Genomic DNA, 268918 nt, shown 5'->3' with positions numbered 1-268918 from the left:
GCTGAGGGAACTGGGGGGGTTTAGTCTGGAGAAGAGGAGGCTGAGGGGAGACCTCATTGCCCTCTACAACTCCCTGAAAGGAGGGTGCAGAGAGGGGGGATGAGTCTCTTGAGCTAAGTAATAAGTGATTGGACAAGAGGGAATGGCCCCAAGCTGCGCCAGGGCAGGGTCAGACTGGCTCTTAGGAAGGATTTCTTTGCAGAAGGGGTTGTTGGGCGTTGGAATGGGCTGCCCAGGGCAGGGGGGGAGTCCCCATCCCTGGAGGGGTTGAAGAGTCGGGTTGACCCAGCGCTGAGGGATCTGGTGGAGTTGAGAACTGTCAATGTTACGCTAATGGTTGGACTGGATGATCTTCCAGGTCTTTTCCAACCTAGATGATTCTGACTCCCTGGTTCCCATCCATAAGCTGGATCGGTAACTGGAGAGTCGAGTGATCAGCAAGACACTCACCCTTTAATTTAAGTCCCATAGCAAAAATCTAACAGAGAGCGGAGGCTAACATTGGACTATCATGGCCTGAATGAAGCCACACCAGACATGTTAGAACTCCAGTATGAACTGGAGGCAAGGGCAGCCAAGAGGTATGCAACAACTGGTATTGCTAAGACATTTTTCTTTGGCAGCAGAGCTCAGGCCACAGTTTGCTTTCACATGGAGGGGCATCCTGTACACCTCAAACTGGCTGCCCCAGGGGTGGAAACACAGCCCTATTTGTCATGGACTGGGACAGACTGCACTGCAACTCCTGACCACCTGCAGTGCACTGATGACATCACTGTGTGGGGCAAGCTGCCCCCAGGGAGTTCCCACTGTATGTGCTGACACAGGCTCAATTAACCCTTTGGTCCTGGGTGCCAGGACTGCTGCAACACTGAAAGTAACTTTACTCATGTTTGTTTTGAGCAGTGCCTCACCTGGATGTGGTTCTAGGACTCAGGGCCTGACTTGACTCTGCCAGGTTGTGGTGCCTCCGTGAAGGCCAGGACAGGGCTTTCCAAAAAACCCTGTTTGCCCCTGACCCGTTGCCTTCTGCCCGGCAGCACACTGGGGTGCTGATGAGGACTGTGGCTGGAATAGACTGTGTGCTCCTGCCAAAAACTTGATGCCACCTCCCCACCTGCTTGTTCTTTAGAAGAATGGTTTGTTCTATTTGAGTCTTGCTGGTCCTTTCAATTCCTTTGGATTGAAATAATTTATTTGAAATTCTTTTAGAAAACTTACTGCAGTATTGCTCTCCTCAAGCCACTTCCACCTGTAAAAACCTTCTGCAGCCTCTTGCATTCAGGTTTTGGTGGTGGCTGAAGAATATTGGGGTTTTAAGTCAAGCCTCTTCCTCAGGGATGTAAATGAAACAGGTGTGGTTTTTTACATTAGAGCTTTCTACTGAGCTTTTGAACAATTTCTGTTTGGCCAAGCTCTGGGAAGAGGATTTTGCCACTTTTTCTTCCTGTGAAGGAAAGCTCTGCTCCCATCTGGGTTTCCTGATGGGATGTGGCTCCTTCTGCTTTGTTTTTTCAGGGTGTCACGCTGTGGCTCATCCTGTTCTGGTGAACAGGGACCTGCCTGATGACCACTGAAGGGAGAGAGAGGAGATTGGCCACCAGAGCACAGGTAAACTCTCCAGTCAGGGCACATTTACTGAGTGGGGTACAGGTGGTGGGGGGGTAGGGTGCCCTGTGAGGCCGGAGGCCATGGACTGCCCCGCACTGGTCAGTCAGCTCAGCACAGAGAGGCCAGAGGCACAAGAAGCTCTGTCTGCTGAAGAGCTGGGGGGCACTCACCCATTCCAATGCACACACAGGCTGCAGCCACCTGATGAAGTCCCAGAACCCTGGTACCAGCCCAGCTCTGATGGCTGGGGAGCCAGGCTGTGGATCAGCACAGAGTAATTAATAACTCGTTCTTCTGTCATTGGGATTACAACCCAAACGCCACCATTCTAGCCGTGCTTTGACGCTGCTCCAAGCAGAGCTCAGCCCTTCTTGCAGGCTGCATCCAGGGGCAAACAGCATTTCAGCTTCGCCCTGGAGCTCAGACCACGTATGGCAGCACAGGGATGGAAGCCCATCAAATATTGGGGGGCTGAAAGGATGAAACTTGTTGCTTTGGGATTGGATAGGGGGTGGTTGTGCTCACAACCAAACCTTTCTGCTGTGGGCTGTAGAAGCCTGTGGGCTTGTAACATCAAGCAGGAATGGCCCCTAGCCTCCCTAGGGGTGGCAATCCAGAGATCCTGCGTGAGATCTTGAGAGAAGCAAAACAAAACAAGTAACAGAGTCGCAGGCCTGGACTGCAGGAGAGCTCACTTTGGCTTTATCTGGGATGTGCCTGGCAGGATGCCGTGGGAGACTGCACCAAGGCCAGTGCTGCTGGGTGATCTCCAAGGAGCTCTCATCAGGCCTGGGGACAGTGAGGCACCACCCCCAGCAGAGATCAACGTAAGGAACACTTGAACTAGAAAATAATAACAGAACAAAGACGTCGACTGTTCAAAAACTAATTCAAGAAAAATACTATTCACAGCACTTTTAAGGGGAAAAAAAGAAGTAGTGAGTGTTTTACTTCAGAGTTCTACTGTTTGGGGTTTTGCTATTATCAATGCAGAAAGATCAAAAAAGTGGCTGGCTAAGGGGCTTCTGGGTCTGACAGCTACTCACAGCTGTTAATCAATATTGGCTACTCACAGGAAAGGGAGGATCTCTTTCTCAGCTGTGTTACTTTCATTCTCCCAAAGCAACATGAGTTGTCAGGAATGTCCCAACCTCTACTGCTGTAATGCAGGCAGCTCATTTTCATCTACTTGAGCATGTAAGGATTTAGCTTAGAACCAAGGAGCTGAAACAGAAGTTTTATCTGTGCTGCTGGTTCCTTTGCTCACATGAGACAGGCTTCACACAACAGAATGCAGATGACGAAGTACATGATGGGGGATACTCTGAAATGCAACAGCAAGAACATTTAAAGGATTAGTTCAACAACAGGTATTTGTTCCACTTCAACCTAATGAAATTTCTGCAGTTAAGTTCAGCATGTAAGAATGACAGGCTGGCACGTCTATCACTTCTCAGCATCTTAACCTTTTACCTCTGGGAAGGAACCAAACTCCTCCCCAGCAGAAACAGTCCATTTTGTAGAGAACCTCAGTGCTGGGCATGCAACAGCATTACATGAAGTAAGAGAATACAGACTGTGTCCAAAAAAATACAGGCACCGGCACTTTGTAGCATTCATTTCATTTCTACTCCAAACAACTCTGGCTTTGGAATTCTTTATTTGGTTTGAAATATGCTGAACACAGATCCTATGTCAAAGTTCTTCCAGGTCTCTTCACAAGCTTCCCTCCCACCTCTTACCTGCCTGGGTGGATACCAGTAATCCAGAACATTACTAGAGATAAGATCACGGTCAACTGAAGCTACTAAAAGAAGGCAGAAGTTGGCAGCATCGGGTATGACTGCAGGGACACACTCTTCCCCTCTAACCCTCCTGTTCTAGGCTCCTGGAACACATGTAAAGCAGTAAGACTTCTGACAAAATATAGGGGAGGGAGAACAACATGTTCCCTAGGTGTGTGCCCTCCAGAACTGAAGTCTCTTCAGGTGCTGCCCAACCCCACCACTGAGCTAGAGCTGCACTGCATCGTGCAGTGCCTGGAGAGGTACCGCCACGTCCCATCCGGCGGGGGCAGACAAAGCCCTTACCCTGCAGAAGGGCTCTTTGCTGCATGGGGCAAGAGAAGAGGCACAGCTCGTATCTTCACTGTAAGGCAATGGAGGGCCACCCTTCAGCCACGAGTAGGTCTTGAGGTTTTTTTCCATGTCTCTTTTCTGAAGGGTCTGCATTTCCTCCTTCACTCTAAAGCAGCTAGTTCCTCCAGGAGCTGCTCTTTCTCATGCTGCAGCTCCTGCACCCGCTGTTTGTTCTGCTCTAGTCTGTCCTCCAGCCACTGAAGGAGTGGCCCACTGATGGCAGACATCTGGCTGCAGAGGTTCTTTGTGAACACTGGAAAGAGCAAGAATATATTGTGCCAGTGCAAACACACAAAAGACTCAGTGTGCTAAACAACCCCAAAGGCAAAAGCATTAGAGACAGCCAAGGAAACCCTCCAACATCCTGGCCAAGGCAACCAGACATCCCCACAGGAACGTCAGAATCAGCCACTTGCTAAACACAGAAACAAGGTATTTCAGTCTGACATTTAGACACCCAGGGGAGGTTTGACAGACCTACAAAAGAAATCTGGAAATCTGCATATAAGTCATCATTGATGCTAATGAATTTCTAAATTCAGAAGCCAAGTCTGCCTCATTTATTGAGCAGGTGAGAATGGGCAATGGGGTATTTATCCTGGAACAGAAGCAGGATTAGGATTCACCCTATCTCGCTGGCAAAAGCACAGATGTCACATGGATGTAACGTACAGGAAGTGCCAGGAGATGCAAGCACGTGTATAGATCAGCCAGACACCACTTTAAGCCTCACCAAATCCAAAATTCCCTTGCCATTCTAACAGAAAAAAAACCCAAACAAACCCAAAGTCTATTGTAATTTTAAACAATTGTACAAAGGCCAAAGGATATAACAGCATTCATAAACCCCAGGATTAAGTTATTTTACAGCCCTTGATGTTTTCCTTTAAAGTGTTTAGTTACAATTCTGTCCCTCCACTAGACTTTATGTAACAAGATAACAGTCTCAGGGAATCCTCCAGTAACATTACAGTGTTTGTGACTGGAAACTAACTGTACGGCACAGAAAAAGACAGAAATTTGTGCTTTTATAGTTATTTACAAGTGCCTTTTATGGCAAAGGGAAGACTGTTACACAGCTGTGGTCTACTGTCCCCTGAAGTTAGAGCCAAACTAACCCCTGCTCAAGACTCTACTGTTTTGACTCTGGGAGCAGCATCCTGGATTCTCACATGCAGAAAAGGAATCCTTACCTGAGCCATTATGAATCTTGGTTACGGAGTCTAGGTGGGTGAGGCTAAGAGAACGAACAGAATGCAGGTTAGTGACAAGATAGCAGGGAATTCCAAATTAGGCAAACCCAGGCTATAGAACAAGCTACCTACAAGTCACCGATGCTACAGGTACATCTAAAGTTCTTCACTTGTTGAAGCCCTGTACATTCCTAAGGATAACAAGAGCTTACAGCATAAACATCAGTGTTGAGCACCAGAGGCAGAAAAAAAAAGCAGCTGATACTTAATCTAATTTTTCAGACTTTTCAGCACTCTTACCCTTGTTAAACACTAATTCCTGTCACACACAGACACATGGCTGAAGTGACACCATTAGTTCACACATGCTCTAGTTCTTTTTTTGTTGCAGCAGAGGAGCAGTTACACTTAGCCCTTGTGCACAGAGCTGAGAACTTGAATTCCTTAATGTGAAGGTATTCAGTCAGTTCTCCTACAGAGGCATGTGAGCTGCTAATGCTTATTTTCTATATCCCTGCTAAAGTTATGGTACTTTAAGTCCAGCAACAGTAGAACATGTTAGCAAAGACAGTCTTGGAGAGGGGTACAGCCCCAGCATTACCTGTGAATTCTCCTGTAGGCATCTTGCTCTTCTTGGCAAAGGATCTTGGGCAGCTCTACAGCTGATTCCAGACACACTTTCCCAATGGTTTCATGGGGGACAACATGAATAGGAATTTCAATCCTTTCGTATCTAAAAGGGTATCAGATAAAATTAACTTCAAAGCAGCGAAGAAAAAAAAAAATACTTCTACAAACCTGCAACAATCTGTCCAATGTGTGGCACTGATGCAGGTTTACTTTTGGGAACACATGTCTGAGTTGATAGGCAGATGGAAGCCTTTTATAGCCACACACTTGTCTTAAATATTAATGATAAAATGCTCAAGCAACTAGATGACCAGTACTGACAATATGATGCACAGCATGTGTGCGATTGGCAGGAACTCTACACCACGCAAGCTTGAAGCCTCAACCTCTACAGCTGAAAGCAAAAGGGTGGGCCTTCTACACAACAGATTACAGCACAAATTCATACCCAGACTACACTGTCCTACACCAAACCTTAAGGTACTAAATTATCTAGGCTAAATTAATCAGTCCTAATCTTTAGATTCAATTCAAGCAGCCTGTTTTAGCAGGAGGAGACCCCACTCAGGCATCTCTATACAGTATTTGACCCTCATGATGAGCCTAGAAGCCACTTATCTGAGACAATCCAGAAAGAAGAGACAAGATGAAATATAACCTGATGCTGGGCATAATATTCTTCTGCTGTACTCACTCTGAGCTCTTCTGGGCCTGAATGGACTGGAAACAGGTGTACAGAATCCTGCCTGTCTAAGAGAGACAGCAGAAAATCAGATTCCAAGAGGAAAAAATAATCTAAAACCACACATTCCTTTAGGAAGCAGAATACACTTTCAAATAGCGTTTTAACAGGTTGTAAAGGTACATGTTTTTCACTTTGATTGGTATGCTAGAACAAGCAGATATCGACAGACCTATTAACTATTAAAAAAAATCTTAAACAATAGCTACCCGGAAAAACTAGACAGGACACACCACTGGCAGCTTGTCTCACACTATAGCAGCATCTCCTGAAGAGGCCAGAGGTGCAGAGGTGCAAGAATCTCTGTCTGCTGAAGAGCTGGGGGGCACTCACCCATTCCAATGCACACACAGGCTGCAGCCACCTGATGAAGTCCCAGAACCCTGGTACCAGCCCAGCTCTGATGGCTGGGGAGCCAGGCTGTGGATCAGCACAGAGTAATTAATAACTCGTTCTTCTGTCATTGGGATTACAACCCAAACGCCACCATTCTAGCCGTGCTTTGACGCTGCTCCAAGCAGAGCTCAGCCCTTCTTGCAGGCTGCATCCAAGGATTTCAGCTTTGCCCTGGGCTAACGTTTCTCATGAGTACTTGGAGGGTTTATTGCCATTTTTAAGTTGCCTACCTTCGTGTTTTTGTCCTCAATGAAGCAGGAAAAGATAAGCCCTACAAAACCTTGGTCCATCATCTGATACATAGCTTGTGTGCGGACATCTGTAGACAAATAAGAGCATGAGACCTGTACTGCCACCTTTTGAAGGGTGACTTAGCATTTGTTAACAAACATCACAAGTTTTATTTTGAAGTCATTACTCTAGGTGTCTAAGTTAAAAAAATAAAAATTGATCCAATTTAAAATGTATTTAAATAGCAAACGTTAAAAATGCAAGATGAGTTAACAAAACAAGAAATGATCTTAGCATCACCCTGGTGCCACAGATCACTATATAACCATAATCTCCAACACGTGTAAGATACTCATACACTTCCTTCAAAAAAGTTTTCGTTTTTGCATTAACACTCACAGATGTCAAAAATCATCACAGCAGGCCTATGATTGCCACAGCTCTTTTTGTTATTCCCCAGACCCTAGGTCTAGTTTTCCTGTCTGGAACAGCAGTAGTACCAGCTGATCTGTGAGTACTGAGTCACGTGCAGTTTGAGCCCCTGGAGCGTACAGACAGGACTGGGGCTGTACTGGAAGAGGTTCCTGAAGCCCACCCAGACCATCTTGTTCTACCAGAGGACATTTGAGAAACCAAACTTTGATAGTTGGAATGTGCAGCTCTGAAAATCCAGTAAAGTGAGTTCTCCTACAGAACCTAGACCAAATCTGCTCTTACCAACATGCGATGGCCAGACAGTAATATGAGGATGAGAGTGATACCAGCCCACAACTCTCATGGGACGTCCCGTAATTTCAGCCAACCTGTGTGTGAGTCAAGGTGCTTTTGAAACCAATAGAGCAAATGGAAAGTTTTTTTACAAGGAAAACCAGCAGAGTTTTAAAAGAGTTTCTCATCAGTCAACAGATTTCTAGATCTCTTTAGAGGGGTGACAAGACACACAGTAGAAAGCTGATGGAAACCTCTTCCCCAGCATCAGCAGGATGCCACTGCTGCAGAAGCAAACTGGATTTTGTTCGCACGTGGCAGTAAGCAACATGGCAGCAAGCTGTCCAAAACAGCATCCTTGAGTGTATGTGGTGAAAGGGCTCTCCAGGGCACCATGCTTGGGAGCACAGACTTGTCAACCTTTCATCTTCTACTAAGTCTCCCTGCTGAGCTACTACCCTCCCACAAAAACATACTTACTTATGACCAAATACAAAGAAAGTATAAAAAACGGTTATAACACAATTCCACTGCAAACACTGGAACCAACAAAGACTTCAGACAATGGCAGCTGCCAGCCCAGCCCTCCAAACTGAACGGTTGTTGGAGGGAAGCAGCTGACAACTTCAAGCCAACTAGAACAAGTCTAAAACCCAGCACATAAAAAGAGGTCTGAAGTGAAAGTTTGCTACTGTATCTACTAAAGGATATCTCTGCTTCAGTAGAAGCAGCTGAAAGCTGCTCTGGCGAAATTTCCACACGGTCTTTTCTCTTATCAGAGCGGCGCAGGATGATCACAGAATGGATATGAACAATTCGGCTGGTGTCAACCTAATGACATGGAGAGAAAAATCGATCATTTGTGTACTAAAGAAATAACCACCCTCAAGGAAAATGCCGGCTCCCGTACCTTCAGCAGGGAAAACGCACACAAAGCGTACGGTCAGGCGTGCGGAGGGGAAGCTTTCCTGACCAAGCTTTGACTTTCACAGAAGCTGAACTACGAGTCGGCACTAGCCAGGAGTAGAGGGGAGGCCTGAGGCCGAGCGACACGGCTCTGCCGGGGAACCGCCCCACCAAAGCCGCGGTGACCGAGCCCCACTCGGAAGGTGGGAGCTCGCAGGCCGCTCTCCCGCGGCCCACCCCGGCGCAGGCCGTAAGCCCCAGCCGGGCAGCGCCTCCTCCCGCTGTGCCCACCGCGCACCGCCCGGCCCCGGTACCTCGCCGATGCAGAGCCCCATGACCTCCTCCTTCTCGGTACTCAGCGCGTGGTTGAGGCACACCAAGAAGGCATCCGCCTCCAAGTGCACCGCCTGCACCGCCATCTTGCGGCCACCCACCCGTCTGCCCCCGCCGCCCCGGAAGCAGGCGGGTACCAGCCCCGCTTACCCCGCCCCGCTCGGCAGCAGGTCCAATCGTAGCGGCGCTGACTGGCCCCGCCAGCCAATCGGCGCGCCCGAGGCGCAGCCCGGCTTCCGGGGGGGCGAGCGGTGCCGCGCGGCGGAAGCGCCGTGTCGCCCACGCGAGCGGCAGCCCCGGGGTTCCGCGCTGCAGCCGCTGCCCGCGGCGAGGAGGGACGGGACGGGGCGGTGCGGGCGGCGGCGCGCAGGGGGCCGGGACGGCGCGGCTCGGGGCGGCGCGGCGCGGCCTGGCTCGGCTCGGGGCGGGGCTCCGCTGCGCGCCGGCCATTGGGGCCTGCGAGCAGCCGGGGGGAGCCTGCGGGGTCAGAGGGGAGGGCGGGGGAAGGCTTTGCTCGGTGCACACGGCGCTGGCTGTCACCTGCGCGGGGCTGCAGGTAGGTCACGGGCGGGCGGCCGGAGGGGCCCGGCCCGGCGCCTCCCGCGCCGCTCGGTGCCGTCCTATGCCGAGGCGCGGCCGCTGAGCCCCGCGGGCCCGGCCCGGGTGGGAGGCGGTTGCTATGGAGATGTGCTGCGCCCTCTCCCCGCCGCGGCGGCTGGGCCTCCCTGGCCCTTCCCGCCTCCTCCCCGCCACGGCCGGCCCACCGTCCGCACCGCTCCCCCCCCTCCCCATCCTGCCTTCCCCGCTCCCCTTGGCCGCACACCCCCACACCCCCCTCGGCCGGCCCTTCACCAGGCCTGGCTCCCGCACCCCTTTCCTCTTCCTCTCCCGGGCTCCCCCCCCCCCCCCCCTCCCGCCACTGTGTCCATCTCTTTTTGTTTTCCTGTTTCTTTAGATCCTACCAAAGCTAGACCTTCCCTCCCCAAACTGCTGGACAGCCCTGGCTGGTCGGTGAGCATCTGCTACCCCTCAGTAGGTCGGGCAGAGCGGAGAGTGGAGTCATGGAGGTGCTTGCTCGGGGCGAGTGCTCCAGGCAGAGTAGAGTCCAAACCCCCAAGAAGAACCTTTAGAGTGAGTCAACATGCTCTTACATCAGCAGACAGCTCATCTGATCCCTGGCTTGTTGCAAGACGCAGGCTGGGTTTTTCAGGAAAGCTCAGCTCCCTTTTAGCTCGCTGAAGGCTGCGTGCACAGAGGGCTGCAGGCAGAAGGCCAGACTGGGCAGCCTTGGTCCAGAAGCTGGGCAGCCGTGTTAGCACAACACTGTGCCCAATTCACTGAGCCTCAGCATTGCTTTTTTTTCTTGGTGCCTAAACGGCAGCTGAACTCTTCTAACAATCTGACCCAGTCCCCTTTTAAAATAGAATGTAATAAAGGGTGGAGTTTGTTCAGCATGCTGAGCTCCAGCTCTGGGGATGGTCCAAGCGGCAGCTGGAGCAATTTCTGTCACTCTTTTCGTAAAATATTTTAATGTACCCAATTTAAAAGCAAATAAATTGTCTTCACCACAAGATGCAATCCTCCTCCTGGCCATTTTCACATTTATTCATATATTGTGTGGCTCAGAAATCCACCCAGGTCCCAGAACAGCATTAAACTCCTAAGGCCTGATGCTGAGATGGACAGAATACCTGCGAGTCTCGTTCCTGTCCCTGGCGATTGGGCTTTGAATCTCTCCAAATCAATACCTTAAACAGTGCAGACTTCTGCAATTATGTTGATGGGAACATTAAAATCTGTGTCAAAGGATGATGCTGCAATCCTGTAAATTTAAGCTGATTAGTTTTTTTGTTGGATGTGGTGGGTTTTTTAGTAGATTATGAAGCAAGCAATGTAAGAAACAGGTTTTACAACTTGTTTTAAATGTAAGTAAGCTTACTTCTCCTTTCACCCATGTCTTTCTTCAGGCTTTTTTATTGCTTTCTGATAAAATCTGCAAAAATAGGAATTGTATATGTTTTTCCTTTCTTAAAGTTTCAGGTGCAAATGTCTAAGCGCATGCTTTTTCAAATCTCCTGTTTTGTATGTTTGAGTACTAAAGACAGACTTGTCTTACTTCAAACCCAATTGACGGTTTTGCCTGACCTCAAGATTTTATTTGTGGCACTAACTGGGCACCTTTGTAACAGTCTTTAAGACTGTTGAAAAGAGAGGCCAGACTGGGCCTTTGAACTTTGACAACTAAACTCAGAGCTATGGAGTTTGGAGGGAGTTTGGGACAAATTAGTGGAGCAGAGGGTGAAAACACGTGTTAACTGCTGCCCATTCTGCACAGTGTCCTCTGCATGAGACCTTGTTCTGTCGGTCCTGTACCCATCATTACTACCATGTTCATACACAATAAACACAAACGTACATGTTGTGCTTTAGTCCTCCTACCTTTAGTTCAGCAAGACTGAACCAGGTTAGTATTTGGATAGGAGACCTTGCAGGAGAGTTTACTTGCTGTAGGAAGTAGTGTTCACTTACTGAGGAATATTTTTTCCAATACTGAAGTCAGTCTTGAATCTTCTGGTTCTGGGGACGATGAACTGTAGAAATTCCAGCTTTGAATGGAATAAAAGCAAGTTCTTGAGCATTTTTGGTCATGATGGAGCTTTTGGCAGTTTACTGCAGAGTAGGAGAGTATCCTGGCCGAATTCCAACCTGGGTGATTACATTCAGCTGACTGAAAATGAGCAGTGGCTATTGCTGCGTTTCACTGTTGAGCAAAGTGATTTCCACACGTGAGCTTAAATTTGTAAAGTGACTTAGGGTAAAGCAGAATGAAAAGGACTTACAGAAATGTCCCTTTAACCTTCATAGTTTATTCTCGAAGGCCCCGTGAGGCTTGTCAGTCTGCTGTCACATTCCTCTAAATGCCAGTGATCCAGCTGCTGGGGCATTGCTTGTAGTGGCTGTACCACGTTACAGGATGGTCTTCAGAACAGTGGGGCTTTTTATAACGCACATACACGTTCCCACACATCAAGCAAGGAAACAAACAGAATGGGAGAAAAAGAAATAATAAAAGAACTTTTGAAGTTTTCTGTGTTAGAAATTAAAATACTGTGACAGTGCTGTTCAGGCTGATCCGTGGTTGGTGTTTTGCTTTCAAAAAGGCTAAGTGATCCTTTGATTCAGAAGGGTAGAGAAACACTGATGTAAGATATAGAAGGCAACATGGAAGTGTATTTCCTGTTATATATGTACCCCAATGTATAACAATTTTTTTCTCTCCCTGACTTTCCCTACTTTATTTTGTACCCAGATTTTCTTGCTCCTGTCTGAAATATGCCTTATAACTTCACAAGTTTTCAGAAGACCACTGTGTTTCACTGGGATAGGAATATTGCATCTGCTTCATAGCAGGAGGATGTTGTGTGTATTACAGCTTAATTCTGTTCTACTTTAAACCTAGATAAAGAATGAAGACTGTCTGTACAATTTTGATTACCTCTTCTAGGGTTCAAAGAGAGAATCATTTCCCCTGACCTTCATTTGCTAATGGCTCAGCTTGATCTAACTGGTATACAGATAAACTTGCTGTTAAACAAAAATTCCTGTAGGAAGAATCACCTCAATGTCCAAAATTCCTTTGCCCCTGCTGGTATCAGTGGCTCTCTGTAACCATCTAAAAGCCGAACTACGCAAAGTCGCGAGAGCTGTTTACGAGAAGCTTGTATGTGACTGGACAATGCTGCTATCCTCTTGAGAGATGAGACGAAGGACCCTTCACAATGACAGCTCTGCAAGTTCCAAATATGAGAGTCGTGCTTACGGAGTTTCATGCATTGTCTCCAGAGTGATCTTCGTTCTTGTTAAGCTAATTTCACCTCTTGTCACAAGTTTTGCTTTTGGGATTTAGACCATCATTAGCCACGGAACTCCTGTGTAAATCACTTTTTTGTTTTTTCTTTTTTTTTCCCTATTTTACACAAAGACTGCTAATAGGACTGTTAGCGGAATAAGTAAAGCCAATATTCACAGGGTTTAACTTTGTACCAATAGCACCTTTTGCCCCAGAATGCCTTACAAACGCCATACAGCACGCACGTCCCAGTGTACAACTTGTCATGAAATTTCTGTTCACTTAGGCACCACCTTAGCTTCCCAAGCTGACTTTTAGGGACACTGCAGCACATAGCATCTCATACAATAAGTCAGACGCCAGAGGTGCCTTTCAGGTCCGAGAGCTTTCTCCGTGAATGTATTCAGAGCTAAAGAGACCATGCGTGCATCCTGCGGGTTGATGCTGTCCACCTAACGGGAGCATCGTGGAGTGACTGAGGGAATGGCAGAAGGAGGGCACGCTGGCGCTCCTCCTGTCCGGCTGTGGGTGCGACGCGTAGGTGTTTACTGCGATGAGCACCGCAAAACGTGGCTTGTGGCTGCGGAAGAGGCAAGTGTCCTTTGAGCTTCCCAGTGATTGTAGCTTTGCTATTGCAGGTGCCTCTACTGCATTGCCAGTAACTGCCTGCTCTTTTTGTTACTTTCCCCCAGGAGGAAGGTATGCTGAGGGCTCGGATCCAAAGAGTTCAGGTTCCCCTGGGTGAGGCGCTGCGACCCAGCCAGCTCCCCCCATCCCGGCTGCCTCATATGTGGCAGCTGTCCCAGGGTGAGCAGTACAGGGATAGTAACTCTCGCGTTTGGGAGATAGAGCACCATCTCATGGTAAGGATGGTGGCAACAATAGACCATAGTCATGCCTGTTTGTGAAGTCATTTGAGATCCTTGACGGACGGCAAAGGGCTGTTATTTTGTTGAAGTCCATTAGCTCAGCCACAGTAACTGTAGACGTATTGAACTTTTCCTTGTCGCTTACAGCTTGGTGGTGTTGAAGAACTGCTGCTTAAACTCGTGCCTGGTGATTAATCTGGTATGTGTAGACATTACCCCTGCTTTGTACTGTGCTCTGTTTATTCCCAGTCATTCTTTAATATGAATTTTTGTCTTTCAGGAGCAGTGGCTCTAGGAAGATGTCATTGTATATTTTGTACAATAAATGATTCTCTCTCCACTGAAATGCAGCCACCTCTGAGGTGGAAGCAGTTAAACAACACACTGCAACATCACACAAGAGTTTAGGACAGGCAGTGAAGAGGAGTATTGTGTCCAAGTGAAACATCAGGGGGAGTTCTAGGTAGGCAGACTGTAATTGCCCCAAGTGGAGTTTGGCCAGGATGCTGGAAATAATGCCCTAGTGATATTGAAAAGTACTGTGGGCTGATGAATTATCAGAAATTTGAAAGGCAGCACCTCCCTAGCTCTGGGCAGGGGAGGAGCTGAACTGTGGCTCAGAGGGAGCTGAAATCCCACCACTGCTTTTGGTAACAGCAGTGCTTTCCTGTAGAGGTCTCCCATCCAACTACTAGTACCACCAGTTTTTGCTTGTCTTTTGATCTCTCATGGAAGATCACGGTTACAGGTGTCACAGTTACAGAAAGTCAAATTGAGCGTCTGAAATACCGCTTTCTAGGGATTTGAACAAGATGGAGCTGTCCTCCAGTCTGGTTTGGGGGCAGGGGGGGGGGAATTTCCAAGAGACTTTCTCCTGGAACACACAAAAAAAAAGAAAGGCCTCCTTGTTGTCTTTATGGGACGTACACAACTAAGTTGTTTTGTTTGGTTGGTTTTTTAAATGCCTCCTCCAGCTGCAGTTATATGACTGACACCAAATCCTTGGTTGTGTAGAGCTCACAGAGAGGGATTTTACACAAATACATGTTTTAGTATAAGGTCTAGAGGCACAGAACTGTTAAAAATTAGTCAGCCATGTTAATTTGAATCTTTGCTGGAAAATTTGTGCATCCAAGTAGAAAAAGACACATTTTGACCAGAGAACAGAAAAAGGCCTTTCAAGCCCAGCAACATAAACCTTCCGGTATTCATTGTCCACATTATCATCTTTTAGCCAGACACAGAGAATTCTTGTGTATGTTGGCAGGCATCTGCAACCAGCAGTAGATGTTTTCTGAACGGTCCATGACAGAGAGGGAAACTGGGAGCTCTTTAAAGCCTTGGCTTTAAGACAGTGCCTTGCCCCTCCCTGCCCCCTGAAAAGCACATTGTTTCTACAGTAACATTTTCCTATCATTTTAGTTCTCTGAACATGTCCCAGAAGGATCCCTGCCAGAAACAAGCCTGTGAAATACAGAAATGCTTGCAAGGTACCAGGTGTCATTTTGTCTTTTTGGTGTCTTGATTTTTGGTGGAACTTAATTCTTTTAACTTAACCCTCTTCTCCTTCTCCTTGAGAAGAAAGCAAGCAAGCACATTAGCATCACCTGGTTGCAAAGCAAACAAAATTATCATGTCTGGTTTCAACAGAATTCCCTTGTGTTTGATTGTAAATAATGAGACACCATTAGTACAAAACAGATCGTTTGTAACAGTAATGTTGTGCTTATTTTAGTGTTCTCCATGCTGATAGTGAGATCCCATGTGTAGTCTTGGGACTGAGCTGTAGGCGGGGAGAGCTAGACATTATAACAAGCTCTCTTCTAGAGTGGGTAGTGAGGTAGTGGGTGGATTGTATGAGAAGACTGCAGAGCTTCTAGCTCCAGGAGTATTTTGAGAGCAGGTCAGACAGATGTCTGTCAGGAACAGGTTAGGTATATGTGATCTGACTTCAGGGTATGAGGTGGTCTCCCTCTGGAGACCATTCACAGCTGTTTCATTTTAGCTTAATTAAATATTTCAGGGGCGAGGTAGATGATGTGATATGTTTTGGGAGCATGAGTTGGGGAGAGCAGGCTTGTTACTTGCAGAGGACAATATTTTTAAAAAATTCTGATTGTTTCTTGGAAAAGGATTTGCCTTATGGAATGAATAAGACATTCCTCTGTGCCACGGCAGCTCAGCCATATGGAAACGAGTTCTTCCTACCTCACCTGGTGGAGCCTTTAGCCAGCATGCTCTGAGCTTCACCTGAGAATAACTCATGGTGTTAGCCCAGGGAGCTGGTGTTAGCCCAGGGAGCTAGTGTTAGCAGGGAGTTAGCAGGAGGCTAGCGACACCACAGCTAAAATTAGCCAGGCCAGTTCCACAGCAACTCGTTTCCACCTTTAATTTCTTTGCAGGCTACACGCAAGTTAGCTAAAATATAGCAGGGAGGGAGGAGGGGGTCCTTCCAGGGAAGCAGAGGGATGGCTTTGCAAGCTGCAGCAAACAGTGACTGCAATCTGTGCAGGTAACAACCCCAGTGACTGGGGAGGAGCATGGGAGGAAAAGCATCTGGGGAAAAAGTAGGGAAAAGCAGAAATCTGTTACTGGTAGATGTCTGTCTTTCCCAAGATTGTTTTTTGGAAGCTGTGTTCAGCTCAAAGCAGTGGCTCAAGCAACCCCCTCTACACATCCCCAGTATTTGTCTATACATGGCCTTTTACTGTCTTCATGGTTTGGAGCACTCTCCCATGAAGGGCTGCCTTCTCTCCCCATAGTAGCTGCACTTAAAAGCTAATGTTTGACCCTGTTTTGGTCCCATCTGTGACAATGTTCTTTTTATAATATTCATGGAAGTGTCTCCAAGAGTTTTACCTGTGTAGGTTTGTGTACAGATGCGATCTGAGTGGTTAAGTGTTAGCAAAGCAGCTCTTGGACTGCTACATGCACTGTCTGCTGCTTCTCTAGCTATCATTTTGGAGTGGTGGTGTTCACGTACTGTCGTGCTGTGGAGTTGTCTGAGTTGCACAGATGAAGCAGCTGAGCTGACAGACAGTAAAGCAATTTTTTCTGTGTAAGAATTAATGCGATAGAGGGTGTATACAGAGCCTTAACTGACAAATATGCAGAGCCAGCGTACGCAGTGCGGAGGATGGAGGGTGGAAGCAGGACCTCTGGGAGACGCTGGCTTTTCAAAGGCTGGTTTTGGAGTGGATCATTGTTCCAAAAGATCTCGCCTGCTTCCTCTGTGAGACTGAATTCCCACTGTAAATCTCTTGTGTTTTGCTATCCATTGTCTAACTAACCTGTTGTGCTTTTCAGGAATGCGTCCCTGACAGATAGCAGGGTGTGCCTGTATGTAGGCATAGACCTAGAAACAAACCTGCACAGGCAGAGGAACAGTTAGGTGAGCCTTGGAGCACTCATCTGCAGAGAGACATTACCTGTCCTCTCCAAGGGCCTGCCACGCCTCCTAGGCCGCCAGCGTGCACAAAGCAGTGACATCACTATAACCTTTTTCTCAGGGTGATCTCTGCTTGTGTTACAGGTCTCTGACCCACCCAGTTAGGGAATCGATAGCCCCACGATCAGAGCAGGCTGACTTGCTTGTTAACCAGAAGACATTCGCTGCTGCTTGCTGGGCTGCCCAGTGGGTGCTGTGTTCGTCTCACATCGGGTTGCTGTTGCTTCTTTTAGTCTTTTAAAAATCAGCAGCAGGTGCGGGGGGGGTGAGTGCAGCTGTGTAGTGTTTGCGTAGCTCATCCAAGGCAGAGCGAGTAGCTCTGCACGCCCTGTGCTTCTACGCAGACACACAGGTAGTTTATTCATTCAAGCCACAGACTCAGTCTGCTCACAGACCTGCAGGGCTCCTCTCTGAGAGCCAGGTGAGCAGCCCTGCAAAGCACCGTGGACTTTGCCACCTCAGCCAACAGCGGCAGCCAACAAAGCGCTAGGGCAGAAAGGATGCTGGACAAATCACCTGCGTCCTGCGATGCCTGAACCTGCCCGTGCAGTGAAATCTCTCCAGGCCTGAAACGAAGGCAATGTGGAGAGAGAGTACAGAGGCACAAAGGCGTGAGCCCACTCATCCCAGCTCAGACTAGGAGCTCGTTTAGCCCCGTGTCCCAGTTCCAACAGTGTCCCAAGAGGGGAAGCCCAGGAAGGAAAGTGAGCAGAGGTCAAAGTAACAGTTGTGTGGTTACGGGACCTCCTGAGCTAGAGCTGGGACCTTTGTGTGGAAGGTGGTCATGTCACTGGCTCTGTGCAGCTGGCTAAACGTTCCTTTCGGTATGCTGCCTGCTTTGGTCACGCTGCAAAGCTCCAGCCTGCCACAACAGGCCATCAGCAGGAGGCTGGCAGTCATGCTCCTTGCCCCTTCTTTTTACAAACGCTGCAGTGCTGCAGGGTGCACATGTCCCTGTTTATACCAAGTCCTCTTTGGATGCTCTTATATTTACATTCAGCTGTAAACCTTACAGTGACAGGGCTGGGTTGAAGACCGTGGATGACAAGATCCAGCTTAAAAGCACAGAGGCTAAAGAAAGGAAGGATTGAAGGGCAGCAATAAAGGAAACCTCATTCTTACTGTAGTGAGATGTGATAGCTATCAACTGAGGGACTGGGGGACTGAAGATGCTCCCATCCACAACAGCAAGGCTGCCTTTGCATGGCTTTAGATAGCTGAAACTCATGAGAGATTTTTGTAGAGCAGAAAAAGTGATGAAAAGGTTGTAAGCAGGTCTTGATTTTCAGAGAAACAGGCTGTCCAGCAGCTGAAGGGTTGGGCTAGATGTGTCCCCTTTGGGGACAAAACCTGTTCCCCTCTGCAGACAGTGTCTCCTTCTTATTTTCCAGTGAACAACTACATGGAGTCTAAATGTGAAACTGTGCTTCAGGAGATGCGGAAGTGCTGTGCCCGGTACCCCAAGGGCCGATCCATCTGTTGTTCAGGGTTTGAGAAAGAAGAAAGGGAGAGAGAAAAGTTTAAGGCGCCTTCAGAAGGAATTCTCCCACCACCTCAGTAACACAGCGCAGCTCCAGCAGGTGCCGGAGCACGGACTGACCTGCGGAGCTTGTGTGTGTTTTTTCAAGCCTTCTTTAGACTTTCAGAAAAGCCAGATCGCTCCTAGAACACACCGTCCGGCACACCAAAAAGTATAATGCAGTACCAATAGATGGCCTGGTTAACAGACTTTATTTTCTGTACCAAAACATCATCTACATTGTCTTTGCATTGCAACCTGTGTCTGTGAAAAGTCAACTTGATGTTTTTAGAATGCTTACCTTACTCTAATCCCTCCTTGCTCTCAAAGTGGAGAACTGGAACCAAGTTATTCTGGCTTCTGGAGCGAGAGGTACAGGAAATGAGCTCAGAAGAGTGAGTGAGTTTAAGCGTGACACATGAAACAAGCCCATCTTGACACAGCAAAGGTCATCATGTTCCAGACATTTGCCTGTCCAGTGGTTCAAGCTCAAGAATGGGAATCAGGTCTGGGGATTGTTCCTAGGTCTTGCATAGATCACGAGTGACTACAAGTCACTTTGCCTAAGTGCCTCACTTTCCCACTGGACAGACTTTTGGTTACTTTCTATTTGAATTGCCTACACGCTGCTATTTGCATGACAAAGATGTTACAGGAACATTATTTCAGGGATTGCTACAGGAATAGGGGTTTTTTTTAAAAAGCAATATTCATTTGAAAGATCTGACTGTTGATATAAAATTTATAAATTTATGTACAATTGAACACCTTTAAGCAATATGTTATGAACCCAGCGTAGTTCAACCTGCTGGTACCCAGAGGCCTGTCACAAAGCCCTGGGCTAGATCCAAGAACTGATTTAGGTGCCGCTCACTGAACAAGCAGTTGTAGGCACTTGCTTTCAACACAGCATTCCAGACTCCCTCACAAGCCGGCTGTGTCTGGACCCCAGAGAGAGATGGCTTTTCAGATGCTCTCACCCATGCAGCAGAATTTCCTGTGACCTGTAGGAAGAGCTGAGCAGACAGGTTCCTGCATCACCCTTCAGAGCTGCCTACGTCTCTCTGTCCCCTGTAGCAGCAGTCCAGGCACCTCAGCGGGTGCCGAGTCCATCGCAGGGCCTAGGCACCTAAATACCAGAGTATGAACCCACTAGGCCCCTAACTCTGTCGTTAGATCTAGCCGTAAAGGACTTTTGTGCTGTGATCAAGTACAACCTACTTATGAAATACAGCTTCTATAAACAGACCACTGTAGCCTAGGCACAATAGTTGAGTGTATTGAAGCCTAGAAGAGCAAACCATCTGTATTCACTGCTCTGAAATACCATGACACAAAATAAACGACTGGAACAAATTGCAGTCTCAGTTTGGTTGTTTATTGAGAACACAACATCACTGCAAGGCGGGCAGCTTGGCTGCCATTCACCGTCCAGAGCTACATGTGATAGCATGTTTAAATAGAAGCTGCTTGGTATTTTTACAACCAAGGTCAGAATTATTCAGGGCTGGCCTTCCCTTCCCACCCCCCTTCCCCCACTCCACAGAAAACCCTTAAGATAAAATAGGGGGTTTAGAATTCTTGACAAGTAGGGGGAAGTGAAGCTTTTTTACTTGAAGACAAGTAGGGGAAGTGAAGCAGCTCAAACACTTGACAAGTAGCTCATTTTTCCCTTTTTTCCTATGAGAGCCAGAGCAGTGGAAAATCACAGGTGATTAAAAAAAATATTTAGGCTTCTGTTGTGCCTATTAAAACAAAAAGCCTCATCTCCACACATTTCTACTTGTGTGGAGCCAACTTGCTCAGCAGGGAGGCTCTGAAGCCAGGCTGGCAGCAGCATCACCTCCTGCCCCAGAAGCACCCCACCCATTTGGAACACAGGTGATGGGTGCCAGGGTCATCACAGAGAGGGATTTGTTAGGGCAGCCCACGGTTACTGCAGAGAAGGGGGAAGGCTGGCGGCCTCGCACTACCAGCCTGGCGGTGACTGCTCCCCTGGGTCAACTGCAACAGGCAGGGCAAGACAAAACCATGCTGGTTCCCAAAAAGTCAACAGATCTCACACACAGAAGCTATTAGAGCAAAACTGTTTAATAAAATATCACTTCAACAAGCATTTACATACAATATATAAAAACAGTTTAAAAGCCTAGTGTGTTTTAAACCTTCTCATACTGGAACAGATGCTGGAAGTTGTTGAAACAAAACCAAAAAGGAGCAGGGGTGGGGAGGGGGGGGAACACCTCGTCTTGGCACCTGCAAAAATGAAAATGCATCCCCACAGAGGTTGATTCAGCATCAAAGCTTCCAGTATGGGCCCACAGCACCGAACAATGCCAGCCGTGAGCCTGACACTGGGCACAGCAAGAAGATTTGCCAGATCCTGATGTCCTTGTCCTGCCTGCATTCACATCAAACTCAACATGAATTTGTCACCTGTTTCCCCTTCCAGCAGCAATTGAGGCGTTTTAGCTCCCTCTCTGGGCCATTTCTCTCCATAGCAGCAAGTCAGGTCCCTGTGGAGCAGAGCCCAGTACACCCTTCTTCCCTGGGGCTGGGAAGAAACAGTGGCTTGTTTGAGCCTGAAAAACATGCCTACGGTCTGTTAATGATTTACTTTGAGCTGTATCGATGGAGAAAGCCTTGTGGAGATTAGTGAATCTCGGAAGTTGTGCTGTACAGCTCACCAAGCAGAGGGGCAGCAGCACTATTTTCCTACAGAAACGAGATACCCTGTAGCACAAACGTATGAATTCATGCAGGTTCAGCCCTGCAGGGTTCCTGGAAAAAAAAAAAAAAAAAAACCTAAACCAAAAAAACCCCACCACCATCATGTCACTCAAACACCGGTTTACTGAATTATATACTGATTTGCTGCATCACATCACTGCTGCAGTCCTGGATGACTTTTAGGATGACCAACATCAAAAGGATGGGAGCCCAGCTGCTCCTTCACTCCTTGGCAGGGCAGGAACAAAGACACCAACTTCTGTTTCTTGATTACCTGCAGCCTCTTTTCAGATGCTGAAGGTGAGAAAACGTCACCTAAATCAATGTTGCTACACTGACACTTCCATCAACAGAGCTGAAACAAAATGAACAACTGCAAGTGCTCATCCCAAAACCTCTGGTGGAAGAACACAGGGTTCCAGTTCTTCCAGCAGCTCTCGGGGGAAGATCCCTATTTCCAGCCATTCTGAGAGCAGCAGCGGGTGATCAGAAAGGTGTTACATGGCTCTGGAGACAGGGTGCAGCTGCTGAGGCGGGTGCTGCATCCCCATTACCCACACACGTCCCCATTCCCTAGCATGTTTCCCATTGAAGGACGGGCTTTCACATAAAAAACCCACCATTCTTGGCAAGAACTCCTACATGTACCTGCTGGAGGACATCAGCACACTGTCATGCAAGCCCCCGCACTCCGGAAGGCAGTAATGCCACCCAGGACAGCCAATGCAGAACACCTCTAAGGGACTTTTTATTTATTTATTTATTTTTCTTTTGTAGGTTAGAGTTCTGCTCTGCACACAGCTGCACTGGGACAGACTGTCCAAAACCAGCTGAGCTCTGCACCTGGGCTGCCTCATCACCGGCAGAAGGGCTGCAGCTGGTGGAATTAAGCAAGCAGCTTTTTTTGTGGAAATGGTGAATGCAAAGAAGGAAGGAACATAATCAAGGCAGAAAGTATGGAAATGAGCCATTCCCACTCCCACCTGTTTTTCCCAACAGTTTTGTCATTTCAGTTGCTTGCAGAGACCAGGGAGATGGAATTTGTGCTCTGCAGAGGCAGGTAAAGGACTGCGCTCCAGGTTTCACATCCTCCCCTGCCACCATTCCAGTAGAGCTTGTAACAGTACAATGTACCCCAAACAGGAGTGCATTCCCTGTCTACAATCCTGTCCCACATGGTTACAGCTCTAAGAGCATCACCAGCACCAAAGTGGCCAGAGAAGGTCACTGTAGACCTGGAAACACCAGTCTGAGGCCCAAGGTGACTTGGAGTAAGTGGCACAGCTGAAAGCAGAGGGGCTGCAGCAGGCAGCCTGGCAGAGGCAGGCCCAGCAGGCTGGAAGCCCACACACCACAGGAGAGCGCCTCAGCACAGGACAAAGGCCCAGCAGTCAGCCCACGGGGCAGAAAGGCCTCTACAGCACAGGAAGCTCGGTGACTCACACACATGATGAGGAAAAGGCCTGGAGAGTCACCCACAGTGCTCAGCTTCCATCGGCAGTGCCAGTGCTGCAATTCCAGTAAGGGGTATAAATAACAGCAGGGGAGAAGCCAAACGCTCATCTACGTGCAGTGCAATGGCAGGGGGAGGGCAGGAGAACCCCCAGCACCACATAGAGTGTGAACATACTCCTTTATCCACCTGTCCTGGACACAGCCCAGGCTGTCCCCTGACACGTCTGCATCCACCCCAGGACAGCCAAGCACATTTTGGATTGCACACACCATCTCTGTGCAGAGGGAAGCACAGGCTTTCCAGGTACCAGGTCAGAAAGTGCAAGCTAAACAGCAGTGAACAGCCGACGGCTGTTGTATGCATATACTGGCAGACAAATGTACACGTAACAGCCCTGAGCACCTGCGAAGAAGTGCATTTAAGACATTTCTCTGCCACTACGTGTTTATGAGGCTGCAACTCATCAAAAAATTTGGGACTGGGCATATTTGGTGGGGAAAGGAATCACAATGATACACTGGGAGTCATAAGCTTTCAGACCGATCCCAGCACCCTATCAAGCCCAGACAGAGGAAAAAGTTGGAAATCAGAAGCAGCACTGTAAGAAATAAGGGCTGAAACCTGTGAGCAGAAGGGACTGAGACTGTCAGCAACATCCTTTGACTTCTAAGCGAGAGAGAACAGCAGTAGAGGAGGGCAGGGGAGGCTGGGCATGAAGGGAGACTTGAGCGCAGTTTCTAGGACGCCATTCCAAGCAGGAATCCTCCAGCAAACCCTCCAGTCAGGATAACATTCTTCTTCAGAAATATGATCACCTAAGCAGGGGAGAGAAGAGCCAACAGTGTTCAACAACAGCAGGTCACCCACCCACCCTCCCCATATGAAGACATCCCTCAGGCTGCTCTCTGAGGTGAGTGATGCTCAGGAAGAGGCCACTGCTCAGGTCTGCAAAAGTATCTTACCTAACGCCCTCCCCTCCCTAATCTCCCCGCTGCGTGTACAGCTCCTGAACTGACCCGGTCCCAGTGCCGACGGGATCCTCTGAGAGCTGCAGTCTGAGCCTACACGCTCCAGGGCTCTCTCACAACCTGCACAGTCAGGCTGACAGAAGGAACTGCTGACTGGACGTGCCAGAGTAGGGTACAGCAGAGTCCAGGGTAACCAGGTCACTCTGCTGCCACATCTACTTAGCTTTTCTTGTCAGACTAGAGAGACACTTCTCCCCACAACCCCAGCATGTTTTCTCCTAACCCCAAGGAATTTGCAGCAACACATGGTGAGCTGGTGTCATGCCTAAAAGCCACCCTGGCTGTCTCAAACATGCACAGATAGAATCATAGAATCATTTAGGTTGGAAAAGATCTTTAAGATCATCATTAACCCAATATTGCCACATCTACACATCTTTTAAATACCTCCAGGGATGGTGACTCAACCACTTCCCTGGGCAGCCTGTTCCAACGCTTGACAACCCTTTCAGTGAAGAAATTTTTCCCAATATCCAATCTAAACCTCCCCTGGTGCAACTTGAGGCCATTTGCTCTCATCCTATCACTTGTTACTTGGGAGAAGAGACCGACCCCCACCTTGCTACAACCTCCTCTCAGGTAGTTGTAGAGAGCAACAAGGTCTCCCCTGGGCCTCCTTTTCTCCAGGCTAAACACCCCCAGTTCCCTCAGCTGCCTCTCATAAGACTTGTGCTCCAGACCCTGCACCAGCTCCGCTGCTCTTCTTTGGACACGCTCGAGTAATTCAATGTCCTTCTTGTAGTGAGGGGCCCAAAACTGAACACAGTAATCGAGGTGTGGCCTCACCAGTGCCAAGTACAGGGGTAAGATCCCTTCCCTGTCCCTGCTGGCCACACTATTGCTGATACAAGCCAGGATGCTGTTGGCCTTCTTGGCCACCTGGGCACACTGCTGGCTCACATTCAGCCGGCTGCCGACCAGCACCCGCAGGTCCTTTCCCACCAGGCAGCTTTCCAGCCACTCTTCCCCAAGCCTGTGGTGTTGCAGGGGGTTGTTGTGCCCCAAGTGCAGGACCCAGCACTGAGCCTTGTTGAGCCTCATACAGCTGGCCTCGGCCCATGGATCCAGCCTGTCCAGGTCTCTCTGCAGAGCCTTCCTACCCTCTAGCAGATCAACACTCCCACCCAACTTGGTGTCACCTGTAAACTTACTGAAGGTGCACTTGATCCCCTCATCCAGATCACTGAGAGATACTGAACAGAACTGGCCCCAGTACTGAGCCCTGGGGAACACCACTTGTGACCAGCTGCCAACTGGATTTAACTCCATTCACCACAACTCTTTGGGCCTGGCCATCAGCCAGTTTTTTACCCAGTGAAGAGTACGCTCGTCCAAGCCAGGAGCAGTTTCTCTGGGAGAATGCTGTGGGAAACGGTGTCAAAAGTTTACTAAAGTCTAGGCAGACAACATCCACAGCCTTTGACATCTCTCCAGTTTTGCTGTCATGCAAGTATTCCCTCCCTGTATTTTCACAATGAAAGATCTATAAGAGCACAGGAGTCAATCCCATTCTCTGCTGTCCCTCCAGCTAAGCACCTGGACACACCCTGGGAAAGTTCTCACCTCATCCACTCTGCTTTTCACTTCTGGAGACATTTTATTACCACTGCTATGAAATTTCAGCTGCTGCTTGGCTTTGTTCACGTCCCGTTCTACTAGCTTCCAGTCCACTTTGATGTATCCCGTGTGGTTTGCAATCTAGAGTTTTGAGGGGTGGAAAGAAAGTTCCTGGAGTAAGGTCCTGTATGACCATGGCTAAACAGACCCTCTTGCCCACCCCCCTTCCCTGACCACAGTCACCTCCCACACACTGGTCCAGCGGCCTGAGAGGATGAGCACACTAGCTTAAAAATTGGACAAAGGACCACCCCTGCAGCTGTATTCACTGTCCTGCAACATCTGTCTCCTACAGTAATCCCATAACAGCAGGGCACACATCACAGCTTAGCCTATTTCAGCCTCTATTCTCTAATGTAGCTGGCATCACCGCCCTCTCACAACTGCCACATATATCGTTGGGACTCGCTGCAGCTCTCCTGGACACAGCTAATAATAGCCTGCTCCTCTCTAAATATTTTATCTGGTCAGGATGATTCAGCAGTGAAACTCTCGCTGGCTTTCAGCAGAAAAAGCAGAGCCAGAAGAGTGGGGAGAATGAGTCACACATGAGACCATGACTGAGAAGGAAACAAATAAGACTGCTGAGCACGGCCGGAGAGCTGCTCTGCCTCCTGCAGGATGTACGAGCTAGACACCCACATCTGAGCAGCTTCCCTCAGTGCCAGAGTTCTTGGAAACCAGGAGACATGGTTGAGGACAGAGAGAGATCTCTGTTTCTCTATGCTTCCCCAATGCTTTACAGAGCGCCCTATCTGTGCTGGCCTGGCTCCTCAAGTAGCCAGGCTGACAGGAAGCACAGCACAGGCATGGACAAATCCCTCTCAACATCCCGGGCTGTTCCTGCAGGGACACCATCTCCACAGGCAGGTCCTGCAGCAGCAGCGTGATCTGCTGCAGCTGAAGGCTGCCTCCTGCTTCACGCGGGTGCCCCTGCACTAACAGCCCCCATGTGCCTTTGGCCTGGCTTTTGTTAGCACACCCTAAGCAGACAGCACCTTTTGGCAAGCCTTAAGTTTACACACACTGATCCTGCTCTGCTGCTGCATCTATGTACCCCAGGGAACATGGCCTTGACATCACGGCCACACTGAGCTCCTGGCACAGGAGGGAACTGGCCTCACACTTCCCAGTGACCACCAGCCAGCCCTTCATCCCCACCAGCACAGTTCTTGGAAAGCCTGGCCCACTGTTCATACACACCTGGAGTAGGAAAAAACCACCTCCCACCGCTGTTGCTGCCAGCTTTCCAACTTTCTGGAAGATGAATCCAGTACACCTATAAATCAACCAGGATTCAGTCAGGAGAATGAGCTATCAAACACACACACGCTTCCACAGGCAAGGCTGCCTTTGGCAGTAATTACCCAAGACTGGGAGACAGCCTGATGAACAGCAAAAGAAACCCACGTGCAGCCAAGAGAGAAAAGAGATTTGAGCCCAGCCAAAAGTGATGCTTTATAGCTTTTTCCTTCTCACTATCACATTTCAGACTTTTGCAGTTTTGATTCTTATCTCTTCAACATTAACCTTCTCCCAAAGGAGTATTTGGAAACACATGATTTCACCAAAATCAACAAGTGATTTTAGCCTTTTTTTTTTTTTTTTTAAACTGATATCATCTCTGAAAGGAAACCAGGCAGCACATTTGCTGCTGCTCGATGACAGAGCAGGGGCAGCAGATCACAAGGCAAGCTTCTTTGTTGCCCAAACAACTGCTTACTTTTCATTACTCAGAAGAGAAAAATGCTGAAACAAGCAGACAGCAGTGGTCTAAAGCTATACTGGTCTCCAAACTGGGTTACACGTTCTCAACATGAAAGACATCACTGCAGCCACCAGAACTCAAGCAAGTGCCACCCCGTTACTCAGTCATTCAGCAAAGGCTAGGGTATTGTATCACCCAAAACAGACTTTACTTTGACCACGGTTTCCTTATCAACACTGCAAAACAACACAGCAACCTGCTCTTAACCATTTCTGAATACATACACTTAGTGAAGATATGAGAGAGGTGGCAAGCTCGTATTTTTATCAGAAAATGAAGATCTGTCATACACTTTGAAATGATTACCCCTGTGCCAGATGAAGACAGGCAGGGCAAGAACCAAAGCAATATGATTACACCAAATTTTCAACCCAAACAATGCTGCTGCAAGAATGAAGTTGCAAACAGAGCCACAAGCCACCAGCCCCAGCACTTGCTACGAGGAACTTGAAACCCCAGGAACCATGCCCACAGGTGCGATAAGCCACCTCGACAGGAGGATTCTGTGCAGATGCCTGAAGTACATCCACCTCCAGGGAAGAAGGTATCCTTGTTCCAAGAGGCTCATATGTGTCTGTCCTAAATTCAACACCACCACTTTATGTCAGAAGTTAGAGAATTATCTCACCTCAAAAATAAAAGCCTGATGCCATTTTCTTCCCCGGAAGATAGCCTCAGGTCTTTAGCTCCACATTAGAGACAGCTTTTAAGACCTCCCACAGTTCAGCAGACCATGCCAGGGCACAGTGGGCTGAGCAAGCTGGACATCTGCCTTCTCTGAAAGGCTGCCAGATGACCACCTGCACCCATCAGCATGTTCCCAAAAGCCTGGCTAGTGCCTGCAGGCATCCTGCCTGCCACGAGCAGCAGTGGCAACCCCAGCACATCTTACCATCCCGTGACCCCTCCGATCACCAGCTGCGTGGCCACATTATACTTCTCAGCACTCGACCCTGAGCTGGGGGCGAAGACCTTGCGCCACCAGGGCCGGTTCTTGGTGTACTCCGCCAGGTCCAGCACGTTGAACGAGTCCTCCTTCACACCTGCAGGCACCTGGAGAGGCTTAGTGCCGGGACTGCTGTCCCACAGCCCCCTGCCAGCTGCCCGGGGCCTCCCCGGGGACACAGGACCCCTGTCCAGTCACACGGCCCACGGGGCCTGGCACTCCCCCGGGCCTTGGGGAACCCTCAGACCCCCTCGGACCTCGTCCCCGGCACCCCTCACCCCCCTCGGTGCTGCCGCAGGTCACGCCACTGAGGAAGGGGCGCGGGCTGAGGAGCCCTGTCCCAGGAGCCGCTCCCAGAGCGTCCCGCGGCGGTTCGGGCCCTCAGGCAGTGCCAGGCCCCGGTACCGGCCGCCGCCTGTTGCCAACGGAGACAGCGCTGCGCAGGGCACGGGCCCCGCTCTCCGCCGGGCGGGGGGGGCGAGCTGGGGGAGCCGGGAACCCGGCCACCAGGGAGAGAGAGGGGGGAAGACACCCCACCGCGCCCCGCCCGGCCCGGCCCACCTCCGCTCGGCACCGCCATGGCCCCGCTGAGCTCCGCTCGCCGCCGCCACAGGGCCCCGCGCCCACGTGACCAGCTGCGTAGCGCGCGGCCCCGCCCCGGCGCGGCGCTGAGGGGAGGGAGGCGGGGGGGGGGCGCGGGGCCTCTGCTGCCGACATGGCGCCGCCCGCTCGGGGGCGGCTCCGCGGCTCCCCTCAGCCCCGGTATCGCCGGTCCGTGCGTGGTTCTGCCGCGGGGTGTCCCGGGCGGACCGGCTCCCATACAGCGGATCAGCGCAACACGAGGGGGTCTGTGGCATCCAGGGGAGGGTCGAAGGGGGCTCCTTGCTTTGTCCTCTACAACTCCCTGAGAGGAGGGTGCAGAGAGGGGGGATGAGTCTCTTGAGCCAAGGAACCAGCGCCAGGACAAGAGGGAATGGCCTCAAGCTGCGCCAGGGCAGGGTCAGACTGGCTCTTAGGAAGGATTTCTTTGCAGAAGGGGTTGTTGGGCGTTGGAATGGGCTGCCCAGGGCAGGGGGGGAGTCCCCATCCCTGGAGGGGTTGAAGAGTCGGGTTGAGCCAGCGCTGAGGGATCTGGTGGAGTTGGGAACAGTCAGTGTGAGGTTCATGGTTGGACTGGAGGAGCTTCAAGGGCTTTTCCAACCGAGATGATTATGTGGGACTCCCAAGAGTATCTTGAAGGCTTCCTAAAGCCCGTGGCAGTTCGCTCCCTCTGACACGGGAGGCTCTCGCTCGGCTGCCAGCCGTCACTCTGCAGAAACAGCACCTTTTGCCGTCTGCTTAAAACAAACGCTGCCATCCTGGGCAGCTCGGCACCCTGGCACACGGGCCAGGACTCCTCTCCCCGTGTTGGGTCCCACCGAGGAGTGGGGCAGGCGTGCGGTGGAGCTGGGACTGGGGTGTGCTGAAAGCGGTGTGGAGGGCCTGCACTGCACCCAGCCCTGCCCCGGTGCGCCCCGGCCTGCCCCTGAGGCGGTTTGGGCAGCCCAGGCATGCTGCCTGGCAGGAACACATTTTATTATCTCCCCTGAAACAATGTTCCCTCCTATTTCTGAGCCATAACTCACTTGAACTTCTGCAGAATAAAAGCCACCTACTTCCCACCTGAGGACACAGTTGCCCAGGGAGAAGCAAAGCTGGAAAACCTGAGACACAGCATTAAAAAAAAAAAAAATATCTCCTGTAAGTGGAGGAGGAGCAGGCTTGACCCTCCTGTGGGGTTAACAGAAACCAGTGTAGGAGCACAGGCGGCATGGGCCGGGTAGGGGAGCAGGCAGTGTTCTGGGAACCAACAGCAGCACTCTGCCACAGTGGCCCGGACACCCCGCCTGCAAACAGCCCAGCACCTCCTCCCTCCTCGCAGGCAGGTGGGGACGTGTTGGGAGCCACAGCAGCATCGCACGTGTTTCCTGCACTGCCCTGATTAGGGGGAACCAGCCAGAGCAGCGTCCGTGCACACAAATCAAAGTGGCGGGACAGTGTTTCCCTGCAGACCGAGACGTGATGCCTTGCACACTGTCGTCCCGCGGGGGCTGGTGGCTGCGGCCCCCAGCAGGTCTGGGCCTTGGGACTCAGCCATCTGAGGTGCTGAGGGCCAGGCAAGGGATGGCTGGAGGGATAGGCACCATGGGGGAGCAGGAGGAGAGAATCTGGGTGTCCAGCCCAGTGCCCAGCCCTTGAGCCCCAGAGACCCTGTAGACAGGATGCTCCAAAGGGCTTTTGCTCTTGTAACCACCCAGAGGAGGAGAGTGCGCTCCACAAGGGTTTACTTACTCTGGCAACTGGAAAGCTCCTGCATTTGCTCTCCTGGGCAGCCGAAGCCCCATGAGATTGCTCAGGATCAGGGCTTCCCTCTGCCCCCACCACGCTCCCAGAGAGCCCTGGTCTTCCTGTCTCCAGCAGATCAGAAGGCAACTCCTGCGGGTGCAGCGTGGTCACCCTTTGGTGACCCAGTAATCAGATGTAGCTGTTAGACTGTCGGACAGATCCTACACCGACTACTGAGCAGCCAAGAGCACCATGTCTCTGAAGGGTCTCCTCAGCTCTAGGCAGGGCTGGCAGTGAGCAGAGCAGCTTCCCCTGGGAAAAGAAGATGTGGTGGTAGGGGAAGGGATGGCCAGTGGGAAGGGACGGCTGGGTGCAAACAGGCGCCTGGGGGGAGTGTTTCATCTTGGCAATCCCATCCAAACACCAGTGTCAGGTGGCACTGGGGTCTCCTGCATGTCTGGTACGTGGTGGGCTCCCATCCCTGTGCAGCACATGTCCCTGGTTTAGTCTCCCTGCCCTGGCCAAAGGGCTGCCCCCGTGCCCTGGGGCCATGCCGGGTTCCTCTTGTGCCTCCTCCCCAGTGCCAGCTGGGGGGTCCCCCGCACATGGTCCCAGGGGCACCCACTGCCTTGGGCATCTGCAGCATGGCCCCATCTTTCCCCAGCACCAGTGCACCGTCGCCCAGGGCAGGCGCTCGGCTTCCTCCTGCAGTGGGGAAGGAGCTGGGCTGACAGGGGGACTGGAGGGGCCGCAGGGCTGGGGGGTCCTGTGCATCGGGGTCAGACCCAGCTTGGCACGGAGGGTGGCACAGGGGCCAGCAGGCGCAGCGGCAGAGCCCAGCACTAGCACCTCAGCACCCTGCAGCCATTGGGGCTCCTTGCCAGGTGCCTTCCTGGCGAGCAGCCCTGTTCAGCTCAGGAGACACAGGCACGAAAAGCTGTTCCCCATCTGAAAGGCTTCCCCTCCCTCCTGGCACCACCACCACCTCCCAGCCTGCACGGCCAGGCTGAGCCACAGCTCGCCAGCCCACACAGGCTTCCAGCAGCCATGCACGGTCCAGGTGAGCAGTACCGGGTAATAACATGGTCAGCAAAACCATGTCCCCCCAGCGAGTCCCCACTTGCAGAGCCCCCAAAAATGCTCTGTAAATGGATCCACGATACCCCTCCGGGCACCTCAGCAAGGCATCATACCTGGCCATCTCCACCAGGTGCCAGTGTCCCCCGTCGATAGGAAACATGTCCCTGGTGCATGGGAACCTGGAGGGCTGCAGTGTCCTGGGGCTCCCAAGCTGCTACTCCAGTGGCTCAGCATGATGTGGCCCTAACACTGCTGGCCTCATGGCCCCTGCCACATGGCACTCTGCCGAGGCTGTCACTGTGTCGCTGCTTTTAGTACAGCAAGAAGCAACGGCTGAATTCCCCTTCCCCTGGCTGGGATATCCACGCTGGTGTCACACAGCCACGCAGGGACAGCCCCGGCTCAGCGGCTGGCTGGGGGCACGCTGCAGCTTGCAGAAAGGAAATTTGCAGCTCAGCCCTGTCAAAGCAAGAGCGCGGGGATTTTCAGCGGGGTTTCTCTCTCTGCTGCCGTCTCTCTTTTCTCATTTTCTGGAAATGAAACAAACTTGGGCTCCAGCCCTTCATGCCACTCAGTGTCTATGAGTCGGGGTGACAGCCCTTCTCCTTCACCCCCCCCCAGCAGCCAAGGGGACTTTTCAGTGCAGGCCAGCTCTCCCCCAGCTTCCCCCACTTCCACGCCACAAAGGAAAGGTCTTTCTGCTCCCTCCTGCCAGCAGCTGGCATTTCTGCCAGCCGGGTTTAGGGAACAGGAGAGCAGCCTGGCACCAGGCACAGCACTGTGCTGAGAACAGCAGGGAGCCCCCAGCCCCACCTGGAGCCATCCCTCCTGCCAGGAAGCACGGATTTTGGGCACTGAATGGATGCAGCCGGCCTGGAGCATGGCAAATGGTACTGAGTGGCTGCTCAGGTGATACAGGTGCTCTCTTTCGGACTTGCTGCTGCCTTGCAGGTGACAGTGGGCAAGTCCTGCTGCTCCCTGCAGCCGTATCCCCAGCTGTAAAAGATGAATAACAATTCCTGGATGTGCCATAATCTCCTCATTCAACTTCTGACTGTTTTCTGCCCCTTTGGCCAGGATTCTGGTCCATCTTCCCTGACAATCCCTCCATCTCACGAGTCTGCACCCTCTCCTGTCACTGCCTGGCGAGCAGGCATCCCTGCCAGCCCTGAGGCTTGGGCTGGGCATGTGGGTGTGAGCCGAGCACGGTGCAGGGACACCCATGGGCACTAGCTGTGGCGGCATCCTCAGGCTCAGGGCTCTGCCCCAGTGACAGGCACAGCCCGAGGCTGGGGGCAGGTGGGTGGAGAGCTTCGGGCTGTGCAGGAGCATGCTACAGCTCCCTGCATCCAGTTCTCCTTTCTTCTTGGCAACAATTGAGAGGAGTCTTCTGGGACAGTGCCTCCCTTAAACAGCCATTCTCATGGAGCACCGTTAAATTCCTGTTGTTAAATTTAGCCCCTTTTCTGGCTCACCAGGAGCTCTGTCAGTGCAAGGATGCCAGGGTCAAGCAGCTCTGAGCACTGGGGGATGGGTAAGGCAGGGTACCACCATGCCCCTTCCCTGTGGCTCCAAGCACAGTGTGGAACAGAGTCACTTCTTGGAGGGTGCAGGGGCAGCTTTGCTGAATATGAGCAGCCCTGGGGACTTGGGGCTTATTCCAGGTTTTGCAGCAGCCAGGGTGTCTGAGGAGATGAGCTAAGCACAGTGCATGACAAACACCGTAAACCAGACACCCCTTGGGAACGTGACCCCATCTCCAGGCTAACCCAGCAGCAGCAACCCTCAAAGCAAGCCCAGAGTAGAGGAATTGCTCTGATCTTCATTTAATCAGCCAGGGTAATTAGGTGACTTATGAAGGATGTGTGTGCCTAGAGGCTGCTCTGATTTTCCCCGGGGCTGACACTTGAGGAGCAAAGATCCTTTAGCAATAGCTGTGTGAAGCCAGTAGCCAGAGGGAGCATCCTCTGAATGCTGAAAACTCCGAATGGGAGTTTTTTCCCCCAAGGACAGGTGTGGGCTTTGCTCCTGCTGTGATTTATCTGCACTAAGAACAGGGTTTGTCTCTCCATCTGGGCTGGTTTTGCAGCAGCGTGGATGGAGACAAAAGCACCAGGAGATGCCTTTTTTGGCTGGTCAGTTAGTGGTTTGTTTTAATACTTTTTCGTCCTAACTGGGACAGTGGGTTCTGAAAAAAGCAGCTCCCCTAAAGCACCCCTGCCCTTGGAGATGGGATAAACACATCCCCTGTGACTAAACCCCAGCACTGGCTCCAGAGAGGAGGCTGGAAACTCCCACAGCATCCTTCACTCCAGCTGTGCAGGGAGGCACTGGAAAGGCAACAGGGATTTCCTGCGGTGTTTGGTGAAATGAGTCAGCGTGGCATGCATCCGGGTGGGCATGGCCAGTGGGTTGGGCAGGAGCCAGCCAGCAGCGTGTGCCCAGCAGCTCGGGGAGGAAGTATGGCAAGCCCATGTGGCAGGGACTTACCCAGGGCACATCTATAGAAGAGCAGGGATGTGTCCTGCCAACCCTCAGGCTGCCGTTCCTCTTTCTGGAATGGCCATACACCAAAACCGAGCCCTCCTTAGGGCAGGCAGGGTCCTGGTGGGATGAGGGCAGCAGCAGGAGATGCTTCAGCTCAGTAGCACTGCTACAAAGGGCCATGCCTGGTCCTTCCACTGGATTGCCAGTGCCACACAGCACAGCCAGTGTATCAGTGTCCTCTGCCCGTGTGAGTGCTGGGAAGGGCGAGTGCCCCGTGGGTGGCTGCTGCTTTTGAGATACTCTGAGTTCCTGAGAAGCTGCCATGAGTCACTCGTTCTCTCACATACACACACACACACACACACACGCCAAAAAAAAAGTCCCAGGAGAGATTAGACATGCCTCACTTTGTTCTGAGTCATTTTTATCTGCCCTAGCCCCATATTCAGCTGAGAACTGCACAGTTTGGGGAAACAAGCAGTGCTTTCTGCATGCACACGGGTCCTTGGCTCTGGCCAAACAGGCTTCTCCAGGACTCAGTGGCAGGACCCTGTCCTGGCTTCATTTGCACGGGAACACAGTTCCCTGGCGCTGTCTCATGGGGAGGTTTGGCGATGGGCAGATGTGCTCATGCTGTGCATCACTCCAGGCAGGACTGGAATGCCAACGCCTCTCCGCAGCTCTCTCAAAGGCGCAGCCGTCTACTACTGCCCGGCTCAGCCCAGCCCAGTCACGCATGGGTGATGCTGACACTTTGAAGCGGCACCCACACAGGTTTGTAGAGCTGTCGGAAGCGCCAGGGCTGTTAATGCCACCCCATTTGCTGGGGCCACGCGTGCCCTTGCCGAGGCATGTGGCCTCTGGCTCAGCAGGCTGTGCGGGGGGAAGCCAGGCTCCCTGTGGGTGCCCAGCTGGCCTCAGTACACTTCGCTCTGCGCTGACTCTCACGTGCCTGCACAAAGCTACCCGCTGCGTGCAGCGAGTGCCAGGATCTGGGCCCTCTCCACAACTTATTTCCAAGCGTTCTCCAGTTTCACAACTGGATTCCCCTTCCTACAGCTTGAGTATCTTGATACTATAATTTTCTTTCTGCTCCCTCGAGTTAGACCCTATCTCTCCAGTTTACTCTTATGTCTCTGGGTCAGGAACCCAGAGCTGCATCACGGTAGCTGAAAATGGTTAAACCCAGCAGTTTCACAGCCATTACTGCTGACTTGGTTCCAGGCACCTGCGACTGCAGCCCGCAAGGGTAGCTTTGCTTGTCTCCCCTCCCTGATCCCTGGATATTGTCATCCCACAGTGCCCAGAGCATCCCTGCCAGGGTTAGAGGCAAGAATCCCCCATGCCACACTGTGCAGATCCCCAGCACCCAGAGCTGGAACACCCCTTCTGACAGCCAACCCCAACCCTCCCACATGCCCATCCCGCGCTGCCACCCTCCAACTGCCCTCTCCATGGTCATGTTTTCTGCTTGGTGATATTTTCCCTATCTGCTTGCTTCTGGAAGAAGCTTGTCTGGGTGAGCACAGTCTCACAGCACCAGGAGATTCCCAGACAGGATGACTGGCATAAAGTCACATCCATACTGCAGGGGACACCAGTGCCAGAAGCACAGCCCGGATAGCCCATGTCTTTCCCGGACCTCTGGACAGCCCTTTCCCCTCCAGCACTGAACAACATCCTATTTCACCACACTGGGACAGGTGGTGCAAAGCATCCGGGGCATCCCTGAATGTGACACACTGCTTGTTTTGCCCCAAAATACTTGCTGGAAAATGTGGGGTGGGTTGTTGCTCATTTTCCTTGCAAAAGAAAAGGAGCCCCAGGCCAGGCACAGAGCCAGCAGCCAGTGCACAAGCTGGAGGAAATGTGTTTCTTGCTGGCTTTTTGCCTCTCCGGGAGCAGGCTGGGTGGTGCAAGGGGAGCGCTTTCTGCCCCCACTCCTGATGCGTCAGCCAGCCCATGGGCGAGTGCAGGAAGGAGTGGGTAGCCCCTTGGTGCGTTGGGGTTTTACACAGGCTGAGGGGGAGTCCCCCCGGACGCTCCTTGTTGCTGTTGTGGGAGCCCTGGCCAGAAACAGCTGCCTGGGATGGTTTTCCCCTCAAACTCAAGGCTGCTGTAAGGAGAGGGGTGGGAAGAGAGGGGGTGTCCCCAGTGAGGTGGCAAGAACTGGCCCTTCTCTGAGGGAGGGGGACAGCCATCACCAACCCCATGGGCATGGGGTGCTCCTGCACAGTGAGCCCGTGGGGATGCTCAAGGTGGCTCCCAGGCTATGCTGGGCTACATGGGGCAGTGGGACATCAGGGAATGTGTTCCTGCATCCACTGGCATTGCCCCTCCCTGGGGGCTCAGCTCCTATCTCCCGTCCCATCCCCTACCAGTCTCACCTGCCCTGCACTAAGGATTCATGTCTAGGACCCCAAAACACCCATCCCTCCACAATCCCCACCGCCTCCCTCTGTTGCCCAGGCACCAAGACCTGTCACATGGATGTTTCTGCACACACTGGGACTGTCACCAAAGGGGTCACCGCCCCTGTTGCACTCCTGCTGCCCTGCAGTGTAATTTATGGGACATTTCCCCACCTCGCTCGCCCAGTGGATGCCAGGACCATGCAGGGTGTTCCTCCTTATCTTCCTGCCTTCAGGAGCTGAGGGACAACCACGCGCTGGCATGTGTGTGTGAGCACATGTGTGTGCATTTGTGGGGTGGGAGGTGGGATTTCCTGGGCTTTTAAAAGAATATATCGAAAATTAGTGAATTTAAAGTGGAAGAAATTTACAAAAACGTTTCAGTGCATCTTCTCTGAGCTGTTCTGCCTGGGAGAAGAGGAGAAGGGTGAGGAGCAGCTGGCAGGAGGGGGACTTCCAAGGATCACCCCAACCCTCTCCCTCCCATGTGGCTTGAAGTAAGATTTTGTGTCTAAGTCATCACTGCTTGGGGTGCAGGCACTGGAGGGACAGGGATACACCCCACATATGTACATGGCTATTTCCTCACCTCCAGCCCTGCACCTACAGATGCAAAGTGCTCTGCAAGCTCCTAGTTCTAGGGGCATGGGGCAGCCTCTCTTGCTTCGTAGCAGTAAGTCACCTACTTCCTGAAGGCAAATTTTCCCCTAAATTGCCATTTCATCAAGCTATGTGGGCTAGCAGGTACAGAAGGCAGCTGCCAGATCCCTGAAGGGCTCCAGCCCTAGATACAAGCCCAGACTGACCTGTGGGGGAAATGCAGGTTCCTGTAGCCTGGGCAGCAGCAGGGCACTGGCCTGCAACCAGCTCTTCTCCTTCCCCTCTACAGTGAAAGGGAAAGTGGGACCAGGCAGAGACCGCACCTAAATTCCCCTTCCTCTGCAACCCTCCCTTTCCTCACCTCGCTCCCGGACACAGGCCAGGACACCGAGCCAGCTGGGTCCTGCAGCAGAGCTTATTGCTGCGCTTGCCCTCCCTTTCCTTTTGTTTTTTCCTCTCCTTTCTGTCACTGCCACCCCAGAGGAAGGAGCTCTCACGCTCCTCTTTGACTAACCCACTCGAGCAATTCCTCTCCTGATGTCTTTGAGAAACTTTTCAGTGCTCTGACTGAGCCTGTGGGTGCTGGCTTCAAATAATCCTCTCGTGTAGATTACAACAGCTGGATGAGAAGATAAAGGCTTTTCTCTCCTCTTTCCTCTCTTGTTCCGTCCTTTTCACTTTTCCTCCTGAAGCCAGAGTGATTCCCAGCGGTTAGGCACAATGCTGGTGGGAGCCCTGCGCAGTCTTCTGCTCCTCTGCCTGGTTGAGGAGGGCATCAGCAAAGTCAGAAGATACTACATCGGTGCAGTGGAAACTGGCTGGGACTACCTGCACAGCGACCTGCTCTCCGTGCTGCAAGCACCTCCAGGGTAAAGCTCTTCCTATTGTAGTTCAGGTAGCCTGCTATGGGCGCTCTCCCACCCCCTGCACTGTGAGCTTGGGTCCGGGCAGGCAGGTGCCTGGGGGCAACCAGGCAGAGTGGGTGCTCTGAGCTGCTGGTACTGCTGCGAACGGGTGTTTCTGTGCAATGGGGAGTCACTAAGTGCAACCCCTGATAATGCACTGGTGGAATAAATCTGCAGCGAGAGATGCAGACCTGCTCTGCACTACTGCTCTGCGCTGCTTTATCTTAATGCAGTTTGCCTGTGACCCTTTAAAGCCTGCGCCTGGAGCCAAGAGCTGGTTCTCCAGCCTGTGCTTTCTCTTCTGCTCTGCATCCCGGGAGCTTCGGGGAGATGCAATGGGAGATGGGGTCCTCTGCCGCCCTGCCTGGGGGCTGCAGACGGAGGTTACATGTGCCCCCCAACATAGAGCAGCAAAGGCTCTCCGCTGTGTCTGCATCTGGTAAAACCCAGCTTTAGTTATTTATATCTTTGTGTACCTTACATTTCTGGGGCTGAAATTTTTCCTTTAGGGAATGAAAATTATTTTTAGTGTTTGGGCAAAGAATGGTGTTTGCACACAGTGACAAGAGGGAGGAAGGCACGGTGGTTTTGCCCACATACTTTAGAGTAGGAAGGAAAAATGGCAGTTGCATTGCTCCGGCATCAGGATGCTGTTGTCTGATGCCACAGCTGTCTTGGACACGTGTGGCTGTGAATGGACTGTTCTGCGCTCAGCGTGGGGAGCAGAGCTGGGCGGCTACAGCCCCTGTGGATCAAACCATACTGCTTCCCTCTGCCCCACTGCCACATCCCCTTCCCAGGCTCTGTGCTGGGGCGACGTCAGCCCACGGCCCCATCTCAGACCCACGCTGGGTTGAGCAGCAGGGAGCTGTGGTCAGGCACTGGAAACCAGGCTCTGGTGATGAGCCAGGTCAGCCTGACTAGCTGCTGTAGTCACCGTATTAATCAGTTACGTTGTTTTATCCCCCCTTTGGTTACTTCAGTAGGAAATTCACATCCAGCACCCCCTGTTTCATTAATGCCTCCCCTGCCCTGCTTTTACTAACGTTGCACTCAGATCCGTTGGGCTACAGTGGAGGTGAGGCCACTCACGCTGTTAATTCAACCTTGTGGCTTTCCATTTCAGTACTGGCTTTAATGACGGGCTTGCGCACCATTTCTGACCCCAGGGTGACTCAGGGACCTGGCTCTGCCCTGGGGATGAGCTGGGGGGGCATCAGCAAGCAGCCTGAGGTCACTTGTCCTTCTCTAAAACGGGGAAAGATAATTTTGGCTTTCTCATAGGTGGTGTGCTCCACCTCAGGGAGGCAGGTCACGCCTGGGCAGCGCGGTTCCCAGGGGAGCCATGGTGGGAACCAGGGCTTGCTCAGAGTGGCTGTTCCCAGCTGGATGACAGTGCCTTTTCCCTGGCCCTGCAGCTTTAGCCTGGTTCCCCCCACACGGGGACAGCACAGGAAAACAACCAGACTGGGGAGAATGCAAGAGTGAGTCAGGAAAGCGTGGCAGGAGCAGACCCGATGCTGGAGCTGGGGTGCCTGTGCATGGGGTGTCTTCTGCTCCACCTGTTCTCCCTCGTGGTACCAGCATCTCATGGCAGCCCCCAGGGGTACCCCCCCAGTCAGGGTCTCCAAAACCCCTTGATGTATTCAGTGGTTTCTCTGGCACATTTGTGGAAAGCTCTGCCAAACAAATGGCCTACAGAACAGCAGGCCAGAGCTGCTTACGCCTTCCCCATGTTTCTCTTCCTCCCAAACACAACGCTACCAGCAGGGTTCGAGCTGGGACCAGCACATCCTGCGACATTCCCAGGGATCTCATCTCCTGCTCGGAGCTGGGGGCCACGTAGCAGCAGCCTGTGTTTGAGTGCTTCGGCAGCGCAGGGTGTTTCCCTTGGCTGTCTCCCGACTCTGAGAGATGAACAGATAGTGCAGCTAACAATGCTGATTGAAGGCGCCAGGAACTTATCTCTTTGCCTTGGCTTCAGCTGCCCTTGGTGTAGGAAGCCCACAGGGACCCCAAGTGCAGAGGACAAGCCAGAAGCACTTGGATCAGATGTCCCTTTGCCAAACTCTGCCTCTTCATCCCCTGCAAAGGCTGCCAGGCTCTGCTGTGCCAGCTGGGTCCCAGTGCTGAGCCCTGGTGTCACCAAGTCTCCTTCCAGCCATGTCCATGCATGCCAGCAAACTCCCCCTGACTCCAGAGGATTTCTGTCTGGTTTAGCACAAAATTAGCAGGACCAGAGGCTCATATCTCAGGGATCTGTTTTGGAAGCTGGTCTTTCTGCGAGTTAGAGATTAAGGCACAGCTTCCTGACTGTGGACAGCGCAGTGCCAGTGATCCCACAGTACTGCCACCTCCCAGCACGGGGTCACCCTGCAGAGCAAAGCTTGGTCCAGACCCTACTGCCATCAAGCCAGGAGCGATAACAGCTCATGGGCAAAGTCAGCTGAATGCAGTGGCCCTTCTCACTGGGGCCACGTCCTGCTGTGGACCTCCTGCCAGCCCGAACGTGGGGTTATAGCTGTGGTGGGAAAGGCAGGATCTGGACACATGTGTGGTTTTCATGGGCGCCTGTCCTGCCCTGGTCCCAAGAGGGTGAACCCCACTCTCCCCACAGCATCCTCCAGCTGCAGGTGGCTTCCAGTTGGTAGCGTGGGGGCAAGTGTGCATCACCATTTCCTAAATTTAAGTCACTCTGTCTCCTTCCTCTTCCTCTTGAGAAAGAGTCACAAAGGGAACCACTGCTTGAATAAAGGCTTAGTCAGAGCAGAGCAATCTTCCCTGCTTCTTCAGAGGGAAGAAAATACCACCTGGGTTTTGCTCCAAACAAAACAAGGCTGGAAGCACTCTGTCTAGTTACTGGAAATGGTCTCAGTCCTGGGGCTGATAAGCCAGTCTCTAAAATCCCTGGAGAAATTCATGGCTTTGTTATCCTGATAAATATGCTAGATTCCTTCTGGAAAATTAATTTGTTAAGCCACTTACAGATAAAAAGTGGCCAGCAGAATAAGTGGGGTGTGAAATGCATTCAAGGCTCCTTTATGCTTCTGCTGCAAGGAGTAATTTTTTAGGGGCTGGCTGTAAATCCCAGTTTGGTCAGAAAAGAAACGAATGTGGGGACATTGCTTGCTGCCACGACAGTCTCTTTCCTGGGGGGAGCTGGGGAGGATGTTCGAGGTTATACATGATGTGATGTGTCTGCCACACCTGAAGGTGCTGGGGATGGGGTGGGGGGTGACTGCAGGGCAGAGGCCACTGTGACACTGTTATCACAGTGTTCTGAGTGCCCCAGGTCTCTGCTGGCAGAACAAAGCCATGCAAGGCACGAAGCAGGAGGCTGGCAGCAATGCCTGCTGCTGTGCCTGCTCCTGGCTGCAGCTGAGTATGGCGCTATGCCTCCTGCCCTTGTGTCTTCTTCCATCGTGACTAACGCTGTGATATTAATCACTGCCACATTGTCATCTGTGAGCTGAGTAAAACACACCTGGGGGTTGTCAAGAAACCCAAAGGACACAACAGGGTAAGTGATCTCTGGGACCGGCACAGCACAGAAAAGCTGGCAGGGAGGGGAGGAAGAGGATGGCTGCTGCCCATCTGTGGACGGGGCTGCACCATCAACCTTGGATTTTCCTTCCTCCTGCAGCGTGTCAGGGCACATGGGCCCAGGGCCGCCCATGCCTGGTGTCCCTCCCCGGTACAGGAAGGCTGTGTTTGTGGAATACCGTGACGCCTCGTTCACGCAGCCCAAGCCCAAGCCAGCGTGGATGGGTAAGAAGCCCCCAGAGCAGGGTGAGCCCTCGCTCTCCTTGACAGCGGCCAAACTCATCCTGGGTTGGATGCTGGCAGCTCCTTGGCCAGGAATGGGAAAGCACCTGGGTAGACTCCCAGTACGGCAGAGCTGCTGGGGATGGAGGGGAGCCTTGCTGGTGCCAGAGCAGTTGATACTGCCATGCTACACGAGGGACAACTGCTAATTGTGCAGGTGGAAAGCCCAGACCCTTTGGGGCCATGGCTGGGTGGCAGCTGCCTGACCCTGTTTTTTCCTGTCTTCAGGTCTCCTGGGCCCCACCATCCGAGCAGAAGTCTATGACACAGTGGTCATCATGTTTAAGAACCTGGCCTCCCGCCCATACAACCTCCATGCTGTCGGGGTGTCCTACTGGAAGGCGTCGGAGGGTGAGTTGGGCAATAGCCAGCTGCTGCAAGCCCTTGTGTAGTAATTCCCACTCTGCTGCCTGCCTGCCAGAAGGGAGCACGTCCCTCCCTGACCCTGCTATTCACGTCCCCCTGCGAGGACAGACAGTCACAGAGATGGCTTAGCCTGGGAGAACAACAAGACCATGCCCAGCCCAGAAATGAGCTGAGATAAACAAACAGCCCAGAGCAAACCTGCGTCAGTTATAGAGGTAATACACAGGTTAAACCTTAGGTTGGATGCTTAGGGCCAGGAAGACTGTGCCCTCCAGCGTCAGGGCAGGTGGTGGGTGCACAGCCCAACAAGTGAGTCTTTGGCACCGCTCTGCTCACTGCCCTGAGACCAGCCATCGCCAGTGGGAGTCAGGCTGGCCCTGGAGTCTGGGGTGGAGAAAGGCTGTATTCTGGGTTGGGGGAAGAGGCATTTCTGCAGCCATGGTGTGTTGGCGATGAACCTTCAGTGACATCTGGGTGTTTCTTTGGCTTTAGGTGCAGGGTATGAGGATGAGACCAGCCAGCCAGAAAAGGAGGGTGACAGGGTGGATCCAGGGAAGACACACACGTACATCTGGAAAATCCAGCAAAACCAGGGCCCAACAGATGGTGACTCACCATGCCTGACCCACTCCTACTCCTCCAACACCGACAGCGTGAAGGACATCAACTCTGGTTTGATCGGAGCCCTGCTCGTGTGCCGACCTGGTAAGGACAGCACAGGATGGGGACAGGTCACATACAATCAGGAACTGAAAAGCAGGGAAATCAAAGATGCCTTCCAGAGGTTGAACGTGGCAGTGGAGTCAGTAAGCTGCGGTCAACAACAGCACTTTTGGGGTTTGGCCTTTTCCTCACCGAGTCCCCAGTGCAGGAGCCAAACACACTTTGGATTTCCTTGCTGGAGAGGAATCAGTTGCTTTGTTCCTTTGCAAGATTTCAGACCACAGATGAAATTTTCTACCTTGTATCTGAACCTTATCTATCCATAAGGTGAACTGCCATGGAGGCATAGATGTTTGTCTTTCCTTCAGAACTTCACCAAGCTGTGATTGTTCGGTGTCAGCCAGGGTGCTTTGTCAAACAGGGTTTTGTTGGAAGAACTAGAGGGAAGTTTGTGTCAGCAAGGGTTAAGGATCAGGCAGGAGAGAAGCAGGACACCTGGGGCACTGCCTGGTCCACAGTACCTGTGCCTGCTCTCCTTTCTTCAGTAAACATGGAGGTGATGAAAACTGTTAATATTTGTGGGTGCAAGGCACCAAGAAGTGTACCTGGTTGAGCCATCTCCTGGCGGTAGCTGTCCAGACCCTTCTGTTGTCACTGGAGAGGAATGGGCAGGAGCCACCTCCTTCCAGGGCACTGTCTGCAGGCTCCAGTGACTCACCAGGAGCAGTTTCTCCACTGAGTGAAGTCTAGACAACAACCACAGGCGATGGTCCTGATGAGGGGGATAGATAAAATGAGCTCTTCCAGGTGACTAGGTGGATCCTGAGAGGGGAAGGCAGCAGAAACTGACCTCCCAAGCTGGGGGAAGCTGCCTCTCGACCAGGGGCTTTTGGGGACTGCAAGGTTGGAAACAGGTCGTGAGATGTGACAAAAGCAATCCACAGCCTGGCCTTGGAGGGCACAAAGGGAATTCCCTGCGGGTGCAGGCATGGTGCTTGCTGACCTTTGAAGAGATCCATCCTGTGGCATTTTGCAGGGACTCTGGCAAGCGATGGGAACAATGACGCGCAGCAAGAGTTTGTGATGCTCTTCGCAGTGTTTGATGAAGGTAATAATTACCCTGTTGACTAGTGTCAGCCCCTGAATTCAGCCTGGACTGGGGTGCATGCTTTGGCCATGGTGTGAGTCCAGCTCTCCCATGCCATGCCCTGGCCTTGTTCCCATCACACAGGCTAAAGCTGCGGGGGAGTAATGCCCTGTCACCTGAAATGGTCAGCACCACGTTCATGCAGAGCTGTGGCCAGGTCTGTTGTAGATTTCCAACAGGCACCACACATCTGACCTCCCTGGATTTTGGCTTTCATACTGTTTCCCCCCAGTGGGAAGGTTTCCTTTTTCTTTGAAACGCTGTCAAGTGAAAGCTGACTGCATCCTCCTCTCTCCACAGGGAAAAGCTGGTACTCTGAGCCCAGCTCCCCGGCAGTTCCTCAGCCCCTGCCTCACAACAGGACAGAGCTGCACACCATCAATGGCTACATCAATGGCTCCCTGCCTGGTGAGTCCTAGTGTGCTGGGGATGGAGGTCATGGGAGGTTCTTCCTAGAGGTGTAGCCAGGTCTGTAAACTCAAGGTGTCTTGTGAAAGGGTGTGAAAAGAGGCATCAAGAGGAGTTTCCAGGTGATGGATCTGTTAGGCTGTATTCATCCCAGAGGGACCATCACATCTCAACTCTTTGATCTGCCTTGCCCATTTACAGTGGGACAGGACTTGTTTCCAGCTGTATGTGTTGCCAAGGGCAGCTGACCTTCTCGGATATCTCCAGGAATAGTGCTGGTAGCAAAGAGTTTCATCTCTTGTAGCCCTGTGAATGAGGCTGGAGGTAGCATTGAAGGGAAAATTCAGCTGTCACAAGCCTGGGTCTGACAACACACCTCTGCAGGATTTGAGGAATAGAATCATTTAGGTTGGAAAAGACCCTTAAGACCATCAAGTCCAGCCATAAACCTAACACTGCCAAGTCCATCACTGAACTATGTCACTAAGTGCCACATCTACACATCTTTTAAATATCTCCAGGGATGGTAACTCAACCAATTCCCTGGGCAGCCTGTTCCAGAGTTTGATAACTCTTGCAGTGAAGACATTTTTCCTAATATCCAACCTAAACTTCTCCTGGCACAACTTGAGGCCGTTTCCTCTTGTCCTATCACTTGCTACTTAGGAGAAGAGACCAACACCCACCTCAATACAATCTCCTTTCAGGTAGTTGTAGAGAGCAACAAGGTCTCCCCCGAGCTTCCTTTTCTCCAGAAAAGCAAAAGAAAATGTCATTTGTGGTCTCAGTGAAAAAAAAAAGTTGACATTTTCTGATCTTCTTCTGGGAAAAGGTCCAGAGATGCCTGAGAGTGAAGAATCTCCAAGGCAAACTGGGAAACACTGTCAGGAGAGTCACTACCATCAGCAACCTTGGTGACCCACACCCTGAAACCTCCCACTTGGGTCTGGTTTTTCTCCAATAAATGGCAAAAGCAGAACTCCCCTGAATTCCCCATCCTGGTGGATCCATGGAGCTTAAGAGCTGAGTAGACCTCATGGTCAGCTGCTGTGCCTGCACAGTGGGTTTCCCCTTGAGAAGGTACCCACCTCTGCCCAACAAACCCCTGTCTGGCTGCAGGACCTGGCCTGAGAGGTGTCTGATGAAGAGGTGGCAATGGAGAGCTGAGGGCCTCAGGACGGAGCCTCCATCCTGTCTCCTCCTGGGCCCTTGGGATCCATTCCAGTCACCTATTGCATGCAGTGCCAAAAAGAAGTGCTTGACTCCGTATCTGACTTTGTTTGGCTTCAGCTTCCAGGAACTTGTTCTTGTTATTCACTTCCCTGCTAGATTACAAAGCCCTTCAGCACACACTAATTTCTCCCCGGGAAAATATTTTTACAATGCAATCAAGTCCTCTCCCATTTCCTAAGCACACAAAGCTCTTTGAGTGTCTCCGAGGAAGGAATTTTCTCCAGCCTTCAAATAATCCTGGTGACCTCTCTCTGCCCTTCTTTGGGTATTTTAACTACTGCTGAGTATGTGCTGGAGCCCTGCCTCAGAGGCAATGTTTTAGTATCATCAGGCTTGCCAGTGTTGTGATCACACAAATGATTCTCCCTTCCAGTTCCCAGTTCCCCTATTTTTAGAGTCGAGGAACACATCTACCTCTTTTGCCACTGCATCCCGCTGTGAGCTCCCATCAGCAACCTCCCAAAGCCCTTGCCATAGTCCCCCACTCTGTAAATCTAGTCATATCTCAGGGGGATGTTGTGGCCTGCACCTCTGTTTTACTCAGACGGTCCACGTTCACATGTGACTTCTCCAGCTTGAAGCCACCAACTTGTGGGGCAGGGGACCCTACTCAGCACATGTCATTCTCTGAGTCTATAACACCAAGAGCTGGGACGAGGGATGGACACAGTGCTGACGCCTCAGTGCTTTCCCTCTCTCCTGGCAGGACTCACACTGTGCCTCAAGAAGCAGGTCCACTGGCACGTGATTGGGTTGGGCACTGGGCCAGAAGTTCACTCCATCTTCTTCGAAGGCCACACATTCCTGGTGAGAAGCCACCGTGTCAGCAGCCTAGAAATCTCCCCTGCCACGTATCTCACAGCCCAGACCATGCCAGGAACACCTGGCTGGTTTCGGATGTTCTGCCAGATACTGTCCCATCAGCAAGGTAACATTATTCTGCAAGAGCTCAGGGGAAAAGTTCAGGGGATGGCCTGGTCTCAGGTTTCTATGCAGTGCTGCAGCTCCAAGGCCCCTCCTGCTCCATAGTCTTATACCCATGTGCAGCATACCCCAGGATGGCATAGGTTGACCCATGCAATGGCCCGTTTGATGGGGACAGTAGTGGAGAGGACATCTCCCAGGAAGAGCCTGGGGGAGCACAAGCCTGTGCTGTCATGTCAGTGTGACCCTTTCTGTTTGGCTTGGCCGAACCCAGCTGGCATGGAGGCCGTTGTGAAGGTGGAGGAGTGTCTGGAGGAGCGCCTGGTGAAGATGGGGAAGCCGTCAGATGAGCCAGAGGACATGGATTACCCTGAAGAAGATGAGGAAACTTATCATGTGATCCAAGTGCGCTCTTTTGCCAAAGAGAGTCCTGTGACCTGGACTTACTACATTGCGGCTGAGGAAATGGACTGGGACTATGCCCCCATGAAGCCAGTGTCTCTGGACAGGTGAGAGCGAGCATGTGTGCCCATGAGGCTCCTCCTCAAGGCAGCCCTGCCAGATCTTCCCCAGAAATTTATTTTCCTTCTGCCCAACCTGGACAGTTTTGTTCTTCCTTATTAATGCTAAGAGGATGGATGCAGGATAAGGATGGTCTTGGGAAAGTCATGGGAAGGCAGGGCCTGGCTTTGCTCTATTTTACCAAATGCACCACAGAGGCATTTGTCTCCAGGGCATTTGTCTCTCTGTTGCCCAGGTCTCTGGGGTCAGCCTCTTCTAAGCAGACAGCAACACCTGGTGACCCTTCTCACCCTCCAGCCAGGAGGGCCTGCATAGCAAGGACATGTGCCCACTGCTCCAGAGTGTGGGTCTCCTTGCCCTGTCTGGAAGGACCTGCTCTAGATGGTAGAGACAATTAGCCCCTGCTGCTGCCCCACTTCTTGGAGGGAGAGGTGACGCAAGTGTGATACGTCAGCAGAAGTACCTTAGTCAGCACTGCATGGCGATGACACTTGTCACCAGTCCTGACGTCACTCTGCTGACACAGGCTGTGTGAGCTGGGGCTGGCTTGGTAGTGGGGTCACCGGGTTCTGCCCTAGATGAGGATCCTAGGCAGCAGCCACCGGAGCAAGGCATGCAGAGCAGAAATCCCTACCTGCAGCCCCTTGCAGGGTAAGCCAGAGGAGGTGTCCTCTCCAGCTTGGGGCTGGCCTTGCTCCTGGGAAGGAGCTGTGATGATCAAGAAAAGGGAGCTGCTCTCTTGCCTTATGCCCATATACAGGAGATGTTCCCAGACACAGGAAAACCTGCCATGCTCTCAGCTCTCAGTCACTCCAAGAAAAGGCAGTGTCAGGCAAGGCTGCTACTGTGCAACCTAGTTGAAGCTTTCTCCATTAAAGAAGCACTGAATCACTTGAAACATTGTTCCCTGGGATGCATATTGTGATTGCAGGGATGGGTGTCCCCACTGTGCACTGGTAGTCCCCAGACAGCTGTGTGGGTCCTTGGATGATGGAAGGTCTTGCTCTGGTTCTGACAGCATCCCACATGTGGCCGTTTGCTCTTTCTCTGCCTTGCCTGCAGAAACATCTCGAGCCTGTTTCTGGAGGCTGGCCCTCAGCGGATTGGTTCAAAGTATAAGAAAGTGCTGTTTGTGGAGTATGAGGATGCAACCTTCAAGAAGCGCAAGGTGTCAGACCAACTGGACAAGGGAATTCTAGGGCCTGTCATTAAGGGGGAGGTCGGAGATGAGTTTAAGGTAAGAGAGAAATGGCTTTCCACAAAGAGGGACTGGAAAGGGAGACTTCAAAGCTTGATGCTGCTCCTCCTAATAGCTCTTGGTTTGTGGCTAAGGTCTGACATAAGTCCTTGAGGTACTCTATCATGTTCGGTAATGTCCAGGGTTCACCAGAAAGGCAAATGTTACTGAAAGCCAAAGCTAAATACTCTCGGTGAGATCAGCAGAGATGCACAGGATAAGGCCCAGTGCCCTTGATTTGACTTCACTGCAGGCATTTTAGGAATTGTGTGAATTAATCCATGACACATGTCATCCAGCACCTTCCTGTGAGGCAGGAGTGTCCTCTCATCCTCTGCTCTTCTCCATCTGTGTGCTCTTGCCATACGTGTTGGGGACTGTCGCTTGTGTCTCCCCACGTGCCTCTGCTGACCACTTGACTTGTTTGCTGCTAGGAGGAATGGGATGGTTTCCAGGAACTTCACATTTCTGGTCCCTGCCTGAGCTTCCCTATGCAGCTGTGGGCATGGAGCTGAAGGCAATGTCTGTGGCAAAGCCCTGACACAGCTATTTAGAGAAATAAATGAAAGGCTTCATGCGGTGAAGTGGGGAGCACTTTGAAACTGTTGACTGCTGTGCATACTTAGTGTCTTGGTCCTCTGAGGCCTCCTGGATCGACAGACCTCTTCTGTCTCATATGCAAAGTGAGACTAAAGACAGTAACTTTCCCTTTAATGGATCTGATATTTTCATGCCCTTCCTAAAATGGGGACCTACCAGAAAGATGGACAGTGTAGACTGGTAGAGAAACAAACAGTTGTTTCTTCTATTCTTACTCCTACTTTGTGGTCCCAGACATGTCCAGGTTCCTCCTCACTGGACACTGGCAGGTAGCTGATCCCAAAGTGCCGATGCCCAGCGTTTCCCTCACTGCAAGGACACTGAGGGCAGCCTTGAGACCTCAAAACATCCAGAAAACTTTAAACGTTCCTGTTGGTTGTCCTTATTTCAGATCGTGTTCAGGAACCTGGCAAGCCGACCATACAATATCTACCCTCACGGCCTCACCAGCATAAGGCCATACCACACCATGAAGGCTTCTCAAGGTAAGGCAGGCCATGAGAATCTGGGACATCACTTGGCCACTGACATTCTTCTGGGCCAGGAGAACTTCCTGCAGCCCATGGTAAGACTGGTTGTCCAACCCATCCATCCAAGTGCCTGAGCTCTGCAATCCCAGAGATGATGATGATTCTTGGTTCATGTCCCCCTTGGTGCCATGTGACCCTGTCTTTAAGAAAGGCTTGGATGATGACTAGAAGAAGGGGCATTGTAAACCAGGGAGCTGGAACCATGTTGTTTGGTCCATCCTGAAGGCCTCCACTTTCTGATGAGGCAGGAACCACCTTGGTGATCCTGCCTGTGTTTGCCAGTTTCCTTACTGTCCTCATTCCCTGGGCTCCCCCCTGCCCTGCTTTAATGTGGGGGGTTCACTATGACTCAGACTCTCCCTCTCACAGCTTCATGGTTTTTGCTCTGGGGTTGTTGAGTTACCAGGTCCCTTTCCCAGAACTGTTTTCATACCCTGCCAGCATGCTCCCAGGATCACAACTTGTGCAAGGCTATCCCACATCCCACCAGGGCAAAATCGTGCCCCATCCCTCTTCTCTCTGCCCTTTTGGCTGCATCACAATGATGGGAGCAGTTGTGGAGGCTGGAGAAAAGCTCCTCTGCTGCAGCAGAGGTGGCAGAACCAAGACAGCAGCTGCTAAGGGGTTCAAAGAACTAGGTCAGCCTTGTGACCTGTTACTACCTAAATCAAGGTTCTCCTTCAGGAGAGTCAAAAGGGTAAAGTGGCCCATCAGTGGCAGGACTAAAGGAGCCAAGCCACACAGGGGAGCTGGGTGTCCTGTTCCTGCCCCCCTGCCAACAGCCCCCAGCCAGGCATCACCAGCTTTGTCAGTGATTCAAATCTGTGAAAGCAGGCGAGTCGTGGACCTGGAGTCACAGGGATAATGCTCTTCAGGGGTGTATAAATAAAAAGAGCTATTCTACCCTGATTGACACATGAGCTTTGCAAACCATGCTCTGACAGTGGCTCAGCTGGGCACCTGGAGCAGAAAAAGGTCTTTTCCTACGGCTACATCAGTGCAAGATCCTGCTGAATGTTTTCCTTCCATTTGTTTTTTTCTGTTCCTTCCAGATCTCCTCCTTGCTTTTCTCATGGTCTAGCCATATTTACTTAAAAATCTATCTTTTCTTGCTTTGTTTTTCACCCATTTCAGCCCTGCCCAGCTCTGTACCTTCATCTGCAAACCCCTCTGGGCAGGCCAGAGCCCAGACACAGCTGAGACTGGGCAAATTTTCCAGTTTGCAGGAGTTTCAAGGGCTTTCAAAATTAGGCATATGCCTCTCCCCGCTAACCTGATCCCAGGGGCTCCTTTTGTCCAGATCTTTTCATGCAAGCACATGCCAGCAGCCAGTGTGCCATCCCAGGGTACCTGTGGGGTTGTGTAGTTTTCTATGCAACTTGTGCGGTCAGGAAACCTCCTTTCTGAGCTCTCTTAAAAAGCAGGATCACCCCTTGCAGTGTCAGCCCAGACATAACTGATCTGTCCTTGGGCTGTGTGTTGCCAGAAAAGGACCTGAAGGACATTCCTATCCCCCCTGGCCAGTCATTCACCTACAGCTGGAGGGTCACCACTGAGGATGGGCCAACAAAGGCAGATCCTCGCTGCCTCACCCGTTTCTACTACAGCTCCATCGACCCCGTCAGAGACACAGCCTCAGGCCTGATTGGGCCCCTCCTGATCTGCTTTAAGAAGTCCATGGATCAGAGGGGAAATCAGGTGGGTCTTTCCTCCTTTGTCACCTCGACTGCCAGGCTGAAAGGCTGGAGTAACTGTGGTGGGTGAAATATTTGGGTAAAACCAAATTTGTCTGTCCTGTTCTCTTCAACCCTACCATCAGTCCCAATGTCCCTGCCTTCCCCATCCTCCCCTGTATGCTCCCTTCTCTCCAAACCTGGACCTTAACTCCTGTGAAATAGCAGTAAACTGTTCCCCATGCACCCAGGCTAAGACCTGGAGCGACACTGGGCCCCAGGGGCACTCTGATCAGACCAAGAATAACCACTTCCCTCTCTGCCTTCCAGATAATGTCAGACAAGACAAGGTTGGTGCTGTTTTCGGTCTTTGATGAGAACCGCAGCTGGTACCTGGAAGAGAACATCAGGCGGTTCTGCACTGATGCAGCCCATGTGGATACCCAGGACCCCCAGTTTTATGCCTCCAACATGATGCACAGTGAGTGCTTGGCCAGGGCCTCCCTGCAAAGCCCCGTCAGACACAGGCTCACCCCTGCCCCAGGGAACAAGCAGGGAACATGCAGCAGCTCATCAGCCATGGCAGAATCAGGTCCTGATTAAATGTTTCACTCCCTGCTCTGTTCCAGCTATTAACGGCTTTGTGTTTGACAACCTCCAACCAAAACTCTGCCTGCATGAAGTTGTGTACTGGTATGTCCTGAGTGTTGGGGCCCAAACTGATTTCCTCTCCATCTTCTTCTCTGGAAACACATTCAAGCGCAACATGGTGTTTGAGGATGTGCTTACTCTTTTCCCTTTTTCTGGAGAAACAGTCTTCATGAGTTTGGAAAAGACAGGTTAGTAACATGGGGTAGTCTATAAACCATGAGCTCGGCATCACAGCAGAGATAAGTGAGCACCTCCAGCCGCGCCTCTGGTACCCAATTGCGTTTTGGCAGCCCTGAGAGCAAAGGGACGCACAACCTGCTGGAACAGCAAAGTAATAGGCAATGATTAAATCTTTCCAAAGCTTAAATCAAAGAAATTAAGTTACTGTATTTTACTTCATTAATAGAGTGCATTAAGGTCACACATGTTGTCAAGCCAGTAAACTGGTTGCAGTAACATGAGTCCCATGGACCTTGCATCTGCACCCTTGGGTCCAAGCTCAGAGGTCAAGGAGAGCGGCAATGCTGACTCTGCTGTGGGTTCAGCCACTGGTCATGGCATCCTATTTATCTCCACACCTTTGCAAGGACATAAATCGCAGCCATGGAGAAGTCCTAGGAAGGATTTGCTTCAGAGTTCAGTTTTATTTCCCCCCACTCAGCATTTTTTCCTTGGCATTTGCAAAAGCAGTACCATTAACCATTTCCTCACTCACAGAGGAAACACAGAACTTACCATGTGATTGCAACACTCACAGAGGAAACACAGAACTTGCCATGTGGTTGCAAACACTGATATGGTGGTGACGAGCGCTGCACCCTGAGCCAAGCTGACAGGGTTTCTACATACCCCAGGAAGCTTTCTAAAACCCAGCCAAACGTTGCATCCGTTTAAGCTCTGATTTTTGCCTGCTGATCTAAAACAGGCAAGCAGCTCCGCCAGCAGCAGATGACAGCTCTCTCCAGCGTCAGAGCCTGGTTATTACACACTTTCTCACCCACTTCTGGCGCCTGGAGAAGAGGCACTCGCTGTGGGGAGCAAATGCGTTGGCTGGGGATGTGAGCAAGAGGCAGCCTTTTCATTTCCTTCTCCTTGAGTGGGAGAGACGTGATGACTGTGTCTGGGAGAGAGGTGTATTTGACAGCACCAGCATGTCTTTGGGGGTGGACTGTGGTGATTATTCTGCTGCTGGCAATAATTCTGGAGGCTCTGTGGGTTCTCATGCATTAACTGTTCTCACTAAGCTATTGTTGTGGCCTTGCGGGTGTATGTAGCTCGCTAAGCTCTGACAGGCTCTGCTGATGGTGCTTGTCAGGACTGGCTCTGATGTTGGCAGCAACCCTGATGTCTTGTGAGTCCAGCTGTAAGATAGTCTAGGGATTATGAAACATGAAATCACTACCATGAACCAGAGCCTGCCTGGAAATATAGGTTGCACTAGCAAGGAAGTGGCACGGGCATGGCAGCTCTTCTGAATTCCCACTGTGGTGGGCTGATGGTGTCCTCTTGTCCTCTCTTGAGACAGGTGTCTGGATGCTGGGTTGCCTGAATCCTGATTTCAGGGACCGAGGGATGCGTGCCAAGTTCACAGTCTTGCAGTGCCAGAATGAGGAATACCCTGATGGGGAAGATTATGTGGATTTCGAGGAAGAGGAGGGTGCCTTTGAATTTCAACCTAGGGGCTTCTCTAAAAGAAAGAGATGGCGTAGGCCATGTGTGAATGAGCAACTGAACAATGTCACATCTTCCAGAAATAAGACAGAGAAGCCAAGATTGTGCTTGACAGAACCCAGCCATGGGGCCCTCCTGAACAATGGCAGGATTTCTGATCCCCCTTCCAATGACACATCAACACTTTTAGGAACAATCCCACATCCACATGATATTTCCATGTCTTCTCTGCCAGAGATAAACTATGAGCCAGTGTCCTATGAATCTTTCCTGGAAGATGAAGAAGAATTGTCAAATATCATCAGTCAGGGTGAAGGGTTTGGAACCCTCCCACCTGGAGAACACTTGGCGAGTGTCAGTGGAAGGGTCCATGGTACTGTGAGCTCAGAAGAAGGTCAGCAAGGGCTGCACCAAGCTACGCCAGCTCCGGAAGATGCTCTGGCAGGAAAGAAGGTGACAAAAATCTCAGAAGTGCAGGACCCAGTAAAAAGGACAGTGATCCAGTCTGGTGGTACATTAGAGATCCTGAAAGCAGAGCCTCAAAAGACAACTACTCATGCAACAAGCCTGTGGGACTCGATGGCTTATGCTGCTAGCAGAGCTGCTCTTCAAGAGAATGGGGGCTCATTTCACCAGAATGACCTGGAGCACAATCTGGGACTTCAAGACATGACTTCACAGGGTGCTGAGGACAAGTTGCTAAGAGGGGCTGATAAAATATCCTTAAATCTATACAAGTCAAAGGAGACAATCAATACAGAACCAGCTTTAAGTACTGATCATAACTCTTCCTCCACACTGGACAATCCTGCATCTTCAGATGAGACAGAAGACAACAGGACTTCTCATGCCGTGGTTCAGAGTCACACCAGAGAAAGCAATTATTTGTCAAATGAGCTAGATGCTAGGCTGGAAAGAAGACCTCACAAAGTGGTTTCACAAGGCTTTTATGAATCTTTTGAAGGAAAAAATGTTTCTTTCTCAGACCTGGGACCCAGCAAAACTGTACAAGAACAAATTCTCACAGATGAGAGTAACTCTTTGCCTGCAAAAAGTGGCATGGAACAAGAAGCCAGTGAACTTACCAAAGGCACAAGCCTTCTAGAAACCACTTTTGCACACACCAATGACCTTGAGCCTTCCAGCTATATAATGACAGAAGAGAGGGATGAATTAATTTTGGAGGCAGTGTTTCAGAATGTTACAGCCACTAAGGAATTGGCAGAGGTGGACAGTCTTGCCTTTCCTGAATCGAACATCATGGCCAATGACACGAGACAGTCCCCAAATGCTTCCTTAAACAGCCCTGAGCAGTTTCTGAGACACAGAGCTCCAGCCCCAAGCATGAGTAGCCCCAGATGGAGGCCCCGACAAGCCAGGTCACTGGAGAGCAGAGGCTTGATGCATGGTCTGGGTCTTCCCAACACCAGCTGGCCTGGCAGCAGGGTTCCCGCCTCTGAGGGTAACAGAGCAGAGCAGGATCTGGCCAGCCAGACCCCTGAGACAGCAACAAACACGAAAACCCCAAAGGCGTGTGGACCTCATTCACTTTTTTGCAGCTCTCGCTCCAAAAAGAGGTCCCTGGTATCAAGCAACACTTTGCCTGAGGTGATGGTGGCCCAGCAAAGCCTGGAAGAAAAATCAAACGTGGTTGAGGGCAGACTACACTCAGGCAGGGATGTTCCACAGGCTCTGCTTGGACATAGTGCTGACGAGACACATCCTGAGAGGAAGCCAAGCACAGATGGGGGTGTACAGAGCAGCAGTGAGGGTGCCCAGCACAGCAGACGCTCCTTCCCCACGCAGGGAGCACTGGGGAGTGAGGTGGCGGTGGCAGCAAGCAGCTCAGAAATGCAGGCTGCTGCTGCGGCTGCAGACCTGTCCTCAAACTGGGACCCAGTCTCCCTGGGGACAGTGGAACACCCCAGGGGCTTGCAAAGCCCCGTTTTGGCCAAGCTGCAGCTGGGCAGAGGCAGTGCCTGGGGGGCTCCTGGGCGTGAGCAAGCTCAAGGGAGAAGCCAGATGGAGGAGGAGACAAACTCTGTGGAGCAGCTGAGTCAGTTCAGTCCTCAGCCTCAGCAGCTCAAGGCCAATAACACAGAGGACTACATGCCTGAGAACATGTCTGGGCAAAATCCAGAAGAAATCCCTATGAAACCAGCCTCCAAAGAGAACTATTCCCTGTCTCCAAGCAGCCCTGCTCACAAACACAGCACTCCCAAAAAAACAGCTAAATATGAGCAAGCCAGTCCGGATGGATGGCAGGTGCTCAGGGGGGAAGACGTCCTTGGAGAAAATGGGCAGAGAGAGCACCAGGGCCTAGGAGAGCCCAAGGAGGATGGGGAAGGCAACAGCACAGCTTGGAAGAGGAACCATGCCCCAGGACATAGGGAGAGACTGGCTCTGAACAACAGGACCCGTTCCAGCCCCATGAGGCCAAAGGCTGACAAGCTGGACTACGATGAGTACGGCGACACAGAGCAGACCATGGAGGATTTTGACATCTATGGGGAAGAGAATCATGATCCACGCTCCTTCCAGGGGGAGATACGGCAATACTTCATTGCAGCGGTGGAAGTGATGTGGGAATATGAGAACCAGAGACCCCAGCACTTCATAAAAGCCACGTAAGTGTGACTCCCTCATGTGTTCCTCCTGCACTGCGTGACATGGCTTGATGCGTGTGTTGGCATGTCCTGGCAGTCAGGGTCACAGGTCTATGACTGTATGACCCATCCAAGCCAATGCCTCCCCTTCGCCTGAGGAGTTCCGTAACTCCAGCTTCTTTGCAAGTGGGTCAGGGATGCTCTAGGCTCTGCATCACTCCTGCCCTGCAGCAGCCCTGCCATGGCTGCCCTCCCTGTGGGACAGTATGACCTGACTTGCTTAACTGCCCTCACCCCAGCAGGGACCCCCGGAGCAGCAGGAGGAAGCCTTTCCAGCAGTACCGCAAGGTGGTTTTCCGAGAGTACATGGATGATTCCTTCACGCAGCCACTGATGCGGGGAGAGCTGGACGAACACTTGGGCATCCTCGGGCCATACATCAGGGCAGAAGTTGAAGATGTCATCATGGTGAATTGAAAGTTCCCATTTCCTATAAAACCTGAAATCCCCCCGTTGCTGGATATGCTCAGCCAGAGGGAGTGCTAAGATGGGCCTGCAGGCTCTGCAATGCCCATGGGTTCACCTTCAGGGCTCCGGGGAAGGAGCTGCGCCGTTGGCAACCTGAGTGGCACATGGGTGGAACCAAGTTGGGAGGCAGAGCCACCGTCCAGAGGGACCTCAGTGACTGGAGGAATGGGCCATCAGGAACCTCAGTGTTCAGAGGCAAAGCCTGAGACAGATCCAACCCTATAACAGCACAGCCTCAGCAGCTCCTGGGCTCCATGGGGAGCCTTTTGGGTGAAGGGATTGTAAAAAGGATAATGAGCCAAGCAGGGTTCAGTACAGCTTCTTTGGGTGCTCTATGTGAGGGCAGTCTCAGGCATCCCTCACCACCTTCAGCACCCACCTAAGGAAGAGATGAAAGGCTCTTCACCAGGCTCAGGACTAGTATGCCTGGAGAAGTTGCCTGGTTTTCACTGAAACCCTCACCAGGATGGATTCAGCACCTTTGGGCTCCAGAGACAGTAGTGTAGCTGACTTTGCTTACCGTTGAGCAGGGAGAGGGCCTCATCCTGCTGACACAACCAGGATGCGCTTTCCACTGGGGACCTCACTGCCCAGCCACAGCTTGTGGTTCAGCAGGGGTTGGTCACTGCATGGGGCTCTAGCTGGAGGGCTGTGCACCAGGGACATGGCTGCCTCCTTCCCACCAGCTGGCTGGATCTAACCCCAGGGTCCAGGCCACTCTCAGTGCTTCACCTACCCCCTCCCCTCTACTCCCTTTGCTTTGCCTTCCCTCTGGTGCAGGTTACGTTCAAGAACCTGGCCTCGCGGCCCTTCTCCTTCCACTCCACGCTGCAAAGCTACAAGGAGACGCAGGGTGCAACACAGGGTGGAGAGGTGGTGCAGCCCGGCGAGCTCTGGAAGTACACCTGGGAAGTCCTGCCCCAGGTGGCACCCACCACACAGGAGTTCGACTGCAAGGCCTGGGCTTACTTCTCCAGTGTGGACCTGGTAGGTGGGAGCTTGCTCCATGGGGCATCCCAGGAAGGAGAGATGGGTGGCATGCCTGGGTCCTGGCTGTGAGGTCAAGGCTTTTCCTATGGTGCTGTGCTGAGAGCAGCCTGTGGCTGTGGAGATTCTCAGGTGTCTAATACAGTGATGAATACACACTGGTGCTTTCTCTTCCCTTCTCTTAATTGGGGTTTTCCCCCTTTCCCCAGTTGTACCAGCTTATGAGACTTGTAGGGAACTAGAGTTCTGCAGTCCCCTACCCCTCTGCCAAATCTGATTGAATCTGGCCCCTGGGTTCCAATGTTAGTGGGATAGGGACTGTTGGACAGTTGGACAGACAGACACCGCTTCTCTAGAAAGCATGTGCAAACACTTGCTGCACAGCCTTTCTTAGCTAGGGGCAGAGTGGGGATCCCCCAGTGAACCCAGCATGTCCTTCCCACCCTACACACACCACGCCCTGTGCACGAGTGGGAGCCAGGCCAGGGATGCAGGCAGGGCCACCGCTTTCCTCGCTGCTGTGCCGCTTGTGAGCACCCACGCTGCCTCCCCCTCCAAGGCAAACCCTTCTTTCCCGGCTCCTTGTCAGGAGAAGGACCTGCACTCGGGCCTCATTGGACCACTGATCATTTGCCACCATGGGGTGCTGAGCTCCGTTTTCAGGCGGCAGCTGTCTGTGCAGGAGTTCGCCCTGCTCTTCACCATCTTTGACGAGACCAAAAGCTGGTACTTCCAGGAAAACATGGACAGGAACTGCCGCTCTCCCTGCCGCATCCAGCAGGACAATCCTGACTTTAAGAGAAACCATTCCTTCCATGGTGAGGACCCTTGCCCTTGCCCTTTCCATCCCCCAGGCTATATTGGGATGGAAAAACCCTGAAGCCTTGAGCCACTTCTGACCTCTGCCTTTCCCAGCCATCAACGGCTACGTGAGTGACACACTGCCCGGGCTGGTGATGGCTCAGCAGCAACGAGTCCGATGGCACCTCCTGAACATGGGCAGCACTGAGGATATTCACTCTGTCCACTTTCACGGGCAGCTGTTCAGTGTCAGGACTAGCCAGGAGTATCGCATGGGAGTCTACAACCTTTATCCCGGTGAGATGCAGCACGGGCGCTGGGCATACCCCAGCTGCCGGGGCTTCGTGTCCATGCCCATTAGGAAGTGCCAAGCCTGGGGGGGGATAGCAAGGAGGGGGGGTGGATCTCGAAGAGTGGCTCCGTGTTTGCACAGCGCTTGGCACTGTGGCATCCCATTACAGCCAGTAACTCCCCTCTGCTCTGCTCTCCATTCCTGGCCAGGTGTCTTCGGGACAGTGGAGATGTGGCCCTCCCATGCCGGGATCTGGCGGGTAGAGTGCAAAGTGGGGGAGCACCAGCAAGCCGGGATGAGTGCTCTCTTCCTCGTGTACAACCTGAGTGAGTGATCCTCTTTGCGTCCCGGCCTGCTTGCTGCCATGGCCATGGCCAGCGTGTTTTTGAGCTCACTCCTCCAGTTCTCTCAACATTTCCCTTGGGGAGACCCAAGTGGGGTCTTCTGGGTTTTCACTCTGAAAGAAAGTCATGAATTCAGCCTTTGCCACCCTACGCAGCCCAGCAGAGAGCACAGAGTCAGGGACACGGTTGGGGCAAAGGCTGGGAGACCAGCTTTATTTGCCTGCAAATATTTGCTCCCAGAGCTCTTGTTTTCCGAAACTGAGGGTCCCCGGGCTTCCTGTAAAATGCACTTAGCACATGCTGGTGCCTGCCTGTGCTGTCGGGAAGGTACAGTGCCCAGGTGCCTAAGCACATGTCAGGAGGTAAACTGAGGCATGGAGTGATGGCAGGAGGCAGCGAGCAACACTGCCTGACCACAGGTTGCTCTGACAAAAACAGCCACAGGAAAACTGACTCCATTCACCTCAGAACAACACATTTGTATGGGAGGAAGTGGTTTGTGAGAGTCGTATTTTATCACACAGTGACAGTCTCTCTCCTCTTCCTAAAGGAGTATTAAATGTCAGCCAGAAAATGTTTCCATAAGTTAAAAATCTGCTAAAGATTTCAAATTTGCATTTTCCCCAGAAGCATTTGCCATGCAGCAGAGACGCCAAAATGTGACAAGTCACTAATAATAATGGTTATTATGAGAGATAAACAGCCCTGTGCTCAGCAGACCAGAAGAGAGACACAGAGAGACAGGGATGTCAGGCAGAGTTTCCTTTAGCGACGTGGTATTTGTTTTTAAAAGATGCTGCCTAGCAACAAAAATGCCCAGGAGCAAGATATGGGTATAAGGAAGAGACACTTGTCAGCATTGCTGGGAGATCAGGACATGGGAATGAGAGGTCAGGGACTCAGGGACAGCAGTTTGGCAAGAGGCTGCTGTGGCTGATGCTGGGAACTCTCTGCTGCTGACATCAGGGTCAGGAGCAAGAACTTCCAGCACCCCTAAAATTCAGGGATGGATGTGGAAGCATCTGAAAGCCACTACTTGGTATGAGACAGACAAGACTGGGGGCTCCTGGAGGCTTGAGACAACCTCCATAAGCCTGGAGGCTACTACCCAACCTAGCCTTTTCCTCCAAAAGCCTTGTTATCTAATCAGCTCTCCCTGATTTTCACCCTTCTTCTCCCTGTTTGGCTGCAGACTGCCGAAACGCCCTTGGCCTGGCCTCAGGCCACATTGCAGACTCTCAGATCACAGCATCGGGGCAGTACGGTGAGTAGGAGCTGTCACTGCAATGAAGGCAGGTGAGGTTGGGGCAGCTCCAGCCAACACAACCACGTGTTTGCTTGCCCGAGGCTCTGCTACACCTGGCAGAGTCCTTCCTCCATCCACGTCCGTGTCAGCATCCCACCAGAGACCTGGAGGTGCCTCCCACATGTCTGGCCCATTGTGTCATGCTCTGCCACCCTGTGCATAGCTACTAAACCTTAGGGTGACCCTCAGGCCCCACCCTTCGGATGGACTTCTCATCACCTTGGGCTGGGCAGCGCCAGGGGCCAGCAGCACCCTCATATCTACGCACTCTCCCTGCAGGGCAGTGGGCTTCTTACCTGGCCAGGCTGGGTAACACCGGCTCCATCAACGCCTGGAGCACTGACCGCAGCAACGCCTGGATCCAGGTGAGAGGGGCCCTGTGGCCGGTGGCACCGCTGGGGGCATTGCAAGGGCACGCTCATGGCTGATGCACTGTGCAGAAGGACCCGCACGGATGGCCAGTGTCTCCCCAGCTGCAGCCTGCTCGCTCCCCTGCTTCCCCTCCGGGTGGGGAGCTCTCAGACAGTCTGGCCTGACCCCCAGAGCCATCCGCAGTGCAGCAGAGGAATCACCCGGTGGTGCAGCTGCAGCGCTGGATTGGGCAAAAATCCCCCCAAAGACCAAGTGAGAACAGCTCACCTCTCCAAACAGCTCTCCCCTGCCTCCTCCCAGCTGTTGGCTGACTTGTGCCCTTATGAACAACTATTTTAACTAGTTTCATCACCTGTACTCAGTTACACCATGAGGAAGCGAGTTCCACGGGTTTACAGTGCATGGCCTGAACACGGCTTGGGTTTTCCGCCAGAAATGAATCCTGGACTTTTGTTCTCAGGTGGACCTTTTGCATCCCATGATTATTCACGGCATAAAAACCCAAGGGGCCCGACAGAAGTTCTCTAGCCTTTACATCTCCCAGTTTGTTGTCTTCTACAGCCTTGATGGGCAAAGATGGAGGAAGTACAAGGGGAATGCCACCAGCACCCAGATGGTAAGGCAAATGGGTCTTGAGGAGAGTGTCTTCCCAGAATGGGGTCCCTTGGGGTGAGGAGGGCTAGGGAGCTCTGTACACAAAACAGAGATCTCCTGAGCCCCTGAGATATTTGATGAGGGCAGGAACGGCGAGCGTTCACTGCCAGGATGACTGAACCACAGATCTGCAAGGAACTTGCTGTCTGTGTCCATCTGTCTCATTTTAAATTGACTGAGCTAATTCTTTCCACAATCCCCGTGGCTGTGAGATCCACTGCTTAATGTTATGTTGTGTGTTACATAGAGCTGGGCATAAGATTTTGCCTGAATATCTTTTTTGACCCCAAAGGCAAATTTGGCTTTCTAAAAGCATTGTGCAGATGCAGATGACGTGGGGGATCTCTACTCATTAGAAAAGAAACACAACCTAAATATGCATAAGCTGATCATTGCAGTGGGAGAAAAGTATCCAGAACAGGCTCCATCATGTACATCAGCTGTGGCCAAAACTTTCCCCAGCTTCAGAAGTCCCGGACTGACTTTTTTTCCCTTCTTTTTCACCCCCGTTTGGTGAAAAACATAAAAACATGTTAATTTGCATGGACCCTAAGTTTCTCCTCCTCCTGTTTCTCAGTGGTTCACCCTGATTTGGCCCATTCACACTTCTTTGGTCTGAATCACATCTCTAATCATTTCCCTGAGCTGCTGTTCTCTTGTAAGGATGGTGAAAAGATACAGAAGTGTCAGAAATGTTCTCCCCACTAATCCTTGTCCTGTCTAGTTCTTTTTCCACTGGCACAACAATCCTTTTTCTCCCTTTCCCCACAGCTGTTCTTTGCAAATGTGGATGCAACTGGAGTGAAAGAAAATCGCTTTAACCCTCCAATCATAGCCCGGTACATCCGCATTAACCCCACTCACTACAGCATCCGGACCACGCTGCGCATGGAGCTCATCGGCTGCGACCTGAACAGTACGTCCCACCTCTGGGTACCCAGCACCAAAGCTGGGGCCTGATCCATGGAGTGCTGAGTGCCACCCCACATGTTTCAGGACTCCCCTGGCAGTTGTGGAGGGGGAAGGAGGTGACTGGAGATGCCATTGGGATGTTGGGGGAACAAAGCTGGACAATCTCATTGTGATCTTAGAGATAGCAATACCAGAGGGAGAGCATGGGACTAGCTCTCACCAGGCTTTTTCCTGAACCACCAGACACCTCCAGCAGCAGCTGAGCTGATAGCTGGGGAGCTGCTGCCTCAGTCTGGGGGAATAGGGAACAAGCAGAGACAGGTGCTTTTCCTCTGGTTTTGCCACTCCAAGGCAAGCCTGCTCTGGCCCATAGTGCGACCCGGGGTGGTGGTGCTCTGGAATCCCCTCTTTAGCTGCACACCCCAGCAGGACGGACTCCCCGGCAGCTACAAGCAGCAGTGGCTGTGCGGTCGCTCCATGCCACCAGCCTGCCAGCCGGCTTGGAGGCAGCTGTGCACATGCACACCTGATCACACCCTGTGCAGGCTGTCTCCCTGCCAGGTATTCTTGTCCTTCCCCTGGAGACAGGTTCTACTTGTGTCCTGTCAGATGCACTAATTCTTCACATTCTGCCTAGATAAAATCTCCAGAGAGAAAAAAAGGTGGGACTAGTGGCAGGTATAGTTTGGTACTCCCCAGCCACAGCCGTGCTGCACCCAGGGGCCCTGCAGGGACCAGGACACTGCAGCAGAGGCACAGGAGAACCTGTCGTCAGGGAAAGTGCATGGAAGGCATCTGGAGCAAGGAGCAGCCTGAAGGCATCTCCACGATGGGTCTGCTCCCCACTCTGACAAGCATCACTGCTCTCTTCCAGGCTGCTCCATGCCCCTGGGAATGGAGAACAGAGAGATCCCTAACCAGCGCATCTCCGCGTCCTCCTACAGCACCAGTGTCTTCTCCAGCTGGTCACCCTCCCAGGCCCGCCTGAACCTGCAGGGGAGGACAAACGCATGGAGGCCAAAGGTAGCCCATGCAAGGAGCTCCCCAGGCAGGAAGCTGGGGCATGGGCAGGCAGGTGGGATCCCAGCAGGCAGGCTGGGTGCTTGCAACCTCTCCTAGCCAGGCTGCGTGGGAAGCGTGAACGGCCACACGCCCCGTGCAAGCTGCCTGCACCGGCAGGAGAGTTGCTGCACTGATTTAGCACCCAGCAGCTCCAGCCAGATGCCTGGTGGGGCAGGTGAAGGCCAGGACTATGTGCAGGGCCAGCTTGGCTTCAGTTGCAACAAATGTGTGTTTCTGCTTGCTGCTGAAGGGTTGAAGGCAGTCTGTCCTTCCCCAGAGCAACAGCCCCAGCGAGTGGTTGCAGGTGGACTTTGAAGTAACCAAGAAGGTGACTGCAATCATTACCCAAGGTGCCAAAGCTGTCTTCACCCACATGTTTGTGAAGGAGTTTGCTGTCTCCAGCAGCCAGAACGGTGTGCACTGGAGCCCGGTCCTGCAGGACGGCAAGGAGAAGGTAGGCAGAGCTGTGTCACAGCCAGAGGCAGCCCACGGCCACCCCTGGGCCAACAAGCACAGCCCTTGGCACCAAACATGCTCATAGGATTTTTCGCAAGAGCAGTGAGCTGGGCTGTGCTTTTTCCTTCCTAAAGTGCTCCCAAGTGGTGCTTGTCTGGGTTGTCCTCAAGTCACGGGCTCACTATACCAGCAGGGGAGAGTGCACCCCCGATTTCTCTTTCCTCTCCAGATTTTCAAGGCAAACCAAGACGACACCAGCACAGCGATGAATACCCTGGAGCCCCCACTCTTTGCCCGCTATGTGAGGATACACCCCCGCCAGTGGCACAACCACATTGCCCTGCGGATAGAGTTCCTCGGCTGCGACACTCAGCAGGAGTACTGACGGCTGCAGGGCCTCTTGCTGTCCCTCATCTACCAGATGCCATATAGTCAGATGTAATGCTGAAGAATTAAACTAATTTTCCAGTATCTCTCTGCATTGTCCTCTGCTCCAGCCTTGGAGTCCCTGGGGCCTCAGTCAGCATTACCAGCCACTAGTAATTAATTAGCTCCAGAGCTTCTCAGCTTCATTTTGCACAAGCTCCCACTGCCCTGGGCACAGTCCTGGGGGAGGAGTTCCTGCTGCAGGCCCCAGTGTCCATTTCACAATCCGTGGGGATCAGTGGCTCAGGGAGGCAGCGCTTGCTCAACCTGACTCAGCACTGGGTTTTGACCCTCCACTTCCCTTCATCTCCTTCCCATAACGCTCCTGCTGCCGTGGCTGGCTGCCATCAACCCTCTTTCTGTGGCTGCCTCGCTCACTGGAGGAGTTCTGTAGGTGCCTGTGGCTCCCAGGGGCTCTGGTGGGACATGGACCACTGGATGAGCTGCCGCCTTGCCATGCTCCCCAGCAAGGTGTCACGGGCCAAAGCCATCTTCCTGCCACCCGTGGCTCTCCCCCTCCCTGTGTGGCACCCACCCCACACAGTGGCAAATGTTTCCCCTCCCAGGGACGGTGATGAGCAGGGTGACACTGGCTCCTGTCTCATGCTTCTCATGGGGTGGGGACCTTCCAGAACAATGACAAAAGGCGCAGAGCACCCAGCAGGCTGTGGGGCAGGCGCAGGGCCATGCTTGCTGAGCAGCACGCTTCTCCACGGCAGTGACAGCGTTGTTATCACTGCTGGCTCATCAGAGTCTGCGCCATCCCATCCCCAGCGCTGCGAGTCCTCCCTCTGTGGCGGGGGAACCGGGTGGCCCCACAAACACCTCTGGCTGCTGGCGTGGGAAGCAGGGTTAGGAGGGGGCTTTGGAGAATGGCAGGGCCAGGCGCTGGCTGCCATTGCAGTGGGGGGGGCTTGTGAATTCCCATGGTGCCCCGTCAGCCACATATTCTGTGCTCACACACACACATAAGAATCACAGAATCATTCAGGTTGGAAAAGACCCTCGGGATCATCGAGCCCAACCATCAGCCCTACTCTACAAAGTTCTCCCCTACCCCACATCCCCCAACAGCTCATCCAAACGACCCTTAAACACACCCAGGGATGGGGACTCCACCCCCTCCCTGGGCAGCCTATTCCACTCTCTGACCACTCTTTCTGTGACACGGCCTGAGGCAGCTCTGAGGAGAGCTCTGCCCACAGCACCAGGGGAGGGTGGTGGTGGGGACCCCAGGTGTGTGCTCTGAGCACCCACCTCCTGCCTGCCCTCGGGTGCACCGGGCTGGATGCTGTGCACGCAGATGCTCCCGTCCACTGCCTGTGTCCGGAGGAAGCAGGGACATGCACTGCAGATCAGCCCCGTGACATAACCTGGCCGGGAACCCAGTGAAGATCAGAAGCTGATGTCTCAAATCAAGCAGGACTGAAAAAACCTCATGCAAGTGCTGGGCTCCACATTGCTGTACAAGGAGCCTTTGCTGCGGCCCTGGCAGTGATTACATTACAGCCCCAAGCAGGAGATGCAATCACCCTTTGGCTTAATTGCCTTCTGACAATAACCAGGCACAGATGTGAGGAGAGGCTGCCTGGGAAGTGCTGGCCTGAAGAGAGGAATTGCAGCCATAAGCCTCTCACAGGGGAACACCCCTGCCTGAGGCAGGGTAGCTTTCAGCCTGGGAGGACAAAACCTGCCACTTTGGGCTCTTCTCAAGACAACATTCCTCAGCTCCAAGGCAATTGCACCTCTCCTGTGCAGTGCTAGATGTGCACAAGGACAGCTGGCGGCAGTCTCTGGACCACCAGTGCAGAGGGGCATCCTGGGCACAGTGGAGGGCCTGGTGGCAGAGAGAACAGAGCAGGGACACCAGCTGGGCTGTAAACAGAGACCCGCACACACTCACTGAGGAACTGGCCCAGTCCCCCATGTTGATGGCCTTGGACAAGTGCAGACATCTGCAGCCTCTGCCCAGGGCTACCACTGCCCGCCAGGCTGAGCCTGACCAGCTGAAGCTTAACTACCCATCAGGGCCTATACCGGTGGGTGCTCAGGCTCACCTGCCTCCAGAAACAGGCTGCCATGTGGTGGCACATTTGTCGGGTGACACAGGGTTAGACCAGAGAAAAAGCTGTGTGCACCAGAGCCCCCTCTGCATCATTCTCAAAGAGGAAACAGGGCTGAAGTCTCTGCAGGCGACCGAGCAGCCTTCAGCAACCAGCCCCGAGCAGCTCCAGGATGTTCTCCAGCAATCCAGGAAGCAGTGAAGGGGCTGTGCTGAGTGAGAGCACTGACTGCGGACAGGCGGGCAGATGTGTCAGAGCCTGCCAAGCTCTGGCATCCGTTACTGGAAGCGTCTCTTGACATTTATCTTGTGGGGAGACCAGACGCTGTTTCCTCCCAGTGCGAGGCAGATCTGAGATGCATCACAGCCTCCCCCAAGCCACAGACATTTCTGTGCAGGGGAAGGGCTGGAGCAGCACAAAGCCCTCTGCCTCTCAGCACAGGATGCTCTGTCAGGTCACCACCCCGCAAAGAGCCCTGCTGCAGTGGGGGCTGCCTGGCCAAATCCTTCTGGACACCAGAAATATTTGCTTTCATGGCTCAGCCGCTAGGATTGCTCAGGCTGGGTGATCTGGTGACCATGCAGCTATCTGGTGTCTCCAGGAAGGCAAAACACATCCCTGCCATGTCCTTCTAGTATAGCCCAAGCAGAGATCATTTTGCAGTCCAAAGTGCACGAGGTTCTGCAATGCCAGCTAAGCCATGGGCCAGGACTACTCCTGAATCCAGCTTCTCCTATGCTGGATGGAGAGCCCGTGGTCCGCAGCCCCCAGCTGGGCCAGATGTGAGGGATGTAGGCAGGTATTGCAGCTGGGCACCATTCTCAGAAAAAGTTGCCAGCACATAACAGAAACAGGCAGCAGCATGCTGAAGAGAGCACCTGAGCAGGGACCGTGGCCAACAGTGAGTGAAGCAAACTCAGGAAAGCACAGCTTAATTCCCAGCTCAGCCATGGAGCTGGGGCCAAGCTGCTCACCGCCTCCCGTGCCTCAGTTTCCCCGTATGTAACCAGGAGAGAAGGAACAGACTTAGACTTCCCTTTGCCATCTGTCAGGTGTCTCTTGTCACATTTCTCTCTCCTACTCCATATTACAGGATTAATTGCAGGGCTCTTTGTACCTCTTCCCTCCTACCCCACATTGTTACCAGCCTGTTTCTAGCCCGAGTGCAAGAGCAGCCGGAGCCAAGGCGTCCTGCCCCCAGGATGTGTTCAGGGCAGCACGTTTCAAAGCCATGCCCCACGATCCCACTGTACGCCCATATTCCCCTCCCAACCCACTCTCTCCAGGAGAGGTGAGGCTTGCTCTCCACGAGTACTCCTCCTCCTGGGCCACCTCAGCCACTGGGTAAGGATGTTCCGAAGTGCTCTGCAGATCCCTCTTGGCCAGCAGGGCAGGGCGAGGGGAGATGATGGTCCAAGCAGCACCCTCCAGCCTAGCGGGCACGTCTGTAGGTGCTGAACGCAGTCAGGCACCTCGAGAATTTACTAGGCCCCCAACCTGGCCCATTATTTTCTCATCCTAATCTGATTTTACAGGCTTTCCAGGGAACCCTGCAGATGAAGTCTGGGCCACAGGTCCCACCATGCCCAGCTGCAAAACATGGCCCTCATAGCTGTCTTTTGTCTGCTGCTGGTGCTGGCTGCCCTGATCTTCTACCATCACTGCGAGCCTGTTGTGTGATTTGGTAGACTGCTTATACAGAACTTGCTTAGCATTAGTAGCTACACTTGCTGAAGCCTTAGGCCTCAAGTTGTGAACTTTCACCCAGATACACTGAACTTTTTCCTAGTTAAGTAAAAGAAGGCCCCAGAGCTGGTCTGAGCTGGACGATAAGGAAGCAAGGAAGGTCGCTACCATCACCCGCTGACGCAACAGCCTTAGAGATAAGAAAAGAAACAGCCTGCCTAGAGACAACAAAGGGACCCAATGAAGAACAGGAAGACCCCAGACCCTAACATTACTGCTGGTCAGACCTGCCACGTGCGGGCTGGGAAACATAAATTGTGAGAGTATGATTGCCCAGGGGTTTCTTTGTTCAGGGTCCCTCTTTGGAGGCACCCAGCTTGAGCTGCTCTGCATGTCGGATAAATAAACCACTTACTTACTCAGCAGATTGTTGACTTGTCTTCTTCAAGCAGGAACCTTCGAACAGAGCAAAGCCCTGTTGATGGTCGCATAATTTCTGGTAGGTGGCATAATTCCCTCAACAAGCCCAAGGCCACCTCCCAGCTGGGCAGTGTGAGGGCACGAAGTGGATCTGGAGCTACATGGAGATGACGGGGAAGACTCCAGCCGAGTGATCCCACGTGTGCAACAGCTGCCACGGAAGAGGGACTGATGGGAAGAGCCTGCCCCGAGCAGCACTGACTGCCCACTCCAGCCACTTCTGGGTGGCAGATCTATGGGTTTCTACCTCTTAATCCCCATCCACTTGACATACCTGCTGTGGAGGAGAAAGAGGTGGGCAGCTAGCCCTACAGCGAAGTCCTGGGCTGGAGACCACTGCAGGAACTTCAGCCCAGGGGGCTGGAGTTTTCCAGGAAGTTTCTTGGGAAGGATGAAGTTTTTCAATGCTGGAGGGGTGGGCACACTTCCCCTTGTGATGTGGGGGCTCCCTGTCCACCCTGTTGGCCTCAGCCTGGAGCAGACAAGGCACCCAGCAGCCCCGATGGGGGAATGCTCTTTGTGCTGCCCCAAACGACCCTCTCATCCTCTGTGTACATGGGTGCACAACCAGGTTTACTCCTCCACTTGCTGCACACACAAGTAAAACCAGTTTGCACAGAGGGCACTGACTTTGTCCTGCGGCTGAAGTTCCTTACGGTGGCCCCAGAGTGAGGAAAGTGGCATGTGTGTCTGTGTGTGGAGTGAGAGGGGCTGGGTCCTGCACATCAGCACACAGAAAAAGGCCTGACCCTGCCTCAAAATACACTCAGATCCAAGAAAAGGGAAGGTTTCTAGTGTATCTCTGCTCTCCCCATTTAAGAGTTTTGCTGTAAGACTCAAACAGCTTCTGGGATCAGAGGGATTCATTTCGGCAGCGTCAGGCGTGTGAAATCTGAGTCAGGGTTGAATATCCCCAGGTCTGCCACCAGCAACCCCCCTGCCCCGAGACGAGCAGCCCTAGCCACTGCCTGTCCCACAAAGACCTCCTGGGAGCATGGGCCCTGCCTCACACCCCTCTCCCATCACTTCCTCACCGTCACTGAGGCATGTCTCTTCCGCAAGCGTCCCCTGGTCCTGGCTGGCAGACGGAGTGACCTGTGGCCTCACCTCTATGAGAACTTCCCACAGGCACTCCTGTACATCCTCCCTGTCACCCTGCTGATGCTGCTGCTCCCCTGTTGCCTCATGCACATGTGTGTTTCGCCCACCATCTGGTAGTCCCTTTCTCTGGGGCACGTTTGCTCCTCTGGGTCATAGCTCCCAAATCCCTGCTGTCATGAGCAAGACGTGGCAGCAAGGAGGTACACCCCTGGTCACCTGCGTAAGATGCAGCAGGAAAAGATTTACAGGGGAGGATGCTGACCGAAAGCTAGTCCCTAGTCTTTTAACTTAAGGCCATAGTTAAAAGTAAGTTTAAAAAAAGCAGACAGGGCCCCAGAGCACAAAGGTTATATCAGGACTTTCTCCAGGCTTCCAGATCACAGTGTCTGCTCAAGAAGTAAGCTTTCTGGCTCTGTTTGCACACAAAGGTGATGCCATGGTCTGAATTCCCCCGTGGGATGTGTTGGGGGCAGCTCTCTCCTTGCTCCCTGCCCAGGCTGTGCTGCTGGGGCTCTTGCCCCCTGGCAGTTAGAGCAGGTGCTGGAGCCGGTCACGCCAGCGCCTGCAGCTCCCACACCGCTCCCCCGTGTCTCGCAGCATCTGGGCCTTCTGATAGCCCCGTCTGGGGCAGTCTTATTCCCCACAAGGCAGAGGAAACTTGCTGATGGAACAAGATGGATTTTCTTTCTTTTCTTTTTCTCTTCCTCTTACTCCCCTGGTTTCCTGTTTCCTTTCTCTAAAGATTTACACCCTTCTTGTCCTTGTATTTCTTAGGGTAACTTTAGACTGGGGCAACCCAGGGAACTCATCTAGCAGCAGTGTGGGAGTCTGGTGCAGGGCAACCTCAGACCCTCCAGGATCCCAGGAGCGGCGTGAAAAACCGTTTCAGTGATTATCTTAAAGAACATTCCACCTGAACTCATTTCCCATCACCAAATAAAGCTCAGACTGCACCCGGGCTCTGGCATCAGTGAGACTGTGCTCAGCACCAGCCCAGAAAGTTTGACGAGAGCCCTTCCCACCGCACGGCTCAGGGGTGCGGGGCTCTGCCGTCCCACCCGTGGCCCTGGAGCGCACGGGGAGGGGGGAGACCCAGACGAGCACAGGGAAAACGGGGCCATCCCCGCCGCAGCACAGGGACATCCCCGGGTGTCCTCACCCTTGGGGGAAGCACCCTGGGGAGCAGCGCCCCCCATCCTGCCCCGCGGCGTGGGCTTGGGAGAGGCGGGTGCGGAGCAGCGCTGCGTTGGCGAGGTGCTGGCCCCGTCCCTGCGGGGGCACAGAGCCCCCCTCGGAGCCGGCCTCCTGCCCGGGCCTTGGCGGCCATGCGGGCTGGCGGGAGGGGGTGCAGCCAGCCCCCCCGCGGGGGTCAGCACCCCCCTGCGCCGGGCCGGCCGGGGGTGGCGGGGCCAGGGCCCGTTCCCGGCAGAGAGCCCGCGGGGGCAGTTTCACGGGGGAGGCGGGGCTCTGCGGGGCGGCCGGCGGTGCCGATGTGCCGCCTCTGCGGGGACGTGGCGCCCCCTCCCCTCCCCTCCCTTTCTGGGGCCGCCCCCCTTCCCCTTCCCGGCACCGCCGGCCGCTCCGCACCGACCCGGAGCCGGCGGGGGGGGAAGCGCAGCGAGGCCACAGCACCGGCGCGGCGGCCCCGGCCCTCCCCCGCCCGCCCGGGCCCGGCCCTCCCCCTCCCCGCCTGGCTCCGCCCGGCGCCGCCGGCCCGCAGGGTCCCCCCGCTGCCACAGGGCGGGCGGCGCGCCGGGCGCTGCGGGAGCCGGGGCCGAGCGGCGGGGCCGGGCCGCTCTGCGGGAGCCGGCGGCACCGGCGGCCCGATGACCCTCAAGTCGGGGCGCAGCGGCGGCAGCATGCGGACGGCGCTCTCCGACCTCTACCTGGAGCACCTCCTGCAGAACCGGGCCAAGCCCGAGGTGAGCGGCGGGGGGGGGGGGGGCAGCGCCGCCCCCAGCCCCGGCCCGCCCCCCCGCGGCGGCACCGGCAGCCCCCGGAGAGCGCGCGTGCCCCCCACCGTTCCGCGTCCCCCGCCCCCCCCCCCCGCGGGCCCGCAGCGCCCCCCCCCCGGGGGTCCCCCGCCATCCCGCACCCACGCGGGCGGCAGCAGGGCCCCTCGGGCAGAGCCCCCCCGGCGGGCAGGCGGTGAGCATCGCGGTGCGTGACCCGTGGGTGCGGTCCCGCGGGTCCCCCGCACCCCGGAGCGGGGCTGGGGGCGGCGGGGGAGCGCTCAGGCAGCGCGGCCGGGCAGGGAGGAGGAGGTGGGCGCAGGGGAGGAAGGCTGCAGCATCCTGCCACGGAGGAGCTTGGGCTTGTTTTGCTGCAAAGTTGTAGCTGGTCTGAACTGGAACTGCCTGTCACATGAGCTGATTCAGCTGCGAGCAGCCTCCCGCGGGAGCTGGAGGGGTGGCGGTGGGGCTTGGCCCCAGGGAGGGAGGATGCAACCAGCCCCTCTGACACCTACCCCGGGGCAGGGGGGGGGGCGAGGGGCGAGCACACCCGAGGAGATTAGGCTGCACCAGCCATCCCGGGTCTGCTGGGAGGCCTCTGTCCCCAGCCAGTGTCACTTGGGGTAGCCTGGGTGCCACCGGGAGAAGGTCAGCAGTGCCCAGTGCTGAGCAGCTGGTGCTTTTCTCCCAGCAGAGATTTGCAACTTTGAGCAGAGCCGTGGCGTAACGAGCCTGGGCTGAGGTTTCCTTGTGGCTGTGGGGAGCCTTTGAGAGCAGGAGGGAAATTTTCCTGAAGTGCTGCTTATCCCGTTGGTCGCTACAGCATCCAAAAGAGGCTTCTCAGATCTGTCCCCTACCAGTGGTTCATGAGCTTTTTTTGGCTCAACCCTGGCAGAGTGCTTTAAAAAAAAAAAAAAAAAAGCTTTTAAAGCCAAGTGCCTGGATCAGGCAGCTGCTGAGGGGAGCTCTCCCATCCCTCTGCCTGCAGGATCCAAGCAGAGGACTTGCCTGGCTTCAGGGATAAATTGCCAATGGCAGCAGGGCATGGAAAAAGCAGGAGCTGGCCTGCAGCTCCCTGGTGTTACGGAGTGTTTATCCCAGTGGGGATAAAGCGAGATGGTGAACTGGGATCTGCCTGGGGCCGTTTAGGAGAAGCTCTGCAGGGCTGGCACTCAACTGGGGTTACGTGTCCTGAGCTTGCCGGGCAATCGTGCTCATCCCCATGGCACGTGCATGCAGAGACGGTGCTGGCCACGGTGGCTGTGGCCCCTCTGTGGGACAGCAGGGACATTGTCCGGCAGCAGCTCCCGGGAGGGGTGCTGGGCCCGGCTGGGCCCTGGCTGGAATCAAACAGGGTGGCTGGGAGGTTTCTCTTCCCCATTTCCTCTGATGGAGCCACACGCTGGGAACCGCCATCCCATGTTCCTCCCATGGTGGCAGGGCCTGCACACCCTCCTCGAGTGGAAGCCGTGTCGTTGCTAGAAAACTAGCCAAAGTGGAGGAAACCGCTTGCCCTCTTCCCTTGAGCCTCACCACATGCCTCCATATCTTTTTCTTATCTCCCAACTGGCAAATACTGATTTACTAAAGAGGTGTGGGCTTTGTTCCCAGCTGTGCACCTGGTTGGCAGAGTGACCTTGGGCATGTCCCTTTATTGGCCGTGACTCAGTTCCCCAGCTGTGAAATGGGCAGCAAATGTGACCTTTGTGAGTCCAGTGGAGAAAAGGAGGGTGCTTCTGGAGAGAGCTGAGCCTGGGGGTGCGGAGGGGACGCTGCTTCCCAGCGGTTCCCAGCACCCAGCCAGCACCAGCTCCGGAGCAGACTGAGGCCACAGTCCCCAGGGACCAAGTCTTGAAATGTCTGAGGGCAAAACTGGTGGTTGAAAGCTGAGCAAAACTTCTGGACTTGACCAAAATGAAGGGGGCGGGGTGGGCTGTTTCCAACTTTTTCCTCTCAAATGCATTTTGCCATGTTCCAGGCTGTAACGGCTGCAGGGGAAGAGCCATTTCGCAGGGCTTGTTCTGAAAGGTTTCTTCTGTCAGTGTTGTGGTGTTACTGACTCTCCTCGGGAGGTGACCGGTTTCACAAACACATCTGGAAGGCTGCATCAGCCTTTCCTGATGGCAAGATGGTGCCTCAGCAAAACTGACTGTGCTCCCTTGAAAATCTGGCCCTTTTTCATCGCAGCACTCCGTGATCTGGAGTCAGTGTGAGGGCACGCAGCGCCACTGGCATCTTCTGGCCTCCACGACCACTCGTTTCCCTCCTATTTCTCTGTTCCCCTTCCCACTGCGACCTGTTGGTGTTGCTGGGCCTTTTCCCAGTGTCAGCAATGTAATCCAGTTTGGTGTAATTACATTTGTTATTTTTATTTTTTTAAATCGGGATCATATAGCTGGAAGGGGTCTTGGGTGAGGTTGCTCCTGCGTTGTGCTGGCAGGCCTGAGAAGGCAGTAACCCCTAGGGATGAATTACTTCTAAATGTCCACGTGGCTCTTGCTCCCCAGACTGCTGGAGCAGCCCAAAAGCAACTCCCAAGCTCAGGGGGGTTTTTTGGCAGTTTGCTCTTTTTACACATCGCTGTGTTTTTTAAGCTGTACTGAGCCCACGATGCACACGTCTGCTGGATGGTGGGGTGGCCAGGCTGGAGCACTGTAAGGTGGGAGGAGAGGTTGCTGGGCCAGGACATCTCTGCACCATGCAGTGCCCCGGGCTCCTTGCGCACACCTACGGTGATTATAACGTGAGGGGTGATGATTCCTCGAGGGAGCTGGGATTTTGTGGCTCACTGTGGGCAGTGGAGCGTGTTCTGGGCAATCCCTGCTCCAGGGTTCCCTCCTACCGCTGAGCTGCTGTATTCTGGGGGCCCACTTGGCAAAGCCAGCAGCATCTGGTCTTTTTTTGCGCGCTTGCCGGGCAGCCCTGTGCTTCCAAGGGCACCTGATTCTGAAGTCTCTTGGTTAGAGCAGCAAGGAGAGCCCAGGAACCAAACCACCAAACTTGCCCCTTGCACTACGGTGCTGCTTTCCTCAAGTGCTGCTTCAGCCTCCTGCAAACAAGCTACCCAGTTAGTGTTTGATTTGCCCGGTGGCATGCAGTCTGCCTGAGGCAGTGCCACACAGGAGCAGCCCTGGCAGACAGTGCTGACCCTGCGGGGGACAGGATGCTCGGCCCTCGCTGACCATAGCTCCGCACTCACCAAAGTCCTGTTGGAAATGCTGCTTGGGGAGCCGGTGCCCTTCCCTCCGCCCTGGGATATGGGGAGAAATCAGGGGTCTTGAGGAAGACACGGGCAGGGAGCTGAGGTGCACCTCTTTGACCCGTGGAGCCGGTGGCTCCTCTGTGCATGGCCACCTGGAGCAGGATTTCTGTGCGAGGGTTTGTCCCCTCGCCAGCAAGGCACCCATAGGGCTGCTGGGTGCTGGGCAGGGCCGAACAGCCCCGTTGGGGCCCTGCTCAGCACCCAGCAGCTCTATTGCACAGCTCAGCCCCCCAGCCTCCTCACCCCATGTCTGCTCAAGGCTGGCCCTAGCGCAGGGTTGTGCAGAGCCGGCCGCGGCTGGTGGCCACGGCGCTGGCTCTCAGCAGCACTCGCAGACGTTTCCTGCAAAGCAGTGCGTAAGTAGCAGGGCCTGGCCTGCTGCCAGCATGACTTGAAAGGCTCTTGAGGTCACAGGCTATGCCGGGCCAAGCTGGCCGAGAGCGTGGTGGCTGCCAGGAGAGTGCAGGGTAGGCGATCCAGCCAGCCGGCTCGTGTGCATGGAGCGTGAGAGCCACACACGTCTCCTGTCTCCGGCTTCTGGATGCCCAACACTGGGGCTGGAATCTGCCACCCCCTGGGTCCTGGTCCTCCTCGTGAGCCAGGCATTTTCCTGTCCCCATCCACCGGCTGCCCAGTGTGGTCAGCAAAAGCCGACGCCATCCCAGCGTGGCTCTGTTTGGGGCAGGGGGAGTTGCCAGAGGGCCCTGCTGGGCTCAGGGCTGCCATCAGGTGACTGGTGGCTGTCCCCAGGCACAGCAGCGAGACTCTGGGAGTCACCGAGGTGACACTGCTGCTGCATCAGCATCAAGGGCTGGGTGTTTTCTCCAGCTCTCAGCAAAAAGCAAAGGTCAGGGCCGGGAGGCTCAGCTGGCAGGGATGGTGGGGACAGCGGGGACAGGAACTCCCAGCCTCTGGAGCAGATTGTGCTGTGTCCTGGGTCATCGGGCTCTGCTGAGCCTAGAGGTTTGAAGCCAGGGATTGCACAGTGTAACGCTTTCCCAAGGCATGACCAAGATAAGTGTGATCTGTGCTGACTCAAACCACCTCACGGGCACTTTGGCCTTGGGCAGGGCTGGAGAAGTTCCTCATCCTCTTCCTGCTCCCACCCACTGGCTCAGCAGAGCTGGAAGAGCTGGCAGAGAGCTGAGGGCTGGCTCTAGGCACCCACACTGCTGGATTTGTCCCTCTGCCCTGCGAATGGCACGGGAGCAGCGTGCCCTGCTCTGGGGCTGGCAAGCCAGGCTGGGGGCTGCGAGTCACTTTTCCTGCCACCCCACGAGTCCTTGACCCAGGTGTTGCTCTGGGCTGGGATTCAGCCTCCTCCTTTAAGCTGTTGATGGCTGCAGCCCACACAGTCCCCTTTTTCCTCTGAGGGGGAGGTTGGTTGGCTCTTTTAGAAACAGTTGGCTTAAAAATAAATCTTGAATCTTCCCTGTCACTGCAGCGTGGGCACATGGCTCCCTGCACCCTTCCTGCCCTGGCCCAGCCCTGCCAGCGCCCTCTCATCGAAGCTGCGATAGCGCTGGGGGCTCGATGCTGGTCTGTTCCTCTCTGCCAGCCTTTCTCGTGCTGACCCAGCTAGTCCTGGCTCTGCTGCCCCTGCCTTTGGCTCCCTCCCTGCTTTTGGACATTGCACAGGGCTGGGCCACTGTCTCAGCCTGGCAGCACTCCAGCACATCCCTACCAAAGCTCAGTTTGTTGTGGTTTAGTGCCATGGCTGCACCCCACTGGGAAATGCTCTTCACCGCAGTTGCACCCACATGAACCTTCCCCGTAGCCTGGCCAGGTCTCGCCCCTTGGCAGTGTGGGGCTGCAGCCCCTTCTCTGCTCCGGGCCGGTGCCTGTGGTGCGCGAGAGCGAGCCAGGGTGCTGGGCTCAGGCTGGTAGCACAGAGCCCGGGGGCCCAGCGCTCGGTCAGGGGTTGGCAAGCGGGTGTGCAGAGGGGAGAGCTGTTGGCTCTGCCTGGCTGGGCATGGCGTGCAGCGTCGCTGATGCGGGACTAAAGCCGGCGAGGACCTGGCTGGGCGTCCCTGCGGGTTTGCTGGCTGTGGCTCCCAACCCGGGCGCTGCTGGGAAGGCGGGTACAAGCTGGGCAGCAAAGCTGGTAGCCCGGTGTGGAGTGGGCAGCCAGGAGGGTTTGCTTTGCCTTGTGGTCTGGCGTGGGGATTTGAGTGTGCCACATGGTGGGCAGGGGCTGCAGATCAAAGCTGGCCTGGGTTTTGCTGGGCCAGCAACAATTTGGGAGAGGCTCGAAGGAAGTCTGCTGCACTGGGGGCCAAACCAGCACGTCTGCGAGCTGTGCGGAGAGGTTGCCCAGCATGCCCGAGGGCTCTGACAGGACTGCCTCCGGCTTTCTCAGACTGGGAGGTGGCAGATCAGTTTGCAGTGGCCCTGCCGCATGGCAGGGCGGGTTTGGAGGTCTCTGCCTGGGACCCCACGAACCCTCCACCTGCCCCGATGCCAGAGCCTGCTGGAGACAAACAGAGGTTTCCCCATGGCTGAAAGTCCCTGCTTGGCTTCCCAGTGCCAGCCAGCATGAACTGGCCTGTAGCTGGGAGCTGGGGAGGTGAATGGGGAGTTTCTGGCTGGCTTGGGAGCATGTTGCCTTCAGTGCCTGGATGTGGATGTGGCTCTGCACCGTGTTGGTTGCCCACTGACATAGATGAGAAAAGGTTGAACTTGCAAACTGAGCCAGGGCAGAGCCTGGCCCCAGTTCTCAGGGGTGAGTCTTAAACTGCGCCGTTCGCTCAGTGAAGCTGTTCTGGGCTTTATGCTCTGCAACAAGCCTGCTGTGGGCCAAATGCTGCTGCGACACACAAGTAGTGTTTGGGACTCGTTGCTGCAGAAGATGATCAGCTGTGGACACTTTTGGCTTCTGCTACTTGCAGCTTTTCCGAAGTTTTCTTACCTCCTGCATTTCCCAGGCTGGAAAACTGCAGATCAAGCCCGCATCCACACCTTCAAGGGTGAAGGTCTTTTGCTCTTACCTTTTCTTGCTCCTACTGTCCTCTCCTCCAGGCCCTGGGTCTCTCCTCTCCCCGTGCCCCACCTGCTCCCCAGGCACCCTAACATGGTGGAGTAGCTCAGCCCCACAGTGGGGAGACAGCACTCCCAGGCCCTGTTCAGATGGAGCCCCTAAATCCCAGTCTTTGTTTTGCCCTGACAGGCCATCACTCAGTCCCCAAATGCCATGACTGAGGACATTTATACCAACGGCTCAGCGACTCTGGGCAGCCCCTCCCACACCAACAGCCGCGAGGTGCGGAAGATACGTCTCATCCAGTTCGAGAAGGTCACAGAGGAGCCCATGGTGAGAGCTGGCAAGATCCCAAAGCCTGGTGGCACCCGGGGGGGCGGAGGGGCAGGTAGAGCTGTGCCAACGGGCTGGCCTCGGGGGAAGCAGGAGATCGATCGCTGGAGGTGTTGGCCACGGGAAGAAGGTGCTGGATCGTGCCTCCTGCCTGGGAACCCGGAGCGAGCCCCATCAAAGGGTGGTGATACTTGTGCCAGGAGGAGCTGCAGCAGGCAGGGCTGGCCAAGCCAGGGGCTTCCCCCCAGCCACTGTGCAGCCCACTGTGGACATGGGCCTGGAGAGGACTTTGCTGGGAACACGGAAGCCCTCCCCTCCAGTGAGCAGTCATGGATTTTCCTGTCTTCCAGGGAATCACGCTGAAGCTCAATGACAAGCAGAGCTGCATGGTGGCCAGGATCTTCCACGGGGGGATGATTCACAGACAAGGTAACGAGGCCCTTGTAGAGGCAGTGTGTGGCAGCCCCCCAGCACTGCTGGGTTTCCCCTGTGACGTGGACATCTGTGTCTGATCCTCCACTAGGAATGTGTCAGGAGCTCAGGACTTGCTGGTCTCTCTGCATGGTCATTGTGTTAATACACTGGAGGCTTTAGGGAGAAAGAAAGGGCTGGGGGAAGGGCTCTCTCAAAATGAAACCAGAGACAGTCTGTCTCTGTCTTGTGATGCGGTCACTGTAACGAGAGATGGATCATACCCCAGAGACTACAGGAGAAGCTCTTCCCATTCCTAAAGTGCGCAGGTGGGACAGGCTTGCTGTAGATTGGCTCTGCAGACCAAAGGAAGATGCCAAAAGAAATAAATAGGTGCTGTTTTCTGGTTTTGGGTCTTGCCAAGGGGGCATGGAAATGAGATGTTCTGTGCTTAGAAGAAGAGGCCCCTTTTCCAGCCTTAGAGCCAAGTGGGAAGTCTGAGCTTACCCCTGCCAAAATAACACAGGAGCCATTCCAATAACACTACTGGAGCCTGATTTATAGCAGTATATCCGAGGCTGTAATCTGCCTGGGCTTATAAACTGAAAACACACAAAGTCAAGAATGCTTGTGTCAAGGGCCCTGTAAGGGGGCTGTCACTTGGCTTCAGGTGAGGTACTTGGGGTTGGGTTTGAATAACTCTGAAACAGGTGCTTTGACCAGTCTAAAGCACTAAAGGACACACAGTGGAAGGCGTCCTGATGACCTTCAGACTGGATGAAGTGTGTGTATTGGGTGGAGGGGGAAGAAATCGATCTCCTTGTGCTTTATTCCCATGTGCTTTGGTGACACGTGTGGCTCCACAAGCATTGCCCAGGCAAACGCCAGTGTCCTGGCCACAGCTTGCCCAGGGGGTCAGGAGGCTGGTGGAGCTGTGTAGTTTGGGTTTGGTGAGTGGCTCTTGTCCAGTCCTGCATTTTCATGTTTCTCCCATTGCTGGCAGGCTCCCTTCACGTGGGTGATGAAATCATAGAAATCAATGGGCAGAGTGTGAGCAACCACTCGGTTGACCAGCTGCAGAAGATGCTGGTAGGTATTTGTGTTTGGCAGGGCTGTTCCCCAGGAAGGACCCCTTTGGCCTGCAGATCTGCATGCTGGCTGAGCATTCGCCCCCTCCTAGATGCCAGTGCCAACACAGAGCTCTGTGCAGCGGTGTGATGTGGCAGGAGCTGGGGCCGCTGCGTCGGGGGGCTGTAACACGGCCAAGCACCAGGTCTCTCTATGCAGCCTCGGTGCTCTGTGCTTGCAGCTTGTTTCAGGCCTCACGAGAGCAGCAGCGAAGGCTGTTGGCTGGGTCCCTGACATGTACTGATGTGTGTGGGGCTTGGAAGCCACCTCTGCTTGCCAAGACTGGTATGCAACTCCAGCCCAGGAGCTGGCTGCTCTTGCAGACCGGAGCCGCTCCCGCAGGTCACCTTGGTGCCATTTTGTTGCTGCTGATGTCATGATGATCCTGCCAGGCCCTTGCTAGACAGCTTTGGACAGGGTCTCAGACCTGCCTCGGGTTCACACGCTGAGGCCATCCTGATCTCTGCCCAGCATGTGGGACTGTCCGGAGGGAGGTGGTGGTGGTGCTGAGGACACCCACCAGGAGCCCGAGCAGGAGGCCTGGCCCTGCCGCAGTGCCACAGTCCTCTCCTGGCTGGTGGTGGGACATCCCTTCTCCAGACAGCAGGACCAAGGAGGAGCTTGTCTTTGCCTCTCAAGAGGCACAGTTGGCCCAGGAGGTCCATCCAAGCCTCCAGATGTGGTTGTCCCCACAGGACAATGTAGGTCTTGTGAAGCATGTGGGGCAACAGTGCATCTGGCCAGTGGCAGGCAAGGGGGTGCCGTGCCTCTCATGTCACCAGGAGGGCAGGAGTGAGAGGCCAGCTGATGGAGGGGACCTGGCAGAACCAGCCCCTCCTCCCAGGCTCCTCACTGGGGCAGCCAGGCCAGAGATGATACACATCTCCATGTTTGCTCTGTGTGCCCACAGCCAGCCCCTTATGGGGGTGTTGGTGTCCCCCCACGGGGATGGGAAGCGTGGCAAAAGTATGCTGCCATGGCTCTTCGCCCAGCCGTGGCAGAGCTGTCTCTGGCCAGGCTGTGGTGTCCCCCAGGCACTCGGCAGTTCCCTGCACGGGTTGCTGCTGTTGGGCTGCCTCCAGGCACCACCTCCTCCAACTCTTCTTTCTCCCCTTCCTTTGTTCACTAGAAAGAAACCAAGGGGATGGTCTCAATAAAAGTCATTCCCAACCAACAAAGCCGCCTCCCTGCTCTCCAGGTAAGTGCAGCTTCCAGACCCACGGGCTGTGCCGGGACACGGCTGCGGGGCCGTGTGGGGCCAGAGTGAACCGCAGGGGACCAGCACTGGGGAGAGAACTGTGCTGAGCCAGGGAAGGACAAGGGGATGGCTGCCTGGTCACCTTGCCTGAGCTGCTGGAGGATGAAGGGACCTGTCTTGTGCTTACATTGCTGCAAACAAGCAGATTTTGGCCCTGTGTGGATGTATTTAGTCAATGTGTGTGTAGGAACGTGGGCCTGGGGTGCCTGAGCCACAGTGGTACATGTGCGCAGTGTCTGGGGATGGGAAAGCAGCGGCGTGTGCACACCAGGAAGTCCAGGAGAGCTTCCTGCCACCTTCAGAGCCGTTAGAGCCACATCCCCACCGCGGGGCCACAGCAGCACCTCCAGGTGCAGCACCGGGCTGTCACTGATGTGTGGTGCCTCAGCCACGAGGAGGGTGACGTAGGGCTGGATGTCACCAGCACGCTTGTGAGCAGCGCGTGGGAGGAAGGAAGTGGTGGGAGAGAGGAAGGCAGCTCCGTGTGCCTGCTGCCACTGCCAGGGTGACGTGCTGTGCCAGGGGGCGACACCTGCCTGGCTTTGCCTTTGAAGTCCTGCTGTAGCCGAAATGCCCAGGGAGCAGGGAGGGCTGGCTCTTCTGCCAAGCCTCCAGTGTGTAGTGGCTGGGATGCTGTCCTGTCTCTGGGTGCAGGAGCCAACCCCAGCACAGCCCCCCTGTCAGGGACAGGCAGGAGTGAGAGAGGAGCTCAGAGGCAGAGGGTGGGGGATGGGATGGGATGGGATGGGATGGGATGGGATGGGATGGGATGGGATGGGATGGGATGGGATAACCCCTGTCACCCTGCTTCCTTACCCAGAGAAGCTGAAGTCTGTCAGCATGATGGCAAGTGAAAACTGTCTCCATTTCTTGCTCAGCCCATGCTGTCCCCATTCCAGCTCAACCAGCCTTGCACGTGTTTGTTTCTGAAACACTGGCCCATGTCTGCCCTTCCCTGCTGCCCATCTGCCCTCCCTGGCCTGACCCAGCCAGCTCCAGTCGGCCAGGCCAGCTCAGTGCCAGGGCAAAAGTTACCTCTGAGAGAAAGAACACAGTTGCTGGCTCGCCTGAGACTGGCCGTGGGCTCAGGGAGGGACATGGGGACAAACTCCCTCCCTGTCCCCCCTGTTGCTGTGTCCAGGGCTGTGGTGCTGTCTGCTCCCCAGCTCACAGGCTGCTCACGTCTCTGCTTGTTGCAGTCCACCGCCGAGAGTGGACTTTTGATTTTGTTTCAGCTCCCTGGATCCCCATGATCACCTTCATTCCAGGTCCTGGCAGGCAGGACAGTGCACATCCTGGCATCGTGATGCCCCCCTGCCCTGGCTTGCCCCGCAGCCTGGCAGCCAGACACTTTGAGGCCAGCTGAGTGCTTGGGGCAGGTCTGCTTGGGAGGATTCTAATGAGAAGCACTGAGCACTCGGGGCTCCTGAGGTCACTGCCAAGCTGTTCCCAGGCGTAAACCGCAGCCTTTTGACTTTAAAAACCAGGGCTTCTCATGCTGGAGCCTGCTCAGTACCCGGAGGTGGGGCTGGCAGCAGGCAGGCAAATAGCTTGCATTTGGAGCTGGCCCTTTGCAGTCCATGGGTGATGGCTGGAGCTCTCTGATGCTAACTCCTAATTGGTGTAAGGGAGGGTCTTTCCAAAAGTGGCCTGGTTATGTCTGGTTTGGGGTACCAGGGCTGCAGGAGCAGAGGGCTCCAGGCAGATGCTTGGGCAGTGCTTGCTGTGTGTCCCTTGTGTGGTTGTGTTGATGACCAGCTTCCTGGTGCCAGAGAGTGCTTTCAAAACAAGCGTTAGTCCTCATGCTGAAAGGAGATTCCACTCTTGTCTTCCATTGTGAGAGGTCTCATGTCACAGCTTGATCCATATGCTTGCTTTTCTGGCAGTGAAAGGGAACCGCGTCCATGTCCTGCTGGCCCTGTGCCTCCAGCAGCACTGCTGGAGGACGTACTGCAGGAAATTGTTTTAATGTGGAGCAAGGACAGCATGGTCTACCCTACCCAGGGAGGAGGACTTCCTAAGCCCTGCCTATCACATCTGAGGACAGGACATAGGCATCACCCCACGGGAATCCCTTTGCCCACTTGCCACATGCTGCATTTCTGGGATAAATATCAGGGTTGTGCTCAGGGGAAGCCTGCATTAGCACAAGCGTGAAGCTGGGCCTGATACTGCTGCTTCCCCTGTGGAAGGTTCTGCCTGTAGCATGACTGCTGGGCAGCCTCAGGCACGCCGCTGGCTCAGGGCCCAGCACCCTCCTGAGTGCTCACACAAGTCTCAAACAACGGGGAGCACCCATGACTTGTGGGACACCCTGCAGGACTTCGCACCATGACTGGGAGCTCCCAGCAGCCTCAGGCCCACAGGACAAAAAACCCCGGGAGGGGAACAAGGGCATTGTGAGCGCTGTGCTTAGCCACAGCCTTACTTTGTTCCTTCAACCCAGCCTTTCACTCCCCATCCTCCATACCCTGCCTTGGCTTTGCCCCCACCCTAGTCCTGAGCTGGTCCTGATCTTGCCAGGTACACTGGCCAGAGACAGATTGCAGCTGCAGCAGCGTTTCAGACAAGGACCTGTGCATCCAGGCACTGAGAGCAAGTGGCAGTACAGAAAATGCTGGGTGCAGATGCATGGTCTGCCATCCTCCTGGTGATAGGGGACTCTCATCCATCCTTTTGCTCTCTGACAGTCTGTTCTTCCTGAACAGCATTCCTGGAAAACAAGATCCGAGTGCGAAAGCCACATGCCATTTCTCTCCTGCCCTTGCAAAGATGCTCAGAGGCAGCGAGAGCCCAGGGGCGCCCGGCTGCCCGTCTAGCTTCAGGAGGGCTTGAGGCCGTGGGGGGGGGCAGCAGGGTGGGCTGCTCCAATGGGAGCAGGCGCTGTAGACTCCCTCCCAAAGATCTGAGTGAGCAGAAGGGACAGGGAAAGGCCACTTTCTCATGTTTTCCTGGTCCCCAGGGCTTCCCCAGCCCCAGGAGGGTGGCACAGTGCCCTGGGAAGCAGCAGCAGCTCACTTCCAGTTGCAGCTGTGATGAATATAACATTGCAAGAGTAGCTGATGCTGAAGAGGCCAGGACAGACCCAGGCAGGGATCAACATGGGGATTGAGATGTGGCCTTCCCTGAGGTCCCCAGGACATGGGACTGCAGGGTGCACCGCTGCGATGGCTCCTCTGGCTGGCTGAGCCCAGCAGCACTGCGCAGCGCCTGGGGACAGCAGGAGGGCTGCGTGTCAGGGCTGGAGCACCCGCTGCGGGGCATGCAGACCTGCCTAGAGGCAGCAGCTGTTTCACTGCCTCCCAGTAAAGCAAAGATGTTGTCCTCCCTCCCTCCCTCCCACTGGTCTCACTGTAGCTCCATGCCCAAGAGCTCCCTCCAAGGCTTTGTGCATCTCCCTTTCTCCCCCGCTTCCCAGCCTTGGAGGGGCCTGGAAAGCAGCAGGGACTGTGATCCCTCCTGGAGCAGGGACCTTGTGCGGGCCCCTCACTCCAAAAAGGCCATTGAATGACTCGAGCGTGTCCAGAGAAGGGCAATGGAGCTGGTGCAGGGTCTGGAGCACAGGTCTGATGGGGAGCGGCTGAGGGAACTGGGGGGGTTTAGTCTGGTGAAGAGGAGGCTGAGGGGAGACCTCATGGCCCTCTACAACTCCCTGAAAGGAGGGTGCAGAGAGGGGGATGAGTCTCTTGAGCCAAGGAACAAGCGCCAGGACAAGAGGGAATGGCCCCAAGCTGCGCCAGGGCAGGGTCAGACTGGCTCTTAGGAAGGATTTCTTTGCAGAAGGGGTTGTTGGGCGTTGGAATGGGCTGCCCAGGGCAGGGGGGGAGTCCCCATCCCTGGAGGGGTTGAAGAGTCGGGTTGACCCAGCGCTGAGGGATCTGGTGGAGTTGGGAACTGTCAGTGTGAAGTTAATGGTTGGACTGGAGGATCTTCAAGGTGTTTCCCAACCTAGACGATTCTGTGATTCTGTGAAGCCGGCTCTGCAGTCACTTCCTGGGGATGTGGTGTGGGGCCAGGAGCTGGACACAACCAAGATCTGCCACCCTGCGTGGCCATGCCAACTCTGGCCTGCTCTCTCTTTTGCAGATGTTCATGAGGGCGCAGTTTGACTATGACCCCAAAAAAGACAACCTGATCCCCTGCAAGGAAGCGGGGCTGAAGTTTCAGACTGGTGACGTGATTCAAATCATAAACAAGGACGACAGCAACTGGTGGCAGGGCCGGGTGGAGGGCTCCTGCACTGAGTCAGCAGGACTCATCCCTTCTCCGGAGCTGCAGGAGTGGTAGGTCCCTGGATTTGGCCAGAAGGGCTGGATCTGGGAGTGGAGAACAGTGACCATGTGCTACCAGGAGTGTGACTGTATTGGGTAACACCAGCATCACTGCTGGGAAAAGGAGGCACATGTCCCCTTCATCTGCCACAGGGTGAGCCTTTACCTGTCCCAGCAGCCACCCTGCTCATCTTGCCCTTGCATGTCTGAGGGACAATCCTGCTGCTCCCCCAGGGCTTGGGGTGACGGCTGGACCATGGTGGTGTCCTCCTCTTTTGGCAGGCGTGTGGCGAGCGTTACCCAGTCCAGCCAGAGCGAATCCCCAAGCTGCAGCCCCTTTGGGAAGAAGAAGAAGTGCAAAGATAAATACCTGGCCAAGCACAGCTCAAGTAAGTGTGAGCAGGGCAACAGGCTCCATCCCCAGCCCTGGCCATCACCCTGCCTCTGGGCAGGGGTGAGTCTGTCCTCCATGGCAGTCAGACCAAATGGCCTAGCAGTGCTGGTAGTGGGACCTTGGGAGGATACCCCACAGCTGTCAGCTTTTTTGAGTCCCTTCTCCAGAGTCCTCATACCCCTCGTGGCCACAGCCGTGTCCCCATGCAGCTCTGTAGTGCACAAGGCCGGAGCTGGCTCCCGCGGGAACTAGCGCTGAGCTCCCTGCGCTCCTGCGGTGACCGTCACCGGTGCTTCTGGCCCCGAGCTCCTTGGGAGGTTGGACTCCCAGGCCTCAAACCCCGCAGGCTGCTGACCTGCAGGTCCAGGGGTGGCCTTGCTGTGGTTCAGCAATTAAGAGAGCAGCCTGAACTGCTCCCCACAGCTGCCGAGCTGTGAGCCTGCCCCTCAGCCACCCGTGCAAACACCCCATGTCCCAAACACCCTGTGTCCCGGGCCAGCAAAGGCGGGTGCCTGAGGACGTGCTGGCTCCAAGCCCAGCCTGCAGCTCCAACCAGTGACAAACAAGGCTGTAAATCAGCAAGATAAATAAAGCTCCCCCAGCAACAAGATCTCTGCAGTGTCCTGCCACCTCCCCCTGCCCCCAGCTCCCAGGTCCTACTGTCCTGAGCAGAATTACTGAGCAAGAGCAGCCCTGGCTTCTCCTTTGGTGGTTGCTGGTCCAGCTCCCCAGCACCCCCTCCACACCTCCCGTGCTGCTGAGGCTGCTCTCCTTTTCCCCAAGCAGCCAAATGGGGACAAGCTCCCAGCCCAGTCCTGATCGCTCCCTCCGTTTTGCTGGAGGACCTGGCTTCGGTCTGCTACGCACGTGGTCCTGCTGCTGTGGCCGAGCCAGCTCTGACCACTTGCCCTCTCATTTCTCCTCCACCCCAGTTTTTGACCAGCTGGATGTGGTTTCATATGAGGAGGTGGTGAGGCTGCCTGCCTTCAAGAGGAAGACTCTGGTGCTCATCGGTAGGTCCTGCCCCAGGCATCCTCCACAGGCCCAGGGGCTGTGTGTGGTGGACACCAGGACTGGGGCAGTGCTGCCCTTCAAAACCTGGGGAGCATTTCTTCTGCCTGCAGCAGTCGCCAAGCAGGCTGCCCTCCTCTGAGCGGCATCGTGCATCGTCTGGCACCTGCACTGTGATGCTGAGGTAGCATTAATTCAGGAGTTTCCAGCTCCTAAGTACTCTACTGATAATGTTTATTAAAAGCAGCTGTGGTCTGTGCAGCTGCACCAAAGCAAGCACTCCCAGGGTGGGTGCTGAGCACTTGTGGGTGGACCCTGTGGGCATGGGCAGCCCACACAGCCCAGCTGTACTGGCCTCTCGGCACACATGGGTCCTGTCTCTAGCTGGGGCTGGAGCTGAGCATGCCCAGGGCAGGGAGAGCCTCTTCCAGAGCTGGAAGACACCATGGACCATCTCAGAAAGCAGATCCTGGGCAAGGCCCCAGGAGCTCTGCACCTTTTCTCAGACCCAGAGCTGCGGAGGGGCCCCAGCATCTCCTGCCAGGCTTCTGTGAGCCCAGCTGCAGCACCCATCCCTCCTTCTCTGTAGGGGCCAGTGGCGTGGGCCGTAGCCACATCAAGAATGCTCTGCTCAGCAACAACCCGGAGAAGTTCATGTACCCACCCCCATGTAAGTACCCAGCCAGGGTGGAGGGCACAGCACGGGACACATTTTCCCCCTTGAGCCAGGACCTTCTGGCAGCACATCGGAGGTGGAGAGATGTTCCCCCAGCACCACCAAGCCCCTGCGGTCAGAGACCACCACACAGGGCACTGCAGGGCCTCCCGCCTGCTGTCCCGGCGGTGGCTGCAGGGCTGCTGCCTGCACTGCACAGACTCTTCGCATCCCAGCGGCTCTCCTCAGGCTGGCTGAGCCCCCTACTTGTCCCAAGCAGGAAGGAGTTGAAGGGGGATTAGTACAGCCTAGTCTTGAGGTAGACAGGTCTTCCCTGCCCTAGCCCTGTGCTGAAAAAGGGAAGGCAAGACACCCAGGTCACCCAGAGAAGAGGCTGCCCGCTCCACTCTGTTCCCCAGTCCTGGGGGCCAGCACTCACCATCTCCCTTCCTCCCCAGACACCACACGCCCCCAGAAGAAGAATGAGGTGGATGGGAAGGACTACTACTTTGTCTCCACCGAAGAGATGACCCGGGACATCTCAGCCAACGAGTTCCTGGAGTTTGGAAGCTACCAGGGAAACATGTTTGGCACCAAGTTTGAAACAGTGCACAAGATCCACCAGCAGGACAAAGTTGCTATTTTGGACATTGAGCCCCAGGTAGGGAGCAGGAGAAGGGGTGGGCAGGACGGGGGCTGCCACAGATTGAACTCCCTGTGTGTTGGCTGTGACCGTCCCTGCATTCCCTGGTGCACTTCCCAAAGGAAAAAGCCAGGGAGTGCTGGGGTGGCATTTCCCTTCCCAGGACATGGGTGCAGTGAGGGTATTCCCTGCCACAGCACACACCTGGCTGTGACAGCAAGGCCAGGGCCAGGCAGCCAGGGAGGGAAAGGGACCCTTTCACCTCTCTGACACTGAGCATGTGGGTGCTGCTTTGCAAAGTGGCAGTTATGCCCAGTAGCCAGCCCAGAGCAGGGCTGGGGATGCCCTTTGGTCCCCCCCAGTGAGGTACGGGGGCAGGTCCATGTTGGGACCCCTGCTCCAGCTTCACCCAGCAACCCCCAGGCTCAGGAGTACCCAGAGAGCCCATGGCCCCAGACCGGGGTGGCCCCTCGAGCCCACCACTGCATCACAGGCACTATCACACTCTGGCTGGGGGGCAGCGTGGGGTAGTGGGGGACGGGAGCCAGCTGCCTGCACTTGCTCCCATCCCGAGGAACAGCCACACTGATAACTACCCCTTCTCTCCACAGACCCTGAAGATTGTCCGCACAGCCGAGCTCTCCCCGTTCATAGTCTTCATAGCCCCAACAGACAAGGCAGAGCAGGTGGGTGGCAGGGTGCCAGCTCCCGCTCTGGCTGTGCTCGCCGGCCCGCGGCAGGGGGTCGAGGAGCCAGCTGCAGCAGCCCAGGGCTCTCTCCCTGCTCCACATGAGCTTCTTCCTGTCCGCAGTGATTTTTGTGGTCCAGGAGACCGGAGCGACTTCCTCAGCCCAGATCTGAGAAACAGGAATTGGCGATTCCTGTAGCTGCATACTCTCTCCCAGCAGCATCATCGGCCGCTAACGTGTAGTGGGGCACACAGCCCAGCACAGCTGCAGAGCAGGAACATTTATCCTGCCAGCAGCTATGCAAAGGGAGGACGCAAACAGCAGCTCCTTTCATTCTTTCCCTCATTAAGATGCTCATCCCTCCAAAATTAGGATGAAAGCAGCACTGCCGCCGCAGTTAACTCGCACAGCACCAAGCACCGCGAGGCTGGCAGCCACAGCCTGGACCAGCTCCCTGAGGAATGGCCACAGGGAGAGGGGGAGTTATGGGAGAACAGGGAAACCCACAGAGCTGTGCTCCTCCTGGGCTTGTGGCCAGCCAAGGCCCCTCTCCCAACCTATTAATTTGGGGTTGATAAAGCTTAAAGTACAGCTAGTTTCCAGGGAGGACATTTATGCAGCCTTCAGAGCAAGCGTTGTACAGACATTTAGAGGCACATTAACCTGCAGAGGATTGTGAAGCCAGATGCAGAAGGCTGGGGGGGGGGGGGGGGGGGGGGGGGGGGGTGTCAGGGAGGGGCGGGAAACGGGGCTGGTTAGGAAGCTGCCCCCACTGCCACCCCATCACCCACCCCTGCCCCCAGACAGAGGACTGAGCTCCTGCCGCAGTGGTGCAGGCACTATATATAGCTGCCTGCCGCAGCTCAGGTAACTGCTTACTAGAAGGGATGCAGCAGAGCCAAAACACGACCCAGCAGGGCTCACATATCCCAGGCAAACTGCTTATTGCACTCCTCTCCCCATCCCCAAGAGCTGCAGAGCAACGCACAGCAGAGCTGCAGTGAGCACCAGCACCCCAGGCTCACCCCCCCCACACCCACCCCCAGGCACAGCAGCAGGGAGCCCCACTCAGAGAGATGGTGGGAATGGGTCTGGACTGTGCTGGGGAGGGCACGGGTGGCCGCAGGAACACTCCTGGGATGCCCCTGCTAACTGGGGAGCTGCACAGAGTAGCCACACCAGCAGGAGGGGGCAGGCAGCTTTACTTTTACTAGGAATTTAACTCTCTCGCAGCCAAAACCAGGATGGGGAGGCTGGTACACCTCTGCCAGCCAGGCTGTTCTGCTCAAAGGCCAGTGGGGGAGGGACCATCCTGCAGGGATCCTACCTTGAAAGCAGCTTTTGGCCTTGAGCTGGCTACACTGCCTCGTATATTAATGAGCAGTCTGCAGCTCAGTGAACCTGCTCCTCCCAGAAAGCTGCCACGAAGCATTTTAAAGATAAATACAAGACCAAGCAGGTCTGGCCTCACTCTAGCAGGTAACCCGATGCTCCCAGCATTGCATAAAAGTCCAGCAAAATTCCCACACGCTCCCAGAGATCACACAGCTCCTAGCTTGTCAGACAAGCTGCAGGGATGCTCTGTTCTCTGATACTTAGCAACCACTTCAGTTGTTTCGGTGGTGGGTGTTTGCCTGTTGGGTGGGCTGTGAGATTCCCCTCCTCCCCAGCCTTCTGAGCACTCTCTCACGTTTCTTGCAGTCAGAGGCTTTGCAGCAGCTCCGGAAGGACTCGGAGAGCATCCGGAGCCGATACGCACACTACTTCGACCTCTCGCTGGTCAACAACGGGGTGGAAGAAAGCCTCCAGCTGCTGCAGGAAGCCTTTGAGCAGGCCTGCAGCTCCCCACAGTGGGTGCCCGTCTCGTGGGTCTACTGAGAGGGCATCCACCCCCAGCCGCTTCCATCGACCATCCTGCAGCCACCGGGAGAAACCTTCTCCTCCGCTTCCCCTGACCACACGCAGTCCAGCACAACCCCCTTCCCCTGTACTCCACGGACATGGTCTCCAATCGGTCGACACACACGTAGGGTCTCCAGATCTCCTCTCCCTGGGGAACGCAGGACAGGGGCTGCCCAGGGGACGCCTGCCTCGTGCAGCATTGCGGTGCAGTGCTAAGTTGGTGGCTCCAGCAGAGCCCTGGGCACCCCATAAGCTGAGAGCACAGCTCCCCACCCCACCGGGCAAGGGAAGGCACAGTCCTGCTGTGGCACCTGGCCCGTCTCTGCGTCAGTCCCAAGGAAGTGGTAGAGCAGGGGCTTCTAGGCAGATGTCCCCTGCCATCACAGGGGTGCCTACTGCACCACCACCACCCTGAAAGCCTGGCTGGTGTCTGTGAGGCTTCAAGGAAGCCCACAGCTTAGGATGCTTCACACAGATCACACCAGGGCTTCTACATGCAAGGGTTTCCCCTCACGAACAGGGAAAGAGCTGAAGTGTGGATTTGACAAAGGGAGCATGGAGCATTCTATCCCCAGGCAGGTCTCACCCTGCATTCTGAGGTTGCAGTTGTCAGATTCATCCTGTGCAACTGTAGTTGTAAAAACTTACTGTATTTAAATTCTCACCGTGCAGCTTGGATTGTTACCACCTGGCCAGAGAAACTGGGCAGCAGCTGAGGAAGTCCCACAGACCCAACCCCATAGGGACAGATCAATGGGTAAATTAGATCCAGCCACAAGCATCTGTTGCATGCAGTAGAAAGTATCTCTGCAAAGACCATCCAGGCATGTTCTCCAGAGTCTAGGGTGTCTTGCACACTGTATGCAAACATAAGAGCCACCCCCACAAAGGGGTTTCTTTTTCTGCAGGAGTGTACTGACACACCAGCCCCACCATGACCATGTCCAGGAAGCATCACCATGGCTCCTGGGCAAACCACAGCCATCATTTAGGTGTTCAGCAGTCAGCTAGGGGAAGGGGGTTAAGAAGTCTTGTGCAATTTTTTAAGGATGCCAAAAATAAAATCTGTTGATGTGCAATAGGGACTTTCGTTCTGATCCACTGCAGGGAAACAACGAGCAGCAATAAACGTGTGCTGAAACACTGCTGTGACTGGTGTTTTACCTCTTAGGCTGAGCACTGGCTCACAGCTGGAAGTCTGTTCCCACCTCCCTGACCCCAACACTCTCAAGGTCAGGCAGGCCAGGACCAAACAGCCCCTCCAGCCACTCTCTCCAGCACAGGCAAAGGAGTAAAGAGACCACCCAGCACACATCCCAGTGGGTTTTACCAAAGTGGAGGGTGTGGCCCCTATGCACCTGCAAAGGCCTGGCCAGCAACAAAGGCCCTTCTAGTGATGGTCCACACCAACATGACCACTTCTGTGCACCAGCAGGTTCTTCAGGAGCGCTGGGCAGAAGGGGCTGCCCTTTACCTGCCCAGCTGCAGCATGCACGTGTGTAAAGCTGCCTCCCCTCCCGATGAACAGAACACTGACCTCTTATAGGAGGAGCCAGATGAGCAAGAAAATCACCCATTCAAAAATAGGGCTTTTATTTTTATGTAAAAAAGCGTAAATAAAAATGGACTCTTTTTTCTGCTCAGGTTGACGGCCACCAGCTGCTGGCCCCACTGCCTGCGTGTATCTCTAGCATTGGAGGGGACAAAAAGTTAAGACAAAAGCAATGCACGAGGCTAAGACAAACGTTACAGAATCTCTGCAGGGATGAAGCTCAGAACAAAGCAGCCTGGATCCTTCCCTCCCTGTTAGAAGGGGCTGAAATCCTGGCTCAGCACCACCCCTGTGACAAAGGAGAGACCTCCCACTCCCAGCAAGCCACCCCAGATAAGGAAATTAGGACAAGTCTTTCTGAAATCACTCAAGCCCCACACCCAGTGCCCCATGCAGAGCTGCCTCTGGCCAAGGTTTTCCTCACAAGGACTTTGGTCCCAACAGCTCTTTAGAAAAGCATATGGTCAGCCACCTTCTGGTCACTTTGCTTCTGCCCCCCAGCAGCACCCCCACTCCTAGCCTTCAGAGCATATTGGATACCAAAACCAGGGAAGGCAACTGAAAGCACCGCAGTCCCATTCCAGTAACTGGGTAAAGAAAAGCAAAGAGCCATCAAGAAGGACACACTGACAAGGTCACTGGGGCACTGGGGCTGGGGAATCAGCTGACACAAGCAGGTCCCCACACTATAAAGCAAAAACCAGGAATTTAATGTTCTAATCCTTTTATGATAAAGTTAAAAAATGTACTGAAAAATATCTGGGTGGACTATTTGATCTCATCTAGCTGAGAGTCAAGTCAAGCACATGGCCAGGTTAAAACGAACCAGAGCCCTTCAAATAACCAATGTGACTGTCCCCACCCAAACCCATTCAGATGGGCCATGACAAAGCCAGTCCTCCAGACACCAACATGTTCTGTGACTGTCAGGTAACAGCTCCAACCTTGGAAGAAAAGGAAGAAAGAGGCAGGACAGGAGGGGGGAGAAACATTATTCCTCCCTCTCAAGGTGAAAACAGACACCAAGTAAGAGCCAGGAGCTACAGCTTCCCTGAAGATACTACTTCTATTGGCATCACGGTGTTCAGCTTCAGAGAGCAATCCAGCGCAGCGGCAGTGAGGCACCCTGCTCCTCTGACAACCCTTAAAACAGGATGAGGAGGGGTACCCGAGCAGGGAGGATCCTGGGCAAACACACCTGCTCACTCATATACACAGTAGAAAAGGAACTTGGAACTTGCTGGCTCCTCTGTGACACAGCCAGTCCTCTCTTTCTCACGGCCTCAGACTCCTCCATCCCCACCACGAGGTCGAGGTCGCCTGCTTTGGACAGATCCAGTTGCTTACTCTGAGCTCTGTTCTACCTCCTTTTGTTTCTTCTTCTTCTTCTTCTTGGTACTGGTCTCAGTGGCCTGTGAAGAGGTCGGAGAGGTCAGGAAGGGAACAAAAAGGAATCCCCTGCTGCTCGGGAGGAAGAGCCCCACTCCAGCCACAGCGCAGGTTCCCCAGGGCTGGGATCCTCCCTCACCACCACACAAGCACTCAAGCACACTGACTGAATGCCAGCACCATCCTCCCACCCCGGAGCACAGCGGTGGCCTGGCAGGGACCTGCACCCACCAACCGTCCCAGGGCACAGCTGCCTGCTCACCCCATCCCTGTCCCACTGCAGATCCAGCCCCGCAAGCCTCACCTGCCTGATCTTCCAACACCCCCAGCCAGTTCAGTTTACAAATGGACCTACACAGACACCTTTCTCTGCAGGGGGGAGCTTGGCACTTTGGGGACATGCCCAGCAGGATGCTGACACGTTTATCCTGGAGGCATTAGGGAGAGGCAGCACCCAGTTACATACCAGTTCTATTTGCTCTCCCCCACTCTCAGCTGCCTCCTTGGCCTTCTTCTCTTTCTTCTTCTTTTTCTTTTCCTTTTTGCTGAGTTCCTCTGGCGGTGGGGTGGCAGGGGATGGTGGGGTCATAGCCTCCTCACTTTCACTCTCCGACTCTCGCTTCCTCTGTTGGGGGAACACGTTGTCAGACACCATCTTCCAAAGGAGCTCAAGTGATGAGAAAACTGTCTGCAAGCCCATTGTAACTATTTTGCCTGAATTCAATCAAACATTGCAGTTAACAATGCTCTGAGCAGGAGGGTGAGCTACAGACTGCCAGTGGCCCCTCCAGCATACACTGTCTAAGGTTTGCTTCTGCCAGAACTGCACCACGTATTTCTCAGTGTTTCCTGCACCCTCAAATGCTCCAGAGTTTGAAACACTGCTGCACCTTTCCAAGTGCATGCACAAGCCCTGGATTAGGGAACTTCAGATGTAACTCTTGGACATTTCTGCAACTGTCTGTAGTCTCCAGAAAGCTTTTCTGGCACGACAAACCTCCGTTGTGGCTCCATACAACATATTTCCTTGGATGCTGCAGCTTGTAGTCTGCAAGTCAGAGCTCCTCATTCTCATACTGTGCTACAGGGCTCACCCCCAAAGTTACAACATCCCACAGACAAACACCTGGGGGTAAGGCCCTGAACAGGTCACCCCAGCTCATGGGCCACGCGACCACAACATGCATCAGGGCACCAGGCTCCCAGAATATGAAACACCTTCCCCCATAAAACCACCAGCCAGAGCAGCACACGACACAGGACTTGATACCAACTGCCTAAAGGAACAGGCATGTACTCGCTCTTCATCAGGGCCCAAACAACCTCACAACCAGAGAACACTAACGATACTCACTTTGGGAGCCCTCTCCAGCTCTGGAACAGCTCGTGGAACGGCGGCTGCCTCTTTCTTGGAAGCATCCCTGAAAGAGAAGATCCCCAGGCTGAGCAGGACAGCTGCTGCCTCGCGCTGCTCTGACCAAGTGCAAAGCCCCGTTCTCCTCGCAAGGGCTCCGTAACCCACGCCAGGCGCCGGCCGGGGAGGCTCGTGTGGGGAAGACCTGCAGCCTGCACCAGGGCCAGCTGGACTGGGCAACAGCAAGGCCTCCCCCGTTTAATTTAGCAGACTGACTCCCTCTAAAACCACAACAGGCTAGAAAGGGATAACTGTCTGCTCAGGTCCTTTCCCTCCAGCACTGCCCATGAGCAACACATTCCCTCAGACTGCAAGAAACGTCACCACACCCCACAGGTCCAGACAGCCTTGGGCCAGGCCTAACACGCTCCAAGCACAAACGGCAGCACTCAGCCCAGTCCTTGCTGCACAGGGCTCCCCTCTGCCCACCATGCAGGTGCCACACCCCCTGTACTCACCTGTAATCCACATACTCCTTCTTCCAGGAATCCGGTGTGCTCTCATTGGGCTTTCCATGCTTGTCCAGCAGACCCTTCTGGATCATCATCTTCTTTTGACTGGCCTGAGAGCAACATGCAACAAGTCAGACTGCAGCTCCAGGGAGGAGAAATCCTCCCCAGAGCTTCAGCCACTCTAAGAGGAGGGTAATCCAGGAACAAGTCAAGCCAACAACTACACCATTACTGATTTAACACTTCTCCAAGGACCTTCTAACAAATCACACAAAATATCCCCTGCACAAGCAGCCTACAAATCTCAGACAAGAGGCACCTTCATCAGTAAATAAGGGCTAATTTGTGGGGGGAAGGAACAGCAGCACAATGACTCTCTACATCATGAAGCTCAAGATTTTTGACCTTAACGACCTGCCACATTTCAGCTGAACCACTCCAGCTGCAAATGCAAGGCTTTGCTAGACTCCCAAGATGCCTGAACTGGCCCGCATTACCTCACATCTGCTGCAAGATAGATGTGCATGCATCCCCACAGCTTCCTACAGTTCACCTGAGCCAGGAATGGAATAAGCCACAGCAACCTGACACAGAGTTTAAACTCCGAGCTGCATCACTCGCCACAGTGAAACACCCGCCTGCCTGCAGTTAAGCTAGCACTGCTGACCTGCTGATTTCCATGACTATCACCTGCTTGAGATGGGAGAGGAACCCAACAATGGGTGTTCCCACTGCTCCTGTCCTTCAGGCACAATTTAGTGTCTCACAAGACAGTTTGCATTTTGGCACTGTTGCAGTTTCACCAGAAGGAAAAGCAGCTCCTTGCCCAGCCCCTCCAGAGCCATCAGGATGGGGTGATAGATGAAGGTCATCTTTGCACAGAGTGCTAATGCCATCCACTTCTCATCATTTGGCTCTTTACCAGACAAGGGCTGGTGCTGTTCAGACCGAGGAGCCCACGCCTGAGCAGCCCCCGCAGCTGGGCCTCGGGCAGAGCTGCCCAAGCTTCACTGGGACTGAAAGCTTCATTCCCACTGGCACTGGGAAGCACCATCGCGACTCCACAAGAGCACAGCAGAAGGCTCTGGAGAAGACATGGGCACAGCTCTGCCTGAGGGGCCCAGAGTCCCACATCCCGACAGCTGGGTGACCACTGCTGCCCGGGGACTGACTGCACCCCCACACCACTCACCTTGGGACCGAGACCCCATTTGCGGGGATACGTGTCTCTCTCCATGATCACCCTCTTGATCTTTGCCACAATGCCATGGTCACAGGTAGAAATGACTGCTGTGGTCATCAAGGCAATGGCTGCAGAAGCAAGCAGAGTTCATTAACTCTTTAACAGCAGAATTGTGACAGCGATGCAGGAACCTGCTGCGTTCAGCTTCTTCCTCACAGAATCATGGAAACCATCTAGTTTGGAAAAGACCTTGAAGATCATCTAGTCCAACTATTAACCTCACACTGACCATTCTCAACTCCACCAGATCCCTCAGCACTATGTCAACCCATTTATCTGTCATCACAGAGGGCCAATACCCCCTACCAGTGCCACTTCACCCCAAAACCTCACTGGAGGCAAGTTCCGGACTAACGCTTCCGAGAGCTGCCCTGCTCAAAGGCAGCCAGTGGTTCAGCCATGGATTAACCACACTATAAGCACAGGCCTCTCCAGCTTGCACCAGAAGACTGGTTCTGGATCAGTGAACACAGTAAGACCAACCATTTCCCAGAGCAGCACCACCACCACCACTGGATGGGAAAGAGCTGTGAGCAGCTGCTGGAGCACTTCCAGGTAGCTCAAGCAACCACGCCACCACAGCAAGGAGCAGTGCTGCTCCTTTGTCAGCTCCCAAAACCTTGCAGAGCCAAACTAGAGGAGTCTAATCCTACCAATACATTGTGATTTGCCTGCCAAGTCCCTGAGAAGACCAGAGTGCAGGCAGTATGAACAGGGCGGAACAGCTTGGCTGTGTTACACCTCCAGGGCCCCTCAGTCCCATGGGTCTGGGCAGAGCATGAGATCTCGCAGCACTGAGCGCCAGGACAGACCATCTGCACAGTATGTCAGCACCTGCAACCTACACAGCTTCTCTGAACACCCTGGTTAGAACAAAGCACCCTTCTGAGTCACTTCACAGAAGCTGGTAGTTGCTCAAGTCCCTTTACACTGATCTGTTCAGGAAGTGTGATGTGCCAGGTGGCAGTATGTGATCAGACATCATCCCTCATCTCAGTGGGGACAGAGCCCCCCAAAGAGGGGCTCCAACCCTGCCGGCACCACTTCCCCCCTGCAGGCAGCCAGCCACACACCACAGCAGTCCCCAGTAGGACACTGGGAGACTGGAGGGTCTCTGGAGGCTGCACAACACCCAGACCCTAGAACAGGAATCGGGGTGCTGCAGGAGGACGGCACCACTGCACTCAGAGAATGGATAAACTGCGTCATCACCTCACACACAGAGCGCACCTGAGCATCACGCAGCGGAAGCCAGGCCAAGGAATTCTTCACACCTTGCCAATGACTGATGCAACTGCTGTTTCTTAACATCCTGCCCAACACCAGCTGCCTCGGCCCATACTAACCCACAGTCCCATCAGGAAGCGCTATTTAAACCTTCTGCGCATGGGGACTCATTTGTTGTGCACTCACTGGAGCACAGCCTGTTATTTCTACAGTTAGCTGGGCACAAGAACAAGAAGTTTCATACCTAGGCAGATAGCTTCTCCTTTCGTGGTGATGACAACAATCTCCTGATTAAGCTCAATACCATCTTCATACCTCAGAACACCAGGCAGCATGATCTTGGCTCCATAGCAAATGGCATTAACCTGAAAACGTAGGGAACAGGAGGGCTTAGAGCTATTAAGAGAATAAAAACAAGGTAAGAAGTGCCTCTAGTATTCTAGCTTCCTGTTACCGTTACTGTCCCAGCAATCCCATCCTGATGTATTTATTTCTTATTGTCCACTATATAAAACTTGTGGGCTTTGGGAAAAGCAAGTAAAGCACGTATCACAGCAACCATCTGTGAGGCAGAGCTCTTACAACCACCAGCATCCTCCTGAAGTGAGGAGAGCAGCTTTTCTGACACTCAATTCTTGGTTCCTGCATCTTGCTGCTCATCAGCAGGCTCACCAGGCTGGAGCGATGGGCTGAGGCCAACTGGAGGAGTTTCACTAAGACCAAATGCTGGGTGCTGCACTTGGGCCACAACAACCCCCAGCAGCGCTACAGGCTTGGGGAGGGGTGGCTGGAGAGCTGCCAGTCAGAGAGGGACCTGGGGGTGTTGATTGACAGCCGGCTGAACATGAGCCAGCAGTGTGCCCAGGTGGCCAAGAAGGCCAATGGTATCCTGGCTTGTATCAGCACCAGCGTGGCCAGCAGGGACAGGGAAGGGATCTTACCCCTGTACTCGGCACTGGTGAGGCCGCACCTTGATGAGTGGGTTCAGTTTTGGGCCCCTCACTCCAAAAAGGCCATTGAATGACTCGAGCGTGTCCAGAGAAGGGCAACGGAGCTGGTGCAGGGTCTGGAGCACAGGTCTGATGGGGAGCGGCTGAGGGAACTGGGGGGGTTTAGTCTGGAGAAGAGGAGGCTGAGGGGAGACCTCATGGCCCTCTACAACTCCCTGAAAGGAGGGTGCAGAGAGGGGGGATGAGTCTCTTGAGCCAAGGAACCAGCGCCAGGACAAGAGGGAATGGCCTCAAGCTGTGCCAGGGCAGGGTCAGACTGGCTCTTAGGAAGTATTTCTTTGCAGAAGGGGTTGTTGGGCGTTGGAATGGGCTGCCCAGGGCAGGGGGGGAGTCCCCATCCCTGGAGGGGTTGAAGAGTCGGGTTGAGCCAGCGCTGAGGGATCTGGTGGAGTTGGGAACAGTCAGTGTGAGGTTCATGGCTGGACTGGAGGAGCTTCAAGGGCTTTTCCAACTGAGATGATTCTGTGATCAGGCAGTGCCCATACTAGGTCCTACACAGCTCACAGCCAGGACAGTGCTGGACACCATGTGGATCCTGACCCCCCCCATTTATTATATCATCTGTACAAGTTAGGAGGACATTTTGCAGTCTCTGGCTGACAACTGGCACTATCTCAGGAACTCACCGCGCTGTCCTTCATGACTAGCCTCTTGTGTGAAGTCAGCAGTTTCTCCAAGGGCAGGATAACTCTTCGCAGGTAGCTGTCATCCTTGTTGTTGTCATACTGCCACTGTGCATCCAGGACATCGTGCATAGTCACCATGTTGTCCTGCAAAGACACAACCCCTCTAAACTCTCCTACCAGCCACCAACTCAAAACACACACAAGAAAACAGCTAAAGTCCAACAGTAAATAGTACACTGAAAGGGAGTGAAAAACAGATGTCCATCTCAGAAGCATCAAGAAAGCAACCTGAGAGGCAAGAACACTTTCCATCAACAGCTTGGGGACAGTCTGACTTGTGCTACCACAGACTTCAACCTTCCCAATATCACACAGCACTTCCATCTAGTGTGTAAGGTCTGTCCACATGCAACTTTGAAATACGACCAAATACCTGGGACTTCTAAACAAAGATTAGTGAGTAGAAGTCTAAATTAACCAGTTCTTCAATCTGTGACATGGAATAAATTCCTGAAGCAGCTGTAAGGACCCAACACCTGGAATTTAGAAATGACTGCCAGCAATTACAGCTGTGCTAAGAGCACAGATGGGTGGGGAAGCACCTGCACTCTGATACTCCTGCTCTGCAAGGAAAGAAATTAATTCTGGAGTGTGGGCCGGCAGCAGGATCCAGCTACGACCAGACTGAAAAGACTGTTCAAGATCACACAAGACTGCATCTCCCAGGCTCTTTTTGATGAAGCACGTTCCCTGCGTTGCACCCTAACACCAAGCGGTTCCAGATCACTAAGCATACAGCTCCCATGCCTGAACTCGTGGCACGTGCGTGGTTTGTAGGCTGAGAAACACAGGTGGCCTAAAACAAGCTTTCAGTCACCACGGTGCACTTCCCAGTCACTCACTGTCCCAAAGCTTAATTACCAGAACAGGGGCAACACCCTGAACTGAACTCAACGCTTTGGTTACAGCCCATCTATGGCAAGAGCTTCCGTGTTCTAGGGCTATTCACAAAACTCCTCCCAGCCGCCAGGCACCTGTACCTTCTCCTAACACTGTAAAACGAATGCAGTTCCAAGGAACTCTTGCAATTCTGACAATTTCAAATTTGCTGGGGAGCTAGAGCTACCACTCTACCTTCTCTCCCAGGATGCCTGAGCGCACTCTGCGGAGCTCTTGCATCTGGCCCCCCACACCGAGCAGCAAACCGAGGTGAACACAGAGTGTTCGGATATATGTGCCTGCTTCACAGCTCACCCAGAAGATACCTGAAATGCAAGACAGGACAGAAGAGTAAATACATATCTAGAAATGAACCACACCTAGAAGCTCCCTCCGAGAGAAGCTGTACGTCCAACCCTTCGCAGAGCCATCAGCCTGGGGTGATAGATGAAGGTCATCTTTGCACTGAGTGCTAATGCCATCTAATGAACATCACTTGGCTCTTCAATGAAGGATGCAGCAGTACAAAAAAAAAATATACGGGATTTGCTTCTCAGCACACTGAAGTAATGTATGAAGCAGTTACTGCTTGATGGTGATGAGGATTTAGGTCTTAAGACATCTGCCAAGAATAGGAAGCAGCCCATTTCACAGGCAATTTTATCAGCTGTCAGCTTAATTGCAAGAAGGCGGGAATGCCCAGTTTTACCTAATCGTCTCTCGGGATCATACTCCACCAGCTTGCTCTCATAGATGGTTCTGACTCTCAGTTGTCGTTTGACAGCAGCAATGAGTGGTGGTCGCTGAAACAGCGCGCCTGTCAGAGTTTCTATTGCCTGAAGGTAGAAGCAGAAGAAGTAACAGCTCACACCTGTGCCCTAATGCAGGAGCACCCTGGGGTCTCCAGCAACTATGACCATGTCCATGAGTAAGACACCACAAGGTTCATCATCATTTGGTGATGTCATATTTAATAAAGTTGATCTGAACCACTGACGCGGTCAAAATGGTACTCCAGCTGCCAGGGAGCACAGCTGGGATTTTTCATGAGGTGGCAGTATGTGATCAGACATCATCCCTCATCTCAGTGGGGACAGAGCCCCCCAAAGAGGGGCTCCAACCCTGCCGGCACCACTTCCCCCCTGCAGGCAGCCAGCCACACACCACAGCAGCCCCCAGTAGGACACTGGGAGACTGGAGGGTCTCTGGAGGCTGCACAACACCCAGACCCTAGAACAGGAATCGGGGTGCTGCAGGAGGACGGCACCACTGCACTCAGAGAATGGATAAACTGCGTCATCACCTCACACACAGAGCGCACCTGAACTCCGCTCCTACCCTCTCATCTCCCCCTGACACTGCACTCAGCGTGTGAAGTGCCAGCACGGCTAAGAGCATGCAGAGACTTACCCTGGCAAGCTGAGCCTCACTTTCAATTGCACTGTGCAGCCGAACAATTCCCACATACTCTTTGCCTGAAAGAACGACAAGAGCAGTCAGGAGTGGCCACTTGCATTTAATGTTGACCTCAAGGTCCACACTGCTTCACAGCCACAGAACCCTGAAACTTTCACAACCCCCTCTCCTAGGAATTGTGCACAGTTTAGTATGGAGTTGATTATTCTTCCAACAAAACAAATCCAAGTTACATTTATTTCTTCATCAAGTTTCATTTCACTGGACTGGTAGTGGCTGAGACCATAAGTTCAGTTAGGACACGAGACCAGTCTACCAGAAGTGTTTTCACTGACTTAAAATACCACAAGCCCTAGAGAAGCAATCAAAGAAAACTTGTGACAGCACGGATGCACCCTCACCAGCCTGGAGTGAGAAGGACAAGCAACCCTTAAGCTCAAGACACTGAAGACCAAGGGTAGCCCTTTCAAAGACTGGAAATCTCCATTTTGTCTCCAAAAGAACTCCACACCTCCCCGGTCACTTAGACTGCAAATGGTCCCAGACAACAAACATACCTGCGCTCTGCTGAGATTTGACCAGTCGTGTTGCCCTCTCAATGCACACAATGAGGCACCCAGTCACCTTGGGATCCAGAGTGCCACTGTGTCCAGTCTTCTCCACTCGAAGGATGCGTCGGATCCACGCAACCACCTCGTGGGAGGATGGATTGGAAGGTTTGTCGAGGTTAATAAAGCCAGACCTACAGCACAAGATGACAGCGAGTAGGAGCTAAGCATCAGGGCAAAAGCAGAAAAACTTTGACAATATTTGTCACGGTTGCAAAGAAATGTGTTTCTATACAGGCAAATAAATGATAAGTGCCACAGCTGCTCTCAGTGAGCACACATGGAGCTGCGGCACACAGCAGGTGATATATTCCGTGGTCAAAGAATTCTTTTCTCCTCGGACTTCTCATCGCTACTCTGCACTTAAATCAAACCAAATGCTACAAACTCCAAGCAGTCTCAAAGCCTAGCAGGCCAAACGACTTTCCCTAAGACCCCAGAGAATTCCTCAAGTGTATGTCTGTCCACAGATCAGCCACAACCCCAGGACAAAGCAAACTATACAGCAAGCGACCAGGGTCCTACTTTGACATTTACTGGTTAGTAGCAAGGCACCAAGTCAAGTAGAAAGGTACAAAGGGAACAGAACAGACAAATATTTTGAAGATATTAACTGTGAAATTAAAATAAATCACTCTGGCCCTTATTGCACTCACCTAACATAGTCAGAAATCTCTCTCTTCAGGGGATTAGCACCGGAAGAAAGAGGTGTGTAGTGTGCTGTCATCACATTTAACTTGTCAAAGTTCTACAAAATCCAAGCAAAAGTTACAAGTATTCTTGAGCTCACCTTGGTTTCAGCATTGCTTTGCCCCAATACATCTCCCCAGTTACACAACATCTGATTTGCACATTTAAGTGAAAGAGCCTCTTCTAAAATGAAAATGACCAAACAATGAAACCACAACGCTTTACAGAAAGAGAGAGAAACATTAAGTCCTGCACTGAACGAGATGGGAAAGCGGCAGAATCCCAACCTTTACAACGCAGGATAAATCCAGTGTGCCCCAGAAACTCAGCACAAGCAAGTGCACAGACCACAGAGGCCACTGTCAGACCGAAATAAATAGCTGAGGAAATCTGGTGGGGTCTTCACACGAGGCAGTAACCTTAGCTGGCACGCAAACCACACTGCTGGACAGACTTTGTAACAGGATTTCTACACGCAGAGGGTTTGTCTCCACTTTGAGTGTCCCCCACGCTGTTCCTCAGCAGTGGGGTTACAGGGGGAAGGAGCTGTGCACCCCCACGGGCCTGCCCCGAGGGAGGAGGAGGAGGAGGAGGAGAGGGGGAGGAGGAGGAGGAGGAGCGGGGCTGGGCGCGAGGCGGGCTGTAACCCTGTACCTTCAGCAGCAAGGGCCACTGGGACGTGTCCAGCTGGGCGATCCGGGACTCGGGCTTGATGAAAAATTCCTCCGTGTGCTGAATGTCCTGAGGGCGGATGAAGTTCCCCCAGATCAGAGGAGGGAAGCCCGGCGGCCCCGCCGCCCGCCACGCGGCCGCGCTCCCTCCGGTGGCGGCGGGGACAAAGCCCGTGTGGGCACCGCTACTCCCGGCACTGCCCACGGGCCCCACCGACCTTCCCGCGGCGCCGCTACGGGCCGGGCTGCGGAAGGCCCCGGGCACCCCGAGCACGGCCTCGGGCAGCCCCCCCCGCCGCCGGCCCCGCACTCACCGCTACGTCCTCATCGGGGAGCGCCCGCTTCTCCTTCTTCCGCCGCTTCTTCACGCTGGAACCTGCGGGAGCGACAGGCTGAGCGTCCGCACCGAGCCCCTACCGACCCCACCGAGCCCCTACCGACCCCACCGAGCCCCTACCGACCACACCGCTCCGGGAGCGGGGCAGGCCCGACAGGGACCCGCAGCCCCAAACGCCCCCGGGCCGGGCCCGCCGCCGAGCCTCCCCCCACGCGGCGCCGGGGCAGCGCCAAGCTCCGGGCGGACGCCTCCCCGCCGGGACTCCCCAAGCCCCCTCCCGCCTCGGGGAAGCGCCCCGCCGGCGGCCCCCGCAGCTGCGCACCGTCCCCGTCCGCCATGGCCGCGCCGCGTGGTTCTGCCGCCGCGCAGGGACCGGAAGGGCCGCCCCGTCCCGACAGGCCCCGCGCCAGCACCGCCGGCCCCGCCCCCTCCGGCCCCGCCCCCCGCCGCTGCCGGGCGGCCCGAGTCGTACCGGCGGGCGCGGCGCCGCTCCGGGCCGGGCGGGAAGCGCGGGGGGAGCAGGCGGCTAACGGCGGAGTGTCCTTCCTCAGCCGCCGCCGGGCAGCAGCCGTCGGCGTGAGCCCGGTGAACCCGCCCGTCCTTCCTGCGGCCCCCGCACCGGCGGGACACGGGAACCCTCATCAGCCGCCGCTCGCCGAGCCGCTCCGCTCCGCCGCGTGCGCGCGGGGCTTTCCCGAGGCGGGGGAACCCACGGGCAGCGCGAGGACCCGCCAGCTCCCCCGGGAGCGCGGGGCGGGGCCAGGAGTACCGGCGGCCACGCCCCCTCCCGCCACCGGCAGCCCCGGGGAGCGGCGTGGCGCGGCAGCTCGCGCGGGAGGGCGCCTCCTCGAAGCGGGGGGACACACATCCCACTGCCCGAGCGGCGCGGAGCGCTCGGTGCCACCGGGACAGGCCGAGGGCTCATCCTGCCGAGCCTGGCGCGGGGGGCGGGCGCGGTCCGGGGGCGAAGGCTGCAGCTCCGGCCGGGGGGGCCGCGCTGTGTACACCCCCCCGGAGCTGCTGCGGCGCCGGCCTCAGGCTGCAGGACGTGCCCAGACCTTCCTCCGGGGCAGGGCCGGGCGGCAGAGCTGCCTGCGAGAGCTGCGGCCGGGCGGAGGAGCCCCTGCGGCAGGTGCTGAGCTGCAGGAGGCGGTGGGAAGGCTGCAGCAGCAGGGGGGTGAGGAGGGGGCAGAGAGCCGCTTCCACGCACAGTCTGCAGTGGACCCACGGCCACACACCCAGAAACCCCCCCAGCGGCACACGCGGGAGGGAGGGGGGCAATAATGCAGAAGGATGGAAGCTTGCAACAGCAAGGACCTGCAGGAGGAAGGGACTTCCCCCGAAGCCTGAGGTGCCCTTGCAGAACCACTTCACCACTCTGCGGACTGAAGAGGAAAGACCCGTCACATCAGGAGAGACGCTGGAGCAGAGTACGGCAGCCCGGCCTGCTCCCGGTGACAACCGGCACAACCAAGAAAGGGCCGTGGGTGATAGCGGTGGGCGGCTCTTCTGAGAGGGACAGAGGCACCCACCTGCCACACGCTCTAGAGAGGTGTGCTGCTTACCGGGTTCGTATCAGGGATGTCACCGAGACACTGCCGAGCCTTGTACAGCCCATTGACTGTTACCTGCTGCTGTGGTTTCACGTGGGCACCAGTGATACAGCCAGAGGCAGTCTGAGGAGTATCAAGAAGATTACAGAGCCCTGGGTACAGCAGTAAGGGACCCTGGAGTGCAGGTAGTTCTTTCATCAATGCTCCCGGTCAAAGGGAGGGAGTTTGAAAGGGTCACTCGAATCTGGCAAATCAACTATTGGTTACAGGACTGGTGCCACAGCCAAGGGTTTGCTACTGAGACCATGGGACTCTCTTTGAGAAACCTGGCCTACTGGGGGCTGAGGGGGGCCACCTGTCAGAGAAGGGGAAGAGCATCTTCAGCCATACGCCTGCCAAGCTGGTGAAGAGGGCTTTAAACTAGTCAGGCAAGGGGAACCTCAGTCCATCCCACTCCTGCCAGCTTGACGCCAGTGCCAGCAATAGATGCCCCGAGGCTGGAGAGGGGTCAGCAGGAGAGCACCTGAAGAGCAGCACAGAGGAATTCCAGCCAGACAGTCAGCTTCACTGCAGGCCCAACTTAAATGCCTCTATGCAAACGCACGTAGCATGGGGAATAAATAAGAGGAGCTAGAGATGCGTGCACGCCTGCGGGGCTACAATCTTATTGACATCACGGAGATGTCATGGGATGGCTCCTTCATGGAGTGCTGGAATGGAGGGGTACAGGCTCTTGAGGAAGGACAGGCAGGGGAGACAAGGAGGGGGTGTCACCCTCTATGTCAGTGCCCAGCTGGAGTGCAGGGAGCTCTGCCCGGGGATGGGTGAGGAGCCGAGCGAGAGCTTATGGGTCAGGACTAAAGGGAGGGCAGGGACAGGTGATGTTATAGCGGGGGTCTGCTACAGACCATCTGACCAGGAAGACCAAGCAGATGAGGGGCTCTATAGACAGATAGGAACAGCCTCACGTTCACAAGCCCTGGTCCTCATGGGGGACTTCAAACATCCCGATACCTGTTGAAGGGACAGCACAGCAGGACACAAGCAATTCAGGAAGTTCACGGAATGCATTGATGATAGCTGGTGGTGCGCACCACAAGCTCCCGCCAGTGTCTGCCTTTGTGGAAGAGGATGCAGGGGTCCAGGGGGGAGTGACAGATGAACCCCTCACAGCACTGAGTGGGGGGAAACGGCACCTGTAGGACAGCAAAGACAACTGCCCTGGTCTTAGCACAACTCTGTGCACCCCAAACGGGCGGCCCTTCCACCAGTGCCATCTGGGTTTTCTGTCTGAGCTCAGCACACCGAGTGAAAGCTCTTCCCAAGTTCTTGGAACACAAGACATTTTAATAATTCCAAGCTGTGATTCTTACGGCTTTTAACAGATTGCCAGGAATTCGTTGTCACTTGATCAACTTCATTCTTTGGGGCACTTTAGAGGCTGCAACATTAACATGCAAGTTTTAAAAAAATACTTATCCATCAGCCAGAGTCAGGCCTGAAACTATTCAGAACGTGAAAGTGAGCTTGAAAGCAGAGCGTGACTAAAATTACACCCTTGTCCCAGATAAGAGTTCTGGCTGTCCCTCTGTTCCACGCTCTCGGCACAGACATGACTTAGTTATTTACCTGGGCTACTTGTTTGTGTTTTGGGGGTATGTTCTCCATGTGGTCAGCTTTCACACACACAATGTTTCTTGCTGCAGAGAGACAGACGGGTATTTAATTGTTCTGTTTCAGGGCATGTAAACCACTGTAGCATCTGGCAGCACAAACTGTGGAGGGGCCTTTCCCCTGAATTCTCCCACTGTACAAAAAAATAGAAGGAAACAGAAAAAACCTGGTGTCTAAGAGCCCCGCTAAATCCTGGGATGTTGAAACCACTGGGCCTGTGCCCCATTTTCTCGTAGATGTTTTTGTACCCCCACTACAAACCTGGCCACTTGTGCGTCTCCATCTAAGAGGCTGGTCCTAGTGGGAACAAAGGGCCCAGGCACAGCCAAGTACCTGCCAAGCACTATTCCTGCTGGTGACAACCCCAGAGGTTGGCGAGGGGGATTTCTAATATCCCATAGCACTATTCTTAAAAACTCAGGCCATCTCAAACCTGCCTGACCACGAGTTTGAGCAATTGTGGTTTCGAGAGTTCTATTCATTTCTCCACCTGTCCTGACAACTGTGGATCATGTGCAACATCTCGTTGCCACCATATTCCTAGAGGTTTGTAGATACTGTTTGTTATTCCCGCTGAAAAATGAGAACCCCTACCAGATTCGATGGCTTCAGGAACTCCCCATCTGGGAATGATTTCCCACAAAAGTGCCCTGGCCACTCCCGCAGTAGCAGCTTTCCTGGCGGGAAAAGCTTCTCCCCATCCTGAGCCTTGGTCTGTGATTCCGGCAGGTGCTTAACTCCGCTCGCAGGAGGCAGGGCAGCATCATCCACTGGCAGTCTGTGGAACGGGAAGGGTGCCCGTGCTCGTCCTCCAGCCTCCCCTTGGGTTTGGCGTCGGAACACTTCCAATGTGTGGGACAAGAACTCACAATCCTTTTTACTGCCATATGTATTCTGGGGGCTGCCCACGTTCTCTCAATCTGGTTAACAACTGCTGTCATCTCCCCTCTGCGTGTTCTATCATGAAACCACCCAGCCAAAGCCATTCAATATTTTCCCAGGAAAATGGGTTTTCCCCCCAGGAGCCCAAATTCCAGTTCCATCTTTCCCAGCCCCACAGCTTTCCCAGCAAGCCCGTTCTTCCTCAAAGACCACTGCAGGTACGTGGGCTGGGTTACGCCAGTGTGAGCAGAGACTGTGTCCCTCCGACGGGCCGGGGGAACTCACAAGCCCATCGCTGGCTGCTGCGGGGCTGGCACACCCACCCCACCCACCCCGCTGCGATGGCAGCCAGCGCCTGGCTCACCCTGCCACTCTCCAAAGCCCCCCAACCCTGCATCAACTTACCCTCATCTCCTCCTCCCAAGCTCTGACTGCATTTATCAGGTTTCTAAGCCCCCATTCTACATTCTCTCTACCTCTCTGATTGTTCTAAGCCCCATCAGGAACACCCTGAGGCCAGGCACGCCAAGTTCCTCCTGGCTGGAGGGTTCATTCCGCATTCTTTTTAATTCTCTCCTCTGGACAGAGCAACCCTCTCGATAACAGGGTAGCATCGGCCCCGGAGGGATTACATCCCAAAGAAATATTAGAAAAGAACAATGCACAGTGAGCCACATCTTCCCCTCACCTGGGCATTTCATCTCCCACATACCCAAATCCCCGGGGCTCCAGGGGTGATGGCTGTACCCGTGTGACACAGGACAGCGGGCGAGGAACATTTCCCACACAGACACCCCCCCACCCACACTGCCGGGGGATTAGGGACATTAGAAGCCACAGGGTGAAGGATTAGGGACAACATTAGAAGCCACAGGCTGAAGCCCAACACAAGGTGACAGCAGAGACAACCCGGGGGAGGGCTGCGGAATCAACAAACGACACAGAGGGAGGATACAGGGCGCGCAGGGACCGACTCCGCCGGCTGTTCTACAGAAAGCGCAGCCAGGCCACCGCTGCTGGTCCCCTGACAATCACCTGCACGGCTGCGGCCTTTCTGTCCGCCACGAGAGCCAAATGCGCGGCCTCGCGCTGGATGCGGCGTCTCTCGTTTTCAGGAGGGGAAAACGAAAATCCAGCTCCTTGTAACGCGGTGGGGTTTTTAGAGAGAGCAGCTCCAGCAGCCTGCCGTTCCCAGGTGACAGACACAGGCGCCCCGGGCGAGCTCCTCCCCGCCGAGCGCAGGCAGGTCTCGGAGGCGCAGCCCGGCTCTGCCCCCCGCCGGCCCTTCTGCCGCGGGGCTGCGCTTTCTCGAGCGCGACGGCTTCCACCGCGCACAGCTCGCAGCTCGCTACGGCACAAGAGAAAGGAGCAGATGAACACACACGTTTGCCCGCCGATTATTACTCGCTTCCGCTACAGAGCTCGCCCGGGAGATGAAGAAGGGCACGGAGGCCGCGCGGCCAGAGGCTGGCGGGGGGCTCCGGGCCCGGGCGCCCCGCGGCAGCTCGGCCGGGCCCGTCCGTGCCGCCGGCGGCGGCGCTCAGAGGCCCTGCCCGGCGGGGCTGAGCATCTCCTGCAGCACCAGGTGCAGCAGGTGGTTCTGCTCGGCGCTCAGCAGCGGCCAGAGCTCGGCCTGCAGCGCCTTCAGCGCCTCCGCGTCCTTCTCCTGGCACGCCAGCACGGCCGACTGCAGCAGCAGGAAGAGCTCGGCCGGCAGGTAGCTCGCCGCCGGCGGCAGCCCGCCGCCCGCCCCGCCGCCGCCCCCGGGCCCCGGCCCCGCGCCGCCCTCCGCCGCCTCCCAGCAGTACTGCTCCAGCGTCCGCGCGTGCTCGGGCAGCAGCTTGGCGGGCGGCGGCTGCAGCAGCAGCAGCAGCAGCACCCGCGACACCTCGCAGCGCGCCAGCACGTCCAGGAAGGCGCCGCCGGGCGCGGCCCCGCCGCCGCCGCCCAGCCCGGCCCCGGCCAGCGCCTGCGCCCGCGTCAGCGCCGCCAGCGCGCCGGCGTAGTCGCGGCCCAGCAGCAGGCAGGAGGCGCGCTCGGCCAGGCAGCGCAGCGCCTCCAGGGGCAGCCGCGCCGCCGCCAGCAGCTCGGCCGCCCGCTGCAGGGCCGCGGCGGCGCGGGCGGGCCGGCCCGTGTCGCGCAGCGCCGCCGCCAGCTCCAGGCACAGCCCGGCCGCCAGCGCCGGCTGCCCCCGCTCCAGGTGCAGGCGGGCGGCGAAGGCGCCGCAGCTCTGCGCCGCCGCCACGTGCTCGCCGAAGCCGCCGCGCAGCCCCAGGCGCTGCCGCAGGTCCCGCTCCTGGCGCAGGAAGAGCCGCGCCGCCTCGGCCAGGGCGGCCGCCTCGGCGGGCCCGTGGAACAGGCTCTGGGCGCAGCGCGCCACGGCCAGCTGGCACCAGGCCGCGTAGGGCAGGCTCTCCTGGGCGCGCAGCTCCCGCGCCAGCGCCGCGAACTGCTCCGCCGCCTCCGCCACGTTCGGCTTCCGCAGGAACCGCCGCCGCAGCTTGGCCGACACCAGCCGGTACCGCGACAGGAAGTCCCCGTCCCCGCCGAGGCCCGGCCCGGAGCCGCCCGCCCCGCCGGGCCCGGAGCCGCCCGCCGCCGCCAGCATCGCGCGCGCCCGCCGGAACTGACGCGCCCGCCGCGCCGCCGCGCGCCGCCTCGCTGCCGCCGGCCAATGGGCGCCCGCGCCGGGGTCACGCGGGCGGCGGGGCGGGGCCGCGGCTGCTGCGGGCGAGGCGGCCGATGGGCGCGCGGCCCGCCGGGGCGGGGGCGTGGCTGCGCGGGGAGGGCCCCGCCCCCGGGCCCCGCCGGGGCTGGGCGGCTCCGCCCTCCCGGCCCCGCGCTCGCGGCCCCGCGCTCACGGCCCCGCCACGGCCCCGGCCCGGCAGGCGCAGGGCGGCGCAGCGAGGGCGCTGCGGGGCAGCCGGCGGCAGCCGCGTCCGGGCCCGCAGCGTTGACTCAAACGGCGGCGGGCGGCCAAAGGACGGGGCGGGGCGGGAGTCCCGGGGGAGCCCGAGCGGTGACGGGTGAACGCTCGCACCGGAGAGCGGCCGGCGGTCCGGACTTGCCCGAGCGCCCAGAGCTGACCTCGGGAACCGCCGGCGCTGCACATACCGGCACCGGAGGGGCAAGCGGCTGCCAGAGGCCACGGGCCGGGCAGGGCCGCGCTCCGCCCGCGAGAGGCCGCGCTCACGCCGTGCCGGGCCGGAGCCGCACTCAGCGGCGGTGCCGCGGCCGGGGAGCCCCGGGGGCTCCTCTGCAGCCAGCCTGCCCCCCGCTCTCTGCCCGCTCCCCGGGGTCCCCGCGCCAGGCTGGGCCGGCCGGCACTCGGCTTTCTGCTCGGCCCCGCCGGGCTCGGGGCACCGCGGGGTTGCCGGGGGCCGGGCACTTCCCGACGCGTGTCCCATCGACGCGCTGGGGAAAGTCCCCAAGGACGGGGCGGGCGTCGAGGGCTGGAAGTGACCTTCAAGCCCGGTGCTTCGCGTTGATGCCCGGAGTTCCACTCCTCCAATAAAACCACCCGGGCAGGACTGTGAGAAGGAGCCCTCTGCCCTCTGCTCTCAGCTCACCAAAGGTACCGCAGAGCTGCCGGGGGGAGCTGGAGTTTGATCCGTGATGTAGCTCGGCCCTCCGCGACTCTTGGGAATGAGTAGAACAGTCCCAAGCAGGGGACGGTGCTGCAGCATAACGAAGCTCACGGAACAGCAGCTCCCAACAGCTGCGCAGAGCACGAGCCGTCAGCATCTCCCGGTGCCGCGAGACGGGCTGCGAGCTGCGGGTCAGCGGGTGCTTCCTGCGCTGAGGCCAAGCAGGGGCAGGAATCGTCTGTCCTCAGGACTAAAGACCTTCTCCGTGTGGCCAGTCCCAGCAGTGCCCTGCCCTCTGCCAACCTCTACCCTGGGCTGGGCAGCACGGCCGGGCTGGGGCCATCCCAGCGGTACGAGCCGCTCTAATAGAATACATCCCTCCCTGCGAGCCGGGCCTCGCCTCTTGCCTTTATGCACTGTGGCTCCCACCCAGGGTGGCAGGAACCAGGAGCTCACTTTCAGGCTTCTCCTACCACCCAGGGGCTGCATCTGGTTCCCTGCCAGCCTCCTGCTTCATCCTGCCTGCCAGCCCGCCCACCTGCACTTGCGGTCCAATCTCCTCTCACCCGCACCATCGTCCCTTGCATTTCCCCCAAAAGGGAGACCTGCCCTGGTATTTTGTGTCCTGCACAGCCCTCCAATGCCTTCAGGTCAGGAGGATTTCTAGCCTCTGTGCTATTGTACAGGAAGGGAGATGCCGAGGGACTTCACTTTATGAGGGGGGAAACTTGACTTTCCAGAAGCTTTATAGGGTACACATGCCTTGGTGTTGTGATGCTGAGGCTTCCAAACCACGTATCATTTCTGCTTTGACTCTTGCTAACGCTAATCAGAAAATAAGAGCAGTTTTGTGGCCTTTATTTGCATCTTTCCACAGGAAGAGCTTGGCTTTCAGTGTTTCCCCCCACTCCCATTAGAGAGAAAAATATCCCTCTCCTGATTTTAATGTTTTCATAGCAGAGATGAAAGAGCAGAGAGAGTCTTGCCCTCTGATTTTTAAGGTGTTCCTTCAACAGAGCTACAGTGGGGTTTGGGGTTGCTCAGACCTTAACTGGAAAGATCAGAGGATTCAGTCTCTAACAAAACATTTTATTCTCCCAAGTATTATTCAACTGTTTGAGCTAAGCAGTTAGTAGAACAGTTCACAGTCTGAAGGAAGATCCTTCCTCCTCTTCATTGCCCAGGCTGTGTTTGCTGATGTGTGAGTGGCTCGGCCTGTGTCCCCTAGTCTGCAGTCCTAAAATAAGCAAACAAATGGGCATATGAAATGGGAAAAATACAGACAGGGAAATGTTCTCTTCTGCTGGAAGAGAACAGACACCAAAGAATAAGAAAGGCAGAAAATGTTGCTAGGCACTTCTGTGGTGCATTCCCTTTGGCTGTTGGCCCCCTTGCTGGATGTTTTCAGCTCAGTCCAAGTGCCAAACAAGTGCTGTGCAATGGCCAGGCAAGGCTGCTGGTCCTGGGTGAACATGCCAGTGAAATGAGAAAAGCAAAATTACTAAAAGAAGCCCAGAGCTGCCTGAATACACAGAAAAGTGAGGCTGACCTGGAGTTACAAAGACTGCAGTAACAAGAAGAGAGAAAAAACTCTCATTGTCCTGATTCGGGGTTACAGGTTTGCAGTGTTTCCTGGCATGCCTGTCCTCCGAGCCATGCAGTGCACATTTCTGGGCTCCATCATGGAGAAAAATATTCACCCACTCCCCAAGTAATGCTCTGATGGGTGTCTCCCTCTTCTTTTCCCAATGCTTCTGCACTCATCATCTCCCCTTCCCTTTCCCTGCTTTCCCTAGTGTGGACACAATGTGGCACTTAGCAAACATTCACAGCAGATTCCTCTTCCCATTTCTCCCATTGCTCCTCTTCCTCCCAATGAAGGAGCCTGTCTCAGTCCTGCGCTCTGTACCTGCCCTTCCCCAGGCTGGGTGGAGAGCCTAGGCCAAGCTGTTTTTCCTTTGACACTTCCAGCCTTCATTCTTCCTGGGAAAGACATCCTTCAGCTGTGTCAGCAGAGCTGGTGCAGGAAAACGTGAGGTCCCAGTTATCCTTTCCTCTTCATTTACCCTGCCAAGGAAGCTCTAGCCCTGGTGATGTCAGTGGAAGAAACATGAAGTGGTTGCAGTTTCTTTCTTCATCTTCTCCATCTTGTCTGGTAAATACCAGCAGCCACAGCAAATCCTTGATGAGAACCTTGGGAACCTTGGCCCCACTGGAAAGCCTATATCTCTGTCGCAGACCTGCTGTGGCTCAGGCCCCCCGGTTCCTTAGGAGAGCTCTCTTCAGCCTGTCCCGGATGGTGCAGAGCACAGCCCTTCAGAAGCTGCTGGACAAGAAGATGACTGGGTCAAGGCAGCTGTTGGGGGTTGAGATGCAGAGCACAAGGGTGTTAGTGAGGTGGAGACCCTGCTTCCAGGACAGACTAGAAATGGCCCCCGCTTGCGCAAGGATGTAAGGAATGCCAGCAACGTGATAGGGGATGAAGCATGCAATGAAGATGATCTATGATCTATGATCTATCTAGGTGATCTGTCTAGAAGACTATGAAAGTCTTTGCGATGGTGCTTGTGCTGGTCCTCTTGTTCATTTGCTGAGCTTTCACTGAGGAGACTCTGTGGAGCTTGGCAAATAGCTTGCTGTAGAGGTAGAGGAAGAGCAGCAGCAGAAAGCAGCATGAAGAAAGTGGCTACTGAGACCATGTTAAAAGCTGCTGCTGTGGTGCTTTTGCTCCTGAAGTGGAAGCATTTATGGCCACAGGGCCCTTTTCTTCATCTATCAAAAAAGTAAGGCAGCATGAACACTGTATGCACCAACCAAATCACCCCAGAGGCCATGGTGCTAAAGGACACAGTGTGAACCCTCAGTTCCTGCAGGGGCTGGATGATCTTCAGGTAGCAGTCGAGGCGGATCAGGCTGAGAAATGTGATGCTGACATGCATCACACTGGGGTGATGGTAGAAGAAGGCCCCGCTGATGTTGCAGAAGACCAGAGGCTCCCTCTTGCTTTGCAAGGCAATGCAGAAGGGCAGGCAGAGGGAGAGCACAAGGTCAGAGTGTGCCAGGTTCCTCATGGACACGGTAATGGAGGTCCTGTGCTGTGTGACACGTGAGAACAGCCAGAGTGCCACGGCATTGCTGAGCAGCCCGGCGATGAAGATAAGGCAGCACATCACGGGGATTGTCACAGAGAGGAGCTCGTCTTGGATCTGACAGAAGGAATTGCTGAGTCTGTGTTCTGAGAGCTGGCTGGCAGGGAAGGGTGTGCTCGGGAAGCCCATCGTTAGGGCTCTGGATCTGGAAAGAAAAATGCAGATGGTGTTGGAGTGGACATCTGCATGAGCTGGCTCCATACAGGCATTGTCACTTGCAGGTATTGAAGACCCCTGTGTGGGTGAACCCCTCTGTGGTTCCCTGGTGCCCCAGGTCACTGCAAACACAACTTTTCAGTCCTCAGACTGTTATGTGAAGGCCACCAGCTTGCACAGCACATGGAAAACAGGACTGGGTGTGGGAGAGAGGCGAGTTGACACCAGCCTGTCAGCTCTGCACAGCCCCTGACAGGCAGCAAGGCTTTGATGAGAAACAGACCTTGGGAGTAAGATAAGAAACTGCCAAGTTGTGCCGAGGTGGCGGGGAAAAACAACGGGCAGCTGCAACACTGAGCTGTGGGAAAGTGCTGAGCTGTGAGAAGTTACTGCTGCGTGAACAAGCAGTTGGTTGGTCTGCGCAGCGCGTGTTAGAGTGGTCTTGTGCTGGTAGGAGAGAAGGTGGATAGCTGTCTGATTGCTGATTTGCTGATTATGAAGTAAGAGCTTTAACCATAGTGTAATAACACAGGGTCTTTCGTACTTCATGGAGAGTCCGTGCCTCAGGTGCCACAGATGTTGCCCCGTGTGAGGCGGCGATCAGTGTGACCAGCTTGGATCACTGCGGTGGGAAACCTCACAGAACTTAAGAGCTGCTGTGAGGAAGCAGGAGCCGGCATCAATCACCGCTGCAGGGTGAGCAAGGTGAGCTGGGGGGAGTGATGGGGAGTTTAATATCCTCGGAAGAAAAGTCAGTGCTTGCACTGATGGAAAGACTGTTAGCTAAACATAAGGTGCATATTAACCCGCATGCCTTGAAGAGAATTTTAAAGTGGGTAGCAGTGGAAGTACTGGGAGTTGACGCGGTTACTGCATTCACTGTTCTGACATGGGAGGAAGCAGGAGGAAGACTGTGGGAGTGTGCAACACGAGGGTATCAGGTTGCAGCAGAACTCTTGCCGACATGGAGAACTCTTTTTGAGATAATAAAACGACAGGATAAGGAACGCGGTCAGTCTGTTAAACAGAGGATGAGGACGCAGAGGGCGAGGACACGTGTTCTGAACCCCTGCAGCAAGGTTTATGTGCTGGGTCTTTTGACTGCGATAATCCTTTAGACCCTGGCCTGTGTCCTCCCTTAGCGGGGGATGATCCGTGGGGAAAAGTGAGGCAAGAAGCTTTGGCGCAAGGGGATATGGACATGGCGAGAAAGATTGTTGCTCCTCTAATTTATGAGGCAGGACGTCAGCCACGTTGGGAAGGACTGCAATTTTCTGTTATTAAAGAACTCAGAAAAGCAGTGATTAATTTTGGGATTACATCTCCTTATACTACTAACATGCTGGGCTCGGTAATGACGAGCTACGCCCTGACTCCTCGAGATTGTAAAGCCTTAATGCAATTAATATTGACAGAAACCCAGTATACTTTGTGGGAGTCAGCGTGGCATAGGCTTGTAGAACAAAACCAGCTACAATACCTAACCTTGCCGCCTGGTGACCCTGTGGCAGTTCTTTCCTTTGATGCCTTGGTGGGTAAAGGGGAGTGGTGTGATCCCGCCCCACAAGCACAGGAGATGCCGCGGCGTGCGTTGGATGATATCAGAGATCTGGCATATCGAGCACTTTTACATGTTCCCGAAGTCGGCAAACCTATGAAATCATTTACCAACATTAAGCAAGGTGCAAAGGAGCCATATGTGCAGTTTATTGATCGATTGAGAGAAAGTTTGGACAAACAGATCCCTAATGAGGAGGCTCATCAAATTTTGTTATTGGAACCAGCAGTTTCTAACGCCAATGCTGACTGTCAGAAAGTGTTGTTACCATTGGACAATCCGAATCTTACTCAAATGATAGAAACATATAACAGAATTGGCACTGTTGATCATAAATATGAGGCAATGGCACCTGCCTTTGCTACCCTAAACATGAGACAACAGGTCTGGTTTGGGTGTGGACAAACAGGCCATCGCAAAAAACAATGTCCAAATCAGCAAAAGCAGATCAAAGCTCCTAACATCTGCCCGCGGTGTAAGAAGGGGAGACATTTTGCGAATCAATGTCGGTCCAAATTTGATGAAGAGGGGAGGCTGATTTCGGGAAACCAATCAAAGAGTGCGGGCCAGAATCGCACCAAGACACAAATCAGTCCAGCAAACCCCCAAAGGCATCGGAATTATATGCAGCCACCTGAGGCAGTGCCGGCGTGGACCTGGCAGCCTCTGAGTCAGTAACATCATTAGATACCAGGGTATCCTTGATACCAGCAGGAGTATATGGGCCGTTGGGAAACGGAAAAAGTGCATTATTACTGGGAAGATCATCTACAACCTTACAGGGGTTGTTCATTTTACCAGGGGTCATAGATGCCAACTATGAAGGGGAAATCAGAATTATGGCCTGGACCCCTGTACCCCCGTGTTCAGTAACAAAAGGGTCAAAAATTGCTCAGCTTGTTTATTTTACTACAGCTCCCCCGAATAGTCTGCCGAGAAGCCGGGGTGACTCAGGATTTGGATCAGCAGGTACGCCTCAAATATTTTGGGCTCAGACAGTGACACAAAGTTGACCTCTGGTAAAATGTGCCCTCACTTGTGGGGATTCTGAAGGATTTCCTGCGATGAAATGGACATGTGAGCAATCCTGCATATGAGCAAGACTGGTAAAGCCTCAGCTTCGGCGAGGACATAACCCGGAAAGAATGAGGAAGATCGCAGGAAGTTAAACAACTTCAGGGTGTGGGTTTGGGTGGAGAAGGAACTTTGTACAGTGTCGATGTGGCAGGTTTTATCCAATCAAGAGAGAGCTTAAGGCGCATGTGCAAAGCTAACTGTCCAATCAGAAAGAATTGTGCCATGTGATCATATCATGTGATTTTACCAACATTATAAAAGGCTTGCTTCACTGCAATAAATTGGCATTGTCTGATCACATTGATCGTGTGCGTGTCCATATCTCCTGCAGGTGGATCCCGAACAGGGACCCTCAGATTGGCACAAGTCTTATGAGGACTCGGTGATGTGCGATCTCGGGTGGAAAGCCGGTCAAGACTGATCCAGACGCTGCCCCAGCATCTGAAGGTGAGAAAGAGCGCGCTCTAACTTTAAGGATCCGCGAGAGGCAGCGGCCAGGGAGGAATGGGGCCCATGCTTACTAAGGATGAGCAAGCAGTGGTGAAACTCCTCCAACATATCCTCTCAATGAGAGGGATAAAGTATGACAAGTCCACCCTAGAAGGCTTATTAAAGTGGACCCAAGAGAAGGGACTTATCCCCAGTCCAGGGCATGTATTTGAAGCCGCTACCTGGGAAGCCATAGGGAAACAGCTGTGGGACTTGGTCAGTGATGGAGGAAAGTCGGCAAAAGAAGTGAGCGGTTACACCGCGCTATGGAAACTAATCCGAGAGACACTACAGGAGATGAGTAGTGAGCGTGCAGCTGCGGCTTCTGCCTTTGCAGCTCTTGGGGCGGCTTCTAACTCTGATATGTCAGCCACGCCGCCGCTGCCGCTACCGCCCTGCCCCGGCCACGGCCGGAGGGACAGCCCGGCCCCCTCGCCCCGGAGCGACAAGGGAGGGGGGTGCTCTGCGCTGCTTGTGGCTCCCGCCACGCTGGGTCAGCCGAAAAATCCATTTGCCTCATCAATCGTGCCGCCAAGACCGCGGCGAGCAACGGGGGCTAGACCCAAAGCTACGCAATCAGGAGCTGGAGATAGTGGAAGTGTGTCTGATGCCAACCGGAAAGGGACTGAGGAGAAACCGAAAGAGTCTAAAGACTCCAATAGCGGGCAGGACGCAGATGAGGGTGTGGGTAAGAAAGACTTGTACCCCCCTCTGCCTCCCTCACAAGGCAACACCACCAGAGAAAACACGCCCGCCTCGCAAGTTGGGTCTTCAAACACTGAAACCTTACTCCTGCAGATTGTAGAGAAACTTGAGAAATTGGCTGCAGCGCAGGAAGAGAAGATGGAGCGAAACTCATATACCTTTTCATCAAATACGGGACCACAACCATCTGCTCCTCCTGATCCATCACTCAAAAATTCAGTTCCCGTGCCTGCTACCAGTCCCTTCCTCTCGTCATTATCACAGACAGTGACTGCGTCCCCACCATCTCACCCTGCAACTTCACATCTTTTCTCTTCGCAGATGCGGAGTGCCTCTGTAGTTACACGCCGATGGAAACGAATTCTTAGAGATGCTATAGTAGAAGGGTCTTTTATCCCAGAAAGCGTACAAGCATTTCTAGTTTCCTTTAATAGTGTTACTGGTGCCAACGAGTGGGATCCCTTAGATTGGAAGCTGCTTGAAAAGGCTAGGGCTTCAGTAATCCAAAATGGTCTCCATCATCGATTAACCAAGCAAATCATTAACTATATCTTCTTGTCATCATTGTTAATTCCAAAAGATATCGATCAAATAGCGGCAGTTATTTTAACTCCATCTCAAAAAATGCTATTCGAAAGCGCGTGGACGAAGTTAGCTAACGAAGAACAGGTTCGTCCACGCCCACAGGGTGATCCCCTTCATCTTGTCCAAGCACAAATGCTATTGGGTACAGGGCCCTTCACTGCAGTAGATTTACAGGTCAATTTTTCTAATGAAGTGTTACGGCTATCACAGTCAATAGCCTGTCAGGCCCTACTGTCTGTACCTGACACAGAAGCAAAGAGACAGGACAAGTCTGTAACAGTAAAACAGGGACTTAATGAACCTTTTGCAAAATTTGTAGATCGCCTTTATGACTCTCTAGAACAACAACCTGACATGACCCTAGAGATGAAAGAAAATATATTTAAGTTAATGGCCTTCGAAAATGCCAATCCATCTGCCAAGCGGCTGTTAGCGACCCTCCCACAGGGAGCATCTGTAGCTGACATGATTGAATTAACCAACCGAAGAATGCAACAGGCCAATGTTGCAGCCTGTGCCGCTGCGGTGCGCAAAGTGGTTGCACCATTTTTTAAGAATAAGGGAGAGAAACGGGGGGAAAAATGCTACAATTGTGGCAAGAAAGGTCATTTTCAAAATCAATGTAAGAACCCAAAAGTTAAAAAATGGTGTGATAATTGTCAGAAAGATAATCATAACACTCAAGAGTGTAGAAGGCTCTCGGGAAACTGGAAGAAGAGCGCAAATCCCCCTCGCGCTCAGACACAGATGAGAGGTGTATGGCAAGCTCAACATCAGGAACAGGAGGTGGTTTCCTGTCCAATATCGCCTCTGCCACAGCAGGGAGTGCCGGAGTGGACGTGGAAACAGCAGTAGACATTGCAATACAAGATCAGAAAGTCCACTTAGTGGATAGTAATGTAAGAGGACCGTTAGGTTTGGATTGAGTGCTCTCTTAATAGGGAGGACATCGATGACTCGTCAAGGCATTCAAGTGTTATTAGGAGTAATTGATGCAGATTATACTGGTGTTGTAAAAACAGTGGTTCAAACGTTAATGCCACCTGTGTTTATTCCTAAAGGTAGCAAAATAGCCCAGCCTGTGCCGTTTAAAGCCTGTGTTCCAAATGTAGGAGAAGGTAATCGGGGGACTGGTGGATTCGGATCAACCGGCGAACTGCAAGTATATTTGTCTCTTGATATAAGCAGAGTAAAACCAGAATGTGACATGATTATCCAATCCCCTGATGGGACATGGAAGAAATTAAAAATGTTAGTAGATACAGGGGCTGATACTACAATCATATCGGCTCAACAGTAACCTACCTCATGGCCTACCATTGCAGCAGCAACAGGAGTGTTTGGCATTGGGGGGTCCCAAGCCACCAAAATTAGCAAAGATCCCATTGTAGTCAAATTTCCTGATGGGGCTCAGGTCACCACGAAACCTTATATGATGCAAGTTCCTATCACGTTACTCGGGCGAGATGTCCTGAGTCAGGTCAAAACAACATTGGTTACACAGCCTTTTCAGTGATGGCCATTGATGAGCAGCCCATCCTCAAACTTAAATGGAAAACAGAAACACCTGTGTGGATAGATCAATGGCCATTGAAACAGGAAAGGCTGTAAATTGTCCATCACTTAGTTGGAGAACAATTACAAGCGGGCCACATTGTCCCATCACAAAGTACCTGGAATACTCCAATTTTTGTTATTCCCAAAAAGAACAACAAATGGCAATTATTACATGATTTAAGAGCGGTCAATGCAGTAATGGAATCCATGGGATCTTTGCAGCCAGGACTGCCTTCTCCTTCAATGATACCAGAGTACTGGTCAATATTGATCATTGATCTAAAAGATTGTTTTTTTACCATTCCACTTCATGAGGATGATAGAGAGAAATTTGCATTCTCTGTTCCATCTACCAATAAGGCCGAGCCAGCAAAACGCTATCATTGGGTAGTGTTGCCTCAAGGAATGAAAAATTCACCTACTATGTGTCAGGTCTTCGTTGCCTGGGCATTAGAACCAATTAGGAAAAGGTTTCCCCAATTAATCATTTACCATTACATGGATGATATACTAATAGCTGGCAAAGACATGCAACCAGAAATTATATTAAATCACTTGCATGGAGAATTGACAAAAAGGGGCCTTAGAATAGCCCCTGAAAAAGTAGTTTACTTCACCTTGGAAGTACCTAGGGTGGATCATAACCGATGCTGCCATTCGACCACAGAAATTAAAGATCGATACAGATATTCACACACTAAATGATGAACAGAAAATGATTGGAGCTTGCTTTAACCAAAGACTCAGTATCTCAAATGGGGTTGCAAATAGCACCTGAAAAGGTACAGAGATCATCACCATGGCACTACCTGGGGTGGAGAATTTGTGAACAGACCATTGTCCCACAACAGGTTGAACTTAAAACTGATGTTAAGACTTTAAATGATTTACAGAAACTGTTGGGAGCCATAAATTGGATACGGCCGTTGTTGGGCCTAACTAATGATGATCTGCATAGCTTGTTTGGTATTTTGCAAGGAGATCCTTCACTGACATCACCCAGAGCACTTACAGAGAAAGCGAAAAAAGATCTCCACCGTGTAGCTAACGCCATCTCAGAAAGACAAGTGATGTGTGCCCGGCCATCCATATCAACTGGTATTATTTAACCCTCCAGGGCAGCCCTATGCTCTGCTGTTTCAGTGGGATGAAACACTTAGTGACTCTCCTCTTATTATTGAATGGATTTTTTATTTTGACACACCAAATGCACAAGACGGTCACTACTCATCCAGAAATGTTTGCCCAACTGACCATGAAGGGTAGGCAGCGCCTACTATTACTTGGTGGTCAGGAACCTGTGTGTATCCTTGTTCCAGTTACTATGCACATGTTACAGTGGCTAATACAAATGTCTTTAGAATTCCAGACAGTGATCTGTGACTCCCCTGGACAGCTTTTAGTACACAGCCCGTCACATAAATTATTACAGCAAAATTTTTTATCATATGGCATGCCAAAGTGCAGCCATGTGCCGTTGCAAGCCTTGACTGTGTTTACTGATGGATCTGGAAAAACGGGAAAGTCAGTCATGGTATGGCAAGACCCAATCAGACATTACTCGATCCCCGGGATCGCCACAGATCGTTGAGCTAGCTGCAGTAGTCCGTGTATTTCAACGCTGGGACACCCCAATGAACATTGTTACTGATTCTGCTTGTGTTGCCAATCTTGTACAGTGTATGGAGAATTCATGTCCGAAGGACGTTAATAATCCACTGTTATATTCATTAATGCACACCCTTTTACGATTATTAAATAATCACAAGACTTCTTATTTTATTGTACATATCCGAGCGCACACGGCACTACCTGGACCTTTGGTTGAAGGCAATCGATGAGCAGATGCGTTGACTCTGGTGGCTCAGGTGGTACCTGATGTCTTTGAGCAAGCTCGGCTTTCACATGCATTTTTCCACCAAAATGCCAGGGCAATACAAAACCAGTTTTCTTTATCAAGGCGTCAGGCTAAAGACATCACTGCCACTTGCCCTGAGTGCCAGCAGGACTCCCTCTCTTCAACAGCTAGTGGTGTCAACCCTCGGGGACTCACCTCCTCAGAATTATGGCAATCCGACGTCACTCACTTCGCTGAATTTGGAACGTTAAAATACGTACCTGTGTCTGTTGGTACCTTTTCTGCAGCAGTGTCTGCGTCCTGCCATACAGGTGAAAAAGCACGCGATGCCCAAAAACACATTTTAGCTGCATTTGCTTCCTTGGGCGTGCCACGACAGATTAAGACAGACAATGGACCTGCTTATGTTTCTGTTTCTCTTTTTTCTTTCTTTCAACAGTGGGCAGTCAAGCATCTGCCCGGCATTCCCCATCAGTGACCGGACAGGCCGTTGTGGAGCGTACGCATGGCACGCTAAAGCGTCTATTGCAACAACAAAAAGGGGGAGATGGAGGGGATCAATCTGCACCTCACAGAAGGCTAAATAAGGCATTGTATGTCATGAACTTTTTAAACATTTCCCCTGTCTCACAGGTGCCACCAATATTGCGTCACTTCTTGTCGCAGATACCAGATCAACAAGAAGTCTAGGGCAAGGCTCAAGTGTGAGCAAAAAACCTGGAGAGTGTAACTGGGCAGGACCAGATCCTTTAATAACCTGGGGAAGAGGTTATGTTGTGTCTCCACAGGTCACGGTCCCCGGTGGTTACCGGCAGGGTGTGTGCGACCATACCTGAGGCGTGAGAGGCAGCTTTTGGTGGACACTCAGGAGCCGGCTGTGGGTGCTGTGGGTGCCCTGTGCCGATGGTTTGCGGTCTCTTCGACTGATCATTTGCTGAGAGTTTGGAATGTGTTGGAGGAAGAGAGAGCATACAACTTTTGAAGGAACACGCTTCCAAGTTACAGGTTCAAGATAGTTGGCTTGATGAGTTTTTAGGGGGATGGGGAATAAGTGGCTGGCTTAAGTCTATCTTAAAATCAACTTTGATAGTTGTAGGAATATTCTCATGTATTATTATGTATACCACGTATTTTACAACGTGTGCAAGGCTTGATTGATAGAGCAATGCAGACTGTGTTGTTAGTGGAAAAGAAAGGGGGCGATGTCTGGCCTGTCTTTGGAACATAACAGCACTAGTGACCTTGTTGAATTAGCTGGCGGTAAGCCTTGGGAGCGGTAAACAGTGAAGAAGAATTCGGAATAAAGATTGGTGAAGAAACTGTGCTACCGCAAGTGCAAAACAGGAACCGTATTGCTGAGCCCGCAGTGGATCCCAGCGAGATGGGTGCGACCTGCCTGGTCACCATTGCAGCACCATCCTCACAGCCGGACTGACTATCCCCTGGGTTCCAAGCCAGCCAAAGCAGAATGGATGGGTAATGCTTGCCACTGCAATAGGGCAAAATACACTATGTCTGTCCTTAATCACACTGCAGTTGCCAACGCTTTTAAGAGAAAATGCTGACAGTAATTGCAATTCATTAATGAAATATACAGGCTTACTAGTCACTAGTGAAAGATGTAGCTTAGACAAAATGTAGTTATTAATAAGGATGAAATGCTGCAAGAATGTGTGTATTCAACTTTCTTTTAGCAATATTAAGAATTAAGAACTCAAGTGTTTGACCTTATTAGAAACTCCCTTGGTTTTCCCCCCTTGAGTGGTGGCCAGGCTCTGGGTGGAACCCAACAGGAGGATGAGATCAGATGTTTCTGCTCAAAGAAAAGTGCCAGTTATTTTGACCTGCTGATTTAGATAGATGAGGCTGGACCTGCCTGCAGCGACTCTGGATGCCTCACCTACGGATGGACGCATCGCGTAGGATTTCCAATTTGCAAGGAAGGGCACTCTAAATCCTCGCTGCATCCAGGGTTCCCCAGCAATTGCGGATCTGAATATTAGCACCCCATTAAGTAAGTGTGCTATTCTCTATCTTCCTTACTGTTTATTTTGTAGTATTTAGTCATATCCTTTAATTATTGGCAGTGAAAACAGCCTACTCTTTTCAACTAGTAACTGTAACTGCTGTATTGTTTTAGCCTTTTGTGGAATTATTTTATGTATACTGTGTTTTTTGAAGTTTGTCCAGATTGCTAAAGCTTTGAAACAAGTCTTGCAGGTGCAGCTGCAGAACAAAGAAGGGGGAGATGTGGGAGAGAGGCAAGTCAACATCGGCCTGTCAGCCCTGCACAGCCCTGGAGAAGCAGCAAGGCTTTGATGAGAAACAGGCCTTGGGAGAAAGATCAGAAACTGCCGAGTTGTGCCGAGGTGGCGGGGAAAAACAACGGAACTGTGGGAAAGTACTGAGCTGTGAGAAGTTACTGCTGCGTGAACAAGAAGGTGATTGGCCTGCACAGCCCATGTTAGAGTGGTCTCATGCTGATAGGAGAAAAGGTTGATAGCTGTCTGATTGCTGATTTGCTAATTATGAAGTAAGAGCTTTAACCAGAGCATAAGTATGTACTATTGTAGTAATAAAGGGTCTTTCCTTTCGCACTTCATGGAGAGTCCGTGCCTCAGTTGCCACAACTGGGGACTCGGGAGCATGAGTCTGCAAGGCTCACACGCTGGCTTTTTGGCACTGCCTTCTCCTCCATGGGGCTCAGGCCTGCAGGGAAACGTCCACAGAGAATCTGCCTGTTCAAAACTGGTGAGAAAACAGGCAACCACACTCCTGCCACAGGCTAGTCCGGACAGCTGGCAGCACTCTGCTGTCTAACTGTCTTTTCTCCTGGCTTCTCTTGTGCTGTTCTGTGCTACCCTCTGCTAAGGAAGGATGTGAGACTGAAGTGGTAGAAGCTGGCTGCAAACCTTACTGAATAGGAAAATCTGGGGTTCCTCAGCAGGGGGAAAAACACATTTTCAACTGTACGTGAGCAACTAAATGCATATATAGCAAACGAATTCAGACCACATGCAGCATGATACATATGGGTATCCTGGCGTTGTTGAGGGACACTGCTGAGGTCTGTCAGAGCTTCCTGCTGTCCCCTCTGAGGCTGGGAAATCAAACCCACACCGGCTGTTCCTTCATCACCATTCTGCTGCTCTCACGTCAGATACCCAGGCTTGCCTCAGGAGCAAGGCCCCCTCCACTGGACTCTTCCCTCCCACCCAGCTCTCTCTCATGTCCATCCCTTCTCCCTCAGTGATCCCAGCACTTGCAAGGTGCAGGACAGTGGGACAGGGCTGTAGCTCCTGGCCAGCAGTGATGGTGCAGGCGGGTGCCCTCGTGCTGCTGGTCCCGGGGGCTAGGCTGGAGCTCTGATTCCAGGTGCTGTGTGTGTGTGTGTGTGCCTGCATGGTTTTGGTCTCAGCCCCCTTCTCATGACTTTACGTACAGCTGCTTTTCTGTCCGTGGTGCAAGGCCACAGGGCTCCTCCGCCAGTGAGGGAAGGCAGGGAGCGAGCCCACGCCCCGAGGCACTGCAGCCGTGATGGCCCAGCTCTGCCCAGCCCTGCTGGGGACTGACCCCAGAAACACTTCACGTGCCCATGAGCTCCTGTCTCCCCGGGACAGGGATGGGAGGCCCATGAGCTCCTGTCTCCCCGGGACAGGGATGGGAGGCCTGGCTCCTTCCAGCCCCTCACCCTTCACTCCTCTTCCTGCTTTCCATGATGTCAAGGGACCTATAGCTGCAAAACCCTCCAACTTCCTTCCCACCTGCCACTTCTCTAACAGCCTTCTCTGCTCCCTTCATACGTCCACGGCATGGACTGCAGGGCAGAGCCAGCCTCGGGCGCTTTAGGACGGGGGCAGAAGAGCTAGTTGGATTTGCTGCTTGCGACACACAGTGCTACAAAACCACCACGGTTTAAATGCCTCAAATTCACAGTTCTGGCTTGCTGCATGGGGGTGATGCCACCGGGCACCTGATTGCTTCAGGCTGGATCCTTGCAGCATCCATCTGCACCTGCATGTGCACCCACCACGGTGCCTCTTACCTCGGGGGCTGTGCAGGTCCCTGCAAGGGCAGGCAGTGACCCCTGTGTGTGTGCACGGCCTGACTACAGATACACACATAGGGAGCTGCGTGCGCGTCACGCCGCGCTGCATGCATGTACAGGCAGCTCTGTGTGGGTATGTGCATGTATGTACATCGTGTGACCTTCGTGTATGAGAGTCGGTCCAGCGATACACACGCTCTGTGTGTGCCTGCACGCCTGTGACTGCTGCAGGGCTGTGGCAGTTTGCTTGAGTGTGCACAGCTGTGCCACAGTCCCCATGCCTGTGTGCGACTCCAGCCATGCTTGAGCCCATGTGTGTGGCAGATGTCCCGATGTCCCTGACTGTCTTGGGCTCCTTCTGCTCAGCCCGCAACTCTCCCCACTCAGCGTCAGTCCAGCTTTTCCCACTCAGCCCCAGCCCCAACCTGAGTTAGCTGGCCTCAGTACCCCCCACCCCCTCTTCCTCCCCAACACTCACATCCCAGTGACTCATAGCAAGAAGAAAAGCCACCCCAGAGTCACCTACGTCTCTCAGCACCTCTCCTCTGCTCTGACAGCGGTTCCTGCTCTTGCTGGGGCCCCTATAAGTCCCTACCTGGTTATGACATTTCTCACTGCGACAAACATCCTCCATGGTTTCCCTGCTCTTCCCATGTGGGCTTGATGGGGTTTTCTCCTTCTGGCCCTGGAGAGAGGGCACATTTTGCAAGGGTTTGTCCTGACGCAGGCGCTTCAATGCACCTACTTCCCTGAGCAAGCACTGCTAGCCATGGCTGCAGCTTATGAGAATGAGCCGATTTGGAGAGAGCAGCAGTCTAGTCCAGGGCGCTGCTCTCTCCAAATTGGCTCATTCACACCAGCATGGGTCAAGTTGTAAGCCGAACCCAATATGCCTCATGAAAGCACCCCATGCCACATCATCCACCTCCCTTGGGGACCACAGGGGATGCCGGGAACTCAGCCACAGGGAGATGGGGGACAGTGCTGTGCCACCACTCACAGCTATCCCACGGCATCGGGGCTGCAAGCGTGGGTCTACACTGGCAGAAGGAAGGGAGTTCTCCCAGCTTTTGCCCATGCCAAGGGCGAAGCGATTCAGCTGGAGGTCCTTGAAGGTCCCTTTCTTGGAGATGCCTGTCCTGATCAGGCACTGGATTCAGCCCTGCCCAAATGACACTCCCAGCGTTGCCCACACCAAGCATCTGGCTGGGGCAGCAGGGAGACAGACCAGAGCTGCCAGGACAGCTCCTCTGGGCATGGGAATTGCACAGAGAGGGGGCAGGTAGCTTGTCCCCCAGTCCTCATCCCAGACACCAAAAGCATGACAGCCATGGGCATGGAGCAGATCCTACTGCAAACTGTTCCCACATTACTGGATGTAGCTCCCAGAGCAGCGTGAGGTGTGCCCACACAGATGCAAATAGCCCTGGCAGGCAGGGGAGGAACGGACAGGTGGTGGCAGCGGAAAGGAGAAATCCTTGCGTATGCTGCTGCGCACCGGCTGCTGCAGCAGGGTCTGGCCAGGGCTGAGAGAGCAAGTGGAGCCATACACAGCCGTCCTGAGCAAAGACAGGGCAGCACCCTGCTGTGCACTCAGGGGAAGGGGGGCACCAACAGCCGAGGTGGCAGAGCTCAGGGTCAAGCCCAGCAACCTCCCAACCCCATGGCAAGCACTGCAGCCCCTCTTCCCACAAATACGACTGTCTGCAGCTGCCCAGGCAGCTCCCTGTGCCCCCTGGGGGGACCTGAACTCATGTTGCAGTGCGAGCCCCAAAGGGCAGTAGATGAAACAGGTCCAGAGAAGTGAGTCAGTCCTCTGGCCGTGTGCGTCCGCATGTCAGCAGTGTGAAATGCCTGTTGGCAGCACAGGCAGCGCTGAGTTCTCGGCACCAAAATCCCTGCTGGGGAGCTTGGTGGCTCCGGGCAGCTCATGGGGTCTCACTTGGGGAAAGGAGGTGTCTACATCCTACACTCCTGCTTCCCACCCTGCAGCTGCCTTGTGAGAGGCTTTAGGTCCAGCTGTGTTCACACTCCACAAAGGTAGGCCAAGTCACCGTTCACACGGGCTGGAGAGAAACCCCTCCCTGTACCTTTCTGCTCTTACCCCTTGGCAGAGACTCGCACAGGAAGCCCATGGGCAGGTGCGGCGCTACCTGGGCTTGTGTCAGAGCCAGCTGCCCTGCTGCAGCAATGCTCCTTCCCAGCCCGGTGCCAAACTGCTGCTCATCTGCCTCCCCTTGGCAGGAGCTCCCCAGCCCATGGGCTGCATGCCCAGTATCAGCACCCTCAGGCTTGACCCTGAAGCCTAACCCAGACCTGGGGATGGGCTGAGTCACCTGCCATCCTCTGTTCCACCACAAGACACTGTCACATACTGACTTAGTGGCTCTGGGAAACAGGAATGAAATCCAGATCCGCTGGATTCTTTACCAGCAGGTGCATGAGGTTTAATTTGAAAAACCTTGGCTGTGCTCCCCCATGCCCCGTTAGTATCCCTGCTCTGGGTGAGCTCAAGGTGCTGCTTTGCTCAGGGCCAGCATAGATGAGTAAGGGAAGAGGGTTTTTTCCTGCTGTGGAGAACTTAAAGCCTGAAGAACAGAGGTCGGAGTCTGTCAAACCCCTGATTTCTCCAGCTTGTCCCAGCATCTTGTGCTGCATCAGCCTCACCTCCAGCCCTTACTGAGCAATTAGGAAAGATAAACCTAAGCAGACCTGCCAGCCAGCAGTCATAGAAGTAACTGAAACTGAGCAAGGCCAGATTTGAAAGTGCATTTCCACAGCATCAGCTGGCGGGTGTCTGCCACTTTCAAACAAATCCATACGGATAACCACACTGCCACACTCACGTCCCCCGTGTTCCTGTCCAGCATGTTCCTCCTACAGCGGCCTGGCACCTGAAAGTGAGCTCCTGGTTCCTGCCACCCTGGGTGGGAGCCACAGTGCATAAAGGCAAGAGGCGAGGCCCGGCTCGCAGGGAGGGATGTATTCTATTAGAGCGGCTCGTACCGCTGGGATGGCCCCAGCCCGGCCGTGCTGCCCAGCCCAGGGTAGAGGTTGGCAGAGGGCAGGGCACTGCTGGGACTGGCCACACGGAGAAGGTCTTTAGTCCTGAGGACAGACGATTCCTGCCCCTGCTTGGCCTCAGCGCAGGAAGCACCCGCTGACCCGCAGCTCGCAGCCCGTCTCGCGGCACCGGGAGATGCTGACGGCTCGTGCTCTGCGCAGCTGTTGGGAGCTGCTGTTCCGTGAGCTTCGTTATGCTGCAGCACCGTCCCCTGCTTGGGACTGTTCTACTCATTCCCAAGAGTCGCGGAGGGCCGAGCTACATCACGGATCAAACTCCAGCTCCCCCCGGCAGCTCTGCGGTACCTTTGGTGAGCTGAGAGCAGAGGGCAGAGGGCTCCTTCTCACAGTCCTGCCCGGGTGGTTTTATTGGAGGAGTGGAACTCCGGGCATCAACGCGAAGCACCGCGCTTGAAGGTCACTTCCAGCCCTCGACGCCCGCCCCGTCCTTGGGGACTTTCCCCAGCGCGTCCATGGGACACGCGTCGGGAAGTGCCCGGCCCCCGGCAACCCCGCGGTGCCCCGAGCCCGGCGGGGCCGAGCAGAAAGCCGAGTGCCGGCCGGCCCAGCCTGGCGCGGGGACCCCGGGGAGCGGGCAGAGAGCGGGGGGCAGGCTGGCTGCAGAGGAGCCCCCGGGGCTCCCCGGCCGCGGCACCGCCGCTGAGTGCGGCTCCGGCCCGGCACGGCGTGAGCGCGGCCTCTCGCGGGCGGAGCGCGGCCCTGCCCGGCCCGTGGCCTCTGGCAGCCGCTTGCCCCTCCGGTGCCGGTATGTGCAGCGCCGGCGGTTCCCGAGGTCAGCTCTGGGCGCTCGGGCTAGTCCGGACCGCCGGCCGCTCTCCGGTGCGAGCGTTCACCCGTCACCGCTCGGGCTCCCCCGGGACTCCCGCCCCGCCCCGTCCTTTGGCCGCCCGCCGCCGTTTGAGTCAACGCTGCGGGCCCGGACGCGGCTGCCGCCGGCTGCCCCGCAGCGCCCTCGCTGCGCCGCCCTGCGCCTGCCGGGCCGGGGCCGTGGCGGGGCCGTGAGCGCGGGGCCGCGAGCGCGGGGCCGGGAGGGCGGAGCCGCCCAGCCCCGGCGGGGCCCGGGGGCGGGGCCCTCCCCGCGCAGCCACGCCCCCGCCCCGGCGGGCCGCGCGCCCATCGGCCGCCTCGCCCGCAGCAGCCGCGGCCCCGCCCCGCCGCCCGCGTGACCCCGGCGCGGGCGCCCATTGGCCGGCGGCAGCGAGGCGGCGCGCGGCGGCGCGGCGGGCGCGTCAGTTCCGGCGGGCGCGCGCGATGCTGGCGGCGGCGGGCGGCTCCGGGCCCGGCGGGGCGGGCGGCTCCGGGCCGGGCCTCGGCGGGGACGGGGACTTCCTGTCGCGGTACCGGCTGGTGTCGGCCAAGCTGCGGCGGCGGTTCCTGCGGAAGCCGAACGTGGCGGAGGCGGCGGAGCAGTTCGCGGCGCTGGCGCGGGAGCTGCGCGCCCAGGAGAGCCTGCCCTACGCGGCCTGGTGCCAGCTGGCCGTGGCGCGCTGCGCCCAGAGCCTGTTCCACGGGCCCGCCGAGGCGGCCGCCCTGGCCGAGGCGGCGCGGCTCTTCCTGCGCCAGGAGCGGGACCTGCGGCAGCGCCTGGGGCTGCGCGGCGGCTTCGGCGAGCACGTGGCGGCGGCGCAGAGCTGCGGCGCCTTCGCCGCCCGCCTGCACCTGGAGCGGGGGCAGCCGGCGCTGGCGGCCGGGCTGTGCCTGGAGCTGGCGGCGGCGCTGCGCGACACGGGCCGGCCCGCCCGCGCCGCCGCGGCCCTGCAGCGGGCGGCCGAGCTGCTGGCGGCGGCGCGGCTGCCCCTGGAGGCGCTGCGCTGCCTGGCCGAGCGCGCCTCCTGCCTGCTGCTGGGCCGCGACTACGCCGGCGCGCTGGCGGCGCTGACGCGGGCGCAGGCGCTGGCCGGGGCCGGGCTGGGCGGCGGCGGCGGGGCCGCGCCCGGCGGCGCCTTCCTGGACGTGCTGGCGCGCTGCGAGGTGTCGCGGGTGCTGCTGCTGCTGCTGCTGCAGCCGCCGCCCGCCAAGCTGCTGCCCGAGCACGCGCGGACGCTGGAGCAGTACTGCTGGGAGGCGGCGGAGGGCGGCGCGGGGCCGGGGCCCGGGGGCGGCGGCGGGGCGGGCGGCGGGCTGCCGCCGGCGGCGAGCTACCTGCCGGCCGAGCTCTTCCTGCTGCTGCAGTCGGCCGTGCTGGCGTGCCAGGAGAAGGACGCGGAGGCGCTGAAGGCGCTGCAGGCCGAGCTCTGGCCGCTGCTGAGCGCCGAGCAGAACCACCTGCTGCACCTGGTGCTGCAGGAGATGCTCAGCCCCGCCGGGCAGGGCCTCTGAGCGCCGCCGCCGGCGGCACGGACGGGCCCGGCCGAGCTGCCGCGGGGCGCCCGGGCCCGGAGCCCCCCGCCAGCCTCCGGCCGCGCGGCCTCCGTGCCCTTCTTCATCTCCCGGGCGAGCTCTGTAGCGGAAGCGAGTAATAATCGGCGGGCAAACGTGTGTGTTCATCTGCTCCTTTCTCTTGTGCCGTAGCGAGCTGCGAGCTGTGCGCGGTGGAAGCCGTCGCGCTCGAGAAAGCGCAGCCCCGCGGCAGAAGGGCCGGCGGGGGGCAGAGCCGGGCTGCGCCTCCGAGACCTGCCTGCGCTCGGCGGGGAGGAGCTCGCCCGGGGCGCCTGTGTCTGTCACCTGGGAACTGCAGGCTGCTGGAGCTGCTCTCTCTAAAAACCCCACCGCGTTACAAGGAGCTGGATTTTCGTTTTCCCCTCCTGAAAACGAGAGACGCCGCGTCCAGCGCGAGGCCGCGCGTTTGGCTCTCGTGGCGGACAGAAAGGCCGCAGCCGTGCAGGTGGTTGTCAGGGGACCAGCAGCGGTGGCCTGGCTGCGCTTTCTGTAGAACAGCCGGCGGAGTCGGTCCCTGCGCGCCCTGTATCCTCCCTCTGTGTCGTTTGTTGATTCCGCGGCCCTCCCCCGGGTTGTCTCTGCTGTCACCTTGTGTTGGGCTTCACCCTGTGGCTTCTAATGTTGTCCCTAATCCCCTGGCAGTGTGGGTGAGGGGGTGTCTGTGTGGGAAATGTTCCTCACCCGCTGTCCTGTGTCACACGGGTACAGCCATCACCCCTGGAGCCCCGGGGATTTGGGTATGTGGGAGATGAAATGCCCAGGTGAGGGGAAGATGTGGCTCACTGTGCATTGTTCTTTTCTAATATTTCTTTGGGATGTAATCCCTCCGGGGCCGATGCTACCCTGTTATCGAGAGGGTTGTTCTGTCCAGAGGAGAGAATTAAAAAGAATGCGGAATGAACCCTCCAGCCAGGAGGAACTTGGCGTGCCTGGCCTCAGGGTGTTCCTGATGGGGCTTAGAACAATCAGAGAGGTAGAGAGAATGTTGAATGGGGGCTTAGAAACCTGATAAATGCAGTCAGAGCTTGGGAGGAGGAGATACGGGTAAATTGATGCGGGGGGGGGGAGGCTTTGGAGAGTGGCGGGGTGAGCCAGGCGCTGGCTGCCATCGCAGCGGGGTGGGCGGGGTGGGTGTGCCAGCCCCGCAGCAGCCAGCGATGGGCTTGTGAGTTCCCCCGGCCCGTCGGAGGGACACAGTCTCTGCTCACACTGGCGTAACCCAGCCCACGTACCTGCAGTGGTCTTTGAGGAAGAACGGGCTTGCTGGGAAAGTTGTGGGGCTGGGAAAGATGAAACTGGAATTTGGGCTCCTGGGGGGAAAACCCATTTTCCTGGGAAAATATTGAATGGCTTTGGCTGCGTGGTTTCATGATGGAACACGCAGAGGGGAGATGACAGCAGTTGTTAACCAGATTGAGAGAACGTGGGCAGCCCCCAGAATACATATGGCAGTAAAAAGGATTGTGAGTTCTTGTCCCACACATTGGAAGTGTTCCGACGCCAAACCCAAGGGGAGGCTGGAGGACGAGCACGGGCACCCTTCCCGTTCCACAGACTGCCAGTGGATGATGCTGCCCTGCCTCCTGCGAGCGGAGTTAAGCACCTGCCGGAATCACAGACCAAGGCTCAGGATGGGGAGAAGCTTTTCCCGCCAGGAAAGCTGCTACTGCGGGAGTGGCCAGGGCACTTTTGTGGGAAATCATTCCCAGATGGGGAGTTCCTGAAGCCATCGAATCTGATAGGGGTTCTCATTTTTCAGCAGGAATAACAAACAGTATCTACAAACCTCTAGGAATACGGCGGCAACGAGATGTTGCACATGATCCACAGTTGTCAGGACAGGTGGAGAAATGAATAGAACTCTCGAAACCACAATTCTCAAACTCGTGGTCAGGCAGGTTTGAGATGGCCTGAGTTTTTAAGAATAGTGCTATGGGATATTAGAAATCCCCCTCGCCAACCTCTGGGGTTGTCACCAGCAGGAATAGTGCTTGGCAGGTACTTGGCTGTGCCTGGGCCCTTTGTTCCCACTAGGACCAGCCTCTTAGATGGAGACGCACAAGTGGCCAGGTTTGTAGTGGGGGTACAAAAACATCTACGAGAAAATGGGGCACAGGCCCAGTGGTTTCAACATCCCAGGATTTAGCGGGGCTCTTAGACACCAGGTTTTTTCTGTTTCCTTCTATTTTTTTGTACAGTGGGAGAATTCAGGGGAAAGGCCCCTCCACAGTTTGTGCTGCCAGATGCTACAGTGGTTTACATGCCCTGAAACAGAACAATTAAATACCCGTCTGTCTCTCTGCAGCAAGAAACATTGTCTGTGTGAAAGCTGACCACATGGAGAACATACCCCCAAAACACAAACAAGTAGCCCAGGTAAATAACTAAGTCATGTCTGTGCCGAGAGCGTGGAACAGAGGGACAGCCAGAACTCTTATCTGGGACAAGGGTGTAATTTTAGTCACGCTCTGCTTTCAAGCTCACTTTCACGTTCTGAATAGTTTCAGGCCTGACTCTGGCTGATGGATAAGTATTTTTCTAAAACTTGCATGTTAATGTTGCAGCCCCTAAAGTGCCCCAAAGAATGAAGTTGATCAAGTGACAACGAATTCCTGGCAATCTGTTAAAAGCCGTAAGAATCACAGCTTGGAATTATTAAAATGTCTTGTGTTCCAAGAACTTGGGAAGAGCTTTCACTCGGTGTGCTGAGCTCAGACAGAAAACCCGGATGGCACTGGTGGAAGGGCCGCCCGTTTGGGGTGCACAGAGTTGTGCTAAGACCAGGGCAGTTGTCTTTGCTGTCCTACAGGTGCCGTTTCCCCCCACTCAGTGCTGTGAGGGGTTCATCCGTCGCTCCCCCCTGGGCCCCTGCACCCACCTGTGGCTGGACGCTGCAGTTCTGCATGCACACAGGGCTGTGCTGTGCCACGCTGTGACCCTGGGCTGTGCCGGGGCTCTGCACTGTGAGCACGAGGCTGGTGTGTGCTGGGCACGGCCGCTGCCTCGGGGTGGGGAGAGGGGAGGGTCGGGCATCACCACCACCCTGTGGCCACTGACATGCAGGGTGTTGGGCTGGAGCCTGCTGGGGTGCTGTGCCAGGAGGCAAGTCACGGGCCCCAGGAGTGCCCTGAGACTCGCCACTGAGCAGAGGTACCTGTGGGGTGGGGGGAGCTGGCCCTGGCTCCCTAGCAGAGGGTTTGGCCACCTCACAGCATGGCAGGGAGCTCCCCGGCCCGGGGAGGTTTCTCAGCCCTAAACACCGCGTGCAGGGCAGCGGAAGCAGCTCACTGCATCCTGCCACGTGGGAGCCGAACGCCTGGGAAGCGACTGGCTGTGGCAGGAGGAGTGAGCTTTTCATCACGCCCGGTGAGAGCTGAGCTGTGACAGCCCTGGCAGGGCCCAGGGCAAGCAGGGCTGGCAGTGCTGACTGAGCCGTAGCGCGCTGGCTGCTGGAGGCCGCTCGCCTGCGTCAGAGGAGGGAGACTCCGCTCTCAGCTGCCTGTTCCCTCCGCGCTTCCCGTCAGGCCCAGGGCAGGGCCATTGCTGCGCTGCAAAGCACCATCCTGCAGGTCTGAGCAACGCGGCAACGTGCCTGCTTTAAACCAAGTGGTTTACTTAGTGGAGCAGAGCTGGCCGTGAGCAGAGAGTTTTTCTCAGCCCGTCTCCAGCTGCGTGGCTGATGTGCTGCTTTCTGGGAGGCTGACCGTGGGTTTGCTGTGCTGCCTGCTGGGGCGCAGCCCCTCCATCCCACCATGGCTCTGTCCTGCGCATTGAGGCTACCGCGCCGGCACCTTCACCCTTCAGGCGCGCTCCTGAGCAGCCTGCCCAGGCGGGACTTTAGCCTGCCGACAGAGAAGAAGACAGCAGCAAAGTGGAAAGAGAAGAAAAAGGCCAGGGAGGGCTGCAGCCTGCCAGGTTCCTCCTGGGAGGAGAGGTATGGCTCTTCCAAAGTGACCAGGCACCTGAAGGGGTTAGAGCAGTGGGTTGGGGGTTTCACCTCCACCCAGCTCTCCCCAGTAGGAACAGAGAAGCCAGGGGTCAGCTGGCTTCCCTCGAGCTTCACCTGGGGATAGGAACAATGGAGAAGGCAAATGAAAAGGATCAGGAGCAGAGTGGTTGCCATACTGGCAAGCAAAAAGCAGTAGCCCTTTTGATTTGCAGTTCTGTGCCTGAAAATAGTTGGCCCTGGGTGCTTTGGAAGCAGCTCCAGAAATCCCAGTGAGCAATAACAGCAGCTTATCCAGCTGTGGGGTGAAGTTCTCCATGGGCTCAGTGAGTCAGTAGTTGATGGATAGCCATGATAGTTTGGGTCATATCCACCTCACGCCTTACTGTCTTTTTTTCTTTTTAAATCAGCTTTTATGTGTTTTGTTCTTGCTCGCCCTTCTCAGATACAAGTAGTGGCAAGTTCCAAGGTTTATCCCTAAACTGCCACTGCATGAGTGGCCGGGTTAGTGAGAGTGGGCAGCCTGTAATTCCCTGCCCGCTACACACAAACTGTGCATTTCACTGTGGTGGATTTAATCTAGTTCAGCGTTAGCAAAAAAGATGTAGTACTGGCTGGAAATGTGAGCAGGTAGATGATGCAGGATGGATGCATTGAGCCGTGAGAGAAGCATCTTGCTCTTTCAGGGGAAAACTCCAGAGAGATGGGACTTGGGCTGTCCTCAGAGCTGCAAGGGATGGGCAAAGCCTCTGATTCAGTGGGAGAAAGCAACCAGAGTCTATCTAAAGCTACAACGTGATCTTTTTTTTCCCCTTCTCTACCTGTACTTTGTTTTTTTGTTTTTTCCCCCCCTCTGACCCCAGTAACATCTTAATACTCATTCCCCTGGCTTTACGAGCTTGGGGTCAGATCTTACCCAGGGCTTGGCAGGGCCTCTCTGGATCCCTGTGCAGGGGAAACGCTGTTCCTGGCCCTGTCCTCTAAAGGAGGATCAGAGAGATACCTGGGTTGCCCAATACACCCAGGCATTGCTGTTCAATCATCTGCCAGAGGCTCAGCCTGTCCTCTGGAGAGCTGGTTGTTGTGGTTCCTGGGTCCCTCTTCCAGCCACAAGTATTCTGCACCAGGAAGGTGCCATGAAAAGGGAGTTTGGATGTTCACAGCCAGCTCTGAAGCAGCCGGCGAGGACGTTACACTGTAAGTATCAGGAGGTGAGTAGCTCTGGGAGCTACCACAATGTTGTGCTTTCCAGGTTAGCTAACGTGGTGACTCCACTGTGGAGACTTCCCTATCAAGAGCAGCTGCAGGTAAGATGCAATTACGTGGGCTTTTCTCTGTTGTGTTGCCCCAGCTGTCCCTCCTATCCCCCTTGAGCAACAGCCCCTAGCATCTCAGTTGCTTAATGCTGTAAGCTCTTCAGATCCCATTTACTGCTGCTTTCATTCTTCAGTTTTGTGGAGGACAGAACTGGGAGGTTCCCTGTGGGTGGTGTGTGTGCTCACCAACAGCACAGAGGATGGGCTTGCACAGCGATCCTGTTCAGTGGGGGACAGCTGGTTCACTGGGGCTTCAGGTTGGACCGAGTGCTCCAGGCCAGCGCTTGGGGACCATGGACACAGGATTTCTCTCTATCCCTGTTGCTCCAAGCAGCTGTGGTGATGAGAAAGGCAGAGTTCCCCTGGGGCTGTATCCCACTTGCAGTATTCCCTCTTGTTGGCCTTCCCAGAGGTGGGTGATGACTGTCGTGTGGTCCTGTGAGAGTGTTTCTGGCTTAGGACTCTTCTTCAGGTGAAGTATGAAAACCAGAGGAAGATTTTGCAGACGCTGACATCTCATCTTGAGGAGCTGGGCATAGATGTGCAGAAACCTGGTGGCCTCTGCTGTCCTCTCCGGCCTGTAGTCCCTTCGGTGAGTATCCTGTGGGAACGCTGTCCCCTCTGAGCCACTAACAGTCTCTCATTTGACTCCCAAAGAGTCTCGTGGTGGGCATTACTTGCTGGCAGAGAATGTGCCTGTGGCAGTACTTGCTAGCTTCTACTTTGCAGCCTGTGACTGCCAGTGTGAAACAAGCCCTGTGATTAGGAACCATTTTCTGTGCCCTGATAAACCTGTCACCCTTCTGTCACAGGGAGCCGTTTCTTATTCCCAAGGGGAAGTACAGGGGGTCTCGCACACAAGCTCCATTTCTGCATTTTGCACATTCATGTACCCTCCTGTGTTGCCAACAGAACCACCAGGCTGGGTTTTGGCTTTCTTCCATTTTTCTTCTAATCCAAGGTTCTCCTTTTCGTTCTTTTCTCCCTTAGCCCGTCGTCAATGGCTACCGAAACAAATCTACTTTCTCTGTGAACCAAGGACCGGATGGAAACCCCAAAACTGTGGGGTTGTATGTGGGCACCGGCAGAGGTCAGTGCAGGACAAGGAGCTGGGTAGAAAACTGCTGGTGTGGGCTGGGGCAAGGCTCTGCTCTAACAGTCTCCACCTGAGTTAGAAGCCTGAATCCTGGGGGATACCAACAGAAACACCAGCAAATCTGGGGCAGCAACTTTAAAACCTCAGTTCATTAACTTCTTGAGAAACACCAGCTTCTAATTTGCTAAATACAGCAGTAAGGACAACAGCTGTGGTAGCAGGATTTCCTTAGTCTTAATTATGCTGTTCCTGTGTTTTTGGCGTGGTCCAGGAGCCTGTGCTGCGAGGGGAGCGTGGGGGGGTGTGCACGTCCATAGGCAGTGGAGCAGTGCTGGAGCGTTTGGGACGTGTGAGGTACTTTGGTTCTGTGCAGCGAAGGTGTGAGCTGGGTGAGCTCCTCGCAGGCTGCTCAGTGCTGAACTCGTTTGCACCATCAATACGAGGTTTGGCTCGTCAGCACCCGTAGCGAGACGTGCTGGGGTGGCTGCTGTGTGCTCCTCTCATTGAAAAAACTAATTCCATGGGCGCATTTTACCTCTGCCAGCAGAGGTTTAGCATTTCAACTGACGTGGGAATGCTGTCTTCCAGGCAATCTGAACGTTTTGCTGCTGCCAGCCCACACCATTATTCTCCAGTTAGAAAACCAGCTCGCTCTGCTCGGGCTCCCTTCAGTTCAGAACAGCACAGCGGCTCCTTGGGGAGTTGCTGGAGGACACGTCAAAAGCTCCCACAGCTCCAACCTCTCCATGGAAGCTGGTGACAGTAATCACTGGCAAAGGGAGTTCTGGCGGGTCTTGCAGACTGTGGGCATGCAGAACATCCCAGGGTTTAGCGGGGCTCTTAGACACCAGTTTTTTTCTGTTTCCTTCTATTTTTTTGTACAGTGGGAGAATTCAGGGGAAAGGCCCCTCCACAGTTTGTGCTGCCAGATGCTACAGTGGTTTACATGCCCTGAAACAGAACAATTAAATACCCGTCTGTCTCTCTGCAGCAAGAAACATTGTCTGTGTGAAAGCTGACCACATGGAGAACATACCCCCAAAACACAAACAAGTAGCCCAGGTAAATAACTAAGTCATGTCTGTGCCGAGAGCGTGGAACAGAGGGACAGCCAGAACTCTTATCTGGGACAAGGGTGTAATTTTAGTCACGCTCTGCTTTCAAGCTCACTTTCACGTTCTGAATAGTTTCAGGCCTGACTCTGGCTGATGGATAAGTATTTTTCTAAAACTTGCATGTTAATGTTGCAGTCCCTAAAGTGCCCCAAAGAATGAAGTTGATCAAGTGACAACAAATTCCTGGCAATCTGTTAAAAGCCGTAAGAATCACAGCTTGGAATTATTAAAATGCCTTGTGTTCCAAGAACTTGGGAAGAGCTTTCACTCGGTGCGCTGAGCTCAGACAGAAAACCCAGATGGCACTGGTGGAAGGGCCGCCCGTTTGGGGTGCACAGAGTTGTGCTAAGACCGGGGCAGTTGTCTTTGCTGTCGTACACATGCTGTTTCCCCCCACTCAGTGCTATGAGGAGTTCATCCGTCGCTCCCCCCTGGACCCCTGCATCCTCTTCCACGAAGGCGGACACTGGCGGGAGCTCGTGGTGCGCACCACCAGCCATGGCCACACCATGGCTATCATCACCTTCCACCCCCAAGAGCTGGGCCAAGTGAGTACATGGAGGAAAGGGCCTCTGGCAAGAGGCTTATCGGGTATCTGGCTGACCTCAACTTGCTGAGTGTATTGCTGGGGAGAGGTGTCTAATCAGATTACCCAAACAGCCAGGTTTTCCTTTCCTGCTCCTGTCAGGAGGCACTGGCTACTCAGAAAGCATTGCTTAAGGAGTTCTTCACATGCGGACCTGGAGCAGTCTGTGCCTTGACTTCACTTTATTTCCAAGAGAGGTATGTCTTGACACAGGGAAAGAGTGCAAACAAAGCCACCTCCTTTTTCTCCCCCGTCTCTGATCAAATTCTACCAGTTCAGGGAGTGCTTGAAGAGAATGACAAGTGTTGGGATGTCTCTTGCAGATGTGGTTTTAAGACGGCCACATCTTTTGTTTTTCCAGACCTGAAATACTTGAATACACTATGGCTCTACCTCATGGGAGATATGAGCCTGGGAAACTAAAGACTAAAACCTACAGTGACTTTCCCAAGACAGTAAATCACATTAGCAGCAAAACTGGGTAGCAGACCCTAGGACTGCTGCCCTCTGCAAAGTCATTTGATGAATTCTAGGCTGTGCAAGTTACAGATCCCTTATAAAGAATCCAAATGCTTTGATCCTGTTGAAAGACTCACATGAAATAAGAGTTGGTTGGGTGAGAACCATCCTCCCCTGCATATGAGCACCCTGGGAATGGAAATGAAAACCAGCTTCCTTTCTGCTGCCTTCTAACAGCTGATTTTTGTGTGCTCTGCTAGCACCATGACACGCTGCTCCCACGAGCAGTCCCCCTTCCAGCTCCTTCACGGGGAACCACACATCTTTGAAGAAGTGCTCGGCCTGAAGTTCCGCATCTCTCCAGATGCCTTTTTCCAAGTAAACACAGGTGGAGCAGAAGTTCTGTACCAGGCAGTCAGGGAGCTGAGTCAGGCTGGTGGGGACACCATCCTCCTCGACATCTGCTGTGGAACGGGTGAGCAGTGGCTGTGCGAGCCTGGCTCCCAGGACTGGTGCTTTGCGTGCCAAAAATGATCCCCACTATCTAAAGGCTTGTTTTTTCAGCATGGATGTATGGAGTATTTTTGTTTCCCTCATTTCCAGGCACAATTGGACTCTCTCTGGCTCACCAAGTGTCCAAGATTATTGGTATTGAGGTGGTGGAGAAGGCAACAGAGGATGCCAGCTGGAATGCAGCATTCAATGGTGAGTTTAAACTTGCCGTGGCAGAAAGTTTCAAACTAACTGCTGCAAAATTGGAAGCAGAAGTGAGCGGAGGGACCCTAATGAGTTACCTCTGCACAGCAAAGGGTGGTACTTCACGTTATACCTCACATCGGGTGAGACTGACTCTGCTCAGTTCATGTGGTTGCTTTTTGCTTCACAGGAATTTCAAACTGTGAGTTTCACACTGGAAAGGCAGAGGCCGTGCTACCACAGCTCCTGTCGTCGTGGGAGGATCCCCGACCCCTCGTTGCTGTGGTGAACCCATCGCGGGCTGGGCTCCGTGAGAGAATATGCTATTTAATTTCATCTTGAAAACAGAATTTTGAACAAGTTCTGTGAGACCTGTTACACTGGCTCCAAACCCTCTGCTCAGTCTCCAGTTTCTTACCTTGTTGCTGACAGCAGCTAAAATCCCATAGAGTCTGCTGTTTTCAGTGCCTTTATCATGCTTTCTCTTCAAAGCAGACAGCTCTAGTCTTTTTTCCATCTTTCATGGGCTCACAGAATTATGTAGGAGAGAAGGAGCCTCTGGAGGTCTGTGGTGCAATCTCCCAACTAAAGCAAGGCCAACTTCAGAGTTGTATAAGGTTGCACAGGGCTATAAAGCCCAGCTGAGGTTTGAATATGTCCAAGGGTGGATACCCTCTCCTGAAAATGTTTTCCCTCATCTATTGAATCAGAATTTCCCCTTGCTGCAGTGCATCTGTTGCCTCCCATCCTCCTCTCATGCTCCTCTGAGAAGATTTTGGCTCCATGTTCTCTGCAATTCCCCACGAGGCCCGTGAAGATAGCAAAGGGATCCCGGATCACCTTCTCTTCCCCAGGCTGAACAACCCCAGCTCTCACATTCTCCTCGTGCTTGCTGTGCCCCAGCCCTGTAACCATGGTCTCTGCTGGACTCTCTCCAGTGTGTACTGGGAAGTCCCAAACTGGTCCTGGTGCCCAGATGCAGTCTCACAAGTGCCTGTGGGAGGTTTTACATGTCTCTGCTTAATTAAGTAACCACATTTCTCTCCCTGGCCTCCTAAGAGCCTGCATCTGAGACAGGACACGGCAAAATGCGTATATTCTTTTTTCCCTGTATTTTTGACAGTTCAGTGCAGTTCTGTGATGCTTGCTGTGGGGTCATTCCTTTCTGCAGAGCTCACGGTGGTGGAGGGTCGCTGGGAAAGCACAGTGTCTGTTTTTGCAGATTACAGGGTTGTGCGAGCCATCCGAAACTGCAAGTCCATCCGAAGGCTGCTCTACATCTCCTGCAAGCCAGAGGGTGAAGCCATGAGGAACTTTCTTGAGTGAGCACCCTCCTCTCTTCCTTTCCACTGACCGTAGTGACAGACCCTGTTTTGTCCAGACAAGGACACAAATGTCTGACCTTGGCTTACACAGCTTTTTGCTGCGATTGAATTTCTCTGGGCGAGTTCTGCAGGCGTGATCCAGGACTAGTCAGTGCACGGTCAGAAGTGGTTTATGCTTCTGCGTTACTTTGGGTTTACCTGCATTCACTGGTTTAAGGTAGTGGGTATTTTTGGGGTTTTATGTCGCAGCAGGATGCTTTAGTAAGGAATAGAAAACAATGCAAACATGCTATAATGGCATTGTGCACCCTTCCCCAGCAGAACAGCACATCTGGATGTGGGATACGGACTACACTGTGTCCACGCCAGGAAGGCTGCCCCTGGCCAATGAAGTGAAGCCACAGGGATTAGTCCCTACTTAGAGTTAATCCTATAGCTAAGCCTCTATCTGGGGCAGGCCAGTTTGCAGGTGATAAACCTGTCTGCAGGTAACCAAAGAAGGTAGTGCAAAACTGAGGATTGTTTCCTAAGGGTATTAAGTGTCTTTCAGCTGGGATGGCTTGTGAGAAAGGGAGCTTTAAACCTGCCTCTGACTCCAGCTTGTCCATGAGGTTTTTCAGAGCTGGTTTGGGACTCAGGGTTCCAGACCTCAGCCAGTGTCAGCTGCAGGCTCTGAGGGATGTTAGCCAAACACAGGATACTTCCTCTGTGCTATTGTGCTACTGATAATGGTGGGAAGGCTTCTGCTACTGGTCTAAAGGATGCTCTCTTTGCTTTCCGCAGGCTGTGCTGCCCACCTGACCCAGGGAAGAAGCTGGCAGGAGAGCCATTTGTCCCCACGTTGGCTGTACCTTTTGACATGTTTCCTCATACTGTTCATTGTGAGCTGGTGCTTCTGTTCATCCGCTGACAAGGGGGGAAGGTATGCCAGCTCTGAGGGCTTAGGAAGTAACCTTCTACTGTCCTGAAGACTGGAGTTGATGTAGTTAGGATTTTAACTTATTTTCTTGAAAGTTGTATAAAATTAAAGAATTCTGCTTTGCTTTTGCTTTGGGTTGCCTAACTACACTGTTCTGTAAGGAAACACTCAGATTTCTGGGGTGAAAACATTCTCTGTAGCATTTCATCACCCTTTCCTCTCTTGCAAACCTCTTCTTGGGCTTCTGGTTGGGCAGCCTGGAAAATATCCTCTCCCTGGTATTGTGGGTTTCACCATCAACATGTGAATATGAAGTACTGAAATCCACTGTATTTTCTAATACCGTGCCATTAGTGCTCTGCTTGCCTCAAGGATATTGCAGGTGTTTTTCAAGTTGATAGTGCACTTGCTATGAAGAAACCGTAGGAACTAGAACTCCTCATACTTTTGGGGTCAGGGAAATATTTCTGGTATAAACTTCCAAAACCAATATTGAATTGCTGTCGGTCACGTAGATAAGTTGGAGACAACGAGAAAGATTTTTCTATAAAACAAAATGAAGATAGAACAGATTTCAGTGTCTCTCCTTCCACAACTGCCTCCCCCCTTCTCTGCTAATCCTTGCTGATACCTAAACATGAAGTGTCCTGTGAAACTGTCAGCAGCAACAAGTTATTTCCTCATCACGTTGCTCAGCAATAGCCAATTCAAAAATCTGGTGTGTTTTGTATCTGTCCTGCCATGCTCACCGCGTGGCAAGCTGTGAACCTCAAAGTTATATGAAGTTGTCTCCAGCTCTTCAAAAGATGGAGCTGCCACAACCTGGAGGTAGGTCTGAGTGAGCAGAGTTCCCTTGTGTTTTGTGAACTCCGCATTGTTTTGGGGGCTCTTTTTACTTTTTAATTTTTACTTTTATGTTGTATTGAAGTTACCTTTTGGTTTATCCTGGTCATCTAGGCCAGACCAGTCGCAGAACACATTTCTACACTCAGGCTGTTAAACTTGACTCTTTCCTCAGAAAGAGGAGTTCCCTGTCTGATTTGGGTGAGTCAAAAAGGGCAAACTCCCAAGGAAACAGGCAGAGCTGCCTGTACTTTTCAGACTTTTAGCTCCAGTCCTAAGGAACTCTGAGTTTGGAATAACAACAACCACCAGTTCTCAAGCCATGGGGGTTTAGGACTCGAGACTTACTACACCAGAAAGGGAGACGATGGGGAGATGCCTGACAGGCACAGGAAGTGTCACTCTTGTACTATCCCACAGGCATAAAATTTTTGCACACTGTTACGGCCTCTTGTTTTTAGTTTATAGTGAGGGATGAAGTTTTCCAGCAGTTTTTTGTATAATTTTATCTTGGCTTCTCGCTGCAAGATCTGCCTAGCCTGGATATGCTTTTTCCAAAAGGAAATTTGTTGCAAATTAGAGGGGGAGAGATAATGACTTTAAATCAGAAAGTAAGAGAGGACTAGGAAACCTTTCCACTAGTCTGTGGAGTGCTGAACATACAGGACAGGTTTTGTCTGCAGTGGGGGAGGGTGGCACAGTGGCCTCACCATCCCTTTTGGGCACCAGGTTCCAGGAGAGCCACAGGGGCAAGTCATCTTTTTTGCTTTTCTGGGCCAAATACATTAAGCGGTATGTTGTTTGCTGTGTTTCAGTGTCTAAGCATCTCAAAGCTGCCTATGTATAAGAGCCCTCTGACCGGGAGGGAAGGTCCCTCCCGAGCGGGTTCCCTGCTCACATGTCCTCGTTTTCCCACTCCCGAGCACTGGGTTTGGCTGCCATCCCGCAGCCCTGGAACTGGCTCAGTTTGGGCTTTCTGCGGGTCATTTATGGACCGTGCGAGGCCCCGGCGGCCGCCTGGGAGGTAGGAGCGGGGGATCGCTGGCTGCCCGGCTCGGGGCATTAGGACCCGGAGGTGCTGAGCGGAGGAGGCTGAGCCCCCCCCGCTGCCGTCCTCGCTGCCTCTGCGGCTCCTCAGCTCCTTCAATGGTGACTGGCTACCTGCCGCCCGGGCTGGCAGCCGCAGGGAGAAGGCCTCGCTAGGACCCCTTCCCGGCGGCTCCATGGCATCGCCCAGGACTATCACCATCGTCGCCCTCTCGGTGGCCCTGGGGCTCTTCTTTGTCTTTATGGGGACCATCAAACTGACCCCTCGGCTCAGCAGAGATGCCTACAATGAGATGGTGAGTAGGGGTGCGTTAGGGCTCTCTCCCCTCAACCTTGCGGCAGGGGTACAGAGAGGGTGACTGCTCTGGAGCCCTGAGCGATGGGGGGGGGAGAGGGGAGAAGCTTCTCTGTCTCCTTATTTGATGGACACGGAGAGAAACAAATAATACGCAGTGCCGAGGATATCGTGGCTGCCCTCGCCCGGGCTCCGTCTGAGCCTGGCCATGGAGAAACCTCTTGTGGGCAAGGACTGGGAGGGGAGGCGAGGAGGACAGGGCAGCACAGCACACCAGTGCCTGCAAAGGATGGGGACACAAGGGTCTCTGAAAAGAACATGTAGCAGGCAGGTACAGCTGGACTGGGCGTAGGAAGAGCAGATGCCTGCTTTGGCAGCCAAATGATCATCCTCAAAATTCTGTGCTTTAAAGCAAGGATAATGACACTGACTGTCCCCACCTCACCAGACTTGTGCAGGATTAATGACTGTGAAATGCTTTGATATTCTTAGCTGGCAGAAGAAGATACTATAGCGTCACCTTATTATTCTCTTCAGCCTGGGAAATGAACCTCTCCTCCTCTTGCCCAATGGGAAAGGGGTGTCAGGAAGAAGTCACTGTGTGCATTTCTCAGCTGGTGAGCCCGTTTGTACTCCTCTCTGCCCAGGGCCAACCCTGCTGCAGAGCTTTGCTGCCTGCGAGCTGCAGGCAGACAAGGGACTGGCTGCTATGTTTTGCTTCCTTGTCTATGTTTGTTTATTCTCCTGCCACCTGCTCCCCGCCCCCCCCCCCCCCCCCTTATATTTATTGCAGTGGCTGAAAAGCATTGATATAATTTTTGTGCCCCTAAAAAATAGTGCTGGAAGTTTCCAGCACGTTCTGTTCTCTCCCTTTGCTCCACCTGCCCAGCTGCTTTTCCGTAGCTCTCAAATAACATCTGAATCGCAGTGCCTCGTCTGCAGCCCAGCACGGGGATCTCGCAGAGAAGAATCACCAAGAAGTAACTCGGGAGCAAGAAACTGAGATAAAATGCCCAGAAAACAAAGCTCTTAGGCTTCTGCTACATAAGGGACAGAAAAAAAGCACTGAAACTTTAGAAGCATTGCAAAAGCCTTGCTTTGTAAAATATTTCACTTCTCTGTCCCTTTCTGCTTTGCCAAGTCAGGCCTACAGGTAGGAATGATCTCCATTTTTACAAAGAGACAGCAGAGGTACTCGGATATTATACAGCACCATCATTCTTAATAGCCCATATTATAACATGTTCAGGGCTCATTACACTTGCATGCTTTTGCTGTGCTGCATGCCAGGGTGGTCTGTCATGTAATGGAGACAGTGAAAACCTGATCTTGCCAATCAGTAAGCATGGCTTCATGCCCCAAGCAAATGGAGAACCTCTGTTAGCTACCTACAGCACAAAACCTGCAGTTTTTCATTCTGCAAAAAACAGACACACTAGTTGGTCTATTAAAATACTTAAAATACCAGAGTACTCTAGGACATGCTGATAGAACATTTCTTTAAAAAGCTGTATTTTTCACAAGTGTTTAAAAACCTCCCCTCAGAGCATTTTATTCACTGAAGGCTTAAAATGCATCTTTACAATGCATACACTTAAGAGTAAATGTGTCATGAAGTCTTCAATTATTTAGTAGCAAAAATGACAGCGCTGTATATTTTTTAACCACATGTGAAGTGTCAGCTCTTCTTAGAAGGAAGCAGCAAAATTTACAGGGAAGTGGGGAAGTTCTGTGTGCCTGTAGTGCAGGTTTCCAAAATCACATGGAAGTAAATCTACAGTCTGATCAGTGCCTGCGGGAGCTGAACAACTCTGTGCCTGAGATTCAGCTTCCATTTCCCTCTCCCTGATTAGAAAGCAGAGAACACAGTGGCAAGAATGTCTGCAGGGATACTATACTCGAGTGTAAGTGGAAATAATTTCAGTGCCTCCGATAACTAGGAGCTTTATTAAAATATAAAGGAATTCCTTGATTGAAAAAGAAAAAAACCCAAACAAAACCAATAAGCCCATGAGTAGCTAATGTTCAAATGCAAGAACCTGACCATGTGTAGGGACAGAGGTGGTTTCTTCCCTGAAACAATGAGGCGGCTGTATAAGGAGACTGAGTCTTGCAACTTAACACTGCTTCTAAAATCCTGAATAAACCAGGGAGCAAAGGACATCAAATGTCAGCTTGCTTTCATCTGAGGAAAGAAAGTATCATAAAGGTATGTAAGCACAGGACAGGGTTGGTGAATCTCAGCTTTCATGTAGAGTCTCATGCTGAGATTGTACTGCCCATAAACACTGGGATATTGTTAAGTTGCTTTGAGGTAGAAAGAGACTTGGGTTTTTACTTACTGTGCTTTGGCTTTGCAGGGACTAGGTGTGTTATTTAATTATAAAGGACGAGCTACTCTTAGAGGGAGGTACTTTTTTTTAACAACATAGTTCTGCGTTGCTTATTCTAGCAATTGTAACTTCAGATTTCAGAAGGTGCACCTGGCCTGGTCCTAGCTCCAAAGATGGGTGCTGGCTTGCACAACTGTTTGCCAGTGAGGAGACAACAGCTTATAAAGGGGGAATTGCAGGTTGATGGTGTTAATATCCCCCCAACAGAAGCTTTAGGGGTACAGGTTGGATATTGCGTCAGAGGGGTCTGCGATGATTGAAGTGACCTTTAGGTCATATTGCACATCAGCCTATTTCAATGGAAGTCACCTTTGCCTTTACTTTCTCACGTTATGGTGTTCTACACTATTACTGCTTGATTTCAGAAACGAGCATACAAAAGCTACGTGCGGGCCCTCCCCATGCTAAAGAAGATAGGAGTCAGCTCCATCCTTCTCCGCAAGAGCATTGGTGCCCTAGAAGTGGCGTGTGGCATTGTCATGACACTGGTGCCTGGTCGCCCCAAAGATGTGGCCAACTTTCTCCTCCTCCTCCTTGTGCTGGCTGTGCTCTTTTTCCACCAGCTAGTGGGGGATCCACTCAAGCGTTACGCCCATGCCCTAGTCTTTGGGATCCTGCTTACCTGTCGTCTGCTGATTGCCCGCCAGCCCGAGGAGCAACTGCCAGAAAAGAGGATCCTGTCAGTGAACGGGGATGAGCAGCCACTCATCCATGAAGCAGCTCCCGAGAAAGGCAAAATGAAGGTATCCTAGTTGAGTGCATGTGAGAAATACGGACCCTCGAGGCAGCTCTCTCCAAAATCACCCAGAAAATTTGTTTTTTATTTACCTATTTATATTTTTTGTCTGTCTAAATAAAGTTGCACTTGAGGTCTGAGAGGCACATGGTATGTCTACACTGTAGTCTTGCTTTTGCTGCTGCCCTGTAATGTAGAAAAATACAAGCTAGCTTTCACCAGGACAGCTTGGAGGCAGCTAGCAGCCTGGCTGGAGTAGTGCTGGCCTCAGCAGGAGCTGCAAAACCAGCCGGAGAGCACAGGCAAAGCCTTGGGCAGGTGGTCATGCTAACTCAGCAGTGGGGAGATTAGTCCCCGAGCGTCAGCCCCGAGCCCCACGGCAGCTGGGACCCAGCCTGGATGCACTTCTGCTACGTGGCACTTGTAGCAACAGTGGCTGGGTAGAACATAACCAGTGTCCCTGTGCTCGCTTGTGCAGCCCCATCCACAAATCTACGTCTCCTTTTCCATTGTCAAGGGGGGGAAGGACCCTACCGAGCATAAAAGTGCTGTTTGCTGTGTTTGAGAGAGGGATCCCTTAGCCTCCTTTGCTGCCTCTGTGCCCAGCCCTTTCTTTGGACTGCTTATCCAGGGAAAACATGGGATGTGCTATTTGCATCTTCCTTGATTTCCACACTTTGCAGAGGCTCTGAAACTGGGACAATAGCCTGATAACAGTAATTTTTGCCGGCTTCACATGAGGGAATGGCATCTCCTTACCCTTCTTGGCAGAGAGTAAGGATCCCTGGTGAGGGGATGGGGAGCAGAACTGCCCAAAGAACTCCAAAATATCTGTCTGCTGTTGGCAAGTAGCATCATGCTCCCTATTTACCTGCAAGAAAAAAAATCCCCTTTTCCACGACTACCACAACTTTATAGAATTGTCGGTTATTGCTGATAGATGAGGGTCTGAACGTTTCCAGGTACCTCATTGTTCATCCCACATACAGCTTCGGTGAGCTGGGGGATGTCCTGTCACCAGAGCCTGAATCCCTGTGTGTTGTGTCTGAAATCTTAGAGTGTCATAAGAAGCATGTTACCTCTGGGTTTGTTTGGTTTTTGATGTCTGTCTGTTTTCAGTTTTTCCTTATTTTCTTAATTATTCATGAAAATAAACTTTTTGAAATTTGGAGAAAAATGTCTTGACAGAAACAAATTTCTTTTTTGAGAGACACATCTGGAAATATTTCTCCTGTGCTCAAACACTGCACAGAATGGGCAGAATCATGTCAGGGGAATTTCAGAGAAAGACAAGATGATGTAGGGTGGAAGCCATCTAAACACTACAGGACTGGATATTAATAACCACAGGCATTTAAAGAGATGTTTGAACATTTTCATGAAACAGTCTCAGATAAATTTCTGCTTAGTACAATGTGGCAGCAAGAAAAGATATTAAAGCTTCAGGAAAATGTCAGTATCTCTATAAAAATTGATGATGGATGTTCATATGCAGTATATCCGGTTTTCTTAAGTTTGCTACTGAAACAGATGTAGTCCCAAATATATATATGCTGAAAAATCCTCCTCTTAGAGCCTCAAAGAGTGACTTAATTATCTCTTATCAGTTGTGCATCCTGAACAAAGGCCACTTTTGTTAGACAATCTCTCGTCTTTACAGACTACCTCAAGGCCATCCCAAATGTATATAGAATCTGCTCTACTTCCATCTGCCGTGCCCTGACTGGAGTTTAATTAATCACTTTTAAATTCAAAACCAAAATACCACCAACTCAAAACCACATCATGATGGGTATTCCTACACAAAGTACTCGTAACTGAATTGCTGCAGCCTTTGGGCCAGCTGCCCCTCACACGTGCATCTAACTCGGTAAGCTTTTGGAAACGTGTATTTATCTTTTGTAATGTTCTTCACCAAAACCTGTATAGATGCCGTAATAATAAAGTATCCCACATAGCAAAGCTCATCCCTGCAAAAACTTCAGACTGTAAGTGAATTCTGAGGAATGTCCCCATCCCTTCACATTTGCAATAGTATGAGTTACTGAGCCACAGCAGGGGCTACATGTGCTTTATTACCGAGGAAGATAAGACTCTTCTGGAGTCCAGCAACAAGAATTCTGTGTTTATCAATATTGGGCTGACCTCCATCATTGCCCCCCAGCATTAGCAAACTATTTTTGGACTCCCAATCACCTTCGCTTGCTAGCGAAGATAAGGCGCCAAGAACTGATCTAGTCCTTTTGCAAGACGACGATGCTAATTTAGGTGTGTGTCCCCCCCTGCTTCCGCGTTATTTTTTTCTCTCCAAGCCCATGATTTAATTCCCGTCAGCCTCATCCACTCGCAGCCACCTTCTAGCGCCCGCGTTTCCCCGCCGCACCTGGCTGCGGGCAGGGGTTTGCCAGAGGCGACGGGCAGAGCTGCGGCCTACCCTGAGGGCTCACCGACACCGCCCGCGGCACCGCAGGGCCTGCCCGGGCCCCTCCGCCTGCCTGTTAAAAGCGGGATGAAAAGGAGCACTGCCTGCCTGCGGCCGCCGCTCCTCAGTTCCCAACCTTAATGCCCCCCTCCCCGCAGCCGGTTCCGGCTGGGCCTCCGGGCCTCCCCCCCGCGGCCCGGCCCCCCGCCGCACGCACACGCACGCACGCACGCACGCACACACGTACACACGCATGTGCACGCACACGCACGCACGCACGCACACACGTACACACGCACGTGCACACACGTACACACGCACGTACACGCGCATGCAGACATGTACGCACACGCACGCACTGCGCATGCGCGGGAGGAGGAGGCGGCGGCGGCGGCGGCGGCGCGGCCCTGCGTGGCGGGCATTGCGCATGCGCGGGGCGCGGCGCGGAGGTTTGAACTGCGGGACGGTTGGAGCCGCGCTGGCAGGAGGTAACCGGGACTGTGGATTGGGCCCCGCGGCTGGGGGCCCTTCCCCGGGGCGGGGGGTCCTTGCCGCCGCTCCTGGGGCCTCGGGGTCGGCGTGCCTGGGCGCGGCGGTGGGGCTGGGCCGGCAGGGCCTCGGCTCTATCCGTTCCCTTAGGCCTGCTCCCCGCGCCGGCGGACAGAGCACTAGCGAGGGCTCTGCGGGGGCGCCCAGGGGAGAGCTGGAGGGGAAGGGGGGGTGTGTGTCGGCTGGGGAGGAGGGGAAGGGGTGTTCGTGCCAAATATCCCTGTGGAGGTGACTAGTGCTGAAGAGCTGTGCAATGGAGGGCTCGCGGGTGGCGACAAGTGGCCTCCCAGCCAGTCTGTTTAGCTCTGCTTTAAGGTCTGGTGGCGCTCTCTTCCCCATCAAACCTTTCTGGTAGAATTCCTGCAACGCAAAAGAAAAAAAACCAACAGGTAGAGCGCGTTCTAAGCGATCTGAGAAAGCTGTCGTACCCCAGTGTGGTAACCGAGGACTGTTAGCTCGGCCTGTTTCCTGAACATCTTACAGTGTGCTGAGGTGATTCGGGATGTAACAAGTAAGATTCCAGCTTTCTGCAACTCTTACGTGTCAGCCTAGCTCATGCCAACCTAACCTTGCTGTAGTTGCTATCAGGAATTTTCACTGTTTTGAAGCATCTCAGTTATTCTTAGTGTCTGTCATGTAAAGCATCTTTGTGGGAGTTCTGTTGTGCTTGGTGTTGCCCTTTAATACCGAGGGGTACATTTTACCTGAAGTCAGGAGATTTTGTTTGTAAACATGAAAACCCTGTGTGCCTACATCAGTGTGTGTTTCAGAGTTCTTCACGTAGCTAGCCAGAGATTTGTTCTTGGTATGCTGCACGGGGAAGTTAGTGACAAACCTATAGGAAAATAGGGATGATTCTAACATCTTAAGGAAGTGAGAGCTGAAGAGGGAGTATGAACTGAAGATCATTCTGGTTTATTGTGTCAGGAAAACTGGGAAGCAAACAATAGGCTTTCCAGCAATCCAGGGACATGCATGCATACTCTACCAAATCCAGGAAACTGTAGCAAAATTCCACGTTTTGTGGGTAAAAGATTGATGTCTCCAGCATACTGAGGAGAAAATGCCACTTTTAATGGTTGTATTTGACCCAGAGCTAGGCAGTTTTGCAGTGTTGGTAGCTCTTGTGCTTCAGTTGGAAGTTTGAACAAAATTTCACATTTTTTTCAATCCTAGCTACTGGGTAGAAAGGCTGCAGAAGAATTTAATTTTGGTAAAATAGGAAGGTAAGTGTTGCTATGATCCTCTAAAATCTGTACGTTACCTTGCAGGAAATGATGACCTGTTGACTGATTACACTGTCATATACAATACAAGGAATGAAACTGATAATACACAAAATAAACTCAGAAGAAAATTGATGATTGTGTTTTGCTAACTTTCTGTTTGTTAATTTTTGGATCAAAAGACTATATAAAATTTTATCAGATAATTTTTTAATTAAAAGGAGTTTGTGTTTTAGTTGTGAATTTTTTCCCCCTTTTTTAATGAAACAATGGAGTTTTGATACATTGTTATCTGTGTGTCTTCTGAGTATATTGTCTGATCTTTTTGAGGGCTCTAAGTTATTTCCTCTGAAGTTACTCTGTTATGTTATACAGAATCCCCCTAAAATCTGTTTGTCAGGAAAAGAAATTTTTCTTTTCTTGCAGGGAATTGGCTCTCTGATGTTCTTCAGCTGTTGGAGGTTGATCTATTTTCTTGCCCCTTCGTAATGAAGGATTGGAACCCACATGACAAATGAGTAAAATTCTCCAGTCTCAGCTGGGAGTCTGAAAAAATGCAGCGAAGACAGAGTTCTAAGACCCCAAAGCAGCCCCTGCAAGGTCACCGTAAAAATCAGACTGATCTCTCTGCATGGCGAAAAGGAGGGAGAATTGACCCTGAAAAAAGTGTCCAGAATCATCAAACTCCTAACAGTCAGAAAAATGACAGACAGCAAGACTCTCTTGAGCAAGCTTTGTGCTACTTTGAGAAAGGTAAGAGCAGTTTTAAAGTTAGCTATGTAGGATTGAAAAAATAACTGAATTCTTAATAATAGTAATAATAAAAACATCTAATTTTGCCTGCTGTTTTTCCCTCTTTAATGCCTGAGCTCTGTAATATTTCTTTAATGTCTTAAAAGGTTTTCCCCTTTCTGTTACTATGTAAAGAACCCTGCAAAAAGGAATATCTGTAGAGACAGTTCAGAGAAGTTTAAAATGGTTTGTTTGCAGTTCAGAAGTTGTTTTATCCTTGTGTTTGTCATCTTTTTTTTTTTCCTAACTAGTTCAAGATCGTGTTTCACTGAAAAAGAACAGTGTTCTGCAGAAACACTTGGCTACTGTGGAAAGCATTGCCCTGCAGAGAGGCTTACCCCCTGAAGGATTTGATGTATTGCTAAACGTGGCACTCAGTGGCAAATTTGGTAAAGTGCTTATATACTGCTAGTGTGTCTTCTGTGAATGTCTTTTTCCCCTCTAATCAAATCTGCTTGACATAATGTGCTTATGGTGACTGTATTCTTAGGTACTTCAGCGTAAAATTAGTCTTTCTGGCATGCTTCAGTGTAGTTTCTGAGTTCATGTTAAAAATAATCACAGTTTTTGCTACAGGGGAGTGATATCCATAAAAATATGATGGCTTGTTACAAATATTTTTTGAAAAGCTCATTTCCTTTGTCCATAATTGCAGGTCTCTGAAAGGCTTAAAGTGTATCCTTAGCAACCATTGTGTCTTTTCCTTGTTTGTAACTGTTTGTATAGGTTTCTTTTTCCCAAGATCAAAATAGTTGAACAAACTGACATAGTTGTATTAGTGAAACGTCCTAAAATTAAAATGTCATCCTAACAATCAATTCAGCAGTGTCAGTGCAGCCCCTCATGCTGCTTTCTTAGAAATAGTGGCCACCGTTTATACTTCTAAATAATATTCAGTGAAAAAAAGCACTTAAACTTGCCCCTCCTTCCAACCCAAGAGCAACACACAGGATTCCTCATTATGCAAGCAGTTTAGTGTTTTTCTTGATTTAAAATTACTAGTTTATCTTCAGAACACTAATCTGCGGATGTTTGGCTGACGGTCATATACTCTTTTGCCGAAGGAACTGGTTGATTAATATTACCAGAAATTTGTTACTTCTGGCTGTTTTGCCAAGAGTTCAAAGGCTATTTCAGTACTAAAATACTCAATATTCCGTTTTCTTTCTTTAAGCTGGAGAGAAATATTTCTCATAATTTTTTGAAGTATAGGTAAGTCACTCCCAGATTCTTGTGCACTGATACTTTAAGCACTAAAGCTCAATAATCTTGTCCACAGGGATTTTGACCTAAGCTGCAAAACCATATCAAGGAACCTGGTACATGACCACCATCTTATTTAATATTTTTTGTTTTCCAGCTGATACAGTGAACACTTGTTTACTGAAGAGCCTGGTTCCAGCCTCAGTAATACCAGAAAGTTCTATCATTTCATCTGTGTCTTGGCTGTGCGTTGGCAAATGCTCAGGCAACATTCAGGTAACTTAAGAAATGTTTACAGTACTTATTGCTTTCTGCACAGGAATGATAAGGACAGATTATTTGCAGGAAGCAAAAATCCTGAGGTTTTAATGTACTGAGATACTGTCATTTAGAAAGATTGGCAGACACCCCCATTGCTGGAACGGCAATGGGAACTGAGGAATACTTCTGAAGTGTGAGTGGAAATTTGCACAGTTCCTACTTGTCTTGTATCTCTGAATTCCTTAGGAATGATTTTTCCACCAACATTTCTGTGAAATACTTCAGCTATGCCAAGGCATCCTTCAGAGCTTCAGCAAGGTGTCCCTTAGGTTCTGTGTATCTTGGCTGTGGCAACATGTCTTCACGTTAGCAAAACAGTCTTTTTTTTGTCTTCATGTAGTCTGCTCAAAGGTTTACATCATAGAATCATTTAAGTTGGACTTTTAAGATCAAGTCCAACCATAAGTTTAACACTGCCAAGTCCACCACTAAACCATGTCCCTAAGCACCACGTCTACACATCTTTTAAATACCTCCAGGGATGGTGACTCAACCACTTCCCTGGGCAGCCTGTTCCAATGCTTGACAACACTTTCAGTGAAGAAATTTTTCCCAATATCCAATCTAAACCTCCCCTGGTGCAACTTGAGGCCATTTCCTCTCGTCCTATCGCTTGTTACTTGGGAGAAGAGACCGACCCCCACCTTGCTACAACCTCCTCTCAGGTAGTTGTAGAGAGTGATAAGGTCTCCCCTGGGCCTCCTTTTCTCCAGGCTAAACACCCCCAGTTCCCTCAGCTGCCTCTCATAAGACTTGTGCTCCAGAACCTTCACCAGCTCCACTGCTCTTCTTTGGACACGCTCCAGCCCCTCAATGTCTGTCTTGAAGTGAAGGGCCCTTGGATCATATCTGAGGGGTAGCAGATATTCAGAACTGAGCTGCTTTTTCCATTCTGATATGGCAGTTGGTGCTTTTGCCAGGCTTTCTTCCACAGCTGAATTATCCCTGCACTGTTCACCTGTAGCTATCTTGGTTGCCCTTGAGAGTGGTATGTATCCTTAATGATTGTGTCTCTTAAATTGGCTAAGGACTGGTCTGTCTTGCCTTTGCCCATCACTTAATGTTATATGGCTTTTTTCCTATCTGCAGCTGCTTTTTTTAAAATGGCTGATCACAGTGTTTGACTTCATTGATCACAAGGAACAAATTCATGCCCTCTATGGTTTCTTCTTTTCCTTCCTGCAAGATGAGAAGATGGTAAGGAGAGCTGAAGAATATATGAAACGGACAAAATAAACCTAAATGTTCATTAGTAGTATGCATATGAATGCTAGAACTAGTCTGGAATAGCTGTTGGTTAGAGAACATTTTCTGATGGCTGGAATTTGTTTTCTTTTTTTTCATTTTGTGTTCTAAGATTGCTGAATCTAATTAGCATTTAGATTCAGAAACAGGGAAGTACTGTACGATTATTTTAGTTTCAGTGCTGTGGTCTGGTTGTTTAAACATTTTTCCAAGAATTGCTATTTTGCATCAGAGGGACAGTATATTCTCTCTAAATTCCCAAGATTAACTATGACGCTGCAGTCTCTGGGGTTGCCTTTGATGCCAGACATCAGCAAGTGAAGTCTCCCGCTCCTGGGGAGAAACTGGCTTGCATACCTTGGGCAAAAAAACCCCCAACTTTTAGGGCAATGTTTATTTAAAGGTGAAAAACTAAATGCTGTTCTAATTAATTGATTTGAAATGTAGCTTAAATAAGAACAAGCAATCAGGAGATTTCTGCTATAGGGCAGCTGTAAAATCCAGCTGCTGGAATATTGAGGTGTTTGGATTCAGTTTGTATTAAGATGATCTTGGCAGTCATATTAAATATGAAATTGTTAATATTCTTTCAGTTTAGGATATTTTGTGGTTAAAACTTTTAAAGCTCCCAAAGTTCTGAGTTATATTTCTTGCAAAGTTTTTAATGGTTTTAGGTTAACATTAGTTATAATCTTTTCATAAAACTGGATTTAAGTTATTGTTTAAAATAGTATTTCCAGGCATGATGGGCTAATTGGAAGTGCACCAGGGTTGGTGTGAAACTGATTAAAGACCCTTACAACCTCAACTGTAGTTAGAAGGTCTAATAAATTATTTTGATTCAAAGGTGCCTTTCTGTTTGAAAATGTAATTGTGCTTTCACTGCTGACTCCTGAAATATCTAGATCATGTTCCAAAAATCAAGATCCAAGCTCACTGCGGAGCTTGATTACTATAGGGCGTGCTTGTAGAGCAGATAATGTTTCTAAATAAAACTGATATGTGACATGTAAAAAACCATGCTGCTTTCCAAGGGAGGTAGGGTATGCTCTGCCCCAGTGGGCATGCAGAGATAACTTGAGGCAGCCAACTGAGTGAAACTCTGAAGCCTATCCTGGTTAGCAGTCTGCGCCCGCAGGATAGTTCATTGCTGCCTCTTCTTTGCAGTGCCCCTATGTCTGCCACCTGCTCTACCTGCTGACCAGGAAAGAAAATGGTGAGTCTATCCAATGGTGTGAGATGGAATACTGTTTTGTTTCTTATTCTGTTTGCTGGCATTGTCTTTTCTTCCAATGGAGCTAATACAATGACTAGCCAATATATTGCTTTTAAGGCAATGAAGCATGAGTAGTAGTTAAGCCTGATTTGTTTAACACTTTCTGAATTGGAAACCTGTCTGTTAGCCTAGAAATAAGTCTGATTCATTCTGCTTGCGTTGCAGAATCACTGGTATAATAAAAGTGATATTGCATTTTTCCTTAAATGTCTGATACAGTGGTTTTTTAATCCATTGTGTTTGTAATTTTATTTCCAGTCAGGCCTTTTCGGATTAGGAGACTGCTTGACCTCCAAGCAAAAATGGTGAGTTTATTTCAAATCTTGTGGAGTTTGAACTGCGGTTAATAATGCAATTTGTAAGACTAACATCTTTACAGGATAGAGAAGAGTGGCTGGTGTCTCGGGACAGGGTTAGACTTGGAATTGGAGGTTGTAGTCTGTAACATCAGGGCTTGTCTTGCATATGCATCCCTAATTTGCATTTGTGTTTTGTGAGCACATGCAATGGCATGCACAAAGCCATACGTTTTATGGCTAGATGTGGTAAAATCTCTAAAGCAAGGGGCAGCTTCATTTATCTGTTACCATCTTCAATTTTCTATTCATCTTCCTTTTTCAAGTGGTATAAAAGATGATTGAGAAATATAAGATTGTAGAGGATCTTGCTCCCTTTCTTGTAAGAAAGAACTAGTTGTAGTAACATGTTTTTGGAGCATTTAGACAGCAGAAGACTATTTTTCATAGTTTTGATTAAATTCCTTTTTATTAGGTATGACTACAGAAAGTTTCTTCTTCAATCCCTGTATTTCATTGGCACAGTTTCTGTTCTTCCTTTCATTTTCAGTTGTTCATCTATGGTTACTTACTGATATGTAGCTTTAGAAAGCTTTTAGTGATCACTGGGTTGTTTTTTTTGTTCTAGAAGACAGTATTTAGTTTCTATATTAAAAACATATCCCACATGTTTTCCCTCTTGTTCTGCTATTTGACAGGGGATGCAGTCTCATCTGCAGGCTCTACTATCACTTTACAAACTCTTCTGTCCTGAGCTTGTGACCATAACCCTTCCTGGGAAAATGAAGGTAAGGAATTGGATTTAATCTATTCGGAACCAGTACTTATGACAGTATTTGTACTGAGCTTTCCATTTATCTATTGCGTGATTTGGTGCTGAAGATTAATTCTATTTTCTCTTTTCACTGAGTAAAATCAGGTTTAGATGAGGATTCTTTGCCTTCGATTTGTTTCGTCTTCAGCACAATGAGACAATTTGTAATGGAACGGCATCTACCTTTATCCTTATGAGGATGACTTTAATCCTCCATTTGGTGTTCTTGCTGGTTTTGACTTGTTTCACATAATGTTAAGTTCTTCGGGAAATAAACTGTCCTGTAGATGGGTCAGGGCAATCCTGTGCAGAAATTCAGGCTGGGCAATGAGTAGATTGAGAGCAGCCCCAAGGAGAAGAACTTGGGGGTATTAGTAGATGGAAAACTGACTGTGAGCCAGCAATGTGCGCTCACAGCCCAGAAAGCCAACCGTGCCCTGGGCTGCATCCAGAGCAGTGTGGACAGCAGGTACAGGGAGGGGATTCTCCCCTTTGCTCCGCTCTCATGAGGCCCCCCCTGCAGTGCTGGGTGCAGCTCTGGGGGCACCAACATCAGAAGGACACGGACCTGCTCGAGCGGGGCCAGAGGAGGCCACGAAGATGCTCGGGGGGCTGGAGCACCTCCCCTGTGAGGACAGGCTGAGAGAGTTGGGGGTGTTCAGCTGGAGAAGAGAAGGCTCCGGGGAGGCCTTAGAGCGGCCTCCCAGGACTGAAAGGGGCTACAGGAAAGGGGGGAGGGACTCTTGATCAGGGGGTATAGGGATAGGATGAGGGGTAACAGTTTTAAATTGAAAGAGGTCAGGTTTCAATTAGATATAAGGAAGAAATTCTTTACTGTGAGGGTGGTGAGAGACTGGAATAAGTTGCCCAGAAAAGTTGTGGCTGCCCCCTCCCTGAAAGTGTTGAAAAGCTGGTCTAGTGGAAGGTGTCCCTGCCCACAGCAGGGGTGTTGGAGCTAGATGATCTTTAAGGTCCCTTCCAACCCAAAACATTCTATGATTTGTACAAGGCATTGTCCAAATTGCTGACTTTCTCAAGCACAAATAACAATGGAAGTCAGTCAGTATCTTCCCACTTGGAAAGTCTATGTCATAGAAAGAGGAAAAAATGTGGTAAGCTGATTTGTCAGAGCTTCAAGATAACAGCAAAAAATATGACTCTGCTTTTAGAGGGGCCTATGTGTATGCTTAGCCCTTTGACAGAGTAGAATATATGTAGCAGAAACTGAATATATAACAGAAAATAGCAGCAGGCAAGACCTAAATTCTGCAACAAATTTTCTCTCAATACTTCAGTGGTATAGATTTAGGGTTTGGTTTTGTTTTGTTTTTTTAGAAGAGAATTTATATGTAGGCAAGTTGTGTTTCTATAAAAGAAAATTTGTTTTAATTCCATCTGCTTTGTGTACTTCACTCTATAAATTCATAGTTTGCATTGTGCTGCATAGTCATCTGTTAGAGAATTAAAATTTTTTGGTATGCACAGAAGTGAAGTAAGTAACTAGCAACTAAACCCCAAATATGTCTTTGGCTGTTTTTATGAACATGCTGTGTTGACTTGTATTGATTACCTAGGACCAAAACAATGTGAATGCTTTTGTGATGGCTTGGCACTTGACTGGGATTTAAAGACTGATTGCAACTCAAGTGACAAAAAATAAGTTTTGTGCAGAAAAGGTGTTGGGTTCATTTTTCCAGTTTTTTCTTTAGCTGTAGTATCTACATTAATTAGAACAATTCAATGAATAATCAAATTCTCAGTTTGGGTATCACTGATGCTGAGTTTGGGAAGCTTTCCTAGTAACTTGCGTAAATATACCTTGGCCATATTTTATTTTAAATGTATACTTAGGATTTACTGTATGAATTGATGACTGATCTGAATGAGGGTTATAAATCAGAAGTGTTGGAGAGCTCTTCTGAAAAACTGAATATCATTTCAGAAGAAAATAAAAGCATAACTATTCAATTATTGTCAAAAGGTAATGAAACTGAGGAATGACAGGAGTTCTGTGCTGTGAAAACCTAGCCTCTTGGTCTGTCAGGCAGAGCTGAGTGTATATACACCATTGTGGAGACATTTATCAGAATAGAAACTGATCTTCCTGTCACTTTGTCTTAGTTTGGCTTCTTCCATAGACGTCTGGTTTATGTTTTCAGACTTACTTCAAGAATTCAGAGGGCCCATGGAAAGCAGCAATCAATGCAATCAGGCAAAGAAGCCAGGGCAACTCTCCACTGTCCCAGCCACTGTTTTTAGGCACAGCTCAACCTCAGTCACGAAAAAGGGTAGGTTGTGGGCCTGAAGTAGACCCTAGAAGGGGCCAAGTAGCCGGTTTTGTTATGAATATTGGCAAATAATGGGGCTTGGACTTTATTTCAGCACTGGGAGGGGTGAAGTAGCTATATAGAAATGCAGCATTCCCATTATAATGAAAGCATGGATACCTTTTCTGCAAAACATGGTCTTTATGGGAGCACTAGTCACAAGTGCACTTCATTGCATTGGAAACAGTCATTGCTATTCATGTTTCTTTTCTACAGAAATGGAATACACAGTTGTTTATACCTGCAAGCAGTACAAACAGAAATAATTTAGAACAGGACAGGGGAAAGAACCATGTTGACTTGTACAGTACAAATAAGTCTTTTCCAGTGGAGCAGCTGCAGACCTTTCCTCAGCTCCTAGAAAATATCCACCATCTGGAGGTGAGTTTCAAAAAGGTCTCGGTAAACTCAGAGTGTTTTGAGAGATCAAAGGATATTTATTCCTCGATGCCCTGTTTATATGTGAATAGTGTGTGGGCTACTTAGTTCTAACAGAGCATCTAGTCCTACCTGAGGGTGATGAATGAGTCCTGGTGATGGTCTTGCTGCCAGTAAAAGGATTGGACAACTCTGATAGAATGAGATTCTCTGGCAATTTGCTGATGTAAATACTGAATAACTATTTTTTTATTGATTTCTCTTGCAGTTTCCTTCCCAGATGGGTTCTGTGCTAACAAACCCCTTATTGCTTCACTACATGAATTGCATCAAAGATGAATCTGTTTACCTGAGGCTCAATTACTGGATGGGCCAGACTCTTCAGGAGGGTAGGAACTTGGTATTCTCTTGCATGGTAGGGAGGTAAAGGATGTCTGAGGCTTTTCACCTTTCGATAATGGTACTTGTCTATTCAGATTTATAGTGATAATCACCTAGTGTTGAAATAACTACTGGAGGAGAACTGAATTTTGTTTCTGATTGTGCTTATTCTTGCTGTGTTTACATTCAAATACAGTATTTTCTCCTGTTTAGAATGCACCTGGTGTGTGGCTGATAACCAATACGAAGATGAATTCAAGGAATTCCTAGAAACTGTCTACAAGACAGAGTGTTTCTTGCAGGTAAGTGCCTGCTTTGTGAAATAAAGGGTTTCACGAAGTCTTCCCTTAAAGTACTCTTGGGACTTGCCTGTTTCGTATAGTATCTCTGACAAGTGATAGTGTCTCAAGTAATAAAAATAGATATTCCTATAGCAAGTCAGTATTCTGGAGATGGCCTTGTTTTCTGCAGGAAAGATAATTTGAGAATGAAATTGAGAATGATAATTTGAATGTGCTGGTGAATTGTATGGCAGGAGGGGAGGTGTAAGCCTCTTCCTTTCTCCAGGATGAAGTGAGCATGGCAAGGTGCAGGCATATGAGATGAGTTTTTGAATGCTCATCATCTGCTTTGTAGGAGGGATTTTCTTCCTGTGAAGAGTTCCTGTATAAGAGCCTTCCTCTCTGGGATGGCTTCTGCTGCCGATCACAAATCCTCAGACTTGTGAGTTGGATCCCCCTCGGCAGCTTCTCTGGTATGTGTTGCAGATCCTTGGGTGAGGCTGGACAGTGATCTTCAGAGATAGAATTTGTGCACAGATATCATACTGCTTTCTCATTTGTTTCAGAAATGAAGTCACATCTCTATGATCCCCTGGCACAGCTCTTTTTTACATCATCCCTTTACTTTAAGGTAATTTAAGTGAGTATAGTGGCTGTTTACTTCTAGTTGATACTGCTATCTGCCCTTGTGCCAAGTGTAGCAGTCTGAGGGACTGTATAGAGGGTTTCTTTTGGGGAAGTCTGTGCCCAAATGAGAGTAAAATTTATACTTACAACATAACTTCTTTGGGAATTTGAGTGCCTTTGAGATATTTTCTTTTTCGACTGGAATTAAACTGGGGCACTGGAAATAAAAAGAACTGATAGTACACAAGACAATAGCTGGTTTGTTTTATTGCAATTTTAACTCAGTATTTGAAACTTGCATTCTCCAGGAAAAGCTGTGTGATGCATACATTCAGTTCAAGGGGACATGCAATTATCTCACTGCTCTTTGTGGTCCTGAGAAACTCTTGATGTCTCTCCTTGTACATGTCAATTCTCATGGCATTTTTTGTTTAGTATTATTCACTTATGCAAATTGTCATAAATCTGTTGCATTTTTCCTCTTGCAGTGCAGTGTTCTTGAGAGCCTGAAAGAGCTGTTGCAGAACTGGTTAAATTGGCATGTGATTCATCTGGATTCAGCATCTGACTCTCAAGTCTGTTCTTTGTAAGTTTGTCTGAAATAAATGTAATAGTGTTCTGTGCATTGTTTACTAGTGTAGATACATATTCTAGCCCTATCACCTACCATAAAGACCAACTAGAAGGATAATAATGCTGTAGTGTTTCTGCTACATTGTAAGCTACCTCATCAATCCTGTTCTTTCTCTTTGAAAGTGTTTCTATTGACACTGAAAATCAAAACATCCCAAAGTCAAACTCCTTGTAACACTGATAGCTGGGTCACGTTTGTAATAATGTTGGTAACGTGTTACTGAGTGTATGGAAGAACAAATGCATGTTGCTGAATGCTTGGTGGGGCAGAAAGATAAACTTCAATTTCTGTTTCACCATTTCTCTTTTTTACTGTTTCCAAAGAGGTGTATATACTAATGTTATGTCATATCATTGCTGCAGGAACACCACCCTTTCTGGACTAGTGAATGTGGTGGCTGAACTGATCCAATTTGTTGGGTGGATCTCTACTGTAGCATTGCGTTTGGAAAACAATCCTACTTTCCTCCTGTACTTCATCCTGGATTTCTATGAGACTGTATGTATCCCATTCGTCTTTCAAAATCCCAATACTCTAAGGCTGTTTGCATTTTTTTAAGCTAGAGCACAAAACATCATCTTCATTAGAGTTTGCAGAACTTTGTGATTAAATGCAAGAATGTTCCAAATACTTGGTAGACCTACAGGTGATCACTGCTGCTGTTGCATCCATAGGCATATCTAAATATGCTTCTAGAAAGCGGTTACTCTTAAGTCAGAGGTGAACTGTGGAAGGGGAAGTAACAATATGGCATAACATGCTTTTTCAATGCTAATTTAGAGAAAATAACAATATTCAGTTCAATTTCAAACAACATATCCTGATTTTTTTCCTTAAATGTTCCCTTAAAAAATGCATTTTTTTCCCTAGTTTATACTGTAGACAAACTAAGCAGCATCAAATAGGCCTAAGCCTATTCTCTGGCTTCCTCACATCCTCTCTGCAGATGTGCTTACTGCCATGTGAACTTCAGCCATGCTGTTGTTGCTTCTACAGTTTGGATGAAATTGTGAAGATTTGAAAAAACAATGATAGTTCTGGGATCTGCTTGTAATTAAACTGTTCATTAAAAATGCACAAAACTAATGGGCAACAACATTTGCATAAGACAGTGTGTTTCAGTAAATGCTCATTTTATGGGAATATACAGAGGATCATGCACCCTTTGATTATTGGTGCTCTAGCAGACAACTAGGATTATGTATTCAGAACTCCAGAGATTTCTAAAATCATGCAGCTGAGATATTAAGTAAAGTCTAGATTTCTGAAAATACCAGTAATTCAGTTACGTACAAATATCTGCCTATACCTTACATGGTATAGCTGTAGTGAGGGCAAGAGGAAAGGGGAATGTCTGGCAAACAATCTTTAGTGAAAAGTCTGTTATGAGATTAGGGAAAGGATTCCTAAAACAATTGTTGTGCCTAATTTAACAAAATGTAAAACATTCATCTTCAGGATGGCAGGCTGTCACAGCTTAATTGTTTATGGTCTGAGCTCTAGTAACTAGATATGTGTATTCTTAGACCACTACTCTTCTGAGAATGCTCTTCAGGAAGGTATGCATCGTGCCTTGGGGAACAGCTACTGTGGCCACAGAGGACAGTAATGTCTTAAGCTACAGCAATATTGCTTTCAATTATTTATCCATACTTTAAGACTGTCATTGTAGTTGAAGGTCTTGTTAAATCTGCAGAAATCTTAAAATGTCTTTTTTACTTGAAACTCAACCTTAAATTCTAAACGTGAGTCTGATAATAAACCCATGTTTTATGGCCATATCATCTCTTCTTGGAGTAAAGCTTTATCGTGTGCTCATGCAGTTCCAGTAAGATCAAACAGAAAGATTTAATTTCCCACTTGGAAGAGATGTACGGTCTGTTTGGCGCAAGGTCAGGTCTAGCACAATCCCAGCTACGTATGTCAGAATGATCTAAAAAATCAGAAACAAATGGCTGCTGCTTTTTTACAGGAATCTGGGTAGATTTGACTCTCTAAGTAACCATGTCAAAACATATGGTACACCTAAATGGTTGAAGCAGAGACTGAGATGTGAACTGGTGAATATGTCTCATCCTGAGAAGAAAATAAATGGGATTACTTCACCCTGGCCTTTCCTCCTAGGTGAAGTTGATGGAGCTGGCTGGAATGCAGTGTCATGCTCTCTTTTGCTCTTAGACACTTCAGGGTTTGTTAATGGCAGTAATCTGCATGGGTGCATTCTTGCAGGTGTGTGACATGTATCTGAGGTACAGTCTGCCTTTGCTGATAATGCCTCCTGCTGGAGTCTTCTACCCGGCGCTTCTCAGCATGGATTCTGTCAGCTTGAATCAGCTCTGCTACATTATGTACAGGTACTACAAATGGTGTGGGCTGTAGGGACTCCTTGTCTTATCTTTCAGTCTTTTGGAAATGAAATGACTTTGGTGTAAAATCTGAAATCTACTTTTTCTTACCATACAAGGCAAAGGTGAAAGTTCCAGCTGTGCCCAACTTTCATAACAAGATTTTATATCTGTAGGTCCTACTCTCTTTTTTTTTTCCAGTCTGTTATGCAAAATAACAGGATTCTGACCTCTTCCCTAGGATTATTTCCATATGTTTGATATGTGAAGGAAAGAATTCCCATATTGTTTTGAGAGAACTTAAGTCAGCCAGCTGGAATCACTAGTAGTTAACTATACAACTTCTCACCCCTGTGCTTTGACTGCTAGACTTGAGCTTTTCCTTGCCACCTCCAGACTCTTTGGGAATTTGGGATGCCTTGTGCTGCCTGCAGGTCCAAAGACAGCACTGTTTAGCTCTCTGCAGGATCCACGAACATGGCTGCTGTTCTTGGCCTTGTTAGTTCCAGTGGTTGCATCTGAGAAGGAGAGTAGCCAATTGCTGACAGCTGGCACAGGGCTCTCCATGTGGCTTTTTCTCTAAGCACTCTGCAGGGTAATTAACATGACAGGACGGTCTCTGGGAAATAAGAGATGCTAGTGCTTATTATATAGAACAACTGTCAAGTTGCATTACTTCCAGTGGTTTCTGTTTCTCTGCTTTAGTGAATGAAAGTCTCCTTTCTTAAAAATACACTGCATTTTTCTGCTGATTTTAAGGCTATATGTTGATTCTTGTGTATTGCCTTTATGAACATGACTTTGCCAGGCAAACTGGTCATGTCTTAATCATTTAAAAGATGAATATGATCAGGTGTCTCCCTGCTCTGCCTGGAAAGGGTGGGTCTATGCCAAGTGATAAGGTCCCTTTGAATTCTTTTTCATGTCTCTCTTGAGTAACCAGTAAAGTTTGAGGATCTCTCTCGTGGAAGAAATAAACTTTCTTAATCTATTCCTCCAGCTTTTTTCAACACTGGTAGGCAGTAAAAATTAACAGGTCCCTAACTTTCTCTTTTGTTTGTTTTTTCAGGTATCGAACCAACTTGGTGGCTGCAAAAGAAAATGAGCAGAATAAAAAGGTATTGTGGATAAATCTATGTGATAGACTGGACCTTAGCAAGGAGTTGGGTTATGGAGGGGAGGGGTTCAGATGTCATGCTTTTAAGGACTGGAGGGAGCACACGACTGCTTTGAGGATGCTATTTGATTTGTTTTCATGTCCCTCAGAAAATACTGCAATTCAAGTTCAGTAGCCAGACATACCAAGAGTACAACCAGTACATAATAGCTATGGTGGGTTGTCTGTGGACATCCACTGCATTCCAGAAGGATATTCATCCTCAAGGTCTTCGTATGGATGAGGAACTGCTGAAGAAAACCGCAGTGCAGGAGTTCAAAACCAGCTTTAACATTGTCTACCATCCAGCCATGATGGGCTATGCTGTCCTCTTCTTGCAGCAGGTAATGGGGTGGGCCAACATTTGGGCCCTTGGCAGCACCAGATGTTCTGCCTTGAGAGTTTCTCTAGAGATGTGTCGCTCGCTGTACTGGGTGACTTGCAGAGTCAGCTGAGCTCTAGTGTCAGATCAGTGGCACAGTTTGAATAGTCTTCATTTGCATGGTATGAAAGCATGAATGTAACAGTTTTAGATGTGAATTTGTACTTATCATTTTGAGGCTAGAACTAAAATAGCTGAATAATGAAATAAATTACTAATTCAGTAAAAGCTTCTCAATAGTCTTGACTCCAGAAAGTCAAGAAATACAGAGTTAAATTGTATACAGGTGTGCATGGTAGAACTTTTTAGCAGTGCTTTCTGGCTCTTGCAGTAGCTTTTGAGAATGGCTTATTAAAAAAGAAATACAAGTAGCTACTTCAAGTACAGAAGTAAGAAAATACGGTGCGGTCTTGTGTTGTCTGGTAGGAGTTCTGCTAGTAGTTGTCTTGAATTCCAGGTGCCATCATGTGTTCAAAGCAGCTACTGAATAATGGAAGGAGCAACTTGCCAGAGTTGTTGTTCCGAGATGTGCATGCTGCTCTGAGAAATCAGGTTTTGTAGGCTGTCCAAGAGGTGCACAAAGATGCTGTGCTGTTGTGAGGAATGCTGGCAGGCTGAAGCTGTGCGTAGGTGTGGCTCCTGGAATGGAGCAAGGCAACCCGGAGGTTAAAGTGGAAGCAATGAATGCTGCTTAGGAACACTTCACACATTTGTCTGCGTTTATATACTCAGTGTCCTGAATGGAGGTAGTTTGTCTCTTACTGCTGGTTAAAACCGAGTTTTGTCTTTCTCAGAGAGGCTATATTATTTTTGTTACATACAACTTCTTTTTCCTTGGTCTTTCTCCTGTTGTAGCAGGATTAGTTTTTCATATCTTTTGTCTAGATCATTCCCCTTCTGAGGCTTCCTGATTCTTCTTTGTAGCTTTTGTAAGTTAAAAAAAAACCCAACAAACTAAACAGACTAAAAAACAGACCAAAACCTTCTGGTGGAAAATTTTTGCATTCTTCCTACTGCAGAACCAAGAAAGAGATTTTGCTTAGCAGCTGTCACAGATGTGTCTTAAGACAGGAAAAAATATTTAGCTGCAGTGCCATCTTCTTAAACACTTCAGTGCTGAGCACCAGAGGGCACTGCTCTGCAGCACACTCAGAGACATACTTTTTATCTTAACTTGATACTGTTTTTATTTCCTCTTCTTAAGGCTTGGCCAGATGATACCACCTTCAACTTCAGTTTAATTAAGGTAAGATTTCTTGTTTTAGTGAAGTGAAAACAGACAATTTTCAGCAGCTATGTAGAAGAGGATGAGGTGATAATATTCACCAATTCCACAAATGCTCTGTACAAAATTTTGAAAGGGGAAAATTCCACTTTTAGATTTTGTTTTAGTCTCTTAACAGGGCCAAACATGAGGAGATCAACATCTGAGAAGTTATATATCTAGCCATCTGTGGGTAGTGGTCTGAGATTTTTATATATTTCCTCCATGAGTCAGTGCAGTATCAGCACATGAGGTTGTCTGTTGTTCTCTGCAGGCTCCAGAAAAAGTTATATTTTTGGTGTACTCAAAGCAGAATTTCTATTATCAGTGAACTTAATATTACATTCCTGAGATGGACATGTAGCTTTGTTATAGCTTTGAACAGGGATCCTCCACTGAGCAAGCACAGTGTCAGTTTGTTTTCTTTCCTGTATCACAGTGTACTTCAAACCTGATCTGGAGGAATCACCATTAGTGATGGAAGGAACACTTTAATATCCATGTTCATTTGACTCCTGACATCTTCACTGTTGATCCAATAGACTTTGACCTTTTTAGAACTGGGATTTATAAACATCTTATGTATTAAAAAAAAAAAAAAATCATGATTTGTAATGTTCAAGCTAAGACTGTGTCATGCATAAGTGAAAAGTTTGGGCATTTGGGAACAGGACATGACCCTGTGTACACCTGTGGGTATTTACAGACTAGGATGGATGTTGTCTGACTGTGGAAGGTGATATTTGCAGACCTTTTCAAACTGGCCCGAGAGAGACGAAGCTATGTCCTGCACATCTGATTATTCTTTCTGTTTTTATAGGGAAAGAAGTGGAACTGGTATCTGGAATATCTTTATGCACAGGGATTAAAGGGCCTGAAGCTCTTTATTGAAAGCAGCATCAATCGTGTTTCCCAGGCCTCTCACAGTAAAGCAGAGAACACACAGGCGTGACCCTGGGACTCACTGGAGCCTTTTTATCATCTGGAACAGGAAAGCGCAGTATAAGGGACTGTCACTAATTCTTCCTTCCTCAGAGGAAGTTTGCATTTTTGTACTGACATCTATTTTAGGAGAGTGAAGACACAGAAGGAATGCTTAGGCTGGCTTGGTTCACTAACACTGAACCCCATCTTGACCCTGCTGAACTCTGGTCTGAAGCTGCTGAACTCACATGTTATGTATCATCCACATTTTTCTCTGTTGGAGTATCTGCTTTGATGGAGAAACAAACATCTACCATCTCAAAACTGCAATGAGCAGTGCTGCTTCATTTATAAGTAATGTTGATCCCTGACCTGCTTTGCCTTCCTTGACAGTAGGTAATGAGAAACAATGGAATCAGCCCTTCAGGGATGCTGTACATGTACTTGATTGGAGCACTACGAGTTTCCCAATTCCCTGTGGCACTTTGTATATACTGGCTTTTAACAGGCTGACCAAACTGATTTTCCTGAACTTCATTTTCATTATGAAGCTTCCAAAAGAGGCTTTTTGCTAACATTGCTTATATGTTGCTCAGTTGATGGTTTATTGATGATTCGAGCACTTGAACGAGTTGCCACCAGCTCACCATTTTCTACTGATAAGTGCAAATGTAGGTTTCCTTTTTGTGTTTTTAGTTCTGTACGTGTATTATACGTGTACATATATATAATTTATATTCTGTAAAATGTTTCCAACATGCCATTTTGAAGGAACTCTGCTACAAAACGTATCTTCTCCTGTCATTTCATTTTAACACTGAGCAGAAGTTGGGAGAAGCTGAACTCGTGTCTCCAAAATTTGAGTGAACTTTATTTTACTGCTGTAAAACAAGGTTGCAACCAATTGAAAGATGGGTCAGAGTATGCTGAATTCTGCGTTGTGAATCTGTACTTGGATCCAGTAAAGGAATCTGTCCTTAGAGTGACTCTAGAGCCACTAAGGATGTTTGGTTTCTTCATCCTCTCAAAATCAGACTAGCTTTAGGTTGAGTACCATACTGCTTGGCTCAAATAGGGGATCTGGCTAATATGTGTATATGTATTTATATGTGTGTCTATATTGTCTCCAGAGGATAAGAAAATCTGTCACTGAAAGAGAGATTTCCAGAGAGATCTGCTTAAAGTATTGTCCCTTCTCATCTGGCTGTGTTATTCCAGCTAGTGTAAGTGCTTCTTGCTAATTTTTGTCAAGAGAAACAGATCTTCAGAAATCCTGATTATATTTTCTCAACAGGGGAAACTCCACAAATTACAAATTCCTCCAAGTGGATGTTTCCAGATGTGACCCTAGCACATAACCAGTTACCTCCCTTAAAGGCTGGCTCAGCTTGTTGGCTGAGGCCTATCCCAACAGCGCTGGCTGGCAGTCCCCGTCATCGTGTGGCCTGTTGTTTGTTAGACTCAAAGGTTGCAGCTAAGGATCCGAGGAGAAGAGCTCTGTAGCTCCATAGTTGTTTTTATAATTTTTCTATGAAGCTACCTTCGGAAAGGTGTTGGAAATGCTAGCACTTATGCTGGAAAGCCTGTGTACTGCATTCCTTAAGGAGAACTTAATCCTTAGCTGTTGTCCTTGTGCCATACAGTTGTCTTCAGACGATGACCAGACTTGTGCTTCCGTATAGCTGCACTGGGATTCTGTATAGGAATAGGGCTGGAGGGGTTGACAGCCCTAGGAAAACATGAGGTGGAGACACGGACCCAGTTACAGATCTGTGTGCGGCAGGCTTATTCAGCAGGGAAAGAAGCAAATACAGAACATCTCAAAGCAGCATTTAGTTCTAGCCAGGAAGAGACTTCACGTTACTTGGGTGCTGTCTGGAGTTTATGTGGAAGGAGCAGAGCTCTGTAGCATTCCTGTCAGACTCCAAGGTGCTGCCAGAGGCTTCATTTCAGTTGGGAAAGGTGCCTAGATTCTTAAGAGTGTGCGTGACGTATGTCAATGTATTTCGAGGCTTACAGCAGAATCCTTTAGGTTGTATTGACTGTTATATGGTTATGATCCCTGAGATCAGTTTTCCCTGAGGTTGGTGTTTGGTTGAGAAAACACAGAATCACGTTATGGAAGACTTGTTGCAGCATCACAGGTCTTTTATTATACCCTGTGTTATAAAAGTCTTTAAACAAATTGTGTACCATTTTGTCATTCAAGTGCACGGGCTGGATGCTTAGAGGTGCAGAAATAAAGTAACGGCAGATTACTTTAATGTGAGCTTTGGTCAAAATGGCTGTTGAAAATCCTTCCTATGCAGCAAGATGTGCCTAGTATTGCTGGGCACTTGAGATTAGCCTCTTTGTATGCCTTGGTAGTTCTTCTTTCACACTGAGACATTTTTTTCTTATTTTTTCTCTAAATATCTGACTTTACTAATACTCCACTTGAATGGAAGAATGGTCCTTTGAAGGAAGAATGTGCTGCTGTACCTCTTCCTCCCCCCCATCTCCCCACTCGCTCTTTACCATCTAATCACTGTGGTAAATTTTGTTGACCATTTTCTACTACAAGCATATGCTCAAAGACTTGTCTGACCATAGCATCTGCTCTGAGGACTAAAATGGAGATAGTAAAGACCATCCATTTCCTGGTAAGTGGCAAATCAGTGATTTGCCTCTAGTGCCTGTTTCTGCCCATTGTAAGGTGCTGCCTTTATATACACACTATGAAACTGTAACAGCAACAACTGTTTTGTGGTTCTACTTGTTAGGAACAATGCAGGATGAAAAGCTCATTTAAGGCTCACATTCGTGTGGTCAACCAGCACCCCAGAATATTTAAGTTTAGGTCAGGTCTGCAACCTCTGTCCGTGGGGACTATATTCCACATGATTCACTAGAAAGAAAGTAGATACTTTTATGTCACTTGGGTCTGCTCTCAAGTGTGTGTTTTCTTTCCAGAGGATGCTGTTTCAAGGTCCAAATTTCTAGTATCAGCTGATCTCAGGGAGTGCTGGTTTGTGTCGTGTCTTCCCATGAGTAAAAGTTGATAACCTGCTCAAATTCCTGTCTCCTCCCTTCTCAGGAGGCTTCTACATGCTTTTGATGTTAGGTTTTTGTAATATTACAAGCAGGCTAGGGCAGTGGTCATTTCAGCTTAATCAAATTCTGCAGTTGTTCTAGTGGCCTCTTTAGATGTTTCCAAAAATGGAGGCCTTTCCCTTTAGAAAAATCTCTGAGTTGGTATTAGATAGGATTTCAAAGTCCGGGCCAGAATCCTGCCTGGGGTGTGCAGGCATGGCCCCACTAGCTTCTAATGGATCTGGGTGAGTTGCACCAGCTGAACATCTGGTTCCCAGTACCAAAGCCATTAACCCCTCCCCTGTTGGACACATTGGCCTGAGCATTATGCATCTGAAAATGCAAATGCTTTGGGGTAGAGTTAAGCTGAATTATTTTTCTGCAGCCATGTTTGCTTTGTGTTTCTGTTAATCATGATTTTATTTTGTGGGGAGAGACTCATTTGTGCATTTTAATGCATCAGGCTGTGTTGCCCTTTCAGAGAGAGCTTGCTCTGAAAGAGTTAATTTCAACCTGTGTTCAGCTGGGATGAAGAAACTGGTTCCTCTGTGTCCCTGCTTTCTATTCTCCCGTTGGCCTACTTCCCTCTGCTTGCATTTTGCATGCCTAATTCCATGAATAAATCAGGACCCAAGGATTTAGAAGGTGGTACAGCTGTAGCCACTCAGAAAATTGAACCTCTGAGACTTGTACTGCAGCTCTAACAACTGCCAATGTGTGTGATCCTGAACTCTTCTAATAACACTTAACTGGGACCAAAATAAAATTAACTTTGCCCTTTTTATATAATGTTTAAGGGGGTTTTTTGTGCCTACCCAGCGCCTTCTCGCTTGGCTCCCCTTGTCTTTTAGTTAAAAGCTCAGTTATAAGCCCTTTGGGGCAGGGCAGTCGCCTCCCAGCTGCTGTGACAAAATGGTTTATCACAAATCTTTGCACAGAGGAGAAAAGAATAAGGGAAACTGAGGGATCTGACCTGGCTAAGGGTTCATCTTCTGTACAGAATCACAGAACAGTGAAACTCTTGTCTGGCTGTGGCCCTAGATACTCTGATAACTTGTCATTAATAATACACACGGGACTGCTTTTATTTGTAGCACTCTGGCTCCTGAGAGAGTGTGTGAGGGAGCTCCTGGTGTGTTCTTTAGTCAAAGGATACACTCAGTCTAGGTGAAGAACAACATGCACTGGTAACAAGCTTGCTCTGGAGGATAGATATCTTGAAAGAACAAGGTCTCCAAGTATTTTCTTCCAGATTTTTATGGTGTACTTCCAGCTGATTTATGTTGTACTGGTGGCTTTCCCTCATTATGGCTCTGCTTCTTAGAATAAAAGTAATGATTTTGATCTGGTGATGGTTTGATTTCACCAAACTTTGCTTTTGGCTAAGAAGGTCTTTTTTGGTGGTGTGGTTTTTGGCACAGGATTCCTGAGATCTGTATCTAGCTGTTAGACCTGCCCGAGTAACTCCCAAGTAATTATAGTTGGCAAGAGAGGTATTGAACTACATAAGTAATGTTTGGTAAAGTGCCTATCTTGTGATGCTGCTTCATTTCTCTGCTTCTGCTTCCTGTCTTGTAGGAGTAAAAAGTCTGCATAATAGAGGGTAAGATTTAAAAAAAAAACCAACCTTAATTATTTTGACATCTAATTTCCATTTTCAGGCTCACTACAGTCTTGCACAAACGTAGAAATTGAAACAGTTGGTCTGCAAAAAAAGCTGCAGGTACCTTTCACAGGCTCTAAATACTATTTTAACCTTGACAGCATTTAGAAATCTGTAGGCTCAGATGCGATCCCACTCTGCAGCTTAGGAGTGAACATGCATCAGGCAAGCTTTGGTACCTGCCAGAAATGTGACACAACGGACTGTGCTAGTACAGGCTCGGTGACGACATATTAAGTCATCGTAACGTGGCTGAGCTCCTGAGCCTCAGGTACTAAGTTTAGGTGCAAATTGCAACAGATACTTCTGAAAATTTTATTCTCTGTCTAAATCGCTTGGGCTTTTCCTTTAAATTCAGTGATAAGCTTCTTGTGTATATGTATATTTTTATATGCAGCTGTATCCCCGTACAGTTTGACTCGCTCTCCTCCAGTATCTGTGCTGCCTGTAAGTCCTGAGCGTGATCTCTGCAGGAAGAGGCTGCTCTCTGCAGGTTTCCTCCCAACCCTCTCTCTAGAGTCTCCAGGCCTGTAACATTGCCGTGATGTTTATTGTACACAGATCACTGAGCAGTTTCCTTTCTCTCAGGGCACCTCTGTTCTGTGTCGAAGTGAATCTTCAGCAGCTCCTGTGTGATTGCTTTCCTGCTCCTTTGTGTGCTCGGTCCAGTAAATAAGGAGGGGGATGGAAAGCACAGTTGTAAATGTGTTGACAGCTTTTGATGAACAAAACAGTCCCCGAAAACCGCCTGTCTGCCTTCCCCTTCTCTCCTGCATGTTTTTGCTTCCTTTCCTACCATTTTCTCCTCTCTTTTCTTTCTCCATCTCTCCCCCAAATTCTTTTTACACTCTTTTGACACCCACCACTCATTCTTTTGATGCTCACTGCTCTGAAAAGATTTCCTCTCTCCCCTATATTCCTTCTCATTTCTCATTCAGGGGGACTGTTTCGATCCTTATGCAGGAACAAATGAAAAGGGGGATTAATTCTGTTTCTGAGTGCATGGCAGCTGTCTGCTTGTATCAGTTCCTACCCATTCTTCCCTCTCACCCCAGGTACTGTGCTTTTAGTAAGTATCCCGCTGTCTTTCTAAACGCTTTTGGCAGGGTAGAATTTGTGCTTGGAAGATTTTTGTGCTTATTGATGCTCACAAAGGAGGTGCAGTTATTTATTTGACATCAGTTATTTAAACAAAAAAAGGAACAGGATGGTACAATATCTGGGCAACTATTCATAAGATTCTTCTCAAGCTGAATTTAGGGCCCCTAATTCTAGTTTTGTTCCTTCTTGTTAAAAAAAGGCTCTTTGTTCTCTACTCACAAGCATGCTTGCCTATCCAATGTACTGGAACTGATGGGCAGGTCTGTCCTTTTGTGTGAGATCTGTTCCTTCTGGCTTTCCCTTCGCAGGTAGGCACAGCATAACCACTGAGACTAATGATCCTGCATCAAAACCGAATTACTGCCGTTTTGATATGGATGGCTGTGTGAGAACTTGGTCTCATCTGTTACTTCAGTGAGGAGGAGACCCAGATGAGGGAGCCCTGTGTCTCAGGAAAACAGGGATTTGTAGGCTCCTGGGGAGAAATAGGATTTCTTCAAGCCATAAGGGACCTTGTCCTGTCTACAAGCCTTTCACCAAACCCTTCTTCAGCAGCTGGATCCACAAGGACACTGTTGGTATTATGGCTCTAGGGAAGGTGCTCTTTTTTTGTCTCTTCCCATATTCTTCTTTTAGCAAAGCTGCACTTTCATATATATTCTCAGTCAATGTTTAGCTCTGTTCTTTGGTTTGGCTGTTCAGGATTTGGAGGCTGTTAGGATATCAGTGACTTGTTTCTGCATGTAGGAACTTCCTAACCTCCAATTGCCTCTCCAGCCTGGGAATTATGCTCATCAGGCTCCACCAGCTGCTTCTCTGCTCAAAATGCTGTGTGGGTTCCTCATCAGAGGTTGCTTGACAAAATGCTGCAGCACTTAGTTCAAGGCAAAGATCAGTTGAATACAGGTGTGTGAACATGCTCTAACGTATGCCTGCCTTGCTGCTGCTGCATCGTGCTCCCCAAAGCCTGCCTTCACTCTGCATTCTGTGTCTGTGTTCTTGGTAGTCCTCTATACAAGCAATTCTTGAGAATTTATTCCACGCTGGTAAATGGTAATCTTCCTTGCACAACCTACATTCTAGGTTCCTAGGGTAAATCATCAATGTATCCCAACTAAAGTATTTTAGAGAATGATGCATGTGAGTTTTACTCAGAAAGTGAAAGAATCTTGTAAAGTTTCCAGAGGATGGTAACAACGCTTCCTCTTCTATACACGAGGGAAGATGATCCTCCTCTTTCAGGAGATGTGAGATTTCAAAGAAGGGAAGTTGTAGTGTTTGAACAGGAGAGAGAGTATGCATTTTGGGAAAAATTCTCTGTGACAAGGACTATTTTAGAAAATGAAGTTCATGGGTGGGAGGTTATGGGAAGAAAAAGTAATAGCCTTTAACTGCATTGACACTTGAAGTATTGCATTGAAAATGCAAATGCTAGGATTTTAGTTAATGTTTTTATTGGTTGGTAATCCAAGATACTCAGTGTTATGGATGATATTCCAGCTTAAGAGTGATTTGGCCAAATTAGTGTTGTCTTTGGATAAAGAGAAAGTAATAGAGACTTTAGGGTCAGGCCAGGTGCAGCTTTTTTTAAATCTTCAAACTAAAAATACTGTTAGTATGTCTCCATAATTTAGTATGTCTCCAGTTTTCACCACCGATTTTCAGCAAACGCATTTGTATTCAGGGTATTCTGCATTTTGTGACTTTGTATGTTTAGGCAGTGTGGCTGATTCTGATTTCACAAGTGTAAGCTGGAATATCTTTCAATAATTTCGATTGATTTCAACTCCAGTATTTTAAAGGGAATGTTTCTGGTCTAAATCAGAATCTGATTTCAATTTTATGCTCATGCCTTATAATACCTGGCTTGATTTTTATCCATTATATGTTTGTACACTGCATTGTGCTAAATTGAGATGGCCGTGTTGGATAGGTGGAAATTCTTAGTTTTGCTAATAAAGTACATATTTGCCATTTAGTAAAACATAAAATGTCTGAAATGTTTTGTTAGGAAAAGGCATACGGTAGGTACCACTGTGTCTTCTGGAAGCTGGGTTCTTGGAGTTCCTTGGGAGATTTTTTTGGATTAAGTTCTCTTCAGAACTCAAAGCGCACTCCACATTTAGCATCCTGTCTCATAAACCTTCCAATACACTTTAAAAAGTCATAGTGCTTATGTGAAAGGCTGCATTTATGACAAATCTGAGTTTGTCTCCCTAAATTCCTTTGAGTTCTGAATTGCTTGCCTGTTTGTCCTAATTATATCCTTAAAACAGAAGGTATTGGGAGACTTAGGAAGATGCTCCCAGCCATGGAAGCAACTCTTTCACCAGAGATTCTGGTTTGTCTCAAAATTTAAGCTAAACTGACACATATTTTTTCTTGCTGCATTTTGCTATCCCTAAACTATCAATAATTTAGGATGCAGGTACTACAAAGACCTTGTTTTTGTGGTTCATGCTGTCTGTTAATGTCTCTGTGCTGATGTCTGTCTCATGTGCATGTGTAACTTGGCTTGATATGTACTTACTTTGTTTATCCATGTTGTCATGTCCCTTATAGATACTGTTGGTGACAGATGCATGCTGCAGTTGGATTTGGTCACGTCTCTCTGTAGAACGGTGTGTTTGGAGTTGCCTGGATAGCCCTTCCAGCACTGTTTTTTTTCCCCCATCACTCTCCTTACTTAACCCAGGATTTGTGTGAGTATGTATGCACAAAAATAGCCCAGCAAAAACTCTTTTCTGTCTGCCTATCTGTATCTTCTTTTTTTCTGGTCTAAATACAGTTTTCAGAATGAGTTTTGTTGCATCAGTACAGCTGTTATGGAAGCAGAAGCTATTGAAGAAGCTTTCAAAAGCAGAAGGTGTGTGGAGTGACTATGTATTCTTGGGTTGGTACTCAAAGTATTCAGTGTTGCTCCTTTTGGAATCAACTATAAGGAGGTTGCTATTTAGAAAATCTCCTTTCAGCATAGTTACATGAGGTGTCTGTGCATTTTGCCTCGCTATGTGCTGGTGGGCTCTGCTCCTGACTCCTGGTTCACCTACCTAGGATGAGTGGAGAGGCTCCTCAAGGTCAGCCACCCACCTGCTGGATGTTCTAGCTGGTACCACCATGAGGAGCACACTGGTTTCTTGGGGATGCTCTCAAATATATTTTATTGAAGGTCAACTGTATTTTGACTGCTTTCTTCAGGATTAAATTGGTGACCTAGAAAAGCTTTTGATCCATTCACATCCACCTTTTGACAATGGTGTGGGATTAGAAAGCTTTGTTCTTAGGGTCCCAAAACTGGCTGAAAGCTAGGCTGGGCCTCCCCTCCACGGTTGTCCCAGCAGTGGGTAACCAAGGTGGGTTGGGCATTGTTGCTCTATGAGACAGTATTTCCTGACCAATGCTCCTCAGTGCACAGCCCGTGGGAAGCCCCATGCCACTGCGAGTAGTTCATAGGATCATAGAATGGTTTGGGTTGGAAGGGACCTTACAGCCCATCCAGTCCCACCCCCCTGCCAGGGGCAGGGACACCTTCCACTAGCCCAGGTTGCCCAAAGCCCTGTCCAACCTGGCCTTGAACCCTTCCAGGGAGGGGGCAGCCACAGCTTTTCTGGGCAACCTGTGCCAGTGTGTCACCACCCTCACAGGGAAGAATTTCTTCCTTATATCTAATCTAAATCTACCCTCTTTCAGTTTAAAACCATTACCCCTCGTCCTATTCCTACCACCCTGATCACCCCCTCCCCACCTTTCCTGTAGCCCCTTTCAGTCCTGAGAGGCTGCTCTAAGGTCTCCCCGGAGCCTTCTCTTCTCCAGCTGAACACCCCCAACTCTCTCAGCCTGTCCTCACAGGGAGGTGCTCCAGCCCCCCGAGCATCTTCATGGCCTCCTCTGGCCCTGCTCGAGCAGGTCCGTGTCCTTCTGATGTTGGTGCCCCCAGAGCTGCACCCAGCACTGCAGGGGGGGCCTCATGAGAGCGGAGCAAAGGGGAGAATCCCCTCCCTGTACCTGCTGCCCACACTGCTCTGGATGCAGCCCAGGGCACGGTTGATAGTTTGACAGTTGCGTTTTCCATTGCTGGAAGAGAGGTGTCTTGGCCAGAAATGATTTTCAGAAGTGTAGTGGAATTGTGAAGCTGTTATTACATATCCATTCACTGGGTCTGAATGAACCAAATATGCCTCAAAATGCAGCTTCACCTCTCCTACTGTTTGTGAGGAATAAATGTATGAAAATGGGCAACGGCAGTGGCATTTCTGTAGAATGTGGCTGTATGAGTAGAAAATTAACATCTTTAGTCTGTCAGCTCTGGGAAAAGAAGGGCTAAGGCTCATTAAAGGTTGTTCTGACAAAGGCCAAGAAGATCATGTTTCCCAAGTTTTAATTTTCCCAGGGAGAGGCCAAGACAGCCTGTGGCTAAAGCATGGGACTGGGATCAGATTTGAATCTTCTTTCTGACCAAGACATGTAATATGGGAATAACATCTTGAGCATTTTGAAATCTTTGGGTGGAATGATCTGAAGAACTGCAAACTGTTATGTGTGGACTGAAATCCCAACTCCAGGTCTGCTTGTGTCCTCAGCCAAATTAGCAGCTCAATCCCTTCTGTTACTCGTGAGCTGAGACAAAATACCCTGACATTTAAAAAAACTTGGATCAGGATTTTTCCCAACTTGGAGAATTGGTTCTTCCTTTAATTATTCTCATTAGAAAAGAAAAATAGGAAACATACCTGAAATTAAGTGATTATCCTATTTTTGCTCCTTAACTTTAATTTTAAAAGGGGCTATTTTTAAGTTATTAATCTTGTGCCAGACACCCAAATTGCGGTTAAGAAAGGAGGTGAATGTGTCTGGCATTTTCCAGCACATGCATGGCCATATCTAACCTAAAATGAGAGCAGCAAGTCTGAAAGGCAGTGGGGAGATGTCGGCAAGCAGCGGGAAGCGTGTCTGAGCCCAGCAGCCTGTGTCAGGTCTCCAGAGGTCAGACCACAGCACCTTTTGTGCATTTGTATTTCCCCCCCTCCCTTTTCTTTCTCCCTCTACATGTGTATTTTGTCTCCTCCTCCTCCTGTGCGTGTGTCTGTCTGCATCTCCATTCTTCTCCCTCCCCTCCTCTGGACCGATCGCTGGCCGAGGAGATCTCCAAAGGGCCGGGCACTTTGTGGGATCGTCCTTGTCCCTCCTTGTTTGCCGAGTCAAGGGTATCTCTTTGCAGGCTTGGAGAGATGCTGTTACTCCTGGTGATGTGATTGCATAGCAACACAGCAGCGCTGGGTGGTGGAGGAGGCGAGGCAGGGAGCGTGCGACAGCAGCGCTCAGCCTCAGCATGCATCCCTGGCACAGGGACTCCTCTGCTGATTCACAGAGGCAGCCCCAGTCCCTGCTCCCGAAGCCTGGCGACTGCTGCCCCTCGTCTCTCAGACCTGGTGGACTTGGAAGGTAGGCCATGACAAAATTTGTTTGCCACTCGGATCCTGGCTGGGCTGGAAAAGGGGAAAATATTGACTGAGGGTTAACCTCAGAAATACTGTCTTTGGGGGGGTGGGGTGGGGGGTGTGTATCCCTTCACAGTAACACTCTCCGTGTACGTGCGGGTGAGGAAACTTGCAGAGAAGAAAAGGGTGTCGGGGGGACACAGCGAGAGCAAGAGAGGTGGTCAAGACTGTTTGCACAAGGGAAAGGCTGGAGCCAGTAATGTGGATTCCTAAGGCAAACAATAGTAGCCAGCATCCCGATTTCACCAGCTTTGATTCTTTGCACGCTGAAGGCTTATTCACCCTGGCAGTGTTTTCGCCTGAGCTGAAGGACTGCTCCGAGCAGGGTGTGTGGTGGCCTTCTAGCATCCTCCTGGGAGGATTAAACAGCAGGGCAAGGCAGAAACCCAAGTATTTCTCAAATAGTAATCTGGGATCAGACTCTAGTCCCAGCTGTGCCCTTCTCATTCACTACCTTACCCAGTCCAGTCTTGCCCCTTTCTGTGTCCACCCTCCCCTCCCCCAGCTTCTCTCCAACCCCTTTCACTCGTTCCTCCTCCTCCTCTCTCAAGGCCCTATATTGCCACCGCTGGCCTTCCCTTTGATGCGGGCAGCCCTGAGAACTGCCCGCAGGAGGCACAGGACCTCTTCTGCTCCCCAGGGCTCAGCACTCTGCCTGGCTCTCCACAGCAGATGGGGCAGCCTGGGCAGTGGTTCACCAAGATTTAGTGCAACTTTGCACAACAGATCATTACCAGTCCTCAGTCCAGCCGGTTCCCTTCAGCCTTCCCTCTGGCACGGCATTGCAGGCGTAGGGTCTGCTGGAGGAATTGGCAGCATTGTATTCATGGGGGCTCGATGCTGAGATTGCCTGTGTTCAGTGACAGGGCTGTGGAGCAATTACTGCCACACTTTTAAACCCTGCGCTGTCTGTGTGAGAAACCCATGTTTGTTTGGGTTTTGGTTTTTAGCTCTGAAACAAAATCTATGGTCAAATCTTCATCAATCTGTGTTTTACCTGTGCCTTAATCCAAGGTACTTCACACCTTCTCTCCGACTGCTGGCCACCAACCTCTCTGGAGCTGTGAGAGTTCTTGCTTGGTTAGTCCCTTTAATGGCCTTTATTGCCTGACCATAGTACCGTAGAGCAACACACTGTGCGGAGTCCCAGCTACAAGGCTTGGTCGCGTCGGGAGGGTTTCTGTTTTTCTGGCAGCTGTGTGTAGCGCGTGTGCCTGCCGTGGCTCTGGTGCCATCTCACATCCTCCCCTGCCAGTTCCCCATGCTGAAAGCTGCTTTCTCTGCTGCTGCAGGAATTGGCCAGGCAGGGCTCTGGTGACAACAAGCGTGTGATGGCACTCCGGAAAGGGAGCAGACTATAGACGTGCAATTTCAAACTATCTTGTTTAGCAGCACTGCGCCCAGGAATGTGGGTGCCTGGAATTCTGGACCAGGAAGGCGTTGGAGTAGGTGTTGTGATGTCATGCTGTGTTCAGGTCCTTTTTGTTAATTGAAGAAATTAAGATGAGGACTATCTCTCGCTGGGTTAATACCTGAGATAGATCAATCCTACTCATTAAAATTGGCCAGGACTGTAACCATGAATGGGGTTGCTCATGTTGGAGTGACTCTTTTCAAGGCTAAAGAAAGCGAGATAGGGAAGGGATATTAAATGAATGCATTCAAACAAAAGTCCTGAGTTCTGGAGACATCTGGTGAGTTTCTGATTATAATACTATTTTGAGAAATATATTCAAGGCCTCCACTTTAGGCTGGATACTTAAAAGCATAAAAGATGAATTCTAAGTCTCATGAAACAAGATATACTGAACAGAAAAAAATCAGACTTCAAAAACCCCTCATTTTCACAGGTGTATTGAGATGAAACTGAGCTTTTCAGAATTGAGCCAAAATAGCTCCATCTCATTTTCCTTTGCTGTTTCCCTTAGCATAAGAATAAGGTTGCTCTGATACATCTCAAGAAAGGAAAGGAAATGTGACTTCATGTGGCACACAGCCTGCTTATAAAACACATGGTCTCAGAAGGCCAGAGAAACCCATGCTTTGACTGGGAGTTTATTATAATGACAAGCTTGTTGGGGGCAAGGCAGAATATTCAGTACAGACAAATAGATTTTAGTTTGACACTGAGAATGAAAAACAAAGTGTCAGGAAAGCCAAAAGTTAGCACAGCATTACCCTGGCTATTGCTGGTGGTGAGCGTGCCCTTTCCACTATTGCTGATCCATTATAATAATGGCAAATGGGTGATGTGTTTTTCACAATGCAGCAAGACTGTTTCCTGCCTCTAACAGCAGGGAAGGGAAAGCTCAAGCTCTTAGAGGAGATAGACAAAGATAAGACTCAGGATTTTTAGTTGGTTTAAATAAGCTGGTTTCAGGGCTGGTTGCAGGACACAACTGAGTCTGAAGAATTGGGTTCAATTTTATGGTTGGTGCCACCTTTTGGTCACTAGACAAATTATTGCCCCCCCACTGTCCCATTTGGGAGGTTGGAGGATATTTGCTTCTTCCCCTGCTCCTTTTGCCTGTCAGGTCTATCACACAGCAGCTTCTCCGTGTCCAGCACAGTGGGGCTGTGTGTTCACAGCTGGGTCCTCAAGGTGCTCGGGTAATTATTTGTAGTACTTGTCTAATCTGAGGAGGAGGAGGAGAAGAAATGGGCAGAATTCCTAGGCAAAGGGAGTTTTTGAGAGAGCAGCTTAAAACCCAGCTGGGAGTCTGAAAAGGCGTGTGAAAGAAATTTAGATTTCAATCTTCCTAAATAAATTCCCATAAGTTATTTTTTTTAAGCAGAGAGAGGAGCGGAGAGTTCTGCATGGCTATGTTGTGGGCATGCAGCCACACTCACCTGGTTAGCCGGGGACATCATCGTCCCAGTTCCCTGGTGCAAGACTAACCGGTGACATTTTTCAGCTTGAGTTTCTGTGTGCATGTGTGTTCTTTTGCTTAGGAAAATGGAGAGTGAGTGAGCCAGCAAAAGAGATGCTGCTTCTTTATTAGGACCTGTGGCACCTATTTATCTATTGAATTAAAACAACATTTTGGTTGTGAGCTCAGAGTCTAAGTGGTTGTTTAGGAGTGCAGATCGTTAGATGCGAGAGTGCTCCACTTCACCCACCCTCGGTGAATAAGGCATCTTCTGTGCCGTTTGCTCACTACCAGATACAACCTTTGCTGTATGGTACTTCTTAAGGACAGCTCCTTAATTGAAGAACCCTTCATTCTAATTAATGAAGGGGACCTGGTACTTAGGTGGAGGTGCAGTGTGAAGCCCAGCTGCAGCTTTGGCATCTGGGTTTTTTTAGCCCTTGGATGACGGGGTTGTAAATGCCTGCTCATGTGGAAGATGACAGAGATGGAGACAAAGGGCCGGTGCTCTACGAGGGAGTTGTGTTGTTTGTATGCTTGGTCCCAGTGGGGTAAAGACTTCTCTTCCTTCTCTCTCACCAAACCTTGACCTAGTGGGGTCTTGGGAATTAGGTCTGCTGGCCCCCGATCTCAGGCTTAAACTATTTACTTACACGTGCAGAAAACAATTTTTGTGGGAACAGGATGTGCTATTGCACTGTCAAGGGAGTCCTGCTGTCTGCCAGCTTGGGAATGCTCCCTTTGTTAGCATCCACATGGGAGCTGAACTTTGAAATATCCACAAGCCTCCCACCTTTCCCCTTAAAGGACACTGAGCATGCTGAGCTAAAATGTTATTACTTCTCTTGTACAGTAAGTTAAACAACAACAAAGTCATTAACATTTCCAGCAGCAGGGAATGTGTTTGTATTTCCATTCCCCTCATGGGATAAAGGCTGAGCTGCCTTGCCTCAAAATGTTGCCATATTTTTTCCTTATAGGCCAAGATCTGAAGTGGAAAGTTTTAGCCTGGAAAGAATGTTTTGGAGGAAATTAGCAATTCAAAGCAGAAGCCTTGTGATTGAGAGACCTCTCGACCTATGTTGTCTTTGCTGCTGTTATATGTGGTAGAGAGCCAGAAATTCAACATCTGACATTGGACTCTAGCTTCAGCAGCAGGTCCCTAAGCCTGAGGGTTACCTTTAGCGATGCAGGTCAGCTGCAGTGTGAATTCCCTTGATGGTTGAGAGAGTTTGGATCAGGAGGATTTTAAACGAATGCAGAAAAATGGCAGAAATACACTGTGCAGCGTGTGCACCGGTGTCATCTTACTGTTGGCTGGGATGGAGAGGAGATGCTGCAGGAGACGGGCTGCAGCCGGTGCTGCTGAGCACTGCCTCTCTGGCCGGCCAGTGCTGCTGTTGCATGGGTCTGTAAGTAGGAATGGTGCAGAGATCACTGAGCAAAGTTGTGTGGTGGAGCTGAAACAGAACCGGTTGAGCAAAGGCTGTTCCGGCTGCCTATGTCAGACTGCCTGAAAAACAGTGTAGTGAGGCAGGCTTGCCAGTGCTGAATTTGTACAGGTACAGTGCATGCAGGAAGAGGAAAAAGGCAACTACTTTGTTTTGAATACACCCTAATGCCCAAGCATTCAACTGTTGAAATGTAACATCAAGATTTTTGGCTTTCTTATTTTTCAACTAGAGGATTATCATGGTCTCCAACCAGGCTAAAGAGCTGTGGCTTGGTTACTAAAGTGTTCGGAAGATGTAACAACACTGTGAAACATCCAATGCTTCGTTTCTGAAGGTGTACTAAGAACAGAGGCGACTGTTGGGTGCTTTTCATGTGGGAGGATGCAAAGCACTGTCATGTAATGAGGTTGTACCTGATCCTTCTGAGGAAGGGTCTTGCCACCTTTGGGCTTGGAGTGGGGATCTCCAGCAAAGACCAGGTGAGAGCCACCAGTGGGAAAGGTTTCACTCCTTGCTCTATCCACTGTATGGGTGCAGTGCCCCAGTGCCTGCTCTGTGGTGACTGTAAGACTGCTTCTTGCAATGTTCTCCTACGGATATTCTCACCTGCTTCTGTATGTGGGCCTTGATGATTTTCCTTCTCGCACAGAAATATGCCCAGGGTATCAACCTCACTTTAAATCTGGTTGAACTGCCTGACCACATCGCCTCCTGGTCCTCCAAAGGAGGATTTTTCAAGTAGAGGCTTGTAGTAGGCTGTGGGAATTACAGTTTTAGTTGCCAACACTTAAATCTTTTTTGATTGATGATGTCCCTTGGCTGTAGTACGCCAGGTCTCCAGGACCAACCTAGAGCAGAGTGCAGAGAGTGAATGCTGCTATGCAAGAGACAGTGGATCACTCGTTCAGTTCTTGACAGGTGTAGGCAGCAGGCAATAGACATTTAGCCAGGAAGCATCCATAAAACATCTACTCCACATGCTGCAGTGCCTAGACACAGTGCTGTACTGAAGCACTAAAGTAAAAGTGCAAGAGTTGGAGCTATTTTGTGTGCCACAGCAGAGGAGCAGAGCAGATCAAGAGCATTTCTGCTTGCCTGGTTCCTGTAATAGCAGGGAGTTTGGCAAGGGATCATATGTAACTGTCAGTTTGCTTGCAGTCGTGCCTCACTGTCTGGTTGTCACTCTCTCCCAGTGAATGTGCTCCTTTGTGCTGGCTGCCGTGCAGCTGAGCTATTTCCACATTATCTTGGTTCTCCACATCTGGGCTTTGTCTTTGCTATTGCAGAGTGGCAAAGAGCAGCTGAGGCACTGCCATCAAATCTGCATCAGCAAGATATCACACAGAACATGCTTGAGGTAGTGGCCTTTGCTGGCACTTTGCTTTCCAGCTTGGTCTTGTTCTTTGACCGCTGCCTCGGACACCTTTTAGTTCCCTTGTGCCATGGCTCTGTGTCCTGATGGACCTTGTCGTCGCTGAAGGAGTTCAGGAGCCCAGCACTCCAGAGGTGAGGCAAGGGCTGTTCTTATTTCCATAATGCTGGCAGAGAGTATGGAGACCGACCACGACCTACATGTGGACACCCATATGACATGGTTTACCCATCTCTGTCTCCAGAACCACACCTGCCCTGCGCATGGAGACTTATCCTTGACCAAAATGCGGTAAGATCAGAGCTAGTGACCTTCCCAGTATTGCTCCTGTTCTGCAGTGCTGGTGGGAGGGACAAGAGACCAGGCTGTGCTGGGAGAACTGGGAATGCAGGGCCCCTGTGTGTGATGTTGGAGGGGCTGGCTGAACCCGCCTGGCCAGCACCCTCACTGCAATCACATCGTACTGCACCGCAGAGGAACTGAGCCCTCGGGATGGCAGCTGCAATGAGATGTCACAGAACCTCATTGGCAAAAGCCATGGATTTCCCAGTCATGCAGTAGGGCTCAATGGCATTCCTCTGATGGAGGCTTTGAGGCTAAAGAACTTTTCCTGCCCTCAGAATTGTACCTCAGCTAGATTGACCCTCATTTAGAAGTCATTTACAGGATCAGGGACAGCTGAGACCCCGCATAGCACAAGTGTTGGAGGAATAGGATGTGGTGTTACCTGCTGTCAAAGACAGAAATCATCCACTGTAACCTTGGGGTTGCATGAAGTGAATTTGCCCCGAGAGGCTGGGGGGCTTTGAAGACCCTGCTGTTTATAACTCTTAATGTGTCCTGATAACCCTGTCTGCATGGGGAAAGGAGGAGGGCAAGGCTGCTGCGATGCCCAGGCTGCAATGTTCATTTGTGAAAATGGGTAGGAGGGGTAGAGGACAGGACATTGGATTATTGGCATGTTGGAGAGCTCAGCACAGGCTGTTCTGCTGGAGGAGAGAATTCTGGCTGTAGAAATTGCTAAGGGATTAAAAAAGTCACAACAGGATAAGCTGTTCTCTTAATGTGTGTAATGGAGAGGGGAGAGGCAGTGAAAGCTCAGGCAGGGGAGTGAGGGATGTGGAAGCATGAGAGATGGGCAGTGCGTACCTGGGCCTGGGGGCTTTCTCCTCACCCAGCTCTGCAGTGTGACTGCTGGCTCTGCAGGGCGCGCTGCCTGCTCCTGCCCTGCCAGTACCAAGCAGGAGGTTTCTCAGATGGCCCAGGTGAGCTGGGTGTGGAGGAGCCAACAACCTCCTTCCAGCAGCGTTGCTCCATCTGTACCTTGGAAGCAGCCCCATCTCCACCTGGACAGGAGGTCTGGCTGCTGGAGCCAGGGGATAGTTTCTTTCTAAAAGTAGGAAAGCTATCACCAAGTTAGGCCGTGGGTTGGGCAGGAGACAGCCCAGTGTCTCAGCACTGCCTCTTGACCTGCCACATGCAGTATTCACCCTTGATTTGCTCATCTGACCTCAGATGTGCTGAGTCTGCTCTGGGCAAAGCCCTGTTAGTGTTCACAGCTTTTTTTACGTTAGGGCTCCATCCTGCTGTGAACATGTTGGTGCTCAGCTCTTTTTACGATGCTTCCACTGACCAAATATAGAGTTGTGCGATTATGCTTCAGTTCTAGAAATCTGCCAGATTCGGGTAACTCTTATCTTGCACCTTTTTCTCTGGGCTCTATTTTCTCGTGGCTTTCTGTAAAGCCAAGATGATGCTGGCAGTGGGATAAATCACTAATTTAGCTTATTCAGAGTCCAAACAACAACAAAAGCAGCATTGCGACCAGAGGTGGTGTTTTAGATCTGTAGAACAGACAAGGGGCCACTGCTAACTGGCCTTATGGGTCATGCAGTTTTAAAAACAGAATAAAAAAGGGAATTTTATAACTCATTATGAGTAAAAACTCATAAGAAGGTAGCTGATAGTGCAGGATGCATGTATGGGGGACTGAGGCTGTAATTTTCCTTCTGAACATAAAAGAAAAAAATATGTTTGAAAATCTTTTTTGTTATGGGGATATGTCTATTATATCTAAACATAAGTGGTCATGACAGTGAGATCCCCTCTTCCCTTAAACCCTGGGCATCTCATGTAGTTAAGAAACCCAACCCTTTTTAATGATCCACAGATTATGTTGCATTTTTTACACCAACACAGGGTATCATTACAACAAACTGTATAACTAGATGCAAAAAAAGAGGTGGATGTTTAGATGAAAAAAGATTGCAACATTACTACAACTATATTAAAAATAAAAGCATCCTTTTAGCCTTCAGCCTGTGTGAAGGCAGAGCACTAGGCAGCTGGGAAGGGCGTCAGCTCCATGAGGAGGTGCAAGCTGACCCGGAGACTCTCATGCTGCTTTTCAGGTGCTCGTGCCCAGAGCTGTCTCCATCCCCATGAACATTGGTTCTGATGCAGCCGTTGGTGATGCAGGAATGGCCCTATGTCCTCCCGCGATGTCCTGAGTGGCACATCACAGAGCAGGTGCAGCACAGCAACACCGCCCACCCGCTGTCTCAGGTAAGAGCTGGGTCTGGGAGCCCTTCTCATGGAAGCTTTTTGCAGTGGTTGCAAATGTCTGTGGAGCAAACCGGGACCTCTGTTCTTGGTGGCAGGGAAAGCTGTTAGCTCAGGTTCCCCATCAGCTTGCACTTAATGAGACTTAGCTCTCCTCGAGCGTTTTGGCTGCAAAGTGTTTCTCAAAGTAGAGCAAGAGAGACAACCTGCAGAGCTGGATTTCAAGCTTCCTTCAAAATAAAGAGCAAGATGCCACTGTTAACAGCTCTTGTGTGTTTGGTTTGGTTTACTTTTTTCCTGGAAACGTGGAAGAATGTCAGTTTTTGCTGAAAATACAGGTTTCTAACCTTCCTGGTTGCAGAGAAGATCTTGGAAATAAGCCCCTGGCAAATGCTGTAAGGCAGAGGAGGAGTCTGACCTCTTTCTAGTCTAGTTATCTTGAGGAACAGAGAGTGTGGGTGCTCATGCTGTTGGTATCCCTCCTCCTTCCCTGAGGATCTCTGAGCCAGCAGGCCAGGCTCCTCACCAAAGCCGGGCAGAGAGGTGAAGGTCTCTGGGATCGCCGGGCAAATGGCAGGGCAGAGTGGAGGAGAACAGAGCGGAGGTGTGCTGGTGGCTGTTTGCAAAGCTGCCTGTGCTCTGCACGGAGCTGTCATCACAAGCTGGCTTAGCACCTTGTCCTGGGTCATCCAGGACAGCAAGGCTGGGGACACGCTGCCTCGGCTCTGCTGGAGCGTGGCTTCCCTTTTGCTGCCTGTAGCTGTTGGCCCCAGGTTACCTCTCACTTGACAAGAGACTGATGGATGGCGCTGAAGTTTTTGTTGGGCACTGGCAGTGCTCTTCCCAGGACGAATCAGGTCCTTGGCTCTGCCTTTTTTTTTTTTTCCCCATCATGCTTCAAACATGAAGAGCAAAGGCTGAGCCTGGGGTTTCTCCCTGCTGTGGCTTGCCATCAGCCTGGACCCATGTGCCCCAGAGAGCTGGGCTCTGCAGGAGGAAGGCAGAGCAGTCTCTGGAGCGGCTCCAACGCGCAAGGATGAGGCTTGCAGCTGGGGCAGGCTCTTGGTAGCTGAGTCAGGGCTTACTGATCCTGGAGTGGCTGTTAAGTAGCTGCTACCAGGCCAGCGCATGGGTGGTTAATGCACAGCCCAGCAAATGAAGTGAGAAGGGAGATGAGCAGGCAAATGCCCTCCTGAGCAGTCCAAGCCTCTATAAGGGTGCCAGAGCCCTGTGGCGTTTGCTGGGGGAGGGGAGCTGGGGCAGGATGCCCTGTGGGACCCACCGCTGCAAGATGGCACACGGGGAGGGTGCAAACACCCTCAGCTCAGGTCATATCCACCACAGGTTTCCCCAGTCCCTGCCTGAGCCTGGCTTTCTGCTGTGTGGGCATCAGTGTGTTGGGTGCCATGCACCAGCTGGCTGCTGGCTCCTGCAGTGTTAACGACAGCCCATGTCCTTCAGAGGGTCTGCTGTGCCCTCCTTCCCACAGGTGTAGGTGTTGCCACCTAGGAAACAGCCTTCCTCTCTTGTTCTTTCTGGTTCTGAAAGCTCCTGGCAGGCTGCAGACAACCCATCTTTAGTTGTGTCCTGGCCTTGCTGAACCCCCTCCTCCAGTCTGAGCTGTTCCTGCATCTGTTGGGCCTGGGGGGTGGTGGGCAGAGGAAGCTGCCCATGCTGGTCCCCGAGGGACAGACAGCAGCAGTCAGATGTGCAGGCAGGGAAGGAGGGGAAGAGGAGAGATACAGGGATCTTTTCATTCCCTCCCTGTAGGTGGAGGAGAGCATGGAAACAATGCTGGGCGGCAGAACTGTGGGGGGCACAAGGAGCCAGCCCAGAGCCTTCTGGCAAAAACAAACTATTTTCACCCAGTCCAGGCGGGCAGGAACATGTGTGCTGGCACCCAGTGCTTGGCTGGGGCACGTGGAGGGCAAGGAGGGCATCTCTGGCTTCTTGGGGGTTAGGTCTCAAGGACCTGACTATTTACCTTCTGGGCAGCCAAAGCTTGCTGGGACCATTCCCTGGGTAAATCTCTTCCCTGTCTAACACCCGGATGCCCTGACTGTGCTCCAGCATCTGAAGGAAAGGTCTCTGCTGCTCACCTCATCCCCATCACCTTTGCCATGCCCTTGCAGAGGATCTTCCCCAGTGCCTGGACCAATCCCTCTGCACACATCCAACTTCCTGCAAGGGGCTTTCCTATGCTGGGGTGCCCTGCAGCAGGCAGATCTCTGCCCACTTTGTGTTTTGCGGGCAGCCACGATGGCACCACTGGGGTTAAGGCAGGTTGGAGGCTGCTGGAATGCCACTGGACAAAGCTGGGATTGAGGCTGGCTGCGAGGCACTGCCGCCCCCCTCCAGATTCCTGGGGGGTCAGTGCTCGGGGTGCCCCGCTCTGCGAAGCACACAGCACTTTCCTGCTTCCCTGCCGGGTGCTGCCTGGTGGCACCCGGAGGGGTGGGAGGCGATGCCCGCTCCTCCAGCGAAGCTGAGCGGCCCTGCGACAGACCTGCGGCTAAACACAGGTAGATGCACCAGCCAGAGTCTGCGTGAGTGTTCTGCGCTTGAAAATAAAGCTGTTCAAGGGTGGGGGGCTATGTAGATCCAGGCTGCCGCTGCTGGGGCTCTGGGGAAGGGATGCTTAGGGGGTGCTCAGGAAAAGAGCTGCTTTTTCCCTCTGCTCACTGTCCTGGGGGGGGAGCAGATGTTCAGCACCTGTCCCTTGCTCAGCCACTGTCACTGCCTCATCTACTGGGCATGGTCTGTGAGTCACAGGCTTGGTGGGATTTTAACTTCTTAAACAAGGCTGGGAGGACTGTTTTCTGCTGAGATGTGCTGCAGTTACATGTGCACCCAGGTAGAGCTAATCCCCCTCCCTTGGTATCCCTTGGGATAGAGGGGAGGGCTGGTGTGTCCCTGGCAGCACTGCAGCGATAACCTACTTCAGTGTCATGAGGATGTGCACATGTGAAGTATTGATTTTTCTACACGCAAGCTACAGTTTTAGCTTGAGTGGTTTATTATTCATGGCCCCAAGATTCCTGTGAACTCTGTGATGGTTTTCTCTGTTTTCTTGATGCTCCTGAAGTGGCAGGATGGGGAGGTAGAGAACAGCCTAGTGTTAGATGTTTTTACGTGAAGCAAACTTAGCACCAGTCTCAGCGATCATTTGCTTTCTGTCTGAGAACTGGCGTGGAGAGGGCATTGTTTTAGCTGTTCAGCCAAACCCCTTGTCTGGTGGTTTGTTGTTCGCCTTGGCTTGGCTGGATCTGTCCCCTGGACACCTCCGGGGGTCCTTGGACAGGACAAGTGACAAGTTCCCCTCAGAACATTCCCCTCAGAATAGCTGCTGCTTTCCTCCAGAGGCAGCTGCTCTTCTCTGGCAAAGGTGTGCTGTATGTGCTGCTTAGAAAGTGCTAATGCAGTTAATTATGGTTGATTAATCACCTGGGGATAATCATCACAAATGAGCTCTAATATCAAAGTAGCATTAGATTGAAGTGCTGCCATTTCCCCAACAAAGCGCATCAACATCTCACTGGAGGAAATGCAGTGTGTTTTGCACAACAAACTGTTTTTTGGAGAGGAAATCCCCTCTCACTCAGAGTCCTATGTGAGATGCTTCTCGTCCTGCTGGTGAGTTGCTGTCGCCAGCAAGTGCGATGATGTCTTTGCTGCCATCACAAGCGGGAGCATGATACGGTGCTAAAGGCTTAGGAGAGGATTTCTTCCCCCATCCACCAAGGACTTGTTGTCCAGTGATCAGCACCCAGTTTTCAGGCTGAGTGACACGGTGCAAAGTGTGCTTCCTTTGTGTGCCTGGGTTAGGCTTTGATGTCATCTGCTCCACAGCCTCTTAGAGCATCCTTCCCACCACTGCTTGTTCTGGAGAGGTGAGGAGGAGAAGCAGCATCTCCGATTTGCTGTGCAAGCAGGGAATACCCTTGTGCTTCTGTAGAGGAGCAGGTGGCAGCTCCCAGTACTGGGGATGGCGTAAAGGAGCTTGGCAGGTCCCCTTGGTCCCTAGGAACAACAGGTCACATGGTTCTTGTGTCATCTCAAAGCACAGCAGCCCTGTATGGCGTGGAAAAAAATCACCATTAGCCCTTCAGGGGCTGTGACACACAAGGGTCAGCTCTCATTTAATACCTAACAGTGAGATAAGTTAATTGCTGGATAACGAAGTAGTGCAGAGATCCTGCAGAACGGGAGCTGTTCAGTAAGCCCTTCCTTCAATCTTTGCTTCTAGTGCTGCTGGAGCTGGCACTGCATCCTTCCTCCAGACATGGCCATCAGCTTCCCTGGAGCTGCTAACAGACCCCTCTGGGAGCAGGGCAGCCCCTTTGCGAGTTGAAAAGCCAGGCAGGGTCAGGATAGAGATGGCTAGGTGTCCACAGGCAAGTGCCATAAGCAGTGACTTCTGGATGCAGCATGGTTCTGTTTCTGCCTAGGTTGAAGCCTTGCAGGATGGTGCAGGACCTTCCTGTGTAATCCCCCGGGCTCCAAGCAGTGCTGCCGGGCCCCAGGCCCCTCTGGAGATGAATCTTTGCTGGAACGAGATCAAAAAGAAATCCCACAGCCTTCGGTAAGAGTCCTTGCCTGGAGCAAGCTCCAAGGCTGGCCTGGCCTTCCAGCCTTGCCTGCTGCATGTGCTCATCAGGAAGTTTTTGAACTTGTTCACTTGATGAGCCACATGAATTCACTGTGTGGTTGGCTCGGTTTTCCCTCTTGTCCACAGACCTCTGAGCCGTTTCTCGCTATACAAATGCATCCCCTCCATTTCCACTCATCCCCTCCTCTTCCTCCCCTCCTCTACTCCTGCTTGCTTTCTGCTGCTTTCTCCATCCTCTGCTGCTGCTGTCTCTGCAGCTTGACTCTTAATCCCCCATGGCCTTGCCGCCACCTCCTCTGTGCTTTGCTTTTTGCTGGGAGCCCTCTTCACCGTGTGGGGGGAACATGCCTTCCAGATTGTCAGAGGTTGCATCTCCACAGCCAGCATGACGGAGAGCTTAACTGGGGTGTGTTAATTGTCTCCTGCCTTAATGCAAGGCTCCTGGAAGCTGCCCAGTCATGTAAATGATGAACCAAGCCCACCGCGCTACCCAGAGCACAGCCCTGACCCACAGGCAAATGCAGAGCAACACTGGCCTCTGCTCTGGGCTCCAGCGTGATGAATAACATCGGAGTTTCCTCTCCCCAACACCTCTGTGCTTCACCCCACCTGGCTGTGCAGCACCTGTTCTGGCTGAGGGTCATGCACAGCCTGTGCTGAGGGGTGCTGCCCGTCGCTGGTGGGGTCCTGGGGGTGCCTGGGGGTCACCACCCCAGCCATGCCGCTGTGCCTCCCCTCCCTGGAGAACCTGCTCCTGTCCTGCCTGCCTGACTACTGTCCTGCTGTCCCCTCTCTCCTTCCAGGGCTCGGCTGGAGGCCTTTTCTGACCACAGTGGGAAACTGCAGGTGCCTCTCCAGGAGATCATAGACTGGCTCGGGCAGAAGGATGAGGAGCTCTCAGCACAGCTGCCCCTGCAGGGCGATGTCCTCCTGGTGCAACAAGAAAAGGAGACACACGCGGTACGTTCCCTCCTGCCTTCCCTACTGCTGTTCACTGCTGAGATGAGCTGCAGGTGGGCAGCCCTGCCTGGGGCCACTGCTCATGCCCACAGCCTGTGAGCGCACCAGTCCTTGCCCTCCTCCATCTCGGTTTCCTGTGGAAAGGCAGAGCCCTGGTCTCATACCAAATACCATGTGAGAGGTGGAGCCCATCTGGTTTTAGACAATTAATCTGCATTACAGCCTCAAGTCACCTGCAGGTGCTGCAGCTGGTACTGGGTCCCATCAGTTCTAGTTTCCTCCTGATGTTCTACCTCTGCAACAGAGGGAATTGCCTCTCACTGGCCTCTGCTTTTGGGATCCCAGGGTCTGAGGAGATTGGTTGGTCTAAAGGTGACCCAGTGTTCAGGACATAAGTGATTCCTGCAGTAGCACATTATCAGCGTATCTGAAACTGGGGTAAACCCACACAGACCAGAGTTTCCTGCTTCCCTGAGCAGAGCATTTCCTTCTTGTTGCCAGTGGATGTTGGGCTTTAGTTGTTTTTACCTTGAAAACAAAACTAAACTGTTGCTTGTTGTTATCTCTCATCCTTGCTGGAGTTAGCCACTTCCCCAGCACACAGATAGCCAATCCTTCAGACAGTACCAGTGTGGGGCTGCAGCTGGAGGGGAGGAGAGGACATCCTAAACCAGCCTGCCTCCGAAGTCTGCCCTGGCAGGTGTGCTGCTCTGGGGCATCCTGCTGCTCCCCTCCTTGCTCCTCCAGCAGCTGGACCTGTTGTTGGAAGCTGCTGGAAGGACTGTTTGCATGACCATGCTCTCACTGCATGAGTGAGGAGAGTCTCCAAGCAGTGCCTGTGAAAGCACCATCAATAAAGCAGTTCCTCTTGCACAGCCCTGGCTCAACCCACCCTTCTGGACTCACTGTTTTGTCTTCCCCCCTCCAGCAAAGCTGCAGTCCAGACCTCTGCAGGAGCCACCTTCTTGCAGGTGGTCATTCCTCTCCTGAACCGCAAAAATATTTCTCTGTTAACTTTTCTCTGTCTCCAGTGAGGTTTGGGCCCCGGAGTGAATAAATGACTGCAGCCCTTAGCAGAGGCGCAGCAGTGCCATGATTCTTCAGCTCAGCCTGCTGTCTCATCTCTCTGCTCTGCTCTCCAGGCTTTCATGGAAGAAGTGAAGTCTCGGGGGCCATACATTTACTCTGTCCTGGAGTCAGCACAGGCTTTCCTTTCCCAGCATCCATTTGAGGAATTAGAAGAACCAACTTCAGAAAGCAAAGGTCCGTGGAGCTCCCCTTTCCTAGCTCTCCCATAGCACCGCTGGGCTGGACCAGAGAGGATGAAGTGGAGGTGGTTGGTGTGGCATAAAGCGGCATGTCCGTGCTCTGCCTCATGCACCAGGATTTCCAGTCCTTGGCCAAAGGTTGGAGCAGTGCTTCTGTCCCGGGTGAAGGCAGAGACTGCTGGCACAGCCCGTGACGGGGTGCATCTCTTGAGAGAGTATCAGATGTGCTCTGGGGTAGGTTTTTAAAGGGCAGCAGGGCTTCTGCCTGTGGGGACAGACAGAGAGCAGAGGTCTGTGGGCAGGCTGGATATCTAGAGGAGCTGGTGCAGAGGTGGATACTATTATCACTTGGTTTCCCCCCCTCTTTCCAGCTTTCCCTATTTTTTTTTTTTCTCCCTTTTCCCTGCCATCCCTCCATCTCTTGGCCACTCTGGGCTGGGCTCTCATTTTTGTTTTCCGTTTCCCTTCTGTTTGGCCTTTACAGATGTCTCTCCCCGACACCGGATCCAAAACATCAGCCGCTTTGTCTGGAAGCAGGCGAATGTGGCCAGTGAGCTGTGGGAGAAACTCACAGCCCGGTGCGTGGACCAGCACCGTCACATCGAACGGACACTGGAGCAGCTGCTAGAGATTAAAGGAGCCATGGAGGAGCTCAGCACCACGCTGGACCAGGCTGAAACTGTGCGTGAAACCTGGGAACCCATTGGGGACCTCTTCATTGACTCCTTGCCAGAACACATCCAGTCGACCAAGGTACTTCTGGCTGTGAGAAGGCTCCAGACTTGGCCCCAGAGGTGATGAGATGCTGCTCCCCCTAACTGCTAAGTCCAATACAGCCTCGTTAATTGGTGTCTTGGGGTCAGATCCTCCCAATGACAGCTCCATAGCTTTGTGAGGTCGGATTTGGCCTGCAGTGTCCTGAGCAATTGGCTGTGCTGAGCACCTTGTCATGGTACAGACCTTAGACAGGTACAGTGTGACTCAGCATAGACAAGCCATTTTCCACGTCCAACTTCTCAAGAGCTCTGAGTAATCTCCAGCCTGGCTGTTTCATTTTTGGTTTGGTTTTTTTTTTTTTCCTGCTAAGGTACTCTGTGGGAGGGTTAGTCAGCAGTGTCATGCCAGCAACTAGCCCACCTTAACTGGTAGCAGAGAAATCAGATCCAAGTCCTGACTGCTTGTCTGCTTCTTTTCCTTCTTCCTTTGCCCTGTGCCTGTTCCCTGGGCATGGGACTCCAGCTGTTCAAAGAGGAGCTCTCCCCTGTGAAGGATGGGGTGAAAGTAGTCAATGATCTTGCGCACCAGCTTGCCATCTCAGATGTCCACCTGTCCATGGAGAACTCCCGTACCCTGGAGCAGATCAACATGCGCTGGAAGCAGCTGCAGGTGGGAAGGAGTCAGGACCAAGCACTGCAAATAAACCACGGGTGGGAGGATGCTGGGGAAGGGTGTCAAAGAGCTTCAAAGATGATAAAGTAAGGCTTGGCATAGCAGGGATGGTATGGCTGGTCTTCCTGGAGAAGAGAGCATCAGTTCAGTGCGAGGAAAGTGGCTGGTAAATCTGTAGAGGTCTTGAGCAGGAAAAGGCAATAGGAGGAACAAAGGATGCTGCCTGAGGAGAATCAGGATCCGGCGGGGGGTTCAGTACCAGCTGTGGCTTTGTTGATGTCTGTGAAAATATGGATACAGGTGAGCTGGAGATGTGGCCTGTGCTGCTTCAGCCTGTGGGAGGAGGTGTAGAGTGCTCAGTTGACTGGGGAACACAAATACCGAGGAAGGAAGAGGACCTGTGTGTTGGGGCATGTCTGAGTCCATCCACAAGCCTCCCTGAACAGGGCTTCAATCTGAAATGCCTGATGCCACTGAATTCTTCTGTCCCATTCTCCAGGCTTCCATAAACGAACGCCTGAAGCAGCTCCAAGATGCCCACCGGGACTTCGGACCAGGCTCCCAGCACTTCCTTTCCTGTATGTGAGCGGGTCCTCCTGGCTTCCTGCCATGAGGCTACCTCTGGAGAGTGGCTTAGCATGGGCTGTGGCGCAGGAGAATGGGGTGCAGACTCCTGTTGCTGAACCCAGAGCCAGGCATGCAGCTAAAAAAGGGTCCAGGCCAGTGCCTAGTGCACAGGAACTGGAGCAGGAGGCATGTCCCAGAGTTAGCGTTGTGCTGCCTCAACTTGTGGGACCAAGGGTGGGACATGTGTGGTTCCCCTTCAGAGCACAGAGCTGTGACGCTTGCAGCAGCAGCTCCCAGGTGATACTGGGACTGTGCCAGCCTCAGAGACTGGGTGGGCAAGACAACAGATGGCAGAAAAAGAGTCCCCCATATCCTGTGTTAGTCACTGGGAGGCCAAAAATGTGCACGTTAAGGAGGTTTTCATTCACGTGGTGAGGAAGAGGGTTGCTGTTCCTACAGAGCTGGGCTGATGGCTGATGGCTCTCAGACCTGCAAAGGATGGGCAGCAGGTTGTGCTCCAGAGTCTGGAGTCTGTCCTGAGAAATGCTGAGCCCTGCAGGATCTCCAGATGTCAGTGGGGTTTGTTGGCCTGTGTTTCTCTGCAGACCATGTCCTCCTATCTGAAAGGAAGAGCAACTTTTCCATTTGCTGGGATTGATAAGCTGCCTGTGACAAGGGAAAATAGCTGAGGGTCATAAGAGGGCTTTTGTCCTCTAGATAACAAACATAGGGTGGCATGTAACTGATATGGGATGTGTCCTCATCTTCCTGAGATACTGCAGCTGACGCACAGAGCATGAGTAATGGGAACAGCAAATGCTGTGGCTGCCCAAGCCTGGCCATAACAGGCAGTGCTCTGTGTGTGCCCGAATCCTAGCTGCTATGAGCCCTGCCCACTGGTGACAGCAGCGTTGCCTTGGGCATCATCAAAAGCATCAGGAAGTGTCTCTTCCTGAGTTCTGAGCTCAGCCAGATTCAGAGCCCCTGTTACAAGAGAGGCAAGGCGCCTCTGACAAGACCAGCAGTCTTGTGTCTCTCTTATGGGCAGCACCTCCTTGCCTGCTCCGACAGCCCCGGGGGGTGATTTGGGAAGGCACAGCCTCTTCAGAGGCACCCACCTGCTGGCACAGCCCTGCTGGGCCCTCATCAGAAACAGCCTTTGGTGTTGATCCGACATCTCTGTCTCTCTCCTTGCAGCATCTGTCCAGGTCCCCTGGGAACGAGCCATTTCCCCCAACAAAGTGCCATATTACATCAAGTGAGTGTGTGCATCCCAGCCACAGCCCAGGGTCTTCTCTGGTCCAGTGGGAACAGGAATTGATGACCAGTTAGGAGTGGGGAGCAGTGAGCAGACTGGTCTGAGCACTGACCTCCAGCGAAGCATGTCACCCCCAGCCTGGCAGATCCAGGCTTTCCCTGCCTGCTGAGATGCCCCAGATGAGGGGGGACACTGGCTGGAGGGAGGGCAGGCTGGCAGCAAGAGGGGACATCTTCCTGTGGGCATCCTCCGTGCTGCTGTGGCTGAGCAGTGTGCTCACTGGGGTGCAGCAGCCCCAGTGTCTGCAGGCACTGGGGGGCTCTCTTGCAGGGCCAGCCGTGTCCTTTCTTTAATCTCTCATGGCAGCTGCTTAATTCCCAGTTTGACTCTTGCTTTCCTTCTATTTTCCTTCTAGCCACCAGGCCCAGACAACATGCTGGGACCACCCAAAGATGACGGAGTTGTACCAGACGCTGGGTAAGGAGGCTGCCACAAAACCATTTGAGTACATCCACCTTTTTGCAGAGTGGGGTGCTATGTGAGATCCCCCCAGCCCACCTGCTCCCCTCTGTGGCACAGAGCTCCCCAAAGCAATGGGGTGTGACTCCCTGCCAGGCTCTGCCCGTCCTTCTCCCCTCTGCTTCTGCTGGTGGGGCTGGTGTCTGGGAACTGCGACTGCTGCATCCTGCCCTGGAGATAAGGATGTTGAGCTGCGGTTTTATTCTTCTTTTCCTGTGTTATTGCAGCGGATTTGAACAACATCAAGTTCTCAGCATATCGGACGGCTATGAAACTACGACGGGTGCAAAAAGCTCTGCGATGTGAGTGCAGGAAGTATTTCCCTCCTGCTGGGTCTTCCTCGATAAAGGCATTAAACTAACACAAGCTTTTATCAGCACATCAAAGGCGCGAGCCCACCAGGGGACAGGTAGCTGAGGCGAGAAGTGCTAGGAAGATGAGCCTGTGGCTGGAAATCTGAGCAAATCCACTGGCAAGGTGTCTGTGTCAGCAGAAGAAAGGCAAGCTTAGGGTGGAAATGCCGCAAGGGTAGGTGTTAGTCAAAGGGATCTGAGATCAAAGCGGTCCAGCTCAGAGTTACAAAGCTGTGGTACCAGGCAAGGGCTCACCCAGGAGCTCCAAGGGAGCCCGGAGAAGCCGTGGGTATAACAGAGAGCAGCAGCCTCACTGGCAGGAGCAGAGAGGGCTCCACTACTCAAAGAGAAGGAAGGGAGCCAATAAACCTGACTCTGTACTGTTGGTAAAACTCCAGTTGAAACAAGGATTAATAGCTAAGTGAATATGATGTGATAGGAGCTCAACACGATGCGTGGCTCTCCAAGGCAGCTGCTCCTTGGAAACTGCTGAGGAGTTTCCGGGGCTATCAGTGAGCAGGCGGATGGGAATCTGATAGATGCAGCATCCTCCACTGCTGGAGACCTTTTGGCAAGGCCTTTTGCCTAAGGCTCTGTCAAAATTAAACAGCGGCAGGATGAGGGAAAACCCCTTTCTGACTTAATCGTTCCCAACAGGGAGGAGATACAGCCAGGCAGCAGTGGGGTCCCAGGCAGACCTGTGCTCCTTGATGTCCCGTGAAAGCAATCAGTGAGGGTGTCCTGGCTGCAGAGTAGTTTCATGACACTGTGGTGACCAGGCTGTCCCATATCCAGGGACCCAGGACTGATGTAGTGCAAATGGGGGAAAGCAGCAGTTAGCTTTTGCCACCCTGCAAAGATGTCCATGCAGCAGAAACAGCTTCGGAAACACCAAACGCGGTGAGGAAAAGGGCAGAGAGCAAAGCAGAGCCCTTCTGTGTGCTACTTGTGCATCTTTGGTTGTCTGTCTCTTGCATCTCACATGCTACGCTGCTGCCTTCTTCCCAGCCCAGAAAGGATGTAGAAGAACATAAATGCTGCTTGTTCAAGATGTACTGAAGAAGGACAAGGAGGCTGCCCAGGCAGTTTCCCCATGATGAGAGTTTTGGTGGAGTGAGTGGCCATGCAGGAAAAAGGCAGTGTGACACGAGAGCCGTATGCAGTCATGGGCAGTGTGGACACTAGGATGAACAGGGGTGATATTCAGTGGCCTGTGAATTGGGGGTCCCCAGTGCAACTCTCAGCAGCTTTGGCAGGAGAAGGGAGCACTTTTTCCATGGAGTGAAGTTACATTGTGGAAATGGCACATGATCCCCCAGGCACTGAGAACATAAACAGAAAGGGTTTCAGGAAAGAAAGATTGCTGACTGCTAAACACAGTAGTACATACAACCTGTGGCCACAGAAATCTGGAATAGCCAGGGCAGCTCACGCTGTCCTAACCCCATTTTAGTTTGTGCCTCGACACCTGCTGCTGGTCAGAGCTGGAGACAGGACTGCTCCACTGCTGGGCAGCTGCTTGTAGGGTCTGTATGGCTGTGTCCCCTCACCTCCCACACCAGCCCCTCGGAGACCCAACACGTGCAGAGGCTGGCTCTGGGTGCCTGCGGCTCCCCACAGTGCCTTTCATGGGTAGCATTTTTGTGGCCATGGCTGGCCACAGCAACAGGGAAGGAAGGTCACACAGAATGGAGGCTCAAGTTGACTATAGGTGGAGGTGTGGGTATTTTGGGAGGGGTTTGTGGGTGGGAGAACAGTTCTGGAGTTGTGCTCATCCTGCCAGCATCTTCCCCACCACTGTGGGGCTGAGACTGCCCCACGTCAGGGCAGGGCTGTGTCTCTCCTCTTGGTTCTCACCTCTCCCATTTTCCTCTTTGCTTCTGATCCATCTGCCTGTGCTTTCTGTGCAGTGGACATGGTGACCTTGGCCACAGCCTTGGAAATCTTCAATGAGCATGATCTGCAGCCCAGCGACCGGGCGATGGACGTGGTAGAGGTCATCCACTGCCTGACTGCCCTCTACGAGAGGCTGGAGGAGGAGCGGGGCATCCTGGTGAACGTGCCGCTCTGTGTGGACATGAGCCTCAACTGGCTGCTGAATGTCTTTGACAGGTACTGGTCCCTTAGCGTCCCCTGAGCTGCGGGGCTGCCATGCTTGGAAGGAAACCTCCATGCTGCTCTTCCAACTGGCAGTGCTGCAAAAAGGCCCCTAGCAAGAGGGCTGCCTGGCACGGGCTTGCCTTGCTGATCCCCCCGCAGAAATAGAACTCCAAAACGTTTGCAAACCTGTGCAATATCTCGCCTTGCAGCGGCCGCAGTGGGAAGATGAGGGCTCTCTCCTTCAAGACGGGCATTGCATGTCTGTGCGGGACAGAGGTCAAGGAGAAGTTTCAGTGTGAGTCCCCTGTCTCCCTCCCCCAGGGCCTGGTGTGGAGTAACCTGGGGAAAGTGGGAGTGCTTTTGTTTCCTGGCTTAGTCCTTCTTTGCCCAGAAAGAGCAAAGAAACAGCTTTCCTGCAGTGACTAATCTGCTTGCATCGCCACCTCTCCCTCCCCAGGCCTACGCCGCCTAAATTAGGAGGCATTTTTGCAGACTGACTGGTGCTGTGGTGATCTTGCTTGCATGGCACTGTAAGGAACAGTGCACAAGAGGCAAACAGGCAACAGTTACCCGTGCTTCCCAGAAGGAAAAAAACTGGGGGTGCATGGCTGGGAAATAGGTTTCAGACAAATCAAAAGAAGCCCCTTTCCTCACTGCGTTTTAACTGTGCTACTCTGCCATGGGATATAGTGGAGGGGTTAGCATAGGAAGCACCAAGGGGTTAAGTAAATGAATTGGGCAGATTCATAGAGGACAGGACTGTTAAAGAAGTGATGCATGTAACCTCTGTCTCAAGAAGACTCTTGGTTATTGGGAGCTGGAAGGATACTGGTAGAGCTTATTTAATCATAGCTCAGTTTTTCCCTCTTACTTGAGCTCCCTGCTGAAGACAGGCGTCAGGGCCCCTCTCTGACCACACGCTGCTCCCCCATGCCTGTCCTGCCGGGTGTGCCGTGGCACCAGCCGTGTCTCTAATGGGGCTGCGTGTCCATCCTGCCAGCAGATCTCTTCAGCCAAGTGGCGAACGCTGGGGGACTGTGTGACCAGCGGCACCTTGGTGTCCTGCTCCACGAGGCCATCCAGGTCCCGCGCCAGCTGGGGGAGGTGGCGGCGTTCGGGGGCAGCAATGTAGAGCCCAGCATCCGCAGCTGCTTCCGTTTTGTGAGTAGAGTGCCGTGGCCACTGCCATCCCCTCTGCCCAGCCAGGATGGGGAGAAGCTCCCAGAGGTGGCGAGGAGCTTGCGCCCCATTGCAGCTGGGTCCCAGCTCTGAGCAGTCCCTTCGTCTCCCCTCCCCAGAGCAATGGGAAGCCAGCCATCGAGGCGTCCCAGTTCCTGGAGTGGGCCAACCTGGAGCCGCAGTCCATGGTGTGGCTGGCCGTGCTGCACCGGGTGACCATGGCCGAGCAGGTGAAGCACCATATCAAGTGCTCCGTCTGCCGGCAGTGCCCCATCAAGGGCTTCAGGTAGGCGTTGTGATATGGGACCTTGGCCCCCAAGGGAAGTGCATGGTGTCCTGCAGGAGGGAGCTGAGTTTGTTCTGTGCTGTTGGGGGAACCCCGAGCTCTGCAGCAGCAGTGTTTCGGGCAGGTCAGACCATGTGCCAGCAGAGGGGGAAGGAGCAGGATGCTTTTCTGGGGACTTCAGCTGTCAGCACTGTGGGTTCAGTAGGGTGCAAGAGCAACACAGACCACCTGTGTCCCCTGCTGAGCTTTTCTTGGGCTCCAAAATGATGTGTTTTTGCTGACTCTCACTGCCTCCCTATGGCTTGTTGATCTCTCCAGGTATCGGAGCCTGAAGCAGTTCAATGTGGATATCTGCCAAACTTGCTTCCTCACTGGCCGAGCCGGCAAGGGCAACAAGCTGCACTACCCCATCATGGAGTACTACACCCCGGTATGGGGCTGGGCTGGGAGGGTCTCGGCTCAGAGCAGGTCCCCATTGATGTCAGAAGCCTGGAGGTGTTTAGGCTGGTGGATCCCTTGTATGTATTTTTTCCCCTCTGCATGCTGGAGGCTGCCTGTGTCCCTGCTATTCTGGGGCTTGTGGGGTGCATGACACCCACCAATGCCCAGCTTGGCTTGTACCAGGTCTTGTGACAGGCTGACAGAGCTGCTGTGTGCCCTCCTTTGCTTCCTCAGTTGTGTCTGACTCCTCCTCTGTGGAGCTCTCAGCCTGAAGGGACTTCTTTCCTGCAGATGCTGACCTGTGGACCCACACTTTTCACTAAGCAGCACCTGGTAATGTTTGTGTCTCTTCAGACCACGTCCAGTGAGAACATGAGAGACTTTGCCACAACACTGAAGAACAAGTTTCGGTCCAAGCAGTACTTCAGCAAGCACCCACAGAGAGGTTACCTGCCTGTCCAGTCCGTACTCGAGGCCGACTTCTCCGAGACGTGAGTTGACTGTGCCCTGGGCTGCGTCTTTTGACCCTGTCTGATATGTGGGCTCCATGGGTGGAAGCAGCATCTCAGCTGCAAGACAGGGCTCCCATGGGAGGGCTGGAGAGGGCCCTTGCTCTGGGGGTGGTACAGCACCCAGTTCTTGGAGGAGCAGAGATTTCAGTCTCCGTCTCCAGCCTGTCCCTGGCTCTTCTCAGCCCAGATGAGACCAGGGCAGCCTCTCCAAGCTCTAGCTTTGAGCAAGGACTGCCAAACCTTGCTGACCAGTGTGTGTCTCTTCCAGACCCGCCTCTTCCCCGATGTTACCACACGCCGACACCCACTCCCGGATCGAGCACTTTGCCAGCAGGTATCAGCACTGGGCACTGCTGTCACGCCAGGGCACGGAGCATGGCTCCAATGGATGTGGAGGGGCTTCTGGGCAGACACATGGGGAGCTCCTGCTGCCCTCAACCCCCTCCACACTCCCCAGTGTGCTGCCTGGCAGGCAGAAGCTGGCTGCGGCAGCTCAGGCTGCAGTGCTGTTGGGAAGAGGCAGCTGCAGGGCCAGACAAACCTGCCTGCACCACGTTGCTCCTGCCTGGGACACGGCTGATGCTGTGCAAATTGCCAGCAAACACCATGCGTTTGGCAGCAGATGTCTTAGCGGTGAAGCAGCCTCCATGTACCTCCTGGTTGGATTCTTACCAGGCAGATCTATGCGTTCACCAGTGCTTGCGTGCTTCCCATCACTGCTATCTTGTGGTTTGTAATGCCTCTGCCCTCCCCACGGGTCCAGGCAGAGTGGGGACCCGAGGAGCACAGGGAGCCTGTAGCTCAGGCCCCAGGTTGGAGCTGATACGCTTTCACCCATCTCTTTTGCTTATGTGAGAAGAGGCTGAGCCGGCTGCATGGCAGCAGCCCTTTATTCCAGAGACTGTCTGGAGACTAACCCAGAGCAGCAGTGTCTTTTATTTTCTCAAAGGCCTGTAAAGAGGGCCAGACTGGCGCAGGCCAGCTGGGAGACCCTGCCAGAGAGGGGTCTTGCAGGGGCTGCTGTATGTAGGGTGCATTGAGCAGATATTTGGGGCGTCTCTGATCGTATCTCAACCTGTTTCTCTTTCCTCCAGGCTTGCAGAGATGGAAAATCAGAACTGTTCCTTCTTCAGTGACAGCCTGTCCCCTGATGATAGCCTGTGAGTTTTGCCTTCTTTCCCTCCTCCTCACCTCCTGCTGAGTCGGGGCTCCTGTGGCTTCATCCCAGCCAAGCCAGGGCATAGAAACATTTTCCTTCCCAGCTCCTTTGAGTCTGAGGCTCTCGGGCACCCCCAGCTATCCGGGGGTGCTGAGCCACTCCTGAGCTCTAGACCTGGAGCAGCTAGAACGAGCTCCCATATGAAAGCACCTCCCTCCAGGCTGTCCTTCCCCAAGGGCACATGAGACTCATGTTCCTCCACCTGCTGCAACAGGGACGAGGACCAGTACCTGCTGCGCCATTCCAGCCCAATCACTGACAGAGAGCCTGGGGGCAGCCAGCAGGTTCCAGGAAGCCTCAACATGGATGACAAGGGAGAGCTGGAGCGAATCCTGGCCCACTTAGAGGATGAAAACAGGTAGGGCATGGGCAACTCTGAAAGTGGGGTTTGTAGCCTAAGGGGAGGGGGCCGGAGAAGCCTGGCAGACCTCAGAGTGTAGCCAGGAGATATCTGTTGGGGCTAGAGGTGGGCATTGGAGGAGCTAAGTGGGCTGGTTTGGAGGGTGTCTAGGCTGAGCCCTAAAACCTTCATGGGAGCACTCAGTGATGGTGTGTTCTCCAAGGAAGGGAGAAGACTCTGTTCCCCAAAATGTTCCTGCCCCCATCCTCAGAACCTGTTTGTCTCCTGAACCCCAAAATGGTTGAAGTGACCCAGGACACTGCTTTCTCCCTCGTCCCTGACCCCCTCTGGACCACATGAGGTGAGGGTCTGGGGAGGGCAGGTTGGCTCATGAGGAGGTGATGCTTTCCCTGCCTTTGTTCTCAGCCTCTTAGGAAGCAGTTGTGTGTCTTTTTGTAAACTACGCAAGTTGGGTAGAGCTGCAGGCAAACCACCCTGCAGTGCAGGGAAAAAGTCTCAGAGTGTGCTGGTTCTCAAGCTTCACATGTGGCAAAGCCTCCAGGGGTGTTTTGTCTCCGAGTCATGGGCCACCCCCGAGTGTGCAGCTGTCGGGTGTTTCCAGCAGTCTCTAGGAAGGAGAGAGGTGATGCTGACCTAGGCTATCTTGCAGGATCCTCCAGGGAGAGCTGAGACGTTTGAAATGGCAGCATGATGAGGCGGTGGAGTCTCCAACCTTGGCTACAAGCTCCCCTGAATCAGTGCAAGATCCACGTAATGATGAGCTCCTGGCGGAAGCACGAATCCTCCGACAGCACAAGAGCCGCCTGGAGACCCGCATGCAGATCCTGGAGGACCACAACAAGCAGCTGGAGTCCCAGCTGCACCGGCTGAGAGAGCTGCTGCTGCAGGTACTCTGAGCAAGGATCTGGGGAAGCCCATCCTTGGGGTGGGCTTTGCTATAACAGAGCTGGGACAGTGGCAGAAAGGGATGGTCAGAAGCGGGGAGAGCAAGGACAGAGGATTGTGACAACCCCCCCTTCTCTCTCCAGCCTCCGACAGAGTCAGATGGCAACGGTTCAGCAGCATCTTCCTTGGCTTCATCTCCACATCAGTCTGAAGGCAGCCAGGCAAAGGAGAAAGAGCACAACACCCCTGACACCGAAACTGCAGGTGGGGATTGGGGTTGGGCTGAGCTCTAGGCCCCGCTCCCTTGGTTTAATGCTGCAGGAAGCTGCCTGTGCCCTGCCATCCTGCAGAGATGCCCAAAGACGCTGCTCACCCCCCTGCCCTCTTTCCCACTGCAGATGAGGTGGAAGCCAAAACCCAGGAAGTCAGCGTGTGCCTGGAAGACATCATGGAGAAGCTGCGGAGCGCCTTCCCCAACTCTCGAGGTACTCGAGTGAAATCCCCCTCTCTGGCCTCTTACTGCTCCCTCAGATGAGGTTTTCCCCACAGACCCCTGCCCTGATCCTAGCTTCCCTGCGACGGCCGATCCCCCGCAGCGCCTACAGCCAAGAGCTATGCTGCCGCGGCGCTGCTGGGACTGGTGTGTGGCCTGGGTGCAGAGAGGATGAGGAGGAGGTTTCACACCTGCAAGGAGAGGCAATCAGAGCTGCCAAGAGTACGGACCAACTAGATCTCCTCAGATGAGCTGCAAGGCAGCCTCCTGCCCTGCTTGGGACCCCGCACCCTGCGGGGCTCTCCACTGCGAAGACGGACAGACCTGTCAGCATCAAGTTTGCAGTGATCACCTTGAGCCACCTCCTCGCTGCATCCCTGCCCAGACCCCTTTCCAGGAGAGGTCGAGGCCCCAGTTACCTGGCACGATGGAAGAAATGGTGCAAGCTCTCCTAACTGTTCATGGATGGCTCTTCCCAGCAGGGATGGGGACTGGGAGTTGCATGTGTGGACAGTGGTCCACTTGCCCAGTGGGTTTTGGTGTTGGTCTTTCTGCTGCCCCTCTGTGCTCCAGCCCAGGACCAGCACTCGGTCCCTCACCCAGGCTGCCCATGTGTGTGCCAGCGGGGAGACACTGCTCAGTGCCAGCACTAATATGAGCTGGGGGAGAGCTTCCCCCTCTGCCCACGTAGACCCTTGGCCACTTTCTGTCATTCCTGAGCAGGATCATTCTGGCTCCGCAGCAGCCCCATCCTAACCAGGTGGCTCTGAGTCCTATTTTCCTGACCATTTCTCTTTCAGGTATGACCTCCCTTATCTAACAACTCCTGTGAGCCAGAGGCTTTTCCTAACCAGCTACCTGGCTGCTTTCCTCCCCCTCCTCTCCCTGCCATGCTCCCTGTGCTGCGGCAGACCTCGCACAGACTCCCTCTGAGACGGTCGTGCAGGATGCTTGTCAGCTCCAGAAGATCTCAGGGCAACATAGGTCATGCAGGAGTGGGACTGTGGGCTCCCCAGGAGGCTGGCTCGGTAACTTGGCCACAGTGTCCAAGCCTGGGTGGAAAGGTTCAGAAGAACGAACTCAAGCTGTGAAAGGTGAAAGCTGCCTGCCTCCCCCAGCGCTCACAGGCTGCAGCCCTCGGGGGATGCAAAGCTCAGCATCCCGCTCTGCCCAGGGGCCTCCAGGTTTATGGGCACCAAAACGCTCCTGGAGCCATACGGTTTTTAAAAGAACTCTTTCGAGCAGCATCCAGCTGCCAGCCTTACGGATTGTACTCTCTCTGCCACCCAGGGCTCTGCAGCCAGCCAGCACATACCGTCTGGTGGGGAGAGTCTGCGAGATTTATGGAGTAGGGATGAGTCCATGTTAGAGCTTCAGCCCAGCTAGTAGCCTTATCCTGAGAGGGTCTTTATAACAGAGCCTTATCATTTAATTTGCATATATTTCTATATATTATATATACATGTTCTGTACCTAAATACTCTCATGGACTCACTCCATTAAATTCTAACACTTTAAGTGTAGCTGTCCTTCACTTTCAGTCCAGCCCAACATCCACTCCCGTGGGGACCAGCACCTTCTGTGTTGCTGGTGCTGCCCTGGAGCAGGACTGGGCGCCCAGTGAAGGGCCAGACCGGCAGCAGGTACTCTGTCCCGCCTGCTTTCCTGGGGAGCTGTGCCTTTGCACAGACAGAGAGCCTGTCCTGCCCAGCCCCAGCTCCATCCCTGGGGAGCCTGGGCTCCTGCGGCAGCCCATCCCCATGGCGCTGCAGGAAGGGGTTTCTCCAGCCATAGCTCCAGCCCTGGGGCCCACAGGATGTTGGGCTGTGATGCAGGAGCATAGTGGTGTGGGCAGGCAGGGTGCCTCCTCGCTGCCCCCAAGGAGCAGCTGCCCTGCTGCTGTCCCCCAGTTTGAGCTGGGCTGAGGGGCCAGAGGCATTCCCTGGAAGCAAGTGAGTCCCGCCGGGCAGCGGAGGCGGCTGTTCTGCAAGCTGGCAGGGTAGCTCGGTGGTGGTGGCTCCTGGTCCCAAAGGCTCCTTCAGGCTGGCTGTCTCATGCAGTGTTATGTCGAGAAAGAGGTAGAGTCAGGTGCTGTGGGGTGCCCCAGAGCGGAGGCCGAGATGATCCTGGTGCTCTGGGGCCACAGGTTGTGGAGGGATACGAGATACCTGAGCTCACAGGGCAGGGTGCAGGCAGGGCTGCATGCCAGCGTGACATTCTGCCCAAAACAGGGCTTGCTGTGAGGACAGGGACGGGGCTGTTGTCGCTGGCTGGGACGGGATGCGGTGGTGAGCTGTTCAGGGAGGTTCGGACCAAGGCAGCGTCTGGAGGCACAGGTCTGTGCAGTCGGCGTCGGTGCGCCGCAGAGGCACGAAGCCTCAGGGAGGAGGCAGGGCGAGCCTTACGGCCGGGTGTCTGGGGTCCTGTGCCGCACGCTAGCAGCAGTGTAGGCTGCTGTCCTTGCCATCCCCTCCCACACCCGGGCAAGCAACAGGAGTGCAGTGGTGGTGGCACTGGTGTTAGCCTGGCTGTAAGCATGCTGTGTGCTGAGGGACCACAGGCCAGCCTGCGACACCTGGCCGGACCCCCCCCCCCATTATCCCAGTGGCAGGATGGGGGGAGCGTGGGGAGGAGCAAGGTTCTGGCCTGAGGATGAGGACAGGAGTACCCAGCCAGGGGGGGGGAGCTGGAAAAGGCAGGACGAGGGCAGAGCTGCTGACCCCAGTGCAGGGAGCAGTGGGGGCCGGGCTGGGGGCGCAGGCTGTGTTTGAGAGCTGGGATGCTGCAGGGAGGGGAGCAGGCTGGCTAACGCTCTGGTAACCATGTACCGTGGTGCTGCTGTCATTGCTGCTTCGCGCCATCTCTGCTCTGGAAAGAGAATAAATTTGTATTTATACTGAGACCCGGACTGGTGCTCTGGCCTCTTCTATCTGTGCACCTTGGCTGAGTCAGGGCAGCTCCTGCGTTGTGCCATCCTGGCACCACTCCTGCAGAGCTGCTGGGACACGGATGTCCCTGTGTCACCCTGGCTGTCCACACCATTCACGTCAGAGCACAAGCTGTGAGCGGAGCCCTGGGCTCCCCAGAGCAGGTGCATCCCCTGACCACCATTTTCCTTCGTCGTCTTCCAGCAAGGTCTGCTTGGGGCCACATGGCAGCCTGAGGGTTGGGACAGGGGCTGTGTAGGGACAGTTCCTCTTCTTCACCTGGGGACTTCTGCTGTAGGAAATCCTTCAGCCCCAGGAAGGATGGAGGCAGCAGTGGGACGCTGGGCGGGCAGTCCTCTCCCTCCGTGCTTTCTCCCTGGAGCCCCATTAGGTCTCCAGTGCCCAGAGGTGTCCAGGTGCCTCTGTCCCAAGTGCTGCCCATGTTCCCTCTGTGGCACAGTGAGGGGACCAGCTGAGGACTAGCCCAGGGCAAGGCTGGGGCCTCTCAGGCCCTCCCCAAGGCACAGGGTGCAGCCCAGCCTCAGCTGACAGTGAAGCCTGCCCAGGACTGATAGTTGTAGGGCTGGACCTGTTCTCCCCCCTGCCTGGAAGGGCTGGTGATGCTGGGCAAAAGCTCACGTGGTGCTACTGCAGGGAAAGCACGGGGACAGCTCTCATACAGGAGAGATTCAGGAGCTTAAATGTGGGTGAAATACAACCTCTTTAACGCCCCCTCTCGAGGGTAGAGCAAAATGCCCCATCCCCATCCCTGCACCACAGGCCCCAGGGTAAGGCACAGGTGTGGGCTTTTATCAGGGAAGCTGGTCATGTCCAGAAACAAATCCAGCACACGGTGCCAGGGAAGAGCTTTTATTTCGCAGCCAGCAAAGCTCAGCAGGGTCCAGCTGAAAGGCACTGGAGCCGATGAGTCAGGGCAGGGAGGCAGCGGGCTCTGCTGCACAGCGGGGTGGTGGCCCCAGGGTGAGGACAGCATTGTTCCTGTGCCCTGGGGCTCCCTCTCAGCATACAGCAGCCCCGCTGCCTGTGCTGTGCCTTCTCGTCAGTGGTCCAGCAGCCTTCCCCCATCCAGGGGTAGCGGGCCCTGCTCAGGGCAGGCTGTGCCCCAGGGTTGTGGTCCTGAGCTCTGTTTTCTCTGCACTGCCCTGGGGGCGCATCACCCCCTTCCCTGGCTGCTACGGGGTAGGGGGCTACTTCTGCCCCTCCGCCCAGCTCCTCATCTGCCCCTGAGTGCCCAGCCTGGGACACTGCCCCAGGGGTGAAGCTGTCTGGGGGGGTGTTGCCTTCCCCAGCATTTCCTCAGCGGCTGCCTGCTTGCTACTCCCTGCAGCTCCTCTCTTCCAGCGTGTCTGTGGGTGTTTCGTCCTCTAGCTCCGGGAGCCCCTCAGCTGGCCCCGGTCCCTCTCTGGGTGGCCCTGGCTCTGGGGCTTCGCCTGGCTCAGCCCCGGTCATGATCCCTGTGTCAGCTCCCTCTGCCCCACCGGCTCCCTGCTCCAGCCCCTGTCTGAGCCCTGCTGCCTCATCTTGCCCTACAGCCAGCTTTTCCACCTCTGCTGCTGGGCCCGCCGCCTCCTCCTCCTCCTCCTCCTCTGCCTCTGCCACCCCCTCCTCTGCCTCTGCCACCTCCTCCTCCGCCTCTGCCACCTCCTCCTCCTCCTCCTCCTCCTCTGCCACCTCCTCCTCCTCCTCCTCCTCTGCCTCTGCCACCTCCTCCTCCTCCTCTGCCTCTGCCACCTCCTCCTCCTCCTCCTCCTCCTCCTCTGCCACCACCTCCTCCGCCTCTGCCTCCTCCTCCGCCTCTGCCTCCTCCTCCGCCTCTGCCTCCTCCTCCGCCTCCTCCTCCTCCTCCGCCTCCTCCTCCTCCTCCGCCTCCTCCTCCTCCTCCGCCTCCTCCTCCTCCTCCGCCTCTGCCTCCTCCTCCGCCACCTCTGCCACCTTCTCCTCTGCCTCCGCCTCCGCCTCCTCTGCCTCCTCCTCCTCCTCTGCCTCCTCCTCCTCCTCTGCCTCCCTCCTTGCTCCCCAGCTCTCTGGTTCCACCCCACAGGTACCCAGGGTTGCTTCTTCTGACAGTCCCATCCCATCTCTTGCTTCCAGCTCTACCCCCACAGGCTGCCCCTGGGCTGCTTCTCTGTCTGGTGCTGCCCCTTCACACCCAGCCCCAGGAGTCCCTTGTTCTGCTTGCTCAGCCCCTGGTTGTTCCTTGGTCCCTGCACCCTGCTCCCCTTGTGCAGGGGTCTCTGGGACACGGAGCTCACCCTGGGGTGCCTCTTCCTGCAGCATCACCCTGTCACCCACCTCCCTCCTCTCCTGCCTCATGCTGACCCGTGGCCCCCGGGGTGGCTGGAAGAGTCCCTGATAGCGCTTCCGATCCTCCACGTGCTTCTTCCTCATCCTCTCCCCCAGCTGCTTCATCTCCTTCTTCACAGCAGCCGCCATGGAGGGGTCAAGGTTAGACGCTCGCAGGAAGTCCTCCCGCGCCTCCCGCTCGTTCCAGACAGCAGCGTGGGCCTTCGCCCGCTTGAAATAGGCCTTGGCATTGTCTGCCGGGACAGGAGAGACCCCGTGGGGGTCCTGCAGCTCAGTGCCACCAGCCACAGGAGCTGGGGACCCTGGGAACCCAGGGGACAGAGAGCACAGGTGCCATCGCAGGCAAGGGAACAGAGGGGGAAGACAGTTAGGTCGGGGTACTGTCATGGGCAGGGACATCTGGGGAGGTGATGTGCAGGGATCGTCATGCACAAGGGGAACCATGGTGGGCAGGGGGAGCTGGATGGTGTGGGACAACATCATGGGCAGGGTGACCTAGAGGACACGGGTTGCAGGTGCCATTGTGGGCAGGGAAAACCAGGGCAGGGGCAGGGGGATTTGGGACACAGGTTCTGCAGTGGACATGGGGATCCAGATGACCAAGGTACCATCACAGGTAGAGGGATGGGGGATGAGCATTGTCATGGATGGGGGAGCCAGAGGACAGTGTCCATGGGGGCTATGGGCACAGCGGGGGGTGGGGGGTACCGTTGTGTTTCTGGAGGAGCTCCGTCATGTGCTCCAGCACCTCATAGTACTCGCCCAGCTCCAGCTGGCACTGGCAGTAGTTGAGCACCAGCGGCGTGACCAGGTTCTCCAGCTTCAGCCAGCCCTCTTCCCACGGCTTCTCCTGCCCCAGGGAGCCACAGTGGGTGGTTCACAGCTGCAGCCAGGATCCCCAGGGGAGTGCTTCACTGAGGAAACCCAGCCAGGGATGACAGGAGGTGGCTGGGTCCCACTCACCTTAGCCTGGAGGTTCCTCAGGCAGATGACAGCCTCCTGGTACTTTGCCGCTGCCTGCCCAAACTCCTTGCGGAGGACGAGGCGGTTGCCCTCGCTGTGCAGCACAGGCACTGCTGCCAGCTTTTCCTCCTTGCTCATCGCCCAGGTGTCCCGCTTGTACGCTGAGGGCTCCTCCACCTGCACAGGCACCAGGAGCTGAGCTGCCTGCCCCGGCAGCCCCTGTGCTGGCAGCCATCCCCACCATCCCCCTTACCCGGAACAACTCCATGATGAAGATGAGGGGCTGCGGCGTCCGCTGCAGCTCGTCCAGGTCGTCATAGCCCGTGCTGTGGTAGTCAAACATGTTGCCCATGCCGCAGCGGTGATTCTGCCCTTCCAGGGGGTCCTGGCCCTCTGCGATCCTCCGCATGCCCCTGGAGACCAGGGCGTACATGCCCGTGTGCTGCAAGGAGGGGGAGCACCCTGCTCAGCTGCATGGGGCCAGCCTGCACCCCCTTCCTCTGGGGCAGCGCCCCTGCTGCTGTGGCTAAGTGACACCTGTGCCCCCTGTGCTTGCACCAGGCAAGGCTGGAGCACCTCTGGGTGCATGGTGCTGTGCCCTGGCTCTGCAGAAAGGAGGGGGAGTGGGTGCCCACGGGCCCCTCACTCACGATGGCGTCGCACCAGAACTCGGCCACCTCCCCGGCTCTCATGGAGCTGAGCAGCGTCTCCCAGATCTCCAGCTTGAACATCTTGCCCACGATGAGCTCCATGGGGATGCCAGCTTCCCGGCTGTCATCGATCACTGTCCGCTCAAAGTCATCCTTCAGCGTCTGGAAGTGGAAGGTGATCTGCCCCAGAGAAAGCTCAGTGTCAAGCCGGGGCAGGCACCACAGTGAGAGCCCTCCATCCCCTCACCAGCCCCGAATCCCTCTGCCACGGGGCCAGGATGTGGGGCCAAGCCTGCTCCCAGTAAGGTGCTGGTTTGATTGGCAGCTCTCCATCCACAGCAGGAGATTGTGCCTCCTACCCACTTGCTTTGACAGCAAGCAGATGGTGGAGTATCTTAACACCCATCGGTACTACATCCTGCTGCTCTCTTTGGATCCCCCTTTATAACCCAGTACACGGCGCTCCCACAGCATACACCAGGACCTGGCAGTACCCACACTCATCTGCCCATACCCCTGGGCTGGGAAATCTCATAAACCCCCCCAGAGCTCCCGCCTTGCACCCCTCACTCCTGTTTGACACACATCAGGAAAGGCAGATTTCCAGCAACCCATCGTAGGTGCTGAGCTCCGACGGCCCCAGGAGCGAGGGAGGAGGCAAGTGACAGCACCAGTGCAGGGTGAAGGCAGTGGGCAGTACCAGTGGTCACTGTGAGAAAAATGGGGCTGCACGTGCCCAGAACAGCCCTTCCTGCCCCCGCCTTGCGAGGGATCTCCTGGAGATGGGACCTCCCCAAACCACAGATCTGGAGCTCAGCTTGTGAGCAGGGAATCTAACCATAACGGGCAGGGTGTCGCACCCACTCCCCTCTCCTAGGGCTTTGGGGTAACAACCAAGACAACTTACCTTGCTCCCATCCTGCAACTTCGGCAGCTCCCCTTGGCCTCCGTGCAGAATCTTCTTTTTGACCCCTTCCACATTCAGCAGGTAGGTTTCCTCCATGGCCGCTCCTGCCAGCCCCCAGAAGCAGGTCACAGCCTGACGCACATGGGTGCACTCCGGCCCTTCCCAAGCTCCTTGTCTTCCTCAGGGTATCGCCCTTTCTTGACTATCTGGACGCGTCATCTCCCAGGGCTGCTGCTGGCCTCTCCCTTTCTGTGCTGGGGGCAGAGCTTGGAAGCCTTCTCCCCTTCCCCTGCCCTTTAGGCTGCAAGAGGGGTGTCCTGCTGTGGCACACCCTCGCTGACGCCCCTGGTGCCCTCCGTTGCGTTCTGGAACTGCCTTTCTAATCCTCTTTCCACCCTACCAGGTTAATCTGGGATTTGCCTGCCTAGTCTGTAAGGAATTAAAGAAACTCCCTGATCAGGAGGGCCTTGTTCCTCCCACAGAGTGACAGCTTGCAGGGTCCCCTTCACACACAGTCTCCCTTTGGCCCAGCCCTGCAAGGAGGATTTCAGCAGTGCTGCTCTGTGCTCCAGAGACCAGAAGGGAACACACCAGGGTTGGAAACAGTACTTTATTGAGTCTGGTTTGCAGACACAAGCATGCCTCAAACACAAGAACAAGCTCCTGCCAGGCCACAGCCCACCAAGAAGATGCAGAAAGCTGCACTGCACTGTCCTAGGGAGAACTAAAGCCCTCTGGGAGAATGGTCCTGAATATTTACAGTAAATCCAGCGTTTTGGCTGCTCTCACGGGCATAGCCTGACTCTTTAGCTGCCCCAGCCAAACCCAGCACGATGTATGTGAGAGCAGCTCTGGACACGGAGCCTCTAGCACTGCCCAGCAGCACATCTGGCAGAAGTGTGTGAGTAAAGACTTCAGCACGGCAGATGAGCAACACTTCCAGCTCTGCTTGCAGGTACAGAGACCCAGGCCTGCTCCTCACTTCTCCATGAGGGACTCCAGCTGCTCCTGCAGGGACGTCATCTGGGAAGAGGGAGGGAGGGACTGCAGTGAGGTGTGGCTGGGACTCAAGGCAGCTCCAGCCCAAGCACTCAGGGTTCCTGCAGATCTTCCCCTGCACTAGGAGCTGCTGTGCCCGTAGGTTGCCGGAGCCGTGCCTGGGCAACTCTGCGGCAGAACTCACTGGGGAAGCTGCACAACAGGAACCCAGGAGTGGAAACCTCCTGCCTTAGTGCCTGGTTAAAACTCAGCAGAGCTGCCCAGGCAAGAAATCTGCAACGAGCCTGCAGCTACTGCCTTTCTCATGCAGGTGTGCCAGTGGGTTTCTGTGTCATGTGTTACTCAGCAGCCTTGGCCTGCAGACTCGACACGTTTTGGCTCACTGCGCCTCCAGAAGGCTGCAGTCAACCCCATTTCCTACACCTCCTTGTGTCTTGGGAAGCTCCATGCAACTACACATGAAGTACAACCTCACCTCACCTGTAACACCGGAGTTCAAAGCAGCTGGTGTGGTGTAAACATTCAGGAAACTTTGTCAGAGGCCAAGCCTAGAACCGTGTTGTGCCCCAGTCCTTCCCACCCACTGGGGGATTTTCCTCACCTGCTGTTTCTCTCGCTCTTCCTGCTGCTTGAACTCATCCAGCACGGCCTGGAGACGGGTCTGCAGAGACAAACACGCCAGACCACAGTTACCAATGTGTTCTCAACTGAAGGGCAGCTGGCACACGTCAAATAGTGCAGCAAGTCCCAAGCTGCACTGACAACCAACCCCCTTACCTCCTGCAGTTTCATGGATTGTTTTGCCTCCATGCAGAAATGCTGGAGTGTGTATGGTCACACAACTATTTTTAACCCAGCAGGCAAAGGCCCCGCTGGCTTTTCCAGGGTAGCAGCTGAATCACCCTGCTGGATCTAATGGCAAGCCAGCGCTAAGCAGAAGACTTGAAGAGACCCCAGGAGAGCTCTCACCTTGAGGGCTAGGTTCTCCACTTTCATGATGAGATCTTCCTGGCGCTTCCTCCTGTCCTGGGTCTCCTGGAGTTTACTTTTCAGGTTGTCAATCTGCTTCTGGATCCCCATGACTGGGAGAGAGAGTGAGCTCGGACCCAGAGCAGCAGCAGAGGTGGGCAGCCTGCCTGGCGCCCCGCTGACTCTGCTGCGCTCTGCCGCTCACTCACCTATTTGGTTGGACCCCTCGTTCTCCTGTTGCTGCCCATCGGACTCATTCAGCTTGTCCTGCAGCTGCCTCTCCAAGTCCTCCTCAGTGTCCATGATGTTCAGGTCTTCGTCATCATGATGATCCCTCTCATCTTCATCTTCGCTGCTGCTGCTGATGTCATTAAATATCTCCCGCAGTTCATCATGTTCTAAAGGGTGCAAAAGGGAAGAGGAAAAACACAGCTGATGACCTCCCAGCACCCTTTGCCTGCCAGGAACCACGTAAGTGCAGGGTGCCCGTCTCAACACCCTCTCTCCTTTGCTCTGCTTAGGGCTTACTCCAGAGAGGATGTGCCCAACCGATTATTTAGTGGCTAGAACGAAAACAACAGCCTTCCCCACTGCACCTGAGGAGCCATGGCCTTGCTTATGTCCTGACATCCCTGGGGAGGAGATGTCCAAGCTGGTGAGCGAACCATGGTTGTCAACTTCTTTTGTTTCATCTTCAGCAATGACTTCCCAGCCTGACAGCAGGAACAGACGAGTCAAGGGAAAAAGAGGAACACGAAAGATGCAGTATGACAAAAGAATGCTAGAAACTGCACATGATTACTGTCCCTCCAAGTCTGGCCTTGCAGCCAGGGACATCCAGGACAAACCATCCCAGCCCCCTTTTTTGCTGACTTCCCCTCTGCTCTTACTTAAGCTCCTGCTCAGGACAACAGTACAATCTGCAAGGAAGGTCAAGAAACAATGAGCTTTCACAGAATTCCAGAGTCATCTCGGTTGGAAAAGCCCTTGAAGCTCCTCCAGTCCAACCATGAACCTCACCCTGACCGTTCCCAACTCCACCAGATCCCTCAGCGCTGGGTCAACCCGACTCTTCAACCCCTCCAGGGATGGGGACTCCCCCCCTGCCCTGGGCAGCCCATTCCAACGCCCAACAACCCCTTCTGCAAAGAAATACTTCCTAAGAGCCAGTCTGACCCTGCCCTGGCACAACTTTGAACAAGGCAAAGATGAAGCTCCAAAACTTCAGTGCCTCTTGTGTGCTTATCTCCCAGTCTCTCACACCCACACCAAGCTGAACTTGTCTCTCATTTCCACAACCTCCAGGGCACACACAGTGTCCTCTCCCCGGCTTGAGCTTTTTTTCTCCTAAAAGGATACGGACACTGACAGCTTCAGCATCTGTGCTCAGGAGACGCTTCACCTCTTTTTCCACATCAGGAGACTCGATATACTGGGCCAGAGAGGGGAAAGAGAACAGAGACACTGTTAAATGCCTCACGCACGCTGCTGGTGCTGATCAACTCCAACCCTCCACCTCTGGACAGAGCCATATTTCAACCCTCTCTTTTATGCTTTCTGCTCAGTCTTTGCTCGTGCTTACCCTGAAAGTAATTTATGCACCTCCAGAAAGCAATCCATCCCTTTTGTACAGAGCTCCTCGGTGGGCTGTGTGCTCTCACTTTTCTACTTATACTACTTATGAAACGAGACTTTCCCTGTGTATGCAGAAAGTCCTTGAGGTACCGTTTCCTGATGGATGGTCAGTTCAACTCCTTCCCATCTCATTCAAGAGAAGGTTTCATTTTTCACTTTTACATTAGCCGAGAATCTCAATGCAGTGACATCAAACCTCTCCTGTGGGCTATAAGAATGTCTCAAGTAATTTGTTTCCCAAATGTCACGTAAAATAGCACTCCATCCTGTTCTCAGAAACTGCAAAGTAGAGAAGAACAAGTCTTCCCAACCTCACGGTGCTGCATCTCCCCAACACCTTGCCTGGCTTCTGCATATGCACAGAGACAGTCTCTGAGCTCCATCTGTTGTCACTCCCCCAGCTGAAATGACAGTTATTCTATTTGTAGTGTTCCTTGTCGGGGAAGTGAACGGGCCATGCATAGAGAGAAGATTTCAGCTGGGAAAGCAGGAATGAGTGAAGCCTCATTTCCATGCGAGTCTTCCTTTCTTCTCTGTGAGCAGGAAGAGATGCACTATGGCAAGGCAGCCGCAGGAACGGAGGCCAGCAGTTCTCTGCACAGAGGATTCTCCCCTCAGGAGCATCTTGGAAAACATGGAGGAAGCACCCAAAGAGGTGTTTAAATCTACTACCCTCCCTTCACCTTCACCTTGGGAAAGGAAACATGTGAAGCAATGTTAAGAAATTACATGTTTTCTGGACTAATAGACAGTTACAGCTCTGAAGTCTCTGACTTCCCATCCCTTGGTTATTGCATCTCTATGTGTGAGAAGCAACCCACCTTCTTCTTAGCTGTCTTCCGGAATCGTCTCTTTCGTACATTTTTCAGGGGAAGAGTGACTGTGACAGAGGAAACAGATTGCATGTGTCAGGCAAAAGGGAGAGCTGCATGCCAAAAGGGAGAAGGAACAGAGAGAGCACTGAAAACGGAGCAGCAGCACAGCCAGGACACGGCAGTGGTGAGTGCCCTGCACAGCTGTGGGGATACTGGTGTGGTGGGATGGAGGGGTTGGGCACAGCCTCTACTCACTGCCATGGTTCCAGATGAATTTCTTCTCTCTGTCCTTGTCCTTCTTCTTGTTTGCCTTGGGGTCAGTGCTCACGGTCTGCTCTTCCAAAGGGGGGTAGAGATCACCATCCACAGTGCAAACAAGCATCTGGAATCCCCACATAAACATAAAGGGTGCTTATCGTAATGCAAGGACAAAAGGATGTGAAAACTTTTCTGGAAAACGAACGGTGACTGCCCACTGCATGTTGTGAGCCAAAGGGATTCAGAGCACGGGGCACGAGAAACACAATGTTTCACACCCAGCTCAGTTCCTACCCAAACACAGCAGCAGTTAAGCTGTTACAAGCACAATCACATTTCATGCTTCAGAAATGGGATTTCTAAACCCCAAGCAGGGTGGGGAATTTTAAACTGCTAACATTGCAAAAACACAGAAACTGGCCATGTTACACGGGGTGTCCAGCTGCCAAAGCGTAGAAGGGTTTTCCTGGAGACAGGAGCAAGGAATTAAGCTGTTGGGGCAGGCAAGAAGGACAGCCCGTACCTGACAAATATCTGCTGTCTTATAGAAGGTTTTCTTGTCAATGGTTTTTAAGCTCTCGATGATGCAGGGCAGATCCACCAGCTTGGCTGCCAGCGGCACGCGGTCTACGCGGACGATCCCGTGGCGCCCATCCGCTGCGGAAAGCCAGGGGACAGGTTAGTGCTGTCACTAAACGGCTAAACTGAGCAACACATTCACGGGCAGCAGAAATTTCACAGGAAAACACTTGCAAGTGGCACAGCCTGTGGACAGTCAGAGGAGTTTTAAGATGCCCTGATCCTCACTCACCGTGTAGCTCAATGGTGAGCCTGTCCTTCAAGTTGACATTTCCAGACTGTACCGCTCGCCGCACGGTGGAGGCGTATTCCTGGGGAGGTTGGACAGACTTATAGCAGGGCTGGGTGTGCTTCCTCTGAGAATCCCTGAAGGCTTCTATCCAACCTAACCAGCTTTAAACACCCCTGCCATCCCAGCGCAGAAAAACGACTGCAAGAGCTCCAATAAAAACTGCCCCCTCCTCCCGACAGCATGTGAACCCTGCGGCTCTGCCGCTGCCAGCGCCCTTCACACCTCCTGACACCCCACGGCCGGGACAGGGGCGTGAGGCCCCAAACAACCTCACAAATAGCATCGAGTGCGCTGACAGCCACAGCAACTGAAGACCCAGCACTGACTAAAGCTCTACCCGCACAGAAATTTCCTCTCTAACCCTCTAAGTTGTCTTCTGGGCCTCCCGCTCGGGGTGGCAGGAGCACCTCTGAAGAGGGGGTCGTGGAAAAATCTGTTCAAAAGAGTGGCCACGGGCTACTGAGAGGGCTTAGCAGTTCTACTGGATTCTGCTGTTGAGTTGATTTTTGTTTCACTCCCCAAGGCCAAAAGCATCCCCCCTGCTTCCCCGCCCCTCGCCAGGCGCGCAGCTTCCCCGCTGCCCCCCCCCCACCTCGCCAGCCCCCTCCCAGCCCGGGGCTGGCCGCGCACACCGGGCCTGTGGCCGCGCCGCCTCTCACCGGGGGCAGCCGCAGCACGAACTGGCTCTCCAGCTCGTGCGGGGCATCGTCCTTGCTCTTACTCATCCCTTCTGCTTCAGCTCGGAAAACGCGACCCGGTCACCTCCTGCCCGGGCCGGGCGCTGCCGCCCAGGGCCGGGGTGGGGGTTGGGGCCTTTCCGGGGCTCGGCGCTGCGCCGCTGTGGGGCGACACCCGCGGCAGGGCCTGGCCGGCGCTCACGGGAGCCCCGGGCTCGCCGCCGGAGCCTCCCCGGCCCAGCTCGGCCGGCCGCCGGCGGAAGCGAGGCCCGGTGCGCTGGCAGCGGCTGCCCCGCCCGCCCCGCCCGTTCCGTTCCGTTCCGTTCCGTTCCGTTCCGTTCCGTTCCGTTCCGCCCGGGGCCGGGGGAAGGGTGTTGGCGGCGCACAGGAAGCGCCCGGCGGCGGCGCTGCCATGGGGGGCGGCTTCTACGTGGGGCTGGGCCTGGCCCTGGCCTCCAGCGCCTTCATCGGCGGCAGCTTCGTCCTCAAGAAGAAGGGGCTGCTCCGGCTGTGCCGCCGCGGCCGCGCCAGGGCAGGTACCGCCGCGTTACCGGGGCGGAGGAGCGCGGAGCGCCCGGCGCTGGCGGGCAGCCGCGGCCCCCGGGAGCCGCCTCAGCCTCCGGCCCGGGCAGCGCTGGGCCCCGGCCGCCCCCCGCCTGGCTTGTGGGGCTTTTTGGTCTAAAAGTCGGCTTTTTGCACAGGGATAGTCAACAGAGACGCGTTTCAAACTGCGGGAGAACCAGGGGATAAAATCTTTGCTTTTGGGGTAAAAGTACTGGGTGTCTGCCCACGGCTGGGGCAGGGCGCGGTGGGAGGGGGCAGCCTTGTGCTTAGAGATCCGGCTGCCCCCGCTTGCGTCCCCGAGGCAGCTCTGGCAGGATAATGAGCCTTTTTACGAGCTTCACTTCAGGTTTTTTTCTCACTCTTTCTCCCTGGCGTAGGACAAGGAGGTCACGCGTACCTGCAGGAGTGGCTCTGGTGGGCAGGGCTGCTGTGCAGTAAGTACCTGCTCTGAAACCGAGGCAAAACACTTAAAGAGTTTGTCATTGTTCCCACTTGCTTTCATATTTTATTACTATGATCGTTGTTTGCTTGATTTTTATCTGAGAACGTCGTTGATGTAATTATAACAAATACTCTAAACTCTCACGCGTTACCGCTGAACAGGAGTTGAGGAGTTGGTCTGACTGGGTTGGGTCAGGTGCTTCCGAGATGCTCTGCCCGGCTGATGCAGTTATAGCGGCACATCCAGCACTACAGTGCCCTTAGCAGCTCTAATTTACACTTTTCAAGATTAATAACCAATTGTACTGGATTTACCCTTTAAAAAGCTGTAAAAGGTGTTCCAGGAGAAGAACATGACTTATAAATATGAAAAGGGCCAAAACTCTTTTCAGCTTTGAGGACGTTATGGAAATATTTTTCTGTGGTTACTGCTCAGCTGCATAGCCATGTGTGACTAAGGATCACCGTGCGTAACCACGAGCCTTCTCTTCCCAAGAGAACCTGTATCAGGCTTCTTGCTGGTGCTGTGCTTTCCTGGTTACCACACACCTCAGAGAAACACGGGATGCTCAGGTGGAAATTGAGGCTTTCTTCTGACTGCACTCAAACTTGTATTATGCCGAATTGCTCCTACTTTGATGCTCACCTGACAGTGTTTCTCCTGCAGTGGGAGTTGGAGAAGCAGCAAATTTTGCTGCCTACGCCTTTGCCCCTGCAACGCTGGTAACTCCCCTGGGTGCTCTAAGTGTCCTTGTTAGGTAAGCAGCCTCAGAAACACCCTTCCCTCACCTACCACCCCTTAGTGGTGAAAGCAGCTGCTCTGCTTTCTCTGTCTCTTCCCTCAGGTATTCCATATCTTGGCCTAATTGGTTCTGGGTTTATTTTACTATCTTTCAGTGCAGTTCTGTCTTCCACCTTCCTGAATGAGCAGCTGAATGTTCATGGGAAGATTGGCTGCATCCTGTGTATCCTGGGATCCACGGTGATGGTGATCCATGCTCCGCAGGAAGAAGGGGTTTCCAGCCTCGAGTCAATGGCAGAGAAGCTGAAAGATCCAGGTACTTAAAAGGGCTCCTGTCAACTTTAGGCTTGGAAATGACAGTAGAAGGTAGGATACAACTTGGCTAGGTTGGGAAGGACTGAACTAAAGGGTGATTGAGCTGTTTCTTGTTCTGTGCACCAGTGGAGGAAACACTCCTGTGTCCAGGATAGCCTGTAGGTTGCCTTCTGTGGTGGAAAAAGGCTGGAGTCTCCACGCTCTAAATGTGAAAGATTGGTGGCAGTCAAACAGCGTTTAATGCACGTGCTCCGAGGATTTACACCCTATTAACTAGCTCAAAACACAGGGGGACGTGTCAGATTCAGAATGGCTTCGTAGGACTGTCAGGTCCTCTTAACCCCAGATGGAAGCAGCAGACAGGCACCCCACTTCCCAGAGAGGGAGTGTGGGTGATGCTCCCAAGTCACTGGGTCTGTGCCGAAGCAAGAGTGAGAACTTGGGTCATAAACAGTTACCAAGTGTGGGGTTTTTTTTGTACTGTCTATGAGGTATAGATGCAAAAAGGGAAGAGCATGGGAATTAGCTGCAGCTTTCAGCAGAAAGGGTTGGCCTGTGGCAGTGCCGGGATAGGAGAGGGAATTCCTGTACACGAGGGCGGCAGGGATGTGGCTGAAGCAAGACAGAGGAGGAACTTCAGGCAAAGATGAATGAGCAATTCAAGGAGTTATGCTCAAGATCAAGTAGTCCCAACATTTATGTTAGAGGGTGAATCAGGCTGCAAGGATATGATTTGGGCAATAGCATGAATGGCAGAATAAGCCCCAGGAAATGAAGGAGGCACAGGGAGAAGAGTAAAGCAGATTAACAGGTAGATGCTGCTGCTCGTTGGAGGGAGCACTCCGGCAGGGCCTCGCACTCCCGCGATGTGGCACTTTGCTCTTTATCCCACCACAGCCTGCAGAGTTCAGCTAGGGCTTCCCAAGTCTTCTGCCCCCGCCCTGGGTCTCCTGCAGAGCTGTGCTCCCTCGTCTTCCTCGTCAGCAAGCCCCCCACCTCGTCCAGTGCTGTAGCGACTGGCTGTGCCCCTACCCCTTCCAGGAGGGGCAGCTTTATCCCCCGACAGGCTGACTTGTGAGGCCGTGCTGTGATCAGCACTGTAAAGAGCTGCTGTTGTCTCTGTAACTTTGCTCAGGCTGCAGACCAGCTCTGCTTCCCCACTGCGGTCCCTACAGCTGGAAACTAAAGACAGACTGATGGGGCAGTTACCCGCCTGTCCTCCGTCTCTATTTGCTGTGCAGTTACATCTGCTACTGGTGCTACTGTTCTCTGATAGAGCTCTTGAATTCTTCTTTCCCCAAGGATTCATTGTATTTGCTGTGTGTGTCCTGGTGAGCTCCCTTCTGCTTATCTTTGTGGCTGGACCCCGTTACGGACAGAGCAACGTCCTGGTTTATGTTTTGGTCTGCTCCGCCATTGGCTCGCTTTCTGTGTCCTGCGTCAAAGGCTTGGGGATTGCCCTGAAAGAACTGTTTTCTGGGAAGCCAGTCCTGAAAGAACCACTGGGCTGGGTGCTCCTGGTGTGCCTGGTGATCTGCATCAGCATCCAGATCAACTACCTGAACAAAGCCTTGGACATTTTCAACACATCTGTGGTCACACCCGTGTACTACGTGCTGTTCACCACAGCAGTCATGATGTGCTCTGCCATCCTCTTCAAGGAGTGGCAACACATGGTGCTAGACAACATCATTGGCACCATCAGCGGCTTCCTCACCATCGTGTCTGGCATCTTCCTCCTGCACGCCTTCAGGGACATGCCCTTCAGCCCCAACCTCCTGCCCCTCTTGCTGCAGCAAGGCAGGGCAGACCTGCATGCCTCGTGGAGGAGTGCAGACAGACACCAGGCATGTCAGCACCAGCCTCTTCTGCCCTCAGAGGACAAAGGCTCTCAGAGCGCAGAGGAGGAAGAGGAGGAGGAAGGTGAAAAGTGTGTGAGGAAGCCTCTAAACTGCTAGCTTTCTGCTCCCACTGCTGGGCAGTTCTACTGCGAGGTTGAACAAGCTGCCTCAGCTGCTGCTAGCTACTGCTGCACTAGCAGGAGTTGGCAGTTAGCTGCCCTAGGTGCGACGGGTGACCTGCCGCTGCAGGGAGGCTGACGGGGACAGCAGCCTCCTGTGGCTACGGGCAGCAGCCCTGGGAACCACCCGGTTCCTGGAATCCAGAGCCTCTTCACTTCAGGTGTGGAGAGGGCTGCAGCACTAACACAGTGCTAACCCTTACTGAATGTGAGGACCACGCGTTTGGGGAGGCCTCACAGCATTTTTTAAAAATGTACTTGTTATAAAGATTAACAGTTACAGAATAATTTAACATTGCGCTAAGATTACACGGAGAGAAGATGGATGTCTGGCTTTAAAGATGACATACCCAGAATATTAATTCAAAAATTCCTCTGTCAAGTACTTGTTTTGCTCACTCTGCTAGAATTTATTTACAGATTCACATCCAAGAACAGAATACAGCCAAAACTCAAAAACTTCAGTGGTGCTGCCACATGCTGCTGTGGCTCTTGGGGAGGGAGCAGCCCCTTCACGCAACATCTGCTGTGCAGGTTGATGAAGCACCTGCTTACCGTGTTCTATTAAAACCCTGTTTGTTCAGTTACCAGGTGGCTAGTGATCCATTTGTACTGAGAACTGAGCCAGCACTGAAAGGTGTAAAGGATTACAGGGGCAGGAAGAACCGTGTGGATGCTTGAGACAAACTTGATAGGGAGAAGGAATCACTTACCCTGGGAACAGGAGTGACCTAAGAGTCCTTAGCTGCTGAGGTAAGTTTCTGAAAGGTAACTAGACAGCTGTGTCCTCACTTACGTGGGTTTTGTATCTGCATAGCTCTGCTTAACAGAGCCTGCGTTTGTTCCCAGGAAGGCTGCTAGCTACAAGCCACCCGTGTTAGGAACTCGGGTGCCCTGTCCAGCCCCCCCACGGCAGATGGGCGCGTGCAGAACTGCTTTACCAGGTTCCTGTGTAGAGGTCCCAAGACACGGTCAGGGGGTCGCTCCAGGCTTCCCAGAGCCGTGCTGTACGTAAACACTGCTGAAATGCTGTGCTGCCTTTCCAGAGAGCGGATCAGTCCTCTGTTTATCCACTTAGAAGCTCCTCTGTGTCCTGGGGGCAGAGGCCCAGAAGACACAGCCAGAGGCCTCCTTCCAGTGACCGCCACAGGTAAAGGCGCATGAGGTCAGGAAGTAGCTGGTTACTTATTTCCTGCATTTAGTCTCTCTAAAGAAACTACACCTTTACAGGACAGCAGGAACTGTTAACCTTTTGGGGAAGAGGAGGAACGGCCACAGCCTCTCCCAGAAACAAGTTTGATTCATGGCACCAAATTAATTGAGCAACAAATCAGAACTCAGAGCAAACCTTCTAGCCAGAAGACAATTATGCCCTCTCCCTACTAATTTTGCAATAAACGGGATCCCTGGGAAGGAGGGGGAGTGACAAGAAGGCCAGATTTCCAATTCTCAGTGGTCATCTACCTGAACAAAGGAGAATCTCATGTTAAAAATTGACCCAGTTAATATTTATTACATTGACCAGGGGAAAGCAGTTAATGGAGCAAGTCAGTATTGACAGAGTTGTGCTGCAATCTGAAAATCTGTCACTTGGCCACATGAATGATTTACCTATGGAAGCCTGAAAGTATTTTCCAGTAGTGACAGTGCCTCGGATGATCCCTGTGCCCAAAACCTCTTCTGGCGAAGGGTACCTGTACCGCGCTGCACAGCGACGGCGCCCGCAGGGCTTGTTAGCATCTACCCCGGAGGGGTGGTTTTGTGCAGCACCGTGTAAGTCAGCAGTCGCAGGCTGGCCTCGCCCAGAGCTGAGGTTCACATCAGCGCTGGGAGCACCCCCCGATGCGAGCATCCTCACCCCTCCGTTCCGCTGAGCGTGCGAGTTCCAAATGCTCCCTGCGTAGCATCGGTAGCCCTGGAGTCCCAGCACAAAGACGGCTACTGGCCCACGGGGCCGGGAGGGCCACATCACCCCGAGGCGGAGCAACTGTGCCTCTGTCGTGGGCTCTCATCTGGCTGCAACTTCCCCGAGACTGGCATTTAATTAAATCCTAAACCCCAGAGCCGACGCCGGCTCGTTCAGGCGGCAGAGTGACCCGGAGCCGGCGCGGCGGAGGGCCCGGCCCCGCGGGGGCTGGCCGGTGTCCCCCGGGGCACGGCTCCTGCTCAGTCGGACAGGCTCTCGGAGAAGGCCGACTTGGACTTCTGCGTCTGCTCCAGCCGGTTCAGGATGAACTGGCTGGTGTCGATGAAGCGTTCCACGCAGTTCACGAAGCACGTCTCGGCCCGGCTGTCCAGCTTTGGCCCCGGCTTGTCCATGCACTTCTCCTGCACACAGCGGGGCACCCGTTGGCCCGGGGGAAGCGTGGCCCGACCCTCCCGCCCCCCGCGGCCGTGCTTCCCGCGCTTCTCCAGCCCTCGGGCACACCGGCCGCATCCCCCCTCGGGAACCTCCTCCTCTCGGGCGCATCCCCCCGGCCGCCGCGCGGGGCTCCCCCCGGCCTGGCCCGTCCCCGCGGGCTCACCGGAGCGGGGACTGCTCCCACGGCGGCTCCATTTTGTCCCCAGCTCCCTCCTCCCCTCCGGGGGCAAAGCTCAGCGCACCGTCCCAGCCCGCCTGCCCCACCACCGCGACCCAACCCCGCCCCGTCCCTCCCGGGCCCCGGAGCCGGCGGCCCCGCCCGCCGCTCGCGGGCCGCCCGTACCCAGCAGAGCTCGGTCATCTGGTGCACCAGCTGCTGGAAGCGCTGCTTCTGCGTCTCCACCTCGATGAAGCGCTGGAGCTGGGGGTCGGCACCGCCCAGCCCGGCGGCGGACGGCGCATCCATCCCGCTACCGGCGCTACCGGTACCGCCGCGACCTTCACGTGTCGCGCCGCGCCGCCGCCGCGCACGCGCTGACCCCGCCCCTTCCGCGCGCCCCGCGCATGCCCGCGCGCGCGCGCCCCCCGCCGGCGGGGCGGGGCGGGCCGGGCCGGTCCCGCCGAGGAGGCGTCGGTGTGGGGAACCGTTTATTGTGCACGGGCCCGGCCAGCCGCCGCCCGCGGAGCCCGGCGGGGCTGGCCGGCACCGGGACCGCGGCCGCCAGGGGCCTCGCCTCTGTCCTTGGCCGTGAGGGGCCCTGCCGGTGACGGGAGCTGCGGTGGTGGCCGGGAGGGCCCCTCGGGCGCCTGCTCGCCCGCGGGTGGCCGGTGCCGTGTCCGTGAGAGCGGTGCTGAGGTCCCGTCCGGCAGGCGGTGAGGCGGCACCGGCCCAGCAGTGCCAGCCCCCGGCGCCAGGCAGGGGCCCAGCAGGCCGGGCCGGCCCAGCATGCAGTCAGGGCTCCTCGTCCGTCATGTCCCGGATGCTGCCCAGCAGCGCCGTGAAGGTGGGGCGCTCCTCGGCCTTCTGCCGGGAGAGAGGGGGGAGCCCTGCTGCAGCCTGCCAGCCGCCCCCCGGGCAGCCGCAGAGCTGTGTCAGCCCCCCCAGGGCAGCTGGGAGCCGTCACCGAGGGTGAGAGCAACTTACCTCATGCCAGCAGCTGTACATGACGGCGTAGACCCGCTCGGAGGCCTGCTGCGGCCGGTAGAGGCGCAGGCCTTGGATGACGTGCTCCGTTGTCTCGCTGTTGTTAAACCTCTCGTAAGGCATCTTTCCCAGAGAGTAAACTTCCCACATCAGAACGCCTGTTAGAGGAAACAGCAGGGACAGGTCACGGCAGGGGAGCGCCTGTGCCTGAAGGTGGTTTGCAGAGATCGCTGTGCTTGCGGCACCCTCTCTTCCCAGCGTCCACGTCATTAACGCCACGCTCTTACCAAAAGCCCAGACGTCAGACTTGCTGCTGAACTTGCTGTACAGAAGCACTTCAGGGGGGGACCACCGCACTGGAAACTTTGACCCCATGGAGCTTGTATACTCGTCATCTAGAACATACCTGCAGCAGATAAACGGATCGTGGTGCCTGTCTCAGATTTCACATTTCACTCCTCCATGCAACCCATCAAGCCCAAAAGGAATCAACAGCTCTCAGACTGACCAGAGGTTGCACTCCACGTGGGTTTCAACAGGCAGAAATGTCCCTTTCAAACAAGTAGTCAAAAGGGATAATAGCAAAAAGGGGATGCGAGAGAAGGCTGCAGCCAGGATACTAGAGGTGGGGGAAAGAAGCAAAGAGAGGGGGAAAAGGGACAGAGAAGAAAGAAAGGGATGGTGGAAAGTGGAGGGGCAGAAGGTTCAGCCAGATAAAGCAGAAAGACAGGAGAAGACAAAGGAAAAACAGAGCTAGAGGATGGTGGGGAGAAAGACTAAAGCATAGAGAGACTGGAGGAGATGGGGGATTGAGATGGGAAGGTGACACAGAGGTATCTACCAGACCTGGAAAGGCCAAAATCTGATACTTTCACAATTCCTTGGTCATTCACCAAACAGTTGCGAGCAGCCTGTGGATGGAGAGATGGAGGCAGTCACTCCTACCTGCTCCTGCCTCGCCCATCCCCCTGTACCACCTGGAACTTCACCTCGCCCCCACCCACTTCACACTTTGCCTCACATCTCCTGCAGGTTCACCTGGACCGGGGCAAGCTACAAAGTCCTCAGCAAAGATAGCAAGAGAGGCCTCCAGGCATCCTGTTTATCTACAGAGGGGAGACTTCCCTGGTGGGCTGAACAAAGCAGCACCAGAAGGAGATCAGGTACGGCACCTAGGAGGACTGCAAGCTGGCAATGCCAGCCCAAGGCCTGACAAACTGCAGGCTCAGCTTTTCATGGGGGTCAAGAGGTCCCTTTTCATGTCTGAGCCTGCGATTCTGCCTGTGCTGCCTAACGCAAACCCTGCCCTAGCCACAAATGTGTTTCCCATCCCCTGTAAAACTACCTAGTCCTGCCCTTTCTTCCATCTCTGCTAACTCACTGCAGAGCAGTGACTTCAGCGCATCCCACCCATGCTCGGGTGGGCAGGGAAGCTTAGAGGGAAGATCTCCAGAAAAGGCTGCAGAACTGCCTCTCATGTTGGTGAATGTGCTGGACCCTGTCTAGGACATGCTGTGGTTGTCGCTGAGCTGGAGATGTGTCCTTCAGCCACAGCCCTACCAGGTCTCGGTGCAGGAACTGCTTGGATTCCAGGTACTCCATAGCTTCACAGACGTCCTTGCACATCTCCAGCAATTCAGCAGGCTGGAACCGCCGCCGAGTTTCCCGCAGGAAGTTCAGGAGGCAGCCGTTGGCCATGTACTCAGTGATGATGAAGATGGGACGCTGCTTGGTGCAGACCCCATAGAGCTGCACCAGCTTCTCATGAGACAGGTTCCTGTGTTGGGCATAAGAAGGGCAATTCTGAGCATCTAGAAGGCCAAGCAGCAAAAGAAGCATCTGTGAAGGAAGAGAGTTTGTGAAGGGAAGGTGCTCCTTGCCCAGCTGACGGTGGAAAAGCTCACTGGGGAACGAGCACAAAGACAGTAAGTTCTTGGATGCATTTTACAGAGTGCGAGGCTGCCTGAGACTGTCCCTCCACACCACAGGAGTGCAGCCGTTCTGGCAAGGCACACCCAGCACTGACCTGCAGGCTGCTCACCACTTACATCATGACTTTGGCTTCGTTGATAAACTCGTCCTCTGACATGGAGCCCTCCCTGATCATCTTGATAGCAACGTTGTACTGGCCTCTCCATTTCCCGTACTTCACCACACCAAATTGCCCCGTCCCCAGTTCCTTCAGGAAGGTCAGATCCTTCGGGTCAATCTCCCACGACCCTAGGACAGAGAGCGCAAGTGTAACATGGGTGCAGGTGACCTCCCTGCAGGCTGCTCCCAGTCATCTCATCTAGCAAGCCCCAGAAGAGCTCACGAGCATGCGCTGCCTGAAAAAACATCTCCAAAAATCCAGGGAATCCAAGAGCTGTGCCTCCAGAGGATGGGGAGCAAAGTAGCTTGTTGCGTCTCTTGGTCAGTACTGTCACCAGAGGGCCAGTGAGTGTTGGGAAGTGATTCTTGGGAGGGCTGCGAGCCCTGCTGCCATGGACAGCGAGGACCCCACCCCTGGAAGGTTACTGCTGGTAGAGACAGGCCCTTAAACCAGGGAACTGTGAGGTAGCCCAGCTTACCATAGCCGAGGCCAGCTGTGGAAGGAGCACTTTTCTGGTGTTTAGACACGGGGTACTTCAGTCTGGATATGAGCCCTGAAACACAAAAAGGTAGATTGCCACGCCACGCTTACCTCTCACATTCCAGCAGGGAACACAAGCTTCCTGCCTTCAGTGCAGGAAGGTGAGGATACTGTCGTATCAGTAAAAACACTGCTGACCTCACCCCGCCCCCCAGACACTAACCAGCAGAGTTGTGCTGATGGTATGTGATGAGCTCCGGGATGGTGTTGAACAGGTGCTTTTCTGCCAGGTAATACTGATTCTGGGGGGTGCAGCATACAACGTAATGGCGGATCGTGCCTTGGGGGTCTCTGTAGAGGCATTACGTGGGGTCAGCAGCATGGGGAGGGCAGGCAGAGGGCGAGGGGTGCCTGGAGGGGCCCTCTGAGGTAGGAACAAGCTGTTCTTAGAGCCACTTACACAGAGGACTTGGCATAGACGGAGACAGTGTATTTCCCTGTCTTGCTGGTAGAGTCTCGGACAATGAAGCCCCCTTCCTTACCCTAAAACAGAAAGAGGAGAGGGGCCAGCGTGGTTGTGGGGAGGCATGACTGTAACAGGCAAGACTTAAAGTGAGTGAAGATCACAGTATGGCCAGAGAGGGTGCAGTAAGTCAGAGGAATCCTACTTCCAGTCCCTGCCTGGGGGACAACTTCCTGAAGTGCCTGTCGGGAGGAGGTCACGCTGGGGTAGAGATGGTTCCTGGGGCTGCTGGGGGAACACTCCCCTCCCAGAACAAGCCAGGGGTGGTCCCGTGCTGCACACAACGTGACAGCAGCCCACAGAGGGACAGTTCATAGAAAGGACCCAGCCTTGAGAGTCAACACTTACCTCCTCTTTCAGCAGTTGCTCTGCTTGGCTCCGAGTGATATTCTTTGAGTACCACCTGGAACAGGGACACAGTCGTCAGGGAGATCACCGCAGCCACCAGTGCCCCCAGCCTGGTCTGACCCTGGCCCAGCCAGGACAGGCGGTGCAGGGCAGGGATGGCTGTCAGGGGGCTGGGGGCTCTCAGAGGGTGTGTAGGAGGGAGAGCGACCCAGCCAGGCTGGGCTCGCAGGCTGCGTAGGTTAACAGAACTGAATGTAAAAAGTCTCCAACTAAGTGCAACATGCCACGTCCCTGCGCCTTCTCTTACTCACTCAAAGATCTCCAGGGAATTGCTGGTTTCAGTGACATAGTTGCTGGGGATGTATCCTTCCTTCCTGCAGGAGAAAAGGGGCTGGTCACACACTGATGGAGGAAGCCAAGGGGAAAGCAGGTTCCCGCCCCAGAAGGCTGAGTAGAAACAGGCTCAAAAACCTTGGCGCACACCCATCGGGGTTCACGCTTGGGGAGGGCTGATACCACAGTCTGCTTCAGTCTCCCTCACCCTCCTCACATGCCACCCTGGGCGGTAGCCCGCAGGCAGGCGGCCTGTCTGAACCCCCGCGATGCTGAAGGGGTGTGTTTGCCCACCAGGGCCTTGGCACCCAGAGAGGGCACCGTCGGCGGGGCGAGTGCCGCGGGCAGTGGGAGCTCTTACCCGTTCTTGTCACGGGCTTTCCACCAGGGCAGGTGGCTTTCCTCCAGGATGAGGTACTCCTCACCCTTCTCCAGTTGCAGGTCCTGCGCGTTCATCGGCAGGTAGTTGTAGAGGGCCACTACCTTCTTCATCTCGCCTGCGGTGCTGGGGGCCGGCTCGGGAGGCAGGGGCTTCATCACCATCTTCCCCAGAGCGAGGGAGAGCACGGGACACGGTGAGGCTGGCAGACACACTGTTCCCCAGGCCAGACCCTCCCCAGGCCTGGCAGGGCAGTGGGCTCAGGCCAGGTCAGCGCAGTGTTCACCTCAGCTCCCACATGTATCTCCACCAGACCAATCCGCCCCCCCGGCGCTTTTTATTGCAACATTTCCTCCTTGGAGACCTGTCCTCACAAAAGGTTGCTTTCTCTCTACCTGTGACTCCTCTACCCTATTATCAGTCCTTCTCTACCCTCCCAGCTCCCCCTGGGGAACCTCAGGGGTGAGATCATTTGACTTTTCTCCAGGCTTTTGGGCTCCATCCCCTGGTTCAAGCTCCTTCTCCCTTAGGGCACCATCTTCACAGCCCTCTCCAGAGCAGAGCCCTGGCCTGTACATCTCAGAGCAATGCCCTGTCAGTCACTGAACATGTTGGCTTTCCCCAGGTGGACTTTCCTTAAACACCAGGCCCCTACCTGGTCCTCCTCAGGAGTGGGGGGAAGAGGCTTCTTTGTCTTGCGATGTGACCGCCCAACTTTTAAACCTTCGAAACACAAAAGGGACTAAGGTGAGAAGAGATCCCTGGCGTCATTCTGCAGTAATCCCCAGGGGCTGGGGATGGGGCAAGGAGAGGGTGCCCGGTGTCTTACTGCCATTCCTGCTCTCCAGGATCTGGCAGCCCATGGCATTCTTGGCTGTCTGGGAGCAGCACAGGTACTGGCCGTCAATCCAGAAGCAGGGGTGATACTTCTGTACCAGGTCACTGTTGTACCGGATCACTGTGGCAGAGGAGGGGAGATGCGCGTGACCCGGGGCTGTGTCCCCAGCCCGCTGTGGAATGCTCTCTGCTCCCTGAATGCAGATGATCAGCCCCATTGAACCGTTTCAACCTCTGCTGTGCTACCGATACACGGGGTCAGATGTGGCCCTGCTGCTCAGGTTTCCCTCAGCTCTCAGCTCATCGCTCGTGTTTCGGTGCTGCGGCTACGCAAACCCTGTGCCACAAAGCCCCTAGCTTGGGGAGGGCTAGGGATGTCCCCTCAGATTTGATCAAGGCTCTTCAGAAGCTCCACAAAGGGACACAAGCATGCTTGGAAGGCCAAATCCTGCTGCGATCAGCCCTCCTGCCAGCTGAAAAGTCCAGCATCCCCTGGGCTGCTGACAGTTCGCAGTTCTTTTGAACCCTTTTTATCAGAAGTGGGATGCCTGGCTTGTGCATGGGGAGAGCCGGGCACTGCCACGACCCCCTGCCTGCTCAGAGACTTCCCTTGCTGGGAGACCACTTCCTTGCCGGGCAGGCACTGACCAGCTTCCTCGTACTTCTCCCCAGGCTGGAGGGACAACTGGATGTGCCTGAACACCACGGCAGCAGGGTGCTGGCCACAGCAGCTCCGCAGGGTGCAGAGCGCCTCCTCTCTGGTGGAGCAGGATGAGGGCATCCCGGCAGCAAAAGGCCAGCATTTTCTCTCCCCTTTTCCCCGTGGATTTTACAGTGGCTTCAGCTGCCGCAGCACCCCCCCTCCCATAGCAGGGAAGTGGGGAGCGGGCTGGCTGCTTGTCGGGGCAGAGCAGCAGGGCTCTCGTGAAATAACCGACTTCCCCGTTATCAGCCTGCTCTGCTTCCGCCTCGCTCAGGCAAACTTCCCTGTGTCAATTTGAGCAGCTAATCTCACCCCCACCCGCACAAAGCCACAGAAAGATACACATGCACCAAGAGACACATACAGGCAGCTCCAGCAGATTTTGGCCGACTGCAGGCACCCGAGCCCCTCTGCACAGTGCCGCTGCAACACACTCCCAGCTCGAGGCGACAGCACCCATGCAGCTGAGCCTGAGCCCGGCAGCACTGAGCGAGGCTCGGGGTGGGTTGGGAGAGACACTCCCTAGGTTCCAGCAGGCTTTTTGTCCGGGTTTCCTAAAGCACTGGCAGCCCTGCCCTCGCCTTGCATGCCGTGTGTGCTATTTCCTCTTGCCCTCTGGAACTTTGAGCCTGCTTGAGCCAACTTGGAGAAGGCTTGTGAGAGGGCAAGAAGCCTCATCTGAGGTGGGTGCAGTGCTGCAGAAGTCAGAGGGTGACAGAGGCGAGTGTCCACCTCCCCCAGGCAGGCGCAGCTGGTGTCAGCTCAGGATGCATGTGGGGGCAAGTGCGCTCCTCAGGGGAGAAGTTTCTGATCAGCACTTGCTCTTCCATAAACACGAGATAATATAACCACGAGATAGTGAGTCCCCAGAAACTCGGCGCTGTGGCTTGTGCCACACACACAGCTCATTGCTTGCGTTTGCTTTCCGAGGGAGCCGCAGAGCCCCCAAACTCACCACTCTTCAGCTGATGGATCCAGCGTTTGCGCAACTCCTCCGTCGGGGAGAAGACGTAGAGGGGCCCTTCGTCATATACCACCTGCAGGACCACATGCCTCAGCGCCCCAGCTGGGGGTCTCCCGGGGAGGACGGGGGGGAGCCGAGGCTTGTGGCCACCCCAAGCAGCCAGTGCAGAGCACAAGCTGTTGCCAGTGTGTGCCGGCCCTGCACGGTGCTCGCGGGACCGTGACGGAGAGGTTATAAATAAGCCCCCTCCCCCGAGACTTTCCACTTCCTTCTGTGACTTTCGGTGCACAGGGGGGGGCGTGCTGGATGCCAGCAGGGGCAGGCAGCTGGGCTGGGGGCTGAGTGGGCAGCCAGCAGACAGTGTCCCTCCAGCATCAGCAAGGGGCAAGGCAGAGCTCAGAAGCAGGTTTCCATCTAAGCAGCCCCCTTAAATAGATCTGCCCAATTCCTCGGGGCTGGCAGAGGCTCACCTGCCTGCCCCACACAGCGCAGACAGCACCAGGGCGGCCCCAAACAGCTGAGTGACACCTGGCACTGGGGAAGTGATGCTGTGTTTGCCCTCAGGTCCCTCTGGGGTCCTCCCCCCAGCACCCTGCAGCCGGGCAGAGCGGAGCCACAAAGGGGTTGCAGTGAGGACTCACCTGAAAGGGGTAGGGGAACCGTTCGATGATTGAGATCTGCTCCATGTTGTTGTAATCGTCTCCTTTCCTCTGGAAGAGAGAGGCAGAGATGGACGCTGGCATCCTGCTGCTCGGCTGCTGGCATCTCCCCTGGCACCCACAGCCTTTGGCGTCCCCCTGCTCCCCCCGCCCTGCATCAAGCCAGACCCCTGGTATGGTACGAGCTGTGGGTGCAGAGCCCCCAGGGCAGGCAGGGCTGTGCCCCATTCCCACCACCCCAGGGCAGGGGAACTCCCTGCTTCCGCAGTGAGGGGCAGGGGGACACAAGCGGGGACCCTGGGACCTTCCTCACCGGGACCTGCCGCTCAGGGGGAGGGTTGTTTTCGGGCACCACTGTCTCCACACAGGTGATCTTCTCGATGTCCACTGAGCCCTTCTTACTGCCCCGGCGCTGCAAGAGACGGGGTCGGTTCGAATGACTGCCAAGGGGGAGATCTGGGGAGACTCAAGCCAACCACCGTCCCTGTCCAACCACCCCTGGGGCTGGGTGCTGGCAAGGGGCAACTGGTGACCCGTGGGCACCGCCATGGCACAGCCCCTATGGCCCTGGGGCTGCCGACTCACCCCCCGCTCGAAGTCATACTCGTAGTAGGACAGCTTGCTCTCCGTCAACAGGAACAGGCGCTTCTTGAAGTTGAGGGGAGATGTTTTCTTCTTCTGCTGCGAGCGCTTCAAGAAGATGCTCTCCAGGATGACACTGGCCATGTCGGCCCCTCCAGCCTCCTCCACGCTGTGCTCGGCGGGTTGCTGTGAGCAGGACAACACCGACACAGCACTTGTTCAGCTGAAAACTTGCCCACCACTGGACCTCGCTCAGCTGCACTCTCCCCCCTGCCTGAGGGGCAGCCAGAGAGTGCTGGAACCCCCACGGAGCAGGGGAATCAGTTGCAGAGGTGTGTGGGCAGGTCAGCGTGGGGTATTTACAATGCGACCTCTCCCTCTCCTGTCCCCTCTCTGACACCAGGCTGCGGACCAAGCCACCACCCAGCTGGATTTGGCTCCCACCGGGTGCTGGATGGGCCCCCTCGGGTGTGCAGATGGACAGACAGAAACAGACGGCTGGAGAGGGAGGGAGCCGGGGAGGCTGTGAGAAGCGTAGCCCTGGGGAGGAGCGCAGAGCCCGAGCAGCAACACCCAGCAGGCTCCCTCCTCCCCTCCAACATCGTGTGTGTCTGTCTGTGTGGGCCGTTTCCTCCTGCCGCACCGCAGGCTCTGTGCCGGGGAGGCGCTGACTTGGCAGTGTGCAAGGGATGGCCGCGGGAGGCCAGTCCCTAATAAGTCGTGGGTAGGTCCTGGCCCCGAATAGCCGCAGAGGCGTGCTGCCGAGAGCACGGCGTAGCCCTAACGCCTTCCTTCCCCCTGCAACCACGGCCCGCAGGAGTGCAGGGACGATGCTCAACCCCCTTTCCTCCCCTGTGAGCCGCCCTCGCTGGGGTCAGGCTTGAAGGGCTGTCTCCAGCCAGCACCCAGAGGGGATAGCCCAGCCTTCCTCGGCGAAGCTCTCCTCCCAGGCCTCTCCAGGGGCGTCCTGGGCAGGAAAGGGCTCAGTGAGAGCCCCGGACCCCACTGCTGCCCTGCCTTCAGGGGGCCGGGAATCCACCCTGGCCCATCTCTTGGAGCAGCCCGTCCATCTCTCCCTCTGCCGCTCCATGCTGCGCCCGGGCCCTGTGACACCCAGACGGTCCCAGCACCCCGCAGAGCTGTGCAGCTGGAGCTGCGGGCTTCTCCTCCTCCCTGGGCTGGAACCAACACCTGCCTCCAGCCTGGACCTAACAGGGAGCTGATGGTGTGGAGCCACTGCTGAACTGCGATCCGCTGGAGCACTCCTCCATGTCCAACCCCCTACATGCCCTGCTCCTTCCTTCACCTCCACCTTGTTCCCTTTTTTCTCCTACAAACACAGCTCTGGAGACCAACCTGGGAGAAGCTGTTTCCCTCCCCTGGTGCCCACAGCCCTCCTCCTCCAGAGGTGGGTCAGAGCGGGAGACACACGTTGGCTCACTTGTGAGAGGGACTGGGTGGGGACCAAAGAAGCTGGTCCCACCTGCTGTGCCTCTCTGCAGGGCATGCCAGCCCGGGGGCAGGAGCAGGGGCGTCCCCCCCCCCCCCCAGACCCTCCCAGCACAGATCCTGCTGCTGCAGTCCTGCCCCAGCCGGAGAGGCTGGACACAAGCAGGGCTTCCCGCTCCCAGGGTCCCCCCTTCCCTCCCCTTGTGGCCCTCATGGCTCAGGCCTTTCCAGCTTGTTTGGCTGGTTTAAAAAAAAAAAAAAAAAAAGTTTAAAAATTAATCATCAGAGTCTTTTAGAAAAAACACCAGCCTCTGCTGGCTGATCCAGGCCTGGGGAGGAGGGAACTGGGGTCCCTGCTGGGGACAGGGCAGGTGGCTGGAGTGGCCACTGACCCCAAATTGCTGGTGGGGTGGTGGGCGAGCCCAGAGTGACCCCATGCCTCAGTTTCCCGAGCTATATAATGTGGCTGCTGGTCCTGTGTCCCAAGAGCAGGGGGGCTCCCATCGTGTGTCCCCCCCACCAGACGCGGGGGCTGAGCGGAGCGGCCCTGGGCTCCAGCCCATCCTGACTGCAGTGCCGGGTCCCCAGAAGCTTTACCTTGAGTCGCAGCAGCTGGGTCACTGCCAGCAGTGCTGGGCAGATGGGACACGTCTTCGCTGTGTCCTCTGGGACAGTGCCACCAGAGAGGAAAGGATGATGAGCATCTCAGAGGGCTGTTCTGCCGCAGCATGGCACAGCCACCTGGTCCCCAGCACAGCCTCCCTGTCCCCAGCATGGCATAGCCTCCCTCTCCCCGGCACTGCCACCAGCCTTCATCCGTCCCGGTCTGTCCTTTGGGGTGGTGGGTGCCCCACGGGACTCACCTCCGCAGCCAGCCATCGCTGCCCCGCTGCGACAGCAGAGGTGGCGAGTGGGTGGGTGGAAGCATGTCCTGTGTGTGTCCCCTCAGCTAATGTGACTTCCTGCCACTGTCACACCTCAGCCGAGCGTGCTCTGACACCACCACTGGGCCCGGCACACACCACTAGCCCTGCGCCACCGGATGCTGTACCTCACCACGGTCCTGGGGCTCCCTGGCCCCTGCCCGTGGTGTCCTGCTAAGGAGCCGAGCCTGCCTGCCGCTGCTGGCTAACGGGGGCTGGCAGGGGGCTGGCATGCTCAGGACAAGTGGGAAGGACGACAGGGTGTCTGGGAATGACAAACTCCCCAGCCCCTGTGTTTCAGGTGCAGCCTGGAGGGTGACAAAAATGAAGGGTGGGAGGCACAGAGGAGAGAATCTCCTGCATGGGAGAGACTCAGGAACAGAGAGCTGCACCACAGCAGCGCCCACTGCAAAAAGCACAAGCAAGGAACAGTCAAAGGCACTGTCAGCACCCTGACCCCTGCTCTGGAGCACCCCTGGCGTCCCTGGCACCCGCACACCACCCTGATCCTGTGCTCCCGTGCAGCCCCAGTGGCACCCCCACACCACCCCACCGCCCTGCTCTGTGCACCCCCATGGCCGCTGGCACTGTGGCCCCACGGCAGCTGTCCCACCCCCGGTCAGATGTCACCTGCTCAGAGCTGCCCAGGCTGCAGGACAAGGCTGAGACTTCCCAGCTCGGCTCACGCGCAGCTTGGCAGCATGTGGCCTGCGCCCGGGATGGCTTTCCCGCCCCTGGCAGGCACCATGGACCCTGGCACCGCCGAGGAGGCGAGCAGAGGTGTGAGGCCACAAGCAGGTGCCACATGGAGGCTCCAGCCTCCCGCTGCCATGGCTGCCCCGCAGCGACGTTTACGGGGCCGTGCTGGCACCCGGCGCACCGCCAGCCTCGTGTTCCCCGCTGTGCCTCTCCCCGCACCGCACGGTGCTGGGACCCGGCTCCCCTGGGCCCTCCGTGCCCCGGCGCACTCACCAAACCCTCTCGCCGCCGCTCCGGCCAGCCAGGGGCCCGCTGCGCCCGCCGCCCCGCGCCCGCTCAGAGCCCGGCGGGTCGGGGGTGGCTGTGGCAGCGGGGAGGCAGGGAGGCACGGCGGGTCGGCCACGCAGGGAGGAAGGACGGGGCCGGCCAACCCCACCCTTTCGGTTCCCCTTTTTTTGGTTTCTGACTCAAAAGCAGCAGTTGTGTTTCCTTCTGGAGACAGTCAGGTCTCCTCCACGGGGCTGTCGGGTTCTGGCTGGGCCTGGGCCTGCCCCGCACCAGGGGGCCGGGGGGCCTGGCCGTGGGGCCGGGGTGGGGGCAGCGCCATGTTCCTGCCGGCTGCCTGCCCCTGCCCCCCGTCCCACACCCTGCGCATCCCACAGACCCGCACCCTTGTCACCCCGCGGCCACCTGCCCCCCCCCGCCCCCCCCCGGCCCTGCTCCTCCCGCCGCCAGGGGGCGCTGCAGCTCCCCTCGAGGCTCAGTCGCTCCCAGCTGCTTCCGCTTCCGGGGCGCAGCCTCTCTCCGGGCGGCCGCCGACAAGATGGTGAGTGCGGGGGGAGCGGCGCTGCCTCCATCCGCCGCCATCCGGCCCAGCGCCGCCTCCCGCCGCCCTCCCGCGGCTCTGGACGCTGGGCTGGCGACCGGGCCGGGGGGCGAGGGGAGGCAGCGGGCGCGGGCCGGCGGCGCGGGGCCTCCCCGAGGGGCTCTCGGAGCGCGGCGGCCTTCTGGCGCCATCCGCCGCTCCTGCCTGTGCTGAGCGGCCTCTCCCTGCTCCTCCAGGTGAACGTCCCGAAAACCCGGCGGACCTACTGCAAGAAATGCGGGAAGCACCAGCCGCACAAAGTCACCCAGTACAAGAAGGGGAAGGACTCCCTGTACGCCCAGGGTGAGGCCCGGGGGGTGCTGTGGGGGGCCCCGGGGGATGGGTGTGGGCCGAGCACGTGGCGGTGGGAGAGGGGGGATGTTTGTGCTGGGCTGTACGGCTGCAGGGGAGCGCTGCCGGGGTTTGGGAAGAGTGCCAGCTGTGCTTGCAGCCCCTCTGGACTTGTTGCCTGAACAGAGCCGTCTCTTCCTGCAGGAAAAAGACGCTACGATAGGAAGCAGAGTGGCTACGGGGGCCAGACAAAGCCCATCTTCCGTAAGAAGGTGAGTGCTGCTCCTGGGCCTGCTGCTGGCAGTCCCTGCGCCCAGCCGATGGGGGACACTGCAGCCTCCTGCAGCCTGTGGCAGTCCTGTGCTCACGCTGTGCTGTGGCAGCTGTGTGCTGGTAGTGCTGGCCGGGGAGTGTAAGCTCCCCAGCCACATGCGCTCCTCTTCCTTTGCTGTTCCACCTCATGTAGACGCTATTTCTTTTTTGCAGGAGTGATGTAGCATGTGTTTGCAGAGCAGGTTCTGCAGAGAGCCTCAATTCTGTGATGGGAGGTGATACTTCTAGTGTAAAGAGTGTTTTTCTCATTGCTTGCCGCAGATGAAGAGTATGGCGAAGGGAAAGGGAGCCTGCTGCTTGCTCTCTTTACGTTCTTGAAGTGTTAGTAGTTTATCACTGAAACTTTTTGCTGGGTTTGTGAGGCTCTGCACAGTGAGGCTGTCTTCACTGACAAGGGTATGGTAGAAGCAAAATGTGTGCAACTCTTGGGGGCACTGCAGAACTTGACATCGTTTTCTTGCAGTCTGCTGTCTCCGGGGAAATCCATATCGCTGAGCCAGGAAACAAGAGCTGCTGCATTAGGCCTTTCTTTAGAGTCTCAAAGCAGCAGTGGAAGGGCAGCAGTGCATTCTGTTACAGATGAGTTGCAGAAACCTGCTGCTGTCACCCTCCCTCTTCAGTGTAGGTACCTGGGGCTGTAGTTGTGCAACATGTTTTCCTTCTGTGTCTCCACCTCCTGCCAAATAGTTGGGATGGGGGGAAAACCTGTGGTGTTTACAGCAGGGAAGGAAAACCCAGCGGGCTGATTTATTATAGCTTTTGTGTGAACTGTTTAGTTATGCTTATAGAACTACTTGGTTTGTTGCTGGAAAGCCCTGGTGTTCTGCTGGGGACATTCAGGAAGCCTTCCAGCAAGAAGAAAAAAGAGCTGTTTTTCAAGTTGACTTTCTGCCAGGAAGTGGGGAGACCTCGGAGAAGATGTTTCTGCAAGTGGGGTACCTGAAGCAGCTGTACGTTGCCATCCCCATTTCTCTTTGTTCCTAGTCAGCATTATACGGGTGACTGGCCGAGGCGTATGACAGGTAGTTACAGCTCTGTCCAGCTGTGTAGCCGTGCAGCTTGGGATTTTTCCCTCTGTCGTCCTGGGTTTCATCTAACTTCTCAGTAGTTGTGAGAGCTCGTTGTGGCGCTGCTCTTCTGGGGAAGGTTTGACAGTCATGTTGCTTTCAGGTGTTTCTTCTGCCCAGCTTTCTGCTGAACTTCTCTTGAGCGCTGTCGGTCTGTTCTCCCCCACTGCAGAAGTGCCTGTTCCTTGGTGCGTTCGCTGGCACAGACTCTTCCAGCATGACTGGTCTCTGCAGGGGACCAGCCCTGCCCCACTGAATGCTTTTGCCACTGTCCTTTATTGTGAAGGTACAGATCCACTAAGATGCTTAAGGTGCCTTCTTGTTTTTAACAGATGGAGCCCGTGTTGGGAGTATTTTTCTTTACAGTTTGAGAACGAGCTGCTGAATCTTCAGGAGTGCAGATAACAAGCTTTTTCTGAAAGCAGCAATTTGTCTGCTTGCGGACATTTTGTTCATTTATGTGCTCTGCTCCTCTCTTCCCAGGCTAAGACCACAAAGAAGATTGTGCTGAGGCTGGAGTGCGTGGAGCCCAACTGCAGGTCCAAGAGGATGCTGGCCATTAAGAGGTGCAAGCACTTTGAACTGGGAGGAGACAAGAAGAGAAAGGTAGGTTTCTGTACTGTGAGTGGCTGAGAAAGGGTGGTGACATTCAGTGGTGAATAAACTTGCTCTGTTTCTTCCTTCTTACAGGGCCAGGTGATCCAGTTTTAAGCTCCATCTTGTCATTATGGACCACATTAAAGTATTTGGAATGATCAGTTGCTTGTTTTTATGTATCTTCTCTTGTTGGTGGGGTGGGACTTGCAAGTACATCAACCCAACAGGAAGGTGCTGCTTGCAAAGCTGCTCAGTGAGTGAACAGTTTGCAGTCTGAAGGCTTTTGAAAAAACCCTGCCAATGGCTGGGATCTCCCTCCTGTGTTACCAAGAGGTGGTTTAGACTATGTAGAGCGTGAGGCTCTGATGGATTTTTACACCAGTGGCCTCTCTGCCTGAGCATTGTGCTGCTGCTTTTCTCCAGGCTCGTTTATGAGCTGTGGTAGAAGGCAGTCTTCAAAAGGGCCTCCTCTAAACTTCTGCAGTTGGTTTTATTTAAAACAGTTTATGTCTCTATTATAGCAGTTCCATTTCAGGAATGCTGTGGTAAATTTGAATTGTTAGTAGATGAAGTAGTGATTGGAGAAAAAAAAAGAGTAGGCCTCTTTCCCTCTCCAAGCCCTTGCCTGAGAGGAGAGGCAGATGAGATTCCTCGCACCCAGCAACGGGGAGTAGGGACCAGAGTAACCCTGGAGCAGCCCCTGCGCTTGGCTGTGCCCCTCTTTACAAACGGGGAGCACTTGTGCTGCCCGAAGGGGCAACGCACGTGCTGGAGCTGCTCGTGGGTTTGGGACCGGGGGCTTCCAGCCGGTGAAGTGTCCCCTGCACCATCGAGCAGTGGCTCCGTGCTGCGGCGTGGTGGGGACCTGTGTGTCACGGTAGCTCGGAGATGAGGGACAGCTCCGTGCCCGTGATTCCTGCAGCCCTGTGCTGTCACGCATGGCGATGGTGTGCCAGGACGCGGCTCTCTGACTGCTGTTGGCACCCCTTAGAATTTTCCTTAAAAGAAAAAGCTGAAGCACAGCACTAAGTTTCAGATGTGACTGAGTGTGGTACCTGACATGGACAGGATCACCCCTCGAGGCAGTGCTGTGCTCCTGGGAGCAGGGAGGTCACTGCCAGCGGGTGCTGGGAACGCGATGCAGAGCGCTCTCTTAAGAATAACTTTCTTGTAGTGAAAATAAGAGCTGGAGGATGGAGAAATGCCTCTTCACAGGGACTGAGAGCGCTCAGTCACTGAACAGTAATGGAACATGTGCTTCTGCTTATTCTGTACTGGCTGATGTGATTAGCATTTTCAAACTCCTGCTGCTTGAGCTGTTAGCAGCACTGGCCTCCGCCTGGGAGATGGACTGTATGGCTACACTGTCAGCTTTACCCAGTGCTGTTTGGAGTAATTGTGACAAATTTCACAAGAACTTAGTGACTAGAACAAACTGGCCTGTTATCTAAAATCTGATTTAATCTCAGAGACCATGCTGTACAGTGAAACTAAGAAAAAGCCTTTTTAAGGGACATTTTAATCAAAGATTGTGTTTATCACAGAATGTTTAATCACAGAAATAAGAACAAATCAAGATATCTTGATTGTGTAGTAGTCAGAAGAGAACATACTTGGACGTGATGGTTGTGTGAGTGTTTAAGTATCCATCTCCTGTTTTGGAAGGACCTGTGTGACTCAGCCAAAAGGCTACTGCCAGCAGTACAGCAAGCACACAGGTATTTCTGGAAGGCGGCTCCCTGAGCAAGGGGGACCCCGGCGAAGGGTGGAGGGAGTTGTCATCTAAAGGGAAGTGACAGCCAGTGGTGAGGGGAAGACTCCTGGGGTAAGGAGGAACCCTCAAAAGCTGAGGCCCAAGGCATGATAATCACATTTATACTAAGCAGGCAGCTGTCAAGAGCAGTTGCTAAGAAGTGCGGTGCTTTAGGCCAGCCCCTGAGTTGTCAGAAGGAGTTGTCAGGAGTTGCCCATGCTCTGAGGAGAGTGCTGGGTTTCTTCTGCAGGGGTAGGAGCAGCTTTTCTTGTTCTTCAACTGCATGCCCCAGCCTGGCAAAGCAAAAGCAAGGCAGTGGGTTTCCCCTGTTGTCCCTGAAACGGTCACGGAGAGGTGTCAGATGCTGCATGTGTCCTTTGCATTTCTTTGGCTGGTAGTGGCAGTGGGCACCAACGGGAGTTGCTGCCCTGCTGGGGCCCTTACGGCCCCTTGGAGGAGTTAGGTGAGGTGCCAGAGAAAGGGTAAACAGAAGAGAAGCAGCACCCCTTTCTTTGTTAGCTCTTGATGATGGAGCGATGGGTATTTGTCCATGAAGGTTCGAAGTCCACGTAGAAGCACTTGAGTAGTGAAAGCCTGAGGAGAGAATGAAGGCACCCCACTTGGAGGAAGGAGACAGGCTTCTTGTGACAAGAAGTTTAGACAGAGTTCGAGGCTTACAGAAAGATTGTCTTTGTGCCTCCTATAGCGCTACTACTTTCAGCAGCACGGTGCCGGTTGGGTTCACCTCCACGCTCAGGGAGGAGACCCAGCTGTAAACCCCCCAGTCCCTGCTGGCTGGCAGGACCTGCTGCACGGCACACGCTGGGTTGCAGGCCAGCCCGTTGCCGAGGAAGGTGAGGGGGAAGGTGAAGTTCTGGGGTCCCCCAATCTCCTGCTGGTTCAGCACTGCCACGGCGTAGGCTCGGCCAGATAGGGGCCGCTCCCACAGCTCAAAGTTCTTGTCCTGCAGAGGAGAAAATAAACCCAGTGTTTATGTTAGGGGAGGCAGAACTGGTGGTCCTCATGCCTGTTTAATCAGACTTCAGGAACAAGCAGGCTCGCTGGGCCTCTGTTCCCAAACACTGAGCACTCCTCTGTAGCCCGTGTGTTCCCAGTGTCCCCTAGCTGAGAGACTGGCTGCCTGTGCCCCACGCTGCACCCCGGCCTGGTCCTGCTGTACCTTGGTGATTTGGTATCCCTGCTTGCCCAGCGGATCCTGGTTGATGGCGATCACCTCCTTGTTCTGGAGCAGCCACTTGGCCTCAGGACTAATGTGCCGCAGGTCGTTGGACATGAAGAGGGGAGCTGCCATCACAGCCCACATTGCCATCTGAGTCACCGCCTGGTCCCAGCTCAGCCCAAAGTTTCCAATCACCAGCTGTGACAAGAAAACAAAAATGCTCAATCGTGCTGCCTGCTGAGGAGAAACTGGGCCACCAACCCGAGCACTGGTAAATGACAGGATGCTGAGGGTGGGACCCCTAGTTGGGGACTGGTTAGATAGGCTGAGCACCAGGAGCAGGACCAGCTGGTTGGGAAAGGCAAGGCATGACTAGTGTAGCAATTTAGGATGAACTACTGGTGGAGCTAAAGAAGGATCCTTAACTGGCTAGGCAGCATTGAAGAATCTGCTTTTGGATACAGCTATTCCTTCCCTGCAATGCTGGCATCTAGCCTGGCACCCAGGGTTTTTCCCTCTGGTGGGAGATCAGCACTTCCGAGACTGTCTCCCTCTGCCATGCCTGTGTTCGGAGCTGGCACTGCTTGCAGGCTGCGTTACAGAGACTTCCTCGGCACTGTCTGTAGCTGTAGTTCTCTTTCCCTTTCCAGCCAGGGATCTTCTCATCAAGTTCTTGATCCTAGGACCCCATCAGAGCCCTTCCCCTCAATGCTTCCCTCCCTTCCCATCCTTCTGAGCCTACAGCTGTGGAAAAGACTTTTTTGCTGGTGCCGCAAGGGAGGTGGGTGTTGCTCTACTTGCCATGTCAGGATCATTCCAGCCCCCTGGCCCAGCTATCTTCACAATGCTGTCCTGGTGAAGTGCCGTCCAGTCCAAGATACTCTTGATGCTGCTCCAGGAATCATAGACGTCAAAAAAGTTCCTCCAGTGATTGCAGTACTGTTTGATCTCCGTGTAATTGGGCTGCCAAAACAATGAATGTGATTAGCCAGAGGGCTTGGCTGTACAAGAAGAGGACTGTACACAAGGCTAGACTAGATCAGGGATAGTTTGGGGGAGAACTATGGTAACACCTTCGACCACCCGCTCTCTGCATGACCTAGTGCATGTTGGTTCCCTAGGACACCTTGTGCCCAGTAACTCCAGTCTGCCACGTTCCAGACAACGCTACTGCTTCCCCTGGGAGAAGAGCTGTGGCCACCTAGCTCTGTTAGAAAATTCCTTTGAGCGCTATTTTACTGAAGGTGTGATGGGGCCAGTGGGATTAAAGTGTGACATCCCAGTAATTACTGCCATTTCTTGGGTTTACACCCTTCAGTGACTAATGCATTTAACTCCCAGGGAGAGGGAATGGCACCATCCTGTCATGGTGGCACAGGGGAAGCCAGCTATGGGTGCAGAGCAACATGTTGGCCACGGAGCCTGGCTGGCAGAAATCTGTCAGCAAACAATATGGAGAATTCCTATTAAATACGCTGTCCTAAAATCTCTCTCCTGGTCCCTAGAGGTGACTGTAAGGCTGAGTCTGCAGCACTCCGTGTCCCGGAGGAGTAACACCAAACTATCCGCTAGCTGTGTATCTGCATTGCCAGCGTTTTGTTGCTTGGCTCCCTGGAAACAGAAAGCAGATGGATGCTGCTGTGTCCTCTGGCATGCTCCAGCTGGGCCGTGCCTTCATGCTGCAGGATCCTATTGAATTCTTTTCAGCAGAGTAATGACTCACCTCAGGAATACTTCAGGGCTCTAGGGGAAAAAGTGGTTTTCCTTCACCTTACAGTCTTGTTCTCTGTCAGACCAGAGAGCAGCAAGTTTCTTGGGTGGCTGTTTTGCAGTCTTAATGCTTTTCTGTTCTTTTCACTTTCAGCCCCACAATAAGCCTTAAGAAACACTCCTTACCTGCTGTATGGGCCTCAAGTAGAAAGGCCACTCACAGGAGTACACAATGCTCCTCCCAGTGTTGTTCAGGGCCAGAGACATGCGCCTGTAACCTAAGGGAAGAGGACAGACAGAGGTTACACAAGCTCCTTGGTCAAACAGAGGAACTAATCCAGTGTCACAGGTTCAGGTTTCAGTTCCACTCTTGCAAAATCAAGGCTGAACACATTATCGTGGCTGAAACAGCACAGGGAGGACAGGGGAGCTTAGTCTGCAGCCAGTCTCCTGCCTCCTAAGGACAGGTTGAGCTTCTTCACAGCTTTGCTACAGGTCGTGGGCAGGCTTATCGCTCCCAGACTGCTGATCTCTTTGTACATACAGTCATGGGACAAGGCTGCAGTTTTGCTGTATGGTATTTTTTCCTCTAGGTATCTGCGAAATACAAGTTGGTATCTATCAAGCTGCTGGGTTCAGCTTTGCTGGGTAATGTTGCAGGAGTATGTTCTTAGGAGGCATTCGCACCATATGCACTGGGCAGGAATGCAAAAGCACTACTTTTTTCCTGTCCTTGTCCCCAGACAGCCCTGTTAAGTCCCTTTTCACCAGCAGACAGGGAACTAAAAGTTTGCTCTCCTGCCTGGAACTGGTTCAATACAAGTGGATTGTATCTGGGTTACATGTATGATCTAAGAAGAGCTTTCAGCTCAGCTGTGACAGGGCTGAGCTGTGCTCCTGGCTGTGGCAGCTGGCATATGCCCCACCAGCTGGCTTCAAGAGGATTGTCCCTTGGGCAGGTTCTCCCTGCCAGGCAGAACCAGGAGCGTGTGCAGGATTCCTGCTGCCGAACACCGTGGTGCTGACTGTGCCAGCAAGTGAAAGCCCAGTCAAGAGAAAACCACCTTCCGAGCTGCATCGTTCTTTCCACAGATCTGCTCCTGCGGTACTGGGATTTGCTTGTGCTTGCAGAGAGTCTGTAGCCAAGCCCCCTTGGCACGGTGAGCTGCTGACTTGCCAGCCTGCATGCAAATAACTTCTGAACTGGGATTTACACTGGCATACTTTAAAACGAAAACCCCAGTCGGATTTTCATGCCAGAATTCCCTTCATTTTTTTTCTTAAAAGCCTTGATAACTGCCCCTTTTACAGCTGACACAAGCTGTTCTAGCTTCAAGCTGATCTGCGTTGATATGGCCTCCCAAAGGGATTATGGGTTAAGTGTGTGAAATGCTTTGAGTTCTCCAATACAGGCACTGCAGAAGGGCAAAGCCTCTGCTGCGTTAAGAGCTGAGGCAGCAGTCTGCACAGAGAGCCCCCAGAGTACACAGTCGATATTTCCATGCTCAGCATGATGTGGTCTCTGGTGTGAGAAAGCTGCTTTTTCAAGCTGTGCACACCAGTGAAAGCTCCAGGAGGCTGAACAGGTAAAAAACACTTGGGCCAGCAACACTCACTACCTTGGGCTTGCGAACAGAGTCTCATACCTGCTTTTGTAAGCAAATCCCTTAAATGAGTACGCTCAGGGAAAAGCAACTCCCTGGAGCCCACCCTGGGCCTAGAATTGCTGCTGCCTGCAGAATACTCCCACCCCATGGCACAGTGCTGCCTCCAGCCCACGCCTACCTTCTGCCAGCAGCTCCAGCGTGTCAGAGTTGCAGCCATCAAACTTCAGCAGGTCCACACCCCATGAGGCAAACGTTTGGGCATCCAGGTCGTAGTGGTTGTAACTGCCAGGGAAGCCAGCGCACGTCTTGTTCCCAACATCGCTGTAGATTCCCAGCTTCAGCCCCCTGGAGTGGACCTGTGCTTGCAGGCAGAAAGAGAACAGGGGATGGGGCAGCCGTGAGGCAGGAGATAGTGGAGCTGGGGCGTTGAGGGAAGCAAAACCCCACGCTGGCAGGCAGGGCCTTAGCACAGCAGCTGCGCAGTCGTTCCCCACCCGGCCTTCCCTCTCCTCCCCTGCTCCCAGCAGGGCTGCAGGTCAGGTTGCCGACTGTTGGAACTGCTTGCATTGTGGCAGGTGGCACTCACATAGTCGGCCAGCTTGCGGATCCCACTGGGGAACCGTTTTGGGTCAGCCTGGAGCCTGCCGTGTTCATCGCGTGTCGGGGCCATCCAGCAGTCGTCAATGCAGACAAACTCGTAGCCCGCATCCCTCCAGCCCTCGGCAGCCATCACGTCGGCCATCTCCACGAAGAGCTGCTCGCTGGGCACGGGGAGGCAGCACCACCAGGAAAGAAAGCGGAGAACGTGGCAGCCCGATTTCTGGCAACAACACGGCAACCGGGTGCCGCTCTTCCGCCAAGAGGCTGGGCCGGCCGCGAGCACACGAACGGCAGAGGAGCGCGGGGAAGGCCCCGGTACAGGGGCGAGCCCGGCTCTCTGCCCTGCCATGGGGAAGGCGCATCGGGTGCCAGGGCCGCAAAGCACGGCGCCAGGCCGCCTGTCCCCAACCCTGACAGCCCCAGGGCCGGTGTCTGGGGTTCCCCTGGCGCCGGTATCCCCCGCCCCATTCCCGGGGCCGGGCCCCGGGGCACCCCCGCCCGCCGCCGGCAGTACCTGACGCAGCGGCGCGGGTCGGTGGCGCAGTCGGTGGCGCAGAGGAAGCGCTCCCAATGCAGCCAGCCCATCGGCGGCGTCCGCGCCAGCCCGTTGTCCAGCGCCGCCGCCGCCGCCAGCGCTGCCGCCGCCAGAGCCCAGCGCAGCACCCGCCGCACCGCCGCCATGGTCCCCGCCGCGCCGCCGCGGCAACGGACTGTCCGACCGGCCAATCGCGGCGCCGCACCTGCCACGCCCCCGCCAATCCCCGGGAGCGGCGCGCACCGCGGCCCGCCCCCTCGCCGGGCGGTCACGTGAGGGGAGCTCACGTGAGCGAGGCGGAAGGGCACGTGGCGGCGGAGGCGGGGCCTGCTCGGGCCGGTCTGCCCGGTGCCCGCGGGGGTCAGGCCGCCTTTTCCCGGCTGCTGCACCGGGGCCATCGGAGGTGCTGGGGGGCCGCGGTCGGGGCGGGAGCCGCTGCGTGCGGCTCTTCCCTGCTGCCGGGCCCGGTCCTGGTCCTGCAGCAGCGTGGCCCCGCGCCCGCGGGCCCGGGAGTGCTCACACGGGGCCCTGTGGAAGGGGCTCGCCACGGGCCTGGGGCTTGGCTTTGGCTCTGGACTTCAGCCCAGACTCAAAACCTGTGAGCAGCTCCCGAATGAGCCCTCTGACGGTATCGTCCTCCTCAGAGCGCCTTCTTCCCCCCGTTCCCTTTCCTCCTCTCTCCCCACTACTCTCTTAACCCACCTGGGTTCCTGGACCCCTCTGAGACACACCACTGGGTTCATCTTCCTTGCTTTGCCTTTCACCTGGAGCACTGCTGCTTCTTGGCTGTGGCAGCTTGTCCAGCCTCAATGGCAGGGCAGGGGTTGGGTGTTACAGCGTTTCTTCAGGCAGCATCTTGTGGGAGTGTCAGCTCTGCGCAGCTGTGGGAGATTCAATATGTTAAGAGTCAAATCATGTGTTACTGGTCAATGATTAAGAAGCAAGTGGGCATTGGCCTGTCAGCCCTGCACAGCTGGGGGAGATTCAATACTTAAGAGCCAAATCGACATTGGCCGGGGAGCTCAGTTTGGGGAGCTCAGTGAAGGTGGAGAGCTCTGCTTGGGAGAACTCTGCTTGGGGAGCCAGGCAGGAGCTCTGTCCTGCGCTGGCTTGGAGAAGCAGTGAGGTTTGGAGGAGAAACAGGCCTTGGAAGAGAGATACCAGGCTGTGCTAGTGTGGTGAAGAAAATGGCAGCACCGAGACTGCCTGTGTAGTATGGAACTGTTTGTGGGATAAGAGTGTTGATGACTGTCTAGCTGCTGATTTGCTTATTGTGAAGTCAGAGCTAAGGTAGCGAGAGCGTAAGTGTGTACCATTGTAATAATGAAGGATTTTCCTTCTGCACTTCAATGGAGAGTCCGTGCCTCAGTTGCCACAGATGTTGCCCCGTGTGAGGCGGTGATAAGTGTGACCAGCTTGGATCACTGCGGTGGCAAACCTCACAGAATTTAAGAGCTGCTGTGAGGAAGCAGGAGCCGGCATCAATCACCGCTGCAGGGTGAGCAAGGTGAGCTGGGGGGAGTGATGGGGAGTTTAATATCCTCGGAAGAAAAATATAAGGTGCATATTAACTCGCATGCCTTGAAGAGAATTCTAAAGTGGGTGGCAGCTGCGGTTACTGCATTCACTGTTCTGACATGGGAGGAAGCAGGAGGAAGACTGTGGGAGTGTGCAACACGAGGGTATCAGGTTGCGGCAGAACTCTTGCCGACATGGAGAACTCTTTTTGAGATAATAAAAAGACAAGATAAGGAATGCGGTCAGTCTGTTAAGACAGAGGATGAGGACACGTGTTCTGAACCCCTGCAGCAAGGTTTATGTGCTGGGTCTTTTGACTGCGATAATCCTTTAGACCCTGGCCTGTGTCCTCCCTTAGCGGGGGATGATCCGTGGGGAAAAGTGAGGCAAGAAGCCTTGGCGCAAGGGGATATGGACATGGCGAGAAAGATTGTTGCTCCTCTAATTTATGAGGCAGGACGTCAGCCACGTTGGGAAGGACTGCAATTTTCTGTTATTAAAGAACTACAGAAGAGCGTTAATGAGGACAGACTTAAACTCACAACAGCTATACTGGAGGCAATCGCTCATGGCTGTACCCAGCATTCACATCTCCCCACCTGCAAGCTCAGAGTTGGCAGTGGCGGCCCTCGGGCCTCCCCGAGGCCCCCCCCTGCCACGGAGCGACTGCCTGTGGCCATCTGGCAATGCCATCGTCCATCCCGGCTTCCCTTCAACACCAAAAGCGACGGTTTTTTACAGAAGGTGTTGACACTGTGATGCGGTGTCTCTTGTCTATTCTAAAAGGACTAATTTGTATACTAAAGTATTATGGAACATGCAGACTGTGCCAGTTTTGGTTATCAGGTGACAAGCTGCTTTGCAGTATCACGCCGTTATGGAACTCCAGATGACCTGAAAGAAATGACTGATGTTGCTCACTCAATGGGCATCCCTGTTCTGCTGGATGCTGTGCACAGCCGTGTATCAAAAAACTCCAGAGGTGGTCTCAACAAATTTGATGGTGCAGATTCTTGTTTCTTCCATTCTGGCCATAGAGGAAACCATCAGCTCTGAGACAGCAGGCTCTTTGATATGCAAAGTGGTGATTTGTGCTCAAAATGGTGAACTCCTCTATCGTGCTTCACCTTGGGCAAGATACGTAGTTTGTGATGAAGACAAAGTGAATTACGATTGGGTACACTGGAATCCACCACAGTCATATGTACATAAGCATCCTTCCCCCAGGAGATTAAAAAGCTTAAGAATCTATGAGTCTTGATTTAAAAACAAAGAAGGGGGAAATCTCTGGATACACCACATGGTCAACAAGCAATGGCTTTGTGTAAATGTAGATTGTAGTATTTAAGTTAAAAATAATGTAGATTGTAATATTTGGTAAGTTTAAGGAAAATAATAAAATAATGCAGACTGTAGTATTTATTAAGCTTAAGGAAATAATGTAGATTGTAGTATTTGTTAAAAATAATGTAGACTGTAGTATTTGTTAAGCCTAAGGAAAATAATAAGATAATGCAGATTGTAGTATTTTTTAAAGTTAAAAATAGTGTAGATTGGAGTATTTGTTAAGCTTAAGGCTTGTGTGACGGGATAAACTGTAATCAGTAGAGAAACTGCTTGTATGACCGGAGTAATGCGCCCCTCAAGGAGTTACCTTCCTTATTTTGTGATTATTCTATGTATATTGTGTTTTCTGAGGTTTGCCTAAAGCTTAATTGATAAAGCCTTTCCAGGTGCAGTTGTAAAACAAGGAAGGGGGAGATGTGGGAGTGTCAGCTCAGTGCAGCTGTGGGAGATTCCATATGTTAAGAGTCAAATCATGTGTTACTGGTCAATGATTAAGAAGCAAGTAGGCATTGGGCTGTCAGCCCTGCACAGCTGGGGGAGATTCAATACTTAAGAGCCAAGTGGACATCAGCTGGTCAGCTCTGCTGGGTGAGCTCTGTTTGGGGAGCTCGGCGAAGGTGGAGAGCTCTGCTTGGGGAGCCAGGCAGGAGCTCTGTCCTGCGCTGGCTTGGAGAAGCGTCAGCTCGGCTCTGTGCTGGCCCGGGGGAGCAGCAAGGGTTGGAGGAGAAACAGACCTTGGAAGAGAGATACCAGGCTGTGCTAGTGTGGTGAAGAAAATGGCAGCACCGAGACTGCCTGTGTGGTATGGAACTGTTTGTGGGATAAGAGTGTTGATGACTGTCTAGCTGCTGATTTGCTTACCATGAAGTCAGAGCTAAGGTAGTGAGAGCGTAAGTGTGTACCATTGTAATAATGAAGGATTTTCCTTCTGCACTTCAATGGAGAGTCCGTGCCTCAGGTGCCACAGCATCTTGCAGCCTGCCTGTCCTGTCTGCGTGTGCGGTGTTCGGAGCACAGGGCTCCCGGCTGTGCTGAGGAGCTGGCAGGGTCTCTGCGCTGAGCTCAGGGTGTTTTATGGTACTGTAGGTTGGGAGGTAAGGAAGGGGAATGGGGTCTCTGCAGAGCCTGGCTCTCCTCTTGCAGGGATCCAAGGATCAGAGTGAAGCCCAGAGCCTGACCCAGCGCTGGCAAGAGGCTGATACAGAGCCCGGGGTGTGCAGCTGCTCTGCCTGCTTGTGGGGATCCCTGGGGGCTGGATCCAGCGTGTCTCTGCCTGGGGTCCTGTGCCCATCCAGACCTTTGCACTCAAAGATTGTGGTCTCTCTTCAAAACAAATTCAGCCACAAGAATAAGTCATAGTCACTCTCTGCACCAGTAAAACCAGCTTGACTGAGGGTTGAGACAAGAACCTCTGGGAAGGGGCAATGCCGGTGTCAGCGTGACCCAGAGAGCTGTAAGGGGCACCTGCATCCCGGTCGGTGTCTCAGATGAACCCCAGATTTAATCCCTGGTTTTGCAGTAGTCACACAGCTGAGAGCACTGCTGGGCCTCACCCTGCTGGAGGTATCGGCGTTGGCAGCGTCTGTGGGCTGGCAGGGAGAGCAGTGGGAAATGGAAAACGAGGAGCCTATTCTTCCCCCCTGGGCATTCCCCCCAGGGCTGAACCAACCCTGCAGCCCCGTTGGAGCTTTCATCACGGGCCCTGCCGCAGCAGGAGGGAGCAGCAGGGGGGGACAGGGTGGGACTGCTGCCCCGGGGGAGGGCTCTGGGTGCCGCTGGTGCGCGGGGCCAGCGAGGCATCTCGCTAGGTGTCCTCCGATCCCTGCTCTGGCGCTGCCAGGGAACAAAAGCTCTTCAGAGCCTGTGGTTTGATAATCGCTCCTTGTTTCAGTGCCGGGGTCCTCCCCCTGCCCCTTGAGGGGCTGAAGCGCAGAGGCTTCTCAAAGTGGGACAAAACAAGCCGCTTCGGGGGCTGGAAAACCTCACGGCTTTCTTCTTTCTTGTGCAAAACTACAGCCCGGAGCCGGGCAGTTATCCCGTATTTCCAGGGCTTGGGAGCGCTGCAGGGCTGATCCCTGCTTGTGTCCAGGCTCCAGCCCTCCCTCGCTGCCCCTTCCCAGGTGCCCTGCCCCTGGTTGTACCTAGCACAGCCACCCCCCTCGGGCTGGGGAGCAGGTGGGGTGCCCCGTGGCTGGCATCCCCTGAGCGGTGCAGGCTGGTCCCAAGGCGATGCCGGGGGAGGTGAAGGAGGGTGTGGGGTTTGGCAGGGCACTGGTGAAGCCCCTCTGAGCAGGCGGAGATGATGGGCTGTGGTGTGATGCTGCAGCTTAGACGTCACAGGTGTGCTGGGGGCCAAAGTGCCCCTTGGCTTCTGGGGCTCCTCTGGGGGCAGTGCTGGCAGAGCTGTGCTGAGGGCTGGGGTGCTGGCACTGCCACGCTGCCTGAGCACCCTGCACCTGGACCTTCCCTGTGGTGGAAGGATCCTGCCCCCAGGGGGCTGGCTGCAGCGCATCTGCAGTTCTGCAAGGGCCCTGTGCACCGTGGCATGGCCGGATCCCAGCAGGGCACACTGCCAGTCCAGACCCTGGCACCTTCCTCGTGCCTCGCTTTCCCCATCTGTAAGGAGCAGCCCTGGCCTGCTGAGGGCTGGCTGGCTGACTTTGGAGCTTGATATTTTCTTTAAAAAAAAAATCCATGCCCAGGCAACATGCAAAGGGCGCTGAGCGCTCAGAGCCCTGACAGAGCTGTGGCTGTTCTTGCTGCACTGAACTCCCTTGGCTCCAAACCCGGTGCCCCGAACAGCGTGGGACAGGCTGGCGGTGGGACAGGCTGTCCTGCGGCATTGCTCCGCTCAGGCAGGGTGGTTTGCTAAACCTCTGGCAGTTGCCCCAGGGCAGCTCCAGGCTTCACCTGGTGAAGGATGTGGGGGAGGAAGGGAAGGTTTGGTGCCCCAATGCTGCCATGCACAGTGGCAGAGCTTGGCTCCAGCAGGATCAGGCACCCTGGTTGGTGGAGCGGGGGCCCGGCTAGCATGCCACCGCAGTGCCTGGCCAAGGGCGTGTTTCCTTGGCCCCATGCAGGCACCCCAGGGAGCCCTTGGGGCTGGCGAGAGGCCGTGCTGCCCCAAACCTCTGTGTGGCTGTGGCCGCCCAGCCCTGGCTATGCTGTTGGCAGGCTGTTGGGAAGCTGGCCGTGCTGATGAGGCTCATTTTACTGTCTGGGAGTCCTGTTAGCCTGGTGTAACTCCATTAACTTCCATTTAAACCAGCAATTAACTTGGCCATGGCTGTTGGTTCTGTGCCCACAGCTGCTTCCCGGGGATATGTCCTGCAATGCACAGCCTTGGGCAGGAAATGGAAAATTGACTCTGTCGAAGGCTGAGGGCTTTGCTGGGGGATGGAAGCACCTGGGCTGGCCCCTGGCTGTGCTGCGACAGGTAGGAGGGCACAGGGCTCAGCACTCCCATCTTGGGCACTGCAGCTGTCCCCAAGATGTGAGGGACTCACTGAAGGTGTCCTGGAGGGCAGTGACAGCCCTGCAGCTATGTGGGTGTCCCAGCATCTCCCAGTCCAAACTGGGCTGCTGAGAGGACCAGGGGCAGGGGCTGAGTGCTGCTCCTGACCATGAAACTGCTCCCGGGTTCAGCCGAACCACAAGGGCTTGCAGGGCCGTGGGGCAGCGCTCTCCTCATGCCTTTGCTAGCACGATGCCAGCAGTGAGGCTCCCCCGCCTCGCCGCGACCAGCGCATGGGACCCAGGGGCTTTAGCTTAGGAAGGATGTGTTGGGTTTTTACCATTTTAATTTTTGGGGGATGCACCAGTTCCTGGAGCCGAGTGGCTTAGAGCTGACTGCAGTGTTTATCTCTGAACAGATGCTGGGTGCCCAGACCTGAAGTTCGGCAAGGGAGGGAAAGGAGAACAGGGAGTGAAGAAACCGGGCGTACCACACTGTGTGAAACGGCTCCCGGCTCTCCCCTTGGCCGCATCCTCTCTCGGTTTGGGGTGGGGGCAGGAGCCAAACTCGGTTTGGTTTGTCCCATCTAAAGAACAACCCCAGCTCCAAATCGGCATGGGTGCACCTCGCTTTCTCTCCTTCCCACCGCAGAAGACCCCGACGGGGCGGGCGGGTGATGGGGCTGCGAGGTACCAACAGAGCCGGTCTGTGAAACTTGGCCAGGAGGACAGAGGGAGATTGATGTTTGCTTGGGTGCTCGGCCCTCAGCTGCGGGCTCTGCCTGCCCCTGCGCCAGCTGGGGACAAAAGCGCTGGCCCCGGATGGCACTGCAGGGCTGGCGTAAGCCCCCCAGGACAGCTGGCAGCTCTGTAAGGCTGGCGCCCGCCCAGCAAGCCAGTGCAAAGGGGCCGCGCAGGGAGGCTCGCCCGTCGGAACGCTCGCCCATGTTGGGGTGTCTGAGCTCCAGCGCTGAGCCGAAGCCCCCCCCCACCCCGGCCCCACATTTGCACCATCTTGGGTCCTGTCCCCTGGCCAAGCCTCATGGGATGGAAGGGAGCTGGGGTGACCACAGGGAGCACCCCACAGAGCTGGCAGGAGGAGGAGAGTGATGGGGTTTGGGACTGGGAGCTCACGGGGGGGGTGGGGGCTCCTGCCCAACCCTGCTGGCATCTCCCACGTGGAAGATAAAACCCGATAGTCACCACCAATTAAGTCAGAAAAATCACCCATGGAGGTAACGATGTCTGGGTGTAAGTGCACATCAGGGCTCCTGTCCCTACAGGACTGTTGTGCCATTGTCCTCATGTCCCTCCCACATGCGGGGGCCCCCGCCAGGAGCTGGGGCTGGCCGCAGAGTCCTTAGCAGAGACAAACTCCCAGCACACCACTGAAAATCCCAGAAAGGCTTTATTTGCGTCGGAAGATTGCTGCTGTTTAAAAACCCACCGCTGCTAGAGGGTGGCTTGGCCGCCCAGCGCCTGCAGGTGCTGGCACCGCCCCATTCAGCGCTGCCTCGGGGTGCCGGGCGAGACGAGGTGCACCCCTCCTCTGCCTCCAAAGGGGGCCTCCCCAAAAACAAGAGTTGAAAGCCTAGCCTGGGCAGACGTTGGGGCCCCACAGGGACCCCTGCAATGGGGAAGGCATGCACAGCGCTGGGTCCCGGGTGTGGCCTCGGCTGGTTCTCCTTCACTTGCCCAACCTGTGAAATGGGTGCGTGCAGCTGAGCGCTCTGTAGGGTTCGGGGGGCTGGGGAGGGGACGGGGGGTGCAGGGCTTTGTTCCTGGTGAGTCGTGCGAGGGAGAGGGTCATGCCTGCCTGAGGAGCTGGGCCGGGGGCTGCGGTGGGGGTGTCTGCCTGGGTCTGGCTTCAGCAGGCAGCGCTAACCTCCTGCCCTGCAGAGTCCCTTTTGCCATCACCGGTGAGTAACCGGGGCCCTTGCTGTGCCATGGTGGCACCACAGCCTCCAAGGAAAGGGGAAAATCCTATTTCCATCCTGCCCTGCCTGGAAGACCCTGGGCCCTTTCCTGCACCTGGGGCCGTGGGGGGACAGACCACACCGGGCTGAGCCCCCCTGGGCTGGCTGTGAGCAGGGGGAAAGGAGAGCATCAACACATTTCTCTCTGTAGCACCTACATAAACATCACCTACTGCTTTTATTTCCTGCTAAGCGTGGAGGATATCCAGGTCTGGGGGGCTGGAAGTCTTGCTGAGCTTGTCCTTTGAGGTTTCAGACGCTCTCCTCTCCCGTGGAGGAGCAGCAGGTGTGAACCTGCTTGGGGACACCACGTGTGGGTGACAGGGTGAGGGGAAAGCTGGGGAACGGGGCAGTTTTCACCTCCGGCTCTCTGCTGGCACTGTGGGGCCATGGGAATGCAGCAGTCTGGGGATGCCACCACTCACTCTGCTCCTCTGAAGGGACCGGCCAAGCTGCCCCCACTACTTTCATCCCAAAAAATCTCCCTCGGAAGATGGGCCCTACCTGCAGGTAGTGCAGTGCCAGCTCCCCATGCCAAGCGGCTCCTGCCTGCCACTGTCTGTGCCCCTTCACTGTCAGCAGGACCGGCCTTGCCTGCTGCCTGCCCCAGAGCTGGCGTTTCCTTGGAGGAAAGAAGCCTCCTGCCCAGCATCCCTGCCATAGTCCTGCCTGCAGCTGCGGGCATGACGGGCAGCTCTGGGCTCTTGCAGGGAGGGAAGCATCCCTGACCCACTGCTCTGCTCTGCGTTGGAGCTGGCTGGGGGCTGCAGGGCCCCCTCTGTTGCTGGGCTGGGGTCTATGGGGCCATAGCGGCACCCCACGCAGTCTGGGTGCAGGCAGGGGTGCTGCCTGCTGTTTCCTGCAACAGAGCTCCAGGCCAGGGGAAGAGAGAGGACAGCAGCCTCTCACCTGCGTGCTCGTAGCCCACAGCTCAGCGATGCAGCCCAGAGAAGCAGCAGCCTGACACGGAAGGTGCAGAGAGGCGGAGGGTGTTTGGCTGGAAGGTGGTATTCCCTGGCCACCGGCTGTGCAGCATATCTGGGTACCAGGAGCTCCCCTGTGCCCTGGCAGCGCAGCATCCCTGGGTACTTGGGGCTCCGCCAGCAGCGCAGCATCCCTGGTACCCAGGGGTGACACCATGCAGGAGGCAGGAGGGGCCCCTCTCTCCAGCTGACCACGGGGATCTGAGGTTGCTGCTCCCCCACCTTGGTGCCCTGGCATCCAAAGGGACATGGGGGCTGCCACATGTCCAGGCTCCGAGGCCCAGCCCAGCTGTGCCACTGCTAAAGGACAGAGGGAAACAAAACGTGGTTCTGGCTGAGCTCGTGGTGCTGGGCGCCCTGGGGGGGTCAGACCAAGAGGCAGTCATGCTTTTCCAGGCCTCAGGGCACCGAGTGGATGTCCTCCGTGCGCAGCACTTTGTAGATGACCCAGTACAAGATATTGAAGATCAGGAAGGTGAAGGGGAAGACGGCTCGGGAGATGGTGTCGATGCGTTTGGCCCGGTCGCTGTAGCACCTGCGGAGGCTCTCCCCTTCCCGCAGCAGCATGCCGGCTGGAGGGGTGCTGTAGATGCCGGGGCCCTCCCCAGCCCTGTCCTTCGGCTGCAGGCAGTGGCCCAGCCCGTAGCCTCGCAAGTAGAAGCGGCTCTCACGGACAAGCTCTTCCTCCTGGCGAAGGGAAAGGCTGTCAGCCAAGGCATCCCATGGGCGCTGATACTGCAGGGCGAGCAGGCTTTTGTGGCCACGTGTCCTATACACCCCCCCACTGGGCGATACGGTCCTGTAAGTGTCCAGCGCAAGGCTAGGTGCTTTTTGAGAAAGCCCAAAGCATGCAGGCAAAAGCACGGGGCTGGCAGGCTGCAGATGGAGGCAGGCAGCGGTGTGCACTGACCGACTGCCTTGTCATCCAGCAGTGTTTTAAGGGTGCATCCAAGGGCAACCCCGACGCTGGCAGGTCAACACTGATCCCCCTCCGGCCTCCTTCCAGCTCTGGCTTGGGGGCTTGGGCAGCCCGGCTCTCTGGCAGCTGGGGGGACGGGGGTGAATTAGGGCAGGGGGAGATGGGCACATGGGGGTGCAGGGCACAGGGGTGCAGGGTGCACTGGGGTGCAGAGCACATAGGGGTGTAGGGAGCTTGGGGGTGCGGAGGGCTTAGGGGCACAGGCACTGCTCCGCAGCCGTGTTTGCTGCAGGGTGGAAGCGTGTCTGTGACTGAATAGGAGGAGGTAGGCAGCTTGCTGGGGCAGAGCTGGGCAGGGATGCAGGAACCCGGCTACTATCAGGGCTTGCAGGGCCTCCCAGTCCCTCCAAGGCCCCAGAGCTCTGTTTCTCCCCACAGATGCTTGGCAGAAGCTGCCTGATGCAGCAGAGGAGGGAGGCAAAGAGAGCTGGACTCCTTGCTGGTCTCTCTGCCCTTGCTCACCCCATCTGCCCCCAGGCTGGCAGGGAGGGCAGCGTGTCCATGGGGCTGCGTGCCCATGAGCAAGCCTGCAAAACTGCCGTGAGAGCCGCGTGCCTGCCCTCACCTGCGGGTTGCAGCCCACTGCCATCGTTCACAGCACAGCCCTGCTCGCCTCGTGGCCCCTCCGGTGCCGGCCAGCGGTGCCCCCGCTCCTCCCCACCGACAGCTGCACATCATTAGTGACTTGCCTCATCCTGCTCTTTTATCCTTGGGGGGGTTGTGGGTCAAAGATCTGGTGAGGGACCAGCTTGCATGCCTGGGCTGCACGTCTGCCTTCTTGCTGAGCCCCTGGGCCACTCATATGGTCTCTGTGGCTCATACCCCCTCTCTCCCACCGGTGCCATATCTGGCTGCAGTGAGTCTCTGCTCCCAGGGCGTGCTGCCGGCCAGCCCCTCGCCTCGCGCCGTGCCCACATGCAGCCCCGCTGCCGTATCCCAAATGCCATCTCTCACTGGCCCTGCCCTCCAAACCACGGAGAGCAGCCTCCTCGCTGAGGTCAGCCTGCACAGGTGCTCAGCCGGCAAGGGGGCTCTCATGCGGAGAGCTTGCGCCCTGGCATCTTTATTTAACTCAGCAATCTGCCGGATAAGCAAGATTTCTCAGTGGGAGAGCAGCAGCTCAAATTGCTGAGATTAGTTCTCATTTGCAGTGGAGTTTTATTCCCCTGTCCCAGGCTGAGCGCTTGTGGCCATCCCTGGGGACGCAGTGTTGGGGAGCTGGGGTGCCCTTCGGGGGGGGGCAGCAGCAATGCCCTCACCCCAGGGAGCCAGCAGGCCCAGCCAGGGTGTTTGGGGGAGGAAATGGCAGTGCAGGTCCTCCCAGCTGGGTCCCTTTGGGCTGGGACAACCCCGGGCACTTACTGGGGGCCAAGGTTGGGTGCAGGGAGCTCCCTGGGTTGGGCTTTGCGGGGTCTGTGGGAGGGATATGCCGTCGGGCAGGTGCACCTGGGCTGTGCTGCATCAGGCAGTTCTGGCACGGGAGCTGTGGGCAGTGGGGCTCTGCTCCCGTCTCTGACCAAGGAGCAACCGGGATGCTCCTGCCTGCACCCAGTGCCTTGCCAGTGGCACCCTGGTGTGGCTCTGCAGCCTCCACCTCAGGGCAGCTGCACATTGGCCTGTTTTAAGCCGGTAGATGGTTCCTGGGTTCGGCAGAGCTGTCAGGGCTCCCTGCCCGGTTTGGGTGGGTGTTCATCTCCAGGAGTCAGTGCTCAGGGGGTGCGAAAGGCAGGGAGCAAGGGAGCGTGCTGGGGAGAGCTGGGAAGCCTCCCCTGGCATTCAAGGGCTGATGATGGCGAGGGGAGGCTCAGGGCAGCCTGGCTGGGCGGGGAGACAAGGATATACCAGGCTTGATCTCCTCCCTGGAGCTGCGGTCGCCCCCCCAGCATCACTCTGCCAGCCTGGGAGCCTGCCCTGCCCCGCAAAGCACCCGTGTGCCCTGCGCTGGAATTCCTGCACGCAGCCGCCAGTGCCTCAAAGCTGCCTGCGCCGGGAAAGCCAGGCAGGCAGAGCCCTCAGCCTGCCAGAGGTGTGGGCACGGCCTGGGGAGCTGGGCAGCAGCCCAGGAGTGGCCATCTGTCCGCCCCAGCAACACACCCCCAGCAAAGGGGGCTGCGCTGATCCTGCTTTACAGAAGGGGAAACTGAGGCACGGTGCAGGGGTGTCTGCTCCATTCCCATCCCTCTCAAATCTCTTTTCAGCCCAAGGAGTGGCAGCTCCATCTTGCGGACACGTGCCCTGTGCCAATCACTGCCCTGCCTCTTCCACAGACCCTTGGTGGCCCTCGGGGCCAGCTCCTGGGGGGCTTGTTTTGAGGGAGGGAGGGTGAGGCTGGCCAGGGTCACACTGCACTGCACAGGGGGCTGCCGGAGGGTCGTGCTTTACCCGGGAGCTGGAGAGCTGCGAGAGCGTCGCGTAGGTGTGCTCGCCGCTGTGCCGGCCGCTCAGCTGCCGCAGGGACTCCAGGCTGGCCGTCCCGCTGCTCAGGCCCTTTTGGCATCCGACAGTGCGCACCAAACAGAAACAGGACAGCGGGTGACCGATGGCTCTGCCCCGACCCCAGGGATCTGGGCACCGGGATGGGGACGGCAGGGGATGGGGGGCTCCACGTGGTGGGGGAAAAGCCCCCCAGCAGTGCCTGGGCACTGGGATCCATCTTCAGCACGTGCCGAAGAGATTTGGCTGCCCAGGGGAGCCTGTGTGCTGTGTCTGTGTACTCATGCTCTCCACGGAGGTCTGGTGCCTCGTGGTGTGCTTACGGCAAGGAAGTGAGAGTAGGGCAGCCATGTGCCTCCCCCAAGCATCTCGCAGGCCTGATGCCTGCGCCGAGGGGCTGACGGAGGGGAGGGTTGTCCCACAAGCGTGGGACCCTGCCTCTCCAGGCCCTGCTGCACTCCCATCTGCAGCCCAGTCCCTGTCTCTGGGTGTCACCACGTCCCTTTGGTGCTCCCCCGCGCTGATGCAGCAGTGAGCCCCTGTCACCACTGTGGCACAGCGAGGAGCCCAGGTTTGGGGTGGCAGGTAAGGGGAAAAGCCATTTCCCCCACCCTTGCTGTTTATTTTTCTGCTTTTTTAGAGGAAGCAGAGCCTGAGGATATCCTGCCAGGAGGACAACAACATTCTGGGTGTTTGTGCTGGCAGGGCCTGGGGCACCCATGGGTGCTGTGCACTGTGCTGCTCGGGCAGGCAGAAGGACTGAGATGCCCTGATGTGCCGGAGGGGCTGGCCGCAAGCCCCAGGCAGTGCGACACAGCCCAGTGCCGAGCCCTGCCCCGGCAGCTGCTGAGGAACTGGCCCTGCAGCCCTGGGGTGTCCTCTTGGTGGCTAAGAACAGGCAGATGTCATGACAGCAGTGACGGGAGGGACTCACCATCCTCTGCCGTCGCTGGCGCCGGCGCAGGCGCATGAACTCCTTGTGCTGGCGGGAGACGAAGTTGACTGTTGCGTACTCCAACAGGGCGGCAAAGACAAAGAGCAGGCACACCGCCATCCAGATGTCAATGGCCTTCACGTAGGACACCTGTGAGGCCAAGAGGGGGCTCAGGGACCTGTTTCCCCCCACCTCGCTCATCCCCCCCAACTGCCAGTGTCACCTGAGGAGCACAGGAGCCCTCTCAGCTGGGACACAGGGGCCTGAGCTGACCCAGCGAGCAGGGCCATGTTCCCCCTCGGCACACGCGGTGCCCCCGTTGGCAAAGCTCCGGAGCCAGCAGTGGGCACCCTGGGTGCCCCGGGCAGGCTGCAGCGTGGGGGGCCGGCATGGAGCTCACACTGACCTTGGGCAGGGAGGCACGGGAGCCAGCGCTCTGTGTGGTCATGGTGAGCACAGTGGTGATGCCCAGACCCACCCGGGCCGGTGCCGCGTCCATATTGATCCAGAAAGACACCCAGGAGAGGATGACGATGAGCAGGCTGGGGATGTACATCTGGATCAGGTAGTAACCCATCTGCCTCTCCAGGTGGAACTTCACCTCGATGCAGGTGAACTTGCCTGCGGGGAAAGATGGCCCTGATGGGCAAAAGGGACCCCCGGGCCATGGCAGGGGGGTGGCAGCGGGTCCCTGGGGTGCTCACCTGTGTTGTAGTACTTGGTGCAATAGCCCAGGTCCTTTTCATCCTTGAGGATGAACTGTGGGAGCGTCAAGCCCTCTGCCACCTGCACGGCCTCCTGCTCCTCCAGCCACTCGAAGATGAGGTCATTCATGGTGTAGCCAACTGGAGGGGATGGAGGGAGCCATGGGGCGGGGTGGGACATGCTCATTGCCCCCAGAAGCAGGGAAATGTCAGCCTTTGTGATGGGATCATATGGGATGGGATGGGATGGGATGGGATGGGATGGGATGGGGAGGATGAAGCACAGCTTGAACCCCCCTAGGTACTCACAGCTCTCCAGCTGCATGGTGCATGTCTGGATGTCCATGGGGAAGTTCTTGAGGTCCATGGGGCAGGACAGGATCAGCGTCAGCCTGGAAGAGGCAAATGAAAGGAGGGGGTTGCTTAGGGCTGGGGCTGTTGGTGGTGGGGAAAGCTGTCCCACAGAAGGTGAGAGGAAAGCTTCACCTCCCCCTTGGGCACTGCACCAGAGGAGAAGGGTTCTACCTAATGCTGTATAGCACGTTGCCGTTCTTGAAGATGCGCAGCAGCTTGTTGTCAGTGGTGACCTCATGGAAATTGGCCCCTTTCTCGTTGGCAAAGAACAAGTCTGGCTTCCAGATGGAGTCGAGCATGGAGGGGTCGAGGTCAAGGGAGTCGTCGGGGTACTCGCGATAAGCCAGGCGGGGGTCGTTCCACTGCTGCCGCAGGAAGACGTTCACCCGGTAGTCCTGGGGTAGAGGGCACAGCGTCAGCCAGGAGCACCCCACAGTGCCCAGGGAGAGGAGGAGGAGGAAAAGATGGAGGAGGAAGAAGAGACAGAGGACAAGGTGGAAGGGGGTCTCTCAGTTGAGGCTCAGCCCTGCAGGTGCTGCCTGCCTGACACTAACCATGCACAGAGCAGGGGCAGCTCAGGAGCCTTCCCACACCCTTGGCAGCCAGGGGAAATTAAAAAGCCAAAGCCACAGCAGCTGAGAGGAGAAGGACCAGGAGCTGCTGCCTGCAGCATTCCTCGCAGGGCTCTGTGGCCCTATGGGAGGTTGATGTGATGATTGATGGTATTAAGGTTTTGCAGCAGCACAGATAGGGAATTTTTAGCCCTGGGACTTCCTCAGAGGAGTTCCTCATGCACCTGAGGAGGCTGAGGATGGCGGGGACACAGAGCTCGCTTGTGTTGTGTGGCACCAGCCGAGCCTGTGAACAGCAGGGAGCTACCGCTGGCTGCCTCGCTCCGACCCTTCAGGGTGTTTCTCCCAGCTCAGGCGTGAGGAATGTGTCCCACACAGCCAAGCTCCGATTAACTGATCCCAGAAAAGCCGCAGCCATTTGCTATGGCTCTGCATGTCTCCTCTGCGTGCCAGGCCCAGCCCTGGAGAAGGACTCACAGGACCCCCGTCAGCATGGCCGTGGGCTCAGGCACTCTGTACGCTCGCTGGCAGAGCCAGCCCCAAGGCAGCGGGAGAGGAGCCCATCACTCTGGCAAAACCCTCACCATGGTGGTCTCGGTGACGGAGCCGAAGCTGTTGATGAAGATGTTGCACGTCACGTTGACAGGCGGACCTGGAAAACAGCGTGAAGCCTCCTCTCGTCGCTGGTCAGGGAGACACGTGGGCCACACAGGCACATGTGGGGACGCCGCCTCCCGCACGCGCTGCGCGGATGAGTGCACACCAACACCCCCCTGACTGCTGGGGTCACCCCACGGCGGGTCAGGGTGAACCCCAGCACACCCCGCACGCACGGCAGCTGCCCGCGCTGCCAGGCAAAGCAGGCGCACGTGGGGTGGTTGTGATCACAGGAGCTGCCGGACGCTGGGGAGGGTGTTGGGATGGAGGGACTTGGGTCAGAGTCCTGCCCCCAGACCCATACCTGCTCGTTCCCTGGTTTGGGGCAGACATAAGCGTGGGGTGCTGCCAGGTTTGGGAGCCTCACATCCTCCCCTTACCTTTGAAGTTGGGTCGAATCCGGGCATCATACCCCGACGTTCGTCCCATAAGCTTGTCCAGGAAATCAGAGGGTGACATGGGCTGGGGCGAGCTTCGGGAAGTAGCTTTAATCTCCTCCCGCCCTGAGACCAGCCTGCGGGGCAGAGGAGGCACGTTAGCTGCCTGACAGCAGCACCCGAGTGTGCAGGCGCATTTTGGCACCCTGTGGGGAAGCAGCTGTGCCTGCGCTCCAGCACCAAGTCAGCGGCTGACCCCGGGACCCCTCCCTCCTCCTGCTCTGATGCCGGCAGCTTCCCCCCTCGCCTGCCACAGCTTGAGCGCTGCGTGCCCGTGTTTTACCTGTGTCCCTGCCAGCAAAGCCCCTGCCCGCCGTGTCCCCTGGCATGGCGTTTGGGCCTGGGTGCCTCCCAGCTCCTGCGGTGTGGTGGGGATGGGGTGCAGAGCTCTATGGCCTTGTGCATGGCAGCCAGGCTCTGTGCCAGTGCTGGAGGGGGAAAGTGGGACGGGAGGGTCCCACCTGGGTTCAACAGCCAGACCCAGCTTGAGCTGCTGAGCAAACATCCGTATGCTGCCTGGCTCGGGGGGCCTGGGGGACACCACACCCGAGCCATGAGCTGGCCTGGCGTGAGTGAGGAGGTGCCCAGGAGCACAGCTGGGGCTGTGACACCTTGCCAGAGGCCCAGATGATGTGGCAGGAGAGGAGCAGCAAGGCCCACCTCTGCACTGGCTGTGGCACGGAGCTGACATGAGTTCTCCCACGCAGCGCTCCCAACGATGATGGAGACTTATTGAAACTGACCTTGGAGGGGATATTTTTGTGAACACATCTTAGCCTGCCAGTTTCTCTCCTTCCGTCAGTCTATAATGATCATTTCAAGGAACAATGCGAGACAGTTGCTCACCACATTGCCAGGCATGTGGCTGTGATGGAGAGGAATTAGCCGCAGACCTCCGGACACAAAGGGAGCTTTGAGCGCGCTGCTGGTGCTGCTGCACGCTGCCTCATAACTCCGTCAGGTCCATGTCCACTCCTGCTCGGAGCTACAACCTCTTTATCACAATCAGAGGATGATGCTGGGAGCTGGGACCCCCTGGAGTCTTTGTTCCTACCTCCTTGCTCCTACCAACACACTTTGTTCCTACCTCCTCTCAGGGGAGTGGGATTCATCCTGGAGGGGCTTATGTGCACCCTTGCCAGCTAGAAATGGCCACAATGGCCACCTCAAAATGATCCAGATAGGCAGGTTTTCCCTTAATTGGTGACGGGCAGCAGAGCACATCTGAGACTGGTCCTGACCAAGAGCGAAAGGCTGGGAGAAATTGCCCCTCCAGGAGCTGCATGGAAAGGTGAGCCTTTGGGAGGAGGGCTGCAAGAGGCCAGGGTAGCAAGGAGTTAAGTCAGGCCTCTGCCTGCCACATAGCTGTGACCCATGTCCTCCTCGGCTGGAGAGGAGGATGAGGGTTCTCCCCTGGAGCATGTGGGAGGAAGGCTCCCTTGGCACGAAGCAGCTGCCTCCTTGAAGAGGCTCAGCTAACTGGCCGAGCAGCTGCAAATCTGCAGCCCCAGGGATGCTCGGACCTTGGGGACTGCAGCGGGTGCAGAAAGGACCCGGGTACAGCCACCTCCAGCAGCAGCACTGGCACCACGCTGGCACACAGTCCCTGGCACAGCCC

At 53.6% G+C, this 268918-nt stretch overlaps 23 protein-coding genes, 5 non-coding genes and 1 pseudogene across 49 annotated transcripts in view; 12 read left to right on the top strand and 17 right to left on the bottom strand.

Moving 5' to 3' along the window:
- Positions 1-3226: 3226 nt before the first annotated feature.
- Positions 3227-8997, bottom strand: BRCC3 (BRCA1/BRCA2-containing complex subunit 3). The gene is made up of 8 exons (XM_074882641.1): positions 8870-8997; positions 8361-8480; positions 7659-7746; positions 6941-7029; positions 6267-6322; positions 5544-5675; positions 4943-4986; positions 3227-4002 (listed from the first exon to the last, which is right to left on the bottom strand). Exons 1-8 carry the CDS (start codon positions 8972-8974, stop codon positions 3851-3853), a joined length of 786 nt encoding a protein of 261 aa, XP_074738742.1. The 5' UTR covers positions 8975-8997; the 3' UTR covers positions 3227-3850.
- A 415-nt stretch (positions 8998-9412) lies between these two features.
- Positions 9413-15061, top strand: MTCP1 (mature T cell proliferation 1). Of its 8 annotated transcripts, XM_074883068.1 has the most exons (6): positions 9413-9444; positions 9844-9899; positions 12199-13329; positions 13431-13601; positions 13755-13806; positions 15030-15061. In XM_074883068.1, the coding sequence occupies exons 3-5, from the start codon at positions 13222-13224 to the stop codon at positions 13800-13802; spliced, it is 327 nt and encodes a 108-aa protein (XP_074739169.1). In that variant the 5' UTR covers positions 9413-9444; positions 9844-9899; positions 12199-13221; the 3' UTR covers positions 13803-13806; positions 15030-15061. The 8 variants fall into 8 exon arrangements, with proteins under 8 accessions (XP_074739169.1, XP_074739168.1, XP_074739171.1 ...); XM_074883067.1 differs by lacking the exons at positions 9413-9444; positions 9844-9899 and adding an exon at positions 9905-10019; XM_074883070.1 differs by lacking the exons at positions 9413-9444; positions 9844-9899 and adding an exon at positions 9942-10019 and having other exon boundaries at positions 12349-13329.
- On the top strand, positions 13755-19930 carry CMC4 (C-X9-C motif containing 4). Of its 2 annotated transcripts, none has more exons than XM_074883074.1 (3): positions 13755-13806; positions 15030-15097; positions 18447-19930. In XM_074883074.1, exons 2-3 carry the CDS (start codon positions 15040-15042, stop codon positions 18614-18616), a joined length of 228 nt encoding a protein of 75 aa, XP_074739175.1. In that variant the 5' UTR covers positions 13755-13806; positions 15030-15039; the 3' UTR covers positions 18617-19930. The 2 variants fall into 2 exon arrangements, with proteins under 2 accessions (XP_074739175.1, XP_074739174.1); XM_074883073.1 differs by lacking the exon at positions 13755-13806 and adding an exon at positions 14005-14070.
- A 719-nt stretch (positions 19931-20649) lies between these two features.
- FUNDC2 (FUN14 domain containing 2) lies at positions 20650-28788 on the bottom strand. The gene is made up of 5 exons (XM_074883063.1): positions 28681-28788; positions 28066-28216; positions 26609-26684; positions 25352-25486; positions 20650-23575 (listed from the first exon to the last, which is right to left on the bottom strand). Exons 1-5 carry the CDS (start codon positions 28697-28699, stop codon positions 23498-23500), a joined length of 459 nt encoding a protein of 152 aa, XP_074739164.1. The 5' UTR covers positions 28700-28788; the 3' UTR covers positions 20650-23497.
- An 8673-nt stretch (positions 28789-37461) lies between these two features.
- Positions 37462-64168, top strand: F8 (coagulation factor VIII). 4 transcript variants are annotated; one of them, XM_074882687.1, is made up of 26 exons: positions 37462-37891; positions 41571-41695; positions 41981-42103; positions 42611-42823; positions 43818-43889; positions 44229-44336; positions 46276-46497; positions 46768-47002; positions 48078-48252; positions 49244-49337; positions 50869-51080; positions 51386-51536; positions 51685-51894; positions 53232-56004; positions 56286-56451; positions 57292-57498; positions 58088-58316; positions 58414-58596; positions 58801-58917; positions 60128-60199; positions 60521-60606; positions 61074-61229; positions 62039-62183; positions 63054-63202; positions 63519-63695; positions 63927-64168. In XM_074882687.1, exons 1-26 carry the CDS (start codon positions 37743-37745, stop codon positions 64080-64082), a joined length of 6705 nt encoding a protein of 2234 aa, XP_074738788.1. In that variant the 5' UTR covers positions 37462-37742; the 3' UTR covers positions 64083-64168. The 4 variants fall into 4 exon arrangements, with proteins under 4 accessions (XP_074738788.1, XP_074738787.1, XP_074738789.1 ...); XM_074882686.1 differs by having other exon boundaries at positions 56283-56451; XM_074882688.1 differs by lacking the exon at positions 37462-37891 and adding an exon at positions 41421-41447 and having other exon boundaries at positions 56283-56451.
- Positions 64169-71047: 6879 nt separating this feature from the next.
- MPP1 (MAGUK p55 scaffold protein 1) lies at positions 71048-91484 on the top strand. Its single transcript, XM_074883178.1, has 12 exons — positions 71048-71375; positions 77834-77977; positions 78328-78406; positions 79392-79477; positions 80646-80714; positions 84861-85057; positions 85328-85434; positions 86372-86452; positions 87040-87120; positions 87564-87766; positions 88360-88434; positions 90139-91484. Exons 1-12 carry the CDS (start codon positions 71280-71282, stop codon positions 90313-90315), a joined length of 1395 nt encoding a protein of 464 aa, XP_074739279.1. The 5' UTR covers positions 71048-71279; the 3' UTR covers positions 90316-91484.
- Positions 91485-91915: 431 nt separating this feature from the next.
- Positions 91916-108189, bottom strand: DKC1 (dyskerin pseudouridine synthase 1). 2 transcript variants are annotated; one of them, XM_074883177.1, is made up of 15 exons: positions 107096-108189; positions 103891-103952; positions 103560-103646; positions 102872-102963; positions 102165-102349; positions 101602-101666; positions 100901-101027; positions 100387-100517; positions 99253-99396; positions 97861-97981; positions 96339-96457; positions 95153-95256; positions 94635-94701; positions 93747-93905; positions 91916-93303 (listed from the first exon to the last, which is right to left on the bottom strand). In XM_074883177.1, the coding sequence occupies exons 4-15, from the start codon at positions 102940-102942 to the stop codon at positions 93235-93237; spliced, it is 1362 nt and encodes a 453-aa protein (XP_074739278.1). In that variant the 5' UTR covers positions 102943-102963; positions 103560-103646; positions 103891-103952; positions 107096-108189; the 3' UTR covers positions 91916-93234. The 2 variants fall into 2 exon arrangements, with proteins under 2 accessions (XP_074739278.1, XP_074739277.1); XM_074883176.1 differs by lacking the exon at positions 107096-108189 and adding an exon at positions 104236-104295.
- LOC141949513 (small nucleolar RNA SNORD83) lies at positions 95986-96061 on the bottom strand. Its single transcript, XR_012630794.1, has one exon. It is a non-coding gene; the product is annotated as a small nucleolar RNA SNORD83 (small nucleolar RNA).
- LOC141949510 (small nucleolar RNA SNORD17) lies at positions 97360-97606 on the bottom strand. The gene has a single exon (XR_012630791.1). It is a non-coding gene; the product is annotated as a small nucleolar RNA SNORD17 (small nucleolar RNA).
- On the bottom strand, positions 100082-100216 carry LOC141949516 (small nucleolar RNA SNORA36 family). Its single transcript, XR_012630797.1, has one exon. It is a non-coding gene; the product is annotated as a small nucleolar RNA SNORA36 family (small nucleolar RNA).
- On the bottom strand, positions 100617-100692 carry LOC141949509 (small nucleolar RNA SNORD83). Its single transcript, XR_012630790.1, has one exon. It is a non-coding gene; the product is annotated as a small nucleolar RNA SNORD83 (small nucleolar RNA).
- LOC141949511 (small nucleolar RNA SNORD17) lies at positions 101253-101499 on the bottom strand. The gene has a single exon (XR_012630792.1). It is a non-coding gene; the product is annotated as a small nucleolar RNA SNORD17 (small nucleolar RNA).
- Positions 104539-107102, bottom strand: LOC141949497 (uncharacterized). The gene is made up of 2 exons (XM_074883180.1): positions 105542-107102; positions 104539-105422 (listed from the first exon to the last, which is right to left on the bottom strand). Exons 1-2 carry the CDS (start codon positions 105662-105664, stop codon positions 104835-104837), a joined length of 711 nt encoding a protein of 236 aa, XP_074739281.1. The 5' UTR covers positions 105665-107102; the 3' UTR covers positions 104539-104834.
- Positions 108190-109407: 1218 nt separating the features above from the next.
- LOC141949496 (40-kDa huntingtin-associated protein-like) lies at positions 109408-110651 on the bottom strand. The gene has a single exon (XM_074883179.1). The coding sequence runs from the start codon at positions 110628-110630 to the stop codon at positions 109563-109565; it is 1068 nt and encodes a 355-aa protein (XP_074739280.1). The 5' UTR covers positions 110631-110651; the 3' UTR covers positions 109408-109562.
- A 3179-nt stretch (positions 110652-113830) lies between these two features.
- LOC141949499 (putative G-protein coupled receptor 34) lies at positions 113831-114887 on the bottom strand (annotated as a pseudogene).
- A 3122-nt stretch (positions 114888-118009) lies between these two features.
- LOC141949344 (uncharacterized) lies at positions 118010-125345 on the top strand. The gene is made up of 2 exons (XM_074882824.1): positions 118010-124219; positions 124600-125345. Exon 1 carries the CDS (start codon positions 118054-118056, stop codon positions 120181-120183), a length of 2130 nt encoding a protein of 709 aa, XP_074738925.1. The 5' UTR covers positions 118010-118053; the 3' UTR covers positions 120184-124219; positions 124600-125345.
- Positions 125346-131105: 5760 nt separating this feature from the next.
- LOC141949093 (40-kDa huntingtin-associated protein-like) lies at positions 131106-132353 on the top strand. Its single transcript, XM_074882311.1, has one exon. The coding sequence runs from the start codon at positions 131127-131129 to the stop codon at positions 132192-132194; it is 1068 nt and encodes a 355-aa protein (XP_074738412.1). The 5' UTR covers positions 131106-131126; the 3' UTR covers positions 132195-132353.
- A 979-nt stretch (positions 132354-133332) lies between these two features.
- Positions 133333-143842, top strand: TRMT2B (tRNA methyltransferase 2B). 3 transcript variants are annotated; one of them, XM_074882310.1, is made up of 13 exons: positions 133333-134630; positions 134819-136188; positions 137453-137507; positions 137989-138108; positions 138507-138606; positions 139604-139674; positions 140129-140275; positions 140416-140510; positions 141033-141247; positions 141376-141477; positions 141659-141778; positions 142691-142790; positions 143577-143842. In XM_074882310.1, exons 2-13 carry the CDS (start codon positions 136007-136009, stop codon positions 143701-143703), a joined length of 1434 nt encoding a protein of 477 aa, XP_074738411.1. In that variant the 5' UTR covers positions 133333-134630; positions 134819-136006; the 3' UTR covers positions 143704-143842. The 3 variants fall into 3 exon arrangements, with proteins under 3 accessions (XP_074738411.1, XP_074738410.1, XP_074738409.1); XM_074882309.1 differs by having other exon boundaries at positions 133333-135823; positions 135923-136188; XM_074882308.1 differs by having other exon boundaries at positions 133333-136188.
- Positions 143843-145395: 1553 nt separating this feature from the next.
- On the top strand, positions 145396-150203 carry TMEM35A (transmembrane protein 35A). Its single transcript, XM_074882312.1, has 2 exons — positions 145396-145898; positions 148656-150203. Exons 1-2 carry the CDS (start codon positions 145779-145781, stop codon positions 149040-149042), a joined length of 507 nt encoding a protein of 168 aa, XP_074738413.1. The 5' UTR covers positions 145396-145778; the 3' UTR covers positions 149043-150203.
- A 1676-nt stretch (positions 150204-151879) lies between these two features.
- Positions 151880-172132, top strand: CENPI (centromere protein I). The gene is made up of 21 exons (XM_074882550.1): positions 151880-151936; positions 153650-153976; positions 154267-154404; positions 155376-155494; positions 156629-156736; positions 157952-158000; positions 158319-158365; positions 159055-159144; positions 161330-161458; positions 161714-161878; positions 162144-162264; positions 162470-162558; positions 162893-163010; positions 163104-163168; positions 163653-163750; positions 164161-164296; positions 166028-166152; positions 167213-167261; positions 167410-167643; positions 168886-168927; positions 169766-172132. The coding sequence occupies exons 2-21, from the start codon at positions 153778-153780 to the stop codon at positions 169895-169897; spliced, it is 2253 nt and encodes a 750-aa protein (XP_074738651.1). The 5' UTR covers positions 151880-151936; positions 153650-153777; the 3' UTR covers positions 169898-172132.
- A 6185-nt stretch (positions 172133-178317) lies between these two features.
- Positions 178318-210768, top strand: DRP2 (dystrophin related protein 2). 3 transcript variants are annotated; one of them, XM_074882546.1, is made up of 25 exons: positions 178318-178407; positions 180924-181147; positions 189311-189464; positions 193910-194043; positions 194874-195030; positions 196173-196293; positions 196783-197051; positions 197538-197684; positions 198187-198265; positions 199452-199512; positions 199928-199989; positions 200259-200333; positions 202295-202496; positions 202694-202779; positions 203488-203645; positions 203783-203949; positions 204268-204379; positions 204745-204881; positions 205171-205236; positions 205997-206062; positions 206336-206479; positions 207132-207369; positions 207511-207631; positions 207766-207852; positions 207936-210768. In XM_074882546.1, the coding sequence occupies exons 3-25, from the start codon at positions 189357-189359 to the stop codon at positions 208109-208111; spliced, it is 2973 nt and encodes a 990-aa protein (XP_074738647.1). In that variant the 5' UTR covers positions 178318-178407; positions 180924-181147; positions 189311-189356; the 3' UTR covers positions 208112-210768. The 3 variants fall into 3 exon arrangements, with proteins under 3 accessions (XP_074738647.1, XP_074738648.1, XP_074738650.1); XM_074882547.1 differs by lacking the exon at positions 178318-178407 and adding an exon at positions 178550-178571; XM_074882549.1 differs by lacking the exon at positions 178318-178407 and having other exon boundaries at positions 180833-181147; positions 208661-210768.
- Positions 210769-211328: 560 nt separating this feature from the next.
- On the bottom strand, positions 211329-216089 carry LOC141949118 (aryl-hydrocarbon-interacting protein-like 1). The gene is made up of 8 exons (XM_074882349.1): positions 215633-216089; positions 214726-214905; positions 214329-214517; positions 214076-214252; positions 213821-213962; positions 212732-213345; positions 211966-212044; positions 211329-211435 (listed from the first exon to the last, which is right to left on the bottom strand). The coding sequence occupies exons 1-8, from the start codon at positions 215726-215728 to the stop codon at positions 211329-211331; spliced, it is 1584 nt and encodes a 527-aa protein (XP_074738450.1). The 5' UTR covers positions 215729-216089.
- A 139-nt stretch (positions 216090-216228) lies between these two features.
- TAF7L (TATA-box binding protein associated factor 7 like) lies at positions 216229-222143 on the bottom strand. Its single transcript, XM_074883188.1, has 11 exons — positions 221839-222143; positions 221120-221198; positions 220832-220965; positions 220306-220432; positions 220057-220115; positions 218960-219032; positions 218197-218313; positions 217810-217998; positions 217601-217713; positions 217233-217292; positions 216229-216655 (listed from the first exon to the last, which is right to left on the bottom strand). Exons 1-11 carry the CDS (start codon positions 221902-221904, stop codon positions 216611-216613), a joined length of 1062 nt encoding a protein of 353 aa, XP_074739289.1. The 5' UTR covers positions 221905-222143; the 3' UTR covers positions 216229-216610.
- Positions 222144-222226: 83 nt separating this feature from the next.
- On the top strand, positions 222227-226526 carry LOC141949501 (magnesium transporter NIPA2-like). Its single transcript, XM_074883187.1, has 5 exons — positions 222227-222392; positions 222798-222854; positions 223529-223619; positions 223759-223919; positions 225221-226526. Exons 1-5 carry the CDS (start codon positions 222269-222271, stop codon positions 225874-225876), a joined length of 1089 nt encoding a protein of 362 aa, XP_074739288.1. The 5' UTR covers positions 222227-222268; the 3' UTR covers positions 225877-226526.
- An 898-nt stretch (positions 226527-227424) lies between these two features.
- Positions 227425-228836, bottom strand: TIMM8A (translocase of inner mitochondrial membrane 8A). The gene is made up of 2 exons (XM_074883189.1): positions 228644-228836; positions 227425-228266 (listed from the first exon to the last, which is right to left on the bottom strand). Exons 1-2 carry the CDS (start codon positions 228764-228766, stop codon positions 228105-228107), a joined length of 285 nt encoding a protein of 94 aa, XP_074739290.1. The 5' UTR covers positions 228767-228836; the 3' UTR covers positions 227425-228104.
- A 99-nt stretch (positions 228837-228935) lies between these two features.
- BTK (Bruton tyrosine kinase) lies at positions 228936-240906 on the bottom strand. Of its 4 annotated transcripts, XM_074882413.1 has the most exons (20): positions 240689-240906; positions 239391-239458; positions 237348-237530; positions 237076-237174; positions 236745-236813; positions 236095-236176; positions 234429-234557; positions 234255-234322; positions 233582-233763; positions 233199-233261; positions 232888-232942; positions 232477-232559; positions 232240-232367; positions 232015-232089; positions 231493-231664; positions 231005-231221; positions 230291-230355; positions 229732-229850; positions 229445-229602; positions 228936-229324 (listed from the first exon to the last, which is right to left on the bottom strand). In XM_074882413.1, the coding sequence occupies exons 3-20, from the start codon at positions 237486-237488 to the stop codon at positions 229253-229255; spliced, it is 1977 nt and encodes a 658-aa protein (XP_074738514.1). In that variant the 5' UTR covers positions 237489-237530; positions 239391-239458; positions 240689-240906; the 3' UTR covers positions 228936-229252. The 4 variants fall into 4 exon arrangements, with proteins under 4 accessions (XP_074738514.1, XP_074738511.1, XP_074738510.1 ...); XM_074882410.1 differs by lacking the exon at positions 239391-239458 and having other exon boundaries at positions 240689-240770; XM_074882409.1 differs by lacking the exon at positions 240689-240906 and having other exon boundaries at positions 237367-237530; positions 239391-240682.
- A 293-nt stretch (positions 240907-241199) lies between these two features.
- On the top strand, positions 241200-243729 carry RPL36A (ribosomal protein L36a). The gene is made up of 5 exons (XM_074882414.1): positions 241200-241241; positions 241478-241583; positions 241776-241843; positions 243455-243577; positions 243662-243729. Exons 1-5 carry the CDS (start codon positions 241239-241241, stop codon positions 243680-243682), a joined length of 321 nt encoding a protein of 106 aa, XP_074738515.1. The 5' UTR covers positions 241200-241238; the 3' UTR covers positions 243683-243729.
- A 1338-nt stretch (positions 243730-245067) lies between these two features.
- On the bottom strand, positions 245068-251110 carry GLA (galactosidase alpha). Of its 2 annotated transcripts, XM_074882778.1 has the most exons (7): positions 250933-251110; positions 250405-250579; positions 249997-250174; positions 248398-248489; positions 247303-247464; positions 246502-246699; positions 245068-246285 (listed from the first exon to the last, which is right to left on the bottom strand). In XM_074882778.1, the coding sequence occupies exons 1-7, from the start codon at positions 251097-251099 to the stop codon at positions 246022-246024; spliced, it is 1236 nt and encodes a 411-aa protein (XP_074738879.1). In that variant the 5' UTR covers positions 251100-251110; the 3' UTR covers positions 245068-246021. The 2 variants fall into 2 exon arrangements, with proteins under 2 accessions (XP_074738879.1, XP_074738877.1); XM_074882776.1 differs by lacking the exon at positions 250933-251110 and having other exon boundaries at positions 250405-250921.
- A 7550-nt stretch (positions 251111-258660) lies between these two features.
- The window catches only part of LOC141949355 (glycine receptor subunit alpha-4-like), an 11612-nt gene continuing 1354 nt past the window's right edge, over positions 258661-268918 (bottom strand). The window contains exons 2-10 of one of the 2 annotated variants that reach the window (XM_074882840.1): positions 267244-267377; positions 266791-266858; positions 265806-266029; positions 265590-265672; positions 265281-265421; positions 264983-265197; positions 264577-264726; positions 263592-263696; positions 258661-260917 (exon numbers count right to left, since the gene is read on the bottom strand). In XM_074882840.1, the coding sequence (XP_074738941.1) occupies positions 260630-260917; positions 263592-263696; positions 264577-264726; positions 264983-265197; positions 265281-265421; positions 265590-265672; positions 265806-266029; positions 266791-266858; positions 267244-267377 (1408 nt within the window). In that variant the 3' untranslated portion in view covers positions 258661-260629. The remainder of the gene's footprint in view (positions 260918-263591; positions 263697-264576; positions 264727-264982; positions 265198-265280; positions 265422-265589; positions 265673-265805; positions 266030-266790; positions 266859-267243; positions 267378-268918) is intronic. The other variant, XM_074882841.1, reaches the window with a different exon arrangement.

Source organism: Strix uralensis, chromosome 13, assembly GCF_047716275.1.
Source record: "Strix uralensis isolate ZFMK-TIS-50842 chromosome 13, bStrUra1, whole genome shotgun sequence".
In the NCBI taxonomy this organism is placed as follows: domain Eukaryota; kingdom Metazoa; phylum Chordata; class Aves; order Strigiformes; family Strigidae; genus Strix; species Strix uralensis.
Note: the sequence above shows the minus strand (reverse complement) of the source record. Positions and strands in the feature narration are given on the sequence as shown.

Excerpts from the sequence above, each read along its gene's own strand:
- BRCC3 (XM_074882641.1), bottom strand. The coding sequence starts at position 8,974 with ATGGCGGTGCAGGCGGTGCACTTGGAGGCGGATGCCTTCTTGGTGTGC. Across the intron at positions 8,481-8,869 it reads TGGGGCTCTGCATCGGCGAG|GTTGACACCAGCCGAATTGT; the intron begins GTACCGGGGCCG and ends CCATGTCATTAG. Across the intron at positions 7,747-8,360 it reads CTGCTTCTACTGAAGCAGAG|AGGTTGGCTGAAATTACGGG; the intron begins ATATCCTTTAGT and ends TGACTCACACAC.
- MTCP1 (XM_074883068.1), top strand. The coding sequence starts at position 13,222 with ATGGCAGAAGGAGGGCACGCTGGCGCTCCTCCTGTCCGGCTGTGGGTG. Across the intron at positions 13,330-13,430 it reads GGCTTGTGGCTGCGGAAGAG|GAGGAAGGTATGCTGAGGGC; the intron begins GCAAGTGTCCTT and ends ACTTTCCCCCAG. Across the intron at positions 13,602-13,754 it reads AGATAGAGCACCATCTCATG|CTTGGTGGTGTTGAAGAACT; the intron begins GTAAGGATGGTG and ends TGTCGCTTACAG.
- CMC4 (XM_074883074.1), top strand. The coding sequence starts at position 15,040 with ATGTCCCAGAAGGATCCCTGCCAGAAACAAGCCTGTGAAATACAGAAA. Across the intron at positions 15,098-18,446 it reads AATACAGAAATGCTTGCAAG|TGAACAACTACATGGAGTCT; the intron begins GTACCAGGTGTC and ends CTTATTTTCCAG.
- FUNDC2 (XM_074883063.1), bottom strand. Across the intron at positions 25,487-26,608 it reads GTGGTTTTTTCCTACTCCAG|ATTGCAAACCACACGGGATA; the intron begins GTGTGTATGAAC and ends TCAAAACTCTAG. Across the intron at positions 23,576-25,351 it reads TGAAAAGCAGAGTGGATGAG|GTGATCATATTTCTGAAGAA; the intron begins GTGAGAACTTTC and ends TCCCCTGCTTAG.
- F8 (XM_074882686.1), top strand. The coding sequence starts at position 37,743 with ATGCTGGTGGGAGCCCTGCGCAGTCTTCTGCTCCTCTGCCTGGTTGAG. Across the intron at positions 49,338-50,868 it reads CACCATGAAGGCTTCTCAAG|AAAAGGACCTGAAGGACATT; the intron begins GTAAGGCAGGCC and ends GTGTGTTGCCAG. Across the intron at positions 51,081-51,385 it reads TGGATCAGAGGGGAAATCAG|ATAATGTCAGACAAGACAAG; the intron begins GTGGGTCTTTCC and ends TCTGCCTTCCAG.
- MPP1 (XM_074883178.1), top strand. The coding sequence starts at position 71,280 with ATGACCCTCAAGTCGGGGCGCAGCGGCGGCAGCATGCGGACGGCGCTC. Across the intron at positions 80,715-84,860 it reads GCCGCCTCCCTGCTCTCCAG|ATGTTCATGAGGGCGCAGTT; the intron begins GTAAGTGCAGCT and ends TCTCTTTTGCAG. Across the intron at positions 85,058-85,327 it reads TCTCCGGAGCTGCAGGAGTG|GCGTGTGGCGAGCGTTACCC; the intron begins GTAGGTCCCTGG and ends CTCTTTTGGCAG.
- DKC1 (XM_074883176.1), bottom strand. Across the intron at positions 95,257-96,338 it reads AATGGGGTCTCGGTCCCAAG|GCCAGTCAAAAGAAGATGAT; the intron begins GTGAGTGGTGTG and ends TGTTGCTCTCAG. Across the intron at positions 93,906-94,634 it reads AGCTGGAGAGGGCTCCCAAA|AGGAAGCGAGAGTCGGAGAG; the intron begins GTGAGTATCGTT and ends TTCCCCCAACAG.
- LOC141949497 (XM_074883180.1), bottom strand. The coding sequence starts at position 105,664 with ATGAAAGAACTACCTGCACTCCAGGGTCCCTTACTGCTGTACCCAGGG. Across the intron at positions 105,423-105,541 it reads ACGTGAAACCACAGCAGCAG|AAGAGCCGCCCACCGCTATC; the intron begins GTAACAGTCAAT and ends TGTCCCTCTCAG.
- LOC141949496 (XM_074883179.1), bottom strand. The coding sequence starts at position 110,630 with ATGCTGGCGGCGGCGGGCGGCTCCGGGCCCGGCGGGGCGGGCGGCTCC.
- LOC141949344 (XM_074882824.1), top strand. The coding sequence starts at position 118,054 with ATGGGGCCCATGCTTACTAAGGATGAGCAAGCAGTGGTGAAACTCCTC.
- LOC141949093 (XM_074882311.1), top strand. The coding sequence starts at position 131,127 with ATGCTGGCGGCGGCGGGCGGCTCCGGGCCCGGCGGGGCGGGCGGCTCC.
- TRMT2B (XM_074882310.1), top strand. The coding sequence starts at position 136,007 with ATGGCTCTGTCCTGCGCATTGAGGCTACCGCGCCGGCACCTTCACCCT. Across the intron at positions 139,675-140,128 it reads AACACAAACAAGTAGCCCAG|TGCTATGAGGAGTTCATCCG; the intron begins GTAAATAACTAA and ends CCCCCCACTCAG. Across the intron at positions 140,276-140,415 it reads ACCCCCAAGAGCTGGGCCAA|GAGGCACTGGCTACTCAGAA; the intron begins GTGAGTACATGG and ends TGCTCCTGTCAG.
- TMEM35A (XM_074882312.1), top strand. The coding sequence starts at position 145,779 with ATGGCATCGCCCAGGACTATCACCATCGTCGCCCTCTCGGTGGCCCTG. Across the intron at positions 145,899-148,655 it reads GAGATGCCTACAATGAGATG|AAACGAGCATACAAAAGCTA; the intron begins GTGAGTAGGGGT and ends GCTTGATTTCAG.
- CENPI (XM_074882550.1), top strand. The coding sequence starts at position 153,778 with ATGCAGCGAAGACAGAGTTCTAAGACCCCAAAGCAGCCCCTGCAAGGT. Across the intron at positions 155,495-156,628 it reads AATGCTCAGGCAACATTCAG|CTGCTTTTTTTAAAATGGCT; the intron begins GTAACTTAAGAA and ends TCCTATCTGCAG. Across the intron at positions 159,145-161,329 it reads CCCTTCCTGGGAAAATGAAG|ACTTACTTCAAGAATTCAGA; the intron begins GTAAGGAATTGG and ends TTATGTTTTCAG.
- DRP2 (XM_074882546.1), top strand. The coding sequence starts at position 189,357 with ATGCAGCCGTTGGTGATGCAGGAATGGCCCTATGTCCTCCCGCGATGT. Across the intron at positions 195,031-196,172 it reads AAGAAAAGGAGACACACGCG|GCTTTCATGGAAGAAGTGAA; the intron begins GTACGTTCCCTC and ends TCTGCTCTCCAG. Across the intron at positions 203,646-203,782 it reads TCCGCAGCTGCTTCCGTTTT|AGCAATGGGAAGCCAGCCAT; the intron begins GTGAGTAGAGTG and ends TCCCCTCCCCAG.
- LOC141949118 (XM_074882349.1), bottom strand. The coding sequence starts at position 215,728 with ATGGAGGAAACCTACCTGCTGAATGTGGAAGGGGTCAAAAAGAAGATT. Across the intron at positions 214,253-214,328 it reads TCATCATGGAGTTGTTCCGG|GTGGAGGAGCCCTCAGCGTA; the intron begins GTAAGGGGGATG and ends GTGCCTGTGCAG. Across the intron at positions 212,045-212,731 it reads CAGAGGAGAAGGTGGCAGAG|GCTGGGCACTCAGGGGCAGA; the intron begins GTGGCGGAGGAG and ends GCAGTGTCCCAG.
- TAF7L (XM_074883188.1), bottom strand. The coding sequence starts at position 221,904 with ATGAGTAAGAGCAAGGACGATGCCCCGCACGAGCTGGAGAGCCAGTTC. Across the intron at positions 217,714-217,809 it reads CGAGGGGTCCAACCAAATAG|TCATGGGGATCCAGAAGCAG; the intron begins GTGAGTGAGCGG and ends TCTCTCTCCCAG. Across the intron at positions 217,293-217,600 it reads TGGAGAACCTAGCCCTCAAG|ACCCGTCTCCAGGCCGTGCT; the intron begins GTGAGAGCTCTC and ends TTGTCTCTGCAG.
- LOC141949501 (XM_074883187.1), top strand. The coding sequence starts at position 222,269 with ATGGGGGGCGGCTTCTACGTGGGGCTGGGCCTGGCCCTGGCCTCCAGC. Across the intron at positions 222,393-222,797 it reads CCGCGGCCGCGCCAGGGCAG|GACAAGGAGGTCACGCGTAC; the intron begins GTACCGCCGCGT and ends TCCCTGGCGTAG. Across the intron at positions 223,620-223,758 it reads GCTCTAAGTGTCCTTGTTAG|TGCAGTTCTGTCTTCCACCT; the intron begins GTAAGCAGCCTC and ends ACTATCTTTCAG.
- TIMM8A (XM_074883189.1), bottom strand. The coding sequence starts at position 228,766 with ATGGATGCGCCGTCCGCCGCCGGGCTGGGCGGTGCCGACCCCCAGCTC. Across the intron at positions 228,267-228,643 it reads AGATGACCGAGCTCTGCTGG|GAGAAGTGCATGGACAAGCC; the intron begins GTACGGGCGGCC and ends CGCTGTGTGCAG.
- BTK (XM_074882409.1), bottom strand. The coding sequence starts at position 239,568 with ATGCTGGGGACAGGGAGGCTGTGCTGGGGACCAGGTGGCTGTGCCATG. Across the intron at positions 237,531-239,390 it reads CCCAGCTGCTGCGACTCAAG|CAACCCGCCGAGCACAGCGT; the intron begins GTAAAGCTTCTG and ends TCCTGCTCACAG. Across the intron at positions 232,090-232,239 it reads CCATCAGCACAACTCTGCTG|GGCTCATATCCAGACTGAAG; the intron begins GTTAGTGTCTGG and ends TTTGTGTTTCAG.
- RPL36A (XM_074882414.1), top strand. Across the intron at positions 241,844-243,454 it reads AGCCCATCTTCCGTAAGAAG|GCTAAGACCACAAAGAAGAT; the intron begins GTGAGTGCTGCT and ends CTCTCTTCCCAG. Across the intron at positions 243,578-243,661 it reads GAGGAGACAAGAAGAGAAAG|GGCCAGGTGATCCAGTTTTA; the intron begins GTAGGTTTCTGT and ends TCCTTCTTACAG.
- GLA (XM_074882776.1), bottom strand. The coding sequence starts at position 250,767 with ATGGCAGGGCAGAGAGCCGGGCTCGCCCCTGTACCGGGGCCTTCCCCG. Across the intron at positions 250,175-250,404 it reads TCCGCAAGCTGGCCGACTAT|GTCCACTCCAGGGGGCTGAA; the intron begins GTGAGTGCCACC and ends CTGCAAGCACAG. Across the intron at positions 248,490-249,996 it reads GCTGGAGCTGCTGGCAGAAG|GTTACAGGCGCATGTCTCTG; the intron begins GTAGGCGTGGGC and ends CTCTTCCCTTAG.